Here is a 281,035-nt window from a genome sequence, read left to right as displayed (position 1 = left end):
TGTCAACAAAATTCTAGCAATCAGAATCCAACAACACATTAAAAAGATCATACACCATGACCAAGTGGGCTTTATCCCAGGGATGCAAGGATTCTTCAATATCTGCAAATCAATCAATGTAATTCACCACATTAATAAATTGAAAAATAAAAACCATATGATTATCTCAATAGATGCAGAGAAGGCCTTTGACAAAATTCAACATCCATTTATGATAAAAACTCTCCAGAAAGCAGGAATAGAAGGAACATACCTCAACATAATAAAAGCTATATATGACAAACCCACAGCAAACATTATCCTCAATGGTGAAAAATTGAAAGCATTTCCCCTAAAGTCAGGAACAAGACAAGGGTGTCCACTTTCACCGCTACTATTCAACATAGTTCTGGAAGTTTTGGCCACAGCAATCAGAGCAGAAAAAGAAATAAAAAGAATCCAAATTGGAAAAGAAGAAGTAAAACTCTCACTGTTTGCAGATGACATGATCCTCTACATAGAAAACCCTAAAGACTCCACCAGAAAATTACTAGAGCTAATCAATGAATATAGTAAAGTTGCAGGATATAAAATCAACACACAGAAATCCCTTGCATTCCTATACACCAATAATGAGAAAGTAGAAAAAGAAATTAAGGAAACAATTCCATTCACCATTGCAACGAAAAGAATAAAATACTTAGGAATATATCTACCCAAAGAAACTAAAGACCTATATATAGAAAACTATAAAACACTGATGAAAGAAATCAAAGAGGACACTAATAGATGGAGAAATATACCATGTTCGTGGAATGGAAGAATCAATATAGTGAAAATGAGTATACTACCCAAAGCAATTTATAAATTCAATGCAATCCCTATCAAGCTACCAGCCATATTTTTCACAGAACTAGAACAAATAATTTCAAGATTTGTATGGAAATACAAAAAACCTTGACTAGCCAAAGCAATCTTGAGAAAGAAGAATGGAACTGGAGGAATCAACTTGCCTGACTTCAGGCTCTACTACAAAGCCACAGTCATCAAGACAGTATGGTACTGGCACAAAGACAGACATATAGATCAATGGAACAAAATAGAAAGCCCAGAGATAAATCCACACACATATGGACACCTTATCTTTGACAAAGGAGGCAAGAATATACAATGGAGTAAAGACAATCTCTTTAACAAGTGGTGCTGGGAAAACTGGTCAACCACTTGTAAAAGAATGAAACTAGATCACTTTCTAACACCACACACAAAAATAAACTCAAAATGGATTAAAGATCTAAATGTAAGACCAGAAGCTATAGAACTCCTACCGGAGAACATAGGCAAAACACTCTCCGACATAAATCACAGCAGGATCCTCTATGATCCACCTCCCAGCACTCTGGAAATAAAAGCAAAAATAAACAAATGGAATCTAATTAAAATTAAAAGCTTCTGCACAACAAAGGAAAATATCAGCAAGGTGAAAAGACAGCCTTCTGAATGGGAGAAAATAATAGCAAATGAAGCAACTGACAAACAACTAATCTCAAAAATATACAAGCAACTTATGCAGCTCAATTCCAGAAAAATAAACGACCCAATCAAAAAATGGGCCAAAGAACTAAATAGACATTTCTCCAAAGAAGACATACGGATGGCTAACAAACACATGAAAAGATGCTCAACATCACTCATTATCAGAGAAATGCAAATCAAAACCACAATGAGGTACCACTTCACACCAGTCAGAATGGCTGCGATCCAAAAATCTGCAAGCAATAAATGCTGGAGAGGGTGTGGAGAAAAGGGAACCCTCCTACACTGTTGGTGGGAATGCAAACTAGTACAGCCACTATGGAGAACAGTGTGGAGATTCCTTAAAAAATTGCAAATAGAACTGCCTTATGACCCAGCAATCCCACTGCTGGGCATACACACCGAGGAAACCAGAATTGAAAGAGACACATGTACCCCAATGTTCATCGCAGCACTGTTTATAATAGCCAGGACATGGAAACAACCTAGATGTCCCTCAGCAGATGAATGGATAAGAAAGCTGTGGTACATATACACAATGGAGTATTACTCAGCCGTTAAAAAGAATTCATTTGAATCAGTTCTGATGAGATGGACGAAACTGGAGCCGATTATACAGAGTGAAGTAAGCCAGAAAGAAAAACACCAATACAGTATCCTAACACATATATATGGAATTTAGAAAGATGGCAATGACGACCCTGTATGCAAGACAGGAAAAAAGACGCAGCTGTCTATAGCGGACTTTTGGACTCAGAGGGAGAGGGAGAGGGTGGGATGATATGGGAGAATGGCATTCTATCATGTATACTATCATGTAAGAATTGAATCGCTAGTCTATGTCTGACGCAGGATACAGCATGCTTGGGGCTGGAGCATGGGGATGACCCACAGAGATGTTATGGGGAGGGAGGTGGGAGGGGGGTTCATGTTTGGGAACACATGTAAGAATTAAAGATTTTAAAATTAAAAAAAAATTAATAAAAAAAATAATAAAACTAATGGCTAAATCAAAAAGAATAAAATAAAATAAAATGCTCTGTGCAAGGTTATGAGAATAATTTTCCATGATTGTTTAATATAACAGTGAATTTAAGGTTCCAAATAAATATTAATAGCAAATGCGTAACATTAACATTATTCAGTATGACTCTTCCAAAAACTGCTTGGATCTATAAATTCAACCTCATTATCAATTAATACATCCTTCTTTAGTGAAGGTGGATTTATCAACCTCTGCTTGTTATGCACCGAGCCCATATCTCCGAACCGACCGAGAGAGCAAGTCCACCACGGTAATGCAAAGGCAAGAAGGGAGTTTGTTTATTTCTAGCGCGCTAGGGCCCAAGTCTCATCCCGCACAGGGGAATCCGACAAGAGCCCCAAACAAAGGAGTATGGCGGCTTATATACAGGCAGTTCTTTGTCTCAGTTACAGGAGTAGCTGGCGTTACATGATTGGCCAGGCAGGATGAGTGCATATCCTGTCTCTTTCTGGTAAACATGACTCAGGTAATAGAGCCTGTCGTTTGGTCCCTAACACTGCTATATAGTACATGCCTATTTCTTTGTAATTTATTTCCCCATTTTATTTTTTCTTATGATGTTTGCTTTATTTTACCACCTACTTTTATAGACATGACTTTTTTTTCATCCCCTCTGTACACAGACGAACTTTCATATTTATCACTCACAATTACTATAGGTTATATTCCCATTATTTATAAATACTGTTGTTAATGTCACTTTATTTCTAGAAAATTACAGGAAAATCTTGAAGACAAGGCTCACTTTGTTATAATCCTCCCTTTTGCCAAAAGGAGAATTCTCCGTTTTGGACTTTATGATGAATATCCAAGGAGAAAACTAGGATAAAATTTATTTGAAAGAAAGAATTTGATATGACTCCATAAACCTTCTCAGCCAAAAAGTGGTTCTTTGTGGACACTTTGTTCTACACATGTGTCTGTCTCCCACAAAGATTACTGGATCTTTGTATTTTCTAAGTAAAACAAAAGAGACATGAGTCAACTCACCTAAATAGAGAAGAACTTGAATGAGTCATTTAGTGAAGAAATCTTTACTAAGATTAATGAATTCCAGCAATGCTGCTGCTTACTACTTGATAGAAACACACCTAAAAAGGGTAGTAAAAATGCCCAGTTATTTTCATTAATTATTTCATAGTTTATGATTTCCCAACCTGTTGAGAAAACTCAGAGATACCAAAGATAAGATCAAGCCTGAAAAGTAAATCCTGGCACCAAACTTTATCACAAATATATGCCATCATGACCTTAAGGGTATGAAAACTAGAGAATATAACTGAAGTGCTGCCTTGATGACTGCAATTCAACTAATTACATTTTAACTCTGAACTCTGTCCCAGGTGGTATATTGATTGTATATTATTTCCCTAAAGCTTTAGGGCATTTGTATTATCAACTTTACACATTTAATCTTAAAAAACAAACAACAGCATTTAAAAATATTTTATGTGGATATAAAATACATAAATCAACAAGGGGAAATTATATAGCAATATATTTACTTTTATTAATCCGTATTTAATTTTTAAAATGTTCCTATAAAGGTATATATATATATATATATATATATATATATATATATATATATTTATGTTTCTAAACATATGGCTGCTAAACTATAGTTATACTGTTTATTTGGTACCTTACAATATTTGTACTATAAACTATTTTATATTTACACTATTGATTCTATTGATAGAAAACAGCTTCCATTGGCTTTTCAAATATAGAATATGCTCAGATGTTTATATGTATTACAGAATCTAAAAAGAAATTTTGGATGATATGTTTTCTAAAAATATCTGTTTATGAAAAGGATGATATTTTCACTAATTTTGGTAAATACCCATCTTGATTTTAAGGACACAGGTTAATAATAATAATAACTTGATGCAGAAGGAGCTGAAGTGGAAGCAATGAAAGATTTCACTTTCTTGGGCTCCAAAATCTTTGCTTTATGGTGACTGCACCCATGAAATTAAAATGCACTTGCTCCGTGGGATCAGTTCAGTTCAGTCACTCAGTCGTGTCCAACTCTTTGCAACCCCATGAATTGCAGCATGCCAGGCCTCCCTGTCCATCACCAACTCCCGGAGTTCACTCAGACTCACGTCCATTGAGTCAGTGATGCCATCCAGCCATCTCATCCTCTGTCATCCCCTTCTCCTCCTGCCCTCAATCCCTCCCAGCATCAGAGTCTTTTCCAATGAGTCAAATCTTCGCATGAGGTGGCCAAAGTACTGGAGTAAGTTATGATAAAACTAGGCAGCATATTCAAAGCCAGAGACATCACTATGCCAACAAAAGTCCACATAGTCAAAGCCATGGTTTTTCCAGTAGCCAGGTATGGATGTGAGAGTTGGACCATAAAGAAGACAAAGTGCCGAAGAATTGTCCTTTCAAATTGAGGTGCTGGGGAAGACTCCTGAGAGTCCTTCGGACAGCAAGATCCAACCAGTCAATCCTGAAGGAAATCAACCCTGAATATTCATTGGAAGGACTGATGCTGAAGCTGAAAGTCCAGTGCTTTGGCCGCCTGACATGAAGAGCTGACTCACTGGAAAAGACCCTGATGCTGGGAATGATTGAAGGCTAGTGGAGAAGAAGGCAGCAGAGGATGAGATGGTCAGATGGCATCACTGACTCAATGGACATGAGTGTGAGCAAACTCCACTCGACAGTGAAGGGCAGGGAAGCCTGGCATGTTCCAGTCCAGTTCAGTTCAGTTCAGTCGCTCAGTTGTGTCCGACTCTTTGCAATCCCATGAATCGCAGCATGCCAGGCCTCCCTGTTCATCACCATCTCCCAGAGTTCATTCAGACTCACGTCCATCGAGTCACTGATGCCATCCAGCCATCTCATCCTCTGTCGTCCACTTCTCCTGCCCCCAATCCCTCCCAGCATCAGAGTCTTTTCCAATGAGTCAACTCTTCACATGAGGTGTCCAAAGTACTGGAGCTTCAGCTTTAGCATCATTCCTTCCAAAGAAATCCCAGGGGTGATCTCCTTCAGAATGGACTGGTTGGATCTCCTTGCAGTCCAAGGGACTCTCAAGAGTCTTCTCCAACACCACAGGTCAAAAGCATCTATTCTTTGGTGCTCAGCCTTCTTCACAGTCCAACTGTCACATCCATACATGACCACAGGAGAAACCATAGCCTTGACTAGACTAGACAGACCTTAGTCGGCAAAGTAATGTCTCTGCTTTTGAATATACTATCTAGGTTGGTCATAACTTTTCTTCCAAGGAGTAAGCGTCTTTTAATTTCATGGCTGCAGTCAGTTCATGAGGTGGCAAAGACTTGGACATGACTTAGTGACTGAAAAACAATAACACAATAACAACAAGCTTATTTCTCACTAGTGGAAGATTCAAAATACATTTTGACTACGTTGCTGTGCCCTATACGGGCTCTGATTTCTCCCAAATTGTTCCTCACCATCATCATGGTGCTTCTGAGGTTACGATTCTCTTAATATTCATTGGAGAAAGAATAGATTCTTCTTCAAATAAGTGATGCCAGGACAACTGGGTGTTCACAAGTAAAATTATGGGATTGGACACTTGCCTCATATTATATACAACAGTTAACTCAGAAAGTGAACAAGGATCTGAATGAAAGAGCATAAGCTATAAAACTCTTAAAAGAAAAACACAGGCCTTAAATTTCATGGCCTTGAATTTGGCAGTAGATTCTTAGATAGGGAAACAAAAACATAAGTGACAATAAATAAATAAATAAATTGCTAAATTGAAGTTCCTCAAAATTTAAAATATTTTTATATTAAAAACATTATCAATAAAGTGAAAAGAAAAGGTACAGAAAAGAAACAATAAAGACAAAAAGTCAAAAAAGATACAACACAAAATTTACAAATGTCCAACAAGCATGTGAAAATATTCTCAACATATTTAGTTACTGAGTTGTGAATTCACTCAGTCATGTCCAACTCTTTGTGACCCCAGGAACTGTAGCCCACCAGGCTCCTTCATCCATGGAATTTTCTAGACAAGAGTACTGGAGTGGAGGGGCAGTCCTAAGATGGCGGAGAAATAGGATGGGGAGACCACTTTCTCCCCCACAAATTTATCAAAAGAACATTTCAACACTGAGTAAATTCCACAAAACAACTTCTGAATGGTGGCAGAGGACATCAGGCATCCAGAAAAGCAGATCATTGTCTTCAAAAACAGGTAGGAAAAAATATAAAAGATGAAAAAAGAGACAAAGGAGGTAGGGAGGGAGCTCCGTCCCGGGAAGGGAGTCTTGTCCTGGGAAGGGAGTCTTAAAAAGAAAGAAGTTTCCAAACACCAGGAAACACTCTCGCTGCCGAGTCTGTGGCGAGCCTTGGAAGGGCAGAGGGCAACATAACAGGGAAGAAAAATAAATAAATAATTAAAACCAACAGATTATGAGCCCAATGGTAACTCCCCCAGTGGAGAAGCAGCGCAGATACCTGCATCCACCACTAGCAAGTGGGGACTGGTCAGGGAGGCACGGGCTGTAGTGCTTTTTAAGAATTGGGCCGGAATGCCCTGAGTGTAACTAGAGCGAACTAACTTGGGCTAGCATACCAGACTGTGGGATAGCTACCACGCAAAAAACTCTAACATAAGACACCACCAGGACTGCACACAGAACAAAGGGTGGAACAGAAATAGCCGGCTGCAGACCATCCCTCTCCAGTGACAGGCAGCCAGAGCCATAAGGGCTGGAAGGGGGCAATCGCAGCCCTGATGAAGCATTACCTACCAAACTGCAAGCAGGCTTCTTTGCTAAGACTTCTTGGGGTTCTGGACAGTCACCATCTGCCTGAGAAAGGGAGCCAGTGGTACACCCAGAAAACTGAGCAGCAGGGACGGGAAAGGTGATAAGTCACAGCGACTGCGCTTGCCAAACACCTGAGCTACTTGGACCTGGGAAGGGCACAAAAGGCAGGCCCAACCTAATCTGCGCCTCTGAGGGCTACCTGAGAGCTGAGCCTGAGTGGCTTAGACTGGGGAGGTGCATGCAGTCCGGGGCTGGCCTCAGATGGTTCTTGGCGGAGCAACGTAGAGCCTGAATGGTGTGTGCTGTAAGCAGGGGCAGGCCCAGTGTGGCTGAGACACTGCGAGCACATGTCAGTGTTATTTGTTTGCAGCATCCCTCCCTCCCCACAGCATGACTGAACAAGTGAGCCTAAAAAAAAAGAAAAAAAAATTATCCACCACCACCCCCCTTGTGTCAGGGCAGAAATCAGACACTTAAGAGATCAGTAAACAGAAGAAGCTAAACAGAGGGAACCACCTTTGAAGTGAACCCACACTGCCCACAACACCAGAGAAAGTCCCAGATATATCTTTACTATTTTTTCAATCATTCTCTTTTTTGTTGTTGTTTTGTTTTGTTTTGTTGATGTTGTTGTTTGATTGTTTTTTCTTCTTTTTTTTTAACTTTTTAAAATTTTTAAGTCCTCTATTTCTCCTTTAATTTTTATTTTTATAACCTACTATTATTATTCAAAAAAAACCCTATTTTTCAAGCAAACACCATATATATATTTTGTGTGTGTGTGTGTGTGGTTGTTGTTGTTTTCTTAATAATTCTTGCAACTTTTTTTCTCTTCTTCTTCTTTACTTTAATATTGTATTTTTGAAAATAGGAACTCTACTCTAGATTTTTAATCTTTGCTTTTTGGTATTTGTTGTACGTTTTGTACATTTATAAATCCAATCTACAGTACCCAATTTTACCTGAGAGTGACATTAGAGGCTTGACCACTCTCTCCTCCTTTGGACTCTCCTTTTTCTCCACCAGGCTGTCTTTGTCTCCTCCCTCCCCCTTCTCTTCTCTACCCAACTCTGTGAATCTCTGTGTGTTCCAGACGATGGAGAACACTTAGGGAACTGGTTACTGGCTGGATCTGTCTCTCTCCTTTTCATTTCCCTCTTTTATCCTCCTGGCCACCTCTGCCTACTTCCCCCATCTCCTATTCCCTGTATAACTCTGTGAACATCTCTGAGCGGCGCAGACTGTGGAGCACACATGAGGAAGTGATTAGTGGCTAGCTTGCTCTCTCCTCTTTTGATCTCACCACATCTCATTCCAGTCACCTCTAACTACCCCCTCCCTCTTCTATTCTCCATGTAACTCAGTGAACCTATCTGGGTGTCCCTCAATGTGGAGAAACTTTTCATCTTTAACATAGATGTTTTATCATCAGTGCTGTGTAGATGGAGAAGTATTGAGGCTACTGTAAAAACAAGACTGAAAACCAGAAGCAGGAAGCATAAGTCCAAACCCTGAGAACATCAGAGAACTCCTGAATCCAGGGAACATTAATTGTTAGAAGCTCATCAAACGCCTCCACACCTACACTGAAATCAACCACCACCCAAGGGCCAACAAGTTCCAGAGCAAGACATACCAAGACAATTCTCCAGCAACACAGGAACACACCCATGAGCTTCAATATACAGGCAGCTCAAAGTTACTCCAAAACGATTGACATCTCATAACTCATTACTGGACACTTCATTGCACTCCAGAGAGGAGAAATCCAGTTCCACCCATGAGAACTCCGACACAAGCTTCCCTAACCAAGAAACCTTGACAAACCACTGATACAACCCCACCCACAGCGAGAAAACTCCACAATAAAGAGAACTCCACAAATTCCCAGATTACAGAAAGGCCACACCAAACGCAGCAATATAACCAAGATTAAGAGACAGAGGAATAACCATCAGGTAAAGGAACAGGAGAAATGCCCACCAAACCAAACAAAAGAGGAAGAGATATGGAATCTACCTGAGAAAGAATTCCAAATAATGATAGTGAAAACGATCCAAAATCTTGAAATCAAAATGGAATCACAGATAAATAGCCTGGAGACAAGGATTGAGAAAATGCAAGAAAGCTTTAACAAGGACCTAAAAGAAATAAAAAAGAGTCCATATATAATGAATAATACAATGAATAAGATCAGAAACACTCTGGAGGCAACAAATAGTAGAATAACAGAGGCAGAAGATAGGATTAGTGAAGTAGAAGATAGAATGGTAGAAATAAATGAATCAGAGAGGAAAAAAGAAAAATGAATTAAAAGAAATGAGGACAACCTCAGAGACCTCCAGGACAATATGAAACGCTCCAACATTCGAATTATAGGAATCTCAGAAAAAGAAGACAAAAAGAAAGACCATGAGAAAATACTTGAGGAGATAATAGTTGAAAACTTCCCTAAAATGGAGAAGGAAATACCCAAGTCCAAGAAACCCAGAGAGTTCCAAACAGGATAATCCCAATATGAAACACCCCAAGATACATATTAATCAAATTAACAAAGATCAAACACAAAGAACAAATATTAAAAGCAGCGAGGACAAAACAACAAATAACACACAAGGGGATTCCCATAAGGATAACTTCAGATCTTTCAATAGAAACACTTCAGGCTAGAAGGGAATGGCAAGACATACTTAAAGTGATGAAAGAAAATCACCTACAGCCCAGATTACTGTACCCAGCATGGATCTCATTCAAATATGAAGGAGAAATAAAAGCTTTCCAGACAAGCAAAAGCTGAGAGCATTCAGCACCACCAAACCAGCTCTCCAACAAATGCTAAAGGATATTCTCTAGACAGGAAACACAAAAAGGACGTATAAACCCAAACCCAAAACAATAAAGTAAATGGCAATGGGATCATACGTATCAATAATTACATTAAACGTAAATGGGTTCAATGCCCCAACCAAAAGGCAAGGACTGGCTTAATGGATACAAAAACAATATCCCTATATATGCTGCTACAAGAGACACACCTCAAAACGAGGGACACATACAGACTGAAAGTGAAGGACTGGAAAAAGACATTCCATGCAAATAAAGACCAAAAGAAAACAGGAGTAGCAATACTCATATCCGATAAAATAGACTTCAAAACAAAGGCTGTGAAAAGAGACAAAGAAGGACACTACATAATGATCAAAGAATCAATCCAAGAAGAAGATATAGCAATTATAAATATATATGTACACAACATAGGAGCACCGCAATATGTAAGACAAATTCTAACAGGTATGAAAGGGGAAACTAACAATAGCATAATAATAGTGGGAGACTTTAATACCACACTCACACATATGGACAGATCAACTAAACAAAAAATTAACAAAGAAACGCAAACTTTAAATGATACAATAGACCAGTTAGACCAAATTGATATCTATAGGACATTTCACCCCAAAACAATGAATTTCACCGTTTTCTCAAGTGCTCACAGAACCTTCTCCAGGATAGATCACATCCTGGGCCATAAATCTAACCTTGATTAATTCAAAAAAATTGAAATCATTCCAAGCACCTTTTCTGACCATAATGCATTAAGATTAGATCTCAATTACAGGGAAAAAAATATTAAAAATTCCAACATATGGAGGCTGAACAAACACTTCTGAAGAACCAACAAATCACAGAAGAAATCAAAAAAGTAATCAAAATATGCATAGAAACAAATGAAAATGAAAACACAACAAACCAAAACCTATGGGACACTATAAAAGCAGTACTAAGAGGAAAGTTCATAGCAACACAGGCATACCTCAAGAAACAAGAAAAAAGTCAAATAAATAACCTAACTCTACACCTAAAGCAACTAGAAAAGGAAGAAATGAAGAACCCCAGAGTTAGCAGAAGGAAAGAAATCTTTAAAATTAGGGCAGAAATAAATGCAAAAGAAACAAAAGAGACAATAGCAAAAATCAGCCAGCCAAAAGCTGGTTCTTTGAAAGGATAAATAAAACTAACAAACCATTAGCCAGACTCATCAAGAAACAAAGGGAGAAAAATCAAATCAATAAAATTAAAATGAAAATGGAGATATCACAACAGACAACACAGAAATACAAAGGATCATAAGAGACTACTATCAGCCATTATATGCCAATAAAATGGACAGCGTGGAAGAAATGGACAAATTCTTAGAAAAGTATAACTTTCCAAAACTGAACCAGGAAGAAATAGAAAATCTTAACAGACCCATCACAAGCACAGATATTGAAACTGTAATCAGAAATCTTCCAGCAAACAAAAGCCCAGGTCCAGACGGCTTCACAGCTGAATTCTACCAAGAAAAAGAGCTAACACCTATCCTACTCAAACTCTTCCAGAAAATTGCAGAGGAAGGTAAACTTCCAAACTCATTCTATGAGGCCACCATCACCCTAATACCAACACCTGACAAAGATGTCACAGAAAAAGAAAACTACAGGCCAATAGCACTGATGAACACAGATGCAAAAATCCTCAACAAAATTCAGCAATCAGAATCCAACAACACATTGAAAAGATCATACACCATGACCAAGTGGGCTTTATCCCAGGGATGCAAGGATTCTTCAATATCCACAAATCAATCAATGTAATTCACCACAATAACAAATTGAAAAATAAAAGCCATATGATTATCTCAATAGATGCAGAGAAGGCCTTTGACAAAATTCAACATCCATTTATGAATAAAACCTCTCCAGAAAGTAGGAATAGAAGGGACATACCTCAACATAATAAAAGCTATATATGACAAACCCACAGCAAACATTATCCTCAATGGTGAAAAATTGAAAAAATTTCCCCTAAAGTCAGGAACAAGACAAGGGTGCCCACATTCACTGCTACTATTCAACGTAGTTCTGGAAGTTGTGGCCATAGCAATCAGATCAGAAAAAGAAATAAAAGAAATCCAAATTGGAAAAGAAGAAGTAAAACTCTCACTGTTTGCAGATGACATGATCCTCTACATAGAAAACCCTAAAGACTCCACCAGAAAATTACTAGAGCTAATCAATGAATACAGTAAAGTTGCAGGATATAAAATCAACACACAGAAATCCCTTGCATTCCTATACACTAATAATGAGAAAGTAGAAAAAGAAAAGGAAACAATTCCATTCGCCATTGCAACGAAAAGAATAAAATACTTAGAAATATATCTACCTAAAAAAACTAAAGACCTATATATAGAAAACTATAAAACACTGAAGAAAGAAGTCAAAGAGGACACTAATAGATAGAGAAATATACCATGTTCATAGATTGGAAGAATCATTATAGTGAAAATGAGTATACTACCCAAAGCAATCTACAGATTCAGTGCAATCCCTATCTACCAGTGGTATTTTTCACAGAGCTAGAACAAATAATTTCACAATTTGTATGGAAATACAAAAAAACCTTGACTAGCCAAAGCAATCTTCAGAAAGTAGAATGGAACTGGAGGAATCAACCTGCCTGACTTCAGGCTCTACAACAAAGCCGCAGTCATCAAGACAGTATGGTACTGGCACAAAGACAGAAATATAGATCAATGGAACAAAATAGAAAGCCCAGAGATAAACCCACACACCTATGGACACCTTATCTTTGACAAAGGAGGCAAGAATATACAATGGAGTAAAGACAATCTCTTCAACAAGTGGTGCTGGGAAAACTGGTCAACCACTTGTAAAAGAATGAAACTAGATCACTTTCTAACACTGCACATGAAAATAAACTTAAAATGGTTTAAAGATCTAAACATAAGACCAGAAACTATAAAACTCCTAGAGGAGAACATAGGCAAAACACTCTCCAACATAAATCACAGCAGGATCCTCTATGATCCACCTCCCAGAATTCTGGAAATAAAAGCAAAAATAAACAAGTGGGATCTAATTAAAATTAAAAGCTTCTGCACAATGAAGGTAACTATAAGCAAGGTGAAAAGACAGCCTACTGAATGGCAAAAAATAATAGCAAATGAAGCAACTGACAAACAACTAATCTCAAAAATATACAAGCAACTTATGCAGCTCAATTCCAGAAAAATAAATGACCTGATCAAAAAAATGGGCCAAAGAACTAAATAGACATTTCTCCAAAGAAGACATACAGATGGCTAACAAACACATGAAAAGATGCTCAACATCACTCATTATCAGAGAAATGCAAATCAAAACCACAATGAGGTACCATTTCACACCAGTCAGAATGGCTGTGATCCAAAAGTCTGCAAGCAATAAATGCTGGAGAGGGTATGAAGAAAAGGGAACCCTCTTACACTGTTGGTGGGAATGCAAACTGGTACAGCCACTATGGAGAACAGTGTGGAGATTCCTTAAAAAATTGCAAATAGAACTGCCTTATGACCCAGCAATCCCACTGCTGGGCATACACACTGAGGAAACCAGAATTGAAAGAGACACATGTACCCCAATGTTCATTGCAACACTGTTTATAATAGCCAGGACATGGAAATAACCTAGATGTCCATCAGCAGATGAATGGATAATAAAGCTGTGGTACATATACACAATGGAGTATTACTCAGCCATTAAAAAGAAGACATTTGAATCCGTTCTAATGAGATGGATGAAAGTGGAGCCGATTATACAGAGTGAAGTAAGCCAGAAAGAAAAACACCAATAGACTATACTAACACATATATATGGAATTTAGAAAGATGGTTCTGATAACCCTGTATGCAAGACAGCAAAAGAGACACAGATGTATAAAACGGACTTTTGGGCTCTCAGGGAGAGGGAGAGGGTGGGATGATTTGGGAGAATGGCATTGAAACATGTATACTATCATGTAAGAAATGAATCGCTGGTCTATGTTCAATATTTTTGTCTTTAAATACTTGCAAAATGAAGAAATATACAAAAGCAAAATCAGCTATTGGGTAACAATCCAATGATTCTTGATTTTTATTCAATTTCTGGTTGTCCCTCTGTATCTGTGGACTTCCCTCATAGCTCAGTTGGTAAAGAATCTGCCTGCAATGCAGGAGACCCTGGTTTGATTCCTGGGTCAGGAAGATCTGGTGGAGAAGGGATAGACTCCCCATTCCAGTATTCTTGGTCTTCCCTTGTAGCTCAGCTGGTAAAGAACCCGCCTGCAATGCAGGAGACCTGGGTTTGATCCCTGGGTTGGTAAGATCCCCTGGAGAAAGGAAAGGCTACCCACTCCAGTATTCTGGCCTGGAGAATTCCATGGACTATATAGTCCATGGGGTCACAAAGAGTCAGACAGGACTGAGAGACTTTCACTTTCTGTGTATCTGAGGGACATATTGATGTGTTTGGAGGTAAAACTTATACAATATGAATCATATTATAGTGTTTTTTATCCTTTCTTTAACATTGTGTTGTGAATTTCATTTTCTGTAAAAACCATTGGTGTCCTTAAGATAATACAACTTGCATTACTATTACAAATATGAGCATAATTCTTTTTTATTCTTACATTTATTATTGAAATTGCAAAAAAAAAAACTGGTATTCTGTTTTTCAATTTATAGTCTAGGTTTATGGGAAGTATAGTATATTTATTATTTAAGAAGCTGCCATATGTTAACATATAAACATCTCAACTCCAGTGACTTAATTTAATAAAACAGGGAGCAGCACTTTTTTCTGGGAAAAGTAGTATAGTAAATACTTTAAACTTTGTGGGCCACATAGTCTCAATTTCAGCTATGCACTTCTGCATCTTGCAGCCTGGATTCACCCATAGGTAATACATAAATCAATAGGCATGACTCTGTTCCAATAAACTTTTATTTATAAAAGACAGTAGGACAGATTTGGTTTGCAGATCACACTTTGTCAACCTATGCAATAGAATGCATTTCTTGATTGTTCAAAGTCTAAAATTATTTCCAGATTAGTAGGCAGATGTCCTCTGAGTGGCAATGCAGAGACTTAAGCTTGTTCTCAATTATGGCTTATGATAATGTGACTGGGTGCATGTGTGTTAAGTCACTTTAGTGGTGTCTGACTCTGTGAGAGGGTATGGACTGAAGCCCGCCAGGCTCCTCTGTCCATGGGATTCTCCAGGCAGAATTCTGGAGTGGTTTTTGCAGTGCTCTCCTCCCAGGAATCTTCCCAGCCCAGGGATCAAACTTGTCTCTCTTGGATTGGTGGTAGGGTTGTTTACAACTAGCGCCACCTGGGAAGTTCAACAATGGGATTGTTATGGTATAATTATAATGTAGTGAGAGAAAGAATAATTTGCTTTCAAAAATACTACACTTTTCTGCATTGCCACTGTGCATAATATTTTTGTGTTTTGCTTATTTATTTTTCATTAAGCTTTTGTCAAGCATATTGAGTGTTCCTCATATGTTGAGATACTTGAATAACGACCAAGATATTTCCTGATCAATAAAATCACAATAGTACTTTGAACTTTGAGTCAAACTATAGTGTTAAGATAGATTGAAGGGATAAGAAAGAAAAACAAAAGACATATTAAGCAGAGAAGACAGTCTGAACCAAGGTAGGAGTATGAATGTTCAAATTTTTTTCAGTTAGAAGTAGAGTTTATGCAGGGCAAACTTTGGGAGATGGTGAGGGACAGAGAAGCCTGGCATGCTGCAGGACATGGGATTGCAAAGAGTCTTACATGACTGCGAGACTGAATAACAACAAGAAGTATGAGATACGATCAGAGGACCAGAGAATCTAAATAGTGTAAAGAATGCAACTAGGATTAATACCAATTGCTGAATAGAGTTAAAATAGAGTTCCATGCCCACAGGAAAAGTGTGTAGTAATGAAGATTGTGGTTACAAAACGGTGTCTACAATGGGAATGAAACTGACTGTTTCAATATTATAATCATGGCATTCAATGCAGTTGCATTAGTAGTTGATGTAAACAGAAAGAAGTAATTCCCATTTTCATTTTGATTCACAAGCAAACATTATGTTCTTGACAGCATCTCACTGCAGAGTAGTCAATGATTCCCAGTAACTAGCAAAAATTATATAGGCACCTACAATGTGAAGTAAAAAACAGTGAGGTATAATATGAGAGCTGGAGCATCTTAAAAACCAATCAAGGGCTGAAGACATCTAGAACACAGAAGGAAAACAAAAGGAGGCTTTTACCACTGTCTTCAAATATTTCAAGGCCAAAATATGAAAGAAACACTGACCTTTTTCCTGTGTCCTGAGGAGAGAAATTTAATTTTAAATGAATTAACTTTTAAAAGCCACAGGAAGCTAATTTCAGAACAACAACAATAAAAGAATTTTCTTTTTTTTTTTTTTTCTCCAGTGTCAATAAACAAAATTGTGTGAATGACTCAGAGTCTCTGGGTTGCCTAGTTTCACTAAAAGTATATAAGAAGGGGCTGTAGGAACACAAATTTAATGTAAACAAAAGGAAGGGGGAGACTCTTCAGGAAGAATGCAGACAAAATATTAAACTCCACAGTGTCTCTCTACATTTCCCATATTCTGTGACTGGTCCTCACATTGGCCTAGAGCTTTCACTAAGATCACTTTTTGCTTGGTGTTCTCAAAATACTGTTTTAAAATTATCTGTATAATTCTCAAAATCCATAATTTACACATCTGTAACAGGTTGATTTAATTACTCCATCTGATAAAAAAAAAATCTATTACTATAATTTAGTACATTCTAACCACCTTAACACATAAGGATTGAGTTCAATACCAACTTTATTAATCTTTGTCTATGATTGAGGAGGGGCTTCCCTGGTGACTCACGTAGTAAAGAATCCTGCAATACAGAAGACACAGGTTCTATCCCTGGGTTGGGAAGATCCCCTGCAGGAGGGAATGGTAACTCACTCCAGTATTTTTGCCTGGAGAATTTCCATGGACAGAGGAGCTTGGTGGGCTCTAGCCCATGGGTTGCAAAGAGTCGGACATGACTGAGTGACTGAGCACAGCACATAACTGAAGAGATCATTCCTATAAGTATATGTAGGTAAAGTGAAAGTGAAAGGTGAAAGCGAAGTCGCTCAGTCGTGTCCAACTCTTTGTGACCCCGTGGACTGTAGACCACCAGGCTTCTCTCTCCATGGGATTCTCCAGGCAAGAATACTGGAGTGGGTTGCCATTTCCTTCTCCAGTATGTAAGTAATGTAGGTAAAGCACACTTAAAAAACGTAAGAAATTCAATTCAAAATAGCCTCCTAAATTCAGTATGACATGTAAATACATAATTTTAGATAGATCCCTGGTGGCTGAGATGGTGAAGATTTGACCTGCAATGCAGGAGACCTGGCTTCTATCCCTAGATTGGGAAGATACCCTGGAGAAGGGAATGGCTACTCACTCCAGTATTCTTGCCTGGAGAATTCCATGAATGGAGGAGCCTGGTAGGCTATAGTCTGTGGGGTCATGAAGAGTCAGACACGAAGGAGCAACTAATGCTTGCACTTTTTTTCCCACATGTATTTATGTGTAGATACTTCTGAGAATGGCAAGTATGAAGTGCAGGCCATCACGGGCACCCTGGTGTCTAGGGTTACTCAGTGTGCTCACAGGCAGTTTTATTTATCTTTCTTTGATCTGGTCTGGGCCTCCAGTCTGGCACATGTTTCAGAAAAGATTAAAGAATTAAAGTAAATCTGATCATCTCAGTCCAGTATTATTTCTTATTACACAAGAAATTATTTTTTTCCCCTTAAGTCTATATACAGTTTAAATACTAGATTGACATAATGGGAAGGAAATGTTGGTTTTATTTTCCCCCAACATTCCCAGTTTGACCCTACATTATCTATTTGTGGTCTTATTCTCAGCAAAATTACATAGTAATTGGTAGAATTTTTTCATAGGCTCTAAGAGTATAAAGTGCTAATTGCTCAGTCATGGTTGACTCTTTGCAACCCTGTGGACTGTAGCCCGCTAGGTTCCTCTGTGCCTGGAATTCTCCCGGCAAGAATACTGAAGTGTGTTGCCATTCCCTTCTCCAGGGTATCTTCCCGATCCAGGAACCGAACCCAGAATCTCAGATTCTAGACGGATCCTTTACCTTCTGAGCCACAAGTAGCATAACATCCCTCTGCAAATTAGTAGCGAAGAATATGAATTTGTTTTTCCCTAACGAGTACTCTTGCCTGGAAAATCCCATGGATGGAGGAGCCTGGTAGGCTGCAGTCCATGGGGTCGCTAAGAGTCGGGCCCGACTGAGCGATTTCACTTTCACTTTTCACTTTCATGCATTGGAGAAGGAAATGGCAACCCACTCCAGTATTCTTGCCTGGAGAATCCCAGGGACAGAGGAGCCTAGTGGGCTGCCGTCTCTGGGGTCGCACAGAGTCGGACACGACTGAAGCGATTCAGCTGCAGCAGCAGCGAGTGATGCAAATAGCATATCCACTAGATGGCAGAATGACACTGTAATTCAAATCAAGGCACAAATAAAGTGCTTTGATTGCTTTAGAGAAAGTAGCAGAAACTGATAGAAAGTAAGATGTTCGTGGTTTAAATATAACTTTGAAAGCATTTTATTCCGTGAAGGAAAAATGTGATTTGTCATGCCTACCGACAGAGGATGCTGAGGCACCAAGCCATCAGCAGGGCTCCTGCACCCCCACCTCCCGCTCAAGCTGGTGAGCCCTGAGGAACTCTGGCTGGAAACAGAGCTGCGCCCTGAGGGAACACAGGATAGAAAAGAACAGGACCTAGGTAGTCAAGGTGCAGCTCAAAGGGATTATTTCAAGGAGCCCAGACTGTTTTCTCTTCCCAGGCGCAGAAAAGCCCTAAATTTGTTAACATGAGCTTTCTGGTTTTCTTTAATTTCCGATAATCTTCTGGTGGTCGGAATACCTGGTTTTTATTGCAAAATGCATATACATTCTGACTCCTCCCTTCCCTTTTCAGAGCAGTTTTTCTGAACTAACTGAGACGTTGTCTTCCAGGTTTGTGTGTGCGTGGCCGCTCAGACATGTCCGACTCTTTTGTGACCCCATAGACTGTAGCCCACCAGGCTCCTCTGTCTGGGATTCTCCAGGCAAGAGTACTGGAGTGGGTAGCCAATTCCTCCTCCAGGGGATCTTCCTAACCTAGGGATTGAACCTGGGTCTCCTACATTACAGGTTAATTATTTATTATCTGAGACACTAGGGAAGCCCCTTATTTTCTAGGTTTAAGTCCATAGAATAAAAAATAATTCTTTTTTTAGGTTGTGTTTTTTGTTTGTTTGTTTTTTGGTCAGTTGGTAATTTCATGTCTCTTTCAGGAATAAGGAAACCAGTGTTCAAAGATGGCAATTTACTAGATCACATTCAAGTAGCAATTCACCTTTGATTTTGATCTTTGTTTTTCCAATTTTCGTTTTTGAACTAGGAGTGATGTGTTGACTCTTGGTCACTTACATAATCACATAGTTTAGGTAATGAAGAGTGTTAATACTTTATCTCAATTAATTTTATAAGAAGTAAATACACAAAACATAGTTAATATGTGCAGATATTAGTATAAATTTTAAAATCCTTACAGAAGCAAATACTATTAATATAATACAAAAACAAGAATGCATAAGGAAGTTGTAATGTTATTAACATATATAATTCAATGACAAAGCAAAAATATTCATAAGCCAAAAACTATAGGAAATGAGAGAAGAAATAAATTAGAGAAGACTCTAAATTCAAACTAAAAACAATATAAGATATATATGTGTGTGTGTGTGTGTGTGATTGTGCTCCTGTTATAATCCCAAATAACACAACTACATTATATCACAGAAACCTAATAAGGAATATAATTTTTTCCAATCTTTCTTAAGAAATTTTAAGTATTGACTATGTTTTAGCCCATAAGTAAAACACAAAAGTTTTAATAATAAAATTATCATTTATTGGTTACTAGCAAATACAAGAGTAAATGAGGCAATCCATTTAAAACTGTAAAATCATGCCTTTAAAAAATTACAAAGGAAAAATATAGACTACCATAGCAAAAAATTGCTATATGAGATATAATCTAGGTGATAATCAAAATAAATTACATGGTATAGCATACTGATATCAACAAAATTAAAACAGATAAAGCATTCTTCTGGCAAGGTCTATTAGAAAGCCTTAAGACCTAAAATTTAATCTTCCGACCCACCCTCCCAAAAACTTTTCAGACCAGGGGAATCAAATGAATAAACCATACTTTTTGCACTGTGGGAAAGATAATCACGTGAAGTGAAATTTACCTATAAGTAAATAAATACTCATAAGTAGTGCAAAGACCTTTGGGTCTCAAATTACTATAATTCTAAGTGTGTAGAATGAAGAAATCTGAAGACACAGTGTAGAAAAGAGAAAAGGAAAGTGGAGATCTTATTAGTGGGACAAAACAGGTAAAACAAATAATAAAGTTCTACTCACATAACCAGTAACTGAAAACAGGTCAAAAGTCTGATAGGAAGCAGCACTGGCTGCAAGAAAAAGGCTAGCGATTGTACAGGATTTGAGGTGCAGACTTCAGGGAAATTTCTTTCTAAGACAAAGGAAGAAAGGAAAAGGATGACAATAGAATTATAAATATTAAGAGAAGCAAAATGAGTAAATTAAGTATCTTCCCCAAACAAGATAAAAGAAACATACACACAAAAACTGATAATCAAAATCTCTCAACAATTATGCATTTTACATACAGAGGGATATATACATAGATTTAGGTGTATGTTGATGATGAAGCTGAAACTCTAGTACTCTGGCCACACAGTATGAAGAACCGATGCATTGGAAAAGACCCTGATTCTGGGAAAGACTGAAGGCAAAAGAAGAGAGTGGCTGAGGATGAGATGGTTGGATAGCATCACTGACTCACCAGACATGAATTTGAGCAAATTCTGAGGGATAGTGAAGAACAGGGAAGCCTGGAATGCTGAAGTCCATAGGGTATCTAAGAGTCAGACAGGACTTAGTAACTGAACAACAAAATAGATACATTCATACATATCCATGTATGTATGTGTGAGTATATGTATGTGTGTATGTGTATCCACATATACCTCATTTCACTACACAACAGAAGAAAGCAGCACTAAACTAGAATTCTTGTAAGCCACAGAAAACCCAAAATTTAAGTTATCAAAAAATAAATAAAGAAAAAAATCTGTATCCATACAATGCTACTATAACGGGAGGGGGAAAAAGCATAAAATGTGTCAAAACATTCCAAACAATGAATATGTCCCTGTAATAACATCACATGTACACAAAGACACACTCAGAGAGAACAGACAAAAACCGTAACACTCTGAGTTGAACTAAATCTCCTTAAATAATTATTTGGAAATATTAAAAATATGTCATAAATATAAAATAAAACATGAATAGAAAAAAAGAGATTATGCCAAAAAATGCCAAAAAAGAGTTGTTTGGACTCAAGAAAGAGATTGTAAAAAAAAAAAAAAAAAGAATTTTGTGAGAAATCAAGATTAAATTGAAATATAGAAAAAAAGGGATAAGGGACTTCCTTGGTGGTTCAGTGGTTAAGAATCGACCTTGCAACAAATGGAACACGGGTTCAATCCCTCGTTGAAAACTAAGATCCCACCTGTGGAGGAGCAACTGACATCCCCCAATGCAGTGAAGAGCCCAGGCAGCGAAATGAGAGATCCCTGTGCCACAGCTGAGACCTGATATAGCCAAGGTAACTAAGTAATTTAAAAAAAAAAAAAGATAGGAGAAACAAACGTTGAATGATTTCACTTACATGAAATATAAAAGGAAGATTCACAGACGCAGAGTATATTAAATGATATCAGTGGCAGAGGGAAAGGAGGATGAGGAGTTATCACTTAATGGATGCAAAGTTTCTATTTGGAGTGATGAAAATGTTTTGGAAATATATAGCCATTACACAATATTGTAAATATAAGCAATGCCACTGAGTTGTGCACTTAAAGTTGTTAAAGTGCCATTTTTAAAATGTAAACATTTGAGGAATATGGTCTCTGGAGCTTGAATAAAATGCTGTTAGAGAAGAAAAAATACTGTCTTAAAATGTTACTGAGAAATAAGAAAAAACATAAGTAACCACAAAAAGACCTGGTATTACCTTCCATTACAGGGATGAGGTATATAAGGAACCTATTTGGGTGAACTGTGGACAGAAAAATCAACAGTGAAAGACATTGAGGAAGAATGGACAACACATTGTGGTAAATTTTCAAAGTGGTTTTATTATTAACAGACTATAGGAGATGCATGCTGGAATAGTCAGCACCCTCCACAAACTGAATTGAGACAGCATCAATGTTTTCCTTTTACCTGCAACTCAGAGTTTCCTTCTCTTTCTTTGCCTCTTCTTTCTGAGGTCTGGGTATTATGAGCTTTCTTTTCAGGTTATTAGAGTTTTCTCACAATTGTCCCCATAATAAAATAGAAGCTGATTTGTACTAAGTACGAATCAGTACTTACTAACTAAGTACAAATACACATAGGGAAAATATGACTTGGTCGATATAATTATTTTTAGGTCTTTGAATAATGTTCAGAAAAGTTTAGCTTCACTTTGGTCACATTATCCCAAAGGGAATTTCCAAACTCACAGAGATACTGTAATATATATCTGCAAGTTAAATATCTCCCTGGTAATGTTGCTTAGAAATAAGATAGGAACATTTTGTTGTCTTTGTTTTAATGTTCACCACAGAATATAATAAAAGTGTTATTTAAAGAGAAATAAAGGACAGTTGCTAACATAAATGATGGCACCATTTTGTTCTCTTAAATATTAAAATAAAACTGGGAAAAGCTTTTTGAATTTGGTCAAGAAGAAAGCTGAACACCTTACCTTAAATAGGTAAGTTCTATTTTCAGATTTCTACAGAATTATTTGTATAATGAGACACATTACTACATAGTCATATAATTTACTGTTTAATTCACATTATGGTACTGTGAAATATTACATGTACCTGAGATTTTAGCCAAGTATCTGGTGAGCTGGACATGAATTAACATTTCCTTAATCAATCCACAATTAATTACAGTTGCTAGATCAATATGTTTTTAGAATTTATTATTTAAATATAATTTAATGATCATTTGCCCCTTGGCTAATGTTTGTTAGAAAACTTTAACCACATTTTCATACAGTCAACACTTGAAACTATTGCTCTATCTGCCTGGTAATACAGAGCGTCTCTTTCACGGTTACATATTTTTTGTACAACCTCATTTGTGATAACTTACCCTTCCTATGTCAATTGCACAAAGTAATAAAAATGGCAATGATAAACATTTTTTGATAACTTGGGGAATGTTAAAGGGAAGCTAGTAAAGCAGAAAGTCAGTGACTTATATTTCAGTAAAGGATACAGAAAATCTGTTAAGGAAAAACTCAAGAAGTAAAAAGTATGTTAAATCACTCTGCTCTTACTTTCTATTAATTGTCTGAATGTGCCATATTTGTAGCTTGAGTTTCTCACTCCTGTATTTAAAAACACAACTTATTCTATTACAATTTGGCCAAGACAGGGCTGTCTATTAAAATAGGAGGTTAATGAAGATGATCTGAATAAATATTCAGAATAAATGAAAGAGTGGTGAATAGAGCATGGTCAGATTGAGTTCTGTACATTTTGGAGAGCACCCAGGTTGGCGACAACCACGGTTTTAGGGCAAGTGACTGAGTTTTAATATATAAGACTACTTTTAAAGGTCTAGTCTCCACAGTAAGCCAAGGGAGTGAGAAGTAGGGGAAGGTTACAGGGATGGATTTATGTGACCTTCAAATGATTTTTTCTAATAGAATACTAGCAAAAATTAGAGAGCAATTCTAAGGTGATCTTTCATTCTGAAGTAAATTTTATTATAAGCATTCTGTGTTTTTATGTCTCTTAAATACATGACAAAATAATTATAATGATAATGACATGTAATTAAAATGAATTTTCATTTCATTCTACCAAATATTGAAATAAAATGTATTTATTTGACAAATGCATACGGAATAATTAAAATATCCAAAGTACAGAGTGAGGATATAATGGGAAACCTAACAGAATTAATCATCTAATTCATGATGAGACACAGTGCCATATAATTGATTAAATGAGGAATGTATTCTATAATCTAATTCATCAAATCCTTCATAATTTGTCATTATCTAGCCAACAAAGATCCGTCTAATAAAGGCTGTGGTTTTTCCAGTGGTCACGTATGGATCTGAGAGCTGGACTATCAAGAAAGCTGAGCGCAGAAGAATTGATGCTTTTGAACTGTGGTTTTGGAGAAGACTCTTGAGAGTCCCTTGGACTGCAAGGAGATCCAACCAGTCCATTCTAAAGGAGATAAGTCCTGGGTGTTCTTTGGAAGGAATGATGCTAAAGCTGAAACTCCAATACTTTGGCCACCTCATGCGACGAGTTGACTCATTGGAAAAGACTCTGATGCTGGAAGGGACTGGGGGCAGGAGGAAAAGGGGACGACAGAGGATGAGATGGCTGGATGGCATCACCGACTGGATGGACGTGAGTTTGAGTGAACTGCGGGAATTGGTGATGGACAGGGAGGCCTGGCGTGCTGCAATTCATGGGGTCACAGAGTCAGACACGACTGAGGGACTGAACTGAACTGAACTGAGCTGAGTTACAATCTTATTATGGGAGAACTAGATAACTAACCTACTAAATGAAAATTTCAATAAAGCCTCCTAGATGATTTTCGGAGAAGTCGATTGGCACCCCACTCCAATAATCTTGCCTGGAAAATCCCATGGACAAAGGAGCCTGGTAGGCTGCAGTACATGGGGTGGTGAAGAGTCGGACACGACTGAGCGACTTCACTTTCACTTTTCATTTTCATGCATTGGAGAAGGAAATGGCAACCCACTCCATTGTTCTTGCCTGGAGAATCCCAGGGACGGCAAAGCCTGGTGGGTTGCCGTCTATGGGGTCGCACAGAGTCAGACACTACTGAAGCGACTTAGCAACAGCAGCAGCAGATGATGATGATTTTAGTCTTTTTTTCCAACTAGCACAATTCCTGACACATAGTAATTGATAACTGGTTAATAACTTTTCCCACATCTGAAAGAGATGAGTTTTATTTTCCTTTCTTTAGAGATTAAACAAGTAAGATGGCTCAGAAAGTTTATATAATCTGTTCCAAAGTCAAACATTCACTATTCAACATAGATTTGAATGGCATAAATTTTGTTTGGTTTTGTTTTTCATTATGTCTAGGTTAGGGAGAAAATGAGGCACTGGTCCTAACTTTCACCAAGATAAGATTGCTTTAGAGAGATAAGCTAAAGCACTTAACAGTATCTGGTAATAATTAGAAAGAAAAAATACAAAGCAAGGTAGATAGTTCTAAAAACCACAAGACTTAGAATATTTGAGTAACCATAGCATGGTGGGCTGTATTTAGTGAAAGCTACCTGGAAGTAGTAGATTTCACAGAGTTTATTGCTCTGTGATAGTATTGAGCAAAGATTGGTTTGAAACTGCTAGTCCAGGTTCATAACTTCAGGAAATCATTAGAGATTAGAGAAGAATACTTAAGTTTGAACTATAGATGATGGAGCCTTGTATATACTTAGATTGGATAACGGGAATTTAAAATATCAGGCTATAAAGGATCCAAGTAAAAGGAAAGCTGGAGGAGTTGTGTTTCCTTCTGAGACTGGATCAGTTAATCTTAAAGCAAATGAGAGACAATAACCTGGAGGGGAGTTGTAAATATATTCTGATTTCTTTGGAAAATAATTGCCCACGGGGCAACCCAAGACGGGCAGGTCATGGTGGAGAGATTTGATAGAATGTGGTCCACTGGAGAAGGGAATGGCAAACCACTTCAGTATTCTTGCCTTGAGAACCCCATGAACAGTATGAAAAGGTAAAATGATAGGATACTGAAAGAGGAACTCCCCAGGTCAGTAGGTGCCCAATATGCTACTGGAGGTCAGTGGAGAAATAACTCCAGAAAGAATGAAGAGATGGAGCCAAAGCAAAAACAATACCCAGCTGTGGATGTGACTGATGAGAGAAGCAAGGTCCGATGCTGTAAAGAGCAATATTGCATAGGAACCTGGAATGTCAGGTCCATGAAACAAGGCAAATTGGAAGTGGTCAAACAAGAGATGGCAAGGGTGAACGTCGACATTCTAGGAATCAGCGAACTAAAATGGACTGGAATGAGTGAATTTAACTCAGATGACCATTATATCTACTATTGTGTGCAGGAATTCCTCAGGAGAAATGGAGTAGTCATCATGGTCAACAAAAGAGTCCGAAATGCAGTACTTGGATGCAATCTCAAAAATGACAGAATGATCTCTGTTCGTCTCCAGGCAAACCATTCAATATCACAGTAATCCAAGTCTATGCCCCAACCAGTAATGCTGAAGAAGCTGAAGTTGAATGGTTCTATGAAGACCTACAAGACCTTTTAGAACTAACACCCAAAAAAGATGTCATTTTCATTATAGGGGACTGGAATGCAAAAGTAGGAAGTCAAGAAACACCTGGAGTAACAGGTAAATTTGGCCTTGGAATGCAGAATGAATCAGGGCAAATACTAATAGAGTTTTGCTAAGAAAATGCACTGGTCATAGCAAACAGCCTCTTCCAACAACACAAGAGAAGACTCCACACATGGACATCACCAGATGGTCAGCAGCGAATCAGATTGATTATATTCTTTGCAGCCAAAGATGGAGAAGCTCTATACAGTCAACAAAAACAAGACCAGGAGCTGACTGTGGCTCAGATCATGAATTCCTTATTACCAAATTCAGACTGAAATTGAAGAAAGTAGAGAAAACCGCTAGACCATTCAGGTATGACCTAAATCAAATCCCTTAAGATTATACAGTGGAAGTGAGAAATAGATTTAAGGGCCTAGATCTGATAGATAGAGTGTCTGATGAACTATGGAATGAGGTTCGTGACATTGTACAGGAGACAGGGATCAAGACCATCCCCATGGAAAAGAAATGCAAAAAAGCAAAATGGCTGTCTGGGGAGGCCTTACAAATAGCTGTGAAAAGAAGCGAAAAGCAAAGGAGAAAAGGAAAGATACAAGCGTCTGAATGCACAGTTCCAAAGAATAGCAAGAAGAGATAAGAAAGCCTTCTTCAGCAATCAATGCAAAGAAATAGAGGAAACGAACAGAATGGGAAAGACTAGAGATCTCTTCAAGAAAATTAGAGATACCAAGGGAACATTTCATGCCAAGATGGGCTCGATAAAGGACAGAAATTCTATGGACCTAACAGAAGCAGAAGATATTAACAAGAGGTGGCAAGAATACACAGAAGAACTATACAAAAAAGACCTTCACGACCCAGATAATCATGATGATGTGATCACTCACCTAGAGCCAGACATCTTGGAAAGTGAAGTCAAGTGGGCCTTAGAAATCACTGTGAACAAAGCTAGTGGCGGTGATGGAATTCCAGTTAAGCTGTTTCAAATCTTGAAAGATGATGCTGTGAAAGTGCTGCACTCAATATGCCAGCAAATGTGGAAAACTCAGCAGTGGCCACAGGACTGGAAAAAGTCCGTTTTCATTCCAATTCCAAAGAAAGGCAATGCCAAAGAATGCTCAAACTACCACACAATTGCACTAATCTCACATCCTAGTAAAGTGATGCTCAAAATTCTCAAAGCCAGGCTTCAGCAATATGTGAACCATGAACTCCCTGATGTTCAAGCTGGTTTTAGAAAAGGCAGAGGAACCAGAGATCAAATTGCCAACATCCGATGGATCATGGAAAAAGCAAGAGAGTTCCAGAAAAACATCTATCTCTGCTTTATTGACTATGCCAAAGCCTTTGACTGTGTGGATCACAATAAACTGTGGAAAATTCTGAAAGAGATAGGAATACCAGACAACCTGACCTGCCTCTGGAGAAATCTGTATGCAGGTCAGGCAGCAACAGTTAGAACTGAACATGGAACAACAGACTGGTTCCAAATAGGAAAAGGAGTACTGTAGGAGATTTCTGGAGATTACGAGTGAAATGACATAAAACATACAAGACATACAAAAGACAGACAGGACACCACTCTGGCCAGAGGAACAACTGGGCAAACTAATTGCCATTTATTATTATAAAGCCCTTCATAGGCAGAATTCCAGACTGTAAGAATAAGCCTTTTCAGTACAGTGCAGGTGCATACATGTTATCCTATAGCAAAGGGGAGTGAAATCTCTGTCTACTGAAGAGTCTGGCCAAAGCCCTCATCTCCTTCTTATCTCAAGAAGGGAATGCTCCCTCATTTGCAAGGGACCATTAAACTCAAGGCTGTGTCCTGACTCTTTGGCAGAATGCCTCGTATGCAAGGACACTCAGCGTGAGCACAGAGACCCGTTTGCAGGCATATCTCTGCTACCCTATTAACCCTTCATCTCCCCCTTTTTTATTTTATTTAAGTCCTTGAGATATTTGTATTGATGTTTTGTAGAGCAAGGCTTAAAGCTGTAGGCGGCCAACCTCCAGCCTCGCTAGCCCCTCTTGTGGCTGTGCCTGTCTTAGGTTGCCCTCCTCTGAGGGTCTTACCCGTCATTGGCTATCCAGCCACCTCTTGGGGGCTAGGCAGAATCTCTCTAGATGATGGGCATCTAGAACTCTTTTTATTTATATGTCTCAGTTAATCTCTTGAAGGGCTCATGTTAAATGGTACAGGTGTTATACAAAACAGAAGAATTCCAATCACATTTCAACACACTTAGTGTAGATAAAACAGCCAATTGATCTCCAAGCCAGGAAACGGTTGAAGATTGAGCACGTCGGTAGCAAGTTGTGCATCCAAATCTCGCTGTTGTTGCCATAACAAATGAGAGTCTTTTTGCCAGTCCTGAACAAAATCAGTTCTTTGAATTCCTTGGCGTAACGCAAGGCCTGCTACAGCTGCTGTTGCAGTTACTGATGTTACTGCGAGAATAGAACCAATGACCACACCAAGCATACGTCGAGATCGGTGTAGCAAAGTCTGTACAGTGGTTACTACATGAGAAACAGCAAAAGAATCTGACCACGGCTGAGTCAGGTTTATAGGCAACCATACTTCTGTCCGAGCTTTAACAATTACTAGCGAGAAATTGGAGTTAAAAGCTTGTCTTTCAAATTCTTCCCACCAAGACATTTCCACATTGAGTTAAATTACAATAGTCACATTACACAGACCCCAGAGTATCATTCCAGGTCCAATTCCCATATAACAATGTAAAAGGATATTTTACACATGCCAGTGGGGAATAAGATTTATTAACATGTAAATTAACATGGAATGGACCCAAAGGGTCACCACTGTCCAAAGTATAATTTCCTGACCAGATAGTGAGATTACCAGAAACCGCCCATAGTTTTCAAGTATCTCCTTGAATGTGTGGATATCCTTGCAATTGTAATTGAGGAGGGACAAGTGCAAATTGCTGCCATTTAACTGTTTCGTTACCATTGCCCATCAAAGTGGTATTTGCACGATGCCACCTAAAAGGTTTATTTGACCATTTTTCTAAGAACTGCCCATGATCTGGACTCCAATCTACAATGATGGCCCGAGAATAATTCATGACCTTAAAGGGTCGATGACCTCGCAACGTTCCCACTCCAAAGATTCTAGAGAAGGAACAAAAAAGTTAACAGGACATAGCCACATGTGTTTTCCATTATAAATGTCTATTAGTTCTGTTGAGGTGCTAAATCCCCTGGTGGAAACAAGCACAGTAAAAGTAGCAAAATGGTAATTATTATACTTTACCCCCCATGGATTATAATAATGATGACAATGTTCCTCAGTGGACAGACAAAAGGGGTGTCCCCCTATACATAAAGGAATACCTTCCACTGCAATGGTCAAATTACTAATATTATATTGTTGTTTATGATGAGATAGTTGTTCTATTCCCCCGCAAGCTGGCAGGAGAAAGAAGGCAGTCTCATTAGTACATACCTGTACTTCTGGTTCCCCCCAGGAAACTGCTCTTACTAATGGGGGATTAGGTATATATGCCCAATATGTATGATTACTTGCCAATACACCAATTACCTGACATGTCACCACCGCCATCATGGCAATCAAAAGATTGGTAGGATTCAGAGGTTGCCCTGCCTTCACTAATGTCTTCTCTGCTTCCTGGGTCAACCTCTTCATTTGACCCCATGTAGGAGGTGTTTCATCCCTTGTAGGGGAGGTAAGGCTTCTCTGCATAGTAAGCTCTTCGAATTTTTTAACAAGGGGATCAGCCATTGTTGATTTTGATCAATCTTGCTGGGGTCCAAAACCTGTAATTATCAACAGAAATGAAAGCATACCCTCGTCCCAAATATATTAAGGATGCTGGGATCCAACCTTTCTCTTTATCTTTATACCAAATAGGCATATTCAAGATCTTCTTATCCTCTTCTTTCCCTTGAAAATGCAACTCTGCTGCTGATAGATTTCCCTCACTCCAAACATTCAAAAAATTTAGGGCAAGTAAGGTTTTGTTCAGGATGTCTTTAGGTTTCATAAATCTCTCTTGTTCCCCCTTTTTATTTTTTCAGGATAATCATGCAAGCTATGATTAGCTCTTTCAATGATAGCTTGCCCTTGACTATTATAAGGAATACCAAAAGTATGAGTTATATGGTATTGAGATAAAAAGTGAGCTAATTTTGCGGATTGGTAAGCAGGTGCATTATCAGTTTTCAATTCAATTGGTAATCCCATAACTGCAAAACAAGATAACAAATGAGTAATAACAGTGTCAGCCTTTTCAGAATGTAATGCAGTGGCCCATTGAAAATGTGTGCAAGTGTCTATAGTATGATGCACACATTTTTGTTGTCCGAAGGAAGAAATGTAAATTACATCCATTTGCCATATCTGATTTGCTTGTCCTTTCATGTTGAAACCTGGTGAGGTAAATGGCAAAGCAAACGGTGCACATATGGAACAAGAATGAACAATATTTTGAGCTTGTTTTCGAGTAATAGCATGAGATTTTTGTAACCCTTTGGAGTTGGTATGTTGTAAGAGATGTTCTTGCTTTGCTGCTTCTATAGGATAAAGTAAAGCATCAATTGTAGCATTTCCGAATTATAAGGGTCCAGGAAGGGCAGAATGTGCATGGATGTGAGTAAACAAAATTAACTCTGAATGCTACAACAGCAATTGTTGTACTTGGTAAAACAATTTATCAATAACTGTTTTAAGAGTCAATGGAAGGGAGACATGGAGAGGGAACAACATATCGAGAATCTGAAACAATGTTAATAGGAAGTTGGGGAAAATATTACAAAACTAAATAGATAGCCCACAATTCAGCTGGCTGTACAGAAGAAAATGAGTGGGGGAGAACCTTGGAATTTTCCGGGGTCCAATATCCAGCAGTATTTTTATTTGCATTTGTAAAAATAGTGGGTCCCTTAACTGGAACATCTGAAATTGGGGAATGATATATCATAGTGTTAGTCCGGAGAAAATCAATCAATTTCGATGATGGATAATGATTAGAAAACGAACCAGGATATGAGGCAAGAGAAATTTGCCAGTTTTCATTAAATTGTAAACATTGAGATATTTGAGCAGTTGTTAACTGAGTAACAATCTGGTGTGGTTCACATCCTGATAATTGTAAAATACAATGGCGACCTTTCTGTATAAGGAAGGCTAATTTATCCATATATATAGTCAACTTTTTGGAAAAACTGTTAGGTAAGAAAACCCATTCTATTAATCTTTTTTCTTGAGCAATTACACCAGATGGGGAATAAGGGGTATGAAATATGATAAAAGAAATAGGTTGAGACGCATGTAAGTAAGTTCAAAAGCCGTCATTTAGTCATTGCTCAACAAATTGAAGTTCCTGTAAAGCCAATGGGGTTAAGGTCCAGGGGCTATCCAGAGCTGTATCTCCTTCTAAAGTGGAAAACAAATGTCATAATTGATAAGTAGGAATCCCAAGTACTGGGCGTAGCCAATTAATATCTACCAATAACTTTTGAAAATCATTTAAGGTTTTGAGATGGTCTGTTATAATTTGCAACTTTTGGGGCCTAATTCTATGTTGTTCCAATATTGTCCCTAAATATGAAATAGGAAAGTCCTTTTGAATTTTTTCCGGGGCTATTTGCAAATTGTATAGTCTCAAAGCCTCCTGTACTTTTAAAAAGAATTCATCACGTTCAACAATACTAGGAGCTGCCAATAGGAGATCATCCACATAATGATATAGAATATAATTGGGGTATTCTTGACAAAGGGATTGTAAAGAGCGAGCTATGAATTCTTGGCATAACGTAGGACTATTTATCATTCCTTGTGGTAGGACTGTCTATTGATAATGCTTAACAGGCTGAGCATGATTAAGAACAGGAACTGTAAAAGCAAATTTATCTCTATTTTGCAATTGTAGAGGAATGGTAAAAAAAAAAAAAAAAAGTCTTTAAGATCTAGCACCATTAAGGACCAAGTCTGAGGAATAAGAGCTGGAGAGGGGAGTCCCAATTGCAAGGCTCCCATAGGTTCAATACATTTATTAACTTCTCATAAATCAGTTAACATTTTTTATTTTTTAGATTTTTTTTTTAATAACAAAAACAGGAGAATTTTAGGGGGAGGTAGAGGGCTCTATATGACCAAGTTGGAGTTGTTCTTGTACTAATTGTTCTAAAGCCTCGAGCTTCATTTGTGGTAATGGCCACTGCTCAACCCATTTAGGAGTATTAGTTAACCATTTTAATGGGAGTGCTCGAGGAATTAGAGCAGTGGCTACTAGTTTTCCGATGGAATGGTTACAGAAGCCCCCAAAGGAGAGAGAAGATCTCTCCCCTATATATTAATAGGTATATTTACAATATAAAAGGTAACAAACACTGATCTTCCATTATGGAATTGACGCTTCAAGGGATGGGTACTCTTCCAGACATCTGCAATGGAGCGCAATCCCATCAGCATTAAAGGTTTTTTTCTTTTTCCCAATCTCGGGGCCATTGTTGAGAAGAAATGACTGAAACATCCGCCCCTGTGTCTTCTAGTCCCTCAAAGTTGTTTCCTTGTATAATCAAGGAGAGAACAGGGCGAGAATCTCTGATAAGCATTTCCCAAAATATATGTCGCCCAGTACTTCTAAACCCCCCTGTTCGTTCATTAGGAAGAGCCAAAAAGGGGTGATAAGGTAGGAGAAGTATTTGGGCAATACGTTCCCCAGCTAACAATGAAAGTGTGGTAGAAGTAGAGATCATAATTAAAATTTCCCCAACCTAGTCAGAGTCTATTACCCCAGGAATTATGGTTAAACCTCTCAAAGTCGCGCTGCTACGGCCTAATATCAAGCCAAAAGTGCCTTTAGGCAGTGGTCCAAATACATTTGTTTTTAACTTATAAATGCCTCCCCCTGGTGACAAAAGAACATTCTCAGCTAGTGGCAAATCAGCAGCAGCACTCCCTGAAGTAGCAGACCGTAAGTCCGAAATCATCATCTGAGGTCCTTTTAACGGGGCATCGACTCGTAACGGTTGCTGGGAGGGAACAGGGTTGGGGCAGATGGAATGGGAGGAGGGCAAGGAGGAGAAGTCCCGGTATTGTTCCTGGGCCCCAAGGACTCAGGCCCGCAGGATAGTTTCCCGGTATCGGGTTGCCCATTTTATCTGTTTTAGATCTGCATTCATTAGTCCAATGAAACCCCTTTCCACACCGATGGCAAAGTCCAGGAGGAGTCTTATTTTTTTCAGCAAGAGATCTGTCTTTAGGAATTGCACCTTGATCAGCTTTTAATTTTTGACACTTTTTTTTTTTTTTTTTTAATGACCAGGTTTTTTACAATGAAAGCAGTTACCTCCCTTTGGTGGTCTCATAACCTTGGCCAAGGCTGTAGTAAAGACATTAGCCTGATGCTCAGTTCCTCCTACTCCCAAGCAGGCTCTGATATATTCAGCTATAGATGCACCCTGTCCCTTTAAAGGTCCCAGTATACGCTTGCATTCAGGATTTGCATTTTCAAATGCTAAAGTTTGTAATAATATCTCTGAAATTTCATCCTTCCTTACAGCCCGTTCCACAGCTACCCTCTGTCTTGCTAGAAAATCAGTATATGGCTCATTAGGGCCTTGCATTGTTTTAACAAAGGAGGGCTGGGCTTGGCCAGTAGGCACCACACGGCGCCATGCTCGTAAAAAGACCTGGCGAACTTGTTGTAAGTCCTGATCAGAGTATTGAGCCTGTTCTCTTAAAGCCCGATAATGGCCCTCTCCCATTAGTTTGTCCTCGAGAGGACCAGGGGGATTTTGTCCCTCATTAATCTGAACCTGCTTTCTAGCTTCTTCTTCCCACCAGCTATGAAGTTGCAACCATTGAGAGCCATCCAAGACAGCTTGGGCAATAGATTCTCAATCTAATGGAATTATTAATTTGCTTTTTTCCAATGATTTCAACATAGCCAAAACAAAGGGAGATTGAGGACCATACTGCGCTACTGCAGCTTTAAGATCTTTAAAAAATTTATATTCCAAAGGAGCATATTGAACATTTATCACATTGCCATCCTGTTGTCTCTTGATGGGAAACAATTGTGGAGGGTCGATAAACCCACCAGGGCGAGCAGACAAGTCATCATCATGAAGCATAGACAAAGGAAAGGAGAACCGACAATGTTCCCTGCCCACATCAGGCCAATCAACTGCAGTGGGGAGAAGAGAAGCACAAGGAGGAGTAGAGGTGTAGATTTTTTCTCCTCTTTACGGGATTTCCACTATTCCCGGAATAGATGGGTCATTTCTTTAATCTCTTTGCCCTCCTCTAATGAAACTGAAAAAGCCTCTGAATCTGATTCTGAACTATCAGATGTTTCACCATTTCCAGAAGGAGGCTTATTTGTATCCTTACTTTTAGGCAATGCAGAAATTCCACCAACATTTTGCATATCCTCATAAATTACCTCTTCATTAAAGCATTAGATTTAGTCTCATTATCAGTAGATAGCAAAGTCAAAGCCTGTGTTATAGCATTACATAAATTTTATAACATGATTTAATATATAAATTCACATATTGTGCCTGTAATGAACATTTATTTCTTCCTAGCAGGATTTCCCCATGGTTTTTTGAACTGTGAACTTTTGAAAGTTCCCATCTGCTAGGGTGAAAAATTCCCCATGATTATGTACAAGAATTCACCTAGCAATTTTTTCCGCTAGGGTGAGGAATTCCCCATGTTTCCGAAAGCTCCCCTGCTATGGATCTAAAATCCCCCCGGGGTTTCTTACCTCTTTTGGTTTCACTCGAGCCCCACGTTGGGCGCCAGATGTAGGAGACTTCTGGAGATTATGAGTGAAATGACATAAAACATACAAGACATACAAAAGACAGACAGGACACCACTCTGGCCAGAGGAACAACTGGGCAAACTAATTGCTGTTTATTATTATAAAGCCCTCCTTAGGCAGAATTCCAGACTGTAAGAATAAGCCTTTTCAGTACAGTGCAGGTGCATACATGTTATCCTATAGCAAAGGGGAGTGAAATTTCTGTCTACTGAAGAGTCTGCCCAAAGCCCTCATCTCCTTCTTATCTCAAGAAGGAAATGCTCCCTCATTTGCAAGGGACCATTAAACTCAAGGCTGTGTCCAGACTCTTTGGCAGAATGCCTCGTATGCAAGGACGCTCAGCCTAAGCAGAGAGACCCGTTTGCAGGCACATCTCTGCTACCCTGTTAACCCTTCAGAGTACGTCAAGGCTGTATATTGTCATCCTGCTTATTTAACTTATATTCAGAGTACATCATGAGAAACGCTGGACTGGAAGAAACACAAGCTGGAATCAAGATTGCCAGGAGAAATATCAATAACTTCAGATATGCAGATGACACCACCCTTATGGCAGAAAGTGAAGAGGAGCTAAAAAGTCTCTTGATGAAAGTGAAAGAGGAGAGTGAAAAGGTTGGCTTAAAGCTCAATATTCAGAAAACGAAGATCATGGCATCCAGTCCCATCACTTCATGAGAAATAGGTGGGGAAACAGTAGAAACAGTGTCAGACTTTATTTTTGGGGGCTCCAAAATCACTGCAGATGGTGATTGCAGCTATGAAATTAAAAGACGCTTACTCCTTGGAAGAAAAGTTATGACCAACCTAGGTAGTATATTCAAAAGCAGAGACATTACTTTGCCGACTAAGGTCCGTCTAGTCAAGGCTATGGTTTTTCCAGTGGTCATGTATGGATGTGAGAGTTGGACTGTGAAGAAAGCTGAATGCCGAAGAATTGATGCTTTTGAACTGTGGTTTTGGAGAAGACTCTTGAGAGTCCCTTGGACTGCAAGGAGATCCAACCAGTCCATTCTGAAGAAGATCAGCCTGGGGTGTTCTTTGGAAGGAAAGATGCTAAAGCTGAAACTCCAGTACTTTGGCCACTTCATGCAAAGAGTTGACTCATTGGAAAAGACTCTGATGCTGGGATGGATTGGGGGCAGGAGAAGAAGGAGACGACCGAGGATGAGATGGATGGATGGCATCACGGACTCAATGGACGTGAGTCTGAGTGAACTCCGGGAGATGGTGATGAACAGGGAGGCCTGGCGTGCTGCGATTCATGGGGTTGCAAAGAGTCGGACACAACTGAGTGACTGAACTGAACTGAACTGAACATATATATAGGCTAGAGAGAGAAAAACGGAATTTTTGAGCAATTATCTGATGGAATTTAATACAGTTAAGACTATCTTTGAGGAAGTAAGATTCATTTGCCCAACTATCTGTTTAGCTTAAAAACTAAACCAAGTGTTCCTCAGTTTTATCTAGTCTGAAAATCCCATCCCACTCTATTTTCTGTTTTTTTCTACTATAAATGCATGCCGCAGTCCATGGGGTCACAAAGGGTTGGACACAACTGAGTAACTGAACTGAACTGAACTGAACTACTATACATGTCATTATTGAGGATGAAATCTTTGATCTCTGCCTTTAGGATGACTTCCTCCTTGCTGAAAAGCTTTAAATAAAACTTTGAGTGTTGCCATCAATTTTATGCCTTTTGGTGTCCCTTACCTGACTACTTAGGGGGCTTTCCAGGTGGTGTTAGTGGTAAAGAACTCACCTGCCAATGCAGGAGACATAAGAGGCATGAGTTCAATCCTTGACTCTAGAAGATCCCCTGGAGGAGGTCATAGCAACCCCCTCCACTATTCTTGCCTGGATAATCTCATGGACAGAGAGAGGAGCCTGCCAGGCTATAATCCATAGGGCCACATAAAGACATTACTGAAGCAACTTAGCACATACACACACACAAACCTGACTACTCAACTGTCTTAACTGTACTTTGCCATTTGATGCTGAGAAAGAATTTTATCTGCTGAGTTTCAATTTACACCTCTGTAAAATAATGCAGATAATTAGATCAATATTTCAGAACTAGTTTATAGAGCTTTATAAGAAAAATGATCACATATATCTTGTGAAGATTGAAAGCATAATTTATTATAATGTTACTTAAACATGCATGATCATAAGCCACAGAAATCTTCTGCTTATGTTTCTAATATAATGAAAAAAGTAAAAATAAAATATTTATTATAAAATTCTTGTTTCACAGAAATTAATTTACAGAAATTATTAGAATTGTATTCTAATAGTATTATTAGAAATGATATATATTTCTAACATTAGAAACAAAAACAATAGCTAAATAATTTTGAGCAATTTCTATTCTAAGAACAATATTACACATTTCCTTTCAGTGTCACAATTAGCTTATGAGTTAGTTACTAACATCTCTTATCTCTAAACAACAGAGGAAAAAAAAAAAGAATAAGGTCTTTTAGTAAGGTATTATCTATCTGCATGCTTCCTGTTCACTTGTTACTAAATTCATATTTTAATAAATCACTTGAATCATAACTGCCATCTCTACTATTAGTACAATTTTAAAGTAACAACATTTTATAATAATAATTTTATTGGAAAACAAACTCTTTAAACCTAAGGTAAGGTATTAAAAACTAAAACACTTGTTAATAATTTTCTATTGACTCAAGATAACTTTAATGAACTAATGTAAACTAGCATACACCATGATGTAGATTTCATAATAATTCATAGAATTAGCTAGGTTATCAATTGCTCTAATAACAATTTTTTTATTACCTATATGAATATTTCCCCTTACTTCCACATTTGAACTCCTCTGAAATTTTTCATTATACGTTGTGCTATATTATTTTCTTTCCCTGTATGGATTCATTTACATATTCAGTCTATCTATAATTTTTTTTTTCCCCTTCACATGTGCTGCTGCTGCTGCTAAGTTGCTTCAGTCTTGTCCCTCTTTGTGACCCTATGAACCATACCCTGCCAGGCTCCTCCTCTGTTCACAGGATTCTCCAGGCAGGAATACTGAAGTGGGATGCCATGCTCTCCTCTAGGAGATCTTCCCCACCCAAGGATCGAGCCCACATCTCTTCCCTTTCTGCATTGGCAGGTGGGTTCTTTACCACTAGCTCCAACCAGGAAGCCCCTATACATGTGCAATGTAATACATTATCCTCCCCTTAGAGTTATTTTCATGATGCCCCTATACATGTGCAATATAATACATTATTCCTCCCTTTTGAGTTATTTTCATGATGTCCAGTGAATCTTATTTTGTTAAAGAATTAAGAAAAAAATAAAATTCAATTATTTGAAAAGAGATACTTCTTAATTCTATGTATGTCTAGGGATATCAGGGCTTCCCTGGTGGCTCAGACGATAAAGTGTCTGCCTGCAATGCGGGAGACCTGGGTTCGATCCCTGGGTCGGGAAGATCCCCTGGAGAAGGAAATGGCAACCCACTCCAATACTCTTGCCTGGAAAATTCCAGTGTATAGAAATTCTGTGGAAATTGAAAATGTGTACCCTTTGTTTTTGGCTTCCCAGATTGCACTAGTAAAGAATGTGCCTGCAGTGTAAGAGATACAGGAGGCCTGGGTAAGATACTCTGGAGGAGGGCACAGCAACACAATGGTAATGGAAAACCAAAAGTATACACTAGATTGAATAGTTTCAGTACCATCATTTACTTCTGTTTTTACGACCCCATTGACTTCAACTAAGATAACGTGCAGATTCTGCAATGTTCCTGCCACTAACCTTTTCACTAGAAGAGTATCTATACATCTTAGACATTGAAAAGTGGGCAGACATCCTACTTGCTTGATATAATCCCATTTTATGTCCATTATTTCACCATAAGTATTAGCAGAACTCCTCTTTTTAAACTCAAATTATCTCAATTTGAGCAATAAATCATATAGCTACCTTTTTTTATTTCCAAACTAATTTTTCAGTATATATGAAGATATTGTTATGGTAAATGTTATATAATTACTAATTTTTGTCATTTTTAAGATGATTTCATTAAAATCACTTTAGAAATATGTTCCAATTTTTATATAGTGATTCTCACATAAATCATATTGTTGTTGTTCAGTTCCTACATTTTTGCTTTTCAAGAGTTGTAATGAATATGGGAAGTCCTCAGGTGATTAGAAAATAAGACTTTAAATTTCAGATACTCTTTTTTTATGAGACTGCAGGGAGTATAGCAAGGTCCTATGGACTTTCTGTCTGGGATGATCAACATGAGTGTAGCTTATGTACATTTGGAGATTTGTTTCATAGGACTAAAGTATAGGGAGATTAGAATGGTAACCTCCATTTATCGACTTATGGAAAGAGAAAAAAAAATCAAAGTGAAGTATAACTTCAACAAGGAAATGATAACTCTTATTACTAGGGGACGGAGAAGGCAATGGCATCCCACGCCAGTACTCTTGCCTGGAAAATCCCATGGACGGAAGAGCCTGGTAGGCTGCAGTCCATGGGGCCGAGAAGAGTCAGACACGACTGAGCAACTTCACTTTCCATTTTCACTTTCATGCATTGGAGAAGGAAATGGCAACCCACTCCAGTGTTCTTGCCTGGAGAATCCCAGGGACCGGGGATCCTGGTGGGCTGCCGTCTATGGTGTCGCACAAAGTCGGACATGACTGAAGTGATTTAGCAGTAGCAGCAGCATTACTAGGGGAAGATGTTAATAAGAAACATGGATTGATAGAAGAAAGGATTTCAACTAATGCTAGTGTTTATGCTTAGTTTTTGTAGTGTAAATTTCATTGTTTATTAAACTAAAGTAAGCAAATATCAATTGAATAGGATGTGTAATGAGGAGGCAAAGTGACTTTCAGATGATTTGCCTTGCAATCAAAAATGGTTTCTGGCACCACATCTTCCTCAGGGCATTCTTCATCTCTGCATTTCTGAGAGTGTAAATCTGAGGGTTGAACATGGGAGCAATGAGGGTGTAGAAGAGAACATCTTGTCTTCTGGAAACGTTGTGGCCGGCCTAATGTAAATGAAGAGAATAGGCACAAAGAACAGAACCACAACTGTGATGTGGGAACTACAAGTGGAAAGAGCTTCGTACCAGGTTTCTGAAGGGTAAGCCTTAATGGTGTATAATATAAAAATGTAGGACAGCATCACGACTACAAAGATCACCAACCCCATCATGCCTGCATTGGCCACCACTAGGATCCCAACTCCTTAAGTGTCCATGCAGGCCAATTTCATCAAAGGATACACGTCACAGAAATAGTGATCTATTTCATCAGGGCCATAGAATGGTAAGTTAATGGTGAGGAGACCCTGGACAAAGGAGTGCAGAAATGCTCCAGCATAACAAGCACTGACCATGGCACAGCATCTGTGCCTGCTCATGATGATGGTGCAGTGCAGGGGCCGCATAGCAGTCAGAGGCTGTCACGGTGAGGATACAGACTTCAATCCCCTAAAGAAGTGCATGGCAAAAAGCTGTGCCATGCAGTCTGTGGATGAAATTGTGCTGCTTTCTGCCAGCAAGTCAGTGACTAACTTGGGTGTCATGGTTGAGGTATAACACAGATCTGATAGAGCAAGGTAAATAAAGAAGAAGTGCATGGGTTGATCATTTAGCTGACTGCATGTGATAGAAATCATGATGAGCAAGTTTCCCATCCAAATAGCTATGTAACAAAATAAGAATAGTGGGAAGCACACATGTTTGATTTTCATGTTCTGGGAAAGTCCCAAGAGAAAAAATTCATTTATGTTATTGGCATATTTCATGGTCTAATACAGTGAAGACTCAGTGAGTTTGCCTTAAAAAAAAAAAAAAAAAAAAAGGACAGGTTAGCATGAGAAATATTGACTATGCATGGTGTCAATCAGAGTGAGTGTTGGAAAAATACATTCATTTAGTAAATCAGCTTCCTATACTATACTTTTAAACAGATAATTCTAAACTTTGTATGAAAATCTTGCCATATAATATATCAGATCTTATTATTTTCTAGAATGAAAGAGAATAGTATCAATAAGTACACTTGCTCAAATATAAACAAACATGCACAATCATCTTACTTATGGGATGAAAAGTGAGCTTAGGAAAGATACATTTCTTTTCCTGAAAAAGCTTGTTCACTTATGAGATTCAAACATACTGAAAGTGAAGGGAGTAAGGTAAGTTGTGCAATTGCAGGATAGAACCCTGTATTTATTTAAAATACTGATAATTTTCTTATGGAATATGATGTTCTAAAACCCACAGCAAACATTATCCTCAATGGTGAAAAATTGCAAGCATTTCCCCTACAGTCAGGAACAAGACAAGGGTGCCCACTTTCACTGCTACTATTCAATATAGTTCTGGAAGTTGTTGCCATAGCAATCAGAGCAGAAAAAGAAATAAAAGGAATCCAAATTGGAAAAGAAGAAGTAAAACTCTCACTGTTTGCAGATGACATGATCCTCTACATAGAAAAACCCAAAGACTCCACCAGAAAATTAGTAGAGCTAATCAATGAATATAGTAAAGTTGCAGGATATAAAATCAACACACAGAAATCCCTTGCTTTCCTATACACTAAAAATGAGAAAGTAGAAAAAGAAATTAAGGAAACAATTCCACTCACCATTGCAATGAAAAGAATAAAATACTTAGAAATATATCTACCTAAAGAAACTGAAGATCTATATATAGAAAACTATAAAACACAGGTGAAAGAAATCAAAGAGGACACTAATAGATGGAGAAACATACCATGTTCATGGATTGGAAGAATCTATATAGTGAAAACGAGTATACAAAGCAATATACAGATTCAATGCAATCCCTATCAAGCTACCAGCGGTATTTTTCACAGAGCTAGAACAAATAATTTCACTATTTGTATGGAAATACAAAAAAACCTCGAATAGCCAAAGCAATCTTGAGAAAGAAGAATGGACTGGAGGAATCAACTTGCCTGACTTCAGGCTCTACTACAAAGTCACAGTCATCAAGACAGTATGGTACTGGCACAAAGACAGATCAGTGGAACAAAATAGAAAGCCCAGAGATAAATTCACACACCTATGGACACCTTATCTTCAACAAAGGAGGCAAGAATATACAATGGATTAAAGACAATCTCTTTAAAAAGTGGTGCTGGGAAAACTGGTCAACCACTTGTAAAAGAATGAAACTAGATCACTTTCTAACATCATACACAAAAATAAACTCAAACGGATTAAAGATCTAAACGTAAGACCAGAAACTATAAAACTCTTAGAGGAGAACATAGGCAAAACACTCTCTGACATAAATCAGCAGGATCCTCTATGACCCACCTCCCAGAATACTGGAAATAAAAGCAAAAATAAACAAATGGGATCTAATTAAACTTAAAAGCTTCTGCACAACAAAGGAAAGTATAAGCAAGGTGAAAAGATAGCCTTTGGAATGGGAGAAAAGCATAACAAGTGAAGCAACTGACAAACAATTAATCTCAAAAATATACAATCAACTCCTGCCGCTCAATTCCAGAAAATTAAACCACCCAATCAAAAAATGGGACAAAGAACTAAATAGACATTTCTCCAAAGAAGACATACAAATGGCTAACAAACACCTGAAAAGATGCTCAACATCACTCATTATCAGAGAAATGCAAATCAAAACCACAATGAGGTACCATTTCACACCAGTCAGAATGGCTGCGACCCAAAAGTCTACAAGCACTAAATGCTGGAGAGGGTGTGGAGAAAACGGAACCCTCTTACACTGTTGGTAGGAACGCAAACTAATAGAGCCACTATGGAGAACAGTGTGCAGATTCCTTAAAAAATTGCAAATAGAACTGCCTTATGACCCAGCAATCCCACTGCTGGGCATACACACCAAGGAAACCAGAATTGAAAGAGACACGTGTACCCCAATGTTCATTGCAGCACTCTTTATAGCCAGGACCTGGAAGCAACCTAGGTGTCCATCAGCAGATGAATGGATAATAAAGCTGTGGTACATATACACAATGGAGTATTACTCAGCCATTAAAAAGAATACCTTTGAATCTATTCTAATGAGGTGGATGAAACTGGAGCCAACTATACAGAGTGAAGTACGCCAGAAAGAAAAACACCAATACAGTATACTAACACATATATATGGAATTTAGAAAGATGGTAAAGATAACCCTGCATGCGAGACAGCAAAAGAGACACAGATGTAGAGAACAGTATTTTGGAGTCTGTGGGAGAGGGAGAGGGTGGGATGATTTGGGGGAATGACATTGAATCATGTATAATATCATATAAGAAACGAATCGCCAGTCTAGGTTCGATGCAGAATACAGGATGCTTGGGGCTGCTGCACTGGGATGACCCAGAGGGATATTATGGGGAGGGATGTGGGAAGGGGGTTTAGAATTGGGAACACGTGTACACCCATGGCAGATTCATGCTAATGTATGACAAAACCAATACAGTATTGTAAAGTAAATTAAAGTAAAATAAAAAATAAATAGAAATATTGCACTAAATCATTATTATCTTTGAGTTGCTTGCACACAAGACAAGTGACTCATTTGCATCACTGAAGAAAAGGATGACAAACCTAGACAGCATAAAACATTTCACTTTATCAGTATAGGTCCATATAGTCGAAGCTATGGTTTTTCCAATAGTCATGTACAGATGTGAGAGTTGGACCACAGAGAAGGCTGAGCACCAAAGAATGAAGACTTTCAAACTATGATGTTGCAGAAGACTCTTGAAAGTCTTGACAGCAAGGAGAACAAACAAGTCAATCCTAAAGGAAATCAGCTCTGAATATTCATTGGAAGGACTGATGCTGAAGCTGAAGTTCCAAAATTTTGTTCACCTGATGTGACGAGATGACTCACTGGAAAAGATCCTGATGCTGGGAAAGATTCATGGTAACAGAGAATGGTATTGTTGGATGGCATCATTGACTCAATGAACATGTATTTGAGCAAACTCCAAGAGACAACGAAGGACAGAGAAGCCTGACATGCTACAGTCCATGAGGTCACAAAGATTCAGACATGCTTAGCGACTGGACAAGAAGAAACCTTGATTCTGGAAAAAAGTCTGATAGATTTACAAGCATTGTGGAGAATAGTAAAGAAAATGCTGTATCAGGTGAAGCAAAAGTAGCTGTGGCATTTTTTTTTAATTTAAATTAGGAAAAATAACAGTAATTGTACATAAAATTGAGAAGCAAATGCTGCCAAAATGACTAATAACAATAATATAGAAGTGAATGGCACTTGCTTTATAGGGATCAGGCTTCAATGATTTTTATAATAGAATATTTTATAACTTGATTAATCATAATGTCCCTGCTTTGTTATCTTTTAGGTTACAATGATTTCTTTAAGAAATAGTGACAATTTCATAAATAAATATCCTAAGGAAATATTTTTTAGAATATCATACATAGCATTTCTATAATCAGAAAAATAAGTAAAAGTTACTTTCTTAAATTCTTTTAGTTTAGGAGGTAGATACTTTCATTTCCAGTTAATTTTCCAATATACTTCTATAGTTTATAAGCATATTTTTAATCCAAGAATTTAAGATCATTTTGATAATTTGCTCATATGATCCTGGAGAAAAGCATATTCTAACTGGAAAAAAAAAAAAAGAGTAGAAACATTCCATTAATTCATAGTCAGGATAGTTTGAAAATCTGTCTCTCTCGTGTTAACTAGATGGTATCTTAACAAAATGGGAAAATAATTAGAACACTTAATTAGTTTCCTTTTTTTTCCCCCTTAAAAGTCTCTCTTTGATAGCCTCCAAATTAATATCAAAAGCTTCATAATAATGCTATTTAAATTATAACTTACATTTCTAATACCTTTTCATTATTTCCAGTTTCCTTTGTTAATATTAGAGTTACTGATTTTATATACACAATATCCTCATTTCATATTTATTTGATTTAAAGAGAACATTTCATACTACAAGGACTAGAATTGCTGCTAAGATAAATTCATTATTTATGACAACAAGTTTCTCTTTTTTAATATGAGCATTTCTAGTATAAATATAAATATTTCATGGTAGTCCAGGTAGAATTAGCAGGTACATACTGTGCAATGGACACCAATTATTTTCTCTTTCAGTTTGTTTTTCTTCATATCATTGTGTATAAATTGAGTATCTCATATAGCATAATAAAAAATAAACAAAAATGTGCTGAAATATTAATAGCTAAAAATGAAGCCATTGCAATTCGTATCAAATTGATTTTTATTACAGATCTTTCACAGACATAAAAGATAAGTAATGATAATAATACCTGATATTTCCTGGAAGAAGTTTTATACATTTCATATGAATTGAACCATTAATCCAAGTAATTGTCCATGATCATTTTGTTATATCATTTTTTGTAAAAAAGGAAGCCAAATACTTAACAATTTGGGTAAATACTGATAAATACTAAAGACTGTTTTTAGGTTTATTTTAATTTTCTTTCACTATCCAGATATTGCTAATTTAGTTATCAGGTACAAATTAGTCTTATGATTCTAGGGACATGTTATTTTTGTTTGTTTATTTTTGTTATTCCTTTCATAACCAAATTGTCTCACAGAAAAAGTTACGAATAAGCTGAATGTTTCCCAACAGCTTCAAAGTTTTCTCTTAACACCTGCACCAATTGTTGGCTAAACTAATTGTATTTGCTCTCTGTGTAACTGTTCATCCTGTTCTCAATCTTCCTGAATGAGTTTGCTCTACCTTGACATTCAGGATCCTCTGATACTAAGGTTTTCTGTATTGTAACATTTTGCTTTTTTAATCACTCACTAAATACATATTATGCAGAGTAACAAAGGAGGCAGAAGAGTGATGAATCTCTGTATCAGTACATTCCCTTATTTTATCTGTACCCTTTTTTTCTTTAATATTTTTTCTCTTTAATTTTTTTTCTCTTCTGTCTTAAGTATAAGTTTTTTCTTTTCTTTAATATAACCCCTATGTGACACAAATGCTATTATTTCTCCATGAATTTCTCAAAATCATACCAAAAATCTGCTTAATTTTGACATCTGTTGAGGCATATGACAAGGGGAATAAACGTATGTAATCAGCATGTTTATAGATAAAATTTAATTTAAATTGTATATGCAAATTTTATCTTTTGTATTGAAAGTAATTATTATTTACTATAGGTTGATTGAAATTTTACTTACCAGGTGATTATCTCATTAGATAAAATCCTTTATCTCTGAGTAAATGTTAGCAATGTTTTTAATGCAGTCAGAATCTTAACCACACTGCTTAAGTGAATGAATTTTATCTTAAAATCACATGAATCTTGGTTCTGGGACTTTTCTGCTGTCCTTACAGAAATAGTAATTGCTCTCCTGATTTTTGAAACTAAAAGCATCTAAATTTTTAGATGATCTAAAAATCATTTAGATTTTTAAAACTGAATCATCACTGGCATTTATGTTGAATAGTGCTTTTGTTTTCTACCAAAAGTTATATCTCCTCTGTGGTTCTGGGAATGGAAATGTATGCATAAGCCTTCTGTTCGATTTCTAAGAGGTATTTAAATAGATGACCTTGGAGATTATAACCACCAACCTCCTTCTCACTTTTTGTAAGGATGAGACAGTTCCCCAAAGAAAAGCTGGTCAAGTCCTTCAAACATATCTATGTCACAGCTATTAATTCCTTATATTCTGAGGAATATGAGTACAAACTGAAAGCCCAGTTTTGTTCTATACTGAGACTATAATCATGTCCTTTACGTTGAAACAAAATTTGAGGAAAAACTAAGAGATAATGTCTGAACAGAGGAAATATTAGAAAATACTGAAGAAGCCAAAGGCCAAGAAAATTAGAAATAGGATTTTTACTTTATTTTTTGATGTAGATCATTTTTAAAGTCTTTATTGAATTTGTTACAGTGTTGCTTCTGTGCTTGTTTTATGCTTTGGGTTTTTAGTCATGAGGCATGTGAGATCTTAACTCCCCAATCCAGGGATCAAACTCACACTTCCTGCACTGGAAGGCAAAGTCTACTGAACTGTCAGGGAAACTCCAGACCAAGTTTGGAAGTTTAGTTTGCTATGGAATAAACTGTTTGGAAAGAGAATGAAAAACATTCTCTGTGTTGCTTCAAATTTAAAGCACCCTCTCAACCTCACTAGATGCTTTATTATATAGTTTTAATTTTCAACTTGTTTAAAATATGTGCTTATTGCAGTAGAAACTTAACTGCATTGCCATCGGGTGAGGTGGTCAAAGTAATGTGTATTTGAAGAAAATTAATTTATAGCACAATATATAATATTTTTAAAAGTAATCTCTGTGTGCTTAAATGGAATACACATTCCAGAGTCTCTGGTTCAAGTGAACTGTAGCTGTCCATGAGATCTCATCAGGTTTATTAACCTCTATTTCCATAGAATATGCAAACTTCTATTTCCATATAATTTTTGTAGTTTCTTAATGTTGTGAAATGTCATTAACACTATCGACACTATTAACACTATCAACTAACTATTTCTGTTAATTTTGCTCTGACACTAATATGAATACTACTTTTCTTTTCATTAGTACTTACCCAATCGATCTTCTTCCTTTCTTTTTAACCACTTGGCATCTTTATTGTTTAGGTTAATCTCTTTAAAATGTATGGTGGTTGTGGTTTAGTTGCTAAGTTGTGTCCAACTCTTGTGACTCCATGGACTGTTACCTGCCAGTCTCCTCTATCCATGGGATTTTCCAAACAAGAGTACTAGAATGGGTTGCCATTTCCTTCTCCAGGGGATCGTGCTGACCCAGGAATTGAACCTGGGTCTCCTGCATTGCTGGTAGATTCTTTATGGACTGAGCTAAGCAGGAAGCCCCTTTAAAATATATGACTATATTTTAAAATCTAGTCTGATAATTATTATCTTTTAGCTGAATAATTTAAATCAAGCAGTCTGACGTATTTTCATGGATTAATTTCTATAGTTCTATATCTGTTTTATATTTTTAATATATTTTTATTTTTAATCTGTCCTCTTTTCTTGTCTTTTAAGAAGAAATTTGTTTGTTTTCCCCTTCTGAAATTTTGGAAATTTTCATTTCTGTCATTGCTATAGAAATTTGTCACATGTGAATCTTATTTATTATTTAAAAGAAGATTTTTTTTTCTCAGTTTCTGTGGCAGTCCATACAGTTTAAGGGACATAAACTTCACTGATACTGTCAGTGGTTTAGGTCTTAGTGTTGGTACCAGATAGTGTAACAAAAATTTTATAAAATAAAGAAGGGTTCCAATTACTGTGAATAGCAATTTATGATAGATCAGATGAAATATACTTCTTTTTTTCAATAAGAATCATAGGATTCTGAAGTGGTAGACCTCAAGTGAAAGCACTTCACTGCTAGAGATAAGGTGGTCCCAGGCCATCTTATACTGGTCTCCATGGGAACAAAGTTTCACACTATGTTTGTTTCCACAGTTCCTAAATGCAAAGCTAAAATAGACATTCTTGATGACAGAATCTTTTCATTGGGTTTTTCATTCTTATTATGCCCAAACGTAAGCCCATGGAACATAATTTCTCTATCATTGTTATGTAGCCAAAATAACACCGTATCTCTGATGGACATGCATATATTAAGGTCACCATAATAGCAACAACAAAAACAAAACATAAACAATAGGGGGCACTAATTATTATTACAAGTACTTCTCAAATTACTTGTTTAGCTTGTGGATAGATATGCCTTGAACACTGACAATGGATGTTCATAAATTACTTTAGATGATGACTTCAACTGTACCTCCTGCTTCAGATTCAGTAATCAAACAAAAACTCATGTTAATGTCTAAGGATTAGGGTCTCTGAGGCAAAAGAGTATAGACCCTCCCACCTGAAAAACTAATATGTCAGCAAATTTGGAAAACTCAACAGTGGCCACAGTACTGGAAAATGTCAGTTTTCATTCCAATCCCAAAGAAAGGCAATGCCAAAGAATGTTTAAACTACAGCACAATTGCACTCATCTCTTACACTAGCAAAATAATGCTCAAAATTCTCCAAGTCAGGTTTTAACAGTACATGAACCATGAGCTTCCAGATGTTCAAGCTGGATTTAGACAAGGCAGAGGAGCCAGAGATCAAATTGCCAACATCCACTGGATCATTGAAAAAGCAGGAAAAAAAAAAAAACTGGAAAAACATCTACTTTTGCTTTATTGATTACACCAAAGCCTTTGACTGTCTGGGTCAAAACAAACTCTGGAAAATTCTGAAAGAGATGGGAATACCAGACCACCTGAACTGCCTCCTGAGAAATGTGTTCTCAAATAGGCATATGACACCACTCTTATGACAGAAAGTAAAGAATAACTAAGAAGCCTCTCGATGAAAGTGAAAGAGGAAAGTGAAAAAGTTGGCTTAAAACTCAACATTCAAAAAACTATGATCATGGCATCCGGTCCCACCACTTCATGCCAAATAGACGGGAAAACAATAGAAACAGTGAGAGGCTTTATTTTTTTTGAGCTCCAAAATCACTGCAGATGATGACTGCAGCCATGAAATTGTAAGAAAAGCTATGACCAACCTAGAGAGCATATTAAAAAGCAGAGACATTATGTTGTCAACAAAAGTCCATCTAGTCAAAGCTACGGTTTTTCCAGTAGTCATGTATGGATGTGAGAGTTGAACCATAAAGAAAGCTATGTGCCGAAGAATTGATATTTTTGAACTGTGGTGTTGGAGAAGACTCTTGAGAGTTCCTTGGATGGCAAGGAGATCAAATCAGTCAATCCTTAAGGAAATCATTCCTGAATATTCTTTGGAAGGACAGATATTGAAGCTGAAACTCCAATACTTTGGCTACCTGATATGAAGATCTGACTCATTGGAAAAGACCCTTATGCTGGGAAAGATTGAAGGCAGCAGGAAAGGCAACAACAGAGGATGAGATGGTTGAATGGCATCACTGACTTGATGAGCATGATTTTGAGCAATCTCTGGGAGTTGGATGGACAGGGAAGCCTGGCGTGCTGCAGTCCATGGGGTCGCAGAGTCAGACACAACTGTGCAACTGAACTGAACTGAACTGAAAAACAGAGTAGTAAATTTTCCATCATGAAGAAGCTCAGTGATTGCCAGCAACACATCATCAAGTGAGAATGATCTCTAAGAGGTTAGGTTTGAACATGTCTCATACACTTAAGAAATGTTCATGAAACCCTTGTCAAATTGTCTCTTTTCCCTCAGTCAACAACTGTGATCTTATGGTGAGTTGGCCAAGGAGGAAACACACATTTGCATCTGTTTGCATTTCGTTCTACGAGAAAATCTGGCACTGACTCAACATGGAATGTTATAGCATTACAGCCTCAAACATGAATATTCCCAAAAAGATAACATTGAAGAAATTCTTCTCAGTAGTTGAAAACTCAGCCAATGCACTTGATTGTCTAGTTTGTAGAGACAACAAGATATCTAGATGTGTAGGACTGTTCCTAAACATGGCATTTGTTAATGGTTTCACTGGGAAAATAACTATTTAGAAAGCATAGCATAGAAGGTGTGAAAATAAGACATATTTTTCCACAGCTTCTGTACTATACAGAAGCCCAAACTAGTCCATTGAAAACCGACACATACAGGACAGATGCAGAGTTTTATGGCCAGCAGCTCAGCTGAGGTCCCAGCTCACAGCCAACATCAACTTCCAGGAATGCAATTCAAGGTGTTAAAAGATTTCAGCTTCCAGTTAGTGAATTTTTTTTAATTAATTTATTTTTTATTGAAGGATAATTACTTGGCAGAATTTTGCTGTTTTCTGTCAAACCTCAACGTGAATCAGGGATAGGTATACATATATCCCCTCTTCTAGCTCCTTCCCAACTTTTGAATTATCTAAGCTGCAACCTCAGACATCATGGAAGTTAAATAAGCCATCTTTAGTATATCTAAATTCCAGATCCCAATCACAGAAACAAAGACTAATATAGCATTGTATATGTTTCATACATTTAATTACATACTATTTTTTTTCTTTTTTAAGTTTTGCATATTAATTTTACAATCTCTTCTTATTGTGACAGATTATTCAAGAAAGATTGCAACCTGAACTAGAAGAGAAACTAACATTTTCCAGAAGGTTTAGGATTTGCATTTCCTTTTTGGGAAAGAGAGAGGGAGACTATCTTTATAGAAGCATTTTGTTGGGCAAAAACATAGTAAAAACATAGAGATGTTATTGTTTTTTATAAGGAGATTCAAATTTAATGTAGAAGAGTGGTAATAAACTCTAAGTAGCCAAAGGAGTTCAATGTTACACTCATTTACCTATTAGTCTCAACTCAAGTGAAAAATGAAAGTGAAGTCGCTCAGTCGTGTCCGACTCTTTGTGACCCGTGGACTGTAGCCCACCAAGCTCCTCTGTCCATGGGATTCTCCAGGCAAGAATACTGGAATGGGTTGCCATTTCATTCTCCAGGGCATCTTACCGACCCAGGGATCCAACCCAGGTTTCCCACATTGCAGGCAGACACTTTAACCTCTGCACCACCAGGGAAGTCCTTAAATATAAGAATACAGTCTTTCAGAAAACCTCCTGTAGAGACACAAAACTTCAGATCCAAGTACTAACATCAAAGATTTCAAGGGAGGAAAGGAAGCCAGGTTGAAAGAAGAAGGGGGAGGAGGCGGGGGGCGGGGAGGTGAAAGGGGTGGCCTTACAGACATCCCCTGTCACCTACAGACACCTAGGCGATATGGGACATTTCCCTGGGCCTCCAGAGAAGGGAGGACTGGAACTTGGCCCTACCAGAAATCAGACCAGACCAGAACCAGAATTCGAGTTCTCTGCCGAGAGAAGGTGACCAGTCTCCAATCCTCAGCTCAGGCTGAGGGCCCTTCGATCAGATTCCTGAATCCAGGACTGGGGGACTAGAAAGACAGGGAAGGATAGGAAGGGTTAAGGAGAGGAAAGAGAGAGGGAAGGTGAGTGAGGTCAATAAAGTATCTTGTTCCTTACCGGTCGGGGCACTCTGGCCAGTTGTCCGGGTCAGGAGGAGACCAGGAAAAAAAGGGTCCCAGTTGCGGCCACTGGGTCTGGTCCATTGACAGGCAAGCTGGCCCCTGAGTACCCCAAGTGGTCAGGATATCAGTCTCAGCGAAGAAGAGTCCTGCCAGAGTCGCCATTTGTTGCAGTATGGGGGACCCCTTCCAGGGCCCGAAACTGGGCTCTTGTCTAACACTTGGAAATGAATTGTCCAAGGAGACATATGTGCTGACAAACAAGAGATTTTATTGGGAAAGGGCACCCAAGTGGAGAGCAGTAGGGTAAGGGAACCCAGCTCAAAAATCCGCCTTTAAATGCTCTCCTCTGAGAAGCTGGAAGTAAAATCTCACAATATTTGTCCTCTATTAGATGACTTCGTATTAGTTTATGTCATTAAGAGCGCCCTAGAATAAGATTGGCAGTCCAAAGGAGAGAATTAGAGAATTGGCTATATGCTACTAGAGAATTCATGTTTCAGTAATTAAGGATGCTTATTTAATATTGGTCTGATATTTTAGGAGGGCTTGCCTGTTAGCTCAGATGGTAAAGAATCTGCATGCAAAACGGGAGACCCATGTTAGATCTCTGGGTGAAGAGTATCCCCTGGAGAAGGGAATAGTTGTCCACTCCAGTATTCTGGCCTGGAGAATTTCATGGACAGAGAATTTCATGGCAGGTTACAGACTATGATGTTGCAAAGAGTTGGACATAACTAACTGTCACTTTCACTTTAAAAACCAATATAATTATTTTACTCAAATCTAATAAATTTGAATACAACTTATCAATACATCCACTTCCCACTATTCTCCACCTACGATTTCCTAGAAAATTAAGCATTTCAAAAGAAAAAAAGAAAACTTTCATATATATATAGGAAGAAATAAAATATTTTATTGTGCAGTCAAAATACAATGTCAAATTAAGGAATTCTTGAGACAGGTATGAGAAGAGAAAAGAGGGAAAATAAACATGAAAAAAATTAAATTTCCCAACCAGGAGAGACCTGAGAAAATGCTGAAGATTCTATACCCAACTTTTGCAATCACTGTAAACTCCTTGTATATCATCCCATATTATCCAGGGCTCATGACATTTCTAGCCCTAAAGTGACTATCTGAATTTTTTTTTTTCATGCAGGTTACTGCCCTTTCTTAAGAAATGGATGATACCACCCTTTCTTCACAGCATTCTTCATCTCCAAGTTTCTCAATGTACAGATCGGAGGGTTGAACATGGGAGAAATGATGGTGTAGAAAAGAGTGAACACTTTGTCTTCTGGAAAAGTTTCAGCTGATCTAATGTGGATGAAGAGGACAGGCATAAATAGAACAACAAGGGTGATGTGAGAACTGCAAGTGGAAAGAGCTTTGGTGCGGCTCTCTGCAGGGTAATCCTTGATTGTGTGTAATATCAGATAATAAGAAGCCATCAAAATCACAAGTCACCAAAACAATCAGACCTGAATTAACAACTACCAGGAGACCAATCCTGTATGTATCCATGAAAGCCCATTTCAGCAAAGGGTATACATCACAGAGGTAGTGATCAATCTTATTGGGGCCACAGAATGGTAAAAAGATGGTAAGAAGAAATTGACTGGCAGAGTGTATAAGTCCCCCTAGTACAACAAGCTATGATGATTGTGTTGCACTTTGGTCTGCTCATGACGATGGTGTAGTGCAGGCGCTTGCAAATGGCCACATAGTGGTCATAGGCCATCCCTGTGAGGATAAAAATCTCGATGGCTCCAAGGAAGTGAAGGATAAAAATCTGTGTCATGCAGGTACTATAGGAATTGGTCTTTCTTTCTGCCAGTAAATCAGTCATTAGTTTGGGTGTCACTGTCGATGTGTAGCAAAGGTCAGAGAGTGAGAGGTAATTAAGGAAGAAATACATAGGTTGGTTAATGAGAGGACTGCATATGATAGAAATCATTATGAACAAATTTCCCATCCAAATAGCAATGTAGCAAAATAAAAACAAGACAAAGCAGAAGATTTCAATGTTCTTATTTTGAGTTAGTCCCAAGGGAATAAACAGAGTGACATTATTTCTATTTTCCATGGCCCAGTGCAGTAAAAAGGCTTAACAGTCCCCTGAAAGGACATAATGCATAAGTTGATATCAGAAATATTCATGGAGAAAACCTATAACACTAATGTCTGTTATTTCTGTTATTTGCAAAAATGAAAATAGAGTTTTAGATGTAGATTAAAAGAACTTACGGTTACCAAGGGGAAAGGAGGGAGACATAAACTGGGAGACTAAAATTGACATAAACAACCTACTATAAAAAAAATGGATACTAATAAGGACCTGCTCTATAACACAGGAAACTTTGCTCAGTAATCTATAATGACCCATTGGGAAAAGAATCTAAAAGAATGGCTGTATCTACGTGTATAACTGATTAACTTTGCTGTACAGCAGAAAGTAAACACAGCATTGTAAATCAACCCTAGTCCAATAAAAATTAATCAAAGCACACTAATATCATGAAACTATATTTAATGAACATAATTCCAGCCTCACAAAATGAAAATTTGATAGCATTTTTTGTTTCTGATTAGTTTCATGATTTTCACAAGTCCATCTTTAAGAACATCAGGTTCAAAATAAATGTTAATAAATATAAATACATTTGATTAATCAGTCAAATTATTTAAAAATAATAGTTGTGAATATTTCCCACTTCTAAAAAAATATACAAGTTCTTGAAAAGAATCATTGCTCTGTATGTCTACAAACTCAAATTTGTTAAAGACACAATTAAGCATAAGTATTACAAAGATTACCTTTAATGATATAGAAGAAAGTATAAAACCTAAAAATATTCGCTAGTAGAAAATATCCTGCCCCTCAAAATAATTTTAAAATGAGGTAAAATATAAAATTAAATATTTATTTATATAATACATGTATATTTACAAAGAGGAAGATGAAAACTATGCAAGAAGCCAATGCAATTGGTTTGAAAAATTTTAATTGCTTAGTTATATTTTTATTACTGATTTGAGATAGTAAAGTTCTAACATTTATAACAGAAGTATGTTTATTTCTGGCACATCAATAAAAATCATATACTAAATCAACCACAGAATAGAATAGTAGCTAAAACTAAAAACAGAGAAGCAAAAGGAAGTTTTACCTTCACAACTTTGCCCTTAATCCACTGTATAATAATTTAAGAGCAATATTTTTCTCAGTGGTTTGAATTGGAGTATGACTTTTTCCTCCTTATTTGTCCAAACTAAGACTTTTTTAGAACCCACATATAAAAATTTTACACTGTATAGTTCAGAGAAAAAGTTCATGGGAGGTGTGTGGGAAAGGCTTTCTGAAGACAAACATTTGGGGTCTAGAATCCATTATTAATTACACTGCGGTGTGTGAAATCTGTACAAAACACTTTAGTCCTCTAAATTTAGGCTATCTCTCATTGAAAAAGACCTTGTTGCTGGGAAAGATTGAAGGCAAAGAGAGAAGAGTGTTGGTGGATGAGCATGAGATGGTTACATAGCTTCAGCAACTCAATGGAGCAAAGTCCAGAAGATAGTGAAGGACAGGGGAGCCTGGCATGCTGTAGTCCATGGGGTCTCAAAGAGTCAGATATGACTTAACAACTGAACAACATTTGTAAAATGGTGAAATATTTTATATTTTGTCACAAAACACTCAAATTAATAGTCATTGTTTTATTAGCCATTGAAGTATTAATTGATATTTTTATTATATATATTCTTGTGTTACCCGTGAGGCTGTCAATAATGAAGTTAACTAAATATAACTTTCATATAGAAATTGAAGTTTTAAAGCCATACAATTATTTTAAACTGGAAGAAAATGTTGAGGTATACTAGACAAATACTCTAGTTCTAAATAAGAAGAATTTTAATTCAAAGCTTATAGAAAATATTAAAAAATGAATAAAGGTAGCTTGAAACACTTCATAAACAATCTGTTAAATCATATGGATTTAATATGGATTTGACATATGGAAATACAAACAATTCACTTGGGGTTGACCATAGTCTCTAAGAATGTAGTTTGTGTCTCAATAATTATTACATATATTACATAGAACTAGTAATTAGCCTCCAATTAAAATTTTAAAAAAAATTTTTTTAAGAAAAAAAGAACTGGTAACTACATACTCCAAGTATCCTTACTATCAATGTGGATCCCAAAATACATTATAAGTAATTAAAACCTTTTCTAAACTTTGTTACATGTCTTCTGCCCTAATCTTGTAGCTATATTTTATCAGTTAATTTATAAATTCCCTGCTTATCACTCTCTTTTACAGACAAAATTAATTCTGTCACATCCAAAAGGAAAAAGCCCTTTTCAATGAAGCCTTAACACAATTAAATTATATCTATGGCAAAATTTTAAGATTTAAAATTAGTTTACAGTGTAGCCATTAAAAAGTAAGGTTTTATGCCTCCAGTTATATTATAGAAATATTTCCTCATCTCTCCCTCTCTCTCCCCTATATAATGGTTAATCTAAAATGATATTCAAAATACTGATTTGGTCAACTTGAAGCAATCACTTATTCATTTGAATAGACATTAACAAAGCCATTATTTTAATTATGGGCATGGGAAAAAACAACCAGTTGAAAAAATTTTCCCACCCTTAAATTAAACAGGAACATTTTAGTTTACACATAAATAAATTAAGCCTATAAATAAACTAAGGCTTTTACAATAATTTACCAAAGCCAACTGTCTCCATTTCATACAGTATTAATATTTCTTCTAATTAAATTTGACTTTCTAACCAAACAGTTTTGTTAAACATGTGTTTGATCTCAAATTTTCTCAATTCTCAAGGCCACAAACATTTCTTTAATTCCTTTCTTGAGTTATTTTTTTGCTAACTTTCCATACAGCTGTATCCCACAATGCTTAAACTAGTGCTTAGATTTCTAGCTTCTCAATTTTAGTGGGGAAAGATCTCTAACTTTTATTTTTGACACAGTCATCAGTTTCAAGTGTGAACTCTTAACTATACTTCCTGTAACATTTTTCTGTATCTAAATTGTAGAGAAATAGCTTCTTCCCTAAATAATTCAGAGAATTATGAGATTCAAATTTTAAAACAGATGGAAACTTTGAAAAAAGTAAAAAAGTTAGCAAATGAAACAGTCTAAATTCAATTTGACATAAATACCAAATGTTGAATACAGTCTTGACAATTTAATAAAATATTCTTCAGTTAAGATTTTACACAACCCTGGGGTTCTCCACTATTATTAAAGGTAAAGTTTGGGAAAATATTAAAATCAAGGAGGTGAAATTACATGGGTTTATATTCTGGCTTTGCTAAGAGTGAGTATATGGCCTCAATATGTTATTTAATTACACTAACAGCAGTTTAATAATTTTTTTTATTAGTTTACAATTTCACATTTTCATGTGCCTAACATTCTTCTAAACATTGTCTAAACAAACTTTTCAATCATCTCTATAACTCTAATAAATAAATATTAGTAGTAAACTTAGCTTACAAATGGGGAAATTGAGTTTTAGGAAAATTAAAAACTAGTGCAAGATGGTCTTAATAAGTGGTAGAGTCAAGAGCTAAAACAGCATATTTCTTACTTAGCAATACACTTGGTAAAATGTTACACAGTTACCATAGTTCCTGAAACTTGCACTTTGTTGATGAGCATATCTACCTCCATATTTATTGTGAGAATTAATTAGATAAGAGGTGTGAGTCAGCCAGTATGTGTTAGAAGCTCAGTAAATATTTCAAGTGATTTTATCTTTGCTGTATCTCCGTAATCTTTTTTTTTTTTTCCTATGAATGGCTAATGTATGACGTTGAGAGTAATGTGAATTCAAATCATGGAATGAAATACTCTGAACAGTAGGTGAATGACCAGAATGAGGAAAGAATGGCAGGACTGAAAGGAAATGATATGAATGGATTCACAACAATTGAAGTGGAAGAACATGTGTGGGAAGTTACATCTCCTCCTTTCCATGATCCTACCCAAATGTGTGGAGCCTAAATGATTATAAGATACCGCTTATTTAACCAATAATCAATAACTATTTGTTGAAATAACTTCATTTTTTAAAAAATAGTATATAAAGTATTCAAATCACTTGAAGTTATCAGCATCACATTTATTACAGGAAACACAAGTGGAGAGCAAGGTACATAGAGATAAAGTAAATAGACTCAAATTTTGAGATATCTCCTTTCGATTTTTGTGGCCTGCCTAGAGTCTTTGGTAAACAATTTTTTAATATAAATTTATTTATTTTAATTGGAGGTCAATTACTTTACAGTAATGTATTGGTTAACTTAATTCTTGAACCATCTTTTCTTTCTTTTTTTGTCAGGATGGTGATCATGGATCATGACAATGGGTACTGGAAGGATTTTCTTTTTCTTTTGGATTTATTTTTTTCTCACTTTCTTGGTAATCTGTGAGTCATTTGTTTTTTTAATGACTGCTTTGCCCATTTTCTACCAAAGTCTTAATGCTATTTTCCTCTTGTTCAGCAAAACATGATTTCCCTATCACTGTCTGAAAGCAAAGTATAACGAATAAACAAAAATAAAGTGTACATTCTAAAACTATATATATCTTATTCCAGAACACTATTTTTTGCAAGTTGTTTGGATTTATGTTCCTGAATCGTGAGTTCACCAGGTGGATTTCCTCTAGATCCAAGTCATCAGATCCACTGACATGAATATCAAATCTGGATTATAAATAGTATGAAAACCACCATTAGCTATTGTGTTTGATTTAGGAAGCTCAGTTATTAGACATTCATTCCTCCTGGGCCTCAGTGACTGAATTCCCTTGCATTTCACTCAGAATTTTCTGATACAAACAACACTGTGGGGCTTTGCCTTGAGGGGGCTTATCCTTTCCACGATTTCTGTAATCTGAGTGAGAAACAAAGGACAGCTCTGGTACTAGGGTTCACTCTCAGAGTCAGAAAGATCCTCTGGAGGAGGAAATGGCAACCCATTAGAGTATTTTTGCCTGGGAAATCCCATGGACAGAGGAGCCTGGTGGGTTGCAATTCACGTGGTCACAAAGAGTTGGACATGGCTAAGCAGTGAGTTGAGCTAAAACTTATTGCAATTAATAGTCTTCATCGCCCCTCAAAAAGATTGTCTTCCCTGAGAGAGTTAGAATGGGTTTTACTTTATTTTCAAGTATTGATTTCCTAAAAAATTACAAACTAATAACTTGGTATTATTTTTACGAATTTAGAAAACTTCCAAAAATAATATAATTTTTTTTCAGTTAAACATGTTTTAATTTTTCCCCAAACATATCTTTTCCAAATGCCTTTCTTTTCTTATTCTTTCCCATGTGTTTCTGAAGATTCAGTTGCCTTCCAATGTGCTATATGAGCAAAATAAATAATAGCAAATGCATAGTGAGGATTTACTGTGTGTCATATACTAAGGGTTCTCTTTCATCTTAACATGGTCCTAGTGAGAAAGGCACTAAGTCTCCTAAATTTACCTATGAGTAAAATCAATGAGATAAGTTAATTTATAATTTGCCTAATGTTTCCAGGTGTTGGTTCGCAAACTGACCCCCATTAAGGAGGCAGGGAGAGACTGAAAAAAGAGGCAGACGGCTCCAGATTGGAAGGTGGCTCTTTTAATAAACAAGGGGACTTACAGGTGGGGCTCGTCACGGATGGCTACTAGACAAGCAGATCTTTGCCTCTTTATGTCAGAAAATTTAAGATCATATAGAGGCCTTTCCTGGGTTCATTCACATATTCAGTCCAGATGGTCTCAACAACACTTTATTATCTCAAGTCTGCATCCTTGAAAACATCTCCACCTATGGGGATGATGTTATTTAGTCACTCAGTTGTGTCTGACTCTGCAGCCCCATGACTACAGCAAGCCAGGTTTCCCTGTCCTTCACCATCTCCCAGAGCTTGCTCAAAATCACTTCCATTGAGTAGGTGATGCCATCCAACCATCTTGTTCTCTGTGATCCCCTTCTCCTCCTGCCTTCTATTTTTCCCAGCATCAGTCTTTTCCAATGAGTCAACTGTTCACATTAGGGGGCCAGATTTTTGGAGCTTCTGCTTTAGCATCAGTCCTTCTAATGAATATTCAGGGCTGATTTCCTTTAGGATGGACTAAACAAAGTGATCACATGGATCACAGCCTTGTCTAACTCAAGGAAACTATAAGCCATGCCATGCACGACCCCTCAAGATGGACGAGTCATGGAGGAGAGTTCTGACAAAATGTGATCCACTGAAAAATGGAATGGCAAACCACTTCAGCATTCTTGCCTTGCGAACCCCATGAACAGTATGAAAAGGCAAAAATTTGGACAATAAATAGAACTCAAATTCAAGAATGGGTGGACAAATGAGGAACTTCTGATGCCCAAGCCCATCTCATTGCTCTAGCAGTGGTCATGTCCTCTCCATGACCGACACCAGGCAGAGAGGATAGTACCTATAAAAGTCAGAAGGGCAGCTAGTTCTAGGGGAAGGAAGCAGTGAGGACAGGAAGGAACAGGTGATGGACTTTGGAGATGATAACTGTGCTCTATTTCTTGATTTAGGTACAGAGCACAGGTTTATTTCCTTCATAGTTCTGTCTCTCCCTGTTTTGTTTTTGTTTTATTTCTTTATGGATTATATGTACTAATTAATATATGAAAAAATATGTAAGATGCCTTAAAACCATACATAAGTCAGTGAAACTACTTGAGGCAGAGTGTTAGGTTAGGTACGTCTTCAAAGAATTAACTTGAAAACAAATTTAGGTATTTCCTATTTAGTCTTCATCTACAAATATCATAACCAAATTATTTTTTTTAGTTAAACACTCAGAATTGCCTACTCTATATAACATAGCAACTGTTTCTTTAAGCTAATACATTTTTAATCACATAAGTCTCTACCAAATCTCAGAGTGACCAACAGATTTGTCATTTTTGTCATAATTTTTCAGCTTATCATCTCTGACATTTAGAAAGTAAATAATTTGGGCTCTTTGATTTGAAAGTTAATTGAGTTCTCTGATTCCCAAGTCCACTTTTACTTCCACATAGAAGTTTTAACACATTGAGTTGGGGAAATTAATTATGCCTCTCTTCTGAAAACATCTTTTGGTACCAACCCTTCTCATGGCCTTTTTCATCTCTGTATTTCTCAGAGTGTAGATTAAGGGATTGAATATAGGAGCAATTATGGTATAAAAGAGAGAAAATATTTTGCCCTCAGGGAAAGTGGTAGGGGTTCTTAAATAGATAAGGATTGACGGTCCAAAAGTAAGATAACCACAGTGATGTGAGACCCACAAGTAAACAGGGCTTTGTGTCTTCCTTCAGCTGAGTGATTTCTTAAGGTGAATAATATAATGACATAGGACCCAAACAAGTGAACAAAGGTTACTAAGGCAACCATTCCTGAATTGGTAACCACAAGGATACCAGTGACATAGGTATCAGTACAGGCAACTTTCAACAAAGGAAAAATGTCACAATAGTAGTGGTCAATTTCACTGGGGCCACAAAAGGCCAAACTGATTAGCATAGAGAACAGAGAAAAGGCATGGACAGCCCCACCAGCCCAAGCTGCCAGGATGAGGATATTGCACCTTTTCCTGTTCATGGTAATCATGTAGTGCAGAGGCTTGCAGATGGCAACCCAGCGATCAAAGGCCACGATTGTAAGGATGCACATTTCAGTCATTCCTAAGAAGTGCAAGGAAAAGACCTATAACATACAGTTACCATAAGAGATGGTTTTCCTTCCTAGGAGCAGGTCACTGATCAGCTTGGGTGTCACACAAGAGGTATAGCAGATGTCCATAGAGGATAAGTGGCTGAGGAAATAGTACATTGGTTGGTGACAAAGAGGGCTACATCAGATAGAGACAAGGATCAGAAGGTTTCCCACCAAGATGGCAATGTAACAAAATAAGAACACAAAGCAAAATATTTGTATGTTTTTGTCACAGGAAAGTCTCCAAAAAATAAATTCTGAGATGCTCCTCTGACCTTCCATGTATTGTATGCTATCTGCAAACAGTTGAGTAACTGAAAAAAAAAATAAAATGAAAGAAAATATTTAAAATATGATCACAGTCATATAAAAGCTGCTAACAAGCCATTAAAGTTAATTTTAACAAATTACTGAAGCTAGTTAATAAATTAATGATATTATATTTTTCTTAGGAATCATAGCTCATTTCTTCAGTATTGTTTTCAAATATTTTGTTACATTGGTAATAATAAAAATAAATGTTATTAAATTTTCAAAATATAATTGTTTAGGCTTCCCAGGTGGCTCTAGAGGTAAAGAACCCATCTGCCAATGCAGAAGACACAAGAGACATGGGTTTGATCCTTGGGTCGAGAATATCCCCTGTAGTAGGAAATGGTAACCCAATGCAGACTTCTTGCCTGGGAAATTGGGGGTTCAGGACAGGGAACACGTGTATACCTGTGGCAGATTCATGTTGATGTATGGCAAAACCAATACAATATTTTAAAGTAATTAACTTCCAATTAAAATAAATAAATTTATATTTTAAAAATAAGAACCTAGTGGGCTGTGAATCCATGGGTCTGCAGTAAGTCGACTGAGCACATGGTTTACAGTACAGAACAGGCATTACAGACATTCCTTGATTCATGGTGGTTCATGTTGCAACTTTATTGACTTTATGATAGTATGAGAATAGTAAGCATCAAGAAGAAACTGTACTTGAATTTTGATTTTCTCCTTGATCTAGCTATAGGTGATTATGATACTGTGTTATAATGCTGGGTCTGAGCACTGAGTCATAATAGCCTTCAGGCAGCCTGGTGGTCACACAGGCAAAGAACTGACGCAATTACAACCATTCCGTACCAGACAGCCATTCTGTTTTTCACTTTTAGTGGAGTATTCAATAACTTACATGAGACAGGCTTTGTGTTAGAAATAGACTTTGTGTTAGTTTGTTAAAAATAGGCTTTGTGTTAGATTATTGTTGTTGTTCAATCGCTAAGTCATGTCCAACTCATTAGGACCCCCATGAACTTCAGCACTCCAGGCTCCCCTGTCCTTCACTATCTCCCTGAGTTTCCTCAAACTCATTTCCATGGAGTCACTGATGTCATCTGACCATCTCATCCTCTGTTTTCCCCTTCTTCTCCTGCCTTCAATCTTTCCCAGCATAAGAGACTGTTCCAGTGTGTTGGCTCTCTGCAATAGGTAGTAAAAGTATTAGAGATGATTTTGCTCAATTGCAGGCTAATGTTAGTATTCTGAGTATGTTTAAGATAAGCTGGACTAAACTATGATGTCCAGTAGGTTCAGTTCAGTTCAGTCGCTCAATCATGTCTGACTCCTTGCAAACCCATGAATTGCAGCAGGCCAGGCCTCCCTATCCATCACCAACTCCTGGAGTCTACCCAAACCCATGTCCATTGAGTCGGTGATGCCATCCAACCATCTCATCCTATTTCATCCCCTTCTCCTCCTGTCCCCAATCCTTCCCAGCATCAGGGTATTTTCCAATGAGTCAACTCTTATATGAGGTGGCCAAAGCATTGGTTTCAGCTGCAACATCAGTCCTTCCAATGAACACCCAGGACTGATCTCCTTTAGGATGGATTGGTTGGATCTCCTTGCAGTCCAAGGGACTCTCAAGAGTCTTCTCTAACACCACAGTTCAAAAGCATCAATTGTTCAGCGCTCAGCTTTATTCACCATCCAACTCTCACATCTATACGTGACTACTGGAAAAACTATAGCCTTGACTAGACGGACCTTAGTCGGCAAAGTATTGTCTCTGCTTTTGAATATGCTATCTAGGTTGGTCATAACTTTTCTTCCAAGGAGTAAGCATCTTTAAATTTCATGGCTGCAATCACTATCTGCAGTGATTTTGGAGTTCAAAAAATAAAGTCTGACACTGTTTCCACTGTTTCCACTCTTTCCCCATCTATTTTCCATGAAGTGATGGGACCGGATGCCATGATCTTTGTTTTCTGAATGTTGAGCTTTAAGACAACTTTTTCACTCTCCTCTTTCACTTTCATCAAGAGGCTTTTTAGCTCCTCTTCACTTTCTGCCATAAGGGTGGTGTCATCTGCATATCTGAGGTTATTGATATTTCTCCTGGCAATCTTGATTCCAGCTTGTGTTTCTTCCAGTCCAGCGTTTCTCATGATGTACTCTACATAGAAGTTAAATAAGCAGGGTGACAATATACAGCCTTGACATACTCCATTTCCTATTTGGAACCAGTCTGTTGTTCCATGTGCAGTTCTAACTGTTGCTTCTTGACCTGCCACAGGTTTCTCAAGAGACAGGTCAGATGGTCTGGTATTCCCATCTCTTTAAGAATTTTCCACAGTTTATTGTGATCCACACTGTCAAAAGCTTTGGTATAATCAATAAAGCAGAAATAGATGTTTTTCTGGAACGCTCTTGCTTTTTCTATGATCCAGCGGATGTTGGGCAATTTGATCTCTGGTTCCTCTGCCTTTTCTAAAACCAGTTTTGTATTCAATCCATTTTCAACTTGTATTTTCAGGTTATGATGAATTTATTGGGATGTAATCTCATTGAACGTCATGAATATCTGAACTATTTCCCACAGATAAATTATACCATTCTTACTTTTAACACTTTAACAACAGTGCTGGTAATACAATTTAATAAAGGACATTTTTTAACATAATTTTCAAATGTGCCCTTCAGAAAGGTAATTTTTTTTTAATTACATGATGCTCCATTCCCCTACCATGATATAGAACACTTTCCCGGACTTGTCTGTAGTCATATGATCATGGAATACAGTACATGTAATAAAAGTCACCTAAATTCTGAGCTATGTTATTAGGATTATGTGTTGTCCCTTGAAATAGAAGAGTGAAGGTAGAGTAAGTACTGCATATTGAACTTGGGAAACCAATCTTGCTAGCTATTTTATAAGACTGATATTATTTGAAAATATAGCAAAAATTGTCAGTGGTTGGTATTTTAAAAAAGAAAATTATATTTCATATTTAAACTTAATGTAAAATAATGTTCAAGGTGCATTTTATAGTCATTAAAATTAACAGTGCAAATAAAGAGATACAATAATTGAAATTAACAAATAATTTAAATTTGGTACTTGTGCTCTCTGCTGGAATAAATTATGGACAGCAAAAATCTGAAAATTTAGTCACCTCAATGTAAATGTAAGGCAAACTTTGTGGTCAAGAAGTGCTCAGTTGTGTTCTGTTGCATGGCTTTTTAATAGATTTGCATGTAGTATATTCTTTTTGATCAAGGTAGGACTTAACACTAAGGTGACGAAAGAATGTACTACTGAGAACACACACTTCTCAGTTTTATTCCAGTCACTCATGAGGAATTAGGTAGCATGCAGGTAGTTGTTTACCTGACTCCTCTGTCAGATGTAGTAGCCATGCTGGGCTCCATAGGCTTTTTTTTTTTTTTTTACATCTGTTTTATTTTGTTTTGGTCAAAAAAAAAACTATGAATTTATAGATATTGATTTTTTTCTTTTTATACAAATCTTTTATTACAAAATTTTCGATGTAACAAAATGAATAGGTTAACATGTTCACTATTTTCCAAACTGTGTAGCTGTATTGCTAGTGATATTTATCACACTGCAAAATATGTTGAGAGTAATTCTTTTTTCAATTTTAGCTCAATATCTTTGCCTACATTAAAAAGGGCAAGTATTAACTTAATCATATTGTGTCATTATATCCCTAAGATGCCTTTTTTAACATGAAGATTATATCCATAGTCTCCTTTTCATTAACATGAAGACAATAGGGTTGTATATTTTAAATTATGTACCATTTATACCCTATATTCCACAAAATGTCAATTTATACCATAAACTCCATAAAATTTAGCTTTGATATATCTTTAAATGTATCACCTCAATTGCAATTAATAACTAATTTATGAAAAAATATTATATTGCATTCCTTTGACTGAAAGTACAAGAAACAAAAGTGATTTAAAATTTATTGAAAATAAATGTCTAGTTATTATGTAGCATAAGAGTAAAAGTACTCATCTAATCCAACCATATTATTTTCAGTATCAAATGAACTGATTTAAAATAAAATAAGTGAATGTCCCAAACTACAGAACCAGTAAACCGTAGCATTTATAAACTAGATCTTCCAGGTCTTACTATGTATATCATTGCTTTCTACAGGAAAGGGGCACATATAAAAGATAGCAGTAAAAGCATTATCATTACTTTCATCTCATGAAAGATGACAGACTCCCAGATCACTATAAAACATACTATGATAATTATAAGAATAGATGCATGGTGTAGCACGTCTGTAATTTAAAATCATTTCATAACATCAAGCTTTCAATCTAAACACTACAGATATTAATGTTTTGATCTTATAAAAATAGGTTATCAGTTTTCTTGAAGGCACTAGTAGAATAATGACCTTCATGAAGGTTAAGACATTGAACACATAAGTGAAGAAAACATTATTAGGTCAAAAATCAAGTGAGATGCAAAAGCGATAAGGTCAAAATTAGATATGATGAAGATACCAAAATAAAATGGAGGACAAACCACTTTTATCCAAGCATTGGTAAACTTCTGATGGTTACAGAGAGGATATTGGTCACCTAGATGTTTCTGATACTCAGATGTTTACTATCAAGTGAAATAATGTAAACTGAAAGTTAGTTACTTTTTTGTTTCAGTTTTTTATATTTATGCTTTATATGGAAGAGGACATTTAAATCTAAAAAGACCGTCCAGTTTAGATTGGATAATTAATCATCCTTTATGAATCTTGGCGATTGTCACATCTTATTCTTGATGCTTTATATGTTTTACTTTATTTTACTACTGCTGCTGCTGCTGCTGTTAAGTCTCTTCAGTGGTGTCCGACTCTGTGAGACCCCATAGACGGCAGCCCATTAGGCTCCCGTCCCTGGGATTCTCCAGGCAAGAACACTGGAGCGGGTTGTCATTTCCTTCTCCAATGCATGAAAGTGAAAAGTGAAAGTGAAGTTGCTCAGTCGTGTTCGACTCTTAGCGACCCCATGGACTGCACCCTACCAGGCTCCTCCATCTGTGGGATTTTCCAGGCAAGAGTACTGGAGTGGGATGCCATTGCTTTCTCCTTTATTTTACTATTTATAATGAAATCTTCAGTATAAAAAGAACTGTTTTGGATTTATTCATTCACACAAGTTGTTCTTGGTTGTATAACACAATGTACTTTAAACTTGAATTGCAACAACTACACCTGTGATATAAACACATCTTTCCAGCAAACAATGAGAGAACACATGAGTTTATAAAACAAAATCCATACATAACAATGCTGTATCTTTTCTTTACATTCTTCTTTCGTTGAATAAAGGCACAGACATACATTTCAATGAAATCACTTGAAATAAATGAAACCCAAACAAAACCCAAATTGAATTTCTGTTGAAAAAATAAACTCAAACTGGCTATCTCACTTCCTCCCTGCAAAGTTTCTTGATATTTAATTTGAAGTAAGTAGTCTGTTATTTCATGCCACCAATATTAAGTTAAGAAGTTAATTTGCACCTGCTGTAGTACTGCTTAACTATCCTATTTACCCTTCATGAGGTACTATCAGTGTTGTGAAACTATTCTTCAGGAAGTGAAGTAGGATATGTTTCATATATATACATATATATATATAAAATTACCCTGTGGCTAACCATACATTTGCTTAACCTGAGTCTGATGAATCTAGACAATTATAGGCAACTGATATTTTAAAAAATAGGAATTTCCTCAAATATTAGAGTTTGGAGGATCTCTGAGAAACTGAAAATTTCATCATTTTTAAATGTATTATCCAAAGCACACATGCTGTTTGTAATATAGTATCAAAATAAAACTCATTTTAAGCCTTGCTAAAATGTTTTATATATCACATCAGAATATATACCCTTAAAGTAACACAATTAATGACAAATAGAGCTGGTGAGCCTAAAACAAATACTGTAAAGATGATTCCCTGCACGTAATTTGCAGATGGTCTTCAAGTTAGTTTTAACTTATTCAGGAAAATGTGTTGGTCACACAACTGCCCCTCGCTCCGCCTTCATTTACACAGTTTGCTAACCATTCACTAGCATTTACATATAGACTTAAAATTAAATGTAAGTCTATAAAGCAGTGATTCAGACAAATCTAGATCAATTCTCTAAAAATATCTTCAAATATTGCTTGGATTTTCAGGAAGAAAAATCCTACTGTTATACAGAGTGAGTGGTGGTTTGAATACCCCTGAAAACTATCCTGTATTCACAGAGAAACAATTGTTCATTCCACAAGAAGATGATCTAGGATTTTAAATGCTGATGACTCACCAACACCTGCTTATACTAAAGAGTAAACAAGAATATTTTTTTCAAATATCTGCTAAGGCAGCACTCACATCCATGCCCTCAGAGTCATCTCTTTGATGCCTGTGCCTGAAAGAAACTTGTTCTACATGAACCAAACATAACCTGAGAAGAAGCCATAAGAGTATTTTGATTTAGAAAGTTAAATAAATTGTTTTCCCAAAAGCATTTCTTAAATATTCTAACCAAGGAACGCTAATCAGTTGTCCAAGATTATATTTCACAGCCTTCTGGGAATTCTCAGAATATAAATGTATTTAACTTTTTGTGTTAGCGAAGTTCTGGGCAGTGTCTCTAGAGGTCAGTAATGTTATTCAGATCCAAAAAAGCTCAGTAAATTCTGCCAGTTCTGTCTAATTTCCTCCTGTGAAGAACAGAAACTAACCTAGGTAATCCTTTGGGAGCACCGAGTTTGCTTTGAAGAAGACCTCTGTCTCCAGACCAAAGAAGAAAAGAAGTTAGAGGAAAATCAGAAAGAGATATTCAGAGTCCCAACATTTTTTATGAACAAAAACCACATAAGATACCTATGAGTCAGTTAACAATTTTTTTCTGGGAGAAGCTCTGCTGTTTTGCAAGGGAAACCAAGAGTTAGGTACCCATGAATCCATCCTGAACTCACAGAGAAGTAAGAATTTTTTCCACAGGGATGTGATCTGGTCTTTTGATTACAGATATAATTTCTTTACACCTGCTCTGAATTGTGAGCAAGCCAGAGATATTTTTGTATACCTGCTAAAGCAATCTGCACATGCATTAGGTAGGAGTCACCTGCTTTATGCTTTTGCCTGGAGGAAATGATATCTGCAAGAGCCAGATATAAACAGGGGATTATAAGAATTCATTCTTTGAAAACTAGGGGCATTTTTTTCCCCAAAAATGTTTCTAAAGCAGTCTTGCTATAATCACTAACCGGTTGTCCAAGGTTATATTCCTCAGGCTTCCTGGGAATTTTTAGTCTGTAAATTTGCTTTTCACTTTGCTTTAGCAGGGCTCTGGGCACTGAGTCTCTCTAGAGGGCAGCATTCTTATTCAGACCTGAGGAAGGAAGGTCAGGAAATTCTGCCGTCTTTACCTAATGCTCTTGTTTGAAAAGCAGGAGGGAGACTTAGTAGCCCTGAGGAAGCATGAGGTTTCTTTGGAGGAGGTCTCTACTTCTTGAGAGGGGACCAACAGAGAGAATAAAAGGGAAGCATACAGAGTTTGAATAATTGTCATAGACAAAGCAATATGGATGCAGGAGTCACATTCCTCTCAGTCCCAGGTTATTTACTTTCACATTTATTTCCATTTCTCAAATGGGAGATTAGGTTTTGCAAAGAAAAGGAAGAGAAAATAACCAAACCAAATTAACTTTCCTTTCCTTTCCTCTTGGGTAAAGGGAAAAGATACACACAACTGTGAATCATCAGTTGGGAGTCAATATTACAGGTTATTACAATATATTGGATATAACTGCCTGTGCTATAGTGAATTCTTATTGTTTCTCAGTTTTACATGTAGTAGTTTGTATCCATTAACCCCATACTCCTAATTTGTCCTTCCTCCCCTTTCTCTCCCCTTTGATAATCACGGGGTTTTTTTTCTACTTTTGGGAGTCTGCTTGTGTTTTGTATATGATTCATTTGTATTGTTTTTCAGATTTCACATGTAAGTGATATCATATTGTATTTGTCTTTGACTTATTTCACTAAGAATAATACTCTCTAGGACTATTGATGTTGTTGTAAAAGGCAATATTTCATTCTTTCAAAATTATCATCAATCTGGAAAATTTTCAGTAATCAGCCCTTCAATTTTTTTTTCTTATTGTTATCCAAACCCTAGAGTTTAATAAACATTGGTTTTTCACTTTTATTTTACTTCACTGATAATGAATATTAATATCTTTTTGATATTCTCTATCTTCTTGTCTTTCTAATTCTGTGTTCTGGTAATTTGTTAATAACTGCAATTCTATTTACTGTTTCTTTCTTAAGATAAGATAAATTTCTTAAGATATTTACTGTATCTTTCTTTTTTGTTTTATCCATCAAATTTCAAATTAAAATATTATTTTTTATTTAGTTTTTTTAAATATTCTGGACAATTTTGAGATTCATATATCATGTTTTAAAAATAATTATTTTTATATAATAAATATTTTTACATTATATTTTTGCCTGATGACCTCAATAAAGGAAGTCATTGTGTGACATACTCTGCAATATCTATTTTCAATATAATTTTCCCCTATATTCAAGATGATTTTTTTAATGTGGTCATAATCTTTTGGAAAAAATTAAATATTTTGTCTTTCAGTTTGATTTTGAATTCAAGAATGTTTATCTCATTTGTGCTATAATAGAAGTTCCTAGAAAGTTGTAATTGTCTATATTTTGTGTTTGTGTACATATAAGTGTTTCTGTGTGCATTGCAAACCAGCATTAGCATTTGTTGTTGTTCAGTTGCTCAATCATGTCCAACTCTTTGCAACCCCATGGACTGCTTTCTTGTCCTTCACTACCTCCTGGGGCTTGCTCAAATCCATGTCCATTGAGTCTGTGATGCCATATAATCATCTCATCCTCCGTCGTCCCCTTATCTTCCCGCCTTCAATCTTTCCCAGCATCAAGGTCTTTTCCAATGAGCTGGCTCTTTGAAGCAGGTGGCCAAAGTATTGGAGCTTCAGTTTTAGCATCAGTCCTTCCAACGGATATTCAAGATTATTTTTCTTTAGGATTGACTGGTTTGACTCCTTGCAGTCCAAGAATCTCTCATGTTCTCCAACACCACAGTTTGAAGGCATCAATATTTGGCACTCAGCCTTCTATACTGTCCAGCTCTCAGATCCATACATGACTACTGGAAAACCAAAGCTTTGAACATTCAGACCTTTCCTGGCAATGAAATGTCTCTGCTTTTTAATACAGTGTAGATTTGTCATTGCTTTTCTTTCAGGGAGCAAGCTTCTTTTAATTTCATGGCTGCAGTCACTATTCACAGTGATTTTGGAGCCCAAGAAAACAAAGTCTGTCACAATTTCCATTGTTTCCTCATTTATTTGCCATGAAGTGATAGGACCGGATGCCATGATCTTTTTTTTGTGTTGAGTTTTAAGCCAGCTTTTTCACTCTCCTCTCTCACCTTTATCAAGAGGCTCTTTAATTCCTCTTCGCTTTCTGCTTTACCTGCTTATACCTTCTTTACCTGAAACTACTGCCCCTATTTAGAGGCCACTGAAATGCATTTTTCTTTTTACTCAGAATCTAAGTAAATAATTTTCCAGCTTTACTTATGATAAGCAACTCCATATCCTCTAGTAAATATCTTATTTGTAAATATTTCCCAGTGATGATTACCTAAATGTTAATCTTGTAAACATTCCCTGACACTCCATTCTGGGACAGAGAAGGCAATGGTACCCCATTCCAGTACTCTTCCCTGGGAAATCCCATGGGTGGAGGAGCCTGGAAGGCTACAGTCCATGGGGTCACTGGGAGTCAGACACGACTGAGCAACTTCACTTTCACTCTTCACTTTCATGCATTGGAGAAGGAAATGGCAACCCAATCCAGTGTTCTTGCCTGGAGAATCCCAGGGATGGAGGAGCCTGGTGGGCTGCCGTCTATGGGGTTGCACAGAGTTGGACACGACTGACGCGACTTAGCAGCAGTAGCAGCCATTCTGGGAATTTTTCCTAAGTTCCATTGTACAAAGTACTTTTCTAACAGTCTTATTCTTTGTATCTGTGATTGACAGCTTGATTGGCACTGGTTAATATACCCCAGACCTCAGTGATGAATTCTAAAAGTGTCAGAAGTTTCACATATTTCTAAACCTTTTATTGCATCCACCCTAATGTCTTTCTAGTGACATTTTAAAATTTAATATATTTTAGTTTATGTCAGTAATATATTAGCAAAGATTATTAATACAAGGGTACACCACTATCTTAAAATTTTAAGTATTAAAATTTACAATATAAAACATTAAAAAGAAACAACAGAAGACATATATATACCAAAAGACATTCCAAAATGTTAAGAGCAGTACTACTCTTAATAGCTCTAAGCGAGAAATTATCCAAATGCCTAGCACCAAAAGAATGGATAAATTAATGGTCACATATTCATGCAATGAGATGCTGTAGATCAATGAAAGCAATCAGAGAAGTCAATACATAATGAATGTGTATTACAAACACAATAATAGAAAAATGGACACAGGAGTATGATCTTTATTGCTATCTTTCTAGAGGATACAAAAAGAGATATAAATTGATTTTAAAGATAAAGATAGTGATTTTGTGGGGAAATTGTGATTATACAGGGATACGAAGTGGAGTTCTGGTATATTGATAATTTCTGACTCAATCTGGCTGCTGATTACATGGTGTTGCTTAGGTTTTGACCGTTCACGAACTATACATGAGTGGCCTGCATATATAGTCGAATAAACGTTTGAAAATGGAAGGTAATATCTTATTCAGTTTCTCAGCATTTTAAGGCATAAAATGTGCATGATTTATTTTACCTTTTTTCAATAGGATGATAAATATGTAACTTTTTGTTTTTATCACATGGTCTGGCTATTTTGCATAAACATAGTCCTTAATTGTTAAGACAGATGAAGGAGGGTAAGAATAAAAATAATGCTGAAAATTATGTAAGGTGCCAGTGTAGAAACATAGAACAGACAGGATATGCCCCCCACCCCCACTTATCTCTTCAAGCAGAGGTGATGAAAATGGATGTTATTCCCAGTCGTGGTCTCACGGAACCTCCTCATGAAACGCAGAAAAGCTTCAGAAAAGTTACTTTCTTTCCAGAAGTACATGACGACACCAAACTTTCCTGAAGGCATTCTTCATCTCTGTGTTTTATCTTCTGGGAAAGTTGTGGCTGGTCTGATGTAAAATAATGACGCAGGTGCGAAAAACAGGACTACAACTGTGATATGAGAACTGCGAGTGGAGAGAGCTTTGCTGCGGCTTTCCACGGAATATGCCCTGATGACAAACAATATAAAAAAGTAAGACAGCATCAAGACAGCAAAGGTAACCAAAACAACTAGGCCTGAATTAGCAGTAACTAAGAAACCTATCATGCATGTATTCGAGCAGGCCAGTTTCAGCAAAGGATACACGTCACAGAAGTAGTGATCTATCTAATTGGGGCCACAGAAGGGCAAGAAGATGGTGAGAAGAAACTGACTGGCAGAGTGTATAAATGCCCCCAGTACAGCAGGCAATGATGGCATTACACCTCTGCCTGCCCATGATGACGGCGTAGTGCAGTGGCTTGCAGATGGCCACGGAATGGTCATAGGCCATCCCTGTGAGGATAAAGATCTCAATGCCTCCAAAGAAATGCGTGGTAAAGAGCTGTGCCATGTAGTTCCTACAGGAAATGGTCTTCCTTTCTGCCAGTAAGTCAGTTATTAGCTTGGGTATCACAATAGATGTGTAGCTAAGGTCACAGAGTGAGAGGTAATTAAGGAAGAAATACATGGGCTGCTCAATGAGCTGACTGCTGGTGCTAGAAATCATGATGAGTGCATTTCCTATCCAAATAGCAAGGGAGCAAAATTAAAATAAGATGAACGATTTCAGTGTTCTTGTTTCTGGAAAGTCCCAAGAGAATAAATACAGTGACATTATTGCATTTTTCCATGGTTAGTGTAGATGGAACACATAAATCACCTGAAATGATATAATTCATGAACCAATATTTAGAAATGGTTATTGAGAAGAGTAATGATCCTATGATTTGAGAGGCACTAATTATTAATAGGTTTAGTAGGACTCATTTAAGTGTCTCTGAATAAAAATCAGGTACTCAAGATACTCTCTTCTAAAAATCTGCGTTAATATATACTGACTGATTTCTGTTAGTTTTTCCAGCAAATTGTGATCAGCATCTGTGTTGGTCAACATGAACATCTTTTATCAATCCACAATAGAGTTTTGAATGCTTCTGAAAAGATGGCAGTGGTTGGTTAACAATGTACTCCATCAAAAACTTTTATAATAGTAAATAAGAAAAATAAACTAGGATAAATTCTTTTCAGATGTCTTCATGGTGTCTGCATTTTCATACTATGTATTTTCATAGTCAATCTCATACTTGGTTTCCTGATCAATTTCTGTTTAGATGTCTGGTTCAATTCTCCCTATGATTGATTAAGTTAACATTGTTACCTACATGGTGAATAATTGCATTCTAATAGAGATATAATTTTAAAATAAATAAAATTTGTTTTCATAGCAGAATTTTAAAAGCTTCTGCTAAATTAAAATTAAATTAATTTTAGGAATTTGTTTCAAGACAAATTTATTGAGAAGTAGCTTCTGATCAGTCCCCAAATCAGACCATGGTATATTAGCCAGTAAGTAGAAAGGCTGTTCATTTCAATTTGAATAAAATAATAAGGTTGAATATACTACTAGCTTGAAGAATTCACTATATACTTCAAAGATGTCCTTTATCATGACTAAAACATATTAAAGCATTTACATAATTTTAAATCTCTATCTAAAGGAAAATTAGGAATAATCTCAGAAAAGCCAATTCATCAATATGCATTTACTAGGAGTCTACTAAAATTTTTCCTTGAAGGTTAGCTCTCTTTTTATCCAAAAGGATATAGCTATGCTTATTTCTTACCTGGTATTCTTCCTTGATTCATCTTCCTCATTGACATAGAACTACTATGATTAACTTCACATATTTGAATGTCTTTAAAAATAATGATCACAATCTAATCATTCATTATATTTTGGGGGTATCCCTCGTTATATGTCTTAACTAAGCCACTAAATTCAGACATAAATTTTGCAAGGTAGTTAATATATTTAATCTTTTTCTTTTTAAAAACCTAAGAAAAATATTCTTTAGAATTCAGATTGACTCTGGGACAATTTTGATCACGGGTGAGAAAAAAAAATTTTTTTTAATGCATAAAATAGTGTACACATGACAAGATGATTGTGTTAAAATAAATGTACACAAAAATAATGTTCAAGGGTTAAATAATTTGTATATAATAACATATATAGTATGCAGCAAACTAGGGTTTATAGCTTAACTTTTCTGACTCCATTGCCTGTTTTACAACATTTCAAAAAGGACAAAAAAACAAAGCAACAAGATAGATTTAACATTATCCCCACTTCACACAACTCTGAAGTTTGCATAGATTTCTTAAACCTTCTAGATGAAATTATGATACCTCCTGATATCACTGTTCCATTCTAGTTGCAAAAACTTATATTTTAAAAAATGTATAAATGGAAACACAGAACATAGTTAGCCTAAAGTCTCTACGAGAAACCACAAACCAAGTCAGCTCCAAATTGTCATAAATAAGACACTACTTCTGTAGGAAGCAATTTCATATTCTTTCAAGTGTGAGCACTAACCGTGCATCTCAACTCTTAGTCATGTAAAATAATAGGCGGGAGATATGTTCTAAGGAGCATGTCCTAACACTGCCACTTCTTATATCTATGAACTTGAAAACTCCTGGCTCTGTGAAATGAAGAAATTAGCTTCATTGTTCTAATAGTCCTTTCCACTATTACATCTTTTTCAGAATAAAAATTAGCTGAGTATTGCTTAATGTTTTACTGACTTTCTCCCTTTAGTTATAACAATGTGTCCTTTTTTTATATATGCAGTCATCCTGCAGTATTATTTTATGACTTTGATCTTATTTTTCCAGAATCTGTTATTCCACCCTCAGTTTACTCTCAGATCCTCCTTGAATTTCCTGGTCCCTTAATGAAAAAAATTCTTAGTCTGTAGAATTCACAATAAAGCCTATTTTAAAATCAGCAGCTAATTAATATTTTCTTATCCCAGTAGTTTAAAATATATTGTAAGAAATATCATATATTTATGGAAGTTCCTGGCAAGGAAAAAAAAAGACATAATTTACTCACATATTTTCCTCTGCACTTATCTTGACTCTATTCTTCTTGTATAGTTTCTGTCCTGTCTTCATTGAAATGACAGTCATCCTTTAACTGCTCAAGTGATTTCCTTTCAAGTTTCTAACTTGAATGCTACTGCTGAGTTTCACTTTATAATTTTCCCTGATCTGTAAAAATAGTTAGACATTTACATAATTTTAGTAACTTCTGTCCCCTACAGCACCATCAAATCAAATAAATGATGGGGATTTATTTCACAGAAAAAATCTTGAGGGTAAGAAGAGTATTCTGTTATCCAAAACTAGTCAAATAGAGATTTATAGACTCTGTGTTTGTACTACCACATCATTCCTGAGGGGTTTAGACACAAAACTCTGTAAAATTTTAAGTAAACTTTATATCCTAAAGGTACATATATTTCTTCCCTAAAGGTTGCTTTCTTAGTTCAAGTTAATTGTGTATATTGGGTTTCCCAGGTGGCTCAGTGGTAGAGAATCCACCTGCCAATGCAGGAGATGTGGGTTTAATCTCTGGGTCAGGAAGATCCCCTGGAGAAGGAAATGGCAACCCACTCCAGTATTCTTGCCTGGAAATCCCATGGAAAGAGGAGCTTAAAAGGCTACAGTCCAGGGGGTCGCAAAGATTCAGACATGGCTTAGCGACTAAACAGCAACAATAATTATGTGTATGTTCCCAAATAATTCACTCACCAGTGTCCTTTTAGATCTAAATTATCAGAGCAACTCTAGAAGTGGACTATAAGTGCCCTCCAAAAGAGGTAAACCTGCAGCATGTTAGAATCCCTTAATGACTGAGATCTGCTATGCATACAATTTGAGTTTCTTTTCTCCTTGCTATTATATGAGGAAACCTCATGTAGTCATGTAGTCAGTCCTTCTGTTAAGAAATAATTTTCATCCATCCTCATGTAGTGTTTTCATGTTTGTCTTCAAGGGGGCAAAAATGAATGTTCTTTAATGTACGTCCAGTTAAGATAAATTTTTCTGGAAAATTACAGATATATAGAACTTTCTTTCATATCTTTCTAGGTTTACAAAAAATTTATTGGACTAATTTGCCAACAGTGGAGTCGAGCATTGTGTAATTTTGCTCTCACAATTTTTCAACAGCTTTGTCTCTTTTTATGTCTGTATAAAAAACTAATGCTTGCTTCTGCTCTGCTCTGTGAGCCTCATTAATAATAGCAAATATTTACTATCTGTAAAGTATGAGCCAACTGATGAGGTTTAGCTTATCAATCTTTATATCAACCCTAACAGATAGATAACTCAGCTCCATTGCAGAGAAGAAGAAACTAGGGTGTAGAAAAATATGTTAAGAAGTGATCCTCAAGAGATAGAAGTTACAACAGTCTTCGATGATGAATATAGAAAGCACTAAACCTAAGTTTCCTCTTTTTTTTTTCATTATAGTATTCATTTTAATACAGTAGTGACTTAATGACTATAATCCAGATGGTTTTTAGGCATGTAACCTTGATCACATCATCTCAAAATTCAACAAAATTAACTACATTTTCAATTCAATTTTTTGTAAGTAGAATTGGTATTTGATCAGTAGCTATTTTTAATCCAGAAGTCCTATTTATGTCACTTTATAAAACAGTACTGGTGGAATAATTAATCTGTGAAATAATTTCTTGTTCTCTTATTCCACATATAGCTCATCTAGCTGTCCCTCCCCCTACCTTTGTTGTTGTTGTTGTTGTTAAGATGCAGAGAAGGCAATGGCAACCCAGTCCCATACTCGTGCCTGGAAAATCCCATGGATGGAGGAGCCTGGTGGGCTGCAATCCATGCGATCCCTAAGAGTCGGACACGACTGAACGACTTCACTTGCACTCATTGGAGAAGGAAATGGCAACCCACTCCAGTATTCTTGCCTGGAGAATCCGAGGGATGGGGGAGCCTGATGGGCTGCCGTCTATGGGGTCGCAGAGTCGGACATGACTCAAGCGACTTAGCAGCAACAGCAGCAGTTGTTAAGATGTGGTTAGAATGTTTAACACTAAGCTCTTCTTACAGCATTTTTCATCTTTACATCCCTCAGCATATAGATTAAGAGATTGAACATAGGAGCAATAATGATGTAGAAAGAGAATACTAAATGAAACATGGTATGCTGGACTGAATTGTGGAATATAAAGAAAATGTAAATGTAATTGCTACATAAAGAGATATATGAGCCCCATTCTCACTGCCGCATTATTCACAATAAACACTACCTAAGTGTCCACTGTCAAATGAATGGATAAAGAAAATGTGATATATGCATGTATGTGTATATGCATATACAAAGGAAGGAAGTCTTACCATTTTAATAACATAGATGGAACTTGAGAGCATTATAATAAAAGAAGTAAGACAGACACAGAAAGACAAATATCATATAATCATACTTATTTGTGAAATCTTAAAAAAAAAAAAAAAAGAAAAGCAAACAAACTTGAATTCGTAGATTCAGAGAATAGACTGCTGGTTGCCAGATATGGGTGGAAGAGGCATGACAAAATGGGTGAAGAGAGTCAAAAGGTCCAAAGTTGCAGTTATCAAATTTATTTTTTAAATAGATAAATCCTTCCTGGATCTGTGATGTAGAGAATGATGGTTCTAGTTAATACTACTGCAGTTTGCATTTGAAAGTTGCTAAGAAAGTAAATATTGAACATTCTTATCACAAGAAAAAATTGAAAATTTGTGGAGTGATGCATGTGAATGGCTTTATTTTGATCACTTAAATATATATATATAATTTTATGCACTAAAAATTATTTATGTAATTATATGTCAATATGCTTAAATTTGATAAATGCTGTCAACCTATTACTCCTGACAGCCACTACAAGAAGTACTAAATAATCTCTGTGAAATATTTTGGTAAAGTCTCAAGTTTCATTTAGTGTAATTTGTGTTTAGTGCTAGGTCAATACTGTTTCAAATAAGAGTTTTGATCACTAATAATGCTCTATAAATAGAAATCCATACTATTAAGGGAAATATGATAATGAAAACAAAAAATTACCTTTTAAAGATGCCAACAAAGGTCCATCTAGTCAAGGCTATGGTTTTTCCAGTAGTCACGTATGGATGTGAGTATTGGACTATAAAGAAAATTGAGCACTGAAGAATTGATGCTTTTGATCTGTGGTGTTTGAGAAGACTCTTGAGAGTCTCTTGGACTGCAGAGATCCAACCAGTCCATCCTAAAGGAAATCAATCCTGAATATTCATTGGAAGGACTGGTGCTGAAGCTGCAATTCCAATACTTTGGCCACCTGATGCGAAGAACTGACTCATTTGAAAAGACCCTGATGCTGGGAAAGATTTGGGCAGGAGGAGAAGGGGATGACAGAGGATGAAATGGTTGGATGGCATCACCAACTCAATGGATATGGGTTTGAGTAAACTCCGGGAGTTGGTGATGGACAGGGAGGCCTGGCGTGCTGCAGTCCATGGGGTCGCAAAGAGTCTGACATGACTTAAGATCTGAAATGAACTGAACTGAGAGTCCTAGAAAAGAATCTATTAATTAACTCAACTTCTATTTCACTTTTAGTGACAGTTTTGTTTTGTTCTGTTCAGCTAAGTAAGCATCATAAAATGTGACTAAAATTTGGTGATTTTTTAAAAAAACAATAACGCAATTTCCCTAGTGTTACAGCGGATAGGAATCTGCCTGCCAAGGCAGGGTATCTGGGTTTGATCCTTGGTCTGGGAAGATTTCACATGCTACAGAGCAAACAAAGTCCCTGTTCTATGACTATTGAGCCCACGAGCCCCAGAGCTAGTGCTAAGCAGCAAGAGAAGTGACCACAATCAGAAGCCTGTGCACCCCAGCAAAGAGTAGCCGTACTTACCACAACTGGAGAAAGCCAGGGTGCAGCAGTGAAGACCCAGGGCAGCAAAGTAAATAAAACATTGAAAATTTAAAAATATAGTAATGACAACAATAACACTTTCCTTAACATTCTTGGATTTGAGATTGTTTATTTTTCTCTAGTTGTTGTTGCTGGCCACACTGCCACTTTCAGGAATCTTTGTTCTCTGACCAATGATTCAACCCAGGGACCCGTGAGTGAAAATGCTGAGCATTAACCACTGGACTGCCAGGTTTGCCGTTGTTTAATCACTAAGGCACGTTGGACTCTGTAAGCCCATGTAGCCTGCTAGGCTCCTCTCTCCATGAAATTTCCTAGGTAAGATTACTGGAGTGGGTTGCCATTTCCTTCTCTAGGGGTTCTTCCCAACCAATCGAGAGACTGAATCTGCATCTTCTGCTTTGGTAGGTGGATTCTTTACCAGTGATCCACTAGAGATTTCCCAAATCTGGAGATAATTTGATTCTTTATTAGGAATTTTTAGGATGGTAAGTTGTGCAGTTCCTCTCTGCTTTAAAAACAATACTTAATTTTACCTTTGTTATCATTTTTTCTATCCTTTATCATTCCTTGTGGGCTTCCCAGGTGCTGCCAGTGGTAAAGAACCCACTTGTCAATGCAGGAGCTGTAAGAGACACAAGTTGAACCCTGAGTTGGTAAATCCCCTGGAGGAGGGCATGGCAACCCATTCTACTGTTCTTGCCTGGAGAATCCCATGGACAGAGGAGCCTTGTGGGCTATAGCCTATAGGGTCGCAAAGAGTCGGACACAACTGAAACAACTTAACACACACATACATACTTCTTATATAGCATCTTTAGAATGATTGTGACTCTTGGAATTTTTAATTTTTATACAATTTTAAAGGTTACTTTCATTTACAAAGTCATGGCTATATTCTCCGTGTTTTACAACACATCCTTTAACCTATCTTGCATCCAATAGTTTAGACATACCATTCCTCCACCCCTATTTTGCCATCCCCTCAATGGTAACTATTAGTTTTTTCTGTATATCTGTGAGTCTCCTTTTTTATGCTATATTCACTAGTTTGTCATAGCTTTTAGATTTCACATTTAAGATATATCATACAGTATTTATCTTTCTCTGTTTGATTTATTTCACTTAGTATAACACCCTCAAAGTCCATCCATGTTCCTGAAAGTGGTAATATATATCATTCTCTTTTTAGGACTGAGTAGTATTCTTCTGTGTGTGTGTGTGTGTGTGTGTGTGTGCACGTGCACCATGTCTTCTTTATCAATTCATCTGGTAATGGACACTTAGGTTGCTTCGTTGGCAATTATAATAATGCTGCTATTGAACAGTGATGTTTTTCAGTTGCTAAGCCATGTCCAACTATTTGCAATCGTGTGAAATTCAGCATGCCAGGCTTTCCTGTCCTTCACTGTCTCCCAGAGTTTGCTCAAATTCATGTCCATTGAGTCAGTGATGTCATCCAACCACCTCATCCTCTGTCGTCCACTTTTACTCCTGCCTTTAATCTTTCCCAATATTAGGGTCTTTTCCAATGAGTTGGCTCCTCATATCACATAGCCAAAGTATCAGTGCTTCAGCATCAGGGTTGATTTCATTTAGGATTGACTAGTTTGATCTTCTTGTTGTGCAAGGGACTCTCAAGAGGCTTCTCCAACACTACATTTCAGAAGTGGTCAATTCATCATCGTTCAGCTTTCTTTATAGTCCAGCTCTCACATCTGTACATAACTACTGGAAAAACTATAGCTTTGACTATATGGGCCATTGTTGGCAAAGTGATGTCTCTGTTGTTTAATAAGTTGTCTAGGTTGGTCATAACTTTTCTTCCAAGGAGCAAGCATCTTTTAATTACATTTCATTGAACAATGAAGTGAATATACATTTTTTTCAATTAGTATGTGTGATTTATATATATATGGAACAAGCATCTTTTATTTTCATGGCTGCAGTCACCATATGCAGTGATTTTGGAGCCCAAGAAAATAAAATCTGTCACTGTTTTCCATATGTATATATATATATATATAAATATATATATATGGATAATGGATAATTGCTGGATCATATGGTAGTTTTATTTTTAGTTTTACTGCATTTATACATTCTAAAATAATTCCAATACTTTATTTTCCTTTTCATAAAAACCTGTTAGTCAGTGTTTTCTCTCTAATGGTATTTGCTATTTTTTTTTTAAGATCGTTATTTAAATCCTATTAAGCATGCTGAAAGGACTTTCATAAAATTCTCTTCTAGTTTCTGTATAAAATCTTTCTCAGAATGCTCTTCTACATTCTAGTTTCAAGATAAGTTGATGTATCTATTTTGACAAAATGTATATTTTTAACTAATGAATTTTACTTTGTAAGGCAGTTTTAGTTTCATGGCAAAATCATATACACCTACCCTCACACAAAGACAACTTCTTCCACCAGAGGGGTGTATTTTTTACACTCAAAGGAATCCACATTGACACAACTTCACACAAAATTCATAGTTTACATTAGGGTTCACTCTAGGTTTTATACAGTTTATGGGTTTTGACATACATCATGACATTAGCTTAGACACAAAGTATATCATGGAAAATGCTGGCCTGAATGAAGCACAAGCTGGAATCAAGATTGCTGGGAGAAACATCAGTAACTTCAGATACGCAGACAACACCACCCTTATGGCAGAAAGCAAAGAGGAACTAAAGAATCTCCTGATGAAGGTGAAAGAGGAGAGTGAAAAAGTTGGCAAAAATTGAAGATCATGGCATCTGGTCCCATAACTTCGTGGCAAATAGATCGGGAAACAATGGAAACAGTAAGAGACTTTATTTTCTTGGGCTTCAAAATCAATGCAGATGGTGGCTGCAGCCATGAAATTTAAAGATGCTTACTCCTTGGAAGGAAAGTTATGACCAACCTAGACAGAAAATTAAAAAGCAGAGACATTATCTTGCCGACAAAGGTCTGTCTAGTCAAAGCTATGGTTTTTCCAGTAATCATGTATGGATGTGAAAGTTGGATGATGAGGAAAGCTGAGTGCTGAAGAATTGATGCTTTTGAACTGTGGTGTGGGAGAAGACTCTTGAGAGTCCCTTGGACTAGGAGCTCCAACTAGTCCATCCTAAAGGACATCAGTCCTGGGTGTTCATTGGAAGGACTGACATTGAGGCTGAAACTCCAATACTTTGGCCACCTGATGCAAAGAGCTGACTCATTTGAAAAGACCCTGATGCTGGGAAAGATTGTAGGCAGGAGGAGAAGGGGACGACAGAGGATGAGATGGCTGGATGGCATCACTGACTCGATGGACATGAGTTTGGGTAAACTCCAGGAATTGGTGATTGACAGGGAGGCCTAGTGTGCTGCGGTTCATGGGGGTCACAAAGACTCTGACATGACTGAGCAACTGAACAGAACTGAATGCATTTAAGTTTCTTGTAGTGCTGAAGAGTATTCCATTGTCTGGAAGTACTACAGTTTATCTATCCACCTACAGAAGGACATCCTAGTTATCTACAAGATTTGACAATTAGCAATAAAGTTGCTATTAATATACATGTGCTACAAAAATGCACTCTCTTGTTTCTTTGTTTGACTTTAATCGCACATTATTTGTCTTTTGCTAGCTTTTTCTTCCTCACTACAGCATGAAAAATCTTTGAGTACCAACCCAATCATGAGCCAATTACTTATCATTTTAGGCAGTTAAGGGTTTGTTAACACCTACATTTTATTATTAATCACTTCTGTAATTTTATGGGAAATGCTTTATATTCTGATCTATAGGTGGCAAACATTAATTGTCGTTTTAATCTTCCTGAATTATTGATTCTTAGTTTGTCTTTACCAGTTTTTATTATTTTTTAATGTGAAGTCAGGTGACCATCTGGAAGCAAGTTAAAACAGAGTCTACTATACTGATCTTTTGTTTTATTACTGATTTCTGAATGCTACTAAAGATATGCATGTGAATAGTCTTTCACAAATCTAAGGATATTATTTTATCTCATATTTCAAAGTTTCTATTGCCATATAATGAGCCACCATATGGTCTGGCCCATAAGCCCAGAGTTTTTAAAATAATTATAATTTAGAATGTTTTATCTTAATATTCAAGGATCAATATAGAAATGTCTTATTTGTTTTGAACCATTTTTTTTTTCCCTTGCAGGTAACCATGTCTACAAAACCATAATATTCCAAAAAACTGATCAAGCTTCCAGCTATTTTGGTATGCACAAATTAATATTGGTTTTGATTTTAAGTTTCTAAACTTCTGTTCCAATAATTCCATTCAAATGATGATAGAATATAAAATCTATGAGATAGTCTTTTTTTTAATTTATATCAATCTCTTTTCTTTTATAAAATTGCTTACATACAAGCTTCTTCACATTAATCGTGTGCTTTCTTTGAAAATAACCTTTGACACCAAACTTTCCTCTGCATTTTTCATCTCAGTATTTCTCAGTGTATAGATTAAAGAATTGAATATAGGGGCGATGACAGTGTAAAATAGTGCAAATACCTTATCTTCAGGGTAAGGTAGGAGGTCTAAGGTCTAAGATAACCAACGATTGAAGGTCCAAAAGATAAGATGACTACTGTGATATGAGACCCACAGGTAGAGAGGGCTTTGCATCTTCCTTCAGCTGAGTGATTTCTTAAAGTGAATAATATGATGACATAAGAAACAAGATAACAAAAGTAACTAAGGAAGCCATTCCTGAATTGGCAACCAGAAGGACACCAGTGACGTAGGTATCAGCACAAGCAATTTTAAGCATAGGAAAGATATCACAAAAATAGTGATCAATTTCATTAGAACCACAAAAAAAAAACTGGATTATCATAGATAATTGAGGAAAAGAATGAACAGCCCCCCAGCCCAAGTAGCCAAGACTAGAAGATTACATTTTGTCCTGTTCATGATAATCATGTAGTAGAGAGGTTTACAAATGCCAATGTGGTAATCAAAAGCCATGGCAGTAAGAATAAAGACCTCAATGCTGCCCATAAAATGCATTGCAAAATCTGTAACATGCAATTATCATAAGAAATGTTTTTTGTCCCACTAGCATATCACCAAATAGTTTGGGAATAACACTAGAGGTATAGCAGATGTCTATGAATGATAAGTGACTCAGGAGATAGTACATTGGTTGGTTAAAAAGAGGACTGCCTAGAATGGACACAAGGGTCAGAAGACTCCCAACCAACAGGATAACATAGCAGAATAAAAAGAGCACAAAGCAAAATGCTTGTATGTTCTGGTCATCAGAAAGCCCCAAAAGGATGAATTCTGAGATGTTTCTCTGTTTTCCATATATTTGAGTTTGGCACGTACTATATACAAATGAATTAGGTATCTGAAAAAAAAACACATAAATTTGGTGAAAATTAACAATATGAACACAAAATTATAAACTTTACTAAAAACTAGTTTGACATGAATATAATATTAGTCTCAATGTATTAAATTAAGCTGCTTTATTTTTAATTGATTTTTATTTTATAAATCTACTGTGGAACACTTTTGTAATGGGAATAATTATTTTACTGAATTTTATTTTTCAGTAATGATTTTAAACATTTAAATAATATTTTGAAAATTGAAGCATATTTGACTGTCAATTATATTATCTAGCTAACAAAGATTTTTTATTGACCAAAGTAAAAAAAATGCTTTTCCACATATTTTAACTACATATATATCAAATAGATAAAATTGACCTTCCTTTTTCTAACATATTTGTCCAAATTATCTGAATTATCTGAGAACAAATTCTCGAATTATAAGAGAACAAAGGTAGCTAAGGGGCAGGCATTCCTGAATGAACAACCACTGTGAATGTTCAGAAACAAAGGTCCTGATTCTCCCTCATCTGGAGCTTCATGTCATGCTTGAGAGCTGAGAGAAATGCAGGAAAACAGTGAAAGCACTCTTAAATTCTCATCTGAGTAGAAGAAAACATGCATGCTGAGTTATTAGACATCAATTTTTTTCTGAATATTTACATGTGTAAAGAGAATGGGATAGTTAATGCAAACATGTATTCCATAGACATATTTTTCTTTTACTGGAAATTTTTCCAGTAGTCATGTATAGGTGTGAGATTTGACCCATAAAGAAGGCTGAATGCCTTAGAATTGATGTTTCTGAACTGTGATGATGGAGGAGACTCTTAATAGTCCCTTGGATTGCAAGGAGATCCAACCAGTCCATCCTAAAGGACATCAGTACTGAATGTTCATTGGAAGGACTGATATTGAAGCTGAGATTCCAATACTTTGGCCATCTGATTTGAAGAACTGACTCCTTGGAAAAAAACCCTGAGGCTCGGAAAGATTGAAGGCAGGAGGAGCAGGGGACAACAGAGGATGAGATGATTGGATGGCATCACCGACTCAATGGACATGAGTCTTAGTAAGCTCTGGGAGTTGGTGATGGACAGGGAGGCCTGGTGTGCTGCAGTCCATGGAGTTGCAGAGTCAGACACTATGGAGAGATTGAATTAACTAACTAACTAAGCTGATCTTACTATTAATGGAGGGGAAAAGGGAAAGGGAAAGCTCAGATGAGGATAATTATTGTCATATAAACTGTGTTCTGATTACAGAAATATTAAGGAAAACTCCCAAGTAGAAATCAGGCAAAATGGATGAAATAAAGCGTATTCGGCAGTCTCTGAATATACAGAACAGTGGTGACACGGAAAGCAGTAGTAGTGTTAAGGAGTGGCTATAAACAAACAAACACAAAAACTGACCAGTGTCACCTTGAGCGAACTGCTTACTCTTTTTAAACCTCATCTTGTTTGTCTTATATCTATGATATCATGCCAGAATTCAGATTTCTAATGAGGAATGCATGAGGTGATTTGAAATAAACCAGTGACAATGTGATACTTAAAACACATTTTCCTTTTAGTCTTTCCTCTTTGAGTGATTGATTTAGAAACACAGAATTGTCATGTACATTTACGCAAAGTTGAAAGGAAAAATAAAGACAAAAATGAAAAAATCCACAACATGCATGTGATAACTATGATTAAAAGTTTAATTTTAGCTCTATGCTAGTGAGAACATTTGGAGAAGGCAATGGCACCCCACTCTGGTACTCTGGACTCTCCAGACGGAGAGTCCCATGGGCCGAGGAGCCTGGTGGGCTGCAGTCCATAGGGTCGCTAAGAGTCTGACTTGACTGACTGACTTCACTTTCACTTTTCACTTTCATACATTAGAGAAGGAAATGGCAACCCATGCCAATGTTCTTGCCTGGAGAATCCCAGGGACAGGGGAGCCTGGTGGGCTGCCGTCTATGGGGTCCCACAGAGTAGGACGCAACTGAAGTGACTTAGCAGCAGCAGCAGCAGTACTGAATAAAAATTCTGACTGCCCTTTCTGTTAGGTTATTAGCAATAGGGTAAGAAGTTCTTATACTTAAAACTTCCACTGCATACTCAAATTTTTGTTTAATGTATCAGAATGCAGCATTATATAAACTTACCTTAGTTGATTCAAGTCAGACTAGTCTACTGTGAGATGCCAGATTTTGAAATACAAGAAATTCTTCATGACTGTAAATATTGAAGCATAATCTAGTATATGTCTTAATGGTAATATGAAGGAATGCATATAAACATAAAAATAGGGCACTATGAAATTCACTTCTGATTACTAGAAAATGTTTTAACTTTGTATTATTTTAGTAAGAACCTTGTTTACATGTAATGCACCATTAAAACTAAGGCATGATAAATCATTTTATAATAAACAAATTATCATATACTGCAAAAGAAGTTATAGGCTTTAGAATGAAATTATATAGAATAAATATAAAGAAGATAGAATTAGCCTAGCACATGTTTGATGGGGCTAAGGCAGTAAAGAATTCACCTGCAATGTGGGAGACCTGGGTTTGATCCCTAGGTCAGAAAGATACTCTGGAGAAGGGATTGACAACCTATTTCAGTATTCTTGCCCGGACAATTCAATGGACAGAGGAGTCTGGCAGGCTATAGTCCTTGAGTTCACAAAAAGTCAGACAATACTGAATGACTAACACTTTGACACTTTCCAAAATCTAGATGCTATGAGTAATACACTGCCGAAAGATCTGAGTGGCTATCAGGTTAGTTTTAGTTTGATCAAGAATTTTACCCTAGTTGCTTACTTTTCCAATCCATCCCTAGGATCAAAATCTGCAATAAAGTGTGATAAATTACATTTCACAAATAAATTACAAACTAATAATTCAGAAACATCCAGATTAATTCTCTGCAAATATTTTAGAAATTTGAATACTTCTCAAAAACTCTACAGGCTTGTAAGGTAAGTGGACGGTTAGAACTACTGTGTACATCTTTATGTCCCCAGGAAAGCAGGCTAGGAAGTTCAAATGCCAATTGAACATCTAAATACTAAGTCACTAAAAATAAACAGAAAGTATGTTTGCTTCTGCTGCTGCTATGTCACTTCAGTCGTGTCCAACTCTGTGCGACCCCAGAGACAGCAGCCCACCAGGCTCCCCTGTCCCTGGGATTCTCCAGACAAGAATACTGAAGTGGGTTGCCATTGCCTTCTCCAAAAAGTATGCTTAAATCCCTTCAAAAGCTAACACAGGTATTCAGGCCCTATTCATTGCATGCTTATGCTTGAAGAAAATCTGGTTTGAAAGAACAGAATGCAAATGAAACTAACAACCATAAATTAACAGGTCCTTGAGAGCTCTAAGTGATTATATCCCCAAAGGCACCTTCTAAACAGATCCAAGTCAAATGTTGCTGAGTCACTGTCCTTGGCAATGTCCTTGCTCCCACTGGAAGAAGGACTTTTCATACTTTATCTTGATTAGGGCATATTTTCCCAGGCGTCCTGAAAAGGCTATAGGCAGAGCAGTTTAGGAAAATCGGATTGCTCTGCTCTTCCAGCTTTCTGAAGATTAGGAAGAAAACTGATATAGCATGTAATAGTACTAGGCTGCCTTTCAGGAAAATGTGAGCTGAGGCAGGGCAGAGAACCAATTACAGGTATTTTACATTCTAAGTATGGACCATTATCAAGATCCTAGCTGTGCAGTGTAGATAAATCAATACAATTGATGATCTTCAATATCATAACTGGTACAAAATGATTGTTTCAAGGGACAAATTTTGCCAGAATAGATGGTTTGGGAATGGAAGATGAGAAAAGAAAAGAAAAAAGCATAAACAATCTTTTTCTAAAAAAAAAAAAAAAAAAAAGGAAAAATGAGAGGAAGGAAGCACTCAAAATACAGAAAAACATGTATCCTGTTTCCTCTTCAGTTTTTTTTTTCCCTTGAAACTGAATATTTACAGGTTGTTTACTCAGCCTCATCCACACACACTGAACTTTGATTAGTCTCCCTCTGAAACAAATGCATAAGTATATACTTTTTCAGGCATTTAAAACTTAAGAAAATTTTAATTTATTCTATCAGACTTGATACAACACTGCTAAGATCAAACTACTTAGCAAATTAATAATAGCAAAATAATTTATTGAGAGATTATTGGGTAGTTCATGTTCACTATTTTATTTAATATGAATGAGTGAGTAAAAGTAACTCAGCCATGTCTGACTCTTTGCAATCCCATGGACTATACAGTCCATGGAATTCTCTAGGCCAGAATAATGGCGTGGGTGTTTTTCCCTTCTCCAGGGAATCTTCCCTACCCAGGGATCAAACCCAGGTCTCACGAATTGCAGGCGGATTCTTACCAACTGAGCCACCAGGGAAGCCCATTAATATGACTAAGAATGGACATTTTGACCTAAGTACTATTACCTCTGCACTTTCCAGATGATGACTCAGGGGTCACCTTTTTTTTTTTTTTTTTTTTCACAATACCAATTCCATTCTTTTATGCCCTCATACCACAAACATTTAACTGCCTTTTTGCAACCTGAATTTACATAAACAAGTTGCAAAGGAAAAACAGGCATTCTTTTATCTTCCAGAATGCATGTATGAAATATAACACAAACCCTAGTATTAATACACAAACAAGCTTAGCTGAAGTTTTATGGAAATTTCTTAAAATTAACATGACAGTTTAAATATTTATGCCTCTAAAGGCTTGCATAATCTCTCACATGCTAATAAAGTAACACTTAAAATTCTCCAAGCCAGACTTCAGCAATACATGAACCGTGAACTTCCAGATGTTCAAGCTGGTTTTAGAAAAGGCAGAGGAACCAGAGATCAAATTGCCAACATCCGCTGGATCATTGAAAAAGCAAGAGAGTTTCAGAAAAAAAACATCTATTTCTGCTTTATTGACTATGCCAAAGCCTTTGACTGTGTGGATCACAATATACTGTGGAAAATTCTGAAGGAGATGGGAATACCAGACTCCCTGACCTGCCTCTTGAGTAACCTATATGCAGGTCAGAAAGCAACAGGTAGAATTGAACATGGAACAACAGACTGGTTCCAAATAGGAAAGGGAGTACGTCAAGGCTGTATATTGTCACCCTACTTATTTAACTTATAAGTGTTATAGCCACGCATTCCAGGAAACAAACTCATGCAGAAGGACAATGCGGATAATGGAGTGCAATTTATTACACTGCCCAAGGCAAAGTCTCCTCTAAGCCAAGGACCCCGAACAACATTTGTGAAAATCTCTTATACCCCAATGTGTACGTGTCTGAACCACCACCCAATTTCACATTTGGAAAAGACTCGGATGCTGGGAGGCATTGGGGGCAGGAAGAGAAGGGGACGACAGAGGATGATATGGCTGGATGGCATCACCGACTCAATGGGCATGAGTTTGAGTGAACTCCGAGAGCTGGTGATGGAAAGGGAGGCCTGGCGTGCTGCAGTTAATGGGGTCGCAAAGAGTCAGACACAGCTGAGTGACTGAACTGAACTGAACTGAAGTGACTTAGCATGCACGCATATGTATAGAGATAGAGATAAATATAGGTATAGTTATATAGATTGTTGTTGTTCAGTCACTAGGTTGTGCCTGACTCTTTCTGACCTCATGGAGTGTAGTCCACCAGGCTCCTCTGTCCATGAAATTTCCCAAGCAATACTGGAGTGGGTTGCCATTTTCTTTTTCAGGGGATCTTCTGGATCCAGGGATTCAACCTGTGCCTGCTGCTTGGCAGACCATTTCTTTAACACTGAGCCACCTGGAAAGCCCCATATTAATAGAGGGATTTTCTTAAATTACACATTGACAACTGTGAATATTTCTTAAATCTGTTTTTCACTCACATGCTGAGTAAAACATAAATAGCTAATCTTACTTTAATATATTTTGTATGTGGCCTTGTGCAATATCATCAGATTTTTTGCCAATTTGTGAACCTCGAGAAAAGGGGGGAAAAAAGATAATGAAAGTTTATTTATTTGCATAGCATTTTTGTGATGGGATGAGAATTTCCCATCCAACTCCAATATCCTAAAGACTCCCACACCATATATACACAGACACAATCATTACACACACACACACAGATACACATAGCATACATATACATTCTATATATCTATACTTTAAAGAAATCTAAATACTTTTGGGAAAAAATTACATAAAACCAGATCAAATGGTACTATGAATGATTTGTCAAAGCTAATTTACAGTGGAATGGACAGAATATTTTCTCCTCATATTCTAATGTATCCAGGAGAAAAAACAAAGTTATTATCTTCATATGAAATAAAGAGACTGTGAGATATTTCCCTAGCAAAGATAAATTTATTTGCTATCAACAGAGATTCACAATGTGGGGTCTGAAACCCTGGCAAGCAAAATGCATGAGCCTTTGTAAGTCCCCAAAAAATGAATGTCAAGGAGAATTTATACAGAGAAAAAGGCAGGTTATGGCAAACAAAGAGGTCATGGCTTCTCATTGGCTGAGCCTCTGTCAGGAAAGGAAAGTCTTTTCTTTTGCCTTTTGGGCTCTGTTGTCACAAGGTGTGAAAGCTCCCTGCTACTGATCTACCAATACAATTTAATTGAGGTTTCTCTTTATTAATTTTTTTACAGTTCTAAGAGCTGGAACATTAGCAGAAGGGATCCTGATCATTAGGACAAAATTTAACATAGTCTGTATGTGTCTTTCCTGGGTTTTGTCTGGTTGAGGGGCAGGAGTAACTTGGTCAAGAAAATTGTGTGGAAGATACATCATCATTTGACTGAGAAAAGAAAAGTGCTTGGGCAGAGTGAATTGCCTAGTCAAGTAGGAACCAAAGCTAGAAGCTGAGATTATGTTATGGGATTAAATGAATACAAGGGTAAAGAACAATTAAAGAGTTGTACCACCTCAATGCATTAAATAAATAAGTAAAAAGATATTATTGGGGGTTGAAAATCTGCTGGATTTCAATCACTCCATGATTGAAACATGAGAATGTATGTTAAAATTTTAGCACTTCTAAAATTATTATTAATGCATGATTGTTAATGACATAAATGCAAGTTCTAGATATGTAAGAACAAATACATGATGTTAAACAGAGAAAAAATAGAATTTTTGTATTTAATTCAGAAACTATTGTGCTACATCTTAATTCATGCTGGAGAAAAAGAGAGATAAAAGATAATTAAGATATGGCACACAATAATCTGTCTAAGTCATATTAGCAAAACCCAGTCCATAAGAAGAAACCTTAATATAAGCTGTCAGGTTATGCGAAATAGAGTCAGACATCTTGTAATGTGAAGTCAAGTGGGCCTTAGGAAGTATCACTATGAACAAAGCCAGTGAAGGGGATGGAATTTCAGTTGAGCTATTTAAAATCCTAAAAGATGACGCTGTGAAAGTACTGTACTTAATATGTCAGCAAATTCAGAAAACTCAGCAGTGGCCACAGGACTGGAAAAAGTCAGTTTTCATTCCAATCCCAAAGAAAGGCAGCGCCAAAGAATGCTCAAACTACCACACAATTGCACTCTACTTATATGCTAGTAAATAAATGCTCAAAATTCTCCAAGCCAGGCTTCAGCAATATGTGAACCATGAACTCCCTGATGTTCAAGCTGGTTTTTAAAAAGGCAGAGGAACCAGAGATCAAATTACTAACATCCTCTGGATCATCAAAAAAGCAAGACTTGCCAGAAAAACATCTATGTCTGCTTTATTGACTATGCCAAAGTCTTTGACTGTGTGGATCACAATAAACTGGAAAATTCTGAAAGACATGGGAATACCAGACCACCGGATCTGCCTCTTGAGAAACCTATATGCAGGTCAGGAAGCAACAGTTAGAACTGGACATGGAACCACAGACTCGTCCAAATAGGGAAAGGAGTACGTCAATGCTGTATATTGTCACCCTGCTTATTTAACTTATATGCAGAGCACATAATGAGAAACCCTGGGCTGGAGGAAGCAAAAGCTGGAATCAAGATTGCCAGGAGAAATATTAACAGCCTCACATATGCAGAAGGCACCACCCTTATGGCAGAAAATGAAGAAGAACTAAAGAGACTCTTGACGAAAGTGAAAGAGGAGAGTGAAAAAGTTAGCTTAAAGCTCAAATTCAGAAAACTAAGACCATGGCATCCAGTCCCATCACTTCATGGGAAATAGATGGGGAAACAGTGAAAACAGTGACATACTTCATTTTTGGGGGCTCCAAAATCACTGCAGATGGTGATTGCAGCAATGAAATTAAAAGACTCTTACTTCTTAGAAGGAAAGTATGACCAACCTAGACAGCATATTAAAAAGCAGAGACATTACTTTGTCAACAAAGGTCAGTCTAGTCAAGGCTATGGTTTTTCCAATTGTCATGTATGAATATGAGAGTTGGACTAAAAAGAAAACTGAATGCTAAAGAATTGATGCTTTTGAACTGTGCTGTTGGAGAAGACTCTTGAGAGTCCCTTGGACTGCAAGAAGATCCAACCAGTCCATTCTAAAGGAGATTAGTCCTGGGTGTTCATTGGAAGGACTGATGTTGATGTTGAAACTCCAATACTTTGGCCATTTGAAAAGACCTAGATGCTGGGGAAGATTGAAGGCAGGAGGAGAAGGGGACAACAGAGGATTAGATGGTTGGATGGCATCACTGACTCAGTGAACATGGGTTTGGGTAAACTCTGGAGTTGGTGATGGACAGCAGGGCCTGTCTTGCTGTGATTCATGGGGTTGCAAAGAGTTGGACACTACTGAGTGACTGAACTGAACTAAACTGAAGCACACTGCTAAATGGCAATGAAATAACACATGGAATAAGATGTATTTCTAGTTTGCTGTCAGATGTACAAAATCTTCCTGTAAAAGATAATCTCTGAAGTATGAATTATATTTAAGGTATGGCCCTTAAAACATGGGAGTGAGGAATCCTAAACAGAGAGGGAAGAAAAGTATACTGAGGTGATAGATTTTAGAGTGCATTTAGAGAATGTTAGAGGGGTCCAGCTTGACTGGAGGCATCCAAGCAAATGGAAAAAAGTAGGGAAAGAGAGAGGAAAAGTATCTAATATGAGTTTCTGTAGCTTTATTCCACATTAAAAATTGACATGCTTTATTCTATATAGTATTGTGTCTTTGTAAAATATGATATTATCCTACATCATAGACATTTTTGAATTGAAGATATATATAAATAATTAAGCAAATTGTCAAGACCTGGAGAGTTAATAGTCACCAAGGTCTGACTCCAAAGCATATTCTTGTAGCACTGTAGTTTTTCCGACATAGTGACTTCTGGCATTACTAAGTTAGACTTGGATCAGAGTTGGGTAGGTAAAATATAAATATCCTTGTTGTTGTTCAGCTTTAAAGTCATTTCTAAGTTTTTTTTGCAACCCCATGGACTATAGTCCACCATGTTCCTCTGTTCATGGGATTTCCCAGGCATCAGTACTAGGCTGGGTTCCTATCATCTTTTCCAGGGTATCTTCCTGACCCAGGGATCAAACCTGCATCTCCTGCCTAGTAGTCAGATTCTTTACCACTGAGCCACCTGGGAAACCCAGAATGTAAATATAGATAAAAGATAAAACAAAGAAAACTACAACCATTATTGAGAACTACAGGTTGAGAGAGGTTTGTGTCCCCCTACAGAGGACTACTCTTGTGGCTCAGCTAGTAAAGAAGCAACGTGGGAGACCCTGGGTTCCATTTCTGGGTTGGGAAGATCCCCTGAAGAAGGGAAAGGCTACCCACTCTGGCATTCTGGTCTACAGTCCATGGTGTCACAAATAGTCAGACACGACTGACCAATTTTCACTTCACTTCACAGATGACTATATTCTAAGACTATATAAGAAATTTCTAGGACAAGAATCATGACAAGATTTACATATCTCGAACTAGTAATGACTAAGATATTACCACTATAAATAATTTTGTATATCAGTTCAAAAAGGCTTCATGTCATATATATAGTGAACTATCTGATTAGGACCACAGAATGTGAAAATGAGTACATTTGTTAAAAATAAAGCATTAGATGAAGAGTAAAGCTGGAACTCCAAATTTTGTACTCTGAAACACATGGCTCTTATAAACATCAATCCCTTTTAACACCAATTGCCCCCATTCTGATTTATTTACATTGGCTCATATCTTGTCTTGTTAAAATAATGTTAAAATAACGTTCTTTCTTTTTATTTTTCTTTTAGGAAAGAAACATGAATTGTTCAATTCATGAGCCCATTTAAATGGGAAGGTTTTAGTTTTCTTCTTTAAATGATAAAATAAAATTTGGAAATAAAATTTGATATTTTCAAAGCATTATCTTCAGACATTTAGACTTTGACAAATGTCTTCTGATATATTCTTAAGAAGAGAATTGTTTAATATAAATGTGTTTATTTTAATTGGAGGCTAATTACTTTACAATATTTTATTGGTTTTGCCATACATCAACATGAATCTGCCACAGGTGTACATGTGTTCCCTATCCTGAACCCCCTCCCACCTCTCTCCCCATACCATCCCTCTGGGTCATCCCAGTGCACCAGCCCCGAGCATCCTGTATCATGCATCGAACATGGACTGGTGATTCATTTCACATGATATTATACATGTTTCAATGCCATTCTCCCAAATTATCCCACCCTCGCCCTCTCCCACAGAGTCCAAAAGACTGTTCTACACATCTGTGTCTCTTTTGCTGTCTTGCATACAGGGTTATTATTACCATCTTTCTAAATTCCATATATATGCGTTAGTATACTCTATTGGTGTTTTTCTTTCTGGCTGACTTCACTCTGTATAATAGTGTCGGGAGCTGCGTTAGGCATTACTGACAAAATGGAGGCACGGCCCCCAGCCCCCTCTCCTCATTCCATAGGCACGGACCCGGGATGAAGGAGTTAGGCCTTGTAATTCTGATTTGTCTTTTCCTCTCCTCGGCTGAGTTGACTGAAAAGGAAAATTAAGGTGCTTATTGTTCTTGAGAAGAGCATGAGAAGGCACAAAGCCTTCTGCAGCTGTGCTCAGAAAATAATTCATAAAGTTAATCACTGACATTTGTTCAAGAGAGATTGCTATCTGAAGTTTATTTGTGAGGAAAATGTTTATGGCAAAGGAGTTTACTGAATTTAGAGCTTAGAAATAATTAAAATAGTTAGAAGTTAAAGATTTAAGGACTGTTGTCAAGTTAGCGTATTTTACTATAGCTTATAGAAGTTAGGAATTTTTAGAGACAGTGAGCTCAGGATGTTAGGGGCAAACAGGATTTAGGAAGATAAGTAGTAAACTGAGGAATGTAGCATGAACTACAATGTAATCACCAGTTAACTATAGGACACATTAGAGGAGGTAGATAAAAGATGGTAAAGCTGATTCTGAGAGAATTCCCGAAGCAGGAACTCTGTTTGAAGAGCAACAATAATTTATGAAGACAATAAATCTGGGAGAAGGGGGAACTCTGACCTAATGCTTTTGTAAAACTATAAAAGAAAATCTTAAACTTGAAATAAAGAGGCAGGCCAAAAGAAAACTGAGAGGCTGCCTCATCGCCGACACCGTCCATCTCTTCAGGTTGAATCCCTGGCTGCTGGAGCTGGACTCCAGCATAATAGGCTCCAGTTTCACCCACCTCATTACAACTTCTTTCAGAAGAGAACTTTTTAGATGACATTTTTTGTTTTTTTAGAAACATCAAAATGGTAATTTTTTCAATTTTCTCTCCTATGAAAATCCTATTTAATTGTATGTCCCTCATGATTTCTCTGCTTTTTTACTCTTCTGTGCAAATTACTTTTATAATTGTTGTGTTATATTTGTGCAGTTCAGTTCAGTTCAGTTCAGTTCAGTCGCTCAGTCGTGTCTGCCTCTTTGCCACCCCATGAATCACAGCACGCCAGGCCTCCCTGTTCATCACCATCTCCCAGAGTTCACTCAGACTCATGTCCATCGAGTCCGTGATGCTATCCAGCCATCTCATCCTCGGTCGTCCCCTTCTCCTCCTGCCCCCAATCCCTCCCAGCATCAGAGTCTTTTCCAATGAGTCAACCCTTCGCATGAGGTGGCCAAAGTACTGGAGTTTCAGCTTCAGCATCATTCCTTCCAAAGAAATCCCAGGGTTGATCTCCTTCAAAATGGACTGGTTGGATCTCCCTGCAGTCCAAGGGACTCTCAAGAATCTTCTCCAACACCACAGTTCAAAAGCATCAATTCTTCGGCGCTCAGCCTTCTTCACAGTCCAGCTCTCACATCCATACATGACCACAGGGAAAACCATAGCCTTGACTAGACGGACCTTAGTCGGCAAAGTAATGTCCCTCTTTTGACTATACTATCTAGGTTGGTCATAACTTTTCTTCCAAGGAGTAAGTGTCTTTTAATTTCATGGCTGCAGTCACCATCTGCAATGATTTTGGAGTCCCAAAAAATAAAGTCTGACACTGTTTTCACTGTTTCCCCGTCTATTTCCCATGAAGTGATGGGACCAGATGCCATGATCTTTGTTTTCTGAATGTTGAGCTTTAGGCCAACTTTTTCACTCTCCTCTTTCACTTTCATCAAGAGGCTTTTTAGCTCCTCTTCACTTTCTGCCAAGTGTTTATATATTTCAGTTATCGTAGTCATATAATCCCTTTTTCTTATATGTAATATAATTATATATATCATATATAATATCTTACATATAATCTTTTCCCTTATAATGTTTGCCATGTTTTCTAAGAGCGTTTTTTTTTTTCCATGCTACTATAAATGAAACTAAACACAATCCATCAAAAAAGCCTCGGGTTTCCCTACAAAATATTTCTCAATTTTCTCCTCTTCATGGTAGTCACAAAGATGATTTGCAATTGCCATTCTTTTCCAAGATTAGTGTCACAGTGATTTCTTTTTAATTATTTTTTTAATTGGAGGATAATTGCTTTACAACATTGTGTTGGCCTCTGGCACACATCAACATGGATCAGCCACAGGTATATGCATGTCCGTTTCTTCCGGAACCCGCCTCCCCCGTCCCATCCATCCCACCCCTCTAGATTGTCACAGAGCACTGGGTTGAGCTCTGTGTGCTAATTCCCACTTGAACTGAGCTGAATGTCAGACAACATTTATTTCAGTTCCTCAAATAAAGTGTATATGTTTTCTTCTAACACCTCAAAGGGCACAGGTCCTGGAGACGAGACATGAATTCTAAACCATAATGAGTATCACCCTATTTGCTTTAATTCTGAATGTGCCACTTTAGACCATACCTTCCTCGTGGCGATTTTCATCTCCATGTTTCTCAGGGTGTAGATGAGAGGGTTCAGCATGGGGGCAATCACAGTGTAAAACACAGAGATGTCCTTGTCCTTATTTTTGCTCCCTGCAGGTAGAACACAAGTATAAACACAGGGCATAAAGAAAAACACTACAACTGTTACGTGAGAACTACACGTTGAGAGCTTTTTTTCACCCTGCAGTAGAATGTGTTCTAAGGTTATATAGTATGACTATGTAAGAAGCTACTAGAACAAGAAATATGACAACTATCACCATTCCTGAATTTGCAATCACTAACATACTCACAACATGAATATCCTTGCACACCAATTTCAAAAGAGCCTTCACATCACATAGGTAGTGATCTATCTAATTAGGACCACAGAACGGTAACTTGAGTACCATGAGAAGTAAAGCAATAGAATGCCGAAAACTGACAACCCAAGCCAGGATGATCAACATGTCTGTTCATGATGACCATGTAGTGCAGAGGCTTGGCGATGGCAATGTAGTGATCAAAAGCCATGGACACCAAGATGGATATTTCCACACCCACCAGCAAGTGGGCAGTGAAGAGCTGGGTCATACAGTTGTTATAGGAAATGTTTTTTCTTGCTGCAGCTAAGTCCCTGATTAGCTTGGGGACCACCGTGGAGGTGTAGCTGACACCCATGAGGGAGAGGTGACAGAGAAAGTAGTACATCGGTTGTTGCATTAGATGGCTGCAGATGATGGTGAGTAAGATGATAAAATTCCCCATTAATATAGCCAGGTAACAGAATGGGAACAAGGAAAAGAACAGTAGCTCTATTTTTTTATTTCCCCACAACCCTATGAAAACAAATTCTGTAACATTGTTTGGGTTTTCCATGAGGTTGAGTAGAGTTCAGGACACACAGTAGAAATTCAATTCATCTGAAACAATAGAGAACATAATACATCTTTAATTGTGTATTTAAAGTTTTGAATTATTTTCTTGTACATTGAGCAAAGATGTAGGTCACAGAAAGTATACTATAAGCAATCTATCATTTGATATTAACAGCAGCATATTTTAAACAATATTTAATAAAATAATAATTATGTCTGGAACATAACAACCCAACCAAGAGGTTGTATTCCAATACTCATTTTATATTTGTAAAATAAAAGTAAGAGGTTTCAGTAATTTGCACCAAATCATTAAGAGATTAACTTGCAATCAAACTAAGATGAACCTGACTCTGATACCAGAGTTCATGCTCTTGGGAACTATGCAACAACATTCACTTACCATGGAAATTTCAGCTTTTGTCCATCTCTGTAAAAAATATAAAGTCATTCTCCATCCAAGCCTTTAGCCATCTATGTAATGGCTATTTATGTGTTTAAGAAAATCTCTCCACTTCTCCATGTGCATGTATTTCACATACAAAGTCCTAATTTCTGATGAACATTCTATACATTCAATGGAACTAAATATTATTTTTGAAATTTTTGAAAAATGCTTTTAATCATAGCAGACCATACCTGTTAGTTGAAAATATTTTCATTGACTCTCGTTATAGTCATATGTAGTAAAGATTCAGAACATAGAGATTCTGGAAACAGAGAAGTTAACCATAATGTGAACCATCTGAATATAGGAAGAAAGGTAATCAGTATGTAAAAATTCATTTTAACCTTAATTTCAATAAATATATGTTGCAGAGGTTTCTGTTGATACTCCTTAGAGCTAGTAGCTTTTGTTTATGTTTTTTTTTGGTTTTTGTTTGTTTGTTTGTTTGTTTTTTACATTGGGTGAACTCAACACAAAGAATGACTAAACTAACTAAATATATTAACTAAATATAGTTAAACACTTTAGAACAGTGTCTCCATTTGGATGTAGTAAATCAAGGAGAGCAGAGTGAATATGTTGAAAAAATCAACTTTTACCCAAATCTAAATATTCTCCACAGTAAAAACATTGTTTGCATCAAATATTGTTAATTGCAATGAGTTGTTGTCTGATGGCATCATTGAGGAACAATGTGACGTTAGATAGACCCACCGTCTAATGATACAGGCTCACATGTCCTGTTTGATTTTTATTGAGCATTAAACAGTCCATCCTCTCTGAGCCTTCTTCAACTGGTAAATGAAATTAATACTGTTGGATCTATTTGCATTACAGTAAGAACAGAATGTGAAATTCATACAAAATATATCCAATAAAATGAGCTTATGATCCTAACTTTTCAACTACAAAGGACAGGACTCCAACAAATATTCACAGGAAAACCAACGGTTCTGTAAGAAATTAGACACCAGCACCTACATCAGTTAATGGCTTTATCTTTAGATTCTATTCTGCCACAGGAAGACTGATTGAGGAACTTTTATTAGACTTACAGAAGTTTAAGGAAGAAACATAGGTGTTGGTTTAAGTTTGCTCTGTGTACAAATGGAGAGCTTAGCAAAGTACTTCTTTGTTTATAAATTGAGAAACCTAGTCTATGTTTATGCGGAAGACTCGGATCACATAATATAAACAAATTTAAAGAAACTTTAATTAAAATTATAACAGAAATTATAGAAAACCTAGAGACCAAAACTGTAGAACATGCAACTCTTGGTTTCAGCCTCAGCAACCCTTAATATTTGAATCAGTGCTGCACTACTTAATACAGACTCAAGGAAAATACAGACTCATGGAAAAAGATCCTTCAGTCCAGACCTTATTCTTCCAGTCTTCCTTTAAACCAGAAAAAAAAAAAGACTGTGCCTTGTCTGTTTCTTTGTCCCTCCCTGCTCTCTCTCTCTTTCTCTTCTTGCATCCAGCCCACACACATACCACCATCACCCAAATACATATTTAGATACCAAGGGCTTTGGGAGTGAAAGAAGAATATTGAGTCCAACTTTTCACATGCCTTTCAGTTAAGGTGTTTCTTCCAAAAATCCCTCCTTCAAGCTTTAAATTCTTAAAAAAGAAAAGAAAAGCTTAGTGAGGAATAGTGCACAAAGATATACCAAACTACAGTTTGAGAGAGAAAAAAAAAGCACTTAAATAAGCTTATTTATATAAAAGGGATTTATAATTAAGGTCATGAGAGTACATGGACAGTGTAAAAACCCAAGGGTAATTTGATAAAATTTTTATCAAAATTTTAGATGTTTATCATATCAATAATAAAGTAAAAAATCATGAAATTAACATGTGTGGTTTTTATTATTTTCTGTATTTAGAGTAAAGTGTTGAGATGAAAAGAGATAGTTACAATGTCATTTTCTCAGTCATGTCCGACTCTTGGAGAACCCAAGGGCTGTAGCCCTCCAGGCTCTCTCCTTGGAATTCTCCAAGAAGGAATACTGAAGTGGGTTGCCATGCCCTTCTCCAAGAGATCTTCCCAATCCAGGGATCAAAACCAGTTTTCCTGTATTTCAGGCAAATTCTGTACCATCTGAGCTCCTGCTGCTGCTGCTGCTAAGTCACTTCGGTCATGTCCAACTCTGTGTGACCCCATAGATGGCAGCCCACCAGGCCCTGCCATCCCTGGGATTCTCCAGGCAAGAACACTGGAGTGAGTTGCCATTTCCTTCTCCAATGCATGAAAGTGAAAAGCGAAAGTGAAGTCGCTCAGTAGTGTCCGACTCTTAGCAACGTCATGGACTGCAGCCTACCAGGTTCCTCCATCCATGGGATTTTCCAGGCAAAAGTACTGGAGTGGGGTGCCATTGCCTTCTCCGAGCTATATACTAACTACCAGAAGTTCTGATAATTTACTTTTGGGATGAAACTACATGTGATACAGAAGCTGGTTAACCTTAAATTATCCATTCACTCTCCAAGATCCATATGTCTTCGGCAACAGGCAAAATGAGAGAGTTGAATGTGTATGTTGTGGGAATCACCACCCTTGCATCTTTCAAGGTGTGACATTGGCAATAATCTCTGCAGTCCTGCAGAGATGTGATTCAGCTTTGATTTACTGTTTTCCTAGGTAGGACAGTAACAGTGTCTTACACTTGGCTTTTCCTGACATAATGTCTCTTACTTCACAAGTCAGCCAAAAAATTCTGTCAGTTGCTAAGAATATCTATTCCAATTATGCATTCTGGAGCTGAGGAAATAACTACGGCATGTGTTCCATGATCACTGGACCCACTATAAATAGACCTGAGCTAAAATTACATTGATTGCCAGACCTCCATATACTCTTATTCTGATTGAGGAACTATAGTATTGCTTTGGATCTCTTGGAATAAGTTTCAGGTCAAAGCCAGTGTTCTGAAAGATCCGATTATTTACTTTTCCACAGTGCATTCAGTTTAGTCGCACAGTCGTGTCCAACCCTTTGCGACCCTAGGAATTGCATCACACCAGGCCTCAATGTCCATCATCAACTCCCAGAGTTCACTCAAACTCACGTCCATCATGTCACATCACGTTGATGCCATCTCCACAGTGCATAGTTAACCTGATAAAAGGTCGGAGGTCCAAATCTGAGGGAAAGATACATTATAATATTTTAGCAAGGTACCAAAGTCCTTCTTCAAGGGTATTGAATCCCCTATTTTGTTCATAGCATTCTGAATCTGTAAACTGGCTCAAGTCTGGGAATTGATTTTGATGACATGAATTTCTCTTTTAATGATTTAAGCCAGATATTTGTTTATTTAATCTAGAATTTTCTGCCGACACAGTTCAACTGAGAACTGAGTAAGCGTCCTCTTCTATTTTACTGTAGAAACACCATGAGCAGCTACACAATACTCTAAGTCATCTTCTGCTGATTATTCTGATTGTCATTTTGACTCTATCTTTTTCTTTGCTTTAGAGGTTCTTTTAAAGAATTCAAGATGTAGTCCACAGGTTGGTAGTAAACACCAGTTTATTAAGTATTTAAACTGGTACCATTCAAGGATCAAAGTGAAAGGAAAGAAGTGAATTTGAAATAGCACATAGTAAATTAATCTCAACAGTCAGGTGTAAAGCACCTTCATTTAGCTCTTAGCAGCTGTTAAGTCCAGTGGTCAGCACACCTGAGTTCCCGAGAGACCACCATCCATACACCTATGCATGGAGGGGACCTCATCATGAGTCCGGGAGCCCACCATTTTATATTTTACAAAATTCTTTGTTCTCAAAGGCATTTGAAGAGTTTATGCATGAGAGAAGTGGAAAACAACCTGTTTCCCCCTTGACTGGCCAGATCAGAGGAGGAAAACAGAGTATCCCCAACCCTTACTGTTGTTGATCTTTATCTCCTCTTCAGGTTTTTCCCCTTTCTAAGCTGATGTTTTCATGATGTTCCCATTAAAACACATGTACTTCACTGTGTTTTAAATACATAAGTTGTTTAAGTACAAGTAATGTTTAATTGCTTAAGTTGTTTGTGTACAAGCAATGAACACAGTACATCAGGTCACCATCTGGTGCATGCTTCATCAAAACAGCAGCCGAATGGGGCAGTACCATTAAGTTATTAACAATAGCACTACACTCTACTGCCCATGATATGTAACTAAGCCCACCTTGCCTTTGGGGATGAGTGCCAATACTTGGCTAATATTCCCCAGGAATAGTAACACATTTGAATTTGCAAACCAGAAACCAGAGGGCTGGCATATAGAAAAGAGCTTCTCAAGGATGCCAAACTCCCCCCTTCAAATTTATCTCTCACAGTTGTGATGAAAGCTTTGTGCTCTGTACCTTCCCAGGGAGACTGAGTAGATCTTCCATAACGAATTTTCTTATGTTACAGTCTATTCCTGTTAATCTCTTCCTCTACATTAAACTGAAACAGTTTGAGTATTTCTAAGCCAAAGACAGAGAAGCTCTATAGAATCAGCAAAAACAAGACTGGGAGCTGACTGTGGCTCAGATCATGAGCTCCGTATTGCCAAATTCGGACTTAAATTGAAAAAAGTACAGAAAACCACTAGACCATTCAGGTATGACCTAAGTCAAATCCCTTATGATTATGCAGAGGAAGTGAGAAATAGATTTAAGGGCCTTGATCTGATAGATAGAGTGCCTGATGAACTATGGAATGAGGTTTGTGACATTGTACAGGAGACAAGGATCAAGACCATCCCCATGGAAAAGAAAGGCGAAAAAGCAAAATGGCTGTCTGAGGAGGCCTTACAAATAGCTGTGAAAAGAAGAGAAGCAAAAAGCAGAGGAGAAATGGAAAGATATAAGCATCTGAATGCAGAGTTCTAAAGAATAGCAAGAAGAGATAAGAAAGCCTTCCTCAGTGATCAATGCAAAGAAATAGAGGAAAACAACAGAATGGGAAAGACTAGAGGTCTCTTTAAGAAAATTAGAGATACCAAGGGAACATTTCATGCAAAGATTGGCTCAATAAAGGACAGAAATGGTATGGACCTAACAGAAGCAGAAGATATTAAGAAGAGGTGGCAAGAATACACAGAACTATACAAAAAAGATCTTCACAACCAAGATAATCACAATGGTGCGATCACTCACCTAGAGCCAGACATCCTGGAATGTGAAGTCAAGTGGGCCTTAGAAAGCATCCCTATGAACATAGCTAGTGGAGGTGATGGAATTCCTGAAAGATGATGCTGTGAAAGTGCTGCACTCAATATGCCAGCAAATTTGGAAAATTCAGCACTGGCCACAGGACTGGAAAAGGTCAGTTTTCATTCCAATCCCAAAGAAAGACAATGCCAAAGAATGCTCAAACTACCGCACAATTTCACTCATCTCACACGCTAGTAAAGTAATGCTCAAAATTCTCCAAGCCAGGTTTCAACAATATGTGGACCGTGAACTTCCAGATGTTTAAGTTGGTTTTAGAAAAGGCAGAGGAACCAGAGATCAAATTGCCAACATCCTCTGGATCATGGAAAAAGCAAGAGAGTTCCAGAAAAACATCTATTTCTGCATCAGTGAGTATGCCAAAGCCATTGACTGTGTGGATCACAATAAACTGTGGAAAATTCTGAAAGAGATGGGAATACCAGACCACCTAACCTGCCTCTTGAAAAACGCATATGCAGGTCAGGAAGCAACAGTTAGAACTGGACATGGAACAACATACTGCTTCCAAATAGGAAAAGGAGTATGTCAAAGCTGTATATTGTCACTGTGCTTATTTAACTTATGTGCAGAGTACATCATGATAAATGCTGGGCTGGAAGAAGCACAAGCTAGAATCAAGATTGCCAGAAGAAATATCAATAATCTCAGATGTGCAGATGATACCACCCTTATGGCAGAAAGTGAAGAGGAACTAAAGAGCCTCTTGACGAAAGTGAAAGAGGAGAGTGAAAAAGTTGGCCTAAAGCTCAACATTCAGAAAATGAAGATCATGGCATCTGGTCCCATCACTTCATGGCAAATAGATGGGGAAACAGTGGAAACAGTGTCAGACTTTATTTTTCTGGGCTCCAAAATCACTGTGGATGGTGATTGCAGCCATGAGGTGGGAGGGGTTTCCATGTTTGGGAACGCATGTACACCCATGGTGGATTCATGTCAATGTATGGCAAAACCAATTGAGTATTGTAAAATGAAATAAAGTAAAAATAAATTTTAAAAAAAAAATAAAAAAAGAAAATAAAAGACGCTTACTCCTTGGAAGGAAAGTTATGACCTAGATAGCATATTGAAAAGCAGAGACATTACTTTGCCAACAAAGGTCTGTCTAGTCAAGGCTATGGTTTTTCCAGTGGTCATGTATGGATATGATAGTTGGACTGTGAAGAAAGCTGAGCACCGAAGAATTGATGCTTTTGGACTGTGGTGTTGGAGAAGATTCTTGAGAGTCCCTTGAACTGCAAGAAGATACAACCAGTCCATCCTAAAGCAGATCAGTCCTGGGTGTTCATTGGAAGGACTGATGTTGAAGCTGAAACTCCAATATGTTGGCCACCTGATGCAAAGAACTGACTCACTAGAAAAGACACTGAAGTTGGGAAAGACTGAAGGCAGGAGGAGAAGGGGATGACTGAGGATGAAATTGTTGGATGTCATCACTGACTCAATGGACATGGGTTTAGGTAGACCCCGGGAGTTGGTGATGCACAGGGAGGCCTGGCGTGCTGCAATTCATGGGGTCGCAAAGAGTCAGACTCAACTGAGCAACTGAATTGAACTGAACTGAACTGAAGCTGCTCACTATGGGTTACCATTTGATTCATATCTTACACACCACAAAAATCCTATTAAAGTCTTTCTTACCTCCTCCAGTTGCAACATTAAATGCAATTTCTCTGCTTAGTGGATGCTTCCCTGGTGGCTAAGTCAGCAAATAATCTGCTTGCAATTCAGGAGATCGACTGCAGTGCAGACCTGTGTTCCATCCCTGAGAGGAGAAGATCCCCTGAAGAAGGAAATGGCAACCCACTCCAGTATTCTTGCCTGAGAAATCTCATAGACAGAGGAGCCTATTTGTCTACAGTTCATGGGTCACAAATAGTTGGACACAACTTAGCGACTAAACTACCACCACTGTTTAGTGAGCCCATATCAGTAAATCAGGCTTGATCAAAGTTAATGACTTTTCTACTTTTATCCATTCCCTCATATATTTCCTGGATCTATTATAAAATTATTAGAACCTTTCTTACTTGCCCCAGCTATAATATTGAATGTAAATCCTAGTGTTCAATGCTACATTTTACTGTATATTTTATGTGAGTTTTTCATCTTCTCTTATATTTACACTGATTTATTCAGTATCTGCTGGGAGAGATTGAAGGTGAGAGGAGAAGGGGACGACAGAGGATGAGATGGTTGGATGGCATCTTGTGTGTTTCAGCACAGTGCTTGTCTCAAAAAATGGAAGTAATAATGTAGTTATGTGTCCTTTCTGTTATCATTGCCTGGCAGCATAGCTCAGAAGCTGAGAACATAGTCTGAGAGATCAGCTAAATACAGCTAAATAATCTTCAATATTTCTGTTTCGGAAATTTCCTCTTTCTGCTTGCTTTCCCACCTGTAAAATGAGGGTAAGTAGCAATGTCGACTTCATTGGATTATTACAGAGATTACTGCTAAATATGAGTGGATTTAAAATTTTTTTTTTATTAGAATGAGTTCATTAATCCACATACATTGATGAAACTAGAAAAACTAAGCCCCAACCTGGTAGAATGCTCCAAACATGCAAAAGTAGTCTCCTGCTAAGTTTTTCCTGACTTTTCTTGTACCCATTTCTTCTCCCCCCTGCAGAATCTATGATGTGTACTGGCTATTTATTTTTCTTTTATCTCATAGGTGTTCTTTGCCAAAAGCATCAGCAATATCCTTTTGACATTTGCATTAGTAGAATCAATGCTGGGCTTCTTGTAAACTTTATCTATCTATCACCTGAAACCACTTTTCTATTACACAAATTCCTAATAGCATTTTTCATCTGGGCATTTCTATACTGGGTATAGATTAAGGGATTTAACATGGGAGTTATCATGGTATAAAACACAGTAACTGCTTTATCAATTGGAAAAGTAGTTGCTGGTATCAGGTACACAAAAATTCAGGGCACAAGGAATATGATGGCAGCTGAGATGTGGGAAACACACATGGAGAGGGCCTTGCGCCTCGCCTCCAAACTGGTATCAGGTACACAAAAATGCAAGGCAGAAGCAATATGATGACAGCTGTGATGTGGGAAACACACGTGGAGTGGGCCTTGCACCTCGCTTCCAAACTGTGTGTCCTTAGGGAGCACGCAATGACCCCATAGGAGCCCAACAAGAGGAGGAAGTTTAACAGACAGAGGAAACCACTGTTGGTAGCAATGAAGAGCCCTAGAGTGTGGGTTTCAGAGCAGGCAAGTTCAAGCAAAGGGTTCAGATCACACATAAAGTGATCTATGACATTAGAGCCACAGAAGGGTAAGTGGAAGATGAAGAGGATCTGTATGGTTGCATGGAGAAAGCTTCCCACCCATACCACTCCAATTAGCAGCCAACACAACTGCCAGTTCATGATGGTGGTGTAATGCAATGGCTTGCAGATGGCCACATAGCAGTCATAGGCCGTTGCAGTCAGGAGGATGACGTCAGCACCTGCAAATAAATGCTCCCCAAAGAGCTGAGTCATGCACCCATTGAAAGGGATGGTTTTTGTTTCATGGAAGGAATCTACAATCAATTTCGGGTTATTGACAGAGGAGTAACAAGCATCAATAAAAGAGAGATGAGCCAGGGAAAAGTACACTGGAGACACCAGTAATGGGCTGACTGTGATGGTGACCAAGGTGAGCACATTCCCTACCATAGAGACAATGTAGATGACCAGAAAAACCAGCAGATATGACTTTCTGTAGCTTTGGATTCTATGTGAGTCCCAGTGGGACAAACTCTGTCACGCTGTTCATATTCTCCATGTATATCATGGTTAATTGCATTACCTGGAAAAAAATCATATTAGCTCGATCTGGAATTTATACTTTCCATGTAATAAATGCCAAATTCTATTGAATTCTAAATCCTGAAGAGTATTTTTTTCTTTTGTAAAAGGAAGAAAATATTTCTGATCTCTTGAAGTTAACTCAAATCCTCTCCTAGGATATGTTTATAGTTGGAGACATGAGGAACCCTATGCATACACAGCAGTAGACCATCTGTGCACATTTAATCATTTGAGATGACCCAGAGCCTAATGTGAACCAACAGGTCTTACAACACAGTAGTAGCAAATCTTCCCAGATGGTTCAGTGAGAAAGAATTTGCCAGACAATGCAAGAAAAATAGGAGAGGCAGCTTCGATCCCTGAGTTAGGAAGTTTCCCTGGAAAAGTGAATGACAACCCCTCCATTTCTTGCCTGGAAAATCCCATGAACAGAGAAGCCCGATGGTCTATAGTCCATGGGGTAATAAAGAGTCAGACACAACTGAGTGAGCACGTAGAAGTAGCTAAGTACAAGAGATTGAAAATGGATGTAAAAGTTATGAATGGCTAATGGATTTTCTCGCTACTCTTAGGAAATGGGAAACCGTGTAAGGTAATTGAGAATGTGAGTATAAGGATGAAGAGAGATTTGAGAAACAGAGAATCCTGCATATAAATCTAGTAAAGATATTTGTGTGATTTGTATGATAGGAAGATGGAAGACAGAAAGGAATACAAGAATCAGACTATATATGAGCTGACAAATTGCAGCAAAGCATTGGCATGGAAAAGTAATGTAAAGATACAGGAGTGACTGTAACAAAATTAACATCTTTCCTATAAATTTCCATAATCCAATAATTTATAGATATACTTTTAACAATAGATTACTATATGCATGGCATGGTTGTGTGCATGCTAAGTCACCACAGTCATGTCTGACTCTTTGCGACCCTATACACTGTAACCCAACAAGCTCTTCTCTTCGTGGGACTTTCCCAGCAAGAATGCTGGAGTGGCTTGCCATTTCCTTCTCCAGGTGATTACCCTGACCCAGCGATCAAACCCACACTACTTCATACTGTGCAGTGATAGAAAAAAAAGTGGACACGCCAAGTAAACAGAGATCAATGCGAATTTAAGCTTAGAGCCTCAGCCTAAGATGTGTGGCTGTTAATACTGGTGAGCAGACCCATCTGGGCAGTGACCACTGGGGACAGCTGGGAGGAAATGGGTTCTCAGCATTGCCAATGAGAGTTTCAGGCTGGCAAAGCTTCCTGGGCCCTCCACATAACGACCTCCCTTTGTTCTAACAACCCCATTTCTAGGAGTTTATCCTGAGGAAGAAGATAAAGGGATAAACAGCTGTGTGCAAAGATGCTGGCTGTAGAGCTATTTACAAGATCAGCAAATGTCCCATCACGAGGACTGGATTTAATGACTTACAGAATAGGAGGCAGCTATTAAAGTGATGAACACAGACAGTAGATCAGACAACAGGAAAAGGATGAGGCAGAAACACACACACACACACACAAAGGTGCCCACACTATTCAGTAACATTTAAATCAGCTGTACCTTATGACCCACTGCCGTTTCAAAAAATACACTTATGCATGCAAACCATCTAGAAAAATGCACATCCAGCCATTAACTGCAGTTCATTATTTTGGAGAGAATTATGGGGGAGTTGGGGAGGAGTCAGAAAAAAAGGACGGTTCCTTTCCAACAAATACACTTCTGGACTGTTAGTACACGAAGTTGCAAATAATCAGAGGACACGACTGAAGCGACGCAGCAGCAGCAGCAAACATGTGATATTAGCAAACTGCTAAAAAAAAAAAAAGGTGTTTGCGAATGATGCACAAATAAATACATACATTATGAATGGACCAGTCAGCTTTCAAACACAGACAGAGCTGCATGCGAGGAGTCATCCATGTAGAGAAGTGATCTGCAATAAATCTATGTGAATGGTATCATTCCATCCACATAGCAGAAATAAGCATAGCACACAATAGCAATAATTATGTCATTAACTTAATTTGACAGATGAAAAAATTGAATCTCATCAAGATTAAGAAATTTGTAAGACTCAATTCTCTAATCTACATTTATTTTGCCATCATATATATTTTTAAATAATTAAGACTAATCATGACATTGGAAACAAAATTTAAATACACCTCACACACAAAAATACATCAACATGATTATTAATTGATACAAACCATGACTTGTTTAGTCCAAACATGAATATGTAGAACTCTTCTCTGGAATAACTCTTATGCATAACATGGGTCTCTTTGGCTTCTTTAAAATTGGAGATGACTGTTCCTCAGTTTAATGTATGGTTAATTTTTTTTTTTCTGTATTATTGCCAAAAAAGTCAATTCTTCCTAATCGTCTGTGGAAAAATAGTCATAAAAATAAGTAAAGTTCCTCTGTGTGTCTTCAGTGGTGTGCTGGATACATTTATATTCACATAACAGCCTGTGAGGGGGATTAGTCTTCTCACTTGATATTAGAAGAAATAAGAATATAAGGTTGCAAGAAATGCACCCCAGATCAAGAAGCTGCTGGTGGGAAAAGGCAAGATTCTAACCTGGGTTTCTAATTCCCAGACTAATATGCTCAGTCACTGGGACTGTCATTTTCAACATTTTGCAGAAGAATGAGCTGAATTCTTTCTTTTACAATTAAAAATAAATTTTAAAATTTAATTCTTTAAAATAGCTATTGTTTTTGAAAAGTGCACTCATCTCACATGCTAGTAAAGTAATGCTCAAAATTCTCCAAATCAGGCTTCAGCAATATGTGAACCATGAACTCCTTGATGTTCAAGCTGGTTTTAGAAAAGGCAGAGGAACCAGAGATCAAATTGCCAACATCTGCTGGATCATGGAAAAAGCAAGAGAGTTCCAGAAAAACATCTATTTCTGCTTTATTGACTATGCCAAAGACTTTGACTGTGTGGATCACAATAAACTGTGGAAAATTCTGAAAGAGATGGGAATACCAGACCACCTAACCTGCCTCTTGAGAAATCTGTATGCAGGTCAGGAAGCAACAGTTAAAACTGGACATGGAACAACAGACTGGTTCCAAGTAGGAAAAGGAGTACGTCAAGGCTATATATTGTTACCCTGCTTATTTAACTTCTATGCAGAGTACATCATGAGAAACACTGGGCTGGAAGAAACACAAGCTGGAATCAAGGTTGCCGGGAGAAATATCAATAACTTCAGATATGCAGATGACACCACCCTTATGGCATAAAGTGAAGAGGACCTAAAAAGCCTCTTGATGAAAGTAAAAGAGGAGAGCAAAAAAGTTAGCTGAAAGCTCAACATTCAGAAAATGAAGATCATGGCATCCAGTCCCATCACTTCATGGGAAATAGATGGGGAAACAGTAGAAACAGTGTCAGACTTTATTTTTGGGGGCTGCAAAATCACTGTGGATGGTGATTGCAGCCATGAAATTAAAAGATACTTACTCCTTGAAGAAAAGTTATGACCAACCTAGATAATATATTCAAAAGCAGAGACATTACTTTGCCGACTAAGGTCCATCTAGTCAAGGCTATGGTTTTTCCTGTGGTCATGTATGGATGTGAGAGTTGGACTGTGAAGAAGGCTGAGTGCTGAAGAATTGATGCTTTGGAACTGTGCTGTTGGAGAAGACTCTTGAGAGTCCCTTGGACTGCAAGGAGATCCAACCAGTCCATTCTGAAGGAGATCAACCCTGGGATTTCTTTGGAAGGAATGATGGTAAAGCTGAAGCTTCAGTACTTTGGCCACCTCATGTGACGAGTTGACTCATTGCAAAAGACTCTGATGCTGGGAGGGATTGGGGGCAGGAGGAGAAGGGGACGACCAAGGATGAGATGGCTGGATGGCATCACAGACTCGATGGATGTGAGTCTGAGTGAACTCTGGGAGTTGGTGATGGACAGGGAGGCCTGGCGTGCTGCGATTAATGGGGTCGCAAAGAGTCGGACATGATTGAGTGACTAAACTGAACTGAACTGAACTAAAACATAATTGCCATATACGTAAACTCATATCAATGGACACACAAAAATACATCAACATGATTATTATTATTCTCCAGAAGAAGGTGAAGGACAGGAAAGCCTGGCATGCTGCAGTCCATGGGGTGACAAAGAGTCGGACACCAGTAAGAAGCTGAACAACAACAATATATGTAAAGTCTTTACTAAGCATCATCACTATTGAAGAACTTAACTTCTGGTCTTAGATGATATTAATGATATTTGAGGGTATTCAGAACTAATCCCATCTTCAAACTGACCTCCTCTTAGGATAAGTGAAAGTGAAAGTGAAGTCGCTCAGTCGTGTCTGACTCTTTGCGACCCCGTGGACTGTAGCCCACCAGGCACCTCCGTCCATGGAATTTTCCAGGCAAGAACACTGGAATGGGTTGCCATTTCCTTCTCCAGGGGATCTTCCTGACCCAGGGATCAAACCCAGGTCTCCCACATTGCAGGCAGACGCTTTAACCTCTGAGCCACCAGGGAAGCCCTAGGATAAGGAACTTTCAATAAGATGTGACACATTCAGAAAGAAGCTATTCAGATAACTCAATATAAAATCAATAGGAGATAAATTGTTCTATATGTTTACATATCTCCTTCTAACCTAAAGAGTCAATAAATTTCACAGAAAACCTGGAACTTGAACTTAGAATAAACTGATATAGAAAACGATGGAGAAATGATCATCCATGGATGGTGTACTCCAAAAGTCAGCAGGCAGAAATGTGGTGGAAACACCTTCAAATGGATCTTTCAACTCTTGACAAGTCTTTCTCTGAAAATGTAAATAACAGATGAAGACATTTTCAATTGCATGTGTGGATACTTAACAAGGTTCCAATACAGGTTCAAGGACTTTGTCTTATAGCTGCTCTTTTCTCTCCCAGGAACTAATTATCTGCTTTGATGGAAAGGATTTCTCTTAGAAGTAGGTATTCTGAAGAGACATGCTTGAGAAACACTCATTCTTGAGTGAGGAATTGTATTCCCTGCACTTGCAGCTAAAATAGGTGAATCTTCTTTATACAAGCCTGGTTTATCTAAGAAGGACAAATGCCATATGAATGACAAGGAGAACAGTATTCCAGCCTTGGGACCTGTGATGTAGTTAATTTGTGCACTCGTGTCAGAGAGAGAACTTTCTTATTATCTCTATCAAAGTTCCTGGAAATCTAGTACTGATTTCTTGAGAGGTGGAGCAGTGAGGCCATTTGAAAGTATTTGAATACAAACTTATTTTTCACAATCATTATATATATATAGAGAGAGAAACTCTAAAAAGTTTCCAGTAAGTTATGTCTGGAAAAGTTGTGACAGTCATTATGGAATACTAAGTGACATTACCAAAGAAGGCAATAGCACCCCACTCCAGTACCCTTGCCTGGAAAATCCCATGGACTGAGGAACCTGGTAGGCTGCAGTCCATGGGGTCATGAAGATTTGGTCACAACTAAAGTGACTTAGGAGCAAGTGACATTACACACGTGGATAGATACATAAAACACAAGAAATTAGTTCTGATTTCAAAGTAAATTATTTGACATCTCTGTCCCTTGGTACCATTTTGGTCCTTCTAGGAAGTATGTAGTGATAAACTATTGAGGTTTTACTTTGCTTTCTTGATAACTACTGAAGCTGGTAATTTTTAATGTTGTATTATAGGCAATTTCTATACCTTTTTCCAGAAGTTTTTTTTTTTTTTTTAAGACCTCTGTGCAATTTGAAATAGGAGTTCTGGGTTTCTCATCACTAAATTATAGGTTATTTATATATATATATATATATATATATATTCTAGATATAGTTCTTCTTTCATATATATGCATCATATATAAAATGAATTTACATATATAATTTTACACATAAATTTATATATAATGTAAAATTTTGTAAATGTGAATGTAGATACAACTTTTTCCTACTCTGTGAATTGTCTTTTTATTTTTTTTAACAATAATGTTTTTATTATACAAAGCATTATAATTTTCTCAATATTCTTCACTTAATTATCAACAAACTTTCCACTGTATTCGTTTAACAAATAAACAGTGTCAAACTACACTTCACTACCTTTCAACCTCCAAGCACTCAACTTAAAAAGACCAACAAAAAAGTGCTTGGAGCACAAAATGGAAAGAGAAGAACTACTGGAAAAGTCAACAGAGATACTTAGAAGCAGTTAAAGGGGATGGGTTAGGGGAGGAAGTAAATTCCTGAGCACCATCAGATTTCCCTCATGGGTCAAAGAGGTTTACAAAATCACTTTTAAGACATGAGATTAGAACTAGGGAATCAGAGGAACCTATACTCTGGGATATTGCAGGTCATCCAAGTTCCTGGGTTGGCAGAAGTAAAAAAAAGCGGGACAGAGAAAGTGGGAATGGGGAGCAGAGGAGAGGCAGGACAGAGACAGGTGGTGAGAAGCACAGAGGGAGAAAGCTGTGCCTAGTAGAAATAAAGTTCGGAACTTGTCATGAATTGGAAAATGAAAAGCCATAGTCACAAATCTGGAAGATGGACTACGGGACACGAAAACCTGGAATTTTATACCTTCCAGGAGGTGATGACAAATCCTGAAGCTGTACAGTGGCAGGCAGTGAGGTGCATTTAAAACTAAACCATCTGTTTTATAAGACTAAGACACTGGCAACCTTGCTTAACTAATTCTACTCTGTGGATTTGAAAACAATGTGCCTAGAAGGTAGCCTCCCAAGCAGGTTACACGCCTACAGGCAATATAGAAGGGCTCTAAGCCAAGTGGGTCTATAGAAAACAAAATTCAATTAATGTTACTGTCAAGTGAAGAGACAGCAGATTTTATTGTTCTCTTCAACCTTTTTAGTAGTTTCCTAAAGCTAAGCCATTCTTATCACTTGGAATAAGCTAGTATTGCCAAAAATTGTATAATCAAATAGGTTGACTGTGATCAAACCTCAATTTTTCCTGAGCCTTAAATGCCTCTGTGATTTGGGGCACAGTTGGCAGCATGGAAGTTATTACTACTTTTCTAGGCGGGCAGGGCGGGAACTAGGGGTCAACAATTGCTAACTATATGTGTATGTAAACAAAAGAGATCAAACTGACCAATTAAATTAGCCATTCAGAATCCCTCTTGCCAAAAGTTATAACCTTGAGACTGATTAAGCAAACCAGGAATCTGCTACTCAGATGCTCCGAGTCTGGGAAGCACTGGCTTTGATGATAATCCTGATGATTAATTCAGTTTTTATTTCAATCTTATCAGGCTCTTCTGCCTAAGGCTACTCTGCCCAGCCGGAACAAACTTCACACAAATGTGTACCAAGTTTTCTCGTGGTTCCTTCCAAGGGGCGTCTCCCCATCCTCCTCAGTTGTCCACTTCCTCCCATTCATTCCGTTCTTCTTCCTCCAGCCTTTCCTCATCTTCATCATTGTCCTCATCCCTGCTCTTGTCCTGCTCTTCCGAATCTGTTTTTTTTTTTTTTTTTTTTGTCTTTGTCCTTCTTCTTTTGCTCTGAAGCTTCCTTCTTGCCTTTCTGCTCCCTCTTATAAGTTTCCAGAGCTTCTTTTAATGGGGTAACGAACCGCTGAAACTCCATCTCCTCTATGGCTGACAGCACATCGCCGGCATTCAGTGTCTTGCGTTTCTCTTTCATCGCAAAGTTGTTGGCACAGGATGTGGCGTACAGCACGAAGATGCTGGCGGCGCGGGAGATGGCGCTCTGGGCCTCCTTGGAGATGTTGACACCGTCCGGGAGCGCCTCCTTAATGATTCTGGTGATGACGGCATTGGACAGGTTTAGGTCCTCGGGCCTCTCCGCCATGGTCGCGGCCGGGGACCATGCCTGCGACCTCCTTTTCAGGCCGCCACGGCGTCCGGACTTCCCGCGTCGCCACGGTCTGACCCAGCGAGGCTTCTGTCCCACCCTTTTTATTTTTAAAATGTATAATCTCTAATGATCAGAAGATTTAAAATATTAACAATGTTCAATTTTTTAGTCTCTTTATGGTTCTTGATTGTAATTTTTTCACAGAATTTTTATAAGTTTAGCTTTGACCTCTTGATCTATGACTCATTTAGAGCCAATTTTCATCTACTGCATTAGGTAGTGGTTGAGGTTCCTTTTGTTCATATATGGATATCCAATTGATGTGGTATAATTTGTTGAAAAATATATTATTTCTGCTTCAATTACCTTGATATCTTTGTAAAACTTTTCATATATTTAAGTATATTCCTGGACTTTCTATGATGTTTCAGTGATTTTTATGTTTATTCTTTTATCAATACCTTACAACCTTCCTTTCGTTCATTTAGTTTTTATATTTTTATTTTATATTAAAATACAATTGATTCGCAATAATGTGTTAGTTGCATGTATGTAGCAAAGTGATTCAGTTATACCCATACAAGCATCCTTTGTCTTTTATTCTTCCATTTAGATTATTACAGAATATTAACCAGAGATCCCTGTGCTCTACAGTAGGTTCTTGATTATCTGTTTTAAATATAGCAGCATATACATGCCAATCCCAAACTCACAGTCTATCCCTCCCCTCCCTTCTTTTTCCTCTGGTTATCATAATTGTGTTTTCTAAGTCTCTGAGTGTTCCTGTTTTATAAATAAGTATATTTGTATCTTTTATTTTAAGATTCTTACATATAAGCCATATCATATGATATTTGTCTTTCTCTGTCTGACTTACTTCACTTAGTATAATAATCTCAGATCCAACCTTGTTGCTGTAATTGGTATATTTCATTCTTTTTAATTGCTGGGTAATATTCCATTGTGTGTGTGTGTGTGTGTGTATATATATATATATATACTGTATTTTGTTTCTCCATTCATCTGTTGACATTTAAGTTGCTTCCAAGTCTTGGCTATTGTAAACAGCACTGTGATGAACATCAGGGTGCGTGTAACCTTTTGAAGCATAGTTTTCTCCTAGCATATATCCAGAATCCATATGCTGGGTCACTTAGTAGGTATATTGAGTTTTTTAAGAAACCTCTATATTGTTCTCTTTAGCTATTGTATCATTTTACATTCACACCAGCAATGTAGGAGAATTCCCATTTCCCCATACCCTCTCCAACATTTGTCATTTGTAGACATTTTTAATGATGGCCATTCTGAATTTGCATTTCTCTAATACTTAGTAATATTGAGCATCTTTAATATGACTCTTGTTCATTTGTATGTTGTCTTTGAAGTATCTAAAACAGAATTATTTTCCTTCACTAAAACTGATTTGTGTGCTACTTATTGTTCCCATTGCTTCTTTGGAATTTCTAGAAACCACCAGAAATACTTTTTCCTGATTCTAATTTGTCTTTTTCAAGAAAGGAAATTCATAATTCATATATATGTACATAAATAATTCTTTCTCAAGCATAAATAACTTCTGACTTAGCATATTCAATGTATTAATATTTTGAAATTCACTAACATCAACTGTCTACACTCTATCTCCAACCCCACATAAATCTATTTAATTTATAATATATATACTATATTTATAATAGTCCACCATTATTTTTTCAATATCATGATTGGCATGATTCAAGAGAAACCTTAATACTGTCCCCAGATCAGCAGAAGTCATATTAGGAGCACAATGTGCATGTGGATTAAGTCACTTCCGTCATGTGAGGAGCACAGTGTAGGTTTTATTAAAAATGCTAAACTGAGAAGAAACTTAACAATTAAAACCTTCTTAATATTGAAAAAAACTGACAGAATTTTAACTCCATCTGAGAAGGAAGGGTCTGGTTAAACATATGGTAAGAATTTGGATTGAACAATAAATAATTGAAAGAAAAAAATGCTAGATTATATACTGTCTCTTACTACATGAAGCTTCTACAATTATGTGCATCGAATAGATATGATGAAAGAGAAGCTTTTAATAAAATGTTGAGGAAACAAAAAAGTTACCAAGTTGTGTATATAAGAATATAGGACAAGGTTACATCAGAGCAAAACAGTAGACAGAAAGGTGAAGAAGGGCAGGGAACACATTAGATGAAAACCTCAGAGAAATTAATGCCAGGCAAGCGAGAGATATAAAGACACAGCATTTAAGCTACTGGGCTTTAAAGCCTGCTTCTACCTAGTGTCCTCTCCTCCTCTACATAAGATTGACTCAACACTAACAAGTATATGTGTGCACACTGCTTTTCAATCTTAAGGGCAGTGGCACACCCTAAGATAGAATTATACTAACTTCACAATGAGACGAGAATAGTCTCTATGGACTTTTTCTAGGTCAGTTCAAACACTGAATAAATCTTGAAATTTCTATTCATATTTTTTCAACTTCTTACTCCATAACATCCTCATGGCATTTTTCACTTCTGCATTCCTCAGGGTATAAATCAGAGGGTTGAACAAAGGTGTCCCAACTTTATAAAACACAGCTATCATCTTATCCATGGAGAAGGTGGTTGCAGGGCGAGTGTATATAAATATGCAAGGACCAAAGAACAAGATGACCACAATGATGTGGGAGATGCAGGTCGAGAGGGCTTTTTTCCTCCCGTCAGCACTGTGGTTTCTCAGAGAATGCAAGATCATAGCACAGGATAAAGCATGACAAAACTCACTGTACAGATGGACCTGCTGTTGGACACCAAGAGTAGGTTGGTCACATAGGTGTCTGTACAGGCAAGTTTCAACAAAGGCTGCAAGTCACAGAAGTAGTGATTAATTACATTGGGACCACAGAAAGGCAAACTTAGGGCTAGAAGAATCTGAGCTGATGAATGCACACAGGAACCCAACCAGGCCAAAGACATTAGCACACCACAGACTCAATGACTCATGATGGTCGTGTAGTGCAGAGGCTTACAGATGGCCACATAGTGGTCAACAGCCATGAGGACAAGGATGAAGATCTCCAGGCAGCCAAAGAAATGGAATGTAAAGACTTGGATCATGCACACACTGAAAGAGATAATGGTCTTCTTCAGCATCAGCAATCATTCTGGGAGCTATGGAAGTAGAGAAGCAGGCGTCAGATAAGGAGAAGTAGAAAAGGAAGAATACATTGGACTCCCAAGTGCCCGACTGGTCTTGACAGTAACAATAGTCAACAGGTTATCCAGCAATGTCCCCAAGTAGAGAATCAAGAAAATGACAAACACTATTTTCTTCCTTACAGGAGCTTGTGTCAATTGAAGCAGAATAAACTCAGTCACATTATTTTTCAGCTGCATGATTTAATGACAGAGGAGAAGAGATGAGTGCAAAATGATCAATCTGGAAAAAAATAAGGAAATAATTCATAGGATGTTACATGATATTATGAAATATTACTTTGGGGGACCATTGTATCTGTGATTTCTTGATAACTCATGTTAACACTTTGTGTGATAATTTTTAATGACCACTGCAAAGGCTTACTGTGAGTTTCAAATAAGCTTCTGAAAGTAATAATTTCCTATAAGATTTTCTTTTAGAAAGCTTGCTAAGTTTGATATCATTATTGATTAAATTTTCCAATTTGTTGAATGTATAGTTTTCTTTCATTTGTTTGTCATATTCAAAAACTTTATGGCACATGTTTTTCATGCTATATCACTTGGGATTTAGGATATACATGACTGCCTTTGGAGGTTTATGATATAAAGTCACACTATACATTTAACTCTGTTAAAACCATTATACATAAACACTTATGTATCACATAACTGCTATACATAGAGATATATAATCATATATATATATATATATATATTTAATATGTTCCACCTCTTCCTTGCACTCTTATTCCAATTATTGCAGCTTGAGCAATGGAACAGGAAATATACACTTTAAATAATCTGCTGTTATCATCTTGAATGTGAAGTTCTGTATTAGACAAATACTAACGATCAGAAATAAATGTTTTTTCATATGCCATTATCTCAAATATCCCAGTTTATCTTTTTTTCCAACTTCTAAAAGTACCATTTAGAATACTCAGAATTCCTGAAGTTATGGTACTAAATGAAGGATGGTGGGTTATTACTCAAAAGTTAGTATTTCTCTCTTAAGCATCTTAGATCTGGAGTATTTTTGGGAGATGGTTGTGTGTCATCAGGTGGGTGGTATATGATCCAATCATGGTTTTATTCCCAGGAGAGTTTGTATTGTTCAAGTATCTGAAAATCCGCAAGTCTCAGAAAAAAATCAAATAAGGAGAAGGCAGAAGATGTACTTTTAAAAAGAAGTAATGCTGGTTTTCAATAGATACAGTCTTCACTTCTATTCTTCAAATGGATGTTACAAATTTTAAATGACTATATTTGTTAAAAATAAACAGATAATCTCTTGATGTGGGGGCTAGGAGAGAAGAGCTAAAAGCAAAGCAGGCAGGCAAAGCTGAAAAATAGATAAGGGTGAAACATTATCTATTTAGCATTAGGCAGAATCTTCTGTGCTTAAAGAGTTGTCTTATGGCAGAAGCCACAGGGAGAAGCATTGCTTAAATAAAGGAGGCTCTTTGTCCACTTCCCCCTGACTCAGTTGCCCTAGATGTCCATCTTTAAAGGAAATTCTACACTCACTTTATTTCTTTGCAGAACTTGCCATTCTTTGTGGAAAGTTTAACAGACTGTCTGAAGACTATTTATCACTCAGTAGTCCAAGTAAAAGAGTATATAATCTACCATCATTGAGCTCCTCACTCTGTCCCCATGATTTCTGATTATCTGACCTACAGACACCTTAGAAAACAGCCTGCCTGCAAGTCAAAAAGTGGTCCCCAAATTGCTCATTATTCATGCTTTATGTATATATATCTGTTTGCCATATTTATCAATAAATTAATATTTCTTTTCTGTTCAAATCTTATTAGATGTAGAACTGGTGCCTGGTGGAGGGGTAAGGGTAAATGAGACCAAATGTGGAAGAACACTGACAGGTACAAATATTGATGAAAAGGAAATATTTCTACCCAGTATTTCTCAGGAGTGCTCATCCCACATAAATGACACATTATCTTTCACCTTAATTATAGTTTTCAGGCTCTTCATTGCCATGTTTCTTCCAAAAGTTTTCTGAGAAACAGGTAGGCACCTTTTCAGATTAAACCTTTGAAATGTAGAAAGTGCCAGTTAAAAACTTATGATGCTATTTTGGGAGAATATAAGGAGGGATTATTTTATACTGTGATATACAATGTTCTGTGCAAAATTATCACATGGAGATGGAAAAGTTGCTGTTCTCCCAAAGCTATGTGAAGATCACTGTCTCCATGAACCTTATGTCTTATTTCTAGTACTCTTAGCTCCTAGTGAGGGTTTATCTTGTCACACTACCTTACACCAACATTATGTATGAACTTTCTTAAACTTTGCTATCTCTAGAATTTGTAATGAAAACAATAACACATGAAATACATTCCCTTATTATTTCATTACAATGAGTTTTAACATGTCAAGATTTATTGAGTTCATAACATCATTTTTCCTCATTTGTGTTATTTTATTTATTTTCTTATATTAACAGTAAATCTAAAAAAAAAAAACTATTTCTTTTACACAGTTCTGCAAAAAGTAAAAAGTGCATTCAAAATTTAAAAAGAAAGAGATGGAATTATATTAGAAAATTGTGATGGCTAATTTTGTAATTTTGCCACTAGAGTAAAACATGGAAAATGTTTTTCAATTACCTGTTAGAAGACACTGAATAAGTGTCAATTCTGACCATCTTTTTTGATACCAACCTTTTCACCGAGCAGTGAAAAAAAAAAATGCTCGTCTCTGAATTCCAGGGAGAATATTTTAAGAAATAATGACATAAGGTTTTGGCATCATAGAGAGTGTTCTCCCTAAAGTTTTCTCCATTACGCTAGTCAGAAACATCTCATATGTAATAAACAGCTTTCATTTGTCTATTTAGCTTATTAGGAAAACAAGTTAATTTTTCTCATGCCCTTTAATCACACATAAACAAGTATTTGGAATTCTCAGCTTCTTCACACTGAACAACCTTACCAGGGAAAAAAGAGGAATAAACAAATGAATGGTAGAGAGAGCAGGCAAAATAAAAATAAATAAATAAATAAAAATAGTTATTCATTAAAAAGAAAGTGGGCCATCCAGAAACGACTATGCTACTAGTTAGTACCTAAATTATCCCTCCTTGTGTTAGAAACTTACCAGAATGGAAAAGTGTGCTATAATATAGCCAATTAAATTAGATAGTTAGATAGGATCATGGACTCAATGGATATGAATTTGCACAAACTCTGGGAGATAATGGACAAGGAAGCCTGGTGTGCTGCAGGAAATGGGGTGCAAATACTCTGACCTGACTGACTGAACAACAACATACAGTCTTTCACACGAAAAAGAAAAAAATTCTAAGCAAGAATTTAATACATAAAACAGTGTCTTTTAAGAAAGAAGAGGATATAATTTATGTTTCTTTAAAAATTAACAACTTTAAACATCTTTATAAGTGCCTCTTGACCAACTGCATGTTTTCTTTAGAAAAAATTCTGTTAGGTCTTCTTTTAATTTGAATCAGTTGTTGTTGTTTTTTTTTTTTTTTTTTCATTTTTAAATTGCATGAGCTATGTACGTATTTTGGATATTAACCCTTTATCAAACATATTATTAGCAAATATTTTCCCCCATTCAGGATATCTTTTCATCTTGTTTATAGCTTCCATTGTTGTGAAAATACTTTTAATTATGATACATTTAAAAATATTGCTATGATTTATATCATAGAGTGTTCTACCTATAGTTCTACCTTTAGTTTTATGGTTTCAGTCTTCCATTCAGGTCTTTAATCCATTTTGAGTATACCTTTAAAAGTATATGTTTTAGAAAATATTTTAATTTTATTCTTTTACATGTAGCTTTTTAATTCTTTTAGCATCATTTAATGAAGAGGATGCCTTGTCCAACTGCATATTTTTGCCACTTTTAAGATCATAGATTAATGGACCATAGTGTGTGGGTTTATTTCTGGGCTCTCTGTTTTGTTACATTGACCTCTGTGTCTGCTTTTGTCCCTTGTTTTGATCACTGTAGCTTTGAAGTAGTCTGAAATCTTGAAAGTTGAAACTTTCAGCTCTGTCCTTTCTCAAGACTGTTCTGGCAAATTAAACTGCAGTGAAGTATTATTTCACACATCTGTTCAGTTAACTTCAGTTCAGTCGCTCAGTTGTGTCCGACTCTTTGTGACCCCATGAATCACAGCACACCAGGCCTCCCTGTCCATCACCAACTCCCGGGGTCTACCCAAACCCATGTCCATTGAGTCAGTGATGACATCCAACAATTTCATCCTCAGTCATCCCCTTCTCCTCCTACCTTCAATCTTTCACAACATCAAGGTCTTTTCCAATGAGTCAGCTCTTTGCATCACTTGGCCAAAGTATTGGAGTTTCAGCTTCAGCATCAGTCCTTCCAATGAACGCCCAGGACTGATCCCCTTTAGGATGTACTGGTTGGATCTCCTTGCAGTCCAAGTGACTCTCAAGAGTCTTCTCCAACACCACAGTTCAAAAGCATCAATTCTTCGGTGCTCAGCATTCTTCACATTCCAACTCTCACCTCCATACATGACCACCGGAAAAACCATAGCCTTGACTAGATGGACCTTTGTTGGCAAAGTAATGTCTCTGCTTTTCAATGTGCTATCTAGGTCGGTCATAACTTTTCTTCAAAGGAGTAAGCGTCTTTTAATTTCATGGCTGCAGTCACCATCTGCAGTGATTTTGGAGCCCCCCAAAATAAATTCTGACACTGTTTCCACTGTTTCCCCATCTATTTCCCATGAAGCGATGGGACCAGATGCCATGATCTTCATTTTCTGAATGTTGAGCTTTCAGCCAATTTGTTCACTCTCCACTTTCACTTTCATCAAGAGGATCTTTAGTTCTTCACTTTCTGCCATAAGGGTGTCATCAACTGCATATCTGTGGTTATTGATATTTCTCCTGGCAATCTTGATTCGAGCTGTGCTTCTTCCAGCTCAGTGTTTCTCATGATGTACTCTGCATAGAAGTTAAACAAGCAGGGTGACAATATACAGCCTTGACGTACCCCTTTTCCTATTTGGAACCAGTCTATTGTTCCATGTCCAGTTTTAACTGTTGCTTCCTGACCTGCATACAGATTTCTCAAGAGGCAGGTCAGGTGGTCTGGTATTCCCATCTCTCTCAGAATTTTCCACAGTTTATTGTAATCCACACAGTCAAAGGCTTTGGCCTAGTCAATAAAGCAGAAATAGATGTTTTCCTGGAACTGTCTTGCTTTTTCCATGATCCAGTGGATGTTGGCAATTTGATCTCCGGTTCCTCTTCCTTTTCTAAAACCAGCTTGTACATCTGGAAGTTCACGGTTCACGTATTGCTGAAGCCTGGCTTGGAGAATTTTGAGCATTTCTTTACTAGCATGTGAGATGAATGCAATTGTGCAGTAGTTTAAGCATTCTTTGGCACTGGCTTTCTTTGGGATTGGAATGAAAATTGACCTTTTCTAGTCCTGTGGCCACTGCTGAATTTTCCAAATTTGCTGGCATATTGAGTGCAGCACTTTCACAGCATCATCTTTCAAGATTTGAAATAGCTTAATAGGAATTCCATCACCTCCACTAGCTTTGTTCGTAGTGATGCTTTCGAAAGCCCACTTGACTTCAAATTCCAGGATGTCTGGCTCTAGGTGAGTGATCACACCATTCTGATTATCTTGGTCATGAAGATCTTTTTTGTACATCAACTATACCTCAATAATTATTTTTTAAATGACAAGGATATAAAGCCATATCCACACAATCAAAAGTTGAGGAAATTTGTCACTCACGACCACACCTGCTTTGGATTTTCCTTGTGGATCAGCTGGTAAAGTATCCGCCTGCAATGTGGGAGACCCTGGTTGATCCCTAGTTTGGGAAGATCACTTGGAGACGGGAATGGCCCCTCACTCCAGCGTTGTAGCCTGGAGGATCCCATGGACGGAGGAGCCTCACAGGCTGCAGTCCACGGGGTCACAGACAGTCAGATACGACTGAGCAAACAGCACTTTAGCTTTTCACTTCTAGCTTATAACAAATACTAAAGCAGTTTCTTCTAGTTAAAAGGACAATAGACAGCAATGTGAATATATATGAAAGTATAAAACTTGTTTTATGTGGTCACATATCAAAACAGATACAGAATACTACTGTAATGATGTTATGAAAAGTCCTTTGTTTTAGTGTAAACATTGAAAGATGTACATACTTCTATATTTAAAATGAATAATCAACAAGGACCTTCTCCTACTCTGCTCAATATCCTGTAATAGCCTAAATGGGCAAAGAATTTGATAAAGGATAGATGTTGATGTGTAACTGAACAACTTTGTGGTACACCTGAAACTAGCAACATTCTTAATCAGCTATGTTCCAATATGAAATAACAAATTAAAAACAATATTATGCTACAAAAAAAGTGACTCTTTTCATATGCTGGGGAAAAAAATGGAATTTAACCAAGTGTGTGAAGATTTTTACACTGAAAACTATAAAATAGTTTTAAGGAAGTTAAAGATTTATAAACAGAAATATATTCCATATTTATGGATTAAAAGATTCCCTGGTGGCTCAGTGGTAAATAACCCATCTGCCAATATAGGAGGTGAAGGTACAGTCCTTGAGTCAGGGAGATTCCCTGGAGGAGGAAATGGCAACCCACTCCAGTATTCTTGCTTGGGAAATCCATGGAAAGTGGAGCCTAGAGGGCTACAGTCCATGGGGTCACAAAAGAGTCAGACATGACTTAGCAACTAAACAACAATTAAGATAAAAACACTCCCCAGAATGACCTGCAGATTCAAAGCAATTCCTGTTAACATATTAATAGCCTTGTTTTGTTTTGTTTTGTTGGCAAAAAAGAAGGTAGACCTAAAATTCTTATAGCAATGTAAGGAACTCCAAAGAGCCCCAGTCTTGACAAATTAAGAACACATTTGGAAAACTTTTATTTTTATGCTGAACTTACTAAAAGCTACAATAATTTAAAGTGTACTAAAATAAGACAAACATAAACAAAAATATATAAAGTCCAGAAATAAACATATACTTTTTTTTATCAGTTCTGTTTTTACAAGGTCACCAGTACCATTCCATGGGACTTGAATAGTCTCTCTACAACTGATGTCAATAAACTAGTTGTGGTTGTTGTTCAATCGCTCAGTCGTGTCAGACTCTTCATGACCCCATGGACTGCAGCACACCAGGCAAGAACACTGGAACTGGTATAACAAGAGACATATAGAGCAATGGAACAAAATTTAGAGTCCATAAGTAAACCTTCACATTTATAGTCAATTGATTTTGACAAGTGGGCCAAGACCAATAAATAAGGAAAGAACAGTCTCTTCAATAAATGGTACTGGGAAAACTAAATACCACATGCAAAAGAATGAAGTTGATCCTTGCCTTATACCATATATAAAAATTAATTCAAAATTAATCAAATACCTAAATTTAAGAGCTAATATTATCAGATTCTTAGAAGAAAATGTAAGGGAAAAATTTTATAGCCTTGGATTTTTCAATAGTTTCTTAAATATGACACCAAAAGCACAGGCAACACAAGAAAAAGCAGATAAATGGGATTCCATGAAAACTAAAAATTTCTTTGCACCAAAAATTTCTGTGCACTATCAAGAGAGTAATGGGGGAAGAAAGGAATGGGGGAAAATATTTGCAAACTGCATATCCATTAAGGATTTGATATGCCAAATACACTAGAGAAGGAAATGGCAACCCATTCCAGTATTCTTGCCTGGAAAATTCCATGGACAGAGAAGCCTGGTGGGCTACACTCCATGGGGTCGCAGAATGTCAGACATGACTGAGTGACTAAACAACAACAGCAACAACAACACAGGATACCTAAAGACCTCCTAAAGGTCAACAATACAAAGTCAAATAACATGATGTTAAAATGGGCAAAGGGAGCAATAAAAGGGAAGGGAGGGATAATTAGGTGGAGCACAGACGATGTGGAGGGCAGTGAAACTATTCTACATAATACTATAGTGGTGGATACATGTCAAAACCGATAGCATATACACTGAAAATGAACCCTAATGTAAACTATGGACTTTGCGTGATAATGCTGTGTCAGTATAGGAGTATCGATTTTGGTACATTTACCTCCTCTCTGGTGTGGAATGTTGATTGTGGGGGAGGTTGTGCATGGAGTGGGGTGGTATATGGGAATTATCTAAACTTTTCACTCAATTTTGCTGTAAACTTAAAACTTCTCTAAACGCAGGGGCATTGAGGAGAGGTACAAAAGACCTAATTAGACATTTTTGTAAAGAAGATAAACAAATACCCAATAAGCACATGAAGAGATGCTCAATATCACTCAGTTCAATTCAGTTCAGTCGCTCAGTCGTGTCTGACTCTTTGTGACCCCATGAATCGCAGCACGCCAGGCCTCCCTGTCCATCACCAACTCCCGGAGTTTACTTAAACTCATGTCCATCGAGTCAGTGATGCCATCCAGCCATCTCATCCTCTGTCGTCCCCTTCTCTTCCTGACCCCAATCCCTCCAAGCATCAGAGTCTTTTCCAATGAGTAAACTCTTCGCATGAGATGGCCAAAGTATTGGAGTTTCAGCTTTAGCATCATTCCTTCCAAAGAACACCCAGGGCTGATCTCCTTTAGGATGTACTGGTTGGATCTCCTTGCAGCCCAAGGGACTCTCAAGAGTCTTCTCCAACACCACAGTTCAAAAGCATCAATTCTTCGGCATTATTAGGGAACTATGTATCAAAACCACAGTGAGCTGACACTTCACACCCACAAGGATGACTATAATAAAAAGAAATACGGAAAATAAATGTTGGAGAGGATGTAGAGAAACTGGACAAATCGCACCCTCAGCCATTGATGGTAGGAATGTAAAGTGGTTCATCTTCTGTGAAAAAAATACCTCAAGAAGTTAAATCATAGAATCACTTACAATACAGCAATTCTACTCCTATACAAATATCCAAGAAAAATAAAATCCTATGCTTATTGTAGCATCATCCACAAGACTCAAAAAGAAGAAATAGCTCAAATGTCCAACATAGGATAAACAGATAAACAAAATGTGGTACACCCTTATAATGGAATGCTATTCATCCTTAAAAATGAAGGAAGTTCTGATACTTGCTACAACATGTATGAAGCTTGAAGACATCATACTAAGTAAAAGAAGCCAGACACAAAAGGACGAGATTGTAAAATTATACGTATATGAGATGTTTAAGAAGGCAAATTCATAGAGACAGAAGTAGAATGGTAGTTGCCAGAGGCTGGTCGGAATAGGAAATTACTGCCTATTGATTACAGAGGGGAGAATAGGAAAATACTGCCTAATGACTATGGAGTTTTGCCATAATGGTGATGCCTGCATAATACAATGAATGTATTTAACACTGAGTCACACTTCAAATGGTTAAGATGGCAACTTTTTTCATACTTTTTTTTACAATTACATTTAAAAAGAAAAAAGTAATATGTGCTAACTAATCTGTGAACATAGGAATTAGAAGCCATGGTGAAAGTTTACCAGGAAGGATAATGTTACAGAGTTTAAAGCATGATGGTCGAGATGAAGCCCAGGATAGTTCAAGATCAAGTACTGATGAGTGTTTTTAAGGTACTAGACAAGCTGACTCTAAAATCTGTATGGAAGAATTAAGAATAACAAAAAATAATTTTGAAAAAAAGAAAACTAAGGCCACATCTCCCTGTGAGATATCAAGGGATACATGAAAAGCTATAATATTTAGACAGTATGATACCAGCCCAGGAACAGGTAAAAGATTAGTCAACCAAAGAAGCCCCAAGCACACTCCTGAATGTATGGAAACCTGATAGCAGACAGACATAACCAATCAGTGGAGAAAGAAGAGACTATATAACAAAGGGGCTGGACCAGCTGATTATCTGTATGGCAGAAAAAGAAAAATGGATCCCAACCTTACAGCAATCACAGAATAAATTCTAGATGGATCCCATGCTTAATGCAAAAATCAAAATTTTCAAAAAGTTTAGAAAGAAAATAGAGGAAAATATACACATGATTTTAGAGTGGGAGGAAAATTCTTTTAAGCAAGACACAGGGGCTTCCCTGGTGTCCAGTGGTTAAGAATCCACCTTGCAATGCAGGGGACACAAGTTTGATCCTTGGTCCAGGAAGATCCCTCATGCTGTGGGGCAACTAAGCCCGTGCACCACAACTGCTAAAGCCTGTGACCCTAGAGCCTGTGCTCCACAACAAGAGAAGCCACTGCAATGAGAAGTAGCCTGCGAGAGAGCAGCAGCTGCACTCCACGGGTAGAGAATGCCAGCAGGAAACAAAGAAGACCCAGCACAGCCAAAAATAAATAAATATTTTTTAAAAGACTCAAAGCATGAATAATAGAAGATAGCAAAATAGTTGTCTACATCAAAATTAAACTTGTCTGTACATCAACATATACGATGAACAAAGTAACAGACAAGCAAGAGACCTGGAGATGATCTTTGCACAGTGACTGGTAAAGGATTAGTAACCAGAATACACAATGAACTACTACAACCAATAAGAAAAATGGCAACATAATAGATGCAAAAGCAAAGAATGTGAACAGATAATTCAACCGAGAGGAGACACAAGTGGCCAATAAACACAGGAAAAGATGCTCAATCTCATTAATAATAAAAATGCAAATACAACTGTGAGACACCATTTCACATGCATAAGATCAGCAGTGCATTTTAAAAATCAGCAGTAAGCATGACTGAGATCATGGAGAGGCAGAAACTGTTCATATACACCATCAACTGGCACAACCATCCTGGTAAGAAATGTGGCCATATCACGGCAGATTCATGATGCCCCAGCAACATCCAAGAGACACTCCCGCCCTTGCATACAAAGACATAGGTATAAGAATGCGCCTCTAGGCATCGAGTATAAGGGTACTTATCCATGCATTTTCATGGAGCAAAGATGGGATGAATGTATGCACTGTAATGATAAGTCAGCACAGTGGTGGCCTCTGGATGGGAGGGAGGGAGGAAGGACAGTGGATTTGGGAACTGGTACTTAGAGCATTTCAGCTACATCGATATATATATATATATATATATATATATATATATATATATATATATATTTTACTTAAAGGAACAAACTGGAGGGACTTCCCTGACAGCCCAGTGGTTAAGGCTCTTCACTTCCACTGCAAGAGGTTAGAGTTCCATCCTTAGTCAGGGAACTAAGATGTGGCCAAAAAGCAAAAATAGATAAATAAATAAAAATAAATTTCAAAAATTTAAAGCCTGGAGCACAGAGGCAACATGTTAAGGTTTGACCAAAGTAAATTGTGAGGGGCTTCCCTGGTGGTCCAGTGGCTAAGACCTAGGACTTCCAATGTAGGGGACTCAAGTTTGATCCCTAGTCAGAGAACTAGATCCCACATGTGGCAAGTAAGACCCAGAGAAGTCAAATAAAGAAAAATTAAAAAAAAAAAAAAATTGTGAGTACATGATATTCTTTACATTTTTCTGAATACTTGAAATATTTCATCACAACACTCTCTTAAATTCTAGCAAGATTTATTCAGCCTGACTCTGGCGGACATGAACACACCCGGTTTGTTGGACAACTGCAGAAGAGCAGAGGAAGAGGGATCTTTAGAGCTGAGGAGCCGAATCTTTCCTAAAGACTACAAGCCAGGAAACGAAGATGACGCAACACCAGAAGACTGACACGGGAGGCACCGACTCTACTGCTTTCACCTTAACTGGTAGGATGACCAGTGTCAACACCATTCCACTGGGAGTCTCCCCATCCCGTGACGCGCCTCTCTCCAGGCTGCACCTCGACTCCCCCCTCTAATCGTGACATCTTTTCTGAACAGAGGGAGTCAGCTATGACTTCTAACTAATTCAGAGAAACAGTAAGCAGAGGTGTCATTTATTCCCTCTCTGATCATCTCCTGAAGAGATAATTAAGTATTTTAATACAAAATGAGGAAAACATATATTTCTTTCTCTCCCAACTTCTACTGAAGAGCAAAACATGTTGGCAAGGATGTCAAGAAAGAACTATAGGCAAAAATGACAACCACCAATGACACCAAGCGAAGGTAGGAAGGTGTGGCACTGAATGAAGCCAGACAACTTGGTCTAAATATCACCCCCTCCACTCAATTGCCACCTTCATTTACATAATGTCTTAGAGGCTCAGCTTCCACACTCTCAAGCAACAACAAAAACTCCTACCTCACGGGGTTAATAAGAAATTAAGATTATATATGAAAATCAATTGCACAGTGGCTGGCATATGATACACTAGTAGTAATAATAGTGATTCATATTATCAATAATCATGGATTCAACTACATTGAATTTACTCTTTGCACCTGCTCGAATTCAAGTTCATCATAACAGGCAAATCTGTTTTGTTCACTGATATAATCCAAACACTGAGAGCACTGTCTGGCCCATACTAGAAACTCAATAAATGTTTGTTGAGTGAAGAAATGTAAATCTCAGTATTTGGCACACTGCTGTAGTTGTTGTCATACAGTCCCTAAATCATGTCTGATTCTTTGTGACCCCATGGACTGTAGCCCACCAGGTTCCTCTGTCCATGGGATTCTCCAGATAAAAATACTGGACTGGGTTGCCATTTCCTTCTCCAGGGGACCTTCCTGACCCAGGGATCAAAATTGCACCACAGGCAGATTCTTCACATCTAAGCCACCAGGCAAACTAAGTACATCTTAACAGGGAAAACACAGGAAGCTATAGATGGTAAGATTCCTTTGTGTTAATATAAAACTCACACTACACTAGCCTGTTAAAAGTAATAATATCATGACAAGGGGAAGGCTGCTCTGCACTAAAAGTCAGGAGCTGAGTTCAAGTCCAGTGAGGCCACCATGAAAATCCCCGTGGTCTGCACAAGTTATAGAGTTGCTCTGAGCTCCTGCTTCCTAATCTGTCAGTTAAAGTGAATTAGTGCAAGATGCGGAGAAGGCAATGGCAACCCACTCCAGTACTCTTGCCTGGAAAATTCCATGGATGGAGGAGCCTGGTAGGCTGCAGTCCATGGGGTCGCTAAGAGTCAGGCACGACTGAGTGACTTCACTTTCACTCTTCACTTCAATGCATTGGAGAAGGAAATGGCAACCCACTCCAGTATTCTTGCCTGGAGAATCCCAGGGACAAAGGAGCCTAGTGGGCTGCCGTCTACGGGGTCACACAGAGTCGGACATGACTGAAGAGACTTAGCAGCAGCAGCAGTGCAAGATGGTTGTTAAGATCCTCTTTATTTCTAAAGCTCTACTATTTTTAAAAATTCTTTAAAAAAATTTTTTTGCTGCACCTTGCAGATTGTGAGATCTTAGTTCCCAACCAAGAATCAAACCCATGCCACTTCCACCTTAGAAGCATGGAGTCCTAACCACTGGACTGCCAGGAAATTGCCAAACTCTACTGTTTTAAAAGAGGACCAAGAAGCATATCCTGGAAAGGGAAATGGCAACCCACTTCAGTATTCTTGCCTGGAAAATCCCATGGACAGAGGAGCCTGGCAGCTACAGTCTATGGGGTCGCAAAAAGTCAGATACAATGGAAGCAACTTAGCATGCAATAAGCATATAAAAAAGAAAAGCAGTAGACATTAGACTTTCCAGTAGCTTCACACACCCACGTATAGTCTAAAATCACCTAATATAATCACACCCTATTTTATTTTACAATTTCATAAAAAATTTTTCAAGTCTCTACCCTGCAATGCTGAGGATATTTCACAAAACAAGAGAAACATCTGCCTTCATGGACCTTACAGTCTGCTGAGGGGTACAGATGATTTAACAAGCAATGAGGATAAACTGTGATAATTGCTAAGATGGAAAAAATGAGAATATTCTAGCAGGAAGAGTACATAATGCAGTATGGAAGGATTTTCTCAATACAGTTATATCGAATGTAAGGCCTAAATGAATACCAAGAGGCTCATTAGGTGGCAGTCTCAGGAGGGGAAAATGGTCGAGGTGGGGGGAGCACTGTATAAAAAGGCAGAGCTGGGAAGGAATTAGCTAGTCTGGCATCTGCAGCTGAATTGCCTGGGATGAGGTATATAATGTGCAAAGAGAAGCAGGCAGGAGCTATTTCATGCAAAGCCTTCCAGAACATAATAAGGACTTTTGTCTTTAGCTTCCTATCCATTGTGGCTGGGCATCACATAACACTTTCAAAAGATTATCCTGGCTGTGATGTGAAGAACAGGCTGGAAGGCAACAAGACTTCAAGGCAACAACTCAAGGCAGAGAATCACAAGGAGGCTGCAGCAGGAATCTGAATGAAAAATGGTACCCAGAACTAGAACACTGGTAGCGAAGATGGGGGCTTCCCAGGTGGCTCAGTGAGAAAGAATCCCTCTGCCAATGCAGGAGATGCAGGTTTGATCCCTGGGTCGGGAAGAGCCCATGGAAAAGGAATTGGCAACCCACTTAAGTACTCTTGCCTGGGAAATCCCATGGACAGAGAAGCCTGGCGGGCTACAGCCCATGGGATCACAGAGAGTCAGACATAACTGAGTGACTAAACAACAAGGATGAAGAGAGATTAAGAAGGTGGAACAGATAGCTTCTCGGCCTTTTGGCTAAGATCAAGTGTAAGAAGGTGGAACAGGACTTGGTGACTAAGATTTGGGGGAACAGGAGTCAGAAATGATTCCTAGACTCCCAACTTAAGAACCTGGGTAGAAAATATTCCACTCTGTTTCCTAAGAGGATTGGATATAAACCAGGAATTGCTGGTAGGCGTCATGCCATTGTTTAGAAAGAAGTGCCTGAGAATGGAGTCAACACAAAGGAAAACAAAACTACGGCAGAGACGGTGAAGCTGTTGTGATGTCCTTATTTTACACCTCTGGACTGGATATCCCAGATCTCATTGTTGCTGTTCACTAAGTCTTATCTGACTCTTCGTGACCCCGTGAACTGCAGCACACAAGGCTTCTCTGTCCATCACTAACTTGCTGATTTTGCTCAAACCCTTGTCCAACAAGTCAGTGATGCCATCCAACCATCTCATCCTCTGTCGTCCCCTTCTCCTCCCACCTTCAACCTTTCCCAGCATCAGGGTCTTTTCCAGTGAGTCAGTTCTTTGCATCAGGTGGCCAAAGTATTGGAGCTTCAGCATCAGTTCTTCCAGTGAATAGTCAGGTTGATTTCCTTTAGGATTGACTGGTTTGATCTCCTTGTTGTCTAAGGGACTCTCAAGAGTCTTCTCCAGATCTACGACTGGATTTTTGGACACACAAATCAGTGAATTTCCCTTGAGATTTTTTGGTGATGGTGGTGTTTTGGTTGATTGTTTAGTTCAATCTGAGTTGGGATCTGTGGCTTGTAAACCAAAAGAATTCAGGGAAGAGAGGGGACAGTAGGAGTTGAGAGACCAGCGTAGAGCCACCACTGAAGAAGCAACACAGGAAGATGAGTCCAGGGAGAAAGAGAGAGGAAAGGAGGAGCCCAGGAAATCGGGCAGTAGATAAGTTCTCAGAGAAGCATGTGGTTGGTAAAGCTGAATGCTCTAGAGAGATAAGGCCAACAAGGGCCAAGACATCTGTGCTGGGTTTAGCTGTAAGGCAGGAGTTGGTGACCTAAGTGAGGACAGTATCAGTGGAGGGATGGGGGTACAATCCAGACTGAAGGGGTGAGGGGCTGAAGTGAGGAAGCAGAACAGAAACAACTCTAAGTTGAGGCGTTAAGTTGCCAAGGGGAGGGCAGGGGAGGGAGATGCTTTCAGATGGATGAGGAGGGAGAATGTGTAAAGGCTAACAAGGAGGATGCAGGAAGGAGGACAGTCAACTGGGGGAAGACCCTGAGGAGGGAGGAGAGAGGGGGTCCAGAGCTCAGGCCAAGGCATAGACTTAGAGGTTGGCCCCAATTCAAGGGAAGAGCATCTCTTCACTGGAAACAGAGAGAAGATGTGGGAGGAATTAACTAGACGTCCTGGTGTGGCATTAGGAACTAGATGGCATGACAGTATGACAGCCTCCATCTTCTCCACGGAGTAGCCAGCAGGATCCTTTGCTGAGATGGAGGAGAATGGGGGCGGGTGGGGGGAAGAAGAGTTGAGGTGGAAGCTTAAGGAGAATGCAGGCCATCTGAAACTTTGCCGTGGAGGAGAGAGATTATGAGTGCATGCTAAGCCACTTCAGTCGTGTCCAACTCTTTGCAACCCCATGGACTGTAGCCCACCAGGCTCCTCTGTCCATGGGATTTCCCAGGCAAGAATACTAGAGGGGGTTGCCATTTCCTTCTCCAAGGAATCTTTCCAAGCCAGGGATCAAACTGGCATCTCTTATGTCTCTTGCATTGGCAGGTGGGTTTTTTACCACCAGTGCCTCCTGGGAAGCCCTAGTGAGATCTCTCTGCTTAGTCTCTCGACTAAGAAAACACAGAAGAACTGACTGGAAGCTTCAAGGACCCACTGGATGACAGAAACCAGTAATCATTGCTCCTCAGAAGGAAAGCTATCACAAACCTAGACAGCATATTAAAAAGCAGTGACATCACTTTGCCAACAAAGGTCCACATAGTCAAAGCTATGGTTTTTCCAGTTGTCATGTATGGATGTGAGAGTTGGGTTTAGCAGCATAAAGGTTTAGACCATAAAGAAGGCTGAGTGCTGAAGAATTTATGCTTTCAAACTGTGTTGCTAGAGAAGACTCTTGAGAGTCCCTTGGACTCTAAAGAGATAAAACCAGTCAATCCTAAAGGTAATCAACCCTGAATATTCATTGGAAGGACTGATGCTGAAGCTCTAATACTATGGCCACCTGATGCAAAGAGCTGACTCATTGGAAAAGACCCTGATGTTGGGAAGGGTTAAAGGCAGGAGAAGGGGACAACAGAGGATGAGATGGTTGGATGGCATCACTGACTTGATGGACAGGGACTTGAGCAAACTCTGGGGGATAGTGGAGGCCAGGTGAGCCTGGCAAGCTGTAGTCCACAGGGTCTCAAAAAATCAGACATGACTTAGAGACCAAACAAATACCAAACAATGGAGTGGTTTCCCCCAAATCGGGTACATCAAGGAAAGGATGGAATCTGAAAGTGAGTATTGGCTTATACTGAGGCAACTGATTTATAAATGGCCTCTTTCATACATTAAAAAATATTAGGGTGTACTGGGATAGTTTTCATCATTGACCTAAAAGAGGAACTTTTCAGTTTGCTGATAGGATCCACAGCTTTTCTGCAGGGGAAACTGCCAATCTGGTGGAGAGAAACCACAGGCAATTCTCACAAAATGATCTGGGTCTAAAACACAAAATTCAAACTGTGCTCACAAAATAAAGTCTTGAGATCTCAATGACCATCTAATTAAGAGATCGAAGTGACCAGAACAATGCTGTTAAAACCAGATACAACCAATGGGTTGAACAAACACCAAATACCAAGAGGCCCCTAGATAAGGTCCTTTCCAGCATCAAGACCAAGGTTTCAGTTGAGAACGATAAGAGCTCATGGGAGATAACTATACTTGAAGGTCTCCTCTATGAATCACATTAGTCATTTATAGTTTCAACTTTTATCCTTATAGGTAGTTTCATCTCAACAAAGTTTTTGGAACATATTTGTCTCAGCCTCCCCTGAAATGTCTTTTCTGAATCACAATTACCTCTGTCTTCAGAGAGGCATGATGTAAACACTCTGAATAGTGTTTTGGTTTTTTTGTCTTTCAGAGTTGAGGTGATTTCCTACTAAATTATTCCATATTCTTCATAGAGAAAAAACAAACAAACAAAAAAAAACAGGCAGCACTTTGCTCTCCAAGGTCTTCCTTGCCTGGTTTTCATTTCTGCCTCATTTCCTTTTCTTATTTTTTTTTTTTTAATTTTTGTTTGTTTATTTATTCGGCTTCATTGGGTCTTAGTTGTGGCATCTAGGATCCCTCGTTGTAGCGCACAGACTCCTTAGTTATGGCATGTGGGCTTAGTTGCCCTGTGGGAGGTAGGATCTTAGTTCCCTGACCAGGGATTGAATCTGTACCCCCTGCAATGCAAGAGAGATTCCTAACCACTGGACAACCAGGGAAGTCCCTATCTACCCCATTTCTGACCTAACATTTCCAGGTTCTTAAGCTGGAAAGTTCTTACCTCCTGGCCCTTCAGAGCACTCTGACTCTCCTCAGCTTTTAGACATCTAGGTCACCACATGCCAGAAGCAAGGTGACAAACTAAGATTACATCATTCCTATCCTTGAAGGAGCCACAGCCTCAGGAACAATGCCAATACAGAGTGACAGGTGCTGTGATAGGAGGCAAAGGAGGCCAAAAGGTGGATGTTATCATCTCTTCCAGGATGGGCAGAGTCAGGAAGTCTTCCTGGAGGAGATGACATTTCAGCAGAGTCTCAAAGGATGAGGACTTCTTCAGTCAGGGAAGGTGTGGAAGAGTCAGAAGCAGAGGGAATAGCAGAACATTAAAAAAATAAAATAAAATAAAAAAAGAGAGAGAGAGAGATGAAACAGGCTTGCTTACTTCTGGGGGCTGTAGGTTGCATTATGGAACACAGGGTGTGGGGAGAGGTCAGAAGATGAGCCTGGGCAAGTGAGAAGGGACCAGCGTCTGGGCTGGTTTTAAGAGCAGTTAAGAAGTTTGAACTTTATCCCAGGCCAGGTGTGAATCAATCATTTTTTTCCCTTGGCTTAGATTAGATTAGAATTGTTGAAAAAGAATTTTCCCTAAGCACAAAGGGAAAAGCAAACAAATACAGAACAAAAAGCAAAAAAATGAGCAGCTCATAGATCCCAGATTTCTTAGCTCCTTCACAAAGTTTCAGGTCCTGATTAGAACTTGTACACAGAGGGATCAACACAAGCCCTCTTTTCCCTTCTCCACCCATCCATGCTGGCACCGGAACAGAACAGTAGTCCCTTTGTGCCCTGTGCAAACATAAGGCCGATAGGTCCCCCTTCTTAATGTTCACCCCAGGCAGTCTGGCTTATACTGAGGTTGACTGAGCTTCTCCACTGAGACTGTCTCTGGATGTCTTGCTCTCAATCAGGGTCCGAAAAGGGCCCTTCTTGTAAAGGACCACAGGGTAAAGAGTTTCGGCTTTGGCTCGGTCACAGGTACTCAATTCTGATGCTTCAGCAGGAAAGCAGATATAGACAATGTGTAAACCAAAGGGCCTGGCTGTGTTCCAATAGAACTTTACTTATGGACACTGAAATCTGGCTTTCATATAATTTTCTCATGAAATATTATTCTTTTTTAAAAGCCATTTCTTTATTGATTTCATATGCAATTATTACTGGCTGTACTGGGTCTTTGTTGCCGCAGGGGCTTTTCTCTAGTTGCGGTGAGCAGGGGCTCCTCTTCCTTGTGGTGCACAGGCTCTTCTTGCAGAGCGCTGGCTCTGGTGCCCAGGCTCTGCAGTTGGGGTGCACAGGCTTATCTGCTCCGAAGCATGTGGGATCTTCCCAGACCAGGGATCAAGTCTGTCTCCTGCACTGACAGGCAGATTCTTTACCAGCCACCAGGGAAGCTCTCATTTATTTATTTATTTTTTAAAATGTGACTTTAGATGTAGATTTTTAGATGCGGACCATTTTTAAAGTCTTAATTGTAATTTGCTACAATATTGCTTTTGTTTTACGTTTTTTGGGGTTTTTGGTCACAAGGGAAGTGGGATCTTAGCGCCCCACCCAGGGATGGAACCTGCATCCCGTGCACCAGAAGGCAAAGTCGTAATCACTGGGCCACTAGGGAGGTCCCTATCATGAAATAATATTCCAATTTTAATTTTTTTTCAACCATTTAAGTATGTAAAGTCCATGCTTAGCCCACCAACTGTAGAAAAGCAGGCGATGGGCCAGATTTGCCCTGTGCATTAAAGGCACTGATTCCGATGGCAAAGATGTCCTCTTCTCTTTTACATCATCAGTTTATTATTAAAACTGATACCAGTAATACTAGTGGATAATGTTTGTTGAGCACCCACAGGTGACAGGTGGTATGCACTGCAGAGAGCTGCTCTGAAGAATAAATAAAATCATGTCTGTAGAGCACTCAGCATAATGCTTGCTCAGAGGTAAACACGAGTGCTTCCAGGAAGATTCCACATGCTGCGGAGAAACTAAGCCCATGCACCACAACTATTGAGCCTGTGCTCTAGAGCTGGTACTCCTGCAACAAGAGAAGCCCCCACAATGAGAAACCATTTCAACTACAGAGTAGGCCCCACTCTCTGCAACTAGAAAAAGCCTGCACAACAATGAAGACCCTGCAGAGCCAAAAATATTTTTTTTATTTTTTATTTTTTAATTTTAGTTTATTTTACTTAACAATACTGTATTGGTTTTGCCATACATCAACATGAATCAGCCACGGGTGTACATGAGTTCCCAATCCTGAACCCCCCTCCCACCTCCCTCCCCATATCATCTCTCTGGGTCATCCCAGTGCACTAGCCCCAAGCATCTGGTATCCTGTTTTAAAAGAAGAGAAAACTTAAAAAAAAAAAAAAAAAAAAAAAAAACGAGGTAACTATTATTGTCAGTTATTATAGACAAGAGTTAATCAAATCAAATCTAATCTAATCTCAAAGGCAAAGGAGAAAACGAAAGATATACTCATTTGAATGCAGAGTTCAAAAGAACAGCAAGGAGAGATAAGAAAGCCTTCCTCAGTGATCACTGCAAAGAGATAGAGGAAAACAATAGAATGGGAAATCTTGGGGTCTTTTAATGGACCTAAACCTGGTGGTCCGGAGTTGATGATAAGAAAGTGAAAGAGAGAGACAGAGAGAAAGACAGACATGGGGACTCAAGCTCTGATGGAGTAAAGGTATTTTATTAGCAGAAATGCAGCCTTATATCTCTTTAGTAAGATGATTACTCAGCTATTACACGGGATGAAATTTTATCAATAGCCACAATATGGATAGTCTAATACATACAAGGTCGCTGATACAGAAAAAAGTCACTGAAAGGAATCCAAGCAGATACGCTCTTTCATGATCTCAGTCCTGAGAACTGTGTGCAGCTTTACTCGTTCTTGGAATATGTACTGATAAGGAACAGAGGATTTATGAGAAATAGAAAACAGCATGCAGGAATCCTCCTTCTAAATGTTCCCTGACAGGGAAAGACTAGAGATCTCTTCAAGAAAATTAGATACCAAGGGAACATTTCAAGCAAATATGGGCACAATAAAGAACAGAAATGGCAGGGACTTAACAGAAGCCAAAGATATTAAGAAGAGGTGGCAAGAATACACAGAAGAACTGTACAAAAAAAAAGATATTAGTGACCAAGACAACCACGATGGTGTGATCATTCACCTAGAGCCAGATATTCTGGAGTGTGAAGTCAAGTGGGCCTTAGGAGGTATCACTATGAACAAAGCTAGTGGAGGTAACAGAATTCCAGCTGAGTTATTTCAAATCCTAAATGATGCTGTGAAAGTGCTACACTCAGTATGCCAGCAAATTTGGAAAACTCAGCAGTGGCCACAGGACTGGAAAAGGTCGGTTTTCATTCCAATCCCAAAGAAAGGCAATGCCAAAGACTGTTCAAACTACCACACAATTGCACTCATCTCACACGCTAGCAAAGTAATGTTCAAAATTCTCCAAGCCAGGATTCAACAGTACATGAACTGAGAGCTTCCAAATGTTCAAGCTGGATTTAGAAAAGGCAGAGGAACCAGAGATCAAATTGCCAACATCTGCTGGATCATGGGAAAAGCAAGAGAGTTCCAGAAAAACATCTATTTCTGCTTTATTGATTATGCCAAAGCCTTTGACTGTGTGGATCACAACAAACTATGGAAAATTTTCCAAGAGATGGGAATACCAGACCACCTAACCTGCCTCCTGAGAAATCTCTATGCAGATCAAGAAGCAACAGTTGGAACTGGACATGGAACAACAGACTGGTTCCAAATCAGGACAGGAGTACGTCAAGGTTGTATACTGTCACCCTGCTTATTTAACTTATATGCAGAGTACATCATGAGAAATTCAGGGCTTGATGAAACACAAGCTAGAATCAAGATTGCTGGGAGACATACCATGTCTGAGGTGTATGCAAGATGACAGACATGCAGATGACACCACTCTTATAGTAGGAAGTGAAGAGGAACTGAAGAGCCTCTTAATGAGGAGAATGAAAAAGCTGGCTTAAAACTCAATGTTCAAAAAATGAATCATGGCATCTGGTCCCATCGTTTCATGGTAAACAGATGGGGAAACAATGAAAATAGGGAAAAACTTTATTTTCTTGGGCTCCAAAATCACTGCACATGGTGACTGCAGCCATGAAATTAAAAGAAGCTTGCTCCTTGGAAGAAAAGCTATGATAAAAAGCTATGATAGACAGCATATTGAAAAGCAGAGACAATACTTTGCCAACAATCGTTCTTCTAGTCAAAGCTATGGTTTTTCCAGTAGTCAGGTATGGATGTGAGAGTTGGACCATAAAGAAATCTGAGGACTGAAGAATTGATGCTTTTAAACTGTGGTGTTGGAGAAGACTCTTGAGACTCCCTTGAGCTGCAAGGAGATCAAACCAATCAATCCTAAAGGAAATCTATCCTGAATATTCACTGGAGGGAATGATGCTGAAGCTGAAACTGCAACACTTTGGCCAGCTGATGTGAAGAACTGACTCACCAGAAAAGATCCTGATGCTGAGGAAGATTGAAGGCAGGAGGAGAAGGGAATGACAGAGGGTGATATGGTTGGATGGCATCACTGACTCGATGGACATGAATTTGAGCAAGCTCTGGGAGTTGGTGATGGACAGGGAAGCCTGGCGTGCCGCAGTCCATAGGGTCACAAAGAGTCAGACACGACTGAGTCACTGAACTAATACTGATAGACAAGAGGCACCTTTGTTGAAAGTTTGGGATGTACCTCCCTGGTGATCCAGGGGTTAGGAATCTGCCCCATAACGCAGGGGACGTGGGTTTGATCCCTGCTTGGGGAACTGAGATCCCACACACCACAACTACTGAAACCACACGGTACATCTAGAGACGTGCTCGAGGTGCCTGAAGAAATAAATTGTTGTGTTTTTTTTGTTTGTTTGTTTTTTAAGGGGGGAGGGGAGTGGCAGTCATTATTTGAATGAATTGGAAAAACCTGAATGATACTGTGGATTTTTTTTAAAGTTTGACTAAACAGGACATCGAACATCTTGAAAATAAACAAAATAATAACTGACAAAATTGCTAACTACTATTATCATTATTTATGACTGTTTATACATCTTATCTCTGACAGTAAAATGACTCATACAAGGCAGATATTAATATCCCACTGAAGAGCAGAAAAGTTAAAGAGTTTGTCAAATCACATAGCCAGCAAGCAGCAGAGCTAGGATTTGAAGCAGCTTTATCTGACTTCAAGGACCATGCCCTTTCCACCACAGCACAACCTCCTGTTTACTGTTTGAGAAGTAAAACCACTGGCTTTGTAGTTGACCAGCAGCAGGAATAATGATCCCCAGAGCCTGCCGCCTTGTGTCAAGATTGGCACGGGACTCATTTTATTCTTCCTTCAAAGCTTAAGTGCCTGTTGGACCACTTAGCTCTGGTTTCCTGCCAAGAGATCCTCTACCTTGTGAGAACAGTACAAATGGCCAAGCTCAAAGAACAGTTAGATGCTTTCTTGCTCAAGTGTCCAGTTCAGCCCCCTCTTCTCCAGGTCCCTCGGATGACTCATCCTTAGGGAACTTCCTGAAAGTGACTGTCCAGAATCCCACCGCTACAGCATTATAACAGAAAAATACTTTCCATGCTCAGCGCTGACTCCAGATGGTTTCTACCAAAGGTAAAATCCACTCATCTGCACGACATCTTCAGAGCTAACCAAAAAATGTTATTGAAGATACTGTCCAGAGCGTCAAGACTGTATTCCAGGGAACCCATGAGGTAAGTCTTTCCCTGAGTTTAGTTCCAGGGAAGAAATGCTTTTTTCTAGAGTGGAATTTGTATACTTTATCTTGCCAGAATAATAAAATGATGTAACCATACCTGTTTCCTTTATATCATGACTTCCAAGAAACATAAAACCAAACACTGTGCCAAAGTATCTCATCTCAGATGCCCAAGGACCTACTTCCACCTTGTTGCTAGGACTATTTTTGTTTTATATTTTGAAAAAAGGCTCAGATAGACAGTGTGTCTCCTACAGGCCATGTTCCCTGCCTCTCCTGATGTGCCCTTCCTCCCCACATCATTGCAAATCTAGTGCTTGTTTTACTAAATTACCCCATGCCTCATTTTTTAAAGTTATGCTTTGGGCTAACCTGGGGGGTCAGTGGGGTTAAGAACGTGCTTTGTAATGCAGGGGACACCAGTTTGATCCCTGATCTGGGAAGCTCCCACATGCCTCAGGACAATTAAGCCAGTGCACCACAGCTACTGAGCCTGAGCTCTAAAGCCTGCAAGCCGCAGCTACTGAAGCCCATGTGCCCTGGAGCCCGCGCTGAGCAGCATGAGAAGCCACCGCGGTGAGAAAGCCAAGCACCATAACTAGAGAGTAGCCCTGCTCTCTGAAACCAGAGAGAGCCCTCAAAGAGAAAAAATAGCAAAAGAAAAATACCACTAACATATAAATAAAGAAATGCTTTACCTTGTATTCTGCTTCTCCTGGAAGCAGACAGAACCTAATACTCTGGATTTTTTAATAGGCTCTAGTCACATTTATGCACATAGTTATGAACAGCCAACCAGGCTTTATTCTTTGGGGCACAAGATGAGGATGTCAGTCCATAAAGGTTGGGCTTTTTTCCAGATTGCACTGTCTTCCACATCACTCTCTCTTTTTGTACCACTGCCTGTCTCCATGTATTGCTCTTTTGATCTACCTTTTTGGGATTTCTGCTGTGGGCATCATTCTAATCCTCCATGCAGTCATTAAAACTCCAGGCAGCACCATACTATATACAGAAAACCCTAAAGACTTCACACAAAACTACTAAAGCTAATAAATGAATTAGGCAAAGCAGCAGGACACAAGAATAACATTCAGAAATTGGTTGCATTTCTTTATACTAACAATGAAAGGTCAGAAAGGGAATATTAAAAAAAGCAAGACCTTTTAAACTCTCACCAAAATAAAATAGGAATTAACCTGACCAAGGAGGTGGAATACATATATACTAAGAACTTGAAAATGTTAATACAAGAAATTAAAGAGGATTCAAAGAAATGAAAAGATATATGATGCTCTTGGGCTGGAAGAATTAATATTGTTAAAATGGCAAAACTATTCAAAGCAATTTACAGATTTAATGTGATTTCTATCAAATTACCCATGATATTTTTCACAGAACTAAAGCAAATAATCTAAAATTTTACATGGTACTATAAAAGACCCAGAACTGCCAAAGCAAATCCTGATGAATAAACAAAGTAAGAGGCATAACTCTCCCAGACTTCAGACAATACTACAAAGCTACAGTAATCAAAACAGTATGGAACTGGTTTAAAAAAAAAAAAAAAACACATACAGATCAATGGAACAGAATAGAGAACCCAGAAATAAGCTCGCACAACTACAGTCAATTAATCTTCTACAAAGGAGGCAAGAATATACAAAGGGAAAAAGACAGTCTCTTCAGCAAGTGTGTTGGAAAATTGGACATCTGTATAGAAGTCAATGAAGTTAGAGCACACCTCAAACCATACAAAAAACAAACTTGAAATGGCTTAAAGACTTCAGCATAAGACATGATACTATATATGGGGAGGGAGGTGGGAGAGGGGTTCAGGTTTGGGAACTCATGTACACCTGTGGTGGATTCATGTCAATGTATGGCAAAACCAATACAGTACTATAAAGTAAAAAAAAAATTAAAAATTAAAAGAAAAGAAAAAAAAAACTTCTAAAAGAGAGCACAGGCAAAACATTATCTAACAAAAATTGTACCATTGTTTTCTTAGGTCGGTCTTCCAAGGCCAAGGCAATAGTAATAAAAGCAAAAATGAACAAATGGGACGTAGTCAAACTTACAAGCTTCCACACAACAAAGAAAACCATAAAAGAAAAAGAAAAGAGAACATACAGAATGAGAGAAAATATTTGTAAATAACATGACTGACAAGGGTTTAATTTCTAAAGTATACAAACTGTTCATAAAAATCAACCAAAAAAAAACAAACCATCCACCAAAAATGAGAAGACCTTAACAGACATTTCTCCAAAGAAGAAATATAGATGACCAATGGGCTTCCCAGGTGACACTAACCTGCCTCCCTGTGCAGGAAACATAAGAGAGGCAGGTTTGATCCTGGATTTGGAAGATCTTCTGGAGGAGGGCATGTTGATCCACTCCAGTATTCTTGCCTGGAGAATCCCATGGACAGAGGAGCCTGGTAGGCTTTATAGTCCATAGGATTGCAGAGTCAGACACTACTGAATTGGCTTAGCACACAACAGGCACATGAAAAGATGCTCAACATCATTAACAAAGAATTGAAAATCAGAACTACAATGAGGTACTACCTCACACTGGTCAGAATGGCCATCATTAAAAAGCCTACAAATAACAAATGCAGGAGAGGGTGTGGAGAAAAGGAAATCCTCTTACGCTGTTGGTGAGAATGTAAGTTGGTGCAATCACTATGGAAAACAAGATGGAGGTTCCTGAGAAAAGTAAAAATATAATTACCATATGGATCCAGCAACTGCATTCCTGGGCATATATCCAAAGAAAATTATAATTCAAAAAGAGACATGTACCCCAGTGTCCATAGCAGGACTATTCACAACAGCCAAGACTCGAAACAACCTAAATGTCCATCAACAGATGAATGGATAAAGAAAATGTAGTAGACAGATACAACAGAACACTACTCAGCCATAATAAAGAACAAAATAATGCCATTTGCAACAACACAGATGGGCCTAGAGATTATCATATTAAGTGAAGTCAGTCAGAAAGAAAAAGATAAATACCATATGATATCACTTATATGTAGAATCTAAAATATGACACAAACAAACCTAGCTACAAAACAGAAGCAGACTCACATACATAGAGAACAGACTTGTGGTTGCCAAGGGTCAGGGGAGGGAGAAGGAGGAACTACGAGTGTGGGGTTAGTAGATGCAAACTATTACATTAGGGATGGATAGACAAAAAGCTCCTACTACATAGCACAGGGAACTATATCCAATCTACTGGGATAAACCATAATGGAAGAGAGTATTAAAAAAGAATGTATATATGTGTGTAACTGGGCTTCCCTGGTGGGTCAGATGGCAAAGAATTGGCCTGACCTGCCAATGCCAGGAGACCTGGGCTCTATCTTTGGGTCAGAAAGATCCCCTGGAGAAGGAAATGGCAAACCACTCCAGTATTCTTGCCTGGAGAATTCTATGGACAGACGAGCCTGGTGGGCTACAGTACATGGTGTCACAAAGAGTCAGACACAACTGAGTGTGTGTAACTGAGTCACCTTGCTAAATAGCAGAAATTAGCACAACACTGTGAACCAAAAATACATATGCAATGCCCAAACTTGGCCTGTACCAGGGGTAAGGTCCATGAGCTGGACTCACTGCTTCTGCATCTGCAGCCCCTAGACACATCTCGAGACTCATCTAGGGCTGAGCGGCTTCTTCATTGGAATTGCAATTTTCTTAGGCATCTGGCACCTCCCACTTCACCTCAAATCACTTCCCCTCCAGCTCTACCTGTTCCCCTTTTGACCTTTCCAGGAATCGATGAAGGTTTGTGTAACTTAGGACTTTATGTCCGAAGGAAACTGGCAGAGCACAAAGAACAGAGCTGGCAGATGGTGATTGCCAGACAGAAACACTGGAAACTGGAGAGGGATTTTGACACAACGAAGGCCCTCAAATATTCAATATCAAATGAATGAATGAATCAACAAACTCTCATTTATCACCGCTTTCCCAACTTGATACCTAGACAAATCCAGCAAGCAAACCCCAAGTTCTAAGCACCCAGATTTCTTCAAGGATTGGAGTCCTACGAATTTGCTGCAGTAAGTGTGATAACAATGCAAAACTTGAATTCTCTTTCTGCTTAAAAAGAAAGCCAGATCACACCTCCGCCTGGCCAAAGAGCTTCTTTATAATGACCAGGCATGACTGTCTGGCAGAAGTCATGTTTTTGCTTTGTTCAGTGACTCTGGGCAAGTCACTTGCTCAATGAGACTTTTTAATTTTTTGCAAAATACACGTACAGTTGACCATTGTATCCTTTTTTAAATGGACGGTTCAGAGGCATTAAGTACATTCACATTGCTGTGCAGCCATCATTACCATCCATCGCCAGAACTGTTTACATCTTCCCAAACTGAAACTCTCTACCCATTAAATAGCAACTTTCTATCCCTACTCCACCTGTCCTGGGAACCACCATTCCACTTTCTGTCTCTATGAGCCTGATTGTCTAAGTAGCATCACACAGTATTCTTGCTTTTGTGATTGGCTTAATGCACTGAACATAATGTCCTCAAAGTTAATCCATGTTGTAGGCTGTGTCAGAATTTCCTTCCTTGTAAGACTATGAATAATGCTTCACTGTGGGTACAGACCACATTTTGTTTACCCATTCTTCTATCAGTGGACACCTGAGTTATTTCCACCTTTTGACTATTGTGAATAAAGCTGCTATGAACACAAGTGTACAAGTATCTGAGTCCCTGCATTCACTTCTTTTGGGTATATGCCCAGAAGAGGAATTGCTGGATTCACATGGTAATTCTACATTTATTGTTTTGAGGAACCACCACACTGTTTTGTTCAACGGGACTTTTCAAAGCGCTTAAGGAGCTAGGCACAGCCGTCCTTTTGCCAAGCTGATTACTGAGAGATGTTGCCCAGGTGCAGATCTGCCCAGAAGGTTGTCTTACCTCATTCTCTAGAGGAGAAGGACCCACCTGCTGTTTGGAATAAGTCCTGCTTTCCACACTGGATCTGGGTCTGAACCTGACTCTGCTTCAGTATCCGCTCATGTAAAGCAGGTCAATAATATTTAATTTACAGGTTTTTCATAAGAGTCAGGGATGAGGCACAAAACAGTGAGGTAAGAATTTAGAAAGTGAAAAAGTAGGGACTTCTCTGATGGTTTCAGCAGCTAAGACTCTGTGCTCACAATGCAGAGGGCCTGGATTCAATCCCTGGTCAGGGAACTAGATCCCACATGCCTCAACTAAGAATTTGCATGCTGCAAGTAAGAATTCACATGGCCAAATATATATTTTTTTAAATAAAAAGAAATAAAAGAAAATGAAGATGTGAATCTCACCCTACTGACTGAAAAGGGTGGTTGTGAAAACCAAAGTAACAGATGACAGACCTGGAAAGGGTCATGCATTCTACAGATGCTCTCCTCATTTCTTTCTTTTGCTACAGCTTCCTGCCCCCTGGGCTCTTGAGTCTCTCTTCCACTACAGATTCAGAGTGAATCCTCTAAAACAGACAGGCTCCTGCCCCTCCCACTTAGGTTGTTACCCTTTACCCTCACCAGGCCTTTCTTTCTTCAGTCTATTTCTCTGATATTGACACTTAACCCCGAATTTATTTGGTTGCATCAGGTATTAGTTGCGGCATGTGGTATTTTTAGTTGGGACATGCAAACTCTTAGTCGTGCCATGTGGGATCTAGTTCCCTGACCAAGGATCAAACCCTAGTCCCCTGCATTGGGAGCACTTAGCTGCTGGAATACCAGAGAAGTCCCACCCCCACGATCTTCTTAATGCTGGTCCCCTCCACCTAGAGCACCCTTCCTCCAATGGCTAAAGCCAGTCATCCTTTAATTACTGATTTCTGACATTTCCAGACCTTTTCTGGCTCCACCAGGCTAGATTTGAGGCCCAAAGCACAGGAACAGAGATCTATCACCATGCCAAGCACATGCTTCATTATAACCATCTGTGCGCTGATTTCCCCAACTAGATCAGCTCCTCAAAGTCAGTTGTTTAGAAGACTCATCTCTGCATCTCTGGTCTTAGAACAGTGCCAGGCTGTTTATTGAACAAATAGATGACTATAAAAACAGGGTGGCATTTTTATTGTAAGAAAGTTGAAATAGTTCACACATGATTAACTCAAGTTAATCATTCTACATGACTATTAGAGAATAATTAGTATTACTATGAAATGGGGCATTTTTAAAAAATTGGCACCATGAAGGATGGAAACCAAAAGATACTTTCAAGGTACTTTTGAGTTCCTCGAGTCTGCACAGTGCTGAGAGATGCTTTCCTTTTCTCAGCATCTGAGAAATATTCTGATCTCTATATTCATAGTCATGATGACACAACCCCTGACAAGAAGTCATCCCAAAGCTATTTCTCATCAGTGTGTGAAAACAATAAGAACACTCTAGCCTTCAGTTCAGCCACTCAGTATGTCTGACCCTTTGCAGCCTCACAGACTGCAGCACGTCAGGCCTCCCTGTCCATCACCAACTCCCGGAGTCCACTCAAACTAATGTTCATTGAGTCGGTGGGGACTGGGCGTTGATGGCCATCCAACCGTCTCATCCTCTGTCGTCCCCTTCTCCTCCTGACCTCAATCTTACCCAGCATCAGGGTCTTTTCCAAATGAGCCAGCTCTTGGAATCAGGTAGCCAAAGTATTGGAGTTTCAGCTACAACATCAGTCCTTCCAATGAACACCCAGGACTGATCTCCTTTAGGATGGACTGGTTGGATCTCCTCACTGTCCAAGGGACTCTCAAGAGTGTTCTCCAACACTACAGTTCAAAACCATCAATTCTTTGTTGCTCAGCTTTCTTTATAGTCCAACTATCACATCCATACATGACTACTGAAAAAACCATAGCCTTCACTAGATGGACCTTTATTGGTAAAGTAATGTCTCTGCTTTTTAATATTCTGTCTAACATTCTTGGTCATAACTTTTCTTCCAAGGAGTAAGTGTCTTTTAATTTCATGGCTGCAGACACCATCTGCAGTGATTTTAGAGCACCCCAAAATAACGTCTCCCACTGTTTCCCCATCTATTTGCCATGAAGTGACGGGACTAGATGCCATGATCTTAGTTTTCTGAATGTTGAGCTCTAAGGCAACTTTTTCACTCTCCTCTTTCACTTTCATCAAGAGGCTCTTTATTTCTTCGCTTTCTACCAGAAGAGTGGTGTTATCTGCATATCTGAGGTTATTGACTCTGCAACCCCATGAACTATAGCCCTCCAGGCTCCTTCTGTCCATGGGATTTCCCAGGCAAGAATACTGGAGTGGGTTACTATTTCCTTCTCCAGGGGATCTTTCCAACCCAGGGATTGAACCCAGATCTCCCACATTGCAGGCAGATTCTTTACCAGCTGAGCCACAAGGGGAGCCCAAGAATACTGGAGTGGGTAGCCTATCCCTTCTCCACCAGATCTTCCTGACCCAAGAATCATACCGGGGTCTCCTGCATTCCAGGCAGATTCTTTACCAACTGAGCTATCAGGGAAGCCCTAGCCTCCATGACCTTCCCTGAATCCCAAAGGGCAGGTTCAAATAGCTGCTAATCAGGGAAAGAGAGGCTGCAGAGACAAGGGAGGAGAGGCCAAGAAACAATAGTGCAGCCTTGGTATAGAATCCCAGTTCCACCCTAAGGGATACACTTAGCAATAACTTTGAGCTCTTCTGCAGAACTAGAAGGAGATGTTCTCCCCGAACAAAGAGGAGATGTTAACTACTTGAAGCATTCTTCATGCCAGAGAGAAGGTCACAATTTGATAACCTCGGGAATCAAAAAGCTCATCAGGGGATCCTCTGAGGCCAGATCAAAGGAACTTGGACCCTGCACAAGGCCTGATCCTTATCAACAACCCCGCCCTTGTATCATTGCTATAAAACTCCTCACCAAATCCTCCTGCATAGGGACACACAGATTTTCAGGTCATGAGCCTGCTGTGTCCCCCTTTGCCAGGTGAAGCAATAAAGCTATAATTTTATACTTCACCCCAAACTCTGTCCCTGAGATTCTATTCAGCACCAGTGCAGAGTGGCTGAGTTTAACATCATAAACACTTCCATATGGCTGATTTCAAGCTACCAACAGGTCACTGAACGCAGAGTTGGAGCACCAGCACGCCCAACACCAAGCCCAGGTAATTGGTTTCAGGGTCTCAAAGCTGGAAGGCTGCCAAGGAGCCATTTCTGGGAGCAGACAGAAGGTAGGCCTTGTGGGTTTAGAGTAGAGCCTCCAACTGAGCAGCAATGCTAGTGGGGAGCCATGGACAGTCGGGCAGCGCCATGAGAATCTGGGCCCCCACACAGCCTCCAGAGCAGTGGGGGTGGGGAATGGGCAAGGAGAACAAACCCAGAAGGAGAAAGTGCATTCATTCCGAGCTGAGAGAGGCTCACTCAATCTGGGTAAGAGAAATAGGACAGGCACAAGTGAAGCAGTCAGAATGGTCTCAGCTTGAAGGAAAACACCCCTCTTTCATTTCCTTTCTAAGGGTGTTCACCCTGAGATGACCTTGGCAGGAAGAGGGACATTTAGGTGAGAGTTTCCAGGGCTCACCCAGCTGTCGTGTCACTGCGCTTACATTCCATAAGGTCGTTCTCCCACTTGAGTGACTTAGTGCAAGACACACCACATGGTCTCCTGTTATTGCTGATAAAGCTTGTGTGAAGGCAGGCAGAGTACATCATGAGAAATGCTGAGCTGGATGAAGCACAAGCTGGAATCAAGATTTCTGGGAGAAAATATCAATAATTTCAGATATGCAGATGACACCACCCTTATGGCAGAAAGTAAAAAAGAACTAAAGAGCCTCTTGATGAAAGTGAAAGAGCAGAGTGAAAAAGTTGGCTTAAAGCTCAACATTTAGAAAACTAAGATCATGGCATCTGGTCTCATCACTTCATGGCAAATAGATGGAGAAACAGTGGAAACAGTGGCAGACTTTATTTTTTGGGAGTCCAAAATCACTGCAGATGGTGACTGCAGCCATGAAACAAAAAGCCACTTACTCCTGGGAAGGAAAGTTATGACCAACCTAGACAGCATATTAAAAAGCAGAGACATTACTTTGTCAACAAAGGTCCATCTAGTAAAGGCTATGGCTTTTCCAGTAGTCATGTATAGATGTGAGAGTTGGACTATAAAGAAAGCTGAGCGCTGAAGAATCGATGCTTTTGAACTGTGGTGTTGGAGAAGACTCTTGAGAGTCCCTTGAACAGTAAGGAGATCCAACCAGTCCATCCTAAAGGAGACCAGTCCTGGGTGTTCATTGAAAGCACTGATGTTGAAGCTGAAACTCTAAAACTTTAGCCACCTGATGCCAAGAGCTGACTCATTTGAAAAGACCCTGATGCTGGGAAAGATTGAAGGCAGGAGAAGGGGACAAGAGAGGACGAGATGGTTGGATGGCATCACCGACTCAATGGACATGAATCTGAGTAAGCTCCGGGAGTTGGTGATGGACAGGGAGGCCTGGCGTGCTGCAGTCCATGGGGTCGCAAAGAATCAGACACGACTGAGTGACTGAACTGAACTGAAGGCGGGTAAGACAACCGAGAGAAACTGCCAGGTCTCCTGTCATTCCAGCTGGCTCTCAGGGGCTCTGTACCTGTTAACAGTGCAGACTAGGGGTGCACCTGCCCTCCAGCCTAACCCAGAAGTTGACTCTGCTTTCAGTGTTGTCCTTTCGTTAATTCAGTCATTCATTTGGCCACGTCAGGGCTCAGTGGCAGCCTCTATACTACATCATGTGGGGTGTTTTTCTGGGGCACATGGACTCCCCAGTTGTGTCACGCAGGCTCCAAAGCATTTGGGCTTCAGTAGTTGTAGCGCACAGGCTTAGCCACTTTTTGGCAGGTAGGATTTTACTTCAGCGACCAGGAATCACACCCGTGCCTCCTGCATTGCAAGGTGGATTCTTAGCTGCAGGACCACCAGGGAAGTCCCCTTAATGGTGTTCTTGTACAATAATCCCCCACCCTTGCTGGGGTGATTTTTCCCAAGAGCAAAGCTGATGCACATATGTTCCTCTCTGCTTAAAAACCCTTCCCTGGGTTAGGTTGACTCTCTTTTGCACAAGACACAGGCTTTTCCTGATCTGGCATCTACTCACGAGCTGTATCTGCCTCCCCACTCCTGGTAACTTCACTTTATCTAAGTTGTCATTCCCTAACAAGCCATGTTTGCTTGATTTTAGGCCTTAATACTTATTTTTCCTGAGTTTTTACTCTTTTCCTAGCTCTATGGGTCTCTTCCCATGCCAGGAATCTTGAGTCACATCGATAGTTTTATTATTAAAATCCCAGGTTTTGGGTTTGTTCTTTTTACTATCTTTTATTGTGGCAAAATACATGTAATATAAAATGTGGCATTTGAACCATTTTTAAGTGTAGAATTTGGTGGCATTAGTGACAGTCACAAATTATATAACCATCGCCACTACTTCCATAATTTTTCATCACTCTAAACAGAAAATCCAAGCCTATTAAGCAATAACTCCCCACTCTCTATTTCACCCAATCTCCACTAACATGTCTAATTTACTTTTTCTATAAATGCAATCATACAATAATTGTCCTTTTGTATCTAGCATCTGCAACTTAGCTTATTTTCAAGGTTCACCCATGTTGTGGCATGTGTCAGAATTCTTTTCCTTTTCGTGGCTGAAGAATATTCCACTGTGTGAAATACCACATTTTGTTTATCCATTCATATGTTAATATACATCCAGGTTGTTTTCACCTTTGGGTTATTGTGAATAATTCTGCTCTGAATATTGGTTAACATGTCATGTTTTTGCCTCCACATAGTCATATCTTATTACTAAGGTAGAACTGGCTAAGTACCATTTATCTTACAGAATCATCTACAAGTGGAAAATGACGGAACAGGAGTTCAAGCTCAAACCTCTGGCCTGTGTCCAGGATGTTTCCACTTTGCCCCACTGAAATACAGACTTTCTCAGATGGACTATCACGTGGAAGTGGGAGGACTGAAGGGAGCAGAGGTTACTTAGGAGGCTCCAGTAAGTCTGCAGTTACAAGTAGGGCTTTACCCAAGGGAGATAAAGATGGGTCCACATTTGATGTCCATAAATGTCCACATGCAGTCATGCTCAGAAAGTAAAATGGTGTTGTGACCACTGTGGTATGTGGATATTAACTGGTTGAGAGAAGAATGGAGAAGAATGGAAGATAAGATTTAAAAAAAAAAAAAATTCAGGGACTTCCCAGACAATCCAGTAATTAAGAGTCTGTGCCAATGCAGCAGGCATGAGTTCAATCCCTGGTCAGGAAACTAAGATTCTGCATGCCACTGGGTACAGCCAAAAAGATAACAAATAAATAAATAAATAAAAACTAAGAATGAGATATAAATGGAAAGAAGGGAGATTAGAGTAAGTGGTCATTTGTACTCAGCAAAGCTTTAGCCAAGCTACCAAATCACTACCATATAATAAATTCAGTCCGATAAAGACAGAGTGAAATAGATGCCAACATGCAATCTTATTTCATGACCTGAATACAAACAAGGGTATACAATGGGTCATGTGTAGAATGCCATGATCTAGCTTAAGTTTGGTCAAACCCAGCCCATTGCTGTTAACCTGCTTCCCAAGAAATAATCACTGAAAGCCTCTTTGATTTTCTCCCCCTGCCCCACAGACTTGAGACCTCATACTGAATTTTGTCAGCATTTACGAGAAGTTGCAAGACACTCCAATTCATACACTCAGAAGTTCCTTTATGACCCTAATCCTGGGTCACTGCCAGGCAAAATTAGGAAGTAAACAGCCAGGTGTCTTTCCCTTCCAGGCACCAGGTGTTAACAACAGGTATGAATCATCAAGGATAGGATTTTAGGCATGAGTAGGGAAGAAATTTTTTTAATGTGGGAACCCTGAGGGCACTCCTCAAATCACACCATCAAGACACACCACATACTCAGCTTGGCTGAAGGGCTAGTCCTGTATGGACAGATCTTCTCAAGACTGAGACACTCGGACAGGAAGTGGGCTTTGAAAGAATATCCCACTTCCTGGCATTGAGCATAACTGGGAACACTAGTCTACCTTGATGCAGTCCAAATAATAAGGATTTGAGATGATGTGGCTTAAGGAAGGAAGCAAAAAAGTAACCTTTGGGAATAAGCCTGTAAATTACTTTTGTTTTCCCTTCAATTTCCTATACCTAGAGAGCAAAACCACAGCAAGTTCCACTGTATGGAGCCACTAGATGGTCACTAGGTGGTCACTAGGCTGTTCCTGGGAGCCCTCATGTGTTCCTAGCTCCCGCTCCATATCCAGGTCCACACTCAGTACACAGCTACTGATGAATTCACCTAGAAAGGAAAGCTCCTACACATTCAGGCAGTATCAGCCTTGAGCAAAAATCTTAAGGAGCACAAGATTTGCCTTTTACATCTGACTACCTCTCCTTTCTCTCTATAGGGCTTCTATCTCCCTTTCTCAGCTACTGACTTATCATCTCTTACAGCTTCTCCATTTCCTTCCACATAAAATTGTCCTTATCTGTTTACTGAAAGGAGCTTATACACTGACTTATACTAAGGTGTGAATGACTGAAAATGGCTTACTATCCTGCAAGAGTGGTTACATTCTTCAAAGTAATAATTTCACTAGTGATAGATTTGATACAGTAGTTTCTTAAATCCAAGAAATGGAGAAAGACACACCACATTACTACTAATCAAGAGAAAACTATATATTCTTTTTAAGATTCTTTTCCCATTATACATTATTATAAGATATTGAGTATAATTCCCTGTGCTATACAGCAGATCCTTTTTACCTATTTCATATACAATAGTTAATGATAACCTCAAACTCCTAATTTATCCCTCCCTCTCTTTCCTCTTTGGTAGCATAAATTTGTTTTCTATGTCCATGAGTTTATTTCTGTTTTGTAAATAAGTTCTCTTGTATCATTTTTTTTTTTTTAGATTCCACATATAAGCAGTATCATATAATATTTGTCTTTGTCTGACTTACTTCACTTACTATGATAATCTTTAGGTCTATTCACATTGCTGCAAATGGCATTATTTCATTCTTTTTATGACTGAGTACTTAGCAGCAGCAGTATGCCATTGTGTATATATATACCACATATTCTTTACTCATTCATCTGTCAATGGACATAGGTTGCTTCCATGTCATACCTTAACAAATTAAAAAAAGAGAGAGAAACCAAAGTATTCTCTCAAATGACAGTGGAAATAAACTAGAAATCAATAACAAAAAGATTGCTGAAAAATTCTAAAATATTTGGAGACTAAACAATACACTTCTAAATACCACATGGGTCAAAGAAGTCTCAAGAGAAGATTTTTAAAATTTTAACTAATGGAAAACGCAACTTATCAAAATTTATTGTATACAGAGAAAGCAGTGCAAAAAGGGAAATTTATAGCATTTAATACATTTATTACAAAAGAAGAAAGATCTAAAACCAGTAATCTAAACTTATATTGTGCATGCATGTGTGCTCAGTAACTTCAGTCATGTCCAACTCTTTACAGCCCTGTGGACTGTGGCCCAACAGGATTCTCTGTCCATGGGATTCTCTAGGCACGAATACTGGAGTGGGTTACCATGCTCTCCTCCAAGGGATCTTTCTGACCCAGGGATCAAACCTGTATCTCTTAAGTTTCCTGCATTGGGAGGCAGATTGCAATTAGAATAGAAATAAATGAAATTAAAAGCAGGAAAGCAACAGAGAAAATCAGCAAAACCAAAAGCCAATTATTTGAGAAGATCAATAAAATAGATACACCTCTGGCCAAGCTAGTAAAGAGAAAAAGAGAGAAAATAGAAATTGCTAATATCAGAAATGAAAGTGGGGCTATTACTACACCTTCCATGGATGTTGTGAGTAATAAAGGAATATAATGAACAAACTTATGCCTACAAATTTGATAACTTAGATGAAATGGATCAATTCCTCGAAGATGCAGGTCTTTTTTTCCCAAACTCTTTTCTACCAAGACTCACACAAAGAGAATATATAATCTGTACTAGCTTTTCTCTATTAAAGAAAGTAAGTGGATCAATACTTAATAACCTTCTAAAACTGAAAGCATTAGGCCCAGATGGTTTCACTGATGACTTTCAACAGACATTTAAGGAAAAAATTGTATTGATTCCCTTAGAATCTTTCCCAGAAAAGAGAGGCACAGGGAACACTTCCTAACTCATTCCATGAGGACAGCACTATCTCAATATCAAAACCAGACAAAGACTTCACAAGAAAAGAAAACAAAACTAGTATCTCCCATGAACACAGAAGCAAAAATCTTTAAAGAATTATTAGTAAGTTGAAGCCAACACTATATGAAAAGAATTTTATACCATTCTTTTGTAATGGTATAAATAATACCAAGTGGAATTTATCCTGGGTATACAAGGCTAGTTCAAAACTCTAGCCTTCCATACCCTCCAAAATCAATGAATGGAAGGAACCCAGCATATCAATCTAGAGAAGAAAAATCATATGAACATACTAATAGATACAGCAAGTGTACTTTACAAAATCAAACCCCCAATCATGATATATTTTATACAAAATTAATAATAACAATTCTTCATGAATAGATAATTTTCAAGAACACTAAGATTCAGTTTGCTAAAATTTTAAAACATGTTATAAATGGACAACCACCCAAAGGGGTGAGATTAAAACACCATGAGAATTTCTTCAGTGAAGACAAATTTTGACCAAAACATCATGCTGCCAGCCGGGTGCTGCCTTTCCTTTCTACCATCAGAATGCTCTTCAGGATCCAGACAGGCAAAAATCAATTAAGAAATAACACTTTGCCCTTTGCTGTTGGCAAAGGAACTGGTGATCCCAGAATGCCAAGCCTCTGCTCTCATCAGGATGACAAGGTCTGGGGTGACAGTCTGGCAACTGCAGCTCAAAGTGAACAGAATCAATTCCGTATTTAACCCTGTGTCTCCTTTGACATTTCTCTGGCAATATTGGTCTTCAAAGCACAAGGATTTAGAAAATGAGAAGCATTTTCCAGAGACGAAGAAACCAAGAGCTATAAACAAGGGGAACAAAGAAACTATGTCAGTATCCTTTCTGTGTGTAAGTGGCCTTTCACCCCTGGGTGTCAGGGTAACAAATCCACCCCACAAGTGAGGTCAATTATCCCCTTTGCAGTGAAAGCATGAAAGTTGCACTCTGGCTAAAGCATGTCACTCACAATATGATTCAAAACTCTTGCTTTGAAAAGTGGAAAATTAAGCATTCAAAGGCATTTACAATCCAGAATATCAGAGTTAGATGAACCCATAAAAATAAAAAATGTCATGTTCCATTTAATAAATGGAGACACTCTGGGGCAGAGAGGTTAAAAATCTAGCCCTTGGGTACATGACAAGGTGGAGCAATACAGGACAATAGCTTCCAATAGATCAGGGCTTGATTCCCAAACACCAAGAAGTCATTGCACCCGTCTGAGCCCTTGTTTCTTCATCTGCAAAATAGGCATAATAGGAATGACTTCACAGGATTGCTGTTAAAATTAAGACTGAAACCTGAAGAGCACTGGCACAGTTTTACCACATAAGAATCCTCAATAATCATTTTCCTTCTTTCTTTTGGATCTCAGGGTCAGAGCTAGACCTCAGTGCTGGGCTCTGGAGTCGCAGTTCATTCCTGGTTCCTCTGGTCCCAACGACAGCAGCAGGCAGAGTATTTGCAGGTATCAGGTTCAGGCTGGGAATGAAGGGACCCCTAGGTGTGTTACCATGTCTCTGTAGCTGTGCTGTCCAGCAAATGAGATACAGAATGGGGCTTAGTTTCTGCCTCTGCCCTGATAAGCTGTACATGAAAACCTAGATCCACCTGCAGTTCAGTTTTTCCATCAGAGAAATAGGGTGTGGGTCTGTTAGTTGCTCAGTCAAGTCTGATTTTGTTACCTCATGGACTGTAGCCTATCAGGCTTCTCTGTCCATGGAGTTCTTCAAGCAAGAATACTAGAGTGGGTTGCCATTCCCTTCTCCAGGGGATCTTCCCTACCCAGGGGTCAAACCCGAGTCTCCCACATTGCAGGCAGATTCTTTACCTCTGAGCCACCAGTAAAGGTCATCAAAAATTGATATTATCTTTTGATATTGATATTTTGGAAGCCTCCCCAACTACTCAAAGAGCTATGCTGTAAATCCAGAAATGTGTGTGTGTGTGTGTGTGTGTGTGTGTGTATGTTTGTATAACTGGGGATAGTGGAGGGTGATGGGAATAGATGGGAAAGTGGTCCTATTCCCATATTTCCAACATGGAAAAATGATCAGGGTCAATAAGGACTTTGGTCAGTCTAGGCTGTCATACATACAAACAAAAAGCCAGTAGATCAGGAAAAGAAGGCTGCATTGTCTTAGGAGAAGAGAACATGAGCAGAGGAAGACAAAAAGGAAGGAAAGAATTAGTTGCTCAATTGTATCCAGCTCTTTGCGACCCTATGGACTGTAGCCTGCCAGGCTTCTCTATCCATGGGGATTCTCCAGGCAAGAATACTGGAGTGGGTTGCCATTTCCTCCTTCAGAGGATCTTCCAGACCCAGGGATCGAACCCAGGTCTCTTGCATTGCAGGCAGATTCTTTACCATCTGAGCCACCAGGGAAGCAGAGGAAGACAAATGCAATAGCAATTTAAAAAACAGCACTAGAGGATTCTCCCTAAAGCCCAGTGGCTTCCCAAATTGGTATTTTCAATACCTGACCTCTGCCCAGAACTCTAGATGAAGAATTGAATGGTTTCACAGGCATCTGAAATGAACTTGCTCAGAAGAGAGTTCTTGACTCTACCTTCCCGCATCCAGACTGGCTCCTGTTTCAAGCACCTCAAATCAGAAAAGGGCAACACAATACACTTGGTTACTTAAGCCAAAAATCTAGGGATGTTCCCAGGTCTCTTTCTTTCATCTTCCTCTGGGCCTTCAATGCTACATTCACAATGCACCCTAATCCATTCTCTTCTTCACGTCTCTATTTCTACAACTCCACCACCATCAAGTCTGGGCCAAATTTCTGTTTTACCATTGTGGTATCCACCCTGATCCCAGACTTGTTCCCTCTTCACAAACCCACCAGTGACCTTTTAAAAATATGTGTGTACGTGTGTTAGTCACTCAGTCATGTCCAACTCTTTTGCAACCCTATGGACTGTAGCCCATCAGGCTCCTCTGTCCATGGGAGTTCCCATGCAAGAATTCTGGAGTGGGTTGCGTGCCCTCCTCCAGGGGATCTTTCCAACTCAGGGATCAAATTTGCATTTCAGGCAAATTCTTTACCATCTGTGCCAATATAGACCAGATCAAATTATCCTTAAGCTTAAAGATTTCCGATGATTTCCCACTGCACTTGGAAAAAAAATCCAAATTCCTTCTTTTGAGTCAAAAAAGCCTCAGTGATCCCCCCTACCCTCCACTGTCTTTCCAACTGTCATCCCATACCTTTCTGTTCATTCACTGGGCTCAGGACAAGTTAGCCTTGTCTCTGTTCCTCAAATGTTCCAAGGTTAGTCCTGGGCTGGGGCCTTTGAATCAGCCTGCAATATGTCCCCTCATATCTTGGCAGGGTGGGGGCCTCTGGTACTCCAAGTGATGTCACCAGCTCAGAGGACCCGTGCCAGAAGACCACCCATTCACTCACTATTATGGCAACTTATTGTAATTATCTGTGTAGCTCATCTTACTTGTTGATAGATTTCTTGTTTATTTCTTTGGTTACTGCCTGTCCTGTTCTGTGAGAAGAGAATCTCTGTGAGACAGCAGGGATCTTTCAATCCACCCTGTTTCTTGTTCTGGCATGTAGAAGTCATGCAACAAATACTTGTTGTTTGAATCGAAAAAGAACTCCAGACCACCAAAAATGAACTAAAGAGCCTTATCTTGGAGGAACATTCATTTCAACTGAATTCCAAGACTGTCCCACAAGAATCTGCTGATGTTCAGAAGCACACCAACCAGGTCAAAGGGAGTGAGGAGAGACTGGGCAAGCCCAGCACAAAACCCTGAATCCTTTTCTAAAGGATCCCAATTGCTTGGACCTCCAAAGGCCTCAAGATCCCCTGGAGAAGGAAAGGGCAACCCACTCCAGTATTCTTGCCTGAAGAATCCCATGAACAGAGGAGCCTGGTGGGCTACAGTCCACGGGGTCTCAAAGAGTCGGACACAACTGAGCGACTAAACAGCAGCAGTGACTCATGAATTACCACAAATTCCACAGCAGAAAACAAGCTGTGCTCTCCTCCTCTCCCCTACGTTCTAATTTAGCTGCATCTTCTTGGGCTTGTGCCAGGATGGCAGATGATGGGTGCTGTTAGCATTTGATTTGGGGAGATGTGAAAAGCAAGCAGACAGCCTGGCAGATGGAAGCACACTCATTTTGCGAGGGGAACAGATTTGGACCTTCCTTCTGCAGTTTCCTCTGCTGTGGGTATAAAAGATGAGAACATGCTGTGAGAAAGATGGTGGAGTTAGCAGTTTCTCTAGGACTCTTTTCCCTGGAATTCCCCCTCACCTTCCACCTCATAGGCAAGGAAAACTTAAGGTGCTAACACCCAGGCTTTAATTTCCACCCACTTAAGTCATTCCGGGCACGTGATGCAGGAACCATTATGCCTCTTTTCTTTCCCTTTCCTCTTCATCACTTTTTCACCCTCTTTTCCTCAGGTCAAACTCTGTGCCCTCCTCCCACTGTATCTTCCTTATCTTCCTAATTCTTTTTCTACCCCATCCCTCTGTGTGATCCTCTCTCTCTTCCCAATCTTCCCACTTATGTCTTTCCTCTTATGTGGGGAAAAGATCCAACTATTTTCTACAATATTCTGGATTATTTCGTTTTTAAAAGGAATTTTGAAAAAGGCTAGATTTTGTTTTATGATACACCTTTCCCATTAATTTAGACGCACATTTACGTGATCACCCGGAAATTGGCTTTTTAACTAGCTGTCACTCTAAACGTTAAAAAGCAAGGCCTGTTGTAATTCTAGTATGGTGGGCTTGTTATTTTCCCCCTGGCGAAAAAATTTCCAGCAACGTTGTTATTAAAGACTGAAAAGATTTACCCAAAGTGAAGATCACATAAAATTGTCAAACAACCTCCATGGATAGACATGACAACAAAGTGCCTAGCTGTGGAAAAGCAGTTACCGGAGGTTTCCTTCATTGCTGCCTTATGATCCTCAGAGAGAAGAGCGGGAGCGGGTGAGCGTGGAGGGAGGAGGGCGGGGAGAAAGAAAAAGACTGGAGAAATGAACTAGATGCGGGTGGAGACCAGGCTGGGGCTAGAGCTGCGCGGTGGGTGTGGATGGGTCTGGGGTGCAGGCAGGAGCGAAGGGCGCCCTCTGGTGGCAGCCGCTCCGCCTTTCCTGCGCGGTCTCAAACCCGCTATCTAACCTTGCATGCCACCTCAGCAAACCAGAGTCATGAGTTAATCACTGCCTTCTCCACATTCCAGAAGGACGGCTAGGAGCCAGGGGTTATAACTCCACTTCACCCCCCAAAGCCCATCGACTATTTCTTACAGCTTTTTATTCTATTCTCCCGAAGAGAAAGTGCGGGGCGGGGGATAGGAGTGGAATTAATGTTCTCTACGTTACTACATTCCAGCAAGGATGGAGAGTCCTTAGAGAGTGATGTCTGGGCGACTACAGCTGACCACTCCTTTGATTCAGCTTTGCAGGGAGTTACTGTGGGATACTTCAGCCAATTCATCATAGGAACATGAAAAATTCATGCCGTTTAACCTGATCCTCAAGTTCTTGATTCTTGAAAACTAGGGCTAATACTACCTACCGCCCAGAGCTGTTTTGAAGGATAAATGAGAGGCAGCGAGTGGCATACAGTAGGTGCTCAGTAATTGTTGGTTCCCACTCCCATCTCACAGCACCTCATTCCATGTCCCTTAAAAAAGATGAGATGGTAAGTTCATTTCTTCCCACTGCTTGGCCTGCAATCAGTATAAACTGCCCCTACATGGTTCCCTCCCGGTGCCTTGGTAACTGTGTATTTTAGGTTTCTGAGAGTTCGGTGCAGCTGCTTTGACGTAGGAGCATTTTGACAACAGCTTCTAACATCATCGTTGTTTCTCACCTTCAGAACCATCTCCTCTCTTGGTCCCTGAGGCTCCCATGGATGCCGTCCTTCTCTCATTCCCGGATGGATCTCAGTTTTGCACATTACATAGGAACAAGATGAATGCCCAGGGGACAACAATGATTTTACATTTAGACACTGTATGATTCTGGGGAGGGAGGAACCTCCCTTTGCCCTTCTGTGTAGAGCAGTCTCATGGTTAAAGAAGGTGGATATCTGTGTTGAAACCTTCCACCTGAAGTGTCTAGTGCTGACCTTTGCCCCAGGCTTCTTCCCTTTCCTTGGGGTGTCATCTGGAGCTGGTTCAAGGAAGGTACTCTGGAATTAAGCTCCACAAATTCCACCTTATCTTCCAACTTTATTTTTAACTCCAAACAGATAAGCATGGCTCTTGTGTTTTTATTCTAGAGTTCTACCAATAGATAGTACTTTAGGGGGTTTGAAGCAGGGATAGTCACTAAGTCATATCCAACTCTTTGTCACACCACAGGCTGTAGTCCGCCAGGCTTCTCTGTCCGTGGGGTTTCCCAGGCAAGAATACTGGAGTAGCTTGCCATTTCCTTCTCCTGGGATAATATGAGAAATAAAGTTTCTAAATTCTGAAAATGGAGACTCATTTTTGCAACAGATTCTTTGTCAGTTGATTCTCTTTCTCTTCTTGAATGTTATACAGGCATAAAAGAACACTTTACAGATGAGTAAACTTTACCATTTGAAAATTAATGCAGTGTCTAACTCTCTAAACGTATCTCAGGATGCATTTCAGATTTTTTACATTACCATAATGGTAGCATTATGCCAGCAAAATACTGGAATATTAATACATCAAAACATCAAAACACCAGAAGGTGGAATTGAGGTCTGTACTCTTTAAGGACAAAGATCCACTGTATCTAATGGTTGAGGAGTCTTGTATAGCTCCGATGACAAAGAGTCAGACCCTTCATGTTCCCTCTGCCTCTTTCTCTCTGAAGCCCCCCGTTGGGATAGACCAGCAAGCTGCTGAAAGCAATCCTGTTCATGGAATCAAATTCTATTGAATAATTAGATTTCTTGCCTTTGGAGGTAACCTCCCTCATCTAACGCAATATGCAGTCTAAAACTGTGACACTAGGGGGCGCGGGATTGCGCTCCCGATGTCTGATTAGACTGCGGGCAGGAAGCTATGCTCTCATTCACAACTGAGGGCTCACAGTGGGTAGAATGAACCATCACAGATGACTTCTTTAAAAAGTACCCAACAATTACTCCTCGTGAATTTTGTTTTTAGAGAAAATGTCCAGTTCAGTGGCTTTTAAAATTAAGAACATAACTAGGGTAATTAAACCTTCATTTCCTGAACATTGTCCAATATGTGACAATTATTAGTATTCACTTTTTATATACTCTATTTTCAGAAAAAAAAAAAAAAAAAAAAAGATGGCATGGGACAATAAGCCTAAGACAGAAGGAGAAAGAGAGAAGATAGGAGAGAATAAGGGCTTTCCAGACAGTGCTAGTGGTAAAGAACCTGCCTGCCAAAGCAGGGGACATAAGAGACAGGGATTTGATCCCTGTAACAGGAACAACCCCTGGAGGAGTGCGTGGCAACCCACTTCAGTATTCTTGCCTGGAGAATCCCATGGACAGAGGAGCCTGGCGAGATACAGCCCCAAAGAGTCAGACATGACTGAGTGACTTAGCACATGAGAGAAGAAACAGGAGAGACATGGATCAGCGAGGAAGAGTCATAACAGTACAGGAGTGAGAATCCTAAGGGGGCAGCGAGAGTGTCAGAGAAAGGAAAAGGGAGGGAAATTTTAGAATGATTGCTCTTTCTTCTCAGTCCACTTTGACAATGTGAAAACTGTGGGCTTTTCCCCATAAAATAGACATATTCTTGTATATTCAAGAGATCCATGAACTCCTGGATCAGGTTCAGAACTCCTGGTTTAATGGAGTTCCCTGGTTGCCTAGTGGTTAGGATTCTGGGTTTTCACTGCCATATCCCGGGTTCAAGCCCTGCTGAGGGAATTAAGATCCCACAAGCTGAGTGGTGCAGCCAGAAAAAGAGCTCCTGGTTTAAACAAGACTGTTGTTGCTTAGTCACTCAGTTGTGTCCGACTCTTTTGTGACCCATGGGCTGTAGCCCACCAGGTTTCTCTATCCATGGGATTTTCCAGACAAAAATACCAGTGTGGGTTGCCATTTCCTTCTGGGGATCTTCCCAACCCAGAGATCAAACCTGAGTCTCCTGCTTGGCAGGTGGATTCTTTAACATTGAGCCACCATGGAAGGCTTAAACAGAGCTACAGAGGAGCAAAAGCAAGGAGAAAGATGCTACGAGGCAGAAACATGGAGAAATGGGCAAAAAGAGCCGCAAGGAAAGAAAGGAAGATGGGCATTCCCCTCCCCAGCCCAGCTTCTCTCTCATCTAAACACATCCCACATTCAAAGGGAGCACTGTGATCTTAAAACTTGATGATAGGAGCCATTCTAGAATGACATCAGATGGGAACCACCCCTCTGAGCACTGTTATCTTAGCAAATCACTCGCCTCTCAAGACCTAGTGAAGGGACTCCCACAGATGAAAACGGGCATTTTTGAATTGATATAAGGTTAGCCCAGAAGCTGTCCAGGGGCGAGTAGGAGTCTTGGGTGCCATGGATGGAGAACTGGAGCCAAGGCTGCAGGAAGAGGAGCTAAGGCTTCTCTCCTTTCCAGTCCCTGTGGGCTACAGAACCGGGGGCCAGGATGAAGTGAACCTTCCTCTTCTGGGGAGGGAAGAACCTTCCATTACGCCTTTGTACAGAGCTGTCTCATGATTAAAGAAGGTTGTTTATATTGAAACCATCACCCTGAAGTGTTGGCTCTGGCTGGTCCAGGAAGGCACTTTGGAGTTGAGCTCCACAAATTCCACCCTGTTTCCCAACTTAATTTTTAACTCCAAATATGTTTGGCTCTAGGGGCTTTATTTGAGAGTTCTACCAGGAGACAAAAAAAAAAAAAGGTGCTGTAGGATTTTGAAACAAGGACAATATGAGAAATGAAGTTTCTGGATTAGGCCAGCCCTTTCACAGGAATAGGGATACTGACATGATATTCTTTAACCTCATGTTGTTTTCTTAGGGGCTATGTTTCTGAAGCATCTGGGGGCTGGAGTGGGGGGGAGGGCAGGAATTGCTCAAAAGAATAGAGGCTTTGTTTTGGATGACTTAGAGCAGACAATGTCCCTATTCAAAGGATCAAGGTGGGCTGGGCAAGGGGTAATGGATGGAGGAAGAAAGGAATAGATCAAGTGTGAAAATTATCTGCCAAACAGCTTCATAAGCTTCCTTCCAGGTAATCTAACTCTTTTCAATGAGAAGGGTGAACTAAAGTGTTGCTTTGATGATCTTTCCACTTTTTTTCCCACAGAGGTGAACATGGTGGAAGCCGTGGGGCCTCTGTTCCTTTGCAATCAAGAGAGAAGGCCCTGGGCCAAACATGAACAATGAGCTCCCCTCCTCCAGTCAGTCAACAAGCGATGCTCATTAGGAAAGGTGACTCAGAACTGCCCTGTCCCTCCCTGGAGCTGTGCTGCACCCACCAGGCTGGCTGACAGGTGTCCACACTTCCCACGTGCCTACCCCACAGCACAGGCAAGCTGCTGCAGAGCCAAGGATTCGGGGAAAAGGGGAAAGGGAAAAAAACCTCAAGAAGTATTCAAAACAAGTCATCATCACCTGCTTATTTGTGCTTCTGTGATACAGATGTGCTTGCTGCCTAATGGGTTCAAGAATCTATGATGTGTAAGAATGCGTTTCTAAGTGTGGTCCTTAAGGCCACAAGCATCAGAATCACATGTGCTTCCAGATTCAGATTCCTGGGCCCCACCTCAGACCTACTGAGTCTACATCTCTGAGGGGCTACAAAATTGATGCTTTCAATTTGTGGTGCCTGAGAAGACTTCCTGAGTCCCTTGCGCTTCAAGGAGATCAAACCAGTCAATCCTAAAGGAAATCAACCCTGAATATTCATTGGAAGAACTGATGCTGAAGCTGAAGCTCCAATACTTTGGCCACCTGATGCAAAGAACTGACTCATTATAAAAGACCCTGATGCTGGGAAAGATTGAAGGGAGGAGGAGAAGGGGACGGCAGAAGATGAGATGGTTGATGGCATCACCGATTCAGTGGACATGAATCTGAGCCAACTCTGGGAAATAGTGAAGGACAGGGGAGTCTGGCGTGCTGTGTCCATGAGGTTGTAAACAGACACAACTTAGTGACTAAACAACAAGGCTGCTGGGTGGGGCAGGTCTTGGTGAGGAAACAATGGTCTCCAGGACGGCTCACACCAGTGAGTGCTCCCCACAGCTACTGCCACCAGTGGCCTTTTTCCCCTAGTGAGCCACAGGCCCCGCCCGACCACCTGAGAGGAAACCCTCCAATACTAGCAGATCCTGCCATCACTAGCCAAACTTTCTGGGCAATTAAGAGCTTGTCCCAGTGCCCTAGCTGGGCCTGCAGCAGCATATTCCCCAAGGTAAGTTCATAAGGATGGAGCCATGCCTCAAGCCACTTCAGCCGCCCTCACAAGAGGATCAACTAGGATTTTTCTACAGAGAAAATCAGAGGACATAGGGGTGAGGCTGAAGCACCCATCTGGACCAGAGAGACTGAGGAGGACCACATTCAAAGGTAGAAGGAGCAATTAGAGTCTGACCACATTGTTCCTCCCCTAGGCTGGCATAGCACTGCCTGAAGAGCACCCCCATCCCTGCCCCCCACCTAGTTTCTCTGGCAGGCAAAAAGAGAACCCCAAATGGACACCCAGCTTTCCCAGCATTGTGGAACGTGCTTTCAGGGAGGTCTGTTTGGGTCTTGCCTCAAAGAAATTACTTGAGGGAGGGGCAGGGCTCCACCATCAGGGATCATATAGACACAGGGCACCAGGCTTGCAGGGACCTGCTTGTGGCCCTCTGTGAACCATGTTCCCACTTACCATGTATGGGAGCAGACATCCCAGCCAGTGGCTTTGCTGGGGGTCCCATCTGGCCAGGGAATACGGTTGTTTGGCAGTTCCATCTGACCTGAGTATTCAATCAAGGGGCCCCACCAGCTCATTCTTCTGCCTCACTTCAGCAGGAAAGCAAATAACTTGGCCTCGATTCCTGCCCATCCAGAGAATCTGACTGGAGGACGCTGGGCAGGGGCAGAGTGCACCCTGAGGTGCTGGGTGGTCTGGAACCCAAACTGACATATTTCCAAAGAAGATAATCAGACAGCCAGCAGATACCTGAACAGATGCTCAACATCACTAATTGTCTGGGACGAGCACATCAAGGGTCCCCTTCCATTATCTAATGTCACTGTCTTCATACAGAGCCTCCAGATCACTGGTTTAGTATAAAACGAGGTAATGCAGGAGGAGCCAGATGGATGAGATGTCCAGAGCAAGGAGTGGAGAGACAGCATGGAGCTTCCACACCCCTCCATGCATGCCACTCTGAGGTAGTGGGCCCCAGGCTGAGAGCTGCAGTCTGTCCCCCCGTGGACAGAGACTCTAAGATGAACGTAATAGCAGGAGTGAGAAGGGGTTGAGCCTGCCCAGATAAGAGGTGAAGAAACCAGATGGTTCTCACTCTAGAAGTCAAGGCAACCTTCCCAACTGCACACATACGGAAAGGCTCCTCCAGGGTCAGAAAGGGAGGGGGCACCACCCCTTAGTAGGTGATGTCAGCCTACTCAGAAGCCTCTTTGCTAGAATCCATCTTGATCTCCTTGCAGTCCAAGTGACTCACAAGAGTGTTCTCCAACACCACAGTTCAAAAGCATCAATTCTTCAGCACTCAGCTTTCTTTATAGTCCAACTCTCATGTCCAAACATGACTGGAAAAACCATAGCTTTGACTAGATGGACCTTTGTTGGCAAAGTAATGTCTCTGCTTTTTAATACGTTGTCTAGGTTTATCATAGCTTTTCTTCCAAGTAGCAAATGTCTTTTAATTTCATGGCTGCAGTCACCATCTGCAGTGATTCTGGAGCCCAAGAAAACAAAGTCTGTCACTGTTTCCATTGCTTCCACATCTATTTGCCATGAAATGATGGGACCAGATGCTATAATCTTAGCTTTTTGAATGCTGAGTTTCAGGATAGCTTTTTCACTCTCCTCTTTCACTTTCATCAAGAGGTTTAGTTCCTTTTCACTTTCTGGAATAGGGGTGGTGTCATCTGCATATCTGAGGTTGCTGATATTTCTCTCAGCAATGTTGATTTCAGCTGTGCTCCATCCAGCCCAGCGTTTCTCATAATGTACTCTGTATGTAAGTTAAATAAGCAGGGTGACAATATACAGCCTTGACGTACTCCTTTCCCAATTTGGATCCAGTCTGTTGTTCCATGTCCAGTTCTAACTGTTGCTCCTTGACATGCACACAGGTTTCTCAGGAGACAGGTAAGGTGCTCTGGTATTCCCATCTCTTTAAGAATTTTCCACACTTTGCTGTGATTCACATAGTCAAAGGCTATAGTGTAGTCAATGAAGCAGAAGTAGATGTTTTTATGAAATTCTCTTGCTTTTTTTATGATCCAACACAGGTTGGCAATTTGATCTCTGGTTCCCCTACCTTTTCTAAATCTAGCTTGAACATCTAGAAGTTCTCAGTTCATGTACTGTTGAAGCCTAGCTAGAAGAATTTTGACTATTACTTTGCTAGTATGTCAAATGAGTGCAATTGTGTGGTGCCGTTTGAGCATTCTTTGGCATTGTCTTTCTTTAGAATTGGAATGAAAACTGACCTTTTTTCCAGTCCTGTGGCCACTGCTGAGTTTTCCAAATTTGCTAGCATATTGATAGAATGGTCTCTGTTCTTTTCCAAGGCAAACCATTCAATATCATAGTAATCCAAGTCTCTGTCCCAACCACTAACACCAAAGAAGCTGAACCGTTCTATGAAGACCTATAAGACCTTCTAGAATTAACACCAAAAAAAGATGTCCTTTTCATCATAGGTGACTGACATACAAAAGTAGGAAGTCAAGAGATACCTGGAGTAACAGGCAAGTTTGGTCTTGGAGTACAGAATGAAGCAGGGCAAAGGCTAATAGAGTTTTGCCAAGAGAACGTACTGGTCATAGCAAACACCTTCTTTCAACAACACAAGAGATGACTCTATACATAGACATCACCAGATGGTTAATACGGAAATCAGATTGATAATATTCTTTGCAGCCAAAGATGGAGAAGCTCTATACAGTCACCAGAAGTAAGACTGGAAGCTGACTGTGGCTCAGATCATGAACTCCTTATTGCAAAATTCAGACTGAAATTGAAGAAAGTGGTGAAAACCACTAGCCCATTCAGGTACAACCTAAATTAATCCCTTACGAAAATAGAGTGGAAGTGACAAATAGATTCAAGGGATTAGATCTGATAGAGTGCCTGAAGAACTATGCACAGAGGTTCATAAAATTATACAGGCAGTGATCAAGACCATCCCCAAGAAAAAGAAATGCAAAAAGGCAAAATAGTCATCTGACCAGGCCTTACAAATAGCTAAGAAAAGAAGAGAAGCTAAAGGTAAAGGAGAAAAGGAAAGATATAACCCATCTGAATGCAGAGTTCCAAAGAATAGCAGGGAGAGATAAGAAAGCCTTCCTAAGTGAACAATGTAAAGAAATAGAGGAAAATAATAGAATGGGAAAGACTAGAGATCCCTTCAAGAAAATTAGAGATACCAAGGGAACATTTCATGCAAAGATGGGCTCAATAAAGGACAGAAATGGTATGGACTTTACAGAAGCAGAAGATATTAAGGTGGCAAGAATGCACAGAAGAACTATGCAAAAAAGATCTTAATGACCCAGATAACCACGATGGTGTGATCACTCACCTAGAGCCAGACATCCTGGAGTCCAAAGTCAAGTAGGCCTTAGGAAGCATCAGCACTAACAAAGCTAGTGGAGGTGATGGAATTCCAACTGAGCTATTTCAAATCCTAAAAGATGATGCTGTGAAAGTGCTGCACGATATGCTAGCAGATTTGGAAAACTCAGTAGTGGCCACCAGACTGGAAAAGGTCACTTTTCCTTCCAATCCCAAAGAAAGGCAATGCCAAAGAATGCTCAAACTACAGTTGTCTTGCAGTCAGTAAATCAAGATATATTCCTGGCTCCTGACTTCCATTATTGCTATAGAGAAATCAGCCTTCACTGTAATTGCCATGCCTTTGAGACTGAGCTTTCTCCTCTCTGGCTGTGTTTTGTTAAAGAATATTTTCCCTGTCTGGTATTCATCAGTTTTCCTATAAGATGTATAAGTGCTGTTTAAAAAAAAATAAAGTATTCATCTTAGGATTCACTAGGCTCCATGGACCTAATGATTATTGTCTCTCAACAGCTCTAAAGATTTCCTAGCAATTAATACTTCAAATATTTCTTCATTCCCATTATTCTTTCTGGAATGTTGGTTAATCTCATTTAATATTTTCTATCACTTTCTATCCCTGTGCTGCCTTTAGGGTAATTTCTTGAAAATAATCTTGTTTTACTTATTTATTGCTGTATAATAGATTACCACAAACTTAGCTGCTGAAAGTAACAAACATGTACTACTTCACACGGTTTCTTGGGGACAGGAATCCAGGAATGACTTAGTTGGGTGGTTTGGGCTCAGTGTCTTTCACAAGGTGAATGTCAAGTGATCCTGGGGCTGTCATCAACAGAGGGTGGGACCAGGGCTGGAGAGAAAGCTGCTTCCAGGTTGGCTCACTTCCATTCCTCCCCACAGGGGCCTCTCCCAGAGTTGCCTGAGTAATCTCTGACAGACCAGCTGGCTTCCCCAAGCTGAGGTATGAGAGAGGGAAAGCAGCAGCAGGAAGCCACAGCATCTTTTATGACCCAGTCCCTGAATCACACACCTTCAGTTCCACTTTATTCAGTTTCTTAGAAGCAAATCAAGAAGGCTGATTTATGCTTAAGGGAAGGAGAATGAAGCTCCACCTCCTGAAGAGGAGAATATCAAAGAATTCTAAACACTTAAAAATCACCACAGAGGGCTTCCCTGGCAGTCCAGTGGTTAAGAATCCACACTTACACTGCAGGAGGCAGAGATTCCACCCTTGGTTGGGGAAGTAAGATCCCACATGCTGTGCAGCATAGCCAAAAAATAAATTTTTAAAAATCACCACATAAATTTCTCCACGTTCAGAGGAGCCTGGTGGGCTACAGTCCATAGGGTTGCAAAGAGTCAGACTTGACTGAACAACTGAGGATTTCTATTTCAGTTCCGTAGTCTCTCATCGGTTGTGTTTAATCTGTTGCTTCTAATTTCAGTTACTAAAACATTCATATCTAGACATTCAGCTAGGCCTCTTTTTTTCAAATCTACCTAGTGATTTTTCACAGTATCGTGTTATACATCTAATACCTTCTTTGATTTCTTTAAATATGTTAAATTGTTATTTTATATTGTGTGCTAACTCTAAAAAAATCTTCAGTCTTTGGAGAATAGACTCTCACTCCTGATGCCTTGTTCTTTAGTGTGTGTGTTGCTAGCTTTGACTATGAATTGCTCCTTTCCCTTGGAAATTTCTCTGTGGAAATTCCTTGGCACCTAAATTAACGTTGTTATTGCTGTTGCTTAGTCACTAAGTCATGTCCGACTCTTTGCAACCCCACAGACTGCAGCATGCCAGGCTTCCCTGTCCTTCGCAATCTCTCGGAGTTTGCTCAAATTCATGTCCATCAAGTCAGTGATGCCCTCTGACCATCTCATCCTCTGTTGCTCCCTTCTCCTCCTGCCCCCAGTCTTTCCAACATTAGACTGCTTTTCTCCAAAGATGTACATTGGCTTCTGACAACTGCCTGGAGTAACAAGCAATCCAAGACACTTTGAGTTATATTCTTGGTTTAAGGTGCAGGTCACATGCAGCATATATTTGGACCAAAAATGTATTGTGAGGGCCATTACACGTTCTCAGGGGGAAATTCCACCATACTCCTGCCAACCAGTGCTAAACTCGGATTCAGATTTCTTTGATGTCTCGTTCCATGTGACTTTCCTTTCTTTCATCTCCTTTACATTGAAGGTATAACCCATTGAAATCTCAGCTTTTTGGAGAGATTTATCAGTCTCCAAGCAACCCACTCCAGTGTTCTTACCTGGAGAATCCCAGGGACGGGGGAGCCTGGTGGGCTGCCGTCTATGGGGTCGCACAGAGTCGGACACGACTGAAGTGACTTAGCAGCAATTGATATTAAGCTTAATTTCTTGCCCCCCAAATATGGTACTGTCTCTAGGGTTCAGCAAAAAACTCAAGAGAAGCTGGTGTTGGTGCTACCTTATCACCAGTGTTTCTAGCTTTCACTTTGTTTTTGACCTTTGTTAAGATCATGACAGTTTAGCAATACAAAGGTGATTTTTGACTGTTTACATTGGGAGGGTCATTGAGTATCTAATCTTCCAACTCCTAAAAATGCAAGTTCCCAATTCACTCTGCAGTCCACTCCAGGGTGCCTCCCCTCCCACTCCATTTGTTGGTGGTGGTGGTGTTATTTTGCTTTTGCCACACCATGCTAGTCCCCTGACCAGGAATTGAAACCGGGCCCCTGGTAGTGAAAACATGGAGTCCCAACCACTGGATGACCAGGGTATTCCCCTTAAGTTGTTCTTTTCTGTATCCTCCACGTTGTCCAATCAAATGATCTTCCTTAGTCATCATCTTATTTGACCTTTAAACATCATTTGACTGGTTTAAGGACTCCTTCCTTTATACAGCATTTCTTTCCTGGCTTCTTCAACACATTCCCTGGATATTACAGTATCACTGGCCTCTCCTTCCTTTCCTGACCTTTTGTCTTCTACACAACTTCTCTCTATCCAGTCTTCCCAAGGTGATCTCCTAATAACTTGATGGCTTTATATCCTACCTACATCTCGATGATTCTCACATTTCAGTCTCAGGCCAAAATCTTGAACTGAGCTCGAGACTTATATCCAGCTGCTTACTTGGCATCTTCACATCGGTAACGTTTACTTTAAACCTGTCCAAAACCGAACTCTTGGTTTTCCCCTCCAGCATCTATTCTTCCTCCAGTTTTCTCCACCATAGTGAATGGCCTTGACTCCATCTTGTGGCTCTAAACAAAGAACTAGGAGTCATCTTTCACTCACCCCCTTCCTGTCACTATCACATCCAGTATGTCAATCTTATTTATTCTATTTTTATCTTGAAGTATTTATTTATAAAATTTTATTTATTTTTAACACCAAAAGCATTTTTTATTGGGATACAGGCAATTTACAATGTTGTAATAGTTTCAAGTGAACAGTGAAGGGACTCAGTCCATACATATACATGTATCCGTTCTCCCCCAAACCCCCCTCCCATCCAGGCTGGTACATAACATTGAGCAGGGTTCCACGCGCTATACAGTAGGTCCTTGTTGGTTATCCATTTTAAATATAGCAGTGTGTGCATGACATTCCCAAAAGTCCTTAACTCTTCCTTCCCTCTGGCAACCTTGAGTTTATTTTCTAAGTCTGTGGTACTGACTCTACTTTTTAGACATCCTGAATTTTCCCTTTCCTATCCATCCACTGCCACCTGAGTCTTAGTCATTATTATCTCTAACCTGTACTAATACAATTGCTTTTCTATTGGCTTCCCTGTGTGCATTCTTGATTTTCATAATCCATTTTCCTTTAAAAAGGAAAATTACTCACGTTAATCCCTTAATTAAAACGCTTCAATGGCACACCTCTGCACTTTGAATGAAATCCATATTGTTTACGAAGACCCTTAAGCCTTTCCCTACAGGACGCTTAGTTGTATCTCATAACACTTATTACTATCTGAAACTAATCTGTTAATGTCTTTACTTATTGTCTGCTCCCTCTCTTTAGACTCAAAATTTCCATTATAGAACTATAAAAGGACAACTGTCTATTTGTTCCCTACCATAACCTCAGCAATTATTAGGTGATTAATAAATTCCTATTGACTGGATCTTTTATATTCTAATAGTTCTCTGAACACCCAGTCTTCATGGCAGAAGTAACTACTTCCACATTTGTGCTCAAATAACACTGTGAACACACCACCATTATAGTACTCAGGTGTCTACAAGCTTATCTCCTTACTAGAGTGTGAACTCTGCAGGAGTATAAATCATGACATTTTCTCCTTCAAATTAGAATTCTAGGATCTTATTCACTACCTGATAAGGAGTAGGTAAACAAATGCATGTTTACTGAATAAATGAATGAATGCTAATGAACAATCACAGAGACTTGAAAAATCATTTTCTAAAATTACTTTCATCAACAGACAAGAAAAACAATATGAATGTAACTTTTGATTCTGGAAAAACAATTAAAACTGTGACAGCAAAAACAAGTCTCTAATTAAATATGTCATGCTTCTACAAAAGAATTCCTAACAATGATTAGGACAGAAGAGAGGAAGAAAAGGACTTTGAGATTAAATGACTTTGTTCTCCTCTGTATTTGCTCATCAATTTTAGTGCTGCAGCAATGGCTCTAGAAATAAGGCAATTTCTGACAGTCATGTGGCCCACACAATTTTTGGAATTTTCAGAAATGCTTATCATCACATTGGAAATGAAAGAGACTTCTCTCCTTGTCTTTGTGCTAAGGGTTCATTTGGAATCTATTAAATTGATGACTGAGGTAATACTTGTGCCCTTGGGATTATTGCCAAGAGTGTCCCTAAATTGGCTCCACCAAAGCCCAATCTGTCGCCAGAGAACAATGCCCCTTCTGCCCTTGTAGCCAGCAGGACATGTGCGAAATCAAAAGCTTGTATATAGACATTAGTGCATGGATCTTAGTCATCATACTCAGAAAACACTTTCCTAAAATATCTGGTGCCAAAAAATTTTTAAAATAAAAATGTACATGATTTATTGATTCACTTAAGTGTTTAGATGCTTGTATTGTATTTACTATTGTTCAGTAGCTCATTTAACGTTACTTGAAGTTGATGAAAACCTTCCCTTATCTCCTTAAGGCCTTAGTTTTGAGCTTAGAAATAGTGAAAAGGGCTCAACATAGTTTTTCAGCAGCAAAATAGGGGACAGTCACTAATCGGTACGTTAGTAAAAACCTTTTATTATTTTCAAAATACTTTTGAATGCCTGCTTAGGTTTTTTTCTTTTTTCTTTTTTTTCCTATTAAATGGATTTGTATATAACCCTCATGTGTGAATTCTTGTGCTGCACTGGAGTACTCAGAGACCAGGCGGTAAAGCTACATTCCTTACCTTTTTAAATTCTTGGCACGCTGGAAAATCTCAACCTTCTCCCAATGCTCCTTTCATATTCTGCTCCTTATCTCCTTCCAACAAACTGGGTGGGTATGCTAGTGGGAGTGTGAGGTTGATAAAACCATAACACTTGATTAGCAGATAAAAATAAAGAGCACTGTTTAACAAAGGAGGAAAGTACGATGGAGGAGAAGATAAAGAGGAGTGGGAATAAAAAGAAAACTGGGCAATAATGGTGAAAAAAACCTGAAGGATAATATTGGAAGAAGGGCACTAGAGACTGATTGCTCTTATTAATCTCAGTACCTCCAATTTCTCCAAGCCACCTCAACTGTCTGTTTCATGGCAACAGGCCAGTTCTGTGCAATGTTTCTGGTCTTTAATAGATTCTTTGGGCCATTTTCCATTCCTCGCTTGTTTATTGCCCATGCTTTCCAGATGTGCAAGTGTGAGGCTGAATATTTCAGTTTTTTACTGCTGCTCTAATAAGTTACCCTAAATTTGTGGGTTTAAGCAACACTTAAGCAACTTATCACCTTCTATAAGTTAGAATTCTGACATGGGTCTCATGGGGCTGAAATGAAGATATCAGCAGCTCCTTTATGAAGACTTTGAAAGCGAAAGTCGCTCAGTCATGTCCAACTCTTTGCGACTCCAAGGATTATATAACCCATGGGATTCTCTAGGCCAGAATACTGGAGTGGGTAGCCTTTTATGAAGACTTTAGGAGAGTGTTAATTTCCTTGCTCACTTTGCTCGTTTTGGTTGTAGGTTGACTTCAAAATGGAATGGAAGGCCTTAGAGTAGTAAGCTTCCTATTACTGAGATCATTCAAGCAGAGGCTTATAAAGATGGTCTTGGATGATGTTGGTACTGGGTTTGAAGTTGAACCTTATGATTTCTAAGGTCCCTTCCAAGTAAAGAATGAATGATCTAGGCAAAAAACACTCTAGTACCAATTTAAGTCTTAATTGACTGTACTGTGTATGGAAAAAAAACCAACTGATTTGCTTATATGGGTAGTGAAAGGTTGTTGTTGAATCACGACGCCGGGATTCTTGGCCCCCGGAGGAGAATTCAATCCGGGGCCAGAGATGAGGCTTGATCGCTCAGAGCTTTTGTGTAATGAAGTTTTATTAAAGTATAAAGGAGATAGAGAAAGCTTCTGACATAGGCATCAGAAGGAGGCAGAAAGAGTACCCCCCTGCTAGTCTTCAGCTGGATGTTATATAGTCACCAGCAGTCTGTTAATGAAAGAAAGGAATGTCTCAAAACTTAGAATGGCACCAGGCCCGTCACCCATAAGATGTATTTTGAGATAATCTTGGCACCAAATGGTGTATCTTGGGCCATAAAATGATTAACTTGAATCTTGAAGAAGGGCAGATCAGCATACAAATAGTTTCATTTACATAGATTAGAGGAACAATATCAGAGTATAACATACTGGTTTATCAAGTAGGTTCTGAGCCAAAAGGCGGAACCGACTTGAAGACAAGAGTTTGGGGTAAATGCATAGTACATTAGCATAGCTTAAGATAAATATTTCCATAAGAAAAAGGCATTGGTTATCTCTAGGTTTGAGAATAGTTAACTTCAGCTGAAACCAGATGTCATGGCAACACAGAATTTTAAGAGAAATCTCCTTTTAAATTTGTATAGAGAAGGAAAAAATATCGCTAGTTTGTTTCCTCCTGCCGCTTAAGAGAGAGAAAAATGTCTGACACTTGCAGGCTATTTCCTCCATTTGGAGACCCCTGGCCTTCCTGCCTGTTACCCTCTCAGTAGGACTTCCTATTGGGGAAATTGATATAGGTACTTTAATGCATTCATCTATTTCTCCTGTTATATACCTGGTAGTGATATGCATGGGGGTATAATAGTGAATAGAGATGACATAGCATTCAGAATGATGTAGCTATATTCCAGAGATATGATACAGAATGATGTATCTATATTCCAGATTACTGTGGAGTCTATGCTATTGTGAATGAAAAAAATTAGTAATTAGAAAAACATAAAATATGGAACCTAATTAAAAAATAGCAGTGTAGATAGATGATGTAGAAAATTACACTCAATCGGGTATTGATGACAAGATAGAGAACAAATCACTTAATTTTTATTACAAATTTCCAATTTATAGCCAAAATATACAACCACTACATTTAAAATCAGTTTGTACAATCATAGTTAAAGTGCTAAGTAAAAACATTTACAAAAACTTGACATCAGTCTACTGTAAACAAATCTACAAGAGCAGCGTGTTCAAAGCACATCAGCTAATGTGAAAAAACAGTTCATGCTGTAATCAAGCACACTTGCCTCTATATAGCTCAACAACAGTAAATTCTCCACTCGTTTGGAAATTAATGATCGATTTTAAACACGTAAAAAAGAAACATGAAGAACTAATGCCACAAAATACAACTCTTCATCAGCACAATTTCCAACCAGATGCTTATACGATAAAGCAAGATCAAAACTTTAGATCAATTTTAGGATCACCTCCATCAACGTAATTCAGATTAGGGTCTAAAAACTTAACTGCTGAGTTCCAGCAGTTCAAAAACAACAGCTTTTAAAAATAATGAAAAAGGAGTATCTCTTCTACCTTTATATTTCTTGAAAAATGGAGAAGGTGGTGGTCATTTCTCATAACAGTAAAATGAGTAAAGACTTAAAAAAAAAAAAAGAATGGAGACTGCCCACCTGTAAATTTAGTACGAGGGAGCAGAGCTGGAAGACAGGCTCAGCTGAAGGTAGGGTAGACTGAGACTGAAATAGACAGCCTTTGAACAATGTGGGTGAAGGATATCTAAGATGTTCTGGACACAGTTTTTGAACTGAAAAGCATGAGATCAGCAAGCCCCCTACTTCTTATGACCCTTAAGAAGAAATGACTGGCTCCCTTCCTCAAGGTCACTGAAAACACACAGCACTTTCAGTCATCACATGGGCTCTTCAAAAGAGGAACAGATTCCCAACTTAAGTCACCTAAGTGAAATCTCTTGTCTCAAAATAGTTTCACCAACACGGATTTAACTATTTCCACTTTTGTTTTAAAGCTAAATATTTATTCTACTAATTGATAGTCATCTGTGCTAACAACAATGTATTTGTTTTTTAAAAACGAGTGAAAGAGCTATAGTCACGAACACTTTATTCCAAACAAAGATCCCTAGGTTAATTTTGGAGAACATTAGGTCAGCTCTTGTTGGCTATCTGCTACCCTTATTATTCATAATCTTATATATATATGAGGAGATATAGTCTGACTTTGGAACAACCCAATCCGCAACCTTTCAAAACACAGTTCTATTTAACATTGGGGATTTCCTACGTAGGAGCTTCATACTCATACATTTTAATTCTTATAACTTGAAACACAGGTTTAAAGAAAATCTTTAAAATGGCATGTTTAGGCAAATCTGTAGGCTACATAACATAATATTATTATTTTAGAAAGTATACTTAGAAGACAGAATTCTATAGCTGGCAAAATTGAGTCCATATTAGATATTTGTGGGGGGTAGTTATTTTGCCTTCAAATGATATTCAGAATAATCCTTTGATATATGACAATATCTCAGCAAATGGAAGCTGAAAAACTATACACAGATTTAATGAAAAACTTACATACCTTAAGCATTCCCAAAAGATATTTGCTTCAATTACTGAAGTCATTTTAATTAAACACCTTTGAAAACTGGGCAATTTAACAGCAAAACAAAGCAGAATTTTCTTGATAGGCCTCTGTTTATCTGTAGTTTGATCTTCATAAAGCCTCTGGTAGGTCGGTTTAAAGAGTTGAATTGGGAAGTTGAAATAGCTCTTCTAAAAGATCTTTTGTTTGGTTGTTTCTTGAATATGTATTATGAAACTGCTAACATTTGATCAACAAAACCAATAACTTCACATAGCTCAGAATAATATTACCTAGCTATGGCCACGTAATATGAATCTCCTTGGGCTGATTCTCAAAAACAAAAAAACATCTACTCAAGAGCTTTCTACTGAGATGACCATGATGACTTAACATATACAATAATGTGCAACACTAAGAAAATAAAAGACAAAACAAAAAAAAAGGGCTCAAAAAAAATTCACTTTAAATAAATGTGAGCTTCAGGTATCGTATATTACAGAAAGTGAAATAACTATTAACTATGATAAACTATAGACATATATACTTATATAAATAATCCCAATTCACTATCAGATTAAAATATAGCAAAGTTGGCATTTGTTAAAAAGTTTAAATGAAAAGAAACAGCTTCCATAGCTCTTTCAAATAAAAATAAGACAATTTAACAGCTTTTAAGTGACAAACAAACTTTTCTTTTTGGGAATGAGAGAAAGCGACTATGGATGGTATAGCTCTCTTTAGCATGCCAAAGTAAATGTTCAAACTGCAGTCACTCCTTCACACAGTAATATGTTTAAACTTCAGTGAAAAAATAAAACTTAAAAATAGAGTCTGGAATTTGAAAATAAAAGCAGAAAAGTTGTTTGAAGTTGGTATTAAAGATTTGTGGGAAAAAAAAGATTTGTGAAATGGGATCATTCTAGAGCCATTAACTTTTTAAAAAAGATGAAAAATAAAGAATTCAGATTTATTATGATAATTCACAGCTAAGGTAGAAATAGCACCTGATGACAAGAGAACTTCCAAACTAATGTTTTCAAATTGCAGAGTCCTTTTCATGATTAAAAAAAATAATTTTAAGTTCACATATTAAGAAACTGCAACATTTTCAAGTACATGTTCACCTCAGCTCAATGTAAAGAACTACTGCATTGGTCTTGTCTCGGAAACACAGAATTATTTCATATTAAACCTTTCTGCCAACAAGAGTAGTTCAAAGAAAAATTATCTGAGGCATGGCTAAGGGAGAGATGGAAGATATTTATAAACTTAATTTTCAAAACTGAGGAGGGGTCATTTAGAAAAACAGAAAAATGGTGGATGGATAAATATAAATTAAACCACCCTAGGATTATCTGTTTTACCTTATATATCCCATTATCAAAACCCAGAAAATACTCAATGAAATGTTTAGACCTCAGACTCAAGGTTTAACAAATATAATAGCAAAACAAACAGAGTCAGAGAACAGAAAAGAAAGTTGTGGTGGTGTTCTTAACAGGCGGTTAATATAACACTGTAATATAGCAATGTGTGAATGAGACGCTGGGTATCTAATTGAACTTTTGGATGTCAGGAGAGCTGCCTGATCCAGTGAACTGACCAAAGACAAGGAATCAAGCACAGCCAAACAAATTAAATCAGAAACCAGTGCACATTCCTGTATGCATTTCCATTACTCTTCTCTCCTCACCAGACACCAAACCCAGTACCTAGATTGTGAATCTACAGACCAGGGGTTCAAGAGATTGATAGGAGTTAATGAAGACAATTAGAACAAAGACAATGATCTTTAAGTGTAACAGGAACCTCAATGGCCTTGTTCTCAGAGAATGTAATTATCAATAAATCTACAAGAGAACTCTGTCGAGAGAAGGAAGTAATAGAATCTCTACATTTTATTACAGAAGAAGGCTTCACAGAAACATCTTCTGCAGAACTGAAAAAGTAAAACAAACAAACCACATTTATCTCCAAAGATACTTTAAAGCAGGACATTCACTTGCTCATGGCAATCTGGCAACTGTAGTTACACAAAGAATCTAAGAATTCAGCTAACGGCTAATTACTCAACAGACAAATTTCAATCCAGTCCTCAATTTTTTTTGTATTTTATCATTATTTTAATGTCAGCCAAACCTAATAGCTTTTTAATGAGTTATATGGGCCATATAACTGTTACATGCTTTGTTTACTAATTTTACCTTAATACATTTTGTTTAAAAGTTTAGCCTAAGTTGCTATGCTCATATTTAAAAGAACAAAGACCACAAAATTTTAGATGTTATTTTTTTCTGTACATCAGTTTTAAGGTGCTTATATTGGTTCCTCAGGAGATTTTTCCCTTGGGAGGAAAGAAGGTCATGTTGATTATTTGTAACTTTCTTTTTTTTTTTTTTTACTTTTACAATCTGTAATATAATTTTTCTCCTTTAAAATTACCTAAAATCAAGAATTAAAAACAAAGTCAGCAACATAACTGAATCCTATCAATTTAAGTACAACTTGCACTAACACTGCAGGCTGATCTAGTAAATGGAGTTCACGGAAGGAATAACAAGAATAAGATAATGATTATAAAAAAAACCAAGGGGTAACCAAACCAGAGACAGGTGGAATCTGAGACACGACCTGGTCTAATCCCCTTTTTCTTTCACTTACAGATAGATAAACTGAGGTCCCAAGAGATAAAATTGCAAAGTTGCACAGCTCATTGAAAACAGAGGCAACACTACAAATCAGCCCTCTGATACAATGTTCTGTCAGATTTAAAAGTTAACATAATGTATTTTTACTAAGCATTCAAAAAATCTGCCAACTTAGAAAAAAGAAACTATTAAGCTCTAAAGTTCTTTCTTTTATGTCGAAAGCATGTCAACACAATTAAAGTAATAATTGCAAGTTAGCAATACAAACAAGCTGACTTATATAACAAAAATCCCAGGGCTATAATAAAAATATAGCTCATCCTCCAGTGGAAGTGAGAAATAGATTTAAGGGCCTAGATCTGATAGATAGAGTGCCTGATGAACTATGGAATGAGGTTCATGACATTGAACAGGAAACAGGGATCAAGACCATCCCATGGAAAAGAAATGCAAAAAAGCAAAATGGCTGTCTGGGGAGTCCTTACAAATAGCTGTGAAAAGAAGAGAAGTGAAAAGCAAAAGAGAAAAGGAAAGAAATAAGCATCTGAATGCAGAGTTCCAAAGAATAGCAAGAAGAGATAAGAAAGCCTTCTTCAGTGATCAATGCAAAGAAATCGAGGAAAACAACAGAATGGGAAAGACTAGAGATCTCTTCAAGAAAATTAGAGATACCAGGGAACATTTCATGCAAAGATGGGCTTGATAAAGGACAGAAATGGTCTGGACCTAACAGAAGTAGAAGATATTAAGAAGAGGTGGCAAGAATACACAGAAGAACTGTACAAAAAAGATCATGACCCAGATAATCACGATGGTGTGATCACTCATTTAGAGCCAGACACCCTAGAATGTGAAGTCAAGTGGGCCTTAGAAAGCATCAGTACTAACAAAGCTGGTGGAGGTGATGGAATTCCAGTAGAGCTATTTCAAATTCTAAAAGATGATGCTGTGAAAGTGCTGCACTCAATATGCCAGCAAATTTGGAAAACTCAGCAGTGGCCACAGGACTGGAAAAGGTCAGTTTTCATTCCAATCCCAAAGAAAGCCAATGCCCAAGAATGCTCAAACTACCGCACAATTGCACTCATCTCACATGCTAGTAAAGTAATGCTCAAAATTCTCCAAGCCAGGCTTCAGCAATACGTGAACCATGAACTTCCAGATGTTCAAGCTGGTTTTAAAAAGGCAGAGGAACCTGAGATCAAATTGGCAATATCTGCTGGATCATCAAAAAAGCAAGAGAGTTCCAGAAAAACATCTATTTCTGCTTTATTGACTATGCCAAAGCCTTTGACTGTGTGGATCACAATTAACTGTGGAAAATTCTGAGAGATGGGAATACCAAACTACCTGACCTGCCTCTTGAGAAACCTGTATGCAGGTCAGGAAGCAACAGTTAGAACTGGACATGGAACAACAGACTGGTTCCAAATAGGAAAAGGAGTATGTCAAGGCTGTATATTCTCACCCTGATTATTTAACTTATATGCAGAATACATAATGAGAAATGCTGGACTGGAAGAAACACAAGCTGGAATCAAGATTGCCAGAAGAAATATCAATAACCTCAGATATGCAGATGACCACCCTTATGGCAGAAAGTGAAGAGGAACTAAAAAGCCTCTTGATGAACGTGAAAGTGGAGAGTGCAAAAGTTGGCTTAAAGCTCAACATTCAGAAAATGAAGATCATGGCATCCAGTCCCATCACTTCATGGGAAATAGATGGGAAAACAGTGGAGAGTGTCAGGCTTTATTTTTTGGGGCTTCAAAATCACTGCAGATGGTGACTGCAGACATGAAATTAAAAGACACCTACTCCTTGGAAGAAAAGTTATGACCAACCTAGATAGCATATTCAAAAGCAGAAATATTACTTTGCTGACTAAGGTCCATCTAGTCATGGCTATGATTTTTCCAGTAGTCATGTATGGATGTGAGTGTTGGACTGTGAAGAAGGCTGAGCACCGAAGAATTGATGCTTTTGAACTGTGGTGTTGGAGGACTCTTGAGAGTTCCTTGGACTGCAAGCAGATCCAACCAGTCCATTCTGAAGATCAGCTCTGGGATTTCTTTGGAAGGAATGATGCTAAAGCTGAAACTCCAGTACTTTGGCCACCTCATGTGAAGAGTTGACTCATTGGAAAATACTTTGATGCTGGGAGGGATCGGGGGCAAGAGAAGAAGGGGACGACAGAGGATGAGATGGCTGGATGGCATCACTGAGTCGATGGATGTGAGTCTGAGTGAACTCTGCGAGTTGGTGATGGACAGGGAGGCCTGGCGTGCTGTGATTCATGGGGTCGCAAATAGTTGGACACGACTGAGACTGAACTTAACTGAACTACAGGAAATATGATAAAATGCTTGAAAAATATCACTGTCTTATAAAAATTAATGTTATTAATAAACAGTAATTATGAAAATAATGAAACACTGAATTTTCAAGGTCTGAATTACTCTAAGGTAATACTTGCTTCTCTTGATCATGGAAAACTGCTGACAGTGGCCAATGAAATGATAATAAAAAAAAAAAATCACACTAGTGAAAATGTCCAAGAAAAGACATAACAGATTTCCTGAGAAAAGTGGTTATTAAAAAAAAAAAAAAAATTCTGAAGGAAACCATTCTTCAATACATTTAAGTAGGTTAAACTACTCTCTTTTATAGGAGGTAATGTTGTACTGGCATGGGATTTGAAAGTGAATTTAAGTGAAAATTTACTTTCTTTTATCTTTATGGCAACAAAAATTTTACTTTCTAATTAGAGATCACAGAATAAGAAATATCATTATTAATTTACTGTATTAAATCTTTACAAATCAACCAAATAGGAATGTCTACAAAGATGGCTGGTTTTGGATAAACCTTAATATTCTCTTTCCCAGAAGACTTTGCATCTTGAGAGAAATTATTATAATCCTCTCAATTTGGCTATTAAGGAAGTATAGAATTTAAATTAGGAAAAAATCCAGGAGAGTAATTACAATAAGATGGTAAAGGTTGCTTAATTTTCCCATTTCTTTCTCAAAAATCATATAATTGGAGCAAAACAGAATTGAAGTGAATTAAAATATGAAGAGACGTCAACATAACTTTTTCATAAAATACATAAAAATGACACAAGAATAATGTATAAAATCAGACAGCTACTAAGAAACATACCTGAATTAAACATAAACACGTTTCCTTAGTTGTAAAAAGGCATAAAAGTAGTTTAAAGGAATCATGAGTTCCTTTGTACATCTAAGTTCTATAAAAATGCCTTTTTGTGTGTTTATGTGTGGAAGAGTGGAGAAATCCTTACTTTTTGCAGGTTAAAAAATTACATATACAAATATAATAGTATCACTTAAAATTTAAATTTTTGTCATGATGAAAACCAATAAGTTACAGTAATCACTAATAAAAAAGAATTGTTCCTAATTGGAAGTAATTAGGCATATGAAAGACCTCAAAAGAAAAAAATAACAAGGTCTACACTTCTCTTTATATCTTTCTTGCCAAACTAATGTAGTTATATCATTCCATATCAAAGGAGACATATAATGGATATCCCCAAATTTCTGTTGAAAGTGACCTATAAATTCAACCATATAAATTTTCAGAGCATATTCTGGTATAACATATAATAAAGGGCCAATACAATCTAAGGGCATAGTCATTCTCGAAAAAGAATCTCATTTTTAAAGGGTCAATTGGATTGCTGATTTAAAGACTGTGTCAAATGAATACTGGCCTAACTGCCTATTCTGTTTTTACTGCTCAATACCACTATGCTTGCTTTCTGTAACCCCCAAATTCTAACAAAATCAAATACTATCAGTGTTTTTTTAAAGAACAGTATAATTCTTATTAGCTCATTTGATCCTCACAATGTCCTGCAAAGCAGGTCTCAGAGCCCCAAATTACCTTATCCTCATTTTACATCAAAGAAATTGAGACAAAGAGAAATTAAATGACCTGTTCAGTTTACATCATTATTATGGGTCTTTTGAATTCCAAGCCCAGGGCAATCTTCATTACACTAAACTACGTTAGTCATCCAAGTATGATAATATATAAGTATACCTTTGGCATGTCAAAAGCAATATAAATATCATCATAGTGAAAATTTGGTATGTTAACATTTTCTAAGCTCCAGTCAATGATCCATTATTTTATCAAAAAATTTTAAGTACGTCCTTTTATTTCATGGGATATAGTCTACACCAATAGTTACAACTTTAGCTATTTCCAGCTATTATCACAAAGAAACTAATGAGGTAGGTTAAAATGTAGTTAGTTTTACTCATTTGAAGAGATTCTTAGAATTTTCTTAAATCTGTCCTAAGAAACAGTTTAGAAAATCATCATTAATAAAAGTTCACTCGAATATTAATTCACCCAACTAGTACACAAAGATCTAATTTCACATAAAACCAACAAGAACCTACATTCTTCTAAAATCTGTTCACCTTTTAAATTAATATAAAGTGTTAGTGTAAGTTTGTATATATAATTAATTAAAATAGTAATATGTGCTGTTACTCTAGGAGAAATAAGCTTTATTTGGTGCAATTCATTGATTATTACTTGCCACATATTATTCTGGAAAAGCAGAGACTCATTTAACTTAGCTTAAATTTAGACTCTTCAAACTTCTTTGAATTGAGACTATCACTACTAAAGTGAGTTTCATAATACTCACTCATTTAAATATTTTTTGAAAACCTACCATGCCCTCTTCTAGTTGCTGAGTTATTAACTGTTCTTTGAAACTAATTATTGTTTCGAGCTAAATATTTGAATTGTTTGCTTTAATCACTGAAAAAATTCAATACAATATTGCTGAAATCAGAGTACTTTTCGAAAACTTTTTGGTTATATGTTAACATTTTAGAGAGAACTATTATTTTCTCAGTTGTCAATTGAACAAATAAAATACTAAACATTATCATCTGCCAATCACAACACAAATTAAACATATGGTAAGAAAGCTGTCCGGACTTGTTCAAGTTGGTTTAAGCTGGTTGAGACTTGAAATTGTTGTTTTAAGATAGTTCTTCAATTGTCTCTTTAAAGAAAAAAGTTTTAATTCGGAGCACTAGTTTGATAAATAACACAACTCAAATTAAATACTGTTATTTAAAACAATAGATTAACAATATTAAGTAAATTCTGTGATGCAAAACTAAGACAGTGAAAGCAACTGAAAGGTCAATAAAGCATTTACAAATATATCAACAGTTTAAATGAGAAGATACAAATGAATATTTAAAAATCAGTAAGCACAGGGTTAAGATTTTCATACTGATGTTCACTTAACTGTCTATGGATGTGAGAGTTGGACTGTGAAGAAAGCTGAGCACTGAAGAATTGATGCTTTTGAACTGTGGTGTTGGAGAAGACTCTTGAGAGTCCCTTGGACTGCAAGGAGATCCAACCAGTCCATCCTACAGAAGATCAATCCTGGGTGTTCATTGGAAGGACTGATGCTGAAGCTGAAACTCCAATACTTTGGCCACCTCATGCAAAGAGTTGATTCATAGGAAAAGACCCTGATACTCGGAAGGATTAGGGGCAGGAGGAGAAGGGGACAACAGAGGATGAGATGGCTGGATGGCATCACCGACTCAATGGACATGAATTTGAGTAAACTCCGGGAGTTGGTGACGGACAGGTAGGCCTGGTGTGCTGTGATTCATGGGATCGCTAAGAATCGGACACGACTGACCGACTGAACTGAACTGAACTGTCTATACTTGGCCCACAAAGAAACCAATTAACATTTTGGCAATTGATGATATAATGCAGATGGCAATGAATGACAGCATCTTTGAGCTCAAACTGGTACCTTCTATGTTAACTTAGTTTTGTGTTTGAATGTTTGTTTTGGTCTTTCATGCTGTTCTCAGGAGAAATTCTCAGACAAAAGCCTCATGAATTACTGATTTATTCATAAATGAGTTGTTACCAATTTGATCTTCAGAGTAAAGGTCTACTGTCAGATGTGAGGGAATTCAGACTCTACTTGTCTTGAGTATTAACTCTAGTTTCAAGGAGAAAGACAATGAGCATGGAGGAAAAAGTAAAGCATTTGAGCCAAATGTTCAAATATCTTATGAAGAATTAATAATAATTATTTAAAAATATGTACTTTGAAAGAAAAAAACATGAGAGGCAAACAAATTATTATTATCAGAAAACTGATTTCTGTGCCTGATGAAAGCTTTTCCAACACCAAATTTCTGGGTACATTTTAAAGAAGGAGAGGAAAAACTCCCCATGAATTCAAACACATGTCAAAGACTGCACTATGGTAGTCCTCAAACAAATATCTTATGTCCTCAATAATCTTAATCCCTTCTAGTTCATAACACTAAAGTTTTCAAAGAGCTTTCAGCTTTTATATGATTTTTCAGCTGATATCTATTGACAACTTTGTGAAGTAGGTATTTATTTTCTATCTTCATTCAAAAACAAGGGAACTAAGGTTCAGAGAAATTAATTTGTAAAAGGTCAGAAACTAGCACATGGCAAAGCCAGACCTCTCTGAAGTCTAGAATATTTTTTAAAGTCTGATTCTTGGATATCTGCATAAGAATCACCTATGATATTAATATTTTTATGACAATATATTTTTAAAGATAACTTATATGCAGAGTACATCATGAGAAACGCTGGACTGGAAGAAACACAAGCTGGAATCAAGATTGTTGGGAGAAATATCAATAACCTCAGATATGCAGATGACATCACCCTTATGGCAGAAAGTGAAGAGGAACTAAAAAGCCTCTTGATGAAAATGAAAGAAGAGAGTGAAAAAGTTGGCTTAAAGCTCAACATTCAGAAAACGAAGATCATGGCATCCAGTCCCATCACTTCATGGGAAACAGATGGGATAACAGTGTAAACAGTGTCAGACTTTATTTTTTGGGGCTCCAAAATCACTGCAGATGGTGACTGGAGCCATGAAATTAAAAGACAATCCTTGGAAGAAAAGTTATGACCAACCTAGATAGCATATTCAAAAGCAGAGATATTACTTTGTCGACTAAGATCCATCTAGCCAAGGCTATGGTTTTTCCAGTAGTCACGTATGGATGTGAGAGTTGGACTGTGAAGAAGGCTGAGCACCGAAGAATTGATGCGTTTGAACTGTGCTTTGGAGAAGACTCTTGAGAGTCCCTTGGACTGCAAGCAGATCCAGCCAGTCCATTCTGAAGGAGATCAGCTCTGAGATTTCTTTGGAAGGAATGATGCTAAAGCTGAAACTCCAGTACTTTGGCCACCTCATGCGAAGAGTTGACTCATTGGAAAAGTCTCTGATGCTGGGAGGGATTGGGGGCAGGAGGAGAAGGGGATGACAGAGGATGAGATGGCTGGATGGCATCACTGACTCGATGGATGTGAGTCTGAACGAACTCTGGGAGTTGGTGATGGACAGGGAGGCCTGGCGTGCTGCAATTCATGGGGTCGCAAAGAGTCGGACACAACTGGGCAACTGAACTGAACTGAACTGAACCATCACCTTTAACTTACTGAGTAAGAATTTTTAGAAGTGGGGTCCAGAATTCCAGTTGTAGATCAGTCAGGTAATGGATATAAAAGCCTAACATTGTGTCCAGCTAGGTTTTCATGATATGATATGAAATGATATGATATGATAGGATGCCATCACATTGTCAGCAGGGGCAAGTTAGTTTCAAACAGCCTGCAGTCAGGCCTGCAGCAGATTAGAATCACTGGGGAAGCTTTGTATAAAACTACCACTCCTCATCTCAATGAGAGGAAGGTGTCAGGCATCCGAGGTTCCCCAAGTGATTCTTAACAGCAGTCAGGGTTGAGGATGGCTTGTTTAAATATGCTTGTCTACATAACACATCCAGAATTTTCCAAAATTTTTCTTTCCCTTCTGATCATTATCATGCCTAATACAGTTTACAATTTTTATTATGAGTTATTTAAATATTACAAGACAAAATGTCAAAGATTTTTGAGTTGATATTTTTACAGTTAAAAGATACTTCACAGCAGGACTAATCATGCTTCATTAAGCTACAATGAATTTCAAATATCCCAAATTAATCACCACTGTGTACTAGGATTATATATATATTTCAATTGTAAAGAAGAATGACCCAGAATCTGAAGATATGGGTGTGGGGCAAAAGCTATAGCTTATTGGCTACTGGGCAATGCAAGTGAAACAAGTCCACTGATAGGAGGGGCCTGGATACCAACATCTGGCAGCTTTGGCAAGATTACATCTCACTGCAAAAAACACAATAACAGATACAGAGGAAACACTTCGCTGTTTTGTAATTATGGTTACTAGAAAAAGGCTTACAGTGTGTGATGCTTATCTTATATGCATAGAACATATCTGAATATGAGGTTCTCTACAAATCAATACTACTACATGGGAAAAAATGGCTAAAAGTAAAAATTTTCTGTCATGCATATGGATGTTATCAATATAAAAACACAGCCAGTAAAAGTAATATTTACTAAAGTAATAAAAACAGCACAATTACTGAGAAAAAAATGTCCATCTCTGCTTTTACTCTGTTGCTAATCCTACTCCTGTATTTCTCTGGATAAAGACTATTTTGACAGAATTTCAAAAGAGTCTCAGTAGACTAATCAGATTCTTCAGTTGATTTTGTATTCTATTAGCTAAAATACCCTTGCTGATTTATCAAATTCTCCTACGGTTTAAGAACAGTTCTTTTTCACTTAGTGGAAAGGAAACTACAAATTCCTACTATTCATCTGAGAAATAAACCTTGCATAGAAAATTTTAATTCTGAAATTTTGTTTTATTAACAGAACTAACTACCAGAATGTTACCTCACAACTAGTTGATATTATATGAAAGTTCACTATAAAGCAGTCACCATACATTTAGGATTTTTCCAAATATAAAACAAGTGTGTTTATAAAAATGCTTACAAGACAAATAATTATTTCTTCATCACCTAGAAATAAGTTATTTATGTGATCATATCATTCTTAGCATTTTGGATGCCTTGAGGTTCCAAGTTTGATGCAATATAAAAAGCAAAAATTTACTTGTCAATGGACACAATCTGCACCTGACTGAAAGCATCATAACTGAGTTATAGCAATCAGTCATGCAAAGACAAAGAATAAAATCTTCTTTTTAAACAGCACAAATGTTCCACCTTAGACAGCACAATTTGGGCACTGGTTCCATCTTCTTCAATAACTCGATTCATGCAGGTACCATGTGCGATGTGAGTCATACGATTATTACTGAGATCTCTGATGCTGCTATGTCGTGACTGTTCATTGAGCTGATGGGAACTACTGTGCCTGGAGTGATCTGTAAGTCGTGACATGCTGCCATGAGGTAGTCTCTCTTCCATTCCTCTGTAACTGCAGGGAGTGTACCTAATGTAGGAGGTAACAGAACACATTAGAAAATAATACTAAAATTTTTCATGAAAATAACACTGATTTACAAAATAATTTCATGATTTATATTGTTGAATTATTCAAATGGTCAAACAAAAGGGAGAAAAAAATCTACTATTTAGGCTCAGAATTAAGAGATGCCTTGCAACCAGACAGAAGCTGAAGTTAGGCAGAGCTAATTGATCTAAAACTATGATAAGTAAGGATATTTTTCTCATTCAAATAAGTTTTGGGTTGTGAGGTAGGTCCCAGGAGAGGAAGAATAAGAACAGAAGAAATATGGCTTTGTCCTAGGCAATCTAGAAGAATGGTGAGTCATGGTGCAGCAAACTCCAATCTCACTACAACCCTGGGATTGGAAAAGGGAGCATATGAAATTAGAGGAGAAATTAACAGAACATTAAAAAAGTGAGGGAGTTGGCAAGCGATGATGATGCTAAGTGTGAACAGCATCCTTCCAGAGAGCCCAGTTAATAGCTCAATTAACTACCTGTAAAGCAAATTCTCTCCTCATCCCTTCCCCAAGATGCAGCTTTTGAGTGTGTCAACTGGGTTCCATTGCTCATCGCAGGCCGTCCTCTCCATCATTCTATTTATCTTGAAAGGCAGCAGTGGGACATGTTAAAATTTTCTTTTGTTGCGATTCTGACTCACTTGAGTCCCCATTAGAGCTAAGAAAACTCACAGTCATATACACTATATGTGTGTGCATGCTAAGTCGCTCAGTCACGTCCAACTCTGTGTGATCCTATGGACTGTAGCCCTCCAGGCTGCTCTGTCCATGGGATTCTCTAAGCAAGAGTACTGGAGTGTGTTGCCATGCCCTTCTCCAGTGGATCTCCTTGACCCAGGGACTGAACCTGTGTTTCCTGTGTCTCCTGCATTGCAGGTGTATTGTTAACCACTGAGCCACCGGGAAAGCCCCTGTATAACTAAACACAGTTTTGTAAAAAGTATTTAATTTAGAATAACAGCAATCAAAGAAAACAATCAAATATAATTAATACATTAAATTTTTAGTAGTATTTCTAAAAATAAAAAGGAGGTAGCAGGTTTTTCCTTTTTAAAAGTCATCAAAAGAACTAGTCATGAACAGCTAAAGACCTACTGGCTGTCAGAAAATACCAATTTACCATTTCCCTCAGTTAATGATTATAACAAATTTCATTACTCATTATGAATCATTTGTAAAATTTAAAGATTGTAAAGACCGATTCATATACTACTGAGGTGATCCAGTCTTATATAGCAGTGCTTATCAAACAATGTTTTTATTAGAGCACCAAGTTTAAAAATGAAGTCCTTTTAAAATGAGAAAAGAAAGCATGTCTTTCTTCTCCTGTTTGAATAAAGCAAAAAAGAAAATTTAAGAATGAAAACTACCTTTAGAATATTTTTTTAAATTCCTCAAATTAATGGATAAAGGAGCATTTAATTTTTATTTATTAAAAGACTTCACAGTCAGAACATAAAGGTTTTAAATTTGATTTGTAAGTTTTGATTACATAATTACAATGTTTCAAATTAAAATAATGAAATTAGAATAAGCATGTTATTCTAGTTAATAATTATTTTACATAATAATTATTGCCCTAAACGGAAAACTTTTCTAACTAGCTGGCTAATTTGGAGAACTTTCACCTCTTGATGACTTCATAAGTATGTAATTCAAGTAAATATGGCAAATGAAAAAAGCAAAATATGATGATATCAAAGTAATTAAAAATATGAATTACATTTTCTAAAACTGAAACCTAAATCTGAGTTTAATTTAGTGAATAAGACTCAAAGAATACCTTTTTCATAGAAAAAACTGAGTTATGTCTATTTAACTGAAATATATGGTTATCCACAAAATTCTAGTATATGAACCACCTGCCATGGATAATTAGGACTCAACTATATAGTAAAATGTCACCCACTTACTAAACTAACCACTCATTCTCAAATTTCACTCAGCTACTCATCCATTTCCTTTTCTATATCCTCTCATCTAACTATATTTACCTAAGTCTATTTTACTGTATGTAGCACTGAGATCAGTAATTATCCATCAAGGAATCTGGACTAGAGTGAGTACTGAGAAGCAGATATGTGTGCATATGTGTAATCTTACAGTCAAGATAACATGAGATGATGAGAAAACCATGGCCAAAATATAGTGCTAACGTGTAAACTTGAAAACTGACTGATGCAGAAATAAATATCCATGAGATGGCATGCCCAAATTATTTCTAAAGTTGTTTGAGAGATTTATTTGTTTCCTCCCTCGTGGCTCTGTGATGAAAAATCTGCCTGCCAATGCAGAAGACATGGGTTCGATCCCCAGGTTGGGAAGATTCTCTGGAGAAGAAAATGGCAACCCACTCCAGTATTCTTGCCTGGAAAATCCCATAGACAGGAGCCTGGCAGGCTATAGTCCACTGGGTCGCAAAGAGTCAAACACGACTTAGCAACTAAAGAACAACACAGGGCTAGATACTGTCAAGGGATATACAGATATCTGTCAGCAAGTTCACATTCTCCAGAAACTGCAAACTTAGCTGAGGAAAAAAAAAAAAAAACTGCACTAATAGGTCACACTCAAAGAATGTTTAAAAAGCAATTAATTAGCTGCCATGGTATGGGAATTAAGCAAGACTTAAAGGATGAGTGTGATTTTAATTAAGCAGAGAGATAAGAAAGGTCATCACAGGAGGTCATACACTATCGCCTAGTTTCCATGACACCAAACTTTCACAGAGACCTTCATGTGTTTATAAGCATTTTCTCTGAATCACAGGCTAGGCTATTCTTCCTGTATTGTTTTCATTACTATATCTTGTTCTTCTAGAAGGGGACGACAGAGGATGAGATGGTTGGATGGTATCACTGACTCGACAGACATGAGTTTGAGCAAGCTCCGGGAGTTGGTGATGGACAGGGAGGCCTGGCGTGCTGCAGTCCATGGGGGTCACAAAGAGCTGGACACAACTGAGCAACTGAACTGATGATGACTGATTATATTGTTCTTGGTATATCCTGTTTTATTAAGCTTCAAGGAATTCCATCTCACAGCTTTTTAATTACCACTACCTTATATTAAAGATTATAAGCTCTCTTACCTAAACTTTAATTTCATTTAGATTACAGAAGCTACTCCCTTCAGAAGTTCTCTGCTCAATATGAACTCAATACTTATACTACCATCTGCTTACCCTACTTATCTCCTCTGAAATATTTTCAGAGGAGCCAATCTGATCATTTGAAGTTCTCTAACACTGATCATCTCTAATACTCACAGTTTTAATTATATGCTAGCTTGAACTATTTTAAATTGGTTATGTCCTACCTTTCCTGTAAGGTTCTATGCTCCTGGAAAGTAGAAATTATACTTTAGCTTTCTTCTGTATATCTCTTAATACACAGAATGCCACATGCATAAGAGTTGTAGTATAACTGTTCATTCCTTATTGAATAGGATGAGGCTAATGTCAAATAGCAAATACTGCTGAAAGTCAGTTCATGGAGCCATTCTATGTCATCATGTCAGTCATGTCCAATTCTTTGTGACCCCATGGCAGGCTCCTCTGTACATGGGATTCTCTAGGCAAGAATGGGTTGCCATTTCCTCCTCCAGGGAATCTTCTCAATCGAGGGATCAAACTCATGTCTCTTACATCTCCAGCATTGGCAGGTGGGTTCTTTACCACTAGCGCCAAATGGAGCTAGCAGTTCATGGAGGCAGGTATTTTGAAAGATTCTCTTGTTTCCTCTCTCTATATGAGTGTTTTAAGTTAAGAGCTCTAATTTTCCTCTAGAAATTTCCCAACTGGCCTTACTTACAACCTCCTCTCCTATGCTGTTGTCAAAGTGATCTTCCTAAAACACGTCTGATTTTATTACTCCAATGCTCAAAGTCTTTTAATAGTTTCTCATTGCTCTAGGGGAAAAAACCCTGAACTCCTCAGCATGTTTCATCTCCTATGGTGGCCCTGACACCTAAATGCCTTTTTGTCCTCCTTGCCTCTGCATGTGCTATTTCCTTGTCTGAGATTTCCAACTGCCTCCTCTGTACCCTAGTCAAATTAAAGTACTACCTTGTTTGTGAACAAGACTTTCCACAGTGACTTAAAAGGCTTTCTTCTCTGGAATCCCAAAGTACATTATGTATGATTTTATCATACCTACTACTCTTTTGTCTTCCATCTCTGTGTTTCTAGCACCTAGAAGAATGTTTTTAACTTAGGAGTGCTGAATGAAAGGAAAAAGCAGGAAAGGGAAAGGATCTTTGATAGTTTAAAAACAGGTTGTTGGTTCTGTTAGAAGTGGGGTAAGAAGGTGAAAAAGACCAGAAATACAATGAAGGATGGAATTGGTAGGAAGGAAATATTCAAAATATTTCAAAAATCTTGCAAGGAAAATAAAAAGAAGTGGATACAAGATAGAAAACATGTCAAAGGCTGCTCCTTTTCAAAACCTAGAGAAGCTGACCAAATTAGAAGGCAGAAGAAAGCAAGTTGAGAGGACAAACAAGAAGGAAAGATTCTAAACATTCTAAACATTCTAAAAAGAGAGTACATCTAGGAATCATATCCTACATGACAAGGACAGGGAAGACTGAAAGAAAGGCTGGAATGAGCCTGGAAGGATACAGGACAGCCACAGAAACACAGAAGAGAGAATTTCAGTCATCAAAATTTTCATTCTTTCAGGTTCCCAAGCTTAGAAGTCTTAAAAAAAAAAAAAAAATCGTTTCGGCACATTCCTTCTCTCCGTTTTAATCCATCACCAACTCCTATCATTTCATTTCTTCTTTTCAAATATCTTTCAGATCAGCTATTACTCTCTTGGCACTGTCACTGTTCTTTCATAAACTTCCATCATCTCTTTTTTATTTTTAAAAATTTATTTTTACTTTATTTTGCTTTACAATACTGTATTGGTTTTGCCATACATTGATATGAATCCACCACAGGTTTATACGAGTTCCCAATCCTGAACCCCCCTCCCACCTCCCACCCCATATCATCTCTCTGGATCATCCCCGTGCACCAGCCTCAAGCATCCTGTATCCTGTATCGAACACAGACTGGTGATTCGTTTCTTACATGATAGTATACATGTTTCAATGCCATTCTCCCAAATCATCCCACCTCTCCCTCTCCCACAGTCAAAAAGTCCATTCTAAATATGTGTCTCTTTTGCTGTCTTCCATACAGGGTTATCATTACCATCTTTCTAAATTCCATATATATGTGTTAGTATACTGTATTGGCGTTTTTCATTCTGGCTTCTTCACTCTGTATAATAGGCTCCAGTTTCATTCACCTCATTAGAATGATTCAAATGTATTCTTTTTAATGGCTGAGTAATACTCCATTGTGGATGTCCATTGTTTCTTATCCATTCATCTGCTGATGGACATCTAGGTTGTTTCCATGTCCTGGCTATTATAAACAGTGCTGCAATGAACATTGGGGTACACGTGTCTTTTCAATTCTGGTTTCCTTGGTGTGTATGCCCAGCAGTGGGATTGCTGGGTCATAAGGCAGTTCTATTTGCAATTTTTTAAGGAATCTCCACACTGTTCGCCATAGTGGCTGTACTAGTTTGCATTCCCACCAACAGTGTAAGGGGATTCCCTTTTCTCCACACCCTCTCCAGCATTTATTGCTTGTAGACTTTTGGATCTCTGCCATTCTGACTGGTGTGAAATGGTACCTCATTGTGGTTTTGATTTGCATTTCTCTGGTAATAAGTGATGTTGAGCATCTTTTCATGTGTTTGTTAGCCATCCGTATGTCTTCTTTAGAGAAATGTCTATTTAGTTCTTTGGCCCACTTTTTGATTGGGTCATTTATTTTTCTGGAATTGAGCTGCATAAGTTGCTCATATAATTTTGAGATTAGTTGTTTGTCAGTTGCTTCATTTGCTAAACTTCCATCATCTCTTAACTGAATTACTGCAGAGCTCCTAAGAGGTTTCTAATTCTAGTGTCTCTACCATCAAATATAACAAGAAAGCACATCCTGCCCACTCTCAGACATTCTCTGTGAAGCTTTCTCCCACCTCCTTCTCACCAGATTTAATCACCTCCTGTCCATGCTACAAAACAGGGGTTGGCCAACTGTGGCCTACTGGTCAAATCAGGCCCCTTCCTATTTTTGTAAGCAGTTTTACTGGAACACAGCCACTCCTATTTTGACTGCATACTGTCTATGGCTGCTTGCATGGTATTAACAGCAGAAATGAATGGTGGCAACAAAGACCATGTGACCCACAAAACCTAAAGTTATTTATTATGTTATTTCATTTATAATACAATATTTATTATATTAGTTATGTTTCTCTTTATAGAAAAAATGACAACCTCTGGACTATACCATTATATTTGCACTATTCTGAGCAATTAGGTATATTATCTCATTTATTTTTTATAACAGTGCTAAGGGACAGATAATATTACTATTTCCATTTTACAGATAAGGAAACTGAGGTTTATTATTCTAGATCCCATGCTTTTAACTACAAAACAAATAATCACTACCCTATTTTTCTTGAGCTTATTAAGAACGAAGATCATGCCTAAATCAGCTTTGTATTCCTAGAGACTCACACAATGTCTGACACAGTAGGTATTCCATAATTGTTTGTTAAGTTAATCTTACTAAAAAACCACTTTTATTCTGCCTTCTCTCTGATGAGCAATGACTCCACATTGCTCGCTGTATCACGTCTAAACTCATCTGGCTGCCATTAAGTCTAACCATAATCTGGGACAACTGAACCTAGCAAAGTTCAGAAAGGTTAATAATGATCAACTTCTGTTTCAGAATTGGCTGCTCTTCCTTCAGATGCCGTATGACTCTAACCCAGCACATGATATAAACTAAGCTGCCGATAAAACTCACCTGCCATCATAGGACCTGTGGAGGCTGCCGTAGTAGCTGCTCACTTTGCTGTGGACACTCCCTACTTTGCTTCTCTGGTCATCCACCATGGCCAGTTGCATTGAAGAAGCATGTGTGGATGTCCCTTGAGTGGAAGTTCCTCTTGATTTCCTTATCATAGGACTATTTGTATCCCTCAGGTTCCTGGAGTACCTGTCGGCTCTCGTTCACTATCATAGATAACAAAATACTAAGTGTAAGATAACAACCCTAGAGACCAAAAACAATATTTTGACAGACTGATATTATTCTTCAAAAAAAAAAGCTCTTCAAGCAATGTCTTTATAGGACAGATACAAGGTAACACTGTTGACAGAAGACAGACTAAAACAAAAATCGGTGTCAATCTGTCCCCTAAACTGGTATGATGGAAAGAGTTTCATATTAGAATGAGGAACTCAGGATTTTAGTTCCAACTCTATCAATAAATATGTGATCTTAGACAAGTCACTATCCCCTTTTCTTAATTTTCCTCATCCATAAAATGAAGGCATACAATTTCGTCATTTTCATTTTTTAATTTTTTTTAATTTCGTCATTTTTAAAAAGCCCCTTTTGGCTAAAGAAATTAATCATTCTTGAAGACACTGAAATATTGCAAAGGTACTACTATAAAGTAAAAATATTATTTTCTTGCATGGTTTATAGTAGTGGAGGTCTCATCATGGCATAGACTCATTTTTTAATTTGTAAGAGCAGTTGTTTTTAGGTTACAAGTTGATTTTACGACAGAAGCTGTTATCTAGTGCTTGAATAAACATGACCTAACTAGAACAAAACATATGAAAAATTAGTTTAAGCAAACATACAATGAAGTCCGAGACATAATAAAGGCTTAGGAAAAAAAGAATTAAGGAGATGAATTATGTCCAGAGCTAAAGTTTTTAACTGCTATGGAAAAACTAAAAGCAGATGTTGATGAACAAAATGGTAATTAAAGAGCCAATTAAACAGGTGCAAAGGTCAGTGTATCAGTTTGGGTAAATAACTGACTATAAGAATCATAAAGTTAAAATTAGACAATATTATTTTTTAAAAAGTTGTGACATGTAAAGATTATATCATAAATTGACAAAGTACATATAATCTAAGTTTTCAAATTAGAAAAGAATCACTGCTGTTATTGCCATTGTTATTTTTAGTGCTGGGATAGAAGAACTCAAAGAAGACTAGTATTTGTTGAGTACCTGCATAATGCCAAGTGTTTTACATATAGTCTCTGTTAATCTTTCTTAATAATGTTTTTATTATAGAGATTAACTCCCAAACAGACACTTCTATGGGGTAGATATCCATCAAGAGTAAGTACTGTGATCCCCATTTTATAGATGAAGAAAGTGAGGTCACAAGGGATTAAGGAACTTTTCAAAAGTCATACAGCAAAACAACAGTTGGGGATAAAACTTAAATTTAAATGTTTCAAAGTTAATCATTGCCAGGGTCCAGCCCCGGTGGATCCAGGGAATTCAAAGAGAGGATGGAGTCGGCGAGGAAAAACTTATTTATTTAGAAATATAAAGAGAAATTAGGAAAGCATAGTGTAGTAGCAAAATTAGTGGAGAAAAGTTGCTGAATAACTTGGTTTATGTGGAAAGCTAATAAAAGTCTCAAGACAAGAAAATTGCACCACCTATGGAAGCCACTGGCACCCCCTTGAATAGCAGAGGGTGCCCCACCTTGGGCTCTCTTTCACGTGGGTCTTAGAAGCCAGGGCAAGTAAGTAGACATGGAGAGCCTCCATGCTCCAGATGGGGATTCAGCCAGAAAAGAAAAGAAGGAGAAAAGACCACACAGGGGAAACCAGACTTTCCAGTGACTGGTCCATCCTTTACTGTCCAGGAAAGCTTTTTATACTTTTGGTTGTACATAGAGATCAATGGATAATACAAAATTATGCAGCGTCAGCAGCCCTGACTCTATCGAGACCAGGCTTTCTCTCTGCATACTTAGCTGTCTACACAAGTCTTAGGTGATTTACATCATCTTCTGGCCAGGAGGCCTATTAGCATTTCACGGCCCCTTTCTGATAAGGGTCTGTCAACCAGAAAAACTTATTTGCTTAAAAGTATTGTTCTTACTAAAGTCTGATGCCACTCTCAGAAAGCATTAAATAAAGCTACATTCTTATATAGCAAGGACACAACAATTTATAACAAAGTAATTTATAACAAAGAGAAAATTCATTAACTCAAAAGTCTAGTGTTGCTAACATTAAAACTACTATATTCCTTTTTCTATATCCCAATGACATTGATTAATATCCTCCAGGTGCCTAAAAGATAAAGAATATGGAGGCCAGGCAGCAGTCATTGACTCAACAATGGAAACCCATCATCAATATAATTCTTAGCTCTTTAGAAAAGGCTCTATATCTTTAAGATGTTTTAAGCTGCATGCCTCTCGCGGTTGAGGGGCTGTAAACAATTACAAGTTGTAAAAGTCTCTAACTGTCAGGCAAGTTAGAGAGCCATCAGAGGGGTTTGAGCTGAGACACTCCTTTTATATGCAGGAGACTGTTAACTGGAGCTCTAAGTTAACTCTTTCCAGAGAAAGGTGGTCAGGGATAGCCCCCTGTTATGTCAGAAGAGTGGAAAGCACAGTACAATAAACCAGGCAAACTCTGGTTTTGGGGGTAGTTGCTCAGGCAAATCCAGGGGTACTGCTGAGGCCTGATCTCAGCCTTTGCCTTTTGCCAGGCCCCCTTCCTCATGATCTTTGCCACGGGTGGGATTCCCCATGCTGGTTCCCGGCAAATCATAAAGTAATGATAAACCATAATGTTTACATATATCCTGAAAGTATCAAAAACTAGATAGAAGAAAGAACAACTCAAATATAGTTATTACAACATTTATTCTTCTGTCATCAATGGCCCTGTGCACATGTACATACATCCAAAGTTGCTCTGGACTGATGAATTTATTTTCTAAACTTATTTTTTAAAATTGGTTCAAACTGACTTCTGGTCATTCCAAAAATCTAATCTACCTCAAATGGTGAAGGTCTGTCTCCTCATTTCACAAATAAGAAAACGGGGGGCCAAAAAAATTAAGTGGTATGACCCAGATAACTCCAAAACAAGGTTTCTAAAAGTATTTCAACCAGTGTCATAATTATTAGCATACGCAATGTAAAATGTGGCTTCACTGAGAGAAAGAACACTAATTGGACTGTCATAATTTTAGAAGCCAGTCTTTCGACAGCACAGTATAACAGAGGGGTTAACAGTAAAGACTAAAGGCTAGAATCAAACTGCTTGGGTTTGAATCTCAGTTCTACCACTCACTAGCTATTGAACCTTGGTTTTATGTTCTGATCTGTAAAATGACAATCTTCCTCACAAGGTTGTCTAGAGGATTAAATGATTTAGTGATTAGAACAGTGCTTGGAGTATTAAGTGGGCTCAATTGATTGGAAACCATTATTATGGTTACTTTCTAGTCATTTCTCAAAGGCTCAACCAGACAAATGCTAGAAATGACTGAGGCTGCTCACACTCTGGAGGAATGACTCTCTAGCCCAGAGCACAGTCCCAGCTAGGAGGGTCATAATGACTTTGTTGAGTCAGGGAAGTGGGTGGTCCATGGTTCCAGAAAACCAAATGGAAGGGTTTGGAGGAGGTCTAACCAGTTTCAAAAGGATTCTGGCCCAGTCAGGACCCCCCAAATAACTGGGATGAGTCCCCAGTTGGTTTAGTTTAGCCCCATCTGGAGTTTCTAACACAACAGAATTGCTGTGTGACTGAGTGGCTTGTGTGTGCCCCAGAGGTGACCAGGAATGCTAATTCAAACCCTCTCCTTAGAATTATGTTTTACTGTGATTAAAATACATGATTAAAATGATGTATGCACAGAGCCTCTCTCTGCATCAGTTTTCATTATCTTTAACACAGAGATGATAATACTAGTCATCACAGAAATGTCAAAAAGATTAAAGAAGAATATATATATATATATATAAGCATTCATTTGTTTTTAATCATTGTATACAATGATTAAAATACATTTAAAAATTTCAAAGAATACACAGATAAATATCCCAAGTAAGGCTGTTCCACAGAAATTAAGGACTTGGTTTATTTTGTTTGCTATTGAATCTGTGGCATCACCAAGTAGTTGATGGCACATAGTAACCACTCATTAACGTCTTTCTCAAAGGATGAATTCCCAGAAAAGACATTTTTGTCATTGTTGAATTAACCTTTCCCCTTCTTTCCTTCTCTGCCCAATGAAACTGCATTTAAAGGAGAAATGCATTGTCTGATATCACTAGCAGTAGTCTCAGATATGGTAATAAGGAATGTATATTTTAAAATTGTGATTTTTATAGATTTTAATCTAATCTGTGTAACAGAAGCTGCTTATCAGTGATAATTGAGAAAACACAAGATTCTGATAATGTGGTAATTTAAGATCTATTTTAAAAGTACATTAACCCATACAAAACACAATAACATTTTACATATAATCTTAAGACTTTTATAGAAATTAATGTTCCCAAAATTTATTTTCCATGTAACCTGGGTTAAATAAAATCATAAGAACATGGATCCCACTAACTTAGAATTTGTGACAATTCAAATACTGTATAAATATTAGCTTTATACTTAGTAAAAAGTTTGAAGTCATCTGTTCCTTTGTGAATACTGCAGGATCTTATTTTGTTCTATTAATTAAGTGGTCAAAAAATGAAAGATTCCTCAAATATGGCCAAATCATATTTTACCATGACTATCTAACATGCAATTTGGCCAACTATGAATAAAAATAACATCCTTAACATATTTCCTTTTATCTGCTAATATCATTTTACTATTTTGGCTTTAATGTGTATGACTTAGAATAAAATAACATGTTATCTCTTTAAATAATTTATGGTGTAACCTGGAAGAACAATGGACAATTGGAAATGGAAGTCTAATGCTATGTGACTTTAGCCAGGGCACTGAGCCTCTCTGTGCATCAGTTTTCATATCTTTAACACAGAGATGATAATACTAGTCATCACAGAAATTTCAAAAAGATTAAATAAGTATATGTATATATATAAGCATTCATTTGATTTTAAGAAGATTCTAATTTGGATTTGTTTTTTTTTTAAAGATTGGCTTTCCCTCAAATATTCTGAATTAGTAAGGAACAGCCCTTAAGCCTGGTTCTACTTGGCTATCTTTTCTGAGTACATTTTTAGGTTTAAGATTTAATCATACCTGGTGGCAGCTGAGGTTATAATCTTGTTGGAATATTTCCTCCAAGTCCAAATTGTTTCAACATAGGAAACACACACACACACAATTATGTAAATGTGAAGCCTGTGAACACCATGATAATTTACTTCAACTTGCTCTTTTTTCCTACGACCATGAAAAAAAACTGGCCCATTCAAAGCAAGTCTTTTTGCTTCCAACCCCAAAAATGGAAGGAATATCAACTATGAGAGCCATCAGGTATTTCATCAGAAAGAGAATCAGATCTGGATGACTCATTTGACTAACGTACAAGAAGGGAAAGAAGCATATCTTAAATACATAAATAGAAATTTCTCTTAAAGACCACTGTAAAATCTTCTAAATAAATAGTAAAATAATTATAAAAGTCTGATGTTTGCACTTACACAGTCCAAAAATTTTCTCATTATATGGAAAAGATATACTGCTGAAAATTTGACAGTGACTATCTATAGCCTGAGTTCTATAATTTTATTGCTAGCTCATATTAGACATTGTCTAAAGAAAAAGATTACTAATATAGAAAATAAACTTTTGCTCATCCTATCACTGGTTACAATATACAATTAGGAAAGTGTTAATCATTTCCATTTTATTAGTTTCTGTTCTTTTATTTAATATGATTCTCCTTTCATGTCTGCTTTGCTGGCTGTTTTCAAGCTTCCTCTTTAACCTATTAATTATTTATAAGTACATTTTTTAGTTTCTATTCAGGTGAGTTTTTTTAAAGATTTATTTTTATTGTTGATTTCAAGTTAAATTATTATAGTCACAGAATGTAGTCTATTTGATTCTGGTTACCTTATAGTTTGGAAACTTCTTTTGTGATTTAGGACATAGTCCATTTTTTAAAGTACTCCTGTGCTCAGAAATAATGCTTACTCTCTATTTGTTAGGTACAAAATTTTCTATATGTATTAGACCAACTTTATTAGTTGTGTTGTTCGAATCTTCTATATAGGCATTCTCAAAGATATTGTAGTCTGGTTCCATACCACAATAAACAAATACCACAATAATGTGAATCATGGGGATCATTTTGTTTCCCAGTACATAGAAAACTTACATTTATATTATAATGTAGAATGTAGTATCTACTCATACAGTCTAAATAACAATGCTCATATCTAAATTAAAAAATATTTTATTGCTAAAAAGTGTTAACCATCATTTGAGGCTTCAAGTGAGTCATACTCTTTTTGTTGTGGAGGGTCTTGCCTCAATGTTGAAGGCTGCTAACTGATTGGGGTGGTTTCTGTAGGATAGGATGACTGTGGCAATTTCTTAAAAGAAGAAGATAATGACGTTTGATGCATCCATTGACTCTTCCTTTCACGAAAAATTTCTCTGTAGCATGAATTACTGTTTGGTAACATTTTACCCAAAGTAGAATGTCTTTCAAAACTGAAGTCAATCCTCTCAAACCCTGCTTCTGCTTTATCAACTAAGTTTATGTAATATTCTAAATCCTCTGTTGTCATTTCATCAATCCTCAGAGCATCTTCACCGGGAGTAGATTCTGTGTCAAGAAATCATTTTCTTAATGCTTACCCATGAGAAGCAACTCCTCATCCATTAAAGTTTTATCATGAGATTGAAGCAATTTAGTCACATCTTCAGGTCCCACTTCTAATTCTAGTTCTCTAAATGGACTATTTTTCTACCACACTGGGTGTTATGTCCTCCACCAAAGTCTTAAGGCCCCACAAGGCACCATGAGGGTTGGAATCAACTTCTTTCAACTCCTGCTGATAGTTATATTTTGACCTCTTCCCTTGAATCATGAATGTTCTCAATGGCATCTAGAATGGTAAGTCCTACCCAGGTTTTCATTTAACCACCCAAATCCATCAGAGGAATCACCATGGTAGTTATAGCCTAAAAATGTATTTCTTATGGGACTTCCCTAGCAGTCCAGTGGTTAGAATTTGGCACTTTGACTGTGGTGGCCCAGATTCAATTCCTGGTCAGGAAACTAAGACCCTACAAGCTGTGAGGTATGCCACCCCCAAAATATATTTCTTAAATAATAAAGCCTTGAAAGTTCAAATTACTCCTTGATCAGTGGGCTGCAGAATGGATGTTGAGAAGGTAGGCATTAAACAACATTAATCTTGTACATCTCCATCAGAGTGCTTGGGTGACCAAACGCATTGTCAATAAGCAGTAATATGTTAAAAGGACTCTCTTTTTTTCTAAGCAGTAGACCTCAACAGTGGGCTTCAAATATATAGCAAACCATGTTGTAAACAGATGTGCTATCACCCATGCTTTGCTGTTGCATTTACAGAGCACAGGAAGAGATTTAGCATAATTCAGAATGGCAAATGAGCATTTTGTTACTGTTCAGCTGATACATCATATCCTACTCTTTTGAAACCCCATGGACTGTAGCCCACCAGGCTCCTCTGTCCATGGAATTTCCCAGGCAAGAATACTGCAGTGGGTTGCCATTTCCTTCTACAGGGGATTTTCCTGACTCAAGGACCAAACCCACATCTCCTGCATTGACAGGTAGATTCTTCACCACTGAGCCACCAGACCAGCTGCATTAGCCCCTAACAAGAGAGTCATCCTGCCCTGTGAAGCTCTCAAGCCAGGCACTGACCTCTCCTCTCTAGCTATGAAAGTCCTGGTGACATCTTCTTCCAATAGAAGACTGTTCTGTCTACACTGAAAATCTGTTGTTTAGAACAGCCACCTTCATGAATGATCTTAGCTAGATCTTCTGGATAATTTGGTGCAGCTTCTACCTCAGTACTTGCTGCTCTGCATGAACTCTGATGCTACAGAGATAACGTCTTTCCTTAAACTTCACGAAATCGACCCCTGCTAGCTTCAAACCTTTCTTCTGCAGCTTCCTCACCTCTCTCAGAGCCTTCACAGAATTAGAGTTAGGGCCTTGTCTTAGATTAGGCTTGGGCTTAAGGGAATACCATGGCTGGCTGATCTATGCAGATCCCAAAACTTTCTCCATATCAGCAATAAGGCTGTTTTGTTTCCTTATCATTCATGAATTCACTAGAGTATCATTTTCAATTTACTTTAAAAACCTTCCCTTTGGATTCACAACTTGGCTGTTGGGCTCAAAAGGCCTAACTTTTGGCCTGTTTCAACTTTCCACATGACTTTCTCACTAAGCTTAATCATGTTTAGCTTTTGATTTAAAGTGAGAGGTATGCAACTCCTTTCACTTGAACCCTTAGCGGCCACTGTAAGGTTAGCTGGCCTGATTTCAATATCGTTGTGTCTAAGTGAATAGGGAAGCACATGGAGAGCCTTTTATATGTAAACCCATCCCCAAAACGTGTGTGACTTGCTTTATTGTGATATTTGCTTTATTGTAGTGGTCTGGAATCAAACCTTCACTATCTCAGAGATATGCCTATTATACAAGTGTTACCAAAATGTGACACAGGGATATGAAGTGAGCAAATGCTGTTGGAAAAAAAGGCACCAACATATTTGCTCAACAGAGGGTTTCCACGAACCTTCAATTTGTAAAAACTGTGGTGTCTGCAAAACAAGAGTCCAAAATGCAGTACCTGGATGCAATCTCAAAAAAGAATGATCTATACATTTCCAAGGCAAACAACTCAATATCACAGTAATTCAAGTCTATGCCTTGACCAGTAATGCTGAAGAAGCTGAAGTTGAATGGTTCTAGTTCGTACAAGACCTTCTAGAACTCACACCCCCCAAAGATACCCTTTTCATTATAGAGGACTGGAATGAACAAGTAGGAAGTCAAGAAACACCTGGAGTAACAGGCAAATTTGGCCTTGGAGTACAGAATGAAGCAGGGCAAAGGCTAATAAGAGTTTTCCAAGTGAATACACTAGTCATAGCAAACACCCTCGTCCAAGGACACAACAGAAGACTCTACACATGGATATTACCAGATGGTTAATGCTGAAATCAGACTGATTATAGTCTCTGCAGCCGAAGATGGAGAAGCTCTATACAGTCAGCAAAAACAAGGCTGGGAGCTGACTGTGACTCAGATCGTGAATTCCTTATTGCCTAATTCAGAATTAAATTGAAGAAAGTAGGGAAAACCACTAGACCATTCAGGTATAACCTAAATCAAATCCCTTACGATTATACAGTGAAAGTGATGAATAGATTCAAGTGATTAGATCTGATAGAGAGCGCCTGAGGGACTATCAATGGAGGTTCATGACACTGTACAGGAGACAGGGATCGAGACGATCCCCAAGAAAAAGAAAAGCAAAAAGGCAAAATGGTTGTCTGAGGAGGCCTTACAAACAGCTGTGAAAAGAAGAGAAGTGAAAAACAAAGGAGAAAAGGAAAGATATACCCATTTGAATGGAGATTTCCCAAGAATAGCAAGGAGAGATAAGAAGGTCTTCCTCAGTGGTCAGTGCAAAGAAATAGAGGAAAACAACAGAACAGAAAAGACTAGAGATCTCTTCAAGAAAATCAGAGCTACCAAGGGAATATTTCATGCAAAGATGGGCTCAATAAAGGACAGAAATGGTATGGACCTAATAGAAGCAGAGGATATTAAGAAGAGGTGGCAAGAATACACAGAAGAACTGTACAAAGAGCGCCACTACCCAGATAATCACGATGGTATGATCACTCTCCTAGAGCCAGACACCCTGAAATGCGAAGTCAAGTGAGCCTCGGGAAGCATCACTATGAACAAAACTAGTGGAGGTGATGGAATTCCAGTAAAGCTATTTCAAATCCGAAAAGATGATGCTGTGAAAGTGCTGCACTCAGTATGTCAGCAAATTTGGAAAACTCAGCAGTGGCCACAGGACTGGAAAAGGTCAGTTTTCATTCCAATCCCAAAGAAAGGCAATGCCAAAGAATGCTCAGACTACTGCACAATTGCACTCATCTCACATGCTAGTAAAGTAATGCACAAAATTCTCCAAGCCAGACTTCAACAATACATGAACTGAGAACTCCCAGATCCTAAAGCTGGATTTAGAAAAGGTAGAGGAACTAGAGATCAAATTGCCAACATCCGTTGGATCATCAAAAAAGCAAGAGAGTTCCAGAAAACAAAACAAAACAAAACATCTATTTCTGCTTTATTGACTATGCCAAAGCCTTTGTGTGGATCGTAACAAACTCTGGAAAATTCTTAAGAGATGGGAATACCAAATCACCCAACCTGCCTCTTAAGAAATCTGTATGCAGGTCAGGAAGCAACAGTTAGAACTGGACATGGAACAATAGACTGGTTCCAAACAGGAAAAAGAAAAAAATATATGTCAAGGCTGTATATTGTCACTCTGCTTATTTAACTTATATGCAGAGTACATCACGAGAAACACTGGGCTGGAAGAAGCACAAGCTGGAATCAAGATTGCTGGGAAAAATATCAATAACCTCAGATATGCAGCTGACACCAGCCTTATGGCAGAAAGTGAAGAGGAACTAAAAAGCCTCCTGATGAAAGTGAAAGAGGAGAGTGAAAAAGTTGGCTTAAAGCTCAACATTCAGAAAACGAAGATCATGGCATCTGGTCCCATCACTTCATGGGAAATAGATGGGGAAACAGTGGAAACGATGTCAGACTTTATATTTTTGGGCTCCAAAGTCACTGCAGATGGTGACCACGGCCATGAAATTAAAAGACGCTTACTCCTTGGAAGGACAGTTATGACCAACCTGGATAGCATATTCAAAAGCAGAGACATTACTTTGCCAACAAAGGTCCATCTAGTCGGCTATGGTTTATCCAGTGGTCATGTACAGATGTGAGAGCTGGACTGTGAAGAATGTTGAGCGCCAAAGAATTGATGCGTTTGAACTGTGGTGTTGGAGAAGACCCTTGAGAGTCCCTTGGACTGCAAAGAGATCCAACCAGTCCATTCTAAAGGAGATCAGCCCTGGGTGTTCTTGGGAAGGACTGATGCTAAAGCTGAAACTCCAGTACTTTGGCCACCTCATGCGAAGAGTTGACTCATTGGAAAAGACTCTGATGCTGGGAGGGACTGGGGGCAGAAGGAGAAGGGGATGACAGAGGATGAGATGGCTGGATGGCATCACCGACTGGATGGACATGAGTTTGAGTGAACTCCAGGGGTTGGTGATGGACAAGGAGGCCTGGCGTGCTGCAATTCATGGGGTGGCAAAGAGTCAGATACGACTGAGGGACTGAACTGAACTGAACTGCAGTTAAAATGAACAAGTTAATGGTACACATACTGTCATGTATAATCTCAATTAGTTAAATATGGCATTTGCTAAAGTTTGGTACTGAATGGTTTTTAAAAATGTTTATGTATGTATGTGTGTATGTAAATAACAATAACAGCAGCAACAATAAATGAAAAAATGAGTAACAGAACTAAGATTCGAGCACTTATTATACAGAAGGCACACTTCTAACTGCATGTAGATGCCTAAAAACAGTCCTAGGACACAGATGCTACTACTATTTCTATCTAACACGATTTTTCTTTTATTACTATGAGATTCCATTACTCATTCCACAGATGAGGAATTGAAGTGGTGAGAGGTGAAGCTGATCTAAAGCCATAAAACTAGTAAATAATAAGAGTCAGATATGAAGCCAGGATTCCTGACCCAGACTTTATACCATATTATTAGTTTTATACCATTTTCTATTCTTTTTAGGATGTTGGAAATCCAACATTATTTCTGTGAGTTGGAAATAAAAAACACTTATAGAACCTATGACTGTAAAGAAATGAATACACACACAGATTTTTGTATAGCTCAAATTGGTTCTAAAGATGCTATAAGATTCTTAGGAATGTCTTGAAAATAGTGCCGTCCCAACTACTCTATTTTACTAATTTACATGTTTGAAGTCTGGTATTTTTCAGATCATTATTTCAGAGCCAAACATTCTTTTATAGTCCTGCTGCTGCTAAGTCTCTTCAGTCGTGTCTGACTCTGTGAGACCCCATAGACGGCAGACCACCAGGCTTCCCCGTCCCTGCGATTCTCCAGGCAAGAACACTGGAATGGGTTGCCATTTCCTTCTCCAATGCATGAAAGTGAAAAGTGAAAGTGAAGTCACTCAGTCATGTCCGACTCTCAGCGACCCCATGGACTGCACCCTACCACGCTCCTCCGTCCATGAGAGTACTGGATTGGGATGCCATTGACTTTTCCTAAGATAATATGTATTTGGAATCTTAGAAACCTTACACGGAGAAACACATGATGTAATTCAATCATCTCTTTCTCATTAGAGGCAAAATTTGCTTACTTAGCTTCAGGCCTGAAAACTCTTATTAAGAGATTTTAATAAGCAATTCTATCAAGAAATGTAATAAAATTTCAATTATTCATTTTTTCTGGTCTCTCAATTATAGGTTGGTTTTTTAAAAGCCAGTAGCTAATATTTATATTATATATATAATAATGTAATATTATAATTAAAATGTAATTTTGTGTAGATTTATACCACAAAATAAAAAAGGAAATGGCATTTTCAGTCATCAAGTATTTACAAGAATTGACTATGTACTAATCACACATTCTGTGTTTCCAGTAAAACTGGAACATTTCTTAAAAATGTCTTTTCTTCTTGATATACACATTCCCATTCTCAATGCCATCATCTACTAATCTATAAAACATGCTTTGAAAAAATATGAAAAAGATGTTCTTGCGTTTAAAAAGTTCACTGTCTATTAGCGGAAAGAGACAAGTAAACGGAAGTTATCTATAATGCATAAGTACTTTAATAAAGTGAGCGAGTCACTTAACATTTCTAAGCCTCAAATGAGACAGATGTTTAAGAACTCTAAATTATAGAGGGAATTTGAATAAACCATCTCTAAGGTCCTCTCTAGATCTAAAATTCTATGATTATCTGATCTCTTTAAATTAAAAGGTAAATCACAAATATTCAGTATACAAAAAAGAAAAACGAAGACCAACTAAAAGATGAAACTGTTTATACAAATGCATTCTAATTTTTTTTTCAAAACTGCTAAAACTCCCGTTTAAGTATCAGTAAAATTTCCACAGACACTGTCTTTTAATCAACATCTTCCCCTCAAACCTGCAGACTTCTAAGTAATCAACAAGCAACTATTTTGTGATAACAGAAGTAACATGCTTAAAAGCCATGGCTTGGACTCACAAAAGTGATCTTTTAAAAGGAAGATGTTAACAGAAATGTGTGTATGACATTCTTAGTACAATAAATTTGTTCATTAACTTCACTTCAAAATTTTAATGTTCATGTTTTTCATGAAGAGTTAAAAAAAAAAAAAAAAAACCAGCTAAGATTAGCTCTTAGCTTACTGTTAAATATTTTTGAAATTTAGAACAAGGTTTCCTTTACCTGATATGGACATGGAATGTGATATTCTTTGAAGCGTTCTTATATCCACATTGTTTCCCAGATGCCGAGGTAAGCTTGCTCATAAAAGTAGCATCTAATTACAACCAAGAGTGCTATGAGATAGAGTGCTGAAAACACCAATCTGGATCATAAACTTCACCAGTTTATCCTGGTTCTCCTTTTCTAATGGAATCTCAACTCACACTCTGTTTAGGGATATAATGCTGGCTAAAAAGAGTGAAAGCCCACCTACCACATACAGGCAGAGGGGTGCAAGAACAATACCTCAAGGCATCAACATCGTAGAGGCCAACAAAACACACACTACTGATATTGTTACCTTCAATTTTATTCATTGCTAAAAGGATGATGGTCAGCGTTCCAGGGATGCCCCATACACTGGCATGAAACAGCAAGGCTTTCTGCTCAATAGCTTCACTACCCCACTTTGGCACAGCTGCCAAGAACCACGTCATGGTAAGAATCACCCACCAAACGCTGCCAGCCATAGTAAAAAAAAAAAAAAAATACAGTATCATAAAAAGCATGATACAGGCTTTGTTATGAGATCCTTGAGTCACTATGGAAACCTTATATTGTGCAGGGCTGGATGTATTGCAGGCGACTCGGTCCTCAAGCAAAAACACAATAAAGAAAATTAATGAAACCATCATGTAGCAGATGGCATAAAATATAATGGGTCTTTCAGGAAAACAGAATCTTATCACATCAATCAAAAAAGTTAAAAAAGTAAACAACGTGGCAGAGAGGCAAATGACTGAAATCAATCCTATGAAATACCGAGCAAATGAAAGCTCTTCTCTCCTAAAATACACATTTGAACAAGGAGGTGAACAATCATGCATGTGCAAAAATGAATAGCCAAGATCAGGATCAATTTTCAACTCTCGGGGACACCAAAAGCCATAGTCCCTCTGCACTGCCACTGAGGCTCCTTCAGTAGGATCGCCAGATAAATTCAGGTCCACCAGCCCAGAATATGGCTCATCACAATCTGGGAACCTAAAAACACAAGACAAGAATCATTTACTTATTGGGAACCCAATGATTTGGATTTCCACATTTAGCAGTTGTGGCTTATTTATGCTTATGTCCTTGGAGAACATTACCATATGTCGAAGAAATAATGCAAATATCTTGCTTGTGGGTCATACAATGAGATACTGCACAGTTGGCAAAAAAATAAAAAAATATATACTTAATTTTGTTTTGGCTTCAAAAATATTACTCTTTATTAAAACAGGCATAGCCATTAATAAATAGTGTAATTAATACTATTTATTTAGGACACATAGTTTACAGTAAAATTTCAAACTATAAGTGTATATATATATATAATAAACATACAAAAATAAAAAGCTCCAGTAGAATAGTAGCTAAAAGTTATTTTTTTAAACATTTAATTACAAGGTAGTCCTTAATTTACCCTAGACTCAAATAGAACTTTCTTAAAAATAAGAGGTAAAAATCTTCCCTAGAACAAGATGGCAGAGGAGTCGGTGGACATGGAGTACATCTCTCTCCAAGAATACATCAGGAATACACCTTCAGAGACAGAAGTGCATGCAGAACACCAGCTAACAGGGGACAAGAGTACCTGACCAGTGGAAAAGAATATATCAGTTCAGTTCAGTCGCTCAGTCGTGTCCGACTCTTTGCAACCCCATGAATCGCAGCATGCCAGGCTTCCCTGTTCATCACCATCTCCCGGAGTTCACTCAGATTCACGTCCATTGAGTCCATGATGCCATCCAGCCATCTCATCCTCGGTCGTCCCCTTCTCCTCCTGCCCCCAATCCCTCCCAGCATCAGAGTTTTTTCCAATGAATCAACTCTTCTCATGAGGTGGCCAAAGTACTGGAGTTTCAGCTTTAGCATCATTCCTTCCAAAGAAATCCCAGGGTTGATCTCCTTCAGAATGGACTGGTTGGATCTCCTTGCAGTCCAAGGGACTCTCAAGAGTGTTCTCCAACACCACAGTTCAAAAGCATCAATTTTTCAGTGCTCAGCCTTCTTCCACGCAAGACGTGGTAGGACGAACAACTATGGGGAATAACAGGAGTGTTAGAAGGACTGGACCTGCCCTCGGCTGGTGAGGGAACTGAGGCAGGGGTCCAATCCCCGCATTGGGGCAACTGTCTGAGTCAGAGGAGAAACATTTAAGGCTGAGAGGGAAACAGCTGATCTGTGGCAGCCCAAATGGAGTGAGAATCAGACAGTCCTTGCCGCAGCCATACACATCCCGGACAGGAACACTGGTCCCCTGGAAGGCACAGCAGCTGGGAGCTGGAGTTTAGGGATTGTGGGGCAATCCCAGGGTGAGGGCTGCTGTTGACTGGGGAGAGATGGACTGAGGGGATATGAGGGAAAAGAGACGGATTGAGGGGATAGCAGGGAGGAAAGCCAGGCAGCCACGGAAGCAAGGCAATACTGCTGAGTCACGGGTAGTGGATGGAGCCATCACCATAGCCTCTCTCTCCCCAGACGCCAGCATCAGCCGCTAAACAATAGAGAGAGGCTGGCCCATCAAACACTTGACACATTGCACTACAGGGTAGGCCCCATCCAGGGTGCCACTTTAAGTGCCAGGGGTGCCAACCTACAGACTAGGATCCCAGCCAGGAGGGCCCCTCTATGTGCCTGCCACACCAAACAACAGAGGACCCCAGGCAAGGTAGCCCTCTAAGTGCCTGAACAGGCTGAGCTACAGGGATAGAATGGCCAAAGAGGCCTTTTGATCACCAACGACAAGAGGCTCAAAAAAAGACTCTGATAGGGACATAACTCCTGCAGTGGAGGCAGTCCAGGTCCTTGCACACTTGGTGCTGCCAGGGTCCCTGCAAGCCAAGCAGCTGCGCCACCTTCATGCTCAATTCTCACTGGGGCAGAGCTGCCACAGGCAAAAAAGTCTTGCGTCTATCCCCACAGGGTCGCTTCAGTCATGTGCAACTCTGTGCTGCCCTGTAAACTGTGGCCTGCCAGGCATCTCTGTCAGGGAGGAGGGGGTTCTCCAGGCAAGAACACTGGAGTGTACTGGCCAATACTGGTTGCCATACCCCCCTGAAAGTGAAAGTGAAGTCGCTTAGTCATGTCCGACCCTTTGCGACCCCGTGGACTGTAGCCGATCAGGCTCCTCCATCCATGGAATTCTCCAGGCAAGAATACTGGAGTGGGTTGCCATTTCCTTCTCCAGGGGATCTTCCCGACCCAGGGATCGAACCCAGGTCTCCCGCATTGCAGGCAGATGCTTTAACCTCTGAGCCACCAGGGAAGCCCTGCCATACCCTTCTAGAGCACTGTATTTCTTGCTGCCCTACCACCAACTCCCCTGAGTACCTGGTGCTGCCAGAACCCCTGCAACCCATCAACGGCACCACCTCCATACCTGACCCTCACAGGGGCAAACTCAAGTCCTCCAGGGTAGCCGCAGGAGCAAACCCCAGTGGAGGACCAACATGTATAGGTGGAAATAAAACCACAATTGAAACCCAGGGGCAGTGTGGCTAAGGAAGAAGACATAAAACCTTACCACCAGCTGTACAAGCTGCAGATTAAATCTACATGATCAACTAGGCAGACTCTGTGTCTATTGAATATATAAAAGGTCACTGAGAGCTCCCACAAAAGAAAACTCACTAGTTCTGAAAGCTGTGGACACTGGAGGCAAGAATACACAGGAGTAGGACCAGATTAGAATCTGAGCTGCCCCCACAGCAGGTCCAGAGACCAGCACAGTGCTAGAGGGCATCGTAGGGAGGTAAAGTGGACTATGACTCCCAGCTAGGGAAAGGACGCTGACAGCAACAACTCAAGAAAAACATTTATTATTATTTTTTGACTTGTTCTGTAGATTCTTTTGGATTTTTTTTTTCTTTTTTCCCCTTTTCTTCCCCCTCTATTGTATCTGTCAATTTTACTGGCACTAAGAAATCCAATTAAGCTTTTGAGCTTTATTTTTTCTAGTCACTTTTTTTATTGTTATAAACCTCTGCCTCTATATTGGGCTTCTGCAGTTCTGTGGAATTTTCCTCTTTTTTTCTTTTCTCTTTTTTAAAATTTTTAAGCCTAGTTTTATTTTTTTATACTTATTCCTTTGTTTGCTTTTCCTACGGTTCTTTTTCCCTTGCAGTTAATCTTTAACATATATAAATCTTCTTTATCTACCTTTATCTAACTTTGCATATCTATGCTTTGTTTCTTTCTCTCCTTTTCTCTCAAGATAGTTGTTATAGTTTAAATGCTTTATTCCCCAGTTGGCACCTTGCTTTAGTTTTGTTTTCCAGTTTGTGCTTTCGCTAGTTTTGTTCTGGTAGATATAATTTTTGGTTTCTTCTGTTCACTGGGTCAATCTATTCTACTTTATTTTTGTTGGACTTTTTGATTTTGCCTATGGGTGTATATGTATATGTGTATATTCAGTCACACTTTTTAATGTTATAAACCTCTGCCTTTACATTGGGCTTTTGCAGTTCTGTGGACTTTTCCTTTTTTCTTTCTTCTTCCATTTTTTTTTTCTTTTCTCCTCTTTATAATTTTTAAAAACCTATTGCATTTTTCGTATATCTATCCCTTTCTTTGCCTTTCGTATTGTTTTTCTCCCTTGCAGTTAATCTTTAATGTATATAAATCTTCACCTATCTCTATTTAAATTTGCAAATCCATTCTTTCTTTTCTTTCCTTCCTTTCCTCTCAACATATTTGTTCGTTTTGTTTTCATTGCTCTATTCCCCACTGGGCACATTGCTTTAGTTTTGTTTTCTAGTTTGTGCTTTAGTTAGTTTTGTTCTTAACTGGTAAATATAATTTTTGATTTCCTTTGTTTGCCAGATCAATCTTCTGCACTTTACTTTTGTTGGACTGTTTTGACTTTGCTCATGGGTGTGTATATATATGTGTGTGTATATTCCATTATTTTAACTATTATTTGCCTGATTTTGTAACTGCCATTTGTCTGGGGTTCACCTTTGGTTTCTCATTTTTGGATATTTGTTTTAATCTCACTTAATGTCATAACAAACCACTTGTGGAATCTTTGTTTCTAACCAGAGATCAAGCCCTGAACCTTTGGAGTCAGAGCACTGACTCCAAGACCTTAGATTACCAGAAAACTATTTGAACTATACTACCGTAGGGCATATCAAATAGAACTCACACAAAGGAAATCACTTGAACACTATATCCAGCATCACCCAACCACCAGTAGCACCCTGTGCAGGACGCGTCATCTAAACAACAAACAAAACAAAAATACAAAATCATCAACAGATAGGATTACCACCTCACTCAGCATTACCCATCAGAGGAAACAAACAAACAAAACCCCAGCACAAATCTCACTCTACACAAAGCTTATACAAACTACTGGACCAGCCTTAGAAGGGCAGAAACCAAAACCTTCTTCAAGAATTCAACTTTGCTTGAAGCTGGGAAAAGGAGACTTCAAACACAACAAGTTAAGAAAAAATTATGAAAAGGCAGAAAAATACTACACAAATGAAGGAGCAAACTAGAAACACAGAATTCCAAATAAATGAAGAGGAAATAGACAAACTACCTGAAAAACAATTCAGAATAAGGATAGTAAAGATGATCAAAAACCTTGAAAACAAAATAGAGAAAATGCAAAAATCAATTAACAAGGCCTAGAAGAATTAAAAGAATGAAAAGAACTGAGGATAGTCTCAGAGACCTCTGGAACAATAGCAAATGCACCAACATTCAAATTACAGGGGCCCCAGAAGAATAAGAGAAAAAGAATGGGTATGAGAAAATTTTTGAGAGATTATTGTTGAAAACTTCCCCAACGTGGAAAAGGAAATAGTCAATCAAGTCCAAGAGGCTCAAAGAGTCCCATACAGGATAAACACAAGGAGAAAGACGCTGAGACACACACTAATCAAAGTAACAAAGACTAAACACAAAGAAAGAATATCCAAAGCAGCAAGGGAGAAGCAACAAGTAACATACAAGGGAAACCCCATACACTTAACAGCTATCTTTCAGCAGAAACTCTGCAGGCCAGAAGGGAATGAAGGATATATTTAAAGTACTGAAAGGGAAAAATCTACAACCAAGATTACTGTACCTGGCAAGGATCTCATTCAAAATTGATGGAGAAATAAAAACCTTTTCAGACAAGCAAAAGTTAAAAGAATTCAGTACCACCAAACCAGCTTTACAACAAATGTTAAAGGGACTTATACAGACAAGAAATATAAAAGAAAAAAGATCTAAAATATCAACCCCAAACAATTAAGAAAATGGCAATAGGAACATATATATCAATAATTACTTTAAATGTAAATGGATTAAATGCTCCAACCAAAAGACAAAGACTGGCTGAATGGATACCAAAGACCCATATATATGCTGTCAACAAGAAACCCACTTTAGACCTAAAGACACATATAGATTGAACGTGAGGGGATTGAAAAATATATTGCATGCAAATGGGAAGTAAAAGAAAGCTGGAATAGCAATCCTCATATCAGACAAAGAAGACCTTAAAGTAAAGGAAATTATAAGAGATAAGGAAGGACACTACATAATGATCAAAGGATCAGTCCAAGAGGAAGACATAACAATTATAAATATTTATGCACCCAACATAGGAGCATCTCAATACATAAGACAAACACTAACAGACATAAAAGGAGAAATTGACAGTAACACAATAATAGTAAGAGACTTTAACACCCCACTCACACCACTGGACAGATCATCAAAACAGAAAATTAATAAGGAAACACAAGTCTTAAATGACACATTAGATGAGATGGATCTCATTGATATCTTCAGGACATTCCATCCAAATGCAGAAGAATACACCTTCTTCCCAAGGGCACATGGAACATTCTCCAGGCTAGACCACATCTTAGGTCACAAATCAAACCTCAGTAAATTTAAGAAAATTGAAATCGTATCAAGCATCTTCTCTGACCACAACGCTATGAGACTAGATATCAATTACAAGAAAAAACTGTAAGAAACACAAACACACGGAGATTAAAGAACATGTTCCTAAATAACCAACAAGTTACTGAAGAAGTTAAAAGGGAAATAAAAGAATTCCTAGAAACAAATGACAATGAAAACATGACAACTCAAAACCTATGGGATGCAGCAAAAGCAGCTCTAAGAGGGAAGTTTATGACAATACAATCTTACCTTAATAAAAAAGAAAAACATGGAATAGACAACCTAACTTTACACCTAAAACTACTGAAGTAAAAAGAAAAAAAAAAAGAAGGAAAGAAATCACAAAGATCCAAGCAGAAATAAATGAAAAAGAAATGAAAGAAACAATAGTAAAGATAATAAAACTAAAAGCTGGTTCTTTGAGAAGATAAACAAAATGACAAACCTTTAGCCAGATTCATCAAGAAAGAAGGAGAGAAGAGTCAAATCAACAAAATCAGAAATGAAAAGGAGAGGCTAAAACATCAATGCACAAATACAAAGGATTATGAGACTATGATAAACAACTATATGGTAATAAAATGGATAACCTGGAAGAAATTGACAGGTTCTTAGAAACCTTCTATATTCTAAGACTGAACCAGGAAGAAAGAGAAATTATGAACAACCCAACTGCAAGCATTAAAATTGAAGCTGTGATCAAAAATCTCCCAAAAAACAAAAGCCCAGGACCAGATGGCTTCAAAAGGAGGATTCTATCAAACATTTAGAGAACATCTAATGTCTATCCTTCTAAAATTCTTTCAAAAATTGCAGAGGAAGGAACAATTCCAAATGCATTCTACAAGGCCACCATCAACCTGATACCAAAACTAGACAGTTCAGTTCAGTTCAGTCACTCAGTCATGTCCGACTCTTTGCAATCCCATGAATCGTAGCACTCCAGGCCTCCCTGTCCATCATCAACTCCCAGAGTTCACTCAAACTCACTTCCATTGAGTTGGTAATGCCATCCAGACATCTCATCCTCTCCTACTGCCCCACAATCCCTCCCAGCATCAGAGTCTTTTTCAATGAGTCAACTCTTCGCATGAGGTGGCCAAAGTACTAGAGTTTTTAGCATCATTCCTTCCAAAAAACACCCAGGGCTGATCTTCTTTAGAATGGAATGGTTGGATCTCTTTGCAGTCCAAGGGACTCTCAAGAGTTTTCTCCAACACCACAGTTCAAAAGCATCAATTCTTTGGCGCTCAGCTTTCTTCACAGTCCAACTCTCACATCCATACATGGCCACTGGATAAACCATAGCCTTGACTAGATGGACCTTTGTTGGCAAAGTAATGTCTCTGCTTTTCAATATGCTATCTAGGTTGGTCATAACTTTTCTTCCAAGGAGTATGCATCTTTTAATTTCATGGCTACAGTCACCATCTGCAGTGATTTTGGAGCCCCCAAAAATAAAGTCTGACAGCATTTCCACTGTTTCCCCATGTATTTCTCTTGAAGTGATGGGACCAGATGTCATGATCTTCGTTTTCTGAATGTTGGCTGAGCTTTCAACCAACTTTTTCACTCTCCTCTTTCACTTTCATCAAGAGGCTTTTTAGTTCCTCTTCACTTTCTGCCATAAGGGTGGCATCATCTGCATCTCTAAGGTTATTGATATTTCTCCTGGCAATCTTGATTCCAGCTTGTGCTTCCTCCAGCCCAGCATTTCTCATGATGTACTCTGGGTATGAGTTAGATAAGCAGGGTGACAATATACAGCCTTGACATACTCCTTTTCCTATTTGGAACCAACCTGTTGTTCCACGTCCAGTTCTAACTATTGCTTCCTAACCTGTATATACGTTTCTCAAGAGGCAGGTCAGGTGTTCTGGTATTCCCATCTCTTTCAGAATTGTCAACAGTTTATTGTGATCTACACAGTCAAACACTTTGGCATAGTCAATAACGCAGAAATAGATGTTTTTCTGGAACTCTCTTGCTTTTTCCATGATTCAGCAGATGTTGGCAATTTGATCTCTGGTTCTTCTGCCTTGTCTAAAACCAGCCTGAACAACTAGAAGTTCTCGGTCCATGTATTGCTGAAGCCTGGCTTGGAGAACTTTACTAGCATGTGAGATGATTGCAATTGTGCGGTATTCTGAGCATTCTTAGGCATAGCCTTTCTTTGGAATTGGAATGAAAACTGACTTTTCTGGTCCTGTGGCCACTACTGAGTTTTCCTTATTTGCTTGCATATTGAGTGCAGCACTTTCACAGCATCATGTTTCAGGATTTGAAATAGCTCAACTGGAATTTCATCACCTCCACTAGCTTTGTTTGTAGTGATGCTTCCTAAGTCCCACTTGACTTCACATTCCAGGATGCCTTGCACTAGGTGAGTGATCACACCATCGTGAGTATGTGTCGTGAAGATCTTTTTTGTACAGTTCTTCTGGGTGTTCTTGCCACTTGTTTTTAATATCCTCTGCTTCTGTTAGGTCCCTACCATTTCTGTCCTTTATTGAGCTCATCTTTGCATGAAATGTTCTGTTGGTATCTCTAACTTTCTTGAAGAGATCTCTAGTCTTTCCCATTCTATTGTTTTCCTCTATTTCTTTGCACTGATTGCTGAGGAAGGCTTTCTTATCTCTCTTTGCTATTCTTTGGAACTCTGCACTCAAATGGGTATATCTTTCCTTTTCTCCTTTGCTTTTCACTTCCTGTCTTTTCACAGCTATTTGTAAGGCCTCCTCAGACAGCCATTTTGCTTTTTTGCATTTCTTTTTCTTGGGGATGGTCTTGATTCCTGTCTCCTATACAATGACAATTGTACATTGAAGACAATTGTACTATATCCTGTACTTCGCAATTTAGACAGTTCAAAATGGTGTGAGAAACTCAGGAATGAGTAATCTTGTTTCTATCAAAAGCCACAATACTCAGGGAAAAGACAGACATCAAGTTAAGAACTTAAGAAAAATTTAATATGTGTATGTGTGTATAAATGCACGTTTTGTAAATAAAAGAAATAAACATATTAACATACTAACAAGGATCTTTTCTCCAATTTAATAAACGGACATTCACCCCATTTATTTGAACATGTTCCAATTTCAATCAAAGTATTGAGGAGGAATTTTCTATACATAATGAAAGAACACCCAACTTGTTGATTGTGAACAATAATAAGCAAATTTGAAATAACCCAAATTCTGCAATTTCTCTCCTGGCATCCTTAGTTCAATATCATATATTATTTCATTCGAAGCACTCATTTTGATTTCACCAAACATCAGTATAGGAATGAACTCGAGGCAGGCTTGAAGCCTGGGTCTGCTGAAAGATGCTATACCTAGGAAATGTCTTTCAACACATCCAGTCCCACAAAGAACACTCAAGAATGTGTTGGGGTTACCTGCTCCAATTATTTGCTCCCACTAAAAGCTGCCAAGCTGATCCAAAGTTCCTGGATTAGAGACAGGAGGGTGTCATCAGCAGACAAGTCCTTGTAAGGATCTAAGAATCCTTACTTCTATTTGTAAGTATGCTGTGCTGATTGCTGAATTTCCATATTCTTTGCTATTACAGAAACCTGACACTCCCAGACTGTCAGGAGACTCGGTCAGTGGCATCACTGTCCTGATATGATGACCAAGCCAACTATCCCCACATCACTTCATATCACCAGAGCTTTCTCTTACTCATCTAGGTGCTCTCCCTAGAATGAGTGAAATTCAAAAAGATGCAGTCTCACTGCCAACAAAATGTCTAGCCTATATGGGCATGTCTGAAGAGAGGACAGAGACAGCTCACCATGCCACCATTATGAAAGTCCACAATGAGAGATGCAAATTCATATGAAACAAATACATCGTTTTTCTAGTACTTTCTCTCTAGGGTCACTTAGAAATGAAATTTGGAATAGAATTAACACTTGTGGATCATCTATTCTGCATCATGGATTGTGCTAGCTACTTAAATCTCTCATTTAATCTTAATAGCCATTCAAAGTATTTTTGTTATTAGTGCCTTTTCACAAATGATTTTCACAAACATGTTGAAGTGAAGTGACTCAGTCGTGTCCAACTCTTTGCCACCCCATGGACTGCAGCCTACTGGGCTCCTCCGTCTATGGGATTTTCCAGGCAAGAGTACTGGAGTGGGTTGCCATTTCCTTCTCCAGATCACAGAGATGTTAGGTGAGTTAATTTCAAAGTCTGAAAGCTACTACGTGAAAGAGGCAAAGTAAAAGTGAAGTCACTCAGTCGTGCCCGACTCATTGCGACCCCGTGGACTGTAGCCAACCAGGCTCCTCCATCCATGGGATTCTCTGGGCAAGAATACTGGAGTGGGTTGCCATTTCCTTCTTCAGGGGATCTTCCTGACCCAGGGATCGAACACAGGTCTCCCGTATTGCAGGCAGATGCTTTAACCTCTGAGCCACCAGGTAAACCCAAATCTTTATGACTTATTTCTTACAACTCTATTTGCTTTCCAAAGGAGTTATACTGACTTAAAATGATACCAGAACCAAAGATATTCCTCCTTCATTTTTTTTGGTTAGAGAATTGGGTAGTTTTAATATCCAACAGGGACTACCATGCCTGGAATCAAATTCCTATATTAAAACAATATGCATTTCATATACCCAATCTAACAGCCTATACCAAATCTCCCCTTACCAGTTAGACTTTGTATAGTCAGTGGAAGAGCAGAAATATTTTATTCAACCTCTACAATATTTTCAAGTATTTGGACTATACAAGCTGCCCTCTTATGTTTCAAAATCTATGAATAATAATCTTTCTACAAATTTTTCCAGATTTATGTTAGTTTACTTGGAAGTACTAAACCTTTGAATTTTACTATAAAATGAAGATTCCAAAACACATAGTATTCAACTTGCTGAAAGCACGGTAACAAAGGATTAGAGACTAAATTAAAAAAAAAGAAACAACTTTAAATTCTATGTATTATGTAGCTACATTAATATGAGAATATGGGAAAATGGTAAACGCTATCACTTTAAGAGAACTTACTCCAAAAGTACTGTGACAAGTACTTTATAAACGCTTCATTTCATATTTGCCAAAGTGTTAACTCTATTTTACAAGCAAAGTGACAATAGTAAGAAAGCTCAAGTAACTTGCCCAAAGTAATACAGATAGAAAGTGAAAGTGGTAGCTGCTGCTGCAGCTTATACAACTCCAAAACTTTTATCTCTTATCGTCACAGTTTACTGATCCCTAATTTCTATGTATCAATGCTGTGAAAGTGCTGCACACAATATGCCAGCAAATAAGGAAAACTCAGCAGTGGCCACAGGACTGGAAAAGGTCAGTTTTCATTCCAGTCACAAAGAAAGGCAATGCCAAAGAATGCTCAAACTACCACATAATTGCACTCATTTCACACGCTAGTAAAGTAATGCTCAAAATTCTCCAAGCCAGGCTTCAGCAATTACATGAACCATGAACTTCCAGATGTTCAAGCTGGTTTTAGAAAAGGCAGAAGAACCAGAAATCAAATTGCCAACATCTGCTGGATCATGGAAAAAAGCAAGAGAGTTCCCGAAAAACATCTATTTCTGCATTATTGACTATGCCAAAGCGTTTGACTGTGTGGGTCACAATAAACTGTGGAAAATTCTTCAAGAGATGGGAATACCAGATCACCTGACCTGCCTTTTGAGAAACCTATATGCAGGTCAGGAAGCAACAGTTAAAACTGGACATGGAACAACAGACTGGTTCCAAATAGGAAAAGGAGTATGTCGAGGCTGTATACTGTTACCCTGATTATTTAACTTCTATGCAGAGTACATCATGAGAAACGCTGAGCTGGAAGAAGCACAAGCTGGAATCAAGACTGCAAGGAGGAATATTAATAACCTCAGATATGCAGATGAAACCACCATTATGGCAGAAAGTGAAGTGGAAATAGCCTCTTGATGAAAGTGAAAGAGGAGAGTGAAAATGTTGGCTTAAAGCTCAACATTCAAAAAACGAAGATCATGGCATCTGGACCCATCACTTCATGGGAAATAGATGGGGAAAAAGTGGAAACGGTGTCAGACTTTATTTTTTGGGGCTCCAAAATCACTGCAGATGGTGACTGCAGCCATGAGATTAAAAGACGCTTACTCCTTGGAAAGAAAGTTATCACCAACCTAGATAGCATATTCAAAAGCAGAGACATTACTTTGCAAACAAAGTTCCGTCTAGTCATGGCTATGGTTTTTCCAGTAGTCATGTATGGATGTGAGAGTTGGACTGTGAAGAAAGCTGAGCACCAAAGAATTGATGCTTTAGAACTGTGGTGTTGGAGAAGACTCTTGAGAGTCCCTTGCACTGCAAGGAGATCCAACCAGTCCATTCTAAAGGAGATCAGCCCTAGGTGTTCTTTGGAAGGAATGATCCTAAAGTTGAAGCTCCAGTACTTTGGCCACCTCATGGGAAGAGCTGACTCATTGGAAAAGACTCTGATGCTGGGAGGGATTGGGGGCAGGAGGAGAAGGAGATGACAGAGGATGAGATGGCTGGATGGCCTCACCGACTGGATGGACGTGAGTCTGCGTGAACTCTGGGAGTTGGTGACGGACAGGGAGGCCTGGCGTGCTGCAATTCATAGGGTTGCAAAGAGTCAGACGCGATTGAGTGACTGAACTGAACTAAAATACTGTAATCCCACCAGCCTAAAGGGTGAACCAAAGAATCCATTTTCAAAATCATGTTACCTTTAATATTTACTAACTGAATTATGAATATTATTATAGTCTGCTCTTTAAAGTCTTATTATCAAATAACAGAAAAGATGTAACCATAACTTGGAATATTTAAACTTCTGAAAGGCTATTACTTCCCCAGTTCTAATGCTTCAAATTTCTTCCTAAAAGAATAATATCTGAAAACTAAGATGAGTAACATTCCCCAAACATGAAATCTTCAATCTATCTGAGTCTGAACCTAAATACATATCTTTTTAATGTACAAGATGCAGTTAAAAATAACATATTAGTTTTTCCTGCTATTTATCAAACACATTCATTAGACTGATTAAAAGGGCAATACAAGAATAATTTTCTATGACATGCCAAATAATAGATGAAGTCTTACCTCCACTGCTAAAGCTGTTCTCTGTTGGTCATAATGATTCAGAAGACTGGGCATGAAGGCAGTTTATAAAGCAAATCTTGGCACGTCCTCAAGGTAACAGGCTCAAAGAAAACAAACTGTGCCCACCTATATGGCCCACAAACATAGTCAAGGGCCACAGACAGAAGACAATCCAACTCATAGCCATGCTTTCTCTATTGAATGAGATTCAGATGATCAGGCCTACTCAATATGTATTTTAGATCTTTGTACAACTGCAGGTCTCAGCTTGAAAGTACTTCATATTCTATTTTACTGTTAAGTTCTTCAAACAGTATTACTCTTTGCACCGTCAGAGGTTTGTTAGCTTAGTCTCACAAAAGGCATTTGTTTTCGGTTTCACAATATGGGAAAATGACATCATCTTGCCTCTTCTTTTCATTTTATTACATCGGGCACCATTTGGCCAACTTGTCAAGCTGCTAACAACCACATTCGCAAACAACAGATTCCACGCTAGGAGAACAACTATTTCTTCCTTTGACTGAAATATCTGAAAAATAATTTTTTTAAAAAATTGGGAGAAATTAGCAATTTCCTCTTAAAATATTACAGGCTTGATATTAAAACTTTGATTAGCTCAGTAAAGTTGCAGGATACAAAATCGGTATACAAAAATCAGTTGTGTTTCTACACACTAACAATTAGCTACTAGAAAGAGAAATTTTAAGATACTGCCTTTGGGACTTTCTGGTGGTCCCGTGATTAAAACTGCATACATCCACTGCTGGAGCACCAGTGCACTCCCTGGTGGAGAACTAAAATTCCAAATGCCGGGAGTGTGGCTAACAACAACAATCACAAACTTTGATGAGAGATACAATACTGCCTTACAGATAAAATACATGGGTATTTCATAATAAAAATATTATAATTTTTCTACCTTATCATTCTTGCTATAGATATACCAAAGAATCCATAAATAGCATTTAAAGGTACTATTTCCTTCCTCAGTTGTTTATATAAGATACAGTTTAATTTCCCATCTATAATGGTAGTTTTTCATTTGTCACAAGACATAATTGATCCATTTTGAAAAATTTGCATGCTGTTGTCCTAAATTTTATTTAAATATCTGGCACAGTTAATCAGTTATTTAAATTTTATTATATATGTTTTAATCATTAAATGATTCAGCAGATGGTATCTGTGAAAGGTGTAAAATATAAAGAAATCAAAAGATATGGATTCAAGCCTTTTCCCAACTATGTGAATCACTTAACTTCTCTGAGCTCAGAATTTTTCTTTCTAAAAATTCCACCTATCAAAGATGGTATATGAGTGAATTATAAAATAATGTACTCTATAAAAGGTAAAGCAACATCAAACTTCAGACAGTTTTAGTACTGAATTATAGTGGATACAAAGACTTACTTCTATCAACCAATACTGAACTGGCAAACAGAATATTCTAAAAGTAGTATCAGGACATTTTTCCAACAATGCTTCATCCTTTTAAATAGTACAAAAATATAGTACCTAGATAGAGAAAATGTTTGACCAACAAATGCTTCATTACACAGTCAGGCTGCAGAGAAGAGTCAACCCTAGAAAGTTACAGTGTGGGATATGAATGATTTCCAGTTAAAGAGTTTATACCAAGTTTCAGAGTCTGACTTGACACTGCCTTTCCTGGGGGCTTCCCTGGTGGCTCAGATGGTAAAGAATCCACCTGCAATGCTAGAGACATGGGTTTGATCCCTGGGTTGGGAAGATTCCCTGGAGGAGGAAATGGCAACCCACTCCAGTATTCTTGCCTGGAGAATTCCATGGACAGAGGAGCCTGGCAGACTTACAGTCCATGGGGTTGCAGAGAGTTGGATCCAACTTTCACTTTCATTTTTTTTCTAGAGAGAAAACTATGCACCTCTTTTGGGGCTGGAAGGGTAGGTAGAGTGGAAGGCAGGACTGGTAGGAAAAAAGCATATTCTAAAACTATCATACTTGCATTTGGTTTTGTAATGATTTTAAATCTGCTTTTACTTTATTTTCGTTTCACAGATGTCAAATATTTCTGTTTGAAGTACACAACCTCGGCTGGGAAAACATGAGAAAGCCAGTTCAGAAATTCTCAAGAGACCCAGGTAAACAGGACAACTCAAATAGATATTAGGGCCCGTGACAGCTTAGACCCTGAGAACTTGAACCAGCTTGGCTAAAGCAGAGAAACTGTCCTTTGTGCACTACCAATGACAGGGACCTCTGCATCCCAAGCTTTAATTACTGGGCAGAAAAAACTATTTTGAGACAGTAAAGCCATGGCTGAATCTTCCCAATTTCTCCCCCAAGCATATGGTCTTGAGTAGAAGAAGGGAACAGGAAAGTCTATAACCTTAGGAATTAGGAACACCAAACTTACAAGCAACCTCTGCCTCAAATGTCTAATCTCTCTAAAATTGAAATCTCTAAATCAGAAATATTTGTTAAAACTTCTGGGCCTGCCATATTTTTTCCTCCTTCAAGGTGGGCCCAGAAATGTGATGTCTGGCTATGGAAAAGTGATATTAAACACAGTCATGTATATTTAAGCTTAATTATCATGCAGCACGGTAACAATTATGCATATCATTAAATGTGTCAAATAAGCCCTGAAAGCTTTATTTGGCTACAGTATCAAAATATCCATATAAGTTCCTTTTTTGTAGTTTGCTGCTTATGCAGCATGTTCATCTGCTTGCAACTTTAAAAAAAAAGTAACGGGAACACTGCTCCCTACTGAATATGTATGTAACAATGAGAATTTCAAAAATCTCATTTAGACTATTTTTCAAGCAGTATGGGTTCCAAATTTACAGTTCAAAGAAGATTACCATACAAAACTTGAGGAAGCAACAAAGTAATATTGAGTTTTTTAAACTAGATGAGAAACCCCCTTATACTTCTGTCTACTCTATTTTACTTGTTTTTCTCTGAGTTATTCCCTTTGCCTCATTTACAAACAATGCTTCTCACAGACTTACAAAAGTGCTTTCCTTTATGTACTTTAACATTCAAATTTCCATATATCAAAATATTTTTGTAAAATTATTTTTAGGTTGGGGTAGGATAAAACCTTAATACATTAAGACTGTAGTTTATGATTATTAAGGTAAATAAATAAAAAAAAAAAACGTAGAATGCCATGAGACAAGAAGAAAAACAGGAACAGTAAAAATATTAAGGAATTTATATTTCTTCCAAATCAGAGGTTCCCTAATTTTAATGTACAGGAGATTCACAGGAACCCCATAGGTCTAAGAAATCCGAACCTCTGGAAAATGAATGATATACATGCATTCTAACGATTATCTTGGTACTGTTACAAGTGATCTATAAGTCATATTTTGATAAATACTATTCTAAAATAGAATAATTTAAAACAGTACAGGATATTTGCACGTAATTATGTGCTTAGCAAAAGTAATATATAAAATGAATTTCGTAAAAAGCAGATAAAGAATACTACCTTAATAGAAAAATGGGAAAAGGACATAAATTTACAAAAGAAATACAAATGTCCAACAAACATATGAAAAGATATTCAACTTTACTAATAAAAACATACAAACATGATATATAACATTTTTGCCAATCAGATGAGAAAAGTAAGAACAGAACACAGTATAGGAGAGGGTTCAGAAAAAAAGAATATATTCAACATTCCAACACTTGGAAATTTTTTTTTTTTTTTTTTTTGGCTGTCCCACATGGCTTGCAGAATCTTAGTTCCCCAAACAAGGCCTGAACCCGGCCCAGGGTAGTGAAGTGTCTAACCACTAGACAACCAGGAAATTTTCCAGTTTCAAATACTACTGGAGGAAAAGCAAACTAGTTGGTATTTCAAAAAAATAGCTATGGACACCAAAAGCCCTTAAAATGTATATAATTTGATTCAGCAGACCTATTCTACAGTTTATTCTAAGAAAGTAAACACATGATGTATAACTGAAATGTTAGTACAACATTGTTTATAAAATAAAAACCCAGAGGCAATCTGAAAGTCTACCAATAAGGAATTGGTTAAACTACGGTACAACCAACACACAACACACTCACTAAAAATGATGAGCAAGATCTGTATATGCTGACTTGAAAAGACAGTAACTACAGTTAAGTGAAAAATAAAATTTTAAATGGTTTATGAAACAGCATATAGTCTCCCACTTTTGTCAAAAACATACATACACGGAACAGAATAAAACTATCTGAACTGTTTGAAAATACAATATTATAGGGACTTCTCTGACAATCCAGGGATTAGGACTCCACACTGCTACTTCAGGGAGCTCAAGTTTGATCCCTGGTCAGGGAATTAAGGTCCCACACTGCACAGCATGGTCAAAAAACAAAAAAGTAGTAAGTATTATAAATGCTCAAATTTTAAAATCTTTCACATGTTATTTGTGTATGGGAAAATTAAGTCTGCTAAATCTATAAACATGTGCTGACAATAATACTACTTGAATCAATGCTTTCCTGGCTGTTGATTAAGTAATAAGCCAAGGGACACAAAAATGCCCTACTACAGGTTGCAAGAACAGCAAAAAAAAAAATGATGATAAACTTAGAATGGGTCAAAAATTGATTTTCAATACTGAAGAAAAATCAGATCACCTCTCAGCTGAACCAAATATTACGCAGTAAAAGAAAAAAAAAAACTTCTGATATATATTCTAAATTGCTTTTCAATAACATAATGAAATAAGTGCTTCTAATCAGGATCACGTGAGTATGGATAGCAACAGTCCTTTTTCCTAAGAGAACCATCCTTGAAGAAGCTGCAAGTTTCAGACAGCAGGACACAGAATATTGAGGAAACCAGGAAATACTGACAAAATACAGCAACTGATCACATACAGGTTAAAAGAATTTTTGCATTCTTTTTGATATTATATCTTTTACTATAGGAATCTGCAGAATCTCAGCTGAACAAAGGAAATTGCTGGAGTAACTGGAGGGAACAGTCTCAGGCTCCAAAGACCAGTAAAAATGAGGGGTCTCGCAACAGTTTTTCACACCCTAACCCTGAGAAAAGAGATATTTACTTCTTTACAGAGCAATATAAGATATGTGGAAAACTAATTTCAGATTAAGTGACCTGATGATTATTTCATCAGAAAACAAAGAGGACTAAATACATTTAACCCTACACTTTAATTTTTACCAATGTGTAACGTCAGGAATGTGATATTCCCCAATTTACCAGTTCTCCTTTGATGATAGAAAGTTTAGTTCAGTTCAGTTCAGTGGCTCAGTCGCGTCCGACTCTTTGCGACCCCATGAATTGCAGCACGCCAGGCCTCCCTGTCCATCACCAACTCCCGGAGTTTACCCAAAACTCATGTCCATTGAGTCAGTGATGCCATCCAGCCATCTCATCCTCTATTGTCCCCTTCTCCTCCTGCCCCCAATCCCTCCCAGAATCAGGGTCTTTTCCAATGAGTCAGTTCTTCACATCAGGTGGCCAAAGTACTGGCGTTTCAGCTTTAGTATCAGTCCTTCCAATGAACACCCAGGTCTGATCTCCTTTAGGATGGACTGGTTGCACCTCCTTGCAGTCCAAGGACTGTCAAGAGTCTTCTCCAACACCACAGTTCAAAAGCATGAATTCTTCGGTGCTCAGCTTTCTTCACAGTCCAACTCTCACACCCACACACGACCACTGGAAAAATCATAGTCTTGACTAGATGGATCTTCATTGGCAAAGTAATGTCTCTGCTTTCGAATATGCTATCTAGGTTGGTCATAACTTTTCTTCCAAGGAGTAAGCATCTTTTAATTTCATGGCTGCAATCACCTTCTGCAGTGATTGTGGAGCCCCCAAAAATAAACTCTGACACTGTTTCCCCATCTATTTCCCATGAAGTGATGGGACCGGATGCCATGATCTTAGTTTTCTAAATGTTGAGCTTTAAGCCAACTTTTTCACTCTCCACTTTCACTTTCACCAAGAGGCTCTTTAGTTCTTCTTCTCTTTCTGCCGTAAGGGTGGTGTCATCTGCATATCTGAGGTTACTGATATTTCTCCTGGCAATCTTGATTGCAGCTTGCTTCTTCCAGCCCAGCATTTCTCACGATGTACTCTGCATATAAGTTAAATAAGCAGGGTGACAATATACAGCCTTGACATACTCCTTTTCCTATTTGGAACCAGTCTGTTGTTCCATGTCCAGTTCTAACTGTTTAATTTTTATCAATGTGGAACATCAGGAATCTGATATTCCCCAATTTACCAGTTCTCTTTTGATGATAAAAAGTAAAAGCCCCTAAAATAAGTTGAGTATTTGTCCTGAAGACCAGCAATAAAGGGGATGCAATCTTGGAAGAATGTCTTCAGAGGCTGGCTACAAAGCCAGACCCAAAGAACTCAGGTGGGAAAAGCAGGAGATGGCAACTGTGAAGACGAAAGAAGCCAGGCAGAATCCCAGAGGAGACAATGACAAAAGTGGGCCCTGGGGGCTTGTCAGCAAGGCCCTGCAACAAAAGATGTCAGCAATTCTATTCCAACTCACACTTTCTGTACAGAAAGTGATTCATCTTTCTCAGCTTAGATTTACTTATCTTGACATACTATAAATGTACGTAACTTTTGCATTTCCAATTCAGAAATTAAAGATTGCCTCAAACACACTGGCTACAATGAGCTGCTACTGCTAAGTCGCCTCAGTAGTGTCTGACTCTGTGCGACCCCACAGACGGCAGCCCACCAGGCTCCCCCGTCCCTGGGATTCTCCAGGCAAGAACACTGGAGTGGGTTGCCATTTCCTTCTCCAATGCATGAAAGTGAAAAGTGAAAGTGAAATCACTCAGTCGTGTTCGATTCTTAGCAACCCCATGGACTGCAGCTTACCAGGCTTCTCCGTCCATGGAATTTTCCAGTGAAGAGTACTGGAATGGGGTGCCATTGCCTTCTCCAAGCTACAATGGGAATAGAAGGATATTCTTTTGTCTTTCTTCAGAGTTTTCCAAGACTGCATTATAAGGATTAGCAATCACTACTTCTGAAACTTTTTCTCTCAAGGAAATTATCATCTTGTTAGAGAGCAAAGTACACAGTGAGAGCATATCACTGCTCAAAGTGCTAGATTCTTTTTCCTAAAACTCATGTGGGTTTTGGTCTTCTGTTTTCCATATCTTATTTAATAAATAAATTCATTCTCAGGATACAGTTTTCTGGTTGCTAAAGCTTATATAGCTCCATATTTAACTCATCAGAGAAGGCAATGGCAACCTACTCCAGGACTCTTGCCTGGAAAATCCCATGGGCGGAGGAGCCTGGTAGGCCACAGCATGGGGTCCCAGTGGGACAGGACTGAGCGACTTCACTTTCACGTTTCACCTTCATGCATGGGGGAAGGAAATGGCAACCCACTCCAGTGTTCTTGTCTGGAGAATCCTAGGAACGGGGGAGCCTGGTGGGCTGCCGTCTATGGGGTCGCACAAAGTTGGATACGACTGAAGCGACTTAGCAGCAGCATATTTAATTCATAGGGCCTAGATTCTTACTAATCTCAAGGCATCACTGCTACTTTATCTAATTTTTAAAGTCCATCTAGCCATCTACTGATTACAAAAGATAATCTAATCTTCCAGTGTGCTGAGTGGTGAGGCTTAAAAAAATACAGGAAAAACAAATACATTAAAGTTCAAAATTAAAATGAACAGTAGGCATCAAATTCCAGTCCATCTGACAAATTATACATTACTTTTAATATTAGAGAAAGCAGAAGCAGAAGATCTTTTAAAACTAAAAACAAAATTGGAAAGTTAAAAAAAAAACAGGTTGAAATTCCAGCCTGGTTTCCCTTTTCCATTGAAATATGTTCAGAAAATGTTCTAGTATCAAGCTCCTGATTTTTTTTTTTTTTTCCTTTTAGTATGGTTGTGTTTTGACTATAAAATTAGTTTAATGAGATAAACTTTGGGGACCAGGATTTTTTTTTTTTAGGCCTACTAGCCTAGTTGTTTGGACTTCCAGTACACTTGCCTGGAAAATCCTGTGGATGGAGGAGCCTGGTAGGCTGCAGTCCATGGGGTCGCTAAGAGTCGGACAGGACTGATCGACTTAACTTTCTCTTTTCACTTTCATGCACTGGAGAAGGAAATGGCAACCCCCGCCAGTGTTCTTACCTGAAGAATCCCAGGGATGGCAGCCTATTGCCATATATGGGGTCGCACAGAGTCGGACATGACTGAAGTCACTTAGCAGCAGCAGCAGCCTGCTGTTTTTTTCTTAAACTTCATTCACAGTGCATTCCTTGGATCCACCAAAACTGTTGTAAGTTCTCAGCAAAAAAAATTGTAACTCAAAGACAGATTCATCATTTCTGATGCAACAATCAGTTAAAACTGCTTTCTAGTCAACAAGGAGTTGTTACTCTTCAAACATTCATTCCTAACCTTCTAGAAATGCCACTATTAAAAACCTTCACTTCTTTACTCAAGACACTGTGACCCTTCTTCTCCCAAATCTATACTGAACAATTCCTCTCATACGTATTTCAAAGTCTTGCTTTTCATTTGCCCTACTGCTCTTTTTGTGGGCATTTGCAGCTTCTCTAATTCTAGAGATTTAGGGGTTAAAAAACACTTGAGGCCAACACTGCTCTTCCCTGTGAAAGAAGGTAAAGATGCAGTAAGAACTGTTTCCTCTCACATGTCTCCTGAAGAAACTAAAGTTAACACCAGTCTAACATCAACACACTAACAAGCTCAGGATAAGTTTTCAGTATGAAATCTCATAGTTTTACTAACATATACGAAATTTAAGTTGGGGAGAGAGATTTTTTGCCTGTCAAGTGGGCAACAGAGGACTTACAGTGAGTTTAAAACCCCCTCTCTTTGCCCAATGATGACTCTCTCATAACATTGTGCTATACAAAGAAAGAACATGCACTTTAATATTTATCTTCCCCTCAAGCCTCCCTACTTCAAATATGTCAAGCATGGCTGGGGAATCTCTGTAGAAAAATCCATCCAAATGTTCAAAGCACAAAATAAAGCTCAGAGGAATACAGTACCTAAGATGAAAAAAGGGATGAAAGAACCTATAGTCCTATCTTCTTCTATTAATAGGGCACTGGTAGATTTAGGAGAGATGTAGAGTCAGGGAATATTAGTGGATGAGGAAAAAAAAAAAAAAACGGAGGAGGAGGAAAGAGAAAGTAAGACAGTAAGCTGTATTAATTACCTTGTTTTCCTGACAGTTTCAAAGCATTTGGGGGAAGGGGGGTAGAGAAGGAACCTGTTATTTCACTAAGTAAAAGGCAACACTGTAAGAAGAATTGCATCTCAATTATCTTTTATTTTCAGCTCTATCCTTGCAAGCCTGCCCACTTAAGCTTTTACATCACTTTCCAATTTTATTACCTCTATGTTGTGGTTTGGTACTTCAAACACTTCGACCCCCCCGCCCCCCCTTCTTCTTCTGGAGGAAAAAGATGGTACTGATTTGCTTGAAACTATGGATGGGGAAAAAAAAATACAGATGGAAAGCATTATCTTGAAGAGTAAATGGTTCTTAATAACAGAACTAGGGATTTATCTATCCCTTTGACTGTCAGCACACCACTAAAGGCTAAAAGAAGGCTCAAGAGGAAGGTAACATCCCCCTTGTCAAGTCTTTGTTTCCTTGCTCCTGTGGTATTAGCTTTACCAACTAACCCAGTTCCCGTAAATAAACATTACAGGTGTCTCCAAACTACTTCTATAAAATAAGATCTTGTTTGACCAATCTTTTAGAGCAGTCATTTATTTCTATAGCGGCTGGTCTGCTCTGCTGCTCTGTCTGCCTACATTCAGAAGGGAACCAAAATTCAAAATTTCATTTATTCTGGGCCAAAAACCAGACCTTTTGTCCTCCTTCCTAGATAATTTGTAACTTCAAGTTGACTCCTCTGCCTAAATTAGTGGCATATGCTTTTGTTCTTTTAAGAAATAAAGAAAAAACACCCCTTTTTCTCTTACTGAGGAAGGAACCTAACTCTGAAAAAGACGTCTAGGAAGATGCTAAAATGTCGTGAAATGTTTAACAGCACCTTATTTCAGAGGCTATGGATGAACCTCCCCGCGGTACCCCAGGGCAAACACACGGAGCGTGCAAGGGGGCAGAGGGGGAAGCCTCGAGGCGGAATATGCAAAACTGACCGGGGAGGGAGGAGAACGGACAACTTTCAGGACTAGAAACAGGAGGCAGTCAAGATGCTGCGACGCCGCCCGGGCCCCGGGAAGCCCCGACGACACCCGCACCCCCGCACCCAGCCCTCGGTGCATCGTCCTCCTACCCAGGGGCCGCGTGCTCCACCCACAGCCCGCAGCGGCCCAGGAGCGCCACACGCCCCCGCGGCGCCGACCTAGCCCCAGGGCTGGGCTAAGGGCGGCGCGGGGAGAGCGCGGGCCACACTCGAACAGGTTGCTCAGCGCGGGCTCGGGACTGAGAGGGTTAATCCAGTCCGCGGGCATCGTTCCGCCTCAGCGCCCAGCCCCAAACTCGGGCTCCACCGCCGGCCCGCCGCCCACCCCGAGAAAGCCCCGAGACACCCCCTCCACAGCGCGGCGCCCAAGACTTTTGTTAGCGGCGACGAGAATAACGATCCCTGAGGAGGAGGTGCCGCGGCTGCTGGTGGCACTTCGGCACAGGGTTAGACCGAGGAGCGGGCAGCCGCGGCGGCACCTCCTCAGTCCCCACTCCCGAGTCCTTTTCCCGCTGAGCCGGACGGGAAGGGGCCTGCACGACCCGGGGCTCACCTCACACCTCGGGGCCGGGCTCCGGGGGGGCTGCGGCGCTGGCCGGGGGCGGCCGCAGGTCCCTCTGGTAAACGGAGCCACCAGCGTGCGCCTCGGAGGGACCGCGATCTTTCGCGATGGCCGAGGCGCATGCGCACGCACGTAGGGCACAGGCGCTCTGCGCACGCTCCGCCGAGCGCTCCTATTTTGAGCCGGGCTTCTGGGTACCCGTTTGCAGGTTTCCTTGTTCTTTACCTCGCGCGGAGGCTGATGCCTGGCCCTGTCCTGCTCCGGCGGAGTCGTTCCAAGCTCTGGAAGCTTTTCTTAAATGCCCTCAGTCCCCTTTGCAAAAAGCTCTCCCTCCCTTCCCTCCTGAGACAGTGCAGCGAATCTCATCACTCAAGCCTGGAACGCTATTATTGCGAGACCACCAAAACCTGTTTCGAGAACCAGCGTGCCCCCTGAGGACCCGGGGGTTGGAGACGGTTAAGAGCCGGGTGCTGAGAGTGGTACTGGGTGCAGATGGAGGTAGTCAGCTTTCATATTGCAGAGGTCCAGGCTGAAGCAGCAGAGCAGATACGCTCTTTACCAACACCCACTTTAGTGAGCAGGTGGGGCTTGAAGTTATTGGTGGCATTCCCTATCTTCTGTTCTTTGGCAAATGTTTCTTCTCTCTTATTCTTCATAAGTGATTTTATTTTGTTTTGTTTTGTTTTCTACATAAGCTATTTCAGAACTTAAAGATTCCTTAGAAATCATCTAAACCTAACCTGTCATTATTCAAACGCGGAAAAGAAAGGTCCAGAAAGGTTTAAAAGATTTAGCCTAAGCCAGGCAGCGTTTTGAGGGCTGAGTCTGGATTCATTCATTCCAAGGCAAAGCTGTTACCTTGGCCTCCATCATTTTACCTACCTTCCTTTCTCTTCCTTTTCCTCCCTTTTCAACCTAGACGTCACAGGCATCATTTTGTTCTATGGTAGCACCCAGGACTTAAAGAAATACTTTGATCTTGTAGCATAGTATGACTGTACTTAACCTTATTCATCTGTACACTTGGTTAAGATGGTGTATTTTAATATAATCTGTCTGAATCTTTGCCACCCCATGTTAGGAGACTGACCAAAAACAGCTATATAATCTGCGGTTTGTCCAAACCCTTGGGACACATCTCTGTGGCATCTTTAATTATAGGCAACTATTTTATACAAAGAAAAGTGAAGGTGTTAGTCCCTCAGTCCTGTCCGACTCTTTGCGATCCAATGGACTGTAGCCACCAGGCTCCTCTGTCCATGGACTTCTCAAGGCAAGAATACTGGAGTGGATTGCCATTCCCTTCTCCACGGGATCTTCCCGACCCAGGGATGGAACCCAGGTCCCCTGCATTGCAGCCAGATTCCTTACTGTTTGAACCACCAGTGAAACAATCTTTTTTAAAGGTGATCCCTAAATGATAATAAATACTGGGCTTAGACAGTCGTAAATATAGTTTAAAGTCAGAAGATGAGCTATGGGAATTGCATCATAAAAGGGATCTGAAATGACATTTTCAATTTCATTAATAAATACTAATGCAATAATACTTTTTTTTAAAGTAAGGTTGATCCTTAGGCTAATTCTTATTAAGTCATTGTGTTTTGTGGAACCAACACTGCCTCTATTGAGGCTGACTGAAGAAGCTAAGAGCATTTATGAAAATCCGTGTGGACCTGCTTAAGGTACTTCTAGATCCCTTGTACCTTCAGATCCTCTAAAGATGTGCTGCTCTCACATTTTTATGCAATTTACACATGGTCTTGCGAAAACTGTCAGGCATAGAACATATCTTGGCTCCTAGTGGGAGGTGAGAATGATGTAGAAATTATCATTGAATGTATCAACATGATCACATCTCTTATGAGGCCAAACGTATATATCAGTTCAGTTCAGCTCAGTCGCTCAGTCATGTCTGACTCTGCGACCTCATGAATTGCAGCACGCCTGGCTTCCCTGTCCATCACCAACTCCCGGAGTTCACACAAACTCATGTCCATTGAGTCAGTGATGCCATCCAGCCACCTCATCCTCTGTCGTCCCCTTCTCCTGCCCCCAGTCCCTCCCAGCTTCAGAGTATTTTCCAATGAGTCAACTCTTTGCATGAGGTGGCCAAAGTACTGGAGTTTCAGCTTTAGCATCAGTCCTTCCAAAGAATACCCAGGACTGATCTCCTTTAGAATGGACTGGTTGGATCTCCTTGCAGTCCAAGGGACTCTCAAGAGTCTTCTCCAACAGCACAGTTCAAAAGCACCAATACTTTGGAGCTCACCTTTCTTCACAGTCCAACTTTCACATCCATACATGACCACTGGAAAAACCAGAGCCTTGACTAGATGGACCTTTGTTGCAAAGTAATGTTTGCTTCTGAATATGCTATCTAGGTTGGTCATAACTTTCCTTCCAAGGAATAACATCTTTTAATTTCATGGCTGCAGCCACCATCTGCAGTGATTTTGGAGCTACCAAAAATAAAGTCTGACACTGTTTCCACTGTTTCCCCATCTGTTTCCCATGAAGTGATGGGACCGGATGCCATGACCATTTTCTGAATGTTGAGCTTTAAGCCAACTTTTTCACTCTCCTCTTTCACTTTCATCAAGAGGCTTTTTAGTTCCTCTTCACTTTCTGCCATAAGGGTGGTGTCATCTGCATATCAGAGGTTATTGATATTGCTCCCGGCAATTTTGATTCCAGCTTGTGCTTCTTCCAGGCCAGCGTTTCTCATGATGTACTCTGGGTATGAGTTAAATAAGCAGGGTGACAATATACAGCCTAGACGTACTCCTTTTCCTATTTGGAACCAGTCTGTTGTTCCATGTCCAGTTTGAACTGCGGCTTCCTGACCTGCATACAGGTTTCCCAAGAGGCAGGTCAGGTGGTCTGGTAAACATGTATATATAAGCATATATATATAAGCATAAAAAGTGGACAAGATGGTGGCACACTAATTTCATGACAGTGGATGCCTCTAGGCAGGCAGGGTGAAAAATGAGATCTGGGCAGCATGTAAAAGAGGCTTCAAGTGTTAATCACATACATGAAGCAAAATGTTAACATTTTAAAAAATCTCTGCAGGGAGAAAAGGGTGTTTCTTAGGCAAATCTGTAAACTTTTCTTTATGGTTGAAATGTTTCCTTTAAAAATAATGTTGAGGGACTTCCCTGGTGGTCCAGTAACTAAAATTCCACCCTCCCAAGGCAGAGGACCTAGGTTTAATCCCTGGTCTGGGAACTAGTGAAAGACAGGGAAGCCTGGCATGCTGCAGTTCATGGGGTTGCAGAGACAAACACAACTTAGCGACTGAAGAACAACTGGGAACAAGATCCCACATACTGTAACTAAAGATCAAAGATCTTGTGTGCTGCAACTAGGATCCAGTGCAGCCAAATAAATAAATATTTTTAAAAGAATTGTAAAAATGTTTAAGTGAAAGTAATGTGAAATTTTCAAGGACATTGAGCCAGTGTGCTCACCGTGAACACAATGTGAATGGTGTTGTTCACTGGGGGATCAGCAGTCACACTGATGAAGGGCTGAACAAGAAGAGGTCCAGAGGATGCTAGTTGAGAGGATCAATGAAAGGGACCTTTTTTTTTTTCAGGGATAAATATTCAGATCTAACAGGGATAAAGTGTCAGGCTCTCTTTAATCCCATCTTTCTTTTATTCAATGTTATAACCACCAATAGAAAGTCTTTAATGAGCAGGAACTTCACCGAGACCCAACATTCTCCCAGGGAGTTGTTAAAACTGATCTCTTTCTGGATGAACCCGTTTTGAAACCATCCATGTTAACTGGTAATACATGGTAATTTAGTACTGCATCTATTTACCTCCCCCAGGCCTTCACCCCTGCAAAAGTCTTTGTTTATTCATTTTACATACAATCTGATCATAAAATATACAACCACACTTAAAACCATTGGGCTAGAATTCAGACAACATAATTTCTGATTTCAATTTGGCCACTTACTGATCCTTTGTCAGCTCTAAAGAAAGCAGCAACCTCTATGAGCTTTACTTTTCATTTTCTTTTTAAATGGGAGATATACAAATGCTGCCTATTTCAAAACAGTGAAATAATATAAACATAGGGTGTACATTTATTTACCATGGAAGAGAGTACATTTTTATTTATTTTAGGAAACATGAGATAATGAGAAAAGTTTTTTTTTTTTTTAATTTGGTTAGCTGCTGCCCATAAGAACTGTTTTACACTTCCCAGACGTCCCTTCTCAAATGTTGTTTTTCTCCAGCATTAGTTTATAGTTCTATCACAGTAGTTATTTCTACACTGCATTTTCAAATCCTCCTTGTTAGATTTTTTTTTTATTCTTGCATTCTCACTCTGCCTCTCATTACATGGTAGATGCTTCATAAATTTAATTAATTAAATTAGACCAGATCGTAAAATTTCCCAAATTTGGAGTTATCCTTATTGAGGCATGCCATCTGCTGGTTCCCTGGTTCTTTAATCCAATAAATTAAAATTCATGTTGAAGAATTGCTGAGTTTGTGTGTTGGGCAATTTTCCCACGTTCTTCCACCTCCTGTGTGCAGTTGCTATTCTTTCATTGAACCTCTCAGGATGTTTTTCCTGCAACCTTCTTTTACCTGTTGGCCACTCTAAAAACCCGGAGAAACAGAGTTCACGTTTCCGAACCCTGGAGTGACCAGAACGATGTAACTGGGCATGCTCAGTAGGTTGGCCTGATTGGAAACATACTTACGGCTTGAATGGGGGCATTTAATACTGTTTGTTTCAGGATTGGCTGCATCTTCGTCCTAGCATTATATTGAGAGATGGCAGCCTTTCCCACCCTCTGGGCACTCACACTTTTCCATTTTGTCCGTGTGTTTGGAGCCAGCCTTCTAGGATCTCCCGGCCAATCAAGAGACCACACATTGTTGCCTAAGAGACCCCGGATGCCAGGGAAAAGATTTATAGGTAGTGATTGGCCTACTGGAAGGGGTGGGGGCTAGACGGAGTCACAGAAACAGGAGCTATGGCAACACCAGTGCTAGAGGCTTGAGGAGAAAGTCTTGAAGAGAAAGACTTAAAGAGGTGAGAGCAGTGATCACTGCGTGAAAAAGATAGAGACTCTTTTGAGAGCTCTTCTCTCAGGTCCTCCTGGGCTTCTCACGAGCCTTGGCAGTGACCCTGGGAATTACATTTTGTTCTGTTAGCAGTTAAATTACCAGATGCATCATATATGAAATTAACAACCAACAAATAATTACTTCTATGCTTATCAAAGCACTAGCTCTCTGCATTGTCTTATAGTTTCTCTTTGTTTCCACCTAGTTGAATATAAGATGAATTCATATTTAAATTTAACCGTACCCTATTTCCTGATCATTTCCTGGTAATCTATTTCCCTCTCTGATGATACTGCAGTGTACAATGGGTTAGCTGTGTGTTAGTAGAGAAACTCAACAGTGTTCTGTTCTGTAAACGCCAAATAAGAACCCGATTATCCTAAGTCTAACCCCAGCGCTCAGTTCCTAATGAGTTTTAACTTCTTTGCCACTAGCTTTAATCCTTAAACCACCTCACCTCCACTATTGTGTTCATTCATTCCGCTGATTTAGACAAGTTTTTACTGAGCACCTACTGTGTACTACTGAGTTTAGGATTCAGGTGAGCATATTCAGAAAACCACATTAGCAAAGAAGCACCAGTTTTGTACCACATTCTCTGATCTGAAGTAGTGTGTCTGTACAGATAGTGCATGAAGGGAGAGGAAGGAGGATGAACTAAAAAGGTGAATTCATGGTGTACCTAGATTAACATGCTAAGGATTCTGTAGCCATTATCGAGTCTCTGAAGGTTTTCGAGCTGAAAAATGACTAACAGACCTTTTAAAAACTACTACCCTGAATACAGTAGTGGTTAGCCAAAGTTGGGAAGTAGGGAAATGTGGAGTTATTGACCAAAGGGTACAAACTTTCAGTTATAAAATGAATAAGTTCTAGAGACCTTATGTACAGCATAGTGACTATGTGGTGATGGTGGTGGTAGTTTAATCGCTAAGTTGTGTCCCACTCTTGCAACCCCATGGACTGTAGCCCACCAGGTTCCTCTGTCCATGGGATTCTCCAGGCAAGAATACTGGAGTGGGTTGCCATTTACTTCTTCAGGGGTTCTTCCTGCCCAGGGATCATGGTGACTATAGTTAATAATAATATATTATATACTTGAAATTTGCTAGAAGAGTAGATCTCAAGGGTAATCACACATACAGAAGCGCACACATGCACACACACACACATGCACACACACACATGCACACACACACAGTAACAATGGGAGGTGATGGATATGTTACATAGTTTGATTGTGGTAAGCATTCCACAATGTGTACATATGTTAAAACATCACCTTAAATATATACATTTTTATTTGTTAAAAAAAACCCTCTTGTAGTAGACTGTAATCTCCATTATAGTCAAGACTTGTCTTTATACTTCTAATACAGACCTAATAAGTCTTTAGTGAAGTTGTGCAATGGTGACAGTGTGAAGAATAGCTTTGAAGATGGGATTGGAGGTGTGTAACCACTGGAACTTTACCAGAGGACCCATGCTTGCCTTTAAACATGACACTAGAAGCACACAGTGGGGGTAAGGGCCATAAGCTCTTTTTCTTCCCCTTTATCCAAAGAAAAGTTAAAGGGGAACGGAACATGCAAGGACAGCCATTAAGGGGGAAAGAGGTCATGAAAAAAACAACAGCAAGGTATGTATGTAGAAGGAGGGAAGACAACTTGCTTTGTCTTGTAATTTTTTTGTATGTTGTATGAAAGTCTCTGAGTGGTCTATACTGTGAACCAGTGTGGGCCTGCAGATATGCACATTGCCCGTCTTCTAGATTGAACGGAGGAAAAAACTGTAAAAGGATAATGACAAAAACCTCCATTTGCCTGCAGGATACCTCCATTTGCCTGCTTCAGGAAGACTATTACCAAGAGGGCTCTTTTTCTCAGCCAGGCCCATCTCCTGAAAACCAAACTTTATTCAGGTTGATTTGAAAAAAGCCTAATTCAAATAATTTCTAGCTCTGAAGAACCAGGAATGAAAGAAAAAACAATGCAAAACCTTAGGGAGGCCCTGGAAAAGCTACTTTGTTCTAATCAGAAATCATGCTTAGAATCAGTCAGATTGTTTTCTACTCAAACTGGGAAAAGAGGTTTCTCAGCTTACAACAGAAGTTTTTAACCTGGTATAAGCAAAATATAATGTTAATATGCGTTTTTCTAGGGAGCAGATTCATAGTTTTCATCATATCCTCAAAGAGTTTTATGGCCCTGAAAAAAAAATAAAAGATTAAAAACAACTGGTTTAAGGAATTCCCTGGCGATCCAGTGGTTAGGACTCTGTAGTTTCATTGCCAAGGGCCAGGGTCAATCCCTTGTTGGGGTCTAAGATTCTGCAAGCCGAGTGGCTTGGCCTAAACAGATAAATAATAATCTAAAAAAACACAAACACACACACACAAAACTTCAATCGGTTTAAATAGAAGAAACATCACACATAAATAAATAGCAATAAAAAAAGAAATATGTGATTTTTCACTGAGCAGATCTAGACTTAGTGACTGTGCTTTATATATTTGCCTGCTCATGTGTATTTTTATAGCAGCCAATTAATAATACTGTAATGAAATCATTACTTACACCTTTGCAACTTAGCTGTTAGGAGCTAAGAATGTGAGGGCTCATCTGAACATCCTTAATTCCCCCTTATTCCAGTGGAGTGGTATCAGCAGGCAACTGCAGGAAGATATTATCTATGGTTTAAAACCCTGATGTTTTAAAACATTGGCTTTATCTTCAGCTCTAATTTAAACCTGAGAGGGAATATTACATGTCAAGTGTGGATCAAAAAATTTTCCAGGTGAATTCCCTGGTGGTCCAGGGGACCTGGATTCTATCTCTAGTCAGGGAATTAGATCCCACATGCCCTAACGAAGACCTAGCTCAGCCAGATAAATAAATTAAAAAAAATATATTTTTAATTGTCTTATATTTGCTGCTAAATTTTTTGGGGCCCTGGGTCAGGCAGGCAAATCCTATACAGTCCCCAGCTCAGCACCACTGCTTTGGATGTGAAACATACCTTCAGAGAGAAAGAAGGCACAAACAAACAGAAACACTGAGGATATATAGTGAAAATGCCATCAATCTGTTTTAAATATTTTTTACCTTAAAATATTTTGTCGTGCCCCCTTCAAGGACAGGCTTTGAAGAACTCTGTAAATAACAGGAAGTTCTAAGAAAGTCTGTGGTGATGCTATTTATTTTATTTTTTTTAGCTTTTTATTTTGTATTGGAGTATAACCAATTAACAGTGTTGTGGTAGTTTCACATGAACAATGAAGGATCTCACCCATACTTATACATGTATCCATTCTTCCCCCGAGTCCTCTCCCAGCCAGGCTGCCATTGAGCGCAGTTCCCTGTGCTATATCGTGGGCCCCTGTTGGTTATCCATTTCAAATATAGCAGTGTGTACCTGTCCAAGTCAATCCTAAAGGAAATCAGTCCTGAATATTCATTGGAAGGACTCATGCTGAAGCTGAAGCTCCAATTCTTTGGCCACTTAATGTGAAGACCCCACACATTAGAAAAGACCCTGATGCTGGGAAAGATTGAAGGCAGGAGGAGAAGGGGATGACAGAGGATGAGATGGTTGGGTGGCATAACTGACTCAATGGACATGAGTTTGAGTAACGTCCGGGAGATGGTAAAGAACAGGGAAGCCTGGCATGCTGCAATCCATGGGGTTCATCAGACGTGACTGAGGGACTACTTGCAAAAAGTTTCAAAGCTAGTAACTTTTAGAGCCAGGATCCAAACTGTGTATTGTAAAAAGTTTTGGTTGCAAACAGTAGAAATAGATTCTAGCTGTGTGCCTGCTATGTGCTTAGTCACTCAGTTGTGTCCAACTCTTTGTAGCCTGCCAGGCTCCTCTGTCCATGGGGATTCTCCAGCCAATAATACAGGAGTGGGTTGCCATGCCCTCCTCCACGGAATCTTCCCAACCCAAGGATAGAATCCAGGTCTCCAGCATTGCAGGCAGATTCCTTACTGTCTGAGCCACCAGGGATGCCCCTACAAGAAGGGTCTTCTAGCTAATGTAGGTGAAATTCACTGAAGGCTATTAGGTGGCTCACAAAATGGATAAGAAAGGACATGCATGCGTGCTAAGTTTCTTCAGTTGTGTCTGATTCTTTGTGACCCTGTGGACCATTGCCCACCAGGGTCCTCTGTCCAAGGGATTCTCCAGGCAAGAATACTGGAGTGGGCTGCCATGGCCTCCTCCAGGGGATTTTCCTGACTCAGAGGTCAAACCTGCATCTCTTATGTCTCCAGCATTGGCAGGCAGATTCTTTACCACTAGCACCACCTAGAAAGCCCCTACAAGAAGAGTCTAAGAACAGCTTAACAGTCTACTCAGAGCATCTACGGTACTTTGAATGATCACCTTGGCTGTAAAGCAAGGATAAGCCAGCCTCAGTTACTTGGCCTAGCTTAGTCTCATGACTGGGCAAGGGGAGACCACCTTGATTAACCAACCCAGCAGACCCTAAACACTGAGAGAAAAGTAATCCCTCGTGGAAATTAGAGTGCTTTAATCCAATGAAGGCAGACATAGGGACTTCCCTGGCTGTCCAATGGTTAGAATTGGATCATAAAGAAGGTTGAGCATTGAAGAATTTATGCTTTTTAATTGTGGTACTGGAGAAGACCTTTGAGACTTCCTTGGACAGCAAGGATATCAAATGAGTCAATCCTAAAGGAAATCAACCCTGAATATTCATTGGAAGGACTGATGCCGCAGCTGAAGCTCCAAAACTTTGGCCACCTGACGCGAAGAGCCGACTCCTTGAAAAAGACCCTGATACTGGGAAAGACTGAAGTCTGGAGGAGAAGGGAAGCAAGAGAGGATGAAATGGTTGGATGGCATCACCAACTCAATGGACATGAGTCTGAGCAAACTCTGGTAGATAATGAAGGACAGGGAAGCCTGGTGTACTTCAGTCCATGGAGTTGCAAAGAGTTGGACACAACTTAGTGACTGAACAACAGCAGTCATGGTTAAGACTCAATGTTTCCAATACAAGGGATGTGAGTTCCATGTCCGGTGGGAGAACTGAGATCCAACATGCCGTGAGGCCACAAAAATGAAGGCAGAAATATACAGTACTGGGCGTCTAAAACCAGTGTATTTTCCCCAATAAACCCAAATCTGCCCATATGTAAATTGCTGGCCTTGTCCATTGTACTATTCTACTTCTTAAATATGGTAGCAAGCTAGAGCCCTTGTTAGCTAGATGTCAGAAAATTAACAGAGGAAGGAGGCTACAACGGACAAAGATGGAGTAGTTCAGATTGCACGGTGATTTTATAAATACTTATTTCTGACCAATATGGTATGTACTTAGCTAAGACTGATTCTGATTTCTTCCCCCTTGGTCCAGTGAAAATCAAACAGAGTTAGACAGACCTGGGTCTGATTCCCTGTTTCACCACCTACTGTCTGTATAACTCTGGGCAAAGCATATAACTTCAGTGAGCTTCATTTTCTTCATCTGTAAAATAAGCTAAAATCCACCACCTTACCATATTGTTATGGGTTTTGATCGAGCAGACCTGTTAAGTGCCTGACATATAAAATGCTGCTGGTAAATGTTACTCTCCCCCTAGTCCCTGTCCCAGTGTACTAAAAAAGATTATATAGTATTAGTATTTTTAGTATTCTGAAGATTGTATGATTCATTTCTTCTGCAGGTGTAGTTTTTTTTTACAGAAGAATGTCATTATTTCATGATGGAATTTGCACCTCCAAAAAACACAGATGGTCCTAAAATGCAGACTAAGATGAGTACCTGGACACCCCTAAACCATCAGCTTTTGAATGACTGAGTGAGTAATAAGAACTATTTTATTAGTTGAAATCATGCTTTAAAGGAAAAAAAAATTAAAATTTTGGTAATCAAAACATGAACAGGAATTGCTTAGGATTGTGTAGTGGATAAAAAAAAAAAGAAGGACTTCTTCAAAAATTTTAATTGAAAAAAGTTGAAATAAATTTAGAACAAAAATAAAGAAAACTTTAATTAAGCCCCAGTCACATGGCCAGGGTTGGCAAGAGATACAGAGTTCCTGCTTAGAAAGGAATATCTTAGGGACTTCCCTGGTGGTCCAGTAGCTAAGACTCTCTGCTCCCAGGACTGGGGCCCAGGTTCTATCACTGGCCAGGGAATTCAGTCCCACATACTGCAACTAAAGACCTTGTGTGCTGCAACGAAGACCCAGTGCAGCCAAATAAATTAATGAATATTTTTAAAAAGATTTAGGAGATGAGAAGGCGGAGTGTCTACCAGCTCCCCTTCACCTCCATATCCAACTGGTTTTCAGGTTCTGTGAGTCTTCCTCCGAGGTCTTTTCATCCAGACCCCTCTTCTCCTTTGACTTGTGCACATCCAGCTCCACATTCTCAGTTCACACACTCACCCCCCTTCACCTGGTACATTGCAGTAACCCCTCAGCTGGTTTCACTGTCTCTAATCTGTCCTCTCTTCTGGTCCCAGAACGATCTTTCTAAAATTTCAAACTAACCCTATGAAGCAAAAGCGATAACAGACTGCTCCAAAGGATAAATTCCACCCTACCCACCGTGCATAGCACTGAGGACCCTTCATGTGTCACTGAGTCATGTCCAACTCTCAGAGACCCCATGGATTATAGCTGACCAGGCTCCTCTGTCTGTGGGATTCTCTGGGCAAGAATACTGGAGTGGGTTGCCATGACTTCCTCCAAGGGATCTTCATGACCCACAGATCAAACCCAATGTCCTTTATATCACCTGCATTAGCAGGTGGGTTTTCTTTATTTTTAAATTTACTTGGTTGCAGGTTTTGTTGAAGCATGTGAACCCTTAGTTGTGGCATGTGTGATCTAGTTCCCTGACCAGAAATCAAACCCAGGCTCCCTGCATTGGGAGCATGGAGTCTTAGCCCCTGGACCACCAGAGAAGTCCCAGCAGGTGAGTTCTTTAACACTGGCGTCACCTGGGAAGACTGTATAGCTTTTGTCAAATTTTATAAGAATTTCTAGGGAATTCCCTGGTGGCCCAGTGGCTCAGAGTTTGTGCTTCCAATGCAGGGGGCCTGGGTTCCATCTTTGTTCAGGAAACTAGATCCCACATGCTGCAAGAGCTTGCATGCTGCAGCTAAAGAGCCCACATGGCACAACTAAGACCCAGTGCAGTCAAATAAATGAAAATGTTTAAAAATTTCATGATAATTTCTAGATGAGCAATGATAAGAGAAATAACAATTTCTATTAGAAGTGATATTTATTTTGTTATTCAGAATTCCCATTTTATTTCCCTCCCCCCATTTTTATTTTGGTTTAGTTAGGTTCTGCTGCTTCTGCTGCTGCTGCTAAGTCACTTCAGTCGTGTCCGACTCTGTGCGACCCCATAGACGGCAGCCCCCAGGGCTCCCCCTTTCCTGGGATTCTCCAGGCAAGAACACTGGAGTGGGTTGCCATTTCCTTCTCCAATGCATGAAAGTGAAAAGTGAAAGTGAAGTCGCTCAGTTGTGTCCGACTCTTAGAGACCTCATGGACTGCAGCCTACCAGGCTCATCTGTCCATGGGATTTTCCAGGCAAGAGTACTGCAGTGGGTTGCCATTGCCTTCTCTGAGTTAGGTTCTAGTTTGGAGTAAAAGTATTTTCAAAAATCTTAGCCTGCCACATGTAAAATAGATAGGCAATGGGAATTTGCTGCATGGCTTAGGAAACTCAAGCAGGGGCACTGTATCAACCTAGAGGGGTGGGATGGGGAGGAACAGGGGAGGGAGGTTTAAAAGGGAGGGGATATATGCATACCTATGGCTGATTCATGTTGAGGTTTGACAGAAAACAGCAAAATTCTGTAAAGCAAAATCCTTCAATAAAAAAATAATTAAAATAAAAAAACTGTCAAATCACTATGTTGTACACCTGATACTAACAATATGTGTCAATTATAACTCAATAAAAATTAAATATAATACAAATAAAAAAATCTTGGCCCGTGTATATACCCATATGTATGTGAATGAATGTATCAGTACTTAGACACACATATGGAATTTGCATATGGATACAGCAAACTGTTAATAGTGTGTGCACATGTGCTCAGTCTTGTCCGACTCTTAGCACCTCCACAGACTGTAGCTCTCCAGGCTCCTCTGTCCATGGAATTTTCCAGGCAAGAATATTAGAGTGGGTTGCCATGCCCTCCTCCAGGGAATCTTCCCATCCCAGGGATTAAACCCACGTCTCTTTATGTCTCCTGCATTGGCAGGTGGGTTCTTTACCAGTTGAGCCACCAGAGAAGCCCAACTATCAGTAGTGGTTTCCTCTAAAAAGCTGGACGACATGGAACAGTGGGAGGGAAGTCTGTCGGAAGAGAGAGTTTTTGTTTTTTACTGTATACAGTGCAATGATAGTTAACAATTTAAAAAACAAATATAAGTAAAAGCTGGCAAAGAACAGTAATGCTGAGAATTGAAAAACACAGGTTCCAGTTCAGCTATACTAAATAATCTCCTGCTTGACTTCAGAGTCTCTTATGCCTCTGATCTTTACTACCTGCCTTTGGAAATTGAGTGGCTTGGGTCAGATGACCTCAAAGGTCCCTTCCAGGTCTTACACTCTGACTGTGTGAAAGGGGTTAAAAATAGATGCCTAAGTTTACAGCTGGGCAGACCGTATCCGTTTAATAACTTCAAGGACTTTTCTACACTTCTACAACAGGGCATTTGCCAATTATCAGTGTAATTTTGAGGTCCTCTTTTTTTTTTTTTTTTTTTGGCCACACTGCACAGCATTTGGGATTTTAGTTTGCTGGCCAGGGATAGAACCGAGGCACCCTGCATTGCAAGTGCAAAGTCTTAAACACTGTACCACTAGGGAAGTCCCTGGTTTTTGTTTTAATTTAGCCTTTTTTCTATTCTGTAGTAAAATGAAAAATATGAAACTGTTTAAGTCTAAAATAAACCTCATAGGAGGTTAACTTCCCAAGAAGCTCTAAGTACAGAGATTGAATTAAATGTAGATGCCAAAATTATAGCATCATCAGATTACAAGATAATTCAGGCCTTGTGAAAACGTTGAGAAGAAGAATTTTATAAGTATGTATTTCTTTGCTGTCTAGTGTAGGGTTTTCCATCTAGTGTTTTAATTGAAAGTGATTAACATTTCTTTTTTTTTAATATGGTTCACACATGTAATACAGTACACATGTAGTTAAAAGGGTGTTCTGAGAAAAAGCCTAGAGGGTGAATTTAACTCAGATGACCATTATATCTACTACTGTGGGCAGGAATCCCTCAGAAGAAATGGAGTAGCCATCATGGTCAACAAAAGAGTCCGAAATGCAGTACTTGGATGCAATCTCAAAAATGACAGAATGATCTCTGTTCGTCTCCAAGGCAAACCATTTAATATCACAGTTATCCAAGTCTATGCCCCAACCAGCAACACTGAAGAAGCTGAAGTTGAATGGTTTTATGAAGACCTACAAGACCTTTTAGAACTAACCCAAAAAAGATGTCCTTTTCATTATAGGGGACTGGAATGCAAAAGTAGGAAGTCAAGAAACACCTGGAGTAACAGGCAAATTTGGCCTTGGAATGCAGAATGAAGCAGGGAAAAAGCTAATAGAGTTTTGCCAAGAAAATACACTGGTCATAGCAAACACCCTCTTCCAGCAACACAAGAGAAGACTCTACACATGGACATCACCAGATGGTCAACACCGAAATCAGATTGATTATATTCTTTGCAGCCAAAGATGGAGAAGCTCTACACAGTCAACAAAAACGAGACCAGGAGCTGACTGTGGCTCAGATCATGAACTCCTTATTACCAAATTCAGAATCAAATTGAAGAAACTAGGGAAAACCGCTAGACCATTCAGGTATGACCTAAATCAAATCCCTTATGATTATACAGTGGAAGTGAGAAATAGATTTAAGGGCCTAGATCTGATAGATAGAGTGCCTGATGAACTATGGACGGAGGTTCTTGACATTGTACAGGAGACAGGGATCAAGACCATCCCCATGGAAAAGAAATGCAAAAAAGCAAAATGGCTGTCTGGGGAGGACTTACAAATAGCTGCAAAAAGAAGAGAGGCAAAAAGCAAAGGGGAAAAGGAAAGGTATAAGCATCTGAATGCAGAGTTCCAAAGAATAGCAAGAAGAGATAAGAAAGCCTTCTTCAGGGATCAATGCAAAGAAATCGAGGAAAAGAACAGAGTGGGAAAGACTAGAGATCTCTTCAAGAAAATTAGAGATACCAAGGGAACATTTCACGCAAAGATGGGCTCGATAAAGGACAGAAATGGTCTGGACCTAACAGAAGCAGAAGATATTAAGAAGAGGTGGCAAGAATACACAGAAGAACTGTACAAAAGAGATCTTCATGATCCAGATAATCATGATGGTGCTATCACTAATCTAGAGCGAGACATCTTGGAATGTGAAGTCAAGTGGGTCTTAGAAAGCATCACTATGAACAAAGCTAGTGGAGGTGATGGAATTCCAGTTGAGCTGTTTCAAATCTTGAAAGATGATGCTGTGAAAGTGCTGCACTCAATATGCCAGAAATTTTTTAAACCTCAGCATTGGCCACAGGACTGGAAAAAGTCAGTTTTCATTCCAATCCCAAAGAAAGGCAATGCCAAAGAATGCTCAAACTACTGCACAATTGCACTCATCTCACATGATAGTAAAGTAATGCTCAAAATTCTCCAAGCCAGGCTTCAGCAATATGTGGACCGTGAACTCCCTGATGTTCAAGCTGGTTTTAGAAAAGGCAGAGGAACCAGAGATCAAATGGCCAACATCTGCTGGATCATGGGAAAAGCAAGAGAGTTCCAGAAAAATATCTATTTCTGCTTTATTGACTATGCCAAAGCCTTTGACTGTGTGGATCACAATAAACTGTGGAAAACTCTGAAAGAGATGGGAATACCAGACTACCTGACCTGTCTCTTGAGAAATCTGTATGCAGGTCAGGAAGCAACAGTTAGAACTGGACATGGAAGAACAGACTGGTTCCAAATAGGAAAAGGAGTATGTAAAGGCTGTATATTGTCACCCTGCTTATTTAACTTCTATGCAGAGTACATCATGAGAAACGCTGCACTGGAAGAAACACAAGCTGGAATCAAGATTGCCGGGAGAAATATCAATAACCTCAGATATGCAGATGACACCACCCTTATGGCAGAAAGTGAAGAGGAGCTAAAAAGCCTTTTGATGAAAGTGAAAGAGGAGAGTGAAAAAGTTGGCTTAAAGCTCAACATTCAGAAAACAAAGATCATGGCATCTGGTCCCATCACTTCATGGGAAGTAGATGGGGAAACTGTGGAAACTCTTATACTTTATTTTTGGGGGGTCCAAAATCACTGCAGATGATGATTGCAGCCATGAAATTAAAGGACGCTTACTGCTTGGAAGAAAAGTTATGACCAACCTACATAGTATATTCAATAGCAGAGACATTACTTTGCCGACTAAGGTCCGTCTAGTCAACGCTATGGTTTTTCCTGTGGTCAAGTATGGATGTGACAGTTGGACTGTGAAGAAGGCGGAGCCTGGAAGAATTGATGCTTTTGAACTGTGGTGTTGGAGAAGACTCGTGAAAGTCCCTTGGACTGCAAGAAGATCCAACCAATCCATTCTGAAGGAGATCAGTCCTGGGATTTCTTTGGAAGGAATGATGCTAAAGCTGAAACTCCAGTACTTTGGCCACCTCATTCGAAGAGTTGACTCATTGGAAAAGATTCTGATGCTGGGAGGTATTAGGGGCAGGAGGAGAAGAGGACCAGAGAGGATGAGATGGCTTGATGGCATCACTGACTCGATGGACGTGAGTCTGAGTGAACTCTGGGAGTTGGTGATGGACAGGGAGGCCTGGCGTGCTGCGATTCATGGGGTCACAAGGAGTCGGACATGACTGAGCAACTGAACTGAACTGAACTGAACTGTAAGATTATCCTGGCTCATATATTTACTGCCTCACTCCTAAGCTCAGTCATTTATTCAAAGAACTTCTGTCCTTTTTTTTTTTTTTTTTAACATTGAATTATTTTCCACAATGCTGGGTCTCTGTTACTAGATGTCTAGTTGTAGTGAGCAGAGGCTGCCCACTAATTGCCGTGCCATGGCTTCTCATTGCAGTGCTTTCTCTGGTTGCAGAACTTGGGGTCTGGAGCATGCATGTACTTCAATAGTTGTACGGGGGATTAGTTTCCTCTGGGCATGTGGAATCTTCTAGCACCAGGGAGTGAACCCGTGTTCCCTGCATTGGTAGGCAGATCCTTTACCGTCGGACCACCAGGGACATTTCCTGGTCCCTTTCATTAGAGAATGATATGTAAAACACACTTGTAGGCGCTAAAGATGCTCAGCTGACAATACTCGGAAATATATACATGTATTCCAGCTTACCTTTGAACATATTCAGTTAAAGGTAATTTGTGATGATGTCTGTATGGATCTTGTAACCTTTCCTTTTGTTTCTCAGTAACTTCCCATTCCAATGGTAAGACACCTGGCTTCCACCACTTGTCGTGTATAGAATTCAGTGCTTGTCCCATGTGGTTACTGAAAAAACTGTCAGACTGTCTTCCAAAGGGGGCTGTGCACGCATCCCACCAGTATCTGGAGTATGTTTCTATAGGATAGTTTACTATCAGTGTACCCTCTGTTTTCAGGTGTCTATTTCAATCTTTACCAATTATTAATGGGCTTGTTTGCTCTAGTGTTCTTGGACAGTTTGAGTAGAGATTCTTTGTCAGATACGCATTTTTTAGGAAAACAATTGTATTTATTTTTGGCTTTGTTGGGTCTTTGTGTGTGGGCTTTTCCCTAGTTTGGGCAATCGTGGGCCATAACTAGTGGTGTGCGGGCTTCTCACTGCAGCGGCTCCTCTTGTTGCGGGGCACAGGCTCACGGGCTTCAGTGGTTGCAGTATGTGAGCTCAGCATTGTGGCTTCCAGAATCTAGAGCACAGGCTTGGCAGTTGTGGCTCACGGGCTCCATAGCATGTGGGATCTTCCCATAGCAGGGATCACACCTGTGTGTCCAGCACTGACAGGCGGATTCTTTACCACAGAGCCACCAGGGAAGCCCTCAGGCATATTTTTGATTCTAGTTTTCCACACATGTACCTGGGGAGAGAGGCCAGGATCAAGAGGCCTGGCTGCTGGAGTCCTCAGCCACAGTTCTGGCTGTGCCATCCAAAGCTCTGGGGCCTTTGGTGAGTGCCTCAGTTCCCTGGGACTGTTTCGTCCCCTCAGAAATGCCCTGCTGATGGACTGTAGCCCACCAAGCTCCTCTGTCCCTGGGATTTCTGAGGCCAGAATACTGGAGGGGGTGCCATTTCCTTCTCTACAAGGTAGCATTTGGAAGATATTTTCTCCTGGATCGTGGTTTTGGTAAATGAAGGGGGATCCCTTGCAGGGCTTGAGAGTGACTTCTTGTCTGACACTTGGAAATGAATTGTCCGAGGAGAGGAGTGCCATCCAAGCGAGAGACTTTATTGGAAAGGGCTGCCGGGGCGGAGGGCAGGATGGTGAGGGAAACGGAGAGAACTGCTCTGCCACGTGGCTCACAGTCTCAGGTTTTCTGGTCATTGGGTTAGTTTCTGGTTTGTCTCTTGCCAGTCATTCTGAATTGGGATCCTCCCTGGGGGCACACGCATCACAGCCGAGATGGATTCCAGCGAGGAGGATCCGGGGAAGTTGGTAGGACCTCTGCACTGCAGTCTCCCATCTCTTTTTGACCTCTCTAGAATCCTTGTTGGTGGTAGCTTGTTAGTTCCTTATTCCTTACCAGGACCTCCTGTTGTAAGATGACTCCTACAAGTGGTTTCTCTTCTCTGTTGCCTGGCAAGGGTAGGTGGTCAGTGGTTCATTTCATAGTTTGTCTTTTGGTTCTCTCAAATAAGGTCCTTCACAGAGTAAATTTATAAAATTGTAAAAGTCAATGTTTTAAATAATTTATCTTCAAATTTGGTAAGTTGACTTTTTTTGTTGTGTGTTAGAACTCATCGCCAGACCAAAGGTCATGTAGATCTTTTGTTGTTTTCTAAAGTTTCATAGTTTTTTAAATTGAATTACGATGTTAGTTGCAAAGTTTGTGTTTCTGTTCATTTCATGTCATCTTTTTTTTTGACAGTTATTTATTTTTAGTTCATTGATCATTGCTTTACAATATTGGTTTGGTTTGTCATACACCCACATGAATTAACCATAGGTGTACGTGTGTCCCCTCACTCTTTTTTTTTTCTTTTTATTTATTTATTTTTATTATAAATTTATTTATTTTAATTGGAGGCTAATTACGTTACAATATTGTGTTGGTTTTGCCATACATCAACATGAATCTGCCACGGGTATACACATGTTCCCCATCCTGAACCCTCCTCCCACCTCCCTCCCTGTACCATCCCTCTGGGTCGTTCCAGTTCACCAGCTCCAGGGATCCTGTATCATGCATCGAACCTGGACTGGCGATTCATTTCATATATGATATTATAGATGTTTCAATGCCTTTCTCCCGAATCATCCCACCCTCTCCCTCTCCCACAGAGTCCAAAAGACTGTTCTATACATCTGTGTCTCTTTTGCTTTCTCGCATACTGGGTTATCGTTACCATCTTTCTAAATTCCATATATATGCATTAGTATACTATATTGGAATTTTTCTTTCTGGCTTACTTCACTCTGCATAATCGATTCCAGTTTCGTCCACCTCATTAGAGCTGATTCAAATGTATTATTTTTAATGGCTGAGTAATAACTCCGTCGTGTATATCTATCACAGCTTTCTTATCCATTCATCTGCTGATGGACATCTAGGTTGCTTCCAGGTCCCGGCTATTATAAACAGTGCTGCGATGAACACTGGGGTACATGTGTCTCTTTCAATTCTGGTTTCCTTGGTGTGTATGCCCAGCAGTGGGATTGCTGGGTCATAAGGCAGTTCTATTTCCAGTTTTTTAAGGAATCTCCACACTGTTTTCCATAGTTTGAGTTCCCTGAGTAATACAGCAAATTCCCACTGGTTGTCTATTTACAAATGTTGGTGTACATGCATCCATGCAGCTCTCTCCATTCATCTCACCCTCTCCCTCTTGTTCCCCACCCTTGTCCGTAAGTTTCTCTATGTCTGCATCTCCATTGCTGCTATGTGAACAGATTCGTCAGACCCATCCTTCTAGATTCCATGTTTTTCTTTTTCTGACTGATTTCCCTGTTTAATATGCTCTAGGTTCATCCCCTTCATTAGACTGGATTCAAATGTGTTCCTTTTTATGGCTGCATTCCATACAGGCTCTGATTGTTCCTTAGCCGTGTTTTGAGGAGGGTCATGGAGCTACTCTGCTCCATTTCATTTTGGGCCTCCAGTCTGAGTGCTCACAGCAGAGCTGCTTCTGGGTGAGCCCTCTGAGGTCTGTGAGCGCGGAGCTGCCCGCTCTTCTCTGGCGGCCCGCAGGGGGCGCCAAAACCCCCTCTAACCCGCGGGCGCAGGATGCTTCTTTGCCTTCAGACTGGGCTGGCGGGAGCTTTGTCTCCTCAGGGCCGTCAGGGATAGGGGTCCTGGATAACGGGGCTGCGTCCAGGCTGAGAGGAGCGGGGTTGCCTCAGTGCCCGCCAGCAGGGAGGTACTGCAAGAGGGAAAAATGAGGATGAAGTAGACGTGACCGGAGGTCCATCTCAGAGGACTCAGAGGGGAAAGAGCTCCATGTGCAAAATGGCGAGTTTTCAGTTCGATTTTTGTTAGACGATCTAGAGGATGACCTTCACTGATGTTCTTCCATGTAGGTGGCCAGTTTTCCTGTCACTGTTTCTTGAGAAGACTGTCCTTTCCTCTTCTCTCGTTCCTGGTTTGATTTTCATGAACTGACCGCATACATGTGGGTTCGTTCCTGGGCTCTCTATTCTTTCCTGGAGTCCACGTGTCTGTATTCCTGCCAGTTCCTCACTGCGGTGGTTGCTACAGCTCCGTGATGTAGTTTGAAGTCGGAGAGGAAGATGCCTTCAAGCTGTGTTCGTCTTTGTCAGAGTCTTTTTGGCCATTTAAGGTCCTGTTCAATATTCAGTTCAGTTCAGTCGCTCAGTAGTGTCCGACTCTTTCCAACCCCATGAATCGCAGCATGCCAGGCCTCCTTGTCCGGGACCAACTCCCAGAGTTCACTCAGACTCACGTCCATCGAGTCGGTGATGCCATCCAGCCATCTCATCCTCCATCGTCCCCTTCTCCTCCTGCCCCCAATCCCTCCCAGCATCAGAGTCTTTTCCAGTGAGTCAACTTTTCACATGAGGTGGCCAAAGTCCTGGAGTTCAGCTTTAGCATCATCCCTGCCAAAGAAATCCCAGGACTGATCTCCTATAGAATGGACTGGTTGGATCTGCTTGAAGTCCAAGGGACCTTCAAGAGTCTTCTCCAACACCACAGTTCAAAAGCATCAATTCTTCAGCGCTCAGCCTACTTCATAGTCCAACTGTCACATCCGTACATGACTACTGGAAAAACCATAGCTTTGACTAGACAGACCTTTATTGGCAAAGTAATGTCTCTGCTTTTCAATATGCTATCTAGGTTGGTCATAACTTTCCTTCCAAGGAGTAAGCGTCTTTTAATTTCATGGCTGCAGTCACCATCTGCAGTGATTTTGGAGCCCCCCAAAATAAAGTATGACACTGTTTCCACTGTTTACCCATCTATTTACCATGAAGTGATGGGACCAGATGCCATGATCTTCGTTTTCTGAATGTTGAGCTTTAAGCCAAACTTTTCACTCTCCTCTTTAACAATTTTCATATATAACATAGAACACTGTTTATTAATTGTATTTATTGTGTTGTAGATTATATCCCTAGTAGTTATTTATCTTACAACTGGATGTTTGTACCTTTAAAAAAATGTATTCATAGATATGGTTTATTCCAGTGTTTACATAAAAATGAGTTGATGTAGAACAGGAAAAAGTTTTTCCAAAGGGTTAAAATGTATTAAACAACAGAACTTGGTCCATCCATTTAGTTTGATTTCAGTTGGCTGACTGCATCATTATTAATATCCACTCTCAATAATCATTTTCATCACACACAATATCAAGTCTTCTGGTGGCACTTCATGTTTCCCTGGAAGTCTCTTAATCTATTTTCAGTTACAAAAGAAGGGCAAGGATTTTATCACCTCACACTCTACTCCATTGGAGACAAAAATACAGCCCTCAATTCTCTTGTTTAAATTGTGACTCTTGGAAAACAGTGTCCCAATGAAGAAATTAGCACTAACACACAAAGAACACAGTATAATCTCTGTATAACAGTAACTTTGCTTCAAATTTTTTTCATTAAGAATTATTTTTATCTCTCCACAAGGAAGTTATAAAAATACCTGTGAAAACATTGAAAAGGCTCTTTAAAATCCTTGAATGAAGAATTCTGAAGTATGAATTATGATACATCTATGATTTGCAAATAAAAGAATAAAATAAATTTTACAAGTTGGGATTTCTGAATGACTTTGGTAGGAGTTTACCAGAAGGAGGTAAGACATCAGAGCTTAACAATTTTCTGTTTTCATCTCAATTGGATTTTTGAGCTGTTGACAAGGCACAGTGCACACAGGAACTTGCTTCTGCCACTAATGATGAAGTCAGTCTGAGGGACAGATATTTGTATCCTGAATGCACCAGGCTCTTCCATGCAACTGACTGGAGTGGTCTTCCCTTACTTGTTCCATCATGTTGTAAATAAAAGTAAATATACATATGGTAAAACATTTAAATGGTACAAGAGGATTTAAAATAATCAATAATGATCCTTTTCTCCTATAACCTAAAAAATTTGATGTTTTCCAAGCCATCAAACAGTCATATGAATAATTTGCAAAGCGAAGTCAACCTTCGAGTATCTTCATCTGATAATTATTCTCAGGATTTCTGGAATACCTTGATTCTCTCATATTTTACTTCTGTTACAGAGGAAAGCCATGCAGTCTTCTCCTTCTCAGAAAAACTAACTAGGAAAGCAACTCACACACTCTGTTCAGAGACAGCAAGTGCAGGCAACACCTTGTACCCCATGGATCTGGTCCTAGCCACAGGCAGGGGCTCTGGTATCCACCAGAAATACGGGTGGGTGCCCAGAGCCCAGACGTGCCCTTGAATGCCTCTGATCCTCTGGGCCAGCTGAGCATCCTTTGAGGAGAGCGTGATGCGGCTGGCGTGTAAGGAGAGGAGACAGGCATTCTGGAAGAGACGAAGTAGAACGATTCTGAGGCCTCTTGCAGGGCCAACAGGGCCTGGGTTTGCCAACTGAAGTCCACACCACGAGTGAGTTTAACACGTATTTCTCTTGCCGGTGAAGGAGCGGGGATGGGGCGAGGAGTGGAGAGGAAAAGGAGACTCAAGAGAAGATAAGAAAAGGAGACTCTCCGCGAGTCTCCGTGAATCTTCACCTCTGTTCTTTCCTGGTGCTTACTCTTGGAACCTAACTGGTGGCTGATGTCAGCTCCAGGGAGTTTAGAAACGGCGGACACGGTCTCGGAGGTGGGAGAGGAGGAGACAGTCTCTCGGGGCAGGGGAAGGGACGGGAGGCTGGTTGGATGAGAGAGTTGCAGGTGGCAGAAGGGGTCTTTCTTAGCAGCAGGCGCGTGTCCTTCTGGAGCGCTCGGATCGGCTGCAGGAGCGCATGTCTCCGGCGAGCCCGTGGACCGGAGGACGCGCCTGGACACCGGCCGGTGGGCTGGCGGCGGGAGCCGGGCTCGCCGGGCGCCGCTTGGTGTTTCGGGCTCGCGGCTCCGGTGGGCCGGTGGCGGGCGCGCAGAGAGCGTTTCGGCCCTGGGGCTCCTTGTAGATCTGGGTCGGGGGCAGAGGCCGGGGGGGGGCCGGGTCTCCCGGGCCGGCTGCCTGACCCGGCTGGGTGGTGCTCTGGAAGTTTGTACCCTTTGACCAGATTCTTCCAATCCCCCTCCCAACACCCCTCTGCGTACCTCCAGTAACGACAAATCCGATCTCTTTTTCTATGAACTTGTTTATTTTTGAAGTATAATTGACTACAGCCCTCTGTTAGTTCCCCGGTGCACAGGATAGTGATTTGACATTTTATACATTTCAAAATGATCGCCATAAATCTAGTTACCATCTGCCACCATGAAAGGTATTACTTTATTACTGACTATGTTCCCCTACATTATTATCGACCGTATTGTTCATTATATTCTTAGTGTTCCATATTGATGTTTTTCCCCATGTATCTCTGTATTTTAGTGGTTGCTCTGGAGATTATAGTATTCATATTAACTTTTCTCTGTCTGCTTGGAAATAAGATTGTGCCACGTCAAGGGGAACATAGAAGCCTCACCACCATTTAGTGCTACATCATCAAAAACTGCTTCAGACAGTGTTAGAAATTTTGCTTTCTGCTGTCATACATATATACATCATATATACATACAAAACAGTCTCGAGACTTCCCTGGTGGTCCAGTGGCTAGGACTTTGTGCTCCCAGTGCACGGGGCCTAGGTTTGATCCCTGATCGGGAACTAGACCCCACCTGCTGCAATGCAGATGGAAGGTCCCAAGTGCCACAACTAAGACCTGGCACAGCTACATAAATACATAAAAATAAATATTTCTTAAATAAGAAGTATAAAAAGCTGACTGCTTTGGCCACTTCTTTAAAATTAGGGACTCCCTGGCAGTCCAGTGATTAAGACTAGGAGGTCCCACTGCAGTGGGCAAGGGTTCCACCCCTGGTCGGGGAACTAAGATCCCACACATTGGATGGCACAGACCAAAAAACCATAAGACTCATATTTACATAGTTATTTGCCATTTCTATTGCTCTTCCTTTGTTCCTGAAATTTGTTTCCCTCTGGTATTATTCTCTTTGAATCTGAAGAATTTCCTTTAACCTTTCTTTCAAAGTGGGTCTGCTAGAGAGCTCCCTTCTCGCTTTAGTGCAGATGGTACAGAAGGTGAGGATTCAGCATAGCGCTGCTGATCAGTGAGTGTCCACGATGCCCGGTCACTGCTAAATTGCCTTGTGTGAACGTCATGGTTATTGTACTGGAATTGCCTGGTTTTAGTCACACAACATGCACACCACACGGCAGACAGCTGCCCTGTCCTGCGCCAAACAGGCAGAGGCAGCTGAGCCGGGATGAGTGCCATCTGATAGCTGCCTTTGCTCCTTCTGACTCAGTGACCCACCTATCTTCTTGAAATTTGTGTTCCCCTTCCCTTGTGACGGAGGAAAGTCCAGACATCAACCATATGCTTCCAAGGTCACCTGGTAACATGGGAGCGCTGTGCGCCAGCTTTTCCAAAACCATCAGATATTTCTCTTTGATAGTACAGAATTAAATAGGAGTTTAATAGAATTAAATGGAATTAAATAGGTTTCTTTCCCCCCTCATTAAAGAAATTTCAGGCTTTAGAGGAAGGCAGGGGAATACTCGGGGGTTTAAGGACCTCTTGAAATCATTTGAGGCCAGGCTGGCTTTTCAAAAATATTTAATATTTATTTATCTATTTGTTTATGTCGGGTCCTAGTTTCCATATGTGGGATCTTCATTGTGGACTCTCTAGTTGCAGCTTGTTGGCTTAGTTGCTCCATGGCATATGAAATCTTAGTTCCCCAACCAGGAATTGAACCTTTGTTCTCTGCGTTGCAAGGCAGATGTTAACCACTGAACCACCAGGGAAGCACCAGGCATATATATGCAGACCAAGATACACGACCTTCAGACATGCAGAAAGGTCCCCTTCTCAGGAAGGCCTTCCCCATCTGCCCCATTTAAGGCTGTGAGTCAATGATACCCCGCTTCCTCCTGCTCTGTTTCTCTCATATTAATTATTACCGTTTAAGACAGGGTTTGCTTATTTGCCAGGCTTGTCTGTTTAATTAGTTGCAGTGTCCTAAGTGCCTAGAATGTTGCATGCTCAGTATATATATATATATTTACCTTGCTGCGGGCTTGTGGGATCTTAGTTCCCTGATGAGAGATTGAACCCAGACCCTCAGCAGTGAAAGCATGGAGTCCTTACTACTGGATTGCCAGGGAATTCCCTCAGTAAATATTTCTTGGATGAAAGAACACAGTTTTGCAACCTGCTTTTCTTCCTTTTTAAAAAGAAGTTGACCCTGACATCCTCCCATGGTGTACATAACAACACTGGGCACCTCCTCTCTTTTCATGTTCCCCCTGCTATCCTTGGGCTTCCCAGGTGGCGCTGGTGATAAAGAACCTGCTTGCCAAGGCAGGAAACATAAGAGCCCCAGCTTCGATCCCTGGGTCAGGAAGATCCCCTGGAGGGGCGAATGGCGACCTACTCCAGTATTCTTGTCTGGAGAGTCCCATGGACAGAGGAGCCTGTCAGGCTACAGTCCTTGGGGTCACAGAGTCAGACACAACTGAAGTGACTTAGCATACATGCACTCTGCCATCCTAGCTTGGTCCTAAAGCTACAGAGTGTGCTGTTACTACCAGCAAGTAATTTGAGGGAAATGACATGCTCTGGGACCCTTGAGCTTTAGGATGGAGAAGCACGGGCCCCTGACGTGGCCTCTTCTGTGTGAAGGAAGGCCAGCTGATATGCTGACGCCCCGACATAGGCCTGTCCTTTCAGGTCTTATGCGGGTCATTATATGATAGTCCCTGGTGCCTCAAACAGTAAAGAATCTGCCTTCAGTGCAGGAGACCTGGGTTTGATCCTTGGGTTGGGAAAATCCCTTGGAGGAAGGTATGGCAACCCACTCCAGTATACTTGCCTGGAGAATCCCCATGGACAGAGAAGCCTGGCGGGCTACAGTCCATGGGGTCGCAAAGAGTTGAACACAACTGAGTGACTAAGCACAATCTGTTGAAGGAGGCTGTACAGGTCTCATGAATCAGAAGCTGGCAGGTAACAGTTGAAAAGCAACCATGCTATGGAACCTAAGACCCTAGAGAGCATCACAAGGCATTGGCAGTGAAACCACCTCCTGGGAAAAGCAGGAGGCTCCAGCTCGTGCCTCACCTTTGCTGCTTGCTGATAGGAAATGAACACGTGCCTACCAGGTGCCACTGCTGTGTGATGAGACAGGGGTGCAGCCCAGGTCAATTTCCTTTGCTGTGCCGTTTGCAGCACTCCATACCCACCTGCCTGGATGCTGTCTGTCTCTGGCTGATGGCTTGTGATTGGCCCCCAGCACATTTCTGCAGGGGAGCAGGGCTTCTTGTCAAAACCACCTGGGTTCCAGGGAGTGGAGAATTAAAACATCTAAGAGGAAAGAATACAGGGTTTGTGTCTTGGGGAAAATGGGATGGTTTTGAATAAGTCTTCATGTTTGGAAAGGGTGTTAAGAAGGAAAAAGGCATCTGTGCAAATTACTTTGGTCACCTCCTGTCAGAAGACCACCTTGATGGTTCATCTAGTGGTTAAGAATCTGCCTATGACACAGGTTCCATCCCTGGTCCAGGAATATTCCATATGCTGCAGGGCAACGAAGCCCGTGTACAACAACCTCTGAGCCTATGCTCCAGAGCCTGCAGGCTGCAGCGTCTGAAGCCCACGCATCTTAGAGTCAGTGCTGCACAGCCAGAGAGGCCCCAGCAACGAAAAGCTTGCGCACCGCAACCCGAGAGCGGTGCCCCCTTGCCGCAGCCAGAGAAGGCTCATGTGCGGCCGCCGAGACCTGGCACAGCCCAGAGTAAATACAGAAATATTAAGAGGAAAGAAGATAATAGGAAATCTTAAAGAAAGATTTCACACCATTGAAAGATCCTTAGAGGTTCCAAGGAGACAAAAAATAATTATGAAGTGAATGCTTAACCACTGCTTGTTATACTCAACGTATTTTAAAATTAATTTTTATTGGAGTAGAGTTGCTTTGTAATCTTACTTTAGTTTCTGCTGTACAGCAAAGTGGATCACTTATATGTATACATATATTCCCTCTTTTTTAGATTTCTTTTCCTACTTAAGTCACCACAGAGCATTGGATAGAGTTCCCTGAGCTATACAATACATTCTCATTAGTTATTTCTTTTATACATCAGAAGTGTACATGTGTCAATCCTCAACATATTTATTTTAGACAAGGTGGTTGATGGTATTGTGTACATTACTTATATCCCTGCCCCCCTCCCTACTTTGGATCTACTTCTATTACCTGTTAAGAAACTGGTGTTTAAAATTTCCATCTGTTTCTAGCTTTGGTTCCTTCAGTTCTTGGTTTGTTTGTTTTGAGGCTCTGTTGTTAGACATGCGGATATTTATGACATGCCTTCCTGCTGAATTATCGCTATGAGAAGTCTATCCGCTGTCTCTAGAAGTCTAGAGACTTTGTCAGTATTCTTCAGCATTCTAATGTTTAAAGTATGCATGCTATGGGTTCTAACCAGTTACTTTTTAAAAATTGCAGCTTTACTTAAGAAAATGACAGTTTTATTGAGATACAATTCACATGCCATCAATTCACCCATTTAATATGTATAATTCAGTGGTTTTTAGTATGTTCACAGGGTTGTGCAACCATGGCCACAACAACTTTCAGAACATTTCTCTCATCTCAAAAGAATCCCACATTAGCAATCATTCCCCATTTCATTCAGACACCCCACCCCTGTAGGGAACAAGGTATAAAGAAGGTTGAGAAGTGCTTGCAAACGAGACTCTCAACCAGGGCTGAACATTCTTGCAAACGAGATGTTCTGCCCAGTGTAGGGAACTAGGTTTAAGAAAGGTTGAGAAGTGCTTGCAAACGAGACTCTCAACCAGGGCTGAACATTCTTGCAAACGAGATGTTCAGCTAAGAATCCTGTTTGTTCCCGTGGGAAAAGAACATTTCTTGCACACAAGGATGTTTCTCTGATTCCTCAAAAGGAACAGACCCTGGGACAAAACGGATTCTAAGTTGATAAGAAAGTTCCCCAAAACACAGTCTTAGCTGCAGTAAATGAGTCAAGGTAAAGGTTATCTCACCCTGCGCCTGCGCACTGTATAGTCTCTGAATCATAGTGCTTGGCAGTTTGCCCTGTAGCTTGTTGTGCTAGGGATATAAAATAATGTAGCTGTAAGAAGCAAGTGTTAAAATATAAAGATTTAAACCACTCTGCAGTGTTGGTGTTTCATTCCGTCTCCAGCACACCCCCATTAGCCCAGCCCAACCACTAATTTATTTTCTGTCTCTATAGATTTGCCTCTTCTAGACATTTCATATACATGAAATCATGCTATATGTGGTTTTTATGACTGGCTTCTTTCACTTGGTATAATGTTCTCAAGGGTCCTAAGTGTTATAGCATGTTTCAGTATTTTATCTAACCATTGTTTCTGTTTTCTTTTAAAAAAAAATAATAGACTTTATTTTTTAGAGCACTTTTAGGTTCGCAGCAAAATTGAATAGACGGTGCAGAGAACTCCCATATATTGGCTTAGCCAACAAGTTCGTTCATGTTTTTCTGTAACATCTTATGGAAAAACCCAAACAAACTTTTTAGCCAACCCCAAACTTCTCCCACCCCATAGCTTTTTAGCTCCATCTTGTATTCCATTATTATTATTATTATTATTATTATTTCCAAACAGCATAGTCTCCTTAGAATTCTGACTACCAGTCCTTGTTCCCGGTGAAATGTTAGGAATATTTCTTTATCAATTCCTCTCTCTCTAGTAATACTTGACAGCATTCAGGTAGTGATAGATGACCATGTGTGGCTAACTGAATGTGTTTTTTTTTTATAGTGGCAAAATTAAACTCTTTATTACAGTATTATTTATAAACAGTTTTTTTAAATTTTATTTTTACTTTATTTTACTTTACAATACTGTATTGGTTTTGCCATACATTGACGTGAATCCGCCACGGGTGTATATGAGCTCCCAATCACTATTATTAGGGATATACAATGAACAAAAGCCTCTGTTTTAAATATATGTTTTATATATAATTTATGTTGATATTTTCATAAAACTTGAACAGTGTAGATATATAATTTATGTATTAATAAAAACATATAAAGCACAGGCTTTGTTCATTATGCTTTTCATTTTTTTCCCTTAAGTTTGTACTTAACCAGGCATATCTCACTTTTTCCTTTCTTTTTCCTACCCTACCTTTTGTCGTTTTTAACATTTCCTGTTAACCTAATTTTCCTTGTAGAATACATTTCTTCAATGTCTGTTCTTTGAGTCCATCTCTCTCTGCTTCTATTGTTAGCATGTTTGCCTATGGCTTTCTGTTTAGAGTGTTTGTGGCTTTCATTCATGATCATTGTCCTACATGTTTACTCTTATTTTTTTCCCTCCTTCTTAGAATGAGCTGAATTTAAAAAATCATTTGTCTTTAGCTCTTTGAAAAACAGAATAGAAATAAGTTTTTCTTGTTTGCAGTTCTAACCCATCTAAATAAGGTTCTGCTAAAAACTAAACTTTCATATTTCCCTTCCCAAGTGATAATTAATGCATATAGAAATCATGCAAGCAAATTTCAAAACATAGCAACTAATTTAAATAGCTTAGTTTTTCAGACATAGTACTCTAAACTATTGGGGATAAATTTTTATTCTAGAACATTTTGGTAGAGAAAGTAATCTAGTAGGTGTCATAGTATTTGTACAGCAGTATATTAGGGGTAAGGAGAGGAACATCCAGGGCTTTCTATGTCATCTATCATAATCCTTACCCCATGAGAAGGTTAGTCAGTGGCAGAACAGGGATTTGAATCCACATCTGAATGACTCCAGAGCCTGTGCTCTTTGTGTTAGATCATAGAGGAATGGGGGATGTTATAATTCTTTTATTAAATTTGACTCGTTCTTGAAGTTCTTATTTTCTTCTCCAGAATGTTCTGAAACCAAATTTAATGAAGCTAATGAATGCTTCTGAGCAATCCAAGAGAAGCAGTAAGTTATCTAAGACTGTCCTCCTGGTTTTATTCACTGATTTGAAATTACAGATGTTCTCATATACTCTCCCTTGTTTTCACTGCAGTAGAAGCAAAATGTAGCGTTATGAGACCAGAGAGTACAACCTTCTCTGAGGACAATAATTCTGCTGGTGAAATTGAAGATGTGGTTGAAACCATTCCTGAACCATCACCTGGAGTCCAGGGCTTCTCTCATGCTGCCTTCCCATAGCCTGAGCCTCTTCCACAACCTCTCAAGTCTCTCGCAGGCCTTGGTCTCACAAAGGCAAGTTGTTCTGTTTGTATATCTTTTTTCCCTGTATTTTTTCACATGCCATTCACATGTCATGTCCCCTTATATGACAGAAAAGATCCCACCATAGAAATGGAAGCCTTCAAAGTCATGATACAAAATGGTACGACAATAAGAGCAATATATGTGCATGATTCAGATTTACAAATGTTGGCATACTAAGCATGCCATTATGAAAGAAAAACATCACAAAGCAATTAGGAAGAAGAGCTAGATGAATATGAGGATGGGGAGGGGGATGAAGGGGAAGAATTTATTTAAGAAGGACAAGATGAATATAAAATGGAATGAAGGTCAGGATGAGACAGATTATTACACAAACAACAGAAATAGTGGGGGAATGTCAGACGAAGAACTCTATATTATAAATATGAGAAGAATTATTTCAAATTCAACTTAAGAGGAGACAGTGAGTTCATGAAAAAGCAATGCTTATACTCTTTTGAATGACATATAGCTGATTTTTATGAAGAACTGAAAGAAAATTTGTTCCTTACCTTTTTTGGTGTTTGTTTTTGAGGTTGGTGGTGGTTCTTGTTTTTTTTTTTTTAATTGCAGTATAATCAATTTACAATATTGTGTTAGTTTCAGGTGTACAGCAAAGTGTCTTGGTTATACTTATATATGTATATATGGCTTCCCTGGTGGCTCAGTTGGTAAAGAGTCTGCCTGCAATGTGGGAGACCTGGGTTTAATCCCTGGGTCGGGAAGATCCCTTGGAGAAGGAAATGGCAACCCACTCCAGTATTCTTGCCTGCAGAATTCATGGACAGAGGAGCCTGGTGGATTACAGTCCACAGGGTCACAAAGAGTTGGACACAACTGAGGGACTGACACACACACATGTATGTATATATCTGTATTGAATATAGTTCCCTCCGGAAGTTCATTTCAGTTTGAAGTGATTTGTCTTTTTAAACAAATTCTCACTTTGAAACTAATGAAGCGATGTCTTCTATTTAATATAGCAAAACTTTAGTTCATAGACAATTCAAGGTGAGTTCTGTTTTAGGCCTTAGCAGATTTATTATGATTTAAGAATTTTTGGCCTTTCTGTTTCTTTTGGTTTCTAACTTACTGTTTGATAAGACTTAATGTAATTAACTAATTTATCTTACTGTTTGGTATAATCTTGGTGGGTGTTTAATAAATAAGCATTTTATCTAGTGTTTTTACAAAAGTTATAATTATGTAAATGAGATTCTTACTCTCTCTTCATTCAATGAGAAAATTTTCAGCTGCAATACTCTTAAAGAAAAAATGTAGAACTTTATTTTTGCTGAAGAGATTCTGATTTGTCTTTTCCTAATATCTACATGTAATGGCACTTATAGTAAATGAATGAAACCACAATTTATGATTTTTTTTCTTATGCAAACTACTTGTTATTATAAAATCATAAGGAAAGAAAAATTACCAACAGGGTTTAATAATTATCTCTGGAAGATAATTTTTTACTGTTTAAATTATCTCTAGCCATATGTATACGCCATGTTATTCTTAAGAAACTTCATATTAACTTCAGTATTTATAGGTGTTAAACTAGCCTTTCAATTCTTTGTTATACATATGAAACCAACATATCAATTCTTTTGTATCCAAAACTCAGAAATTGTGGTTACTTGATTTTTTTAGTTTGTTTGTTCTTTCCTGATACGAAGTTTGAGTCCTGCTTGATAATCATAGATGTATTTGAAAACCTTTATATCTCCAGCTAGGATAATCATAATTTTGCTACTATTTTTAATATCTGGATCATTCCTTCAATCTTTACCTACTATTCCAAAAGGCACAGATAGGAAATTAGAGTTGTTAGTGTGCTGTTTACAGGGAAATAAGAAGAAAACCTTGTGAATTTTCAAATAGGGTTTTATATTTCTTTCTTAGCTCATAGTAGTACTTTAAAATGACTCATAATTCCATACTCACAAAAGCATTTCTCATCTACAATTTAAAAGTTGTCTTTTAAGATCAATTTTAAAAAGGAATCTTCTTGTAGCATCTTGAATTGGTGTTTTACTATTAAACCTTTTCATTACACTGAAAAATGCTTATTATTGTAATATCCCAGACAATGAATATTTGCACATATTTATAAAAGTATATTTTTATGTCCTTGAAACAGGTGTTAAAATATATTAATGAAAATTTTAATGTCATAGTTTTCTTTCCCTGGTATTGTTTTATTTTCAAAAGTTCAGAATTCTGCATAGGTTTGCATTGATTATACCAGGTTAGCATATTTTACAAATAGTTATCTTAACAGCTATGCTTTTCCTGAATAAGGCTATCTATTTCTAATCCAAAGGTATTTATCCAAATCCTTTCTTCTGAGCCCCTTCCATGCCTCAGATTAATTCATTACTCCCCAAACTGAAGGCCTTGTTCCTGACGCTTCCCTCATCCCTGACTCTTTGTAACCTACACTGTTATCTGTTTTCCCCATCCTAGTAGACAGCATCACTGAAATGCTGCAGCAGGAAAGATACTGGACTCCAAACGTCTTTGAAATTACTGCATCCAGTCACTCAGCAAGTTCAGTATTTTCTACCTGCTTATCATTTTTCATGTCTTATTATCATAATCTACTTTCTCATCTATAATCTTGAAATATTCAAGTTTTGCTTCCCTGATGTTTATCTTTGTGTTGCTGCCAGAGTAATCTTTCTAAAATATGTTTGTCAATCTTTTCATTCCTCTTGGCTTTGAAGTTTGTTTTAGAATGATATTTACTGTTTTTATTTGGCTGTTTCTAAAGCCAAATTCAACTTTTTAATTACAGTTTCATGGAAACTCTGGGTAATGGGCAGTGTTTAGTTTGCTTTCTGTCCACTCTGGAGCATTGCTTATAGTGTTTTTGTTTTTATTTATTTATTTTTTTTACAATGCTGTCCTGTAAAATAATGTCATGTTTGCTACTCCCTGGTGCAGTATAGTCTTTCCCCTTTCATTTGAGAAAAAGCATGGCACCAAATAAAATAAAATATATTTGTGATGATGTAACCCTTTACATGTGTAAGTAGATGCCTGTCACGTGAAGAAAAAAGATGACACTTGCTTTTTGCCATTTGACCCGGTCCTTCCGTTTTGTCTCTCTGTAGGGTTCCCAGTAACTGTGCTCTAGTTTTCCACATGACTTATTCACATTGTTTCACACCTCATCCTTTTCTTGGGCTGCCCTTTCCAGAATCTCCCTCACACCCCGGCTCTGTACTCTGTCTTCTGAGACACAGCCCTTTGTCACAGCGTTCCTTGAGCTTCACGGGCTCACCTGCCTCCTCTCTCCTTTATGTCCTTCCTGTCCTTGGTCCACTTCAGTTGCAGAGCTGTTGAAGGACGCTTTTCTGTCCTCTTGTTTGTTTTTACATGTCTCTGCCTTGCCTAGAACACAGAACAGAATCGCTCTTTTCTTTACATTTGTAACTTCTCTGAGGACAGCGTCTATAATTTCTTAGACAACAGTGAATGTCATCTTACTGATTGACTGAATGACCAAATAAATGAATATGTTTTCTGAAGTTGGGTTTTTGTTTTATTTTGTCTTGTTTTTATTGAAAGGAGCCACAAAGCCAGAGATTGTAGACAAAGAAAGTGATACAGATATTGAAAGGGCTCCACAAGAGCAAATAAATCATTTGAGTTTTGTTGATGGAACACACAAAAATAATAGAAGTGGTAAGTTCGTGAATGTCTGTGGATTTTTTCTATCCTTAAAAGCTCAGATAATAACCTTTAAAATGTATCGATGCAAATATGGCATCCATTTCTTTTTAAGTGTGTTTCTTTTGCTCTCTTTCTTCAGAAGTTTCCCAAGTACTACCAACTTTTTCTTTCTGAAAATGCTTCAACCCTTTGAAACTCTTTTCCACTAGTTCATTTTATTGAACTATTTATGGATAGAGATAGACATATACGTATTAATTCATAGTAGTATCTGTAATTCTATTTTACAGATATGACGTAAGAGAAGAGGAAGATATAGAATCACCTTGGGATTCTGAGGTACTGTCTTCTGTTATTATTTTGAAATGTAAACAACCGAGTGATGTTAAAACGTAAAAGCAGAAGATGCTGTGACTTTCTTACCTTTGGATTTGCCCATCAGAATTTTTTTTTAATCTGATTTCAATCTTTATTTTTAATTATTGATTTTTAACCAAGAAGATAATTCTATGCTAAATACTACCACATAGTACACTTTAGCTGATTGTCAAGGTTTACCTAATGAAATCAGTGTAATACAGAAATCGAGGCTTAGAAGTCATAAGGAATCTGTTTGTGTTCTGAAGTTACATTTATCTAAAAACTGAAGCATTGTTCCAGGTGAGTCTATGATCAAATGTTCCTTTCTTTCTTTCTTCCTCTCTTCCTTTCTTCCTTCGATTTTTGTTGGAGTACAGTTGATTTACAATACTGTGTTAGGTTCAGGTGTGCAGCAAAGTGAATCAGTTATATCTCTCTATATGTATATCGCCTCTGTTTTAGATTCTTTTCCTGCATGGGCCAGTATAGAATATTGAGTGGAGTTCCCTATACTATACAGTAGGTCCTTACTAGTTATCTGTTTTATACACTGTAGTGTGTAATGTGTTTGTGTCATCCCCAATCTTCCAAGCAAATGTATATTTCTTTGGCACATGTGCATGTGTAAAACTGCTAGAGAGGGCCAGAGAGAAACGGGTTGAATTGTGGTTTTTTACCATGTCAACATTGAAAAGATAGTGCTTGAAACTTGAAGGTATTATTACGTTTGGATTGTCAAGTTAATCTGTAAGGAAAATTTCTAGAGAAGCAAAAGCATAGGGAATAGTAAGAAATATGTGGCATAATAACAGCAGTTAGCTTTGCTTTGTGATGTTTTAGTAAGTACAAACCATTTTGGATAGTTTAACCAGCATGCGCAGAGAACCTTTATGGCAGCCGTCCTTGAAGTAGCATGAAGTAGCAGTGCTCTGTTTGAAGGCGGCAGCTGTGGAAGGAGATGAGAAGGGCCTGATCTCTTGGGTGCAGGTAGCTGCTGCCTGCTGATACAGCACCGTGTTTGAAGTCAGCATCCTGAATCTGTCACTTAGCAGCTGTGGATCTTGGCAAACCTGCCTTAACTGGGTTAAATGTAGGCAGTTTTTAAAAGTAAGATATTTTCTTCAAAAGGAATTAGGAAATCTTCCTGCAACTCAGTATTAATTTTAACAGAGTATCTCTGAGAGCCTTCCATGGAAGTATGTGGATCTTTTATCTGGAGATGCTGGTCAAAGAGGGAAAATTACATTAAATGGACAAGTAGAAGGTAAGAACTATATTTTATAGAAAAGTCATTTGACAGAATGTTGATTTAAAATGGAAATGCTGATATATTCTAATAGGCAAAGAAAATCACCTGTCAGAAGTGTAGTGAGGTAAAAGACGAGAAAAGGAGGGAAATAGTGTATCTTATCAGGTGTCAGCCACAGATTAAATTGAGAATCCAGTTTAAGGAGCTAAGTTATTTAGCTCCTGGACTTCCTTGGCAGCCCAGTGGTTAGGACTTTGTGCAGTTAAGAGTCTCCAATGCAGGGGGTGCTGGTTCAATCCCTATTCAGGGAACTAAGATTCCATTTGACACATGGGCCAAAAAAATTAAAAAAAAATTAATTCTGTTTCAAGATACTCTATGACCTAAGGAAGGTTGAGAAACAAGAGGAAAGGGAATGAGGGATTAGAGAGGCAGACGGTGTAGGGAGGAAATGAAGGAAAGGAAGCACAGGTCTGTGGGGGGAGGGGGCAATAAGTAAGATAACACTTTAGAAAAAGGGAGAGTATTTGGTATATATGGACGATGCATTTGAAGTGAGCGTCCAGCGCCAAAATGTGTCAGAAAAGAACAACAAAGCTTTCCCCCTTCCTGTTTTTCTCACTGTTAGGAAGGCACTCAGGATTGTGGTCCCTCGGCATGCAGAGCTGTGTGTTATCCTCTGTGGAGGAGCACTGGCATAGGTGCTCAGCTGTAAATGTTTGAAAATTGGTGTCATACAAAATGTTGGTGCTTTATAGGATGCTGTCACATGGGCCAACAAAAGAGAACTAGAAAGAAGGAGCAAACAGGGGGCGTGATAACGAGATCAAAGAACCTACAGCCTGATAGAGAGTCCGCTGGAAAGTTTCCAACTTTTAATGCAGTTTCACTTCGGGGGGAAGTGTTAGAGTGAGGAAGTTGAGGCTAAGATTTCAAGAGAATAAATAAAGTTGAAGTAATGTAGAAGCAATCTCAGTATAGACCAGAGTTTCTTGGATTTTAACTAGTAGCCTGGGGACCTTGTGTGAAGTGCACATGCTGAGCAGGAAGTCTGAGAATCTGTGTTTCTAACAGGCTCTGCGAGTAGCAAGGGTGTAGCCTTACATTTAGAGAAATCTGGAAGTAGAGCTTTGGAGAGTTCAGGACAAGGAAAGGCATTATTTTGTTTTCTTTCTAAACGTGTCTGTAGCCAGAGGAAGGCAAAGAGTTGAAGTAGCAATTACAGGTGTAAGATACCATTGCTAAGCAAAGAGGGAAAAAGAAGTGGTAGGGATGATCCATAGAAAGAATGTAAAGGGGGAAGAATTAGGACCACAGATCCAGAGATTACCCTTTATAGAGGAAAGAATCTAGTGAAAGGACAAAGGGAGGAAAGTAAGGCCTTAGGGAGGTGAGTTGGGATTTGAGGAATCTTGAAGGAACTCCTTATAGATGGCTTCAGTGTATTTGCAATGAGAAGAAGTAAGATCATTGTTGCTCCAGAGAAAACTGGAGTGGGAGGGGGTGCTAGAAGTGGGGGAAACTCCAGCCACTCCAAATACCTATCAGGCATCAAAGATATATGTTGTATCAGTATTTGTTATTCAAATTAGATTAATGTGACTATGGGGGCATGGAGTTTTTTTGACAGTTGTTCCACAGAAATCCTTTGAAGCAGTAACATGGTGTACCAAACCAAACTAAATTTTGAAACAAAACAGATTAATAGGGTTCATTCCCTAAATACTCAGTGCAGTTCTGTTGCTCAGTCGTGTCCGACTATTTGCGACCCCATGAATGGCAGCACTCCAGGCCTGCCTGTCCATCACCAACTCCCAGAGTTCACTCAGACTCACGTCCATTGAGTCAGTGATGCCATCCAGTCATCTCACCCTCGGTCGTCCCCTTCTCCTCCTACCCCCAATACCTCCCAGCATCAAAGTCTTTTCCAGTGAGTCAACTCTTTGCATGAGGTGGCCTAAGTACTGGAGTTTCAGCTTTAGCATCATTCCTTCCAAAGAAGTCCCAGGGTTGATCTCCTTCAGAATGGACTGGCTGGATCTCCTTGCAGTCCAGGGGACTCTCAAGAGTCTTCTCCAATACCACAGTTCAAAAGCATCAATTCTTTGGCTTTCTTCACAGTCCAACTCTCACGTCCATACAGGACTACTGGAAAAACCATAGCCTTGACTAGGCGGACCTTAGTCGGCAAAGTAATGTCTCTGCTTTTGAATATGTTATCTAGGTTGATCATGACTTTTCTTCAAAGGAGTAAGCGTCTTTTAATTTCATGGCTGCAGTCACCATCTGCAGTGATTTTGGAACCTCAAAAAATAAACTCTGACACTGTTTCCACTGTTTCTCCATCTATTTCCCATGAAGTGATGGGGCCGGATGCCATGATCTTCGTTTTCTGAATGTTGAGGTTTAAGCCAACTTTTTCACTCTCCTCTTTCACTTTCATCAAGAGGCTTTTTAGCTCCTCTTCACTTTCTGCCATAAGGGTGGTGTCATCTGCATATCTGAGGTTATTGATATTTCTCCCAGCAATCTTGATTCCAGCTTGTGTTTCTTCCATTCCAGCGTTTCTCATGATGTACTCTGCATAGAAGTTAAATAAGCAGGGTGACAATATACAGCCTTGACGTACTCCTTTTCCTATTTGGAACCAGTCTGTTGTTCCATGTCCAGTTCTAACTATTACTTCCTGACCTGCATACAGATTTCTCAAGAGGCAGGTTAGGTGGTCTGGTATTCTTATCTCTCTCAGAATTTTCCACAGTTTATTGTCATCCACACAGTCAAAGGCTTTGGCATAGTCAATAAAGCAGAAATAGATGTTTTTCTGGATCTCTCTTGCTTTTTCCATGAACCAGCAGATGTTGGCAATTTGATCTCTGGTTCCTCTGCCTTTTCTAAAACCAGCTTGAACATCAGGGAGATCACGGTTCACTTATTGCTGAAGCCTGGCTTGGAGAATTTTGAGTATTACTTTACTAGCATGTGAGATGAGTGCAATTGTGTGGTAGTTTGAGCATTCTTTGGCATTGGCTTTCTTTGTGATTGAAATGAAAACTGACTTTTTCCAGTCCTGTGGCCACTGCTGAGTTTTCCAAACTTGCTGGCATATTGAGTGCAGCACTTTAACAGCATCATCTTTCCGATTTGAAATAGCTCCACTGGAATGCCATCACCTCCACTAGCTTTGTTTGTAGTGATGTGTTCTAAGGCTCAGTTGACTTCACATTCCAGGATGTCTGGCTCTAGATGCGTGATCACACCATCGTGATTATCCGGGTTGTGGAGATCTTTTTTGTACAGTTCTTCTCTGTATTCTTACCACCTCTTCTTAATATCTTCTGCTTCTGTTAGGTCCATACCATTTCTGTCCTTTATCGAGCCCATCTTGGCATGAAATGTTCCCTTGGTATCTCTAATTTTCTTGAAGAGATCTCTAGTCTTTCCCACTCTGTTCTTTTCCTCGATTTCTTTGCATTGATCCCTGAAGAAGGCTTTCTTATCTCTTCTTGCTATTCTTTGGAACTCTGCATTCAGATGCTTATATCTTTCCTTTTCTCCTTTGCTTTTCCCCTCTCTTCTTTTCACAGCTATTTTTAAGGTCTCCCAGACAGCCATTTTGCTTTTTTGCATTTCTTTTCCATGGGGATGGTCTTGATCCCTGTCTCCTGTACAATGTCACAAACCTCATTCCATAGTTCATCAGGCACTCTATCTATCAGATCTAGGCCCTTAAATCTATTTCTCACTTCCACTGTATAATCATAAGGGATTTGACTTAGGTCATACCTGAATGGTCTAGCGGTTATCCCTAGTTTCTTCAATTTGAGTCTGAATTTAGTAATAAGGAGTTCATGATCTGAGCCACAGTCAGCTCCTGGTCTTGTTTTTGTTGACTGTGTAGAGCTTCTCCATCTTTGGCTGCAAAGAATATAATCAATCTGATTTCGGTGTTGACCATCTGGTGATGTCCATGTGTAGAGTCTTTTCTTGTGTTGCTGGAAGAGGGTGTTTGCTATGACCAGTGTATTTTCTTGGCAAAACTCTATTAGTCTTTGCCCTGCTTCATTCTGCATTCCAAGGCCAAATTTGCCTGTTACTCCAGGTGTTTCTTGACTTCCTACTTTTGCATTCCAGTTCAGTTCAGTTCAGTTCAGTTCAGTCACTCAGTCGTGTCCGACTCTTTGCGACCCCATGAATCACAGCATGCCAGGCCTCCCTGTCCATCACCATCTCCTGGAGTTCACTCAGACTCACATCCATTGAGTCTGTGAAGCCATCCAGCCATGTCATCCTGGGTTGTCCCCTTCTCCTCCTGCCCCTGATCTCTCCCAGCATCAGAGTCTTTTCCAATGAGTCAATTGTTCGCATGAGGTGTCCAAAGTACTGGAGTTTCAGCTTTAGCATCATTTCTTCCAAAGAAATCCCAGGGTTGATCTCCTTCAGAATGGACTGGATGGATCCCCTTGCAGTCCAAGGGACTCTGATGAGTCTTCTCCAACAGCACAGTTCAGAAGCATCAATTCTTTGGCACTCAGCCTTCTTCACAGTCCAACTCTCACATCCATACATGACCACAGGAAAAACCATAGCCTTGACTAGGTGGACCTTAGTCGGCAAAGTAATGTCTCTGCTTTTGAATATACTATCTAGGTTGGTCATAACTTTTCTTCCAAGGAGTAGGCGTCTTTTAATTTCATGGCTGTAGTCACCATCTGCAGTGACTTTGGAGCCCCCCAAAATAAAGTCTGACACTGTTTCCACTGTTTCCCCATCTATTTGCCATGAAGTGATGGGACCAGATGCCATGATCTTCGTTTTCTGAATGTTGAGGTTTAAGCCAACTTTTTCACTCTCCTCTTTCACTTTCATCAAGAGGCTTTTTAGCTCCTCTTCACTTTCTGCCATAAGGGTGGTGTCATCTGCATATCTGAGGTTATTGATATTTCTCCCAGCAATCTTGATTCCAGCTTGTGTTTCTTCCATTCCAGCATTTCTCATGATGTACTCTGCATAGAAGTTAAATAAGCAGGGTGACAATATACAGACTTGACGTACTCCTTTTCCTATTTGGAACCAGTCTGTTGTTCCATGTCCAGTTCTCACTGTTGCTTCCTGACCTGCATACAGATTTCTCAAGAGGCAGGTTAGGTGGT

The 281,035-nt window shown here is 38.8% G+C and overlaps 1 protein-coding gene and 9 pseudogenes across 1 annotated transcript; all 10 read right to left on the bottom strand.

Annotated features, from left to right (window-relative positions):
- Positions 1-40,507: 40,507 nt before the first annotated feature.
- Positions 40,508-41,430, bottom strand: LOC128046841 (olfactory receptor 4P4-like; annotated as a pseudogene).
- Positions 41,431-53,830: 12,400 nt separating this feature from the next.
- On the bottom strand, positions 53,831-54,756 carry LOC128046840 (olfactory receptor 4P4-like; annotated as a pseudogene).
- Positions 54,757-61,773: 7,017 nt separating this feature from the next.
- Positions 61,774-62,726, bottom strand: LOC128046839 (olfactory receptor 4P4-like; annotated as a pseudogene).
- Positions 62,727-73,905: 11,179 nt separating this feature from the next.
- LOC128046838 (olfactory receptor 4P4-like) lies at positions 73,906-74,764 on the bottom strand (annotated as a pseudogene).
- Positions 74,765-85,311: 10,547 nt separating this feature from the next.
- LOC128046835 (olfactory receptor 4P4-like) lies at positions 85,312-95,605 on the bottom strand (annotated as a pseudogene).
- Positions 95,606-99,530: 3,925 nt separating this feature from the next.
- Positions 99,531-100,456, bottom strand: LOC128046834 (olfactory receptor 4P4-like; annotated as a pseudogene).
- An 8,425-nt stretch (positions 100,457-108,881) lies between these two features.
- On the bottom strand, positions 108,882-109,913 carry LOC128046833 (olfactory receptor 4C46-like). Its single transcript, XM_052639040.1, is given in 3 exon segments — positions 108,882-109,036; positions 109,123-109,837; positions 109,839-109,913. Coding segments are annotated over 3 exon segments (945 nt in total).
- A 7,411-nt stretch (positions 109,914-117,324) lies between these two features.
- LOC128047048 (DNA polymerase epsilon subunit 3-like) lies at positions 117,325-117,781 on the bottom strand (annotated as a pseudogene).
- Positions 117,782-120,262: 2,481 nt separating this feature from the next.
- LOC128046832 (olfactory receptor 4C16-like) lies at positions 120,263-121,179 on the bottom strand (annotated as a pseudogene).
- Positions 121,180-132,738: 11,559 nt separating this feature from the next.
- LOC128046831 (frizzled-3-like) lies at positions 132,739-239,021 on the bottom strand (annotated as a pseudogene).
- Between the last annotated feature and the right edge of the window lie 42,014 nt (positions 239,022-281,035).

This window comes from Budorcas taxicolor, chromosome 4 (assembly GCF_023091745.1).
Source record: "Budorcas taxicolor isolate Tak-1 chromosome 4, Takin1.1, whole genome shotgun sequence".
Taxonomy (NCBI): Eukaryota; Metazoa; Chordata; class Mammalia; order Artiodactyla; family Bovidae; genus Budorcas; species Budorcas taxicolor.
Note: the sequence above shows the minus strand (reverse complement) of the source record. Positions and strands in the feature narration are given on the sequence as shown.